This window comes from Sciurus carolinensis, chromosome 11, assembly GCF_902686445.1.
Source record: "Sciurus carolinensis chromosome 11, mSciCar1.2, whole genome shotgun sequence".
NCBI lineage: Eukaryota > Metazoa > Chordata > Mammalia > Rodentia > Sciuridae > Sciurus > Sciurus carolinensis.
In genome coordinates, this window is record NC_062223.1 from 76,615,921 (window position 1) to 76,904,278 (window position 288,358).

At 39.3% G+C, this 288,358-nt stretch overlaps 4 protein-coding genes and 1 non-coding gene across 8 annotated transcripts in view; 1 reads left to right on the forward strand and 4 right to left on the reverse strand.

Moving 5' to 3' along the window:
- The window catches only part of Ucp3 (uncoupling protein 3), a 13,226-nt gene extending 3,422 nt beyond the window's left edge, over nucleotides 1-9,804 (reverse strand). The window contains exons 1-6 of one of the 2 annotated variants that reach the window (XM_047517357.1): nucleotides 9,697-9,804; nucleotides 3,902-4,103; nucleotides 2,967-3,168; nucleotides 2,501-2,701; nucleotides 1,359-1,460; nucleotides 746-926 (exon numbers count right to left, since the gene is read on the reverse strand). In XM_047517357.1, the coding sequence (XP_047373313.1) occupies nucleotides 746-926; nucleotides 1,359-1,460; nucleotides 2,501-2,701; nucleotides 2,967-3,168; nucleotides 3,902-4,027 (812 nt within the window). In that variant the 5' untranslated portion in view covers nucleotides 4,028-4,103; nucleotides 9,697-9,804. Of the gene's footprint in view, nucleotides 1-745; nucleotides 927-1,358; nucleotides 1,461-2,500; nucleotides 2,702-2,966; nucleotides 3,169-3,901; nucleotides 4,195-9,696 lie in introns of both variants that reach the window. The other variant, XM_047517358.1, reaches the window with a different exon arrangement.
- A 3,529-nt stretch (nucleotides 9,805-13,333) lies between these two features.
- Nucleotides 13,334-175,105, reverse strand: C2cd3 (C2 domain containing 3 centriole elongation regulator). 3 transcript variants are annotated; one of them, XM_047517677.1, is made up of 33 exons: nucleotides 174,886-175,105; nucleotides 172,180-172,449; nucleotides 166,888-167,045; nucleotides 147,672-147,895; nucleotides 146,206-146,453; nucleotides 139,263-139,395; nucleotides 138,517-138,645; nucleotides 116,113-116,260; nucleotides 104,167-104,309; nucleotides 103,396-103,605; nucleotides 102,440-102,552; nucleotides 96,770-96,888; nucleotides 94,662-94,784; nucleotides 91,282-91,776; nucleotides 88,420-88,571; nucleotides 86,225-86,471; nucleotides 83,398-83,578; nucleotides 81,428-81,611; nucleotides 79,416-79,588; nucleotides 78,429-78,552; nucleotides 74,497-74,765; nucleotides 73,926-74,015; nucleotides 70,228-70,830; nucleotides 66,875-67,213; nucleotides 59,080-59,218; nucleotides 56,543-56,607; nucleotides 46,835-47,040; nucleotides 45,603-45,736; nucleotides 40,906-41,076; nucleotides 38,544-38,764; nucleotides 34,712-35,630; nucleotides 29,773-29,884; nucleotides 13,334-14,141 (listed from the first exon to the last, which is right to left on the reverse strand). In XM_047517677.1, exons 1-33 carry the CDS (start codon nucleotides 174,938-174,940, stop codon nucleotides 14,001-14,003), a joined length of 7,038 nt encoding a protein of 2,345 aa, XP_047373633.1. In that variant the 5' UTR covers nucleotides 174,941-175,105; the 3' UTR covers nucleotides 13,334-14,000. The 3 variants fall into 3 exon arrangements, with proteins under 3 accessions (XP_047373633.1, XP_047373634.1, XP_047373635.1); XM_047517678.1 differs by lacking the exon at nucleotides 34,712-35,630; XM_047517679.1 differs by lacking the exons at nucleotides 13,334-14,141; nucleotides 29,773-29,884; nucleotides 34,712-35,630 and adding an exon at nucleotides 35,723-35,962.
- On the reverse strand, nucleotides 77,342-77,415 carry Trnav-uac (transfer RNA valine (anticodon UAC)). The gene has a single exon. It is a non-coding gene; the product is annotated as a tRNA-Val (tRNA).
- A 304-nt stretch (nucleotides 175,106-175,409) lies between the features above and the next one.
- On the forward strand, nucleotides 175,410-230,684 carry Ppme1 (protein phosphatase methylesterase 1). The gene is made up of 14 exons (XM_047519165.1): nucleotides 175,410-175,662; nucleotides 199,331-199,424; nucleotides 199,961-200,053; nucleotides 207,232-207,289; nucleotides 207,619-207,670; nucleotides 211,606-211,760; nucleotides 212,302-212,392; nucleotides 216,097-216,162; nucleotides 219,806-219,929; nucleotides 223,271-223,400; nucleotides 224,277-224,321; nucleotides 227,200-227,264; nucleotides 227,859-227,926; nucleotides 229,506-230,684. Exons 1-14 carry the CDS (start codon nucleotides 175,562-175,564, stop codon nucleotides 229,522-229,524), a joined length of 1,161 nt encoding a protein of 386 aa, XP_047375121.1. The 5' UTR covers nucleotides 175,410-175,561; the 3' UTR covers nucleotides 229,525-230,684.
- Nucleotides 230,685-241,819: 11,135 nt separating this feature from the next.
- On the reverse strand, nucleotides 241,820-274,455 carry P4ha3 (prolyl 4-hydroxylase subunit alpha 3). The gene is given in 15 exon segments (XM_047515802.1): nucleotides 241,820-242,304; nucleotides 242,307-242,394; nucleotides 243,168-243,264; nucleotides 243,434-243,516; nucleotides 244,596-244,664; nucleotides 248,772-248,834; nucleotides 251,497-251,656; nucleotides 255,007-255,071; nucleotides 258,459-258,635; nucleotides 258,869-259,032; nucleotides 261,384-261,435; nucleotides 263,244-263,393; nucleotides 266,363-266,586; nucleotides 267,416-267,558; nucleotides 274,229-274,455. Coding segments are annotated over 15 exon segments (1,944 nt in total). The 5' UTR covers nucleotides 274,429-274,455; the 3' UTR covers nucleotides 241,820-242,095.
- Between the last annotated feature and the right edge of the window lie 13,903 nt (nucleotides 274,456-288,358).

A 288,358-nucleotide genomic window follows, 5' to 3' on the forward strand; every position in this document is an offset into this window, starting at 1 on the left:
CTGTTGAGATGATGTATGTAAAATGCTTACCACAATAAAGGGGACTTACTATCAGGATGATGGTTAAAATCCACATTATTAAGTGCTTGCTTTGTGCTAGGGACTCTGGGAGATGGAAGATAGGCCACCAGTCCTTAGCTCTAAGTAGCTTGCACTCCAGTGCAAGGAGTAATTTAAGCTTACAAACCCTCTACTACAAGGCAGGAGGTGATAAAGATAGAATCAAATGTTAATGCCAAAGTTCACAGGGAGAAAGGAAAATTTATACATGAGAGTGTTAGGGAGGAGGGGACATTTGAACTAGTCTGAAAGGATGGCTAAGAGTCAGAGCATTCAGATGGTGAGGGAAGGGTATTCCACACAGAGGGAACAGTAACTGCAAAGGCAGAAACATGAGTGTTGGGGAGGGGTCAGGCTTGGGGATGAACAGTCATGGTGACAGGCTGGGAAAAAAATTTTGGGATTATAAATCACCTTTTCCTCCTCCCTTGCCCCAAAAGCTTGGAAATAGATAGTATTTTTACCTATCTTTAGACTCCCTTTTCTCAGAAAGGCTTCCCTAATTCTCTAAATAAATCAGGCTTGGTTCACTTTTTAAAATTTTCCATAATTCTTGACACTTTTCCTTTGTGGCATTGACATCTGTTCTGTTCACCGAATCTCCAGGTAACCTGGCCAACACGTTAGGTAACAAGGAAGCCTGACTTCTCTGGGAGGGGGTGTCATAGGCAGAGGGGAGGCTTACCCCTTGTAGAAGGCTGTGGGTCCCTCCTGGGCCACCATCTTTAACATACAGTCCAGTGGGCTGCGGTACTGGCCTGGGGGTGAGTTCATATACCGCGTCTTCACCACATCCACTGGGGAGGCCACCACTGTCGCACAGAAACCAGCTCCAAAGGCAGAGACAAAGTGGCAGGGGAAGTTGTCTGTAGCCGGGGAGGAAAAACGAATATCAAGGAGTGAGCGTGCCACATGTGTTCGTTCATCATCTGTCTGCGACTCAACCTTGACTCCTTGGGCACAGGACAGTATTGTCCCTATCTTTCATAGTACCCAGGGCTGAGCTCTCATTAAGTCCCAGCAAACTAGAACTGGGTGTTCCTGGGTCATAAGGTCACCCAGCCCAGTACCCTGTTGGAGGAAACTGAAGTCAGAGGTGAGAAACCTCTGCCTACAGATGCACAGTGAGAAGCGGTGCCTGGGGCCCAGGGCTGCGGCCTCCGGCCCAGGCCTCTTTCCTTCTCGTCACAGTCTTGAACTGGGCACTGCTCTTCTCTGCTCCTTTTAAAGCTCAGTTGCCTCTGGGTGGTGCCCACTCTGTGGAGGGAGGGCTGTCTCCCTGGAGCCCAGGGCCTTACCGGTGAGCAGATGAGAGTCCAGCAGTTTCTCCTTGATGATGTCATAAGTTACCATCTCAGCACAGTTGACGATGGCATTCCTAGTGATGTTGGGCCAAATCCCTGTGAAGAAGGTGGCAGGAGCTGTTAAATGGGGACTGAGGGAAGTAGATGCCCTGGCCTTAAAACCACAGTCCCCAGTCTGGGGGCAGGAGCCCCCCTGCATGGTCTTAGGTAGGGGGACCCCACTACCACCAAGCCATCATTCTGATGTTAACAACTCTCAGCTCTCCCGAGTCTTCCTCCAAGGCAGAAAACAGAGGGGCCCACTTGTGTTCATTTGGCTGTTTTGGAGGATAATCTGTTTGGAGGATAATTTGGAGGATAATAAAATGCACCTCCTGGACACCAGGTGTAGCCAGAAAAGGAAGTCATATTTGGAAGAGCAAAGCTGGTTCTTGGGACAAACAGAGTGTAGCATCGATAGGACTCTAGAAGAGTAGTTTCATGGGGAGGGGTCAGGCTTGGGGATGGAGGGGCACCCAGAAATGGAGTGCAAGCCAGTACTGAGACCCAGGCTCCCTACCCTTAAACTTCACAGGGCCACTGTTCCTTCTGTAAGGATTCACACATCTGGCCAGATGTGGGAGACAGTCTAGCATTTGTCCAGGTTGCCCTCCCGCCAAGTAGATATATAAAGAACACTAAAGTCTTTGCTCCCAAGGAAGCCCTCTCCGCTCTGGGTCTCACTGCACCCCCTCCTCTCAGTAGAGCTCCTCCATTGCCTGTTTTGGCTCTGTGCCCTGCGGAAGGTCCTTCCTTTCCACCTCCACTCTTGGAGCCTGCTCTGGTTTTGAGGCCCTCTTAGGTGCCAGTTTCTCTCTGGAGCCGGCCTGGTCTTTCCCACCTCTGGCATGGCATCTGGCACATCTTGTCTGAGGAGAAGACTGCTTGACCTGTCTTATCTTTTCTGCTGTCTGTGAGCGCCAGAGTGTGGACATGTCACATTTGTTTCTAGCTCCCTGACACAGGTGAAGGATTGGCAAATGGAACTGAATCTGAGGCAGTGTGGTAAGTGTGGGGGGTCTCTGTTGGGGACGTTCATATGGAGTTAGTGGAATGCACTATGCTGTGAGGTCCCCCTTGCTGCCCTCTCAGCCTACCTTTCCACAGGCCTCTGACCCCTTCCTCCCTGGCGATGGTTCTGTAGGCATCCATGGTTCCTTTGTACTTCCTGTCGCTCCCGGGTCCCAGGCGCACGCTGGCCTGAAATCGGACCTTCACCACATCGGTAGGCTGGGCACAGGTCACTGCCATGGCCCCCGTGGTGCAGCCCGCCAGAATCCTGATGGCGACGCTGGAGTCTGGGGAGAGCAGAGGGAGTGGGCCAGAGCTGCGTGCTGAAGGCCCCTGTCACCACCCGGCTTTCCCGGGGTCGCCCTGCGGTGCCCGCACTCTTCCTCCGCCGAAGGACTGGGCCCCCTGTGTCCTTGTCGCGTCAGAGTCTCCTTCCCCGCATTTGTTACCTATGCCGGGCTCTGCCTGAGTCTGGCCTGCCCGGGTGTCCTGAACCCCACGCGAGCTCCGCCTCGCTTGCCCCTTGGTGTCCACGATATAGCCGGCACTCACGATCCGCTCCTTTGGGGGTGTAGAACTGCTTGACAGAGTCGTAGAGGCCGATGCGGATGGAGGCGAAGCTCATCTGGCGCTGCAGGCCGGCCACCAGCCCGTTGTAGGGACTGCGGAGGCCCTCGGTGCGCACCATGGTCAGGATGGTGCCCAGCACACCACGGTACTGCACGCTCTGCGCTGCTGGGTTCTCTCCCTGGATCTGAGGGACAACCACGGTGACCTGAGTAGCTGGGTGGGTGCCTGGAAGGGCTGTGTGCACAGGGGCCCCGCCTGGGCCGGACCTGCCTGGCTGGCCCTTGAGAACCAGCATGACCCTCGCCTCGCGGTGAAAAGCACTGAGGTTTGTGCAACATTGTGCAGTTCACAAAGGAGGGGTATGGCCTTTGAGCCTCAGAATAAATCAGAGGGGCAGATTTTTTCACATTTTAAATTAATTAATTAATCAATCAATCAACTATTTTTTGGTACTGGCTATTGAACCCAGGGGCGCTTTACCATTGAGCTGAATCTTCAGCCTTCTTTATTTTTTACTTTGAGACAGAGCCTTCCAAGGTGGCTGAGGCCGACTTTGAACTTGGGATCCTCCTGCCTCAGCCTTCTGGGTGGCTGGGATTATAGGCATCTACCACCTGGACTGTTTTTCTCATTTCATAAATGGTTAGTGGCTTGCCCAGGGTCACACAGTTAAAGCCTTAACTATACCTCACACATTTTGGTTTACAAAGTAGGGCAGCATTCTAGCATTCTGTCACTTCATGCCAAGGTGTTTAGATTTTTTTTTTTTTCATACTGGGTAATGGTGAGTGTCATGGTGTCCTGTCCACACCCCCCAAACCCCATGTGAGTAAGGGTGTTGTGATAGATGGGTGCTGTGGAGTGGGACTAACCCTTCCTTTGATGTGAACAATGACCCTTAGCCAAAGTGTAGTTACCTGTAGGCGGACCTTGGCTGTATCCAATGGAAAGGTGAGGAGGTCAGCAAAACAGGCCGCAGTGCCTGCCCCCAGGAACTTCACAGCTATGGTGGGAGGCACTTCTGAAGGCTTCAGTCCAACCATCCTCTCAGTAGAATTGGCCCTGTCTCTTCAGAGCCCAGTAATGTCCAAAGAGAGAGGTCACTCTGTAGTCCTGGGCCTTAGTGCAGGGAGAAAGTTGCAGGAGGAGGTCAGGGGAGGTGCATGGAGCCTGGGCTGCTGTCCCTGCTCCATCTCCAGGTACCCTGCAGCTGGAAGGAGCTTTAGAAAGTAAGAAGCCTGGGCATTGCCACACATAAATTGCCTGAGTTTAACCTATAAAAGCAGGTCACTTTCCCATCCTTCATATGTTGCGATCCTCACCCTGTCCCCTCAGCACCAGGGTGCAGGCTGGTGGTGATATCTTCATTGTGTGGGTGAGGAAACGGGCTCAGGCAGGGACAAGGCCTGGCTCTGACTCCACACGCACCCTCTCCTCCCCAGCACGCAGCTGCTCCTATGAGAGGCCATCTCGGTGATCCTTCTCCCTGACGTGTCTTACCACTTCAGATCTCTCTCCCTAACCACTGGAGCTAACACTCCTCATGACTCCATGAAATGTCGTTCACTTTGGATGAAGATGTCTTTTACACAAGGATGCCTTAATATAACTCTTTTTTTTTTTTTTTAATATAACTCTTATACGTAAAACAAAGAAAGCCCTTTTCAGCTGTGGTTCCTTTTCTGTGACTAGAGACATTCCTTCCTAACACTGAAGGATTCCTGGACTAATGTTGGCGGAGCTGGGGGAAGACTGGGCCCTGGCTCATCAGCTGCTGCATCCTGCAGTCCGCTCTGAGGGAGGTGGGCTAAAGCGGCGCCTTCTAGGAATGTCTGTGACAGTCTTGGCTGCTCTGCCTGACTTGTTACATGCCCCCTTTTTCCTTACTGCGCTGAGGTGGCTCTTCTTAGTTGAAAAGGATGAGCATCTCTGATGGGGGAGGATCAGTCTTGGACCAAGGGAATGTGCCGTTTCCTACTGTCCTGCTAGAACCCATGTCCACCTCTAGTTCACGTACACATATGCTGACAGAGGCATGCACTTGTGCCTGTACCCTCTTATTGTTGGTTAGCAGGAGGCTCTTGTCTATGTCCAGCCTTGGTGACACTGGGAAACTGGCACTTCATCATAGGCAGCTCTGTGTTCTTGCAATCTGGACATTTGTGAATCAGGCCTTTGGTGAGGAAGCTATCTCTTAGCAGTTCACACCCACTAGTGCCCTGACTTACACACACCCCTGATGTGCCGAGGTCCTGAACCCTTCAGTGACCTCACTCCTGGAGCCAGAGCCAGTCCCACAGAATTGTGAAGTGGTCAGAGTATGCACGCCATCCCTACAGGGCAACAGAATTCTGGGCCTGCTACCAGAAAACTTTGGGTCTGGCTCTGTCTTCAAGACTTACTAATGAGTGACATGACCTTAGGTATACATTTAACCATTCTTAGGCAAATTGGAATATACATTACCCAGCCCATTAGCAGTGAATTGGGTGCCAAAAGATAGGGGTTAAGCCTAAGGCTTCTCTCAGGACTGCCATCTATAACTTGCTTCTGTCTGTGGCCCCTTCAACCCACATATTCCATTCAGGCACCATGAACTCATGCTTGCTCCCATCTCTCCCAGGAAAAGCCTATTCTTAGGAAGGAACTGAGCCAGGCGTGGTGGCACATGCCTGTAATCTCAGTAACTTGGGAGGCTGGGCCAGGAGGATCATGAGTTCAAAGCCAGCCACAGCACCTTAGTGAGGCCCTAACAACTTGATGAGACTGTCTCTAAATAAAATACAAAAAAGGGCTGGGGATGTGGCTCAGTGATTAAACGCCCCTGGTTTTAATCCCCGGGTACCCCCAAAAAAAATTGAAAAAGAAAGGAAGGAACCAATGTGCTAATTCATGCTAAGGTATAAGTGACAATTTCGTGGAAAAAAAAAAAAGTTTTTCTGTGCTGGGGATTGAATCCAGGGCTTCGTACATGCTAGGCAAGAGCTCTGCCACTGAGCTATACCCTGAGCGCAGATCAGATATTTCTTGACTACCATGGTAGGCACTAGCAAGCAAAAGACATGGAATGAATTGGGTTTGGCCCTTACTGTCAAGGAGTTCCCATTCTCTTAAGGAGATGAACAGATGTAGAGAGTAAAGAGAGTAAAGGAGGTGGGATAGGATGGGGGGGTATGGGCTGAAACTGGGAATCACCGGTCATTGGATCCCCATCTGGAAGCCTGCCATAGGGTGGAGGAATGACTTTTAAGAAATCCTGCCCTGGGCTGGGGTTGTGGCTCAGTGGTACAGTGGGTTGCCTGGGATGTGTGACACCCTGGGTTCAATACTCAGCACCACATATAAATAATAAATAAAGGTTCATCGACAACTAAAAAAAAAAAAGATTAAAAAAAAAAAAAGAAGTCCTGCCCTGAAGAAAGGGGAGCTTTTATTTGATTCTTCCCTGTATGGATTTGCACTTAAAATTTTATTTTTTAAACTTTTAAAATTGGAATATAAATCTCCCTATGAACCCAATGTATAATGAGCATATGCATTTTGAGGGGTACTGAAGTATGAAGGGATTATGTACTTGTGTATGTGGTCATGTGGCTCTTGTCTTTTATTAAGGTATTCAAAACCCTCTGCAGTTACTGAAGGATATGCCAAACCAACCTACGAGAACTGCAGTGTCCAACATGTGGAGCCTGGTGAGGAAGGTCATTGAGCACCATTGCCCCAATTGGCAGAGAAGAGAATGGGTCAGAGTGGCTGAGATCTGGGGCGGGGGAGGGGCAGTCAGGCCTTAGCCTCTCCTGGGCTCAACCCTCAGTGTCTTCCTGATGCCTGAGCTGCTACCTGAGAAGAACCGAGGAAGGGCTTTGTGGGGTGGCCTAGGGGTCCAGGGATGCTCAGGGTGGACCTGGCTGAGGAGACAGTGTTGTAGGCAAGCTGGCCTGTGCCTTCCCCCCTGCCCTGTGCCCTACAGAAGGCCAGCCAGGCCCTTGGGTTTCTTCCCAACAGGGAGGCTGGGACTGGAATGTACTGTGGGAGCAGCTGACTCCATGGTGTCCTGGTGGCCTCACAAGCCCTGGCATTTCCCCTCTTTTCTCCTCCTCTGAAGTTGGCTGGGTTGCTGGGGGCCTTGGCATCATGAATCTCAGAGTAGGGGAAGCCCTTGGGGGCTGCCTTTTCTATTGTCTCCTGCTGGTTGAAAGTGTCCTTTCTACAAAAACATTTGGGAGCCATGCAGGTGCTAATGAAAGAACCCTACAAATTAGGTGTTTTTATTCTACTTTCATGTTACAAACTGACCTGTCTGCCTGTGCCATGCAGTGAGCCGAGGTGGGATTCCCATTAGGGATATGTAAGTCCCAGGACATCCTCTGCCCTCGGCCACCTGATGTGGAGTGTCTGTGCTGGGTCAGGATCTGTGGAGGACACTTCAAGGATTTTGTCTCCTGCTGAGTCTGGGCCTATCTCCTTGGGGAACCTGTTTTCCCCTGGCCAGAGGACTGAGTCATCAGGCAGGGCTTCCCTTCTGAACCCATTTTGTCTCCGGTTGCCTCTGACCCCTGACTCCACACCATTGTTTTTTTGGGGTTTTTTTTTTTGTTTTTTTGATAGTGGGTACTGAACCCAGGGAGCTTCAACCCCAGCCCCTTTTTATTTTTTGAGACAGGGACTGTATTGCCCAAGTTGGCCTTGAACTTCCATCCTCTTGCCTCAGTCTCCCAGTTGCTGGCTTTCAGGTACCATTGGGCCTGACCCCCCACATGTTCTTGTAGAATTGACTCTTTATCTGTCATGGTTTCGGGAGGGGTGCCCCCAAAGCAGGTAAGGATCTACTTGTCCATATAGTAAGTACTTCTGAAGGCACTCAGGGAGGCCAGGAGGATGAGCCCACTTGCTGAAGTGAAGAAATGGCCAGTGAGATCAGAGATGCCCCCAGGAACCCATAGAAGAGGGCTTCAAAAGCCTGGGTTAGGGTTGGGGATATAGCTCAGTTGGTTGAGTGCTTGCCTTGCAAGCACAAGGCCCTGGGTTCCAATCCTCAGCACTGCAAACAAAACAAAACAAAAAGCCTGGGTTAAACTAGTGAAGAGCAGGGAATGGCAGGTGGTTCTCAAGGAGGAACTGACCCTGTCAGACCTGTGTTCAGAGCACACTGTGCAGCCGTCAAGGATGAGCTGGGAGGGGGGCTCAGGCACCAGTGAGGAGGTTGTTGGAATGGTGCGGGCAAGGCATACTAAAGTCTGAACTTCATCAAGAGTAATATCCAGGGGTGAAGCCGGAGCCTATTTCAGGGGCAGTCCTGTGCCAACCACTGGAAACAGAATGGATGGGCACAGACTCAGGTCAAAAGCCACAGGTGCACAGTGGCCCAGTGGTGCGTGCCTGTAATCCCAGCAACTTGGCAGGCTGAGGCCGGAGGACAGCAAACTCAAGGCCAGCCTGGGCAGCTTACTCTCTCGAAGTAAAAAAAAAAATTAAAAAGGGCTGGGGATGCATTTCAGTGATAGAGTACCTCTGGGTTCAATCCCCAGTACTGAGAAGAAAATAAAAGCCACCTGAGTGGGTGGGGGAGGCCACAATGGCAGGGAAAGGTCGGGGCTGTCCTGAGACCAGGGGTCCCTGACCTCATTCCCCCTGCTCTCCACCCTCTTGAACTGTGCCTTGAAGAGCCCTGGAGGCCAGCAGACCTTTGCCACTGGCCGGAAGAGGAAGTCAAGAGTAGAATCCTAGTTCCTGAAGTTCTCTTGGGGAACCTGAGCGACGGGCTATCCTAGCCTGTAGGGCCCATTAGTTGCTGAGTGCTTCCGGCACAGGTGAGGCACTGTGCCGAGGGCTTCGTAGACACTAATTTGATCCCTTTATGAAGAGTACGGGTACTATTATAAGATAGTCGATATTATAATTCCTTTTCCTAAGAAAGGGCCTGCTGCTTTAGCTGAAGCGATGGAGCTGAGACTGGCACTCAGGCCTGTCACACAACCAGTACCTCTTGCTCCGCCCAGAGTCCTAGACTTCAGGGAGGGCTCAGGATCCCTTGAACCACTTGTTGCAGAGCAGAATCTCAGCCCTAGTAGGCTTAAAAATCCTGATTCAGGTCTCAGGTGAGGCCCAGGAATCTGTATTATAAACAAATTTTCCATGGTATCTTTGAAGCAGGGGGCAGAGGACCCCTTTCTGAGCCATCCATCCATATTACTTCTCCAGCCCCACTGTCCCTGACAAAGCCTCCCCAGTGTCCCCACTGAGGAAGCCATCTGAGCAGGGACCCTGGGTTCCATAAACCTCTGGCAGGGGACTTGGGCCGAGTCTCAGGCCAGAGGTGCCCCCGTCATCATTACTCAGGAAAAGGGCTCCAGGACCCTCATGGGGAGAGGGCTTTACACTCTGGGGAATCCCGGAGATTTGGGGCCAAAGTTCTGAGAAAGTCATTTCATATCTGTGGGGATTTGCAAAATCCCACCAGAGGCAGCCAGCAGGGTAAGGTGAGTCCCACTGGTGATGGTAAGGTGAGTGACATTGGTGTGGGGTTTGGGTGGGGTGTTCGAGGCCTTCCCCAGGGCTGCAGTTCCCTCCTCTTGACAAGGTGGGGCCTGTACTGAATTTCTCTCAGGTTTCTCATGCTATGGCTCCTAGCTGCCTCTAAAAACCTCCTTGGAAGGGAGGACAGGCAGAAAGGGAGGGAAAAGGGCAGGTGGGGGAGGGGAATTGGTCTTACCTGTAAATCCAGCCAGGGCAGGGGCAGCTCAGTGGATCCCTAGGGCTCCATCCCAGGGGGCGGCAGAAGGAATCTGATGGCTCCTCCCGGCCATTCACTGTTGTTCTGCTGCTTTTGGCTTGGCACAGGTCTTATACACCAGCTGACCTGAAACCTAATCCTAGAGAGGCTAGTTGACAGTGATCACTTGACCAGAGGCGGGCTGGTGAGGGGCAGGGAGGGGAGGGGTCAGCGAGTTCCAGGTCTGGTTCAGCTCCCTTGACTTGGGGCTCTCTCATTCCTTCAAACTGTGAAAGAGCTACCTAGCTCAGTGACAAGGGTATATGGGGTGTGCATGTGTGAGGACCTGTCACCTTCGAGAGTCCAAACATCAAGGTCCCCCCAAATAGACTGGCAGGGCTCTTAGGGCCTTCTCTTAATATTAGCAATGAAAATAACCATCATATCTTGGTGCCTACTATGTGCTAGATATTTTATACACATTAATTCTATTTCTTATGCTGCTACGAGGTAGGTACTATTAGGATTCCAAATTTTTTAAAATGACAGATTTATTGGCATATAATTTACATATCATGCAATTAACTTCTTTTAAAGTACATGATTCAAATGGTTTTTAGGATAGAATTGTGCAACCATTACCACAATCTATTCTAGGACATTTTCATCATCCCTCAAAAAAACTTCGTTTGCCTCAGCAGTCACAGCCCTTCCCCCTTCCCCAACTCCAGGCAGCCACTAATCCACTGTCACTATAGCTTTGCCTATCCTGGACATTTCATACAGGCAGAATCATATAGGATGTGTTTCTTTGTGACTGGCTTCCTTCACTTAGGACAGCAGTATTTTCAAAGCTCATCTGTGCTATAGTGTATATTATCAATACTACATTCTTTTTGATTACTGAGGACTCTTTCTCTCTTTTTAATATGTGGCCATGTTATGCTGTCCAGTTCAGGCTGGTCTCAAATTCCTGAACTCAAGCTATTCTCCTGCCGCAGCCTCCCCAGTAGCTGGGACTATAGATGGGACTACAGATGCTGGAGAATGAACCAAGGCCTTATACTTGCAAAGAGCTACACCCCAAGCCCATGATCCTCATATTTTAATGCTTATTTATAGAGGAGAAAACTGAATCTCAGGGAGGACAATGATTCATCAAGATCTATAGCTAGTATAAGGCAGCAGGGCCTGTAGACTATAACATGTTTTGGGCCTATCTACTGTGACCTCTGTTCTCTGTGACACTTGGAAGCTTCGGCATGGACTGGCTGGGGACAAAGGGCAGGGTGGGAAGGGTCCTTGCAGGGGTTACTCTAGACTCTTCCCATAGATACTGAGAATAAGGATTGGGCATTAGCTGAACTTGGACTTCAGGTGACACAGGGAAGAGGGGAAGGGAGACATGGAGGAGAAGTGATGGGAGGAGAGGAGAGGGAAAAGGGAGGGAAAGAGAGGGAGTTAATTGGGAGGGGCTGAGGAGTAGGTGGAGGCCATTTCTGGACTTGGGTACAGAGCCATGATCACTGGGCAGGTGGTCAGAAGATTAGTGCAAAGCTTGGGCTGTACCTGTCCTTATCCTTGGATCCCTCTCCACCCTTAATGACATCAGCACTGGCAGGTGCCTCAGTGGTACAAGGAAAGTGGCCACTGGGGCTGCTGAGATGGGAAGGCTCAGGAAAGTAGGTTCTGAGTGAGCTCTGCCTGGAAACTAGCCTGGAGGTGGTGGGGGACAGCAGAGGCACGTGGTGGGGATACAAGTCGGAACCAAACAAGGGGGCAGCAGGCCATGGAGAAACTGAGAGGGAGGGGGGCTCAGCTTACTCCAGCCTGGAAGCTTCCTGAGGGCAGGTCTGTCTGCCTTGGCTCCTTGTCCCTGGGTCCAGCCCTTGCTCGAGGTTCCAAGGTTGGCTGCTATGGGCTGGGATGTAATCAGCCTATGAATGATCAGAAGCACCTATTTTTGGGTGTCTGTGGATGAGGGGCTCAGAATAAAGTCAGTGAGACACTGGTTGGTTCTGTTGGTGGGGACTAACATACCTGGATTCCATGCTGCCTGACTCCAAGTCATGTTGCCTCAAGGAGTTATCACTGGGAAACATATCCAACTTCCGGGATGAGATATTGGTAAATGACCCTTTGTGAGCGTAAAAGGTGGGTTTCAGACCTGTGGGGTGTTTCTGTGTTCTCTGAGGCTGCTCTCAGCTAGGGCAGGAGTAGCTCTTGTCCTCCTGTGGCCTTATCCTCACTTGACCCATCAGGTTATTTACAGGAGCAGGATTTGGAAGGACTCCTTTACCTGAGGCTTTACCCCTTAAACCCTGGAGGTTCCTTGTGCTCCAAGGGAGGTGAAGCCCTGGCCCTTGGAAACTCTGGGCTGGCCTGGGAGGAAAACCAGCCTCTATGGCACTGGGGAGGGGGCGCACTGGTAGGCTGAAGCTCAAGGAGCCAAGATCAACAGCTGTGGGGTGGGCCAGGCCCAGGGTGGTAAAGGGAGCCCAGCTGCCACCTCAGGTTCCTGCATCATTTGCACCCTCTGGGGCCCAGCCTGCTGTGCTCTGCCTTCTCTTATTAGTGGGCTCGTTCCTACTAGTTGGCTCCAGGAGCCTCAGAAGCATGGGTGGGGCTGACATTTCCTAAACTTCCAACCTGTGCCAAGTGCCAAGATCACACGTCATCTCATGTGATCTTCACCACGACCCCATGAAGCTAGGGTTCTTACAGTATCTGGGCTTCATGGATGAGGTCAGAGGCACAACAGAGCCAGGCCGGTCTCTTCTCTGTCCCCAGCTGCACATGGCCCAAAGTGCCCTCCTGGTTCTCTCTGCAGCTGTCCATGGCCTGGTTGATTCTCTTAGCTCACCCCAGACCTGCCTCTTCTAGGAAGCCTTGTGTGCCTGCTATAGTCTATGGGCTTTCTCCTCCACCCCCAGATTCCCCGAATTCCCCGAACTTACTGGCTGTACCGTTTTGTTCACTGGAACTTGTAACACCTCTGGGGTTGTCTTGTGTGATGATTCACTTCCTAGCTACACATATAGGGGCAAAACACTTAACTTTTTTGGGCTTCACTTTAACTTCAAAGGGAACATCATAATATGCAGGTTATAGGGTTGTTTTGAGGACTGGAGTGAAGTGACATGAGCTTGGGGGTGAAGAACAGGGTCCTCCATGGTAGTTCCCTTCCAGCCTTGTGGCTCAGTCACACTGCACACACTGCCCCTTCTGTATCTTCCCACAGAGACTTGTCTACCGTAGCTGCTCAACTGGCTGTGGTCTCACTGAGCTGCCTATCCCAGTGACAAGGGGGACTCTGAGGATCATGTTCCAGGAGACCCTCCCGCTTTACTGACAGATTTCAAGAACTGGCAAAGGAAAGACATATGGGGGGTGGGGCACAGGAAGGGGAGAGGGGAGAGGAACCAGAAAAGGAAATAGTGGGTGTTACTCTAATCTGGACCAGACTGACACTTGGGGGAGCTCAGAAGTCTCATGGTGACCGTGGTCCCCTGTTCTGGATGAGCTTTTCTGGGAAACTGAATGGCTGTCAAGTTTTCTCTTGTAGTTATAGGACAAATGAATTCCTAGCATCCCCATTCCAGTCACCAACCCAAGAAACACTTGTGCATGAATAGAAACATCAAAATGATTTTATTCAAACAAAGATGGGAACAATGACCTCAGATCTGGGTAAAAACAATAAGTTAAAAGCATGGTTAGAATTTCAGACAATCAGGTAAACAGTTTAAAGGAGGCAATTTCCCCCTTCTTTTCTATTATTAATTCAACACAGCATAAAAATAATTTATTTCTATAAAATACCCTTATTCCCAAGCAAATGAAATGGAGTTGGCCCTAGGATTTCCTCAGTTACGTACAATGCATACAACCTACCAACCTACACACCCCTCCCCCAGGCTCCAATCTTTAAGGCAAAAATGGCCTAACCTACTCCACAGAGGTGGGCCAGGTCAGCAGACAGCAGTGTCAAGGACACTAGGAGGAGTTTCTCCACTGAAAGATGCCTGCTTGGGTCCCTTGGTCAAAAGATGAGTGGGCTACTTGGGTGCTGGGATCCATTTTGTTTCTAGTTTTCGCTTCACCACAGAGGAAGAAACTGAAGTCCTGGAAGGTGGAAGCTGGGCTGGTTTGAGACACTCCTCCAGGATATGCCCATGGACTATGCTGGTGGTGGTTTCAGGGTTGAGCCAGCTCCAGGGGAAGCAGACCTGGTGCCTCTTGCAAGCTGGACAAGGCTGAGGGAGGGTGACAGATGGCTCCTTCCCTTAGTCTCTCAGGCTGCATCAGTCTTTCTGGGAGTACTGGGAAGAAAATATCCGAGCAATCCTGCGAGTTTCTTCTTCAGGCAGGTTGGAAGGGACTGAGTTAGGTCTGGGGCGACAAGGCCTCTGGGAGAGGGCTCCCTTGGCAGCTTCACTCTTGTCCTGGAGAGGAAGAAGCCGGCTAAGTTAGCACTGAGGACATGACTTTGGTTCCTCCTGTTTTGGGCCTTTGGCTAACACTTATGTAGAGCTGACTACTTTACAAAGCACTTTAATACCTTATCTTGTTTAATCCCTTACCTCAGCCCCATGAGGCGGGCCCCTCATTCTCCCCATGTCAATGAGGAAACCAGAGCGCAAGTGGAATAAACTCCAGGTCCTACTGCTGAGTAGCAGAGCTGAGATGGGGACCCTGGCTCAGATTCTTCTGTGCCTCTGGGGAAGGAGGGGGCTGTGATCTCTAGAAGAGGTTTAAAGCCCCTTCTTTTGCTGTGAGATTCTAGTTAAGTCATAGAATGGAGTTGGGACTGTCCCACAAGCGACCCTGGGACTATACCCAACTCCTGTGGAGATGTTGGTGAATAATATTCTCTTTGCTTGTTTGGCCCTTTGAGTTCCTGGAGCTGTCAGGTGCCATGAAGCACACAGCCATGGCTGGCGGGTCACTCGGCATCACTCGTTCTCTTTTGAGGGCTTGCCTTTGGGTTATGACACTGGTCCTCTCATCTCCTCTCTGACTCACTCAGTTTTTCATTCAGCCTTTTTTTTTTCACCCTTTCTCTTCTGCACTGTGTCAGGTTCCTGTGCTGAAGGAGCTCAAAGCTACACAGTACAGCCACCTGGGGCATCTGGCTGACAGCAGGGTCCTGGGAAAGAGGTGGAGGCCGGTCAGGGAAGAGGTAGTGCTAAAGGAGTTGGGAGCAGCCACCCAGGCAAATCTGGTTGACTTTATAGCATGCGGCATGCCCTCCAGATAGATCTCTTCCCTGTCTCCAATCCCACAAGCTGAGGTCTTTGCAAGCTGCTGGAGCCCTGAGAACACACTGCACTGCTCCCCAGGCACTGAGTCAGCAGCTTGATGGAGACCCCAGAGATTGCAACCACCCCTCCCCCCACTTCCCGCTAGTGGGAAACTGAGGCCTAGCTAGAGTTGCTTCCAGGAGCAGGAACATACATAGCAAGAATACTCAGGAACATGAGTATTCTTTTCTTCATTTCTTTATCCTTTTAAATGCCAATGGTGAAAAGGAGAGTCCAGAATTAATTAAGCTCTGGGAGACACAGAGACTCACTAAAGAATCAGGATGGCAGCCAGAACAAGATGAAGGGAGTAGGGCTGGTATACCTGGGTCTACTGCTCAGTTTGTATACAATCCCTTAGTGTTTAGAATTTTAGACTGGGCAGGAACCCTCAAGTTACTTGCCTACCCCCATTTTTTTTCATATGCAATATACTTTATTGTAAATTCCACAGTTAATTGAATAATTAGAATAATTTGTTTTTTATTTTTTAATTTATCTTTTAATTTTTTACAGACTGTATTTTGATTCATTGTACACAAATGGGGTACATCATTTCGTTTCTATGTAGATTCATACCATTTGTGCAATCAAACATATACATAGGAAAATGATGTCTGTCTCACTCTACCATTTTTCATACCCCCCCTCCCTCTCCTTTCCGTCTACATAATCCAAAGTTCCCCCTTTCTTCTCTCACTCCCCATCCCCTGACCCCATTATATATCATTCTCCACTTATCAGGGAAGACATTTGGCCTTTGGTTTTTTGGGTGTGGCTTATTTCACTTAGCATGATATTCTCCAATTCCATCCATTTATTTACAAATGCCATAATATTATTTTTCTTTATGGCTGTATAGTATTCCATTGTGTATATATACCAGAGTTTCCTTATCCATTCATCTGTTGGAGGGCATCTAGGTTGGTTCCGCAATCTAGCTATTGTAAACTGAGCTGCTATAAATATTGATGTGGCTGTGTTACTGTAGTTTGCTGATTTTAAGTCCTTTGGGTATAAACCGAGGAGTTACCCCCATGTTTTATGGGTAGAAAACTGACCTTCAAGACAGTAGCTGCTAGACCAGTGAATGGGTAGGACCAAGCCATGGTGACCAGAGGCTTACAGTGGGTGGGGAAGAGATTGCCTCTTATAGCAAACATCTCATTCTTTCTAGAACCAGTGGTTGTTGTTCTACCATGTACCAGGTCTGTAGTTAAATCAAACCCTCTCAGGGTCTGTGCAGCGCTGTGCATTTCCCTATACCCCTCTACTTCCAAGATCCAAGGTGGGTGTTTCTTGAGCTATTTGGGATTTAGAGGTAATGCAAGTCCCATTCCAGTCCTCTGGGTCAACAGCTGTGACTTATTCTCCATTTTTTCTCTGCTACAGTGAAAGGGAGCAAGGGAGATATTTGTTAATGAGGTAAATGAGAAAACAGGCCTAATAGCTTGGTCCTCTGCCATAAGTGCAGCTAAACTCTTGGTTCCTGCGAGGGGTGAGGGGGGATTGGAAAATAAAGAATCACAAACACAGATTTTGAAGATTCAGCTTGGATCAGGTGGAGCTTTGCTTTGTGATAGAGATGCAGATCTAAAGAGTTATTTCAGCAATCTTTATTTATATATGTCTTGTTATCAGATTAAAGACTATGCAACCATTATTCTTTGTATTCAGGTAAGTTACAGAAACTAGGACATCTATATAGCTTTTCTGCAGTTGCAACCCACAGTTGCAAAGTGCAATGTTAGGAGCTTTATGTACCTCTCAAGCAAGTCCATTGTTAACAGTTACCATAAGACTGGGGTTGTGGCTCAGTGGTAGAGCGCTTGCCTAGCATGTGTGAGGCACTGGGTTTGATTCTAGCACCACATACAAATATATAAAATAAAAGTCCATTGACAACTTAAAAAAAAAAAGTCAAACATCATTACCCTATGTACATGCATGATTACACAAATGGTGTGACTCTACTTCGTGTACAACCAGAGAAGTAACATTTGTACCCCATTTGTGTACAATGAATCAAAAAAAAATTAAAAAAGTTACTCTAGCGGGCAGGAACTGGAGAAGCAGAGCTGGCGAAACACTGTGGTTGTCTAGCATAAGAATTCCTCTATTCCTAGGAGCTATGTGCCTGAGATCAAGGTCAGAGCTGATAGGACTCTTGCACAGAGCCTCCTCATGCAGGGCATTGCCATAGCAGCTAAGCACCCTGTGTCCTTGCACAGAAACACTTCCAGGCACCAGGCATGCCATAGCCATGAGGTCATCAGAGACCCCCAATCTCAGTCACTGCTCTCCCATCCTCTGTCACTGCTCTCCACAGTCCTCTATCTCAAATTCTAAAATCAGACCTTGTTTCCCCATCTTCCAGAATAGAAGCATTCTCCGTGGAGAGACCTGAATGGGTCTTGCTATCTATGGCTCTAAGGGTCAACTATCTCGGTTCATGAAAAGACCATAAGGGACCTCTGTTGGTGATTCATCAAGCCTTTTAGGAACTGCAGATCAACTCAGTCTGGTCAATGTTTATGGATAATTGGCAACCATGGTTCTCGTCCCCATGGATACAAAAGCTAGAGGGGAGACAGATACAGAGCTATCCAACAGTCACAGAGAAGAGGCTTAAAGCTTAGAGCACTGAGAAAGGAGCAATTAATAATAGCTGGGAAGGTCCATGGAGGTTTTACATAGAGCTGGGATCAAAGACAGGAGGGGTTTCAACAGAACTGGGGTGGGCATGAGGCCACAGGAGAGGGCAGGAGTGCAGCCTGCAGCTGTGGGCCAGGCCCTTATCTGCCCTGGGGCTGAATCCAGCGTGGCTGGTTCAGCCAACCTTCCAGCACCCACACCCAACCCAGTGACCTAGAGAGGGCCTTATCTCCACTGCCCAGGCCCAGAGTACAGGACAGGGCTTTGTGTATAGGGCAGGACAAGGGTGTGGAAGGATGGAACACGCACTCAGCAGCATTTGACTTTTGTGGACCTTAAAAGGGGTTAAAAACATCTTCATTGGTAGTAAAGAATCCTTCATCAGGGTTGCTACCCAAAAACATAAAGCCTAGAGGAACTGGGCAGAGGGGAAGCTGCCCAGAGCAGGAATGCCCCCAAATGTACTAACTGTTCCTCTGATATATACTCCTACACTACTGCTGGAAGTGGGGGTCACAAGAAAATGGTCAGCACAGTGTGTGCTTTGCAGGAGCCCTCAGCCTTCCTGGGGAGGCAGAACTGTCAAAGCTGCAGGGGCTGCAGGTCCTTGAAGTCTAGATAGTGGGTGTTATATGTGGGGTCAAGTCTCTGGAAGGCATTTTGAAAGAGTGACTTGTACGGGGCTTCTCAGGAGACCCAGATAGGTGTGTGTGTGACCACTGTCCCGGCTGAAGACCAAAACTGGCTTTCCTGTGGTCTGGGTGTCAAGCATGGCAGCAGGCAGGAGCTCTCAGAGTGCTCCATGAAATCCACCAGCTCTTGCATTAAACCTCTCCCTTCCAGGAATCTGCTCTCTTCTGGGCACTTGGACACCCAGCTCTTGATCAGGACAGGCCTCCCAGATTCTTAAAAGAGCCCTCAATGCCAAAGGTGGAGCTCTGCTGGGAACAAAGCATGCAGAAGAAATAAGGTGTGATGATGAAAGGCAAATGTGGGGTTTCCCAGGGCCCCAAACCAAGAGGCTAACACTGGCTGGGAGTTAGTTCTACTCCTGGTTCTATCAATTCTTCTTCCAAGAGGCTCTAGGCAAATTACTTTCTCTCTGGGTCTTGGTTTCCTCTCTAATAATGGGGAGCAGAATGAGCAGAAAATGTAGGAGGTGAGCTACCAACCACACTTTTCCTGGCCCACAGCTCCTTCATTGTCCAGGTCTTGGTGATGAGCCTTTGCTTTAAAAGCTCTATCAGGATGATCCAGTCCTCCTCCTGAGTCTGAAATATGCTCAGATCCCAGCCACTGCATCCCTAGATGGATCCCTGTGAATAGGCCACAAGCTCCCAGGATGTGGTGGGTGCCGGTGTTCCCACTGGCCCTTGCTTCAAGGTATCCTGGGCTTTATTAGAGGTGAGACAGTGGGATGGAATGGGAGGAACACTGGTTTGTGACCAGCCCAATTTTCTTAAGACCAAGACACCTTCTGTTTTTGGATCTCAGTGTCTTCATTGCTAAATGGAGTTAAGAACTTCTGTCTGGTCTTCCTATTCAGGTTTGAACTAAAGCAAAATTTAGATATGACCAAGAGTCAGGCCAGGTGCAACATATTTGCAAAACAGCAGATACACTGGAGCTAGAGCTGACACCAGCTGCAGACATCAGAGCAAAACAGTCTTGCTGTTCTCATCTCAGGGAGGAGCTTAGGCCCAAAAAGTCCTGAGTAGAACTTGGGTACAGCACTTTCCCAAGGACGCTCCGTGCTAGGCCAGGGGGAGGTCTCCCCACTCCACTGCCTTCCCCGCTCTCCCCTGCAGCAAGCCTCTGGCTTGGGGTTAGGGTGGAGTTTGTTGTTTCCCAGAGCACCTCCCTTAAGTGACACAAACACTGACTCAGGAGCTGGAAACAAATCTTTCCAAAGAACTGAAAACTGAAAATAAACAGCTGCCTGGTTCTGGCTGGCTAGGCGGGCCTGCCAGTGGACTGCTGCCTCAGATACAGGGCGAGGGCTCCACACAGCTGCCTATGTGGCTCAACTTTCACCCTGTTGGCTGGCTGCCTTTCCCTTGGGTGGCTCCCAGAATGCTCTCCTAAGGTAGTGATGAGGACTTCCTTAGTGCTAAAAGACAGCAGGGAACTTAGTAGCCACAGCTAGGAGCAGTCGGGGAGGTGGAGATAAGACACTTTGACCCGAGGCCCAGCCCACCTGGCCCAGCTGCAGTATGGCTGGTCTGCTCTGGGCTTTCCTTCCAGTCCTGTGTTACAGCTCTGCTCATGGGGCTCTCACTACCTAAATGCTTCCTCTGTGCTTTATCAGTACCTCATATGCCTCTTGTCCTTGCTCTAAGAAGCCTTTCCTGACAGACCCATTCCACAGAGCCTAGGGTCACCCCTACACCCTGGGCCTCAGGCTACGCAATGAAGGGGCCTGACTAGAGCAAGACTCCTCAGTCTTTTGAACCTATGTCCTGTCAGGAAGAGGCAAATGCCCAGATTCTGGAGAGGAAGGGTTAAAGTTATACTCCTAGAAGAGCTCCTGGCTCCTCCCAGGCTCTGGCCTCCTAGGAGTTCAGGCAATTTGAGCTGAGCACCTGCCAAGAGGCCCATGGGTCCCTGCCAACTTGCAGTCTGTGGCTGGTTCTGGCTGTTTCCCCTGACTTCTGTACACGCTTGGCCAGGCTGTTCATCTCTCGCTAAACACTTTGTATAGCCTTTATCAGAAACCCTTTGACCTTTAGGTCTCCTTTGGGACTCTGTAGAGGGCTAGGACTTAGTGGCTCAAAGAAATAAGGCAACAGGTCAGAACCTCCCGCACGCTTCTCCTCCCCGAACTGCAGGCTGAAGAGGCTCAGGAAGTTCCCTCAGACCCAATCCCCTACCTGTGTGATCTGGTGATTTTGTGGAGAGCTACTTTTCTCTACTAGGACCATGTTTTTTTCCGATGTCTCTGGGTTTACGGAAGAGAAACCAAGAGATAGTAAAATTCTTTGGGCTCCAGGAAGGAAAGAAGTAGCCCCAAAGCCTAAAGACTCACAGACAGCTGGGCAAAGACTGCTGAGGCCAGGGCTCTACCTGCTTGGGTGGGCTGTGTGTTATCTGGGGCTTCTAACTCAGGGTTGGTACTAAACAAGTCAAGTGCTACAGACTGCTCTCTGTACTTCTGGGGCTGACTTGTAGGGCCTCCCTTCCCAGCAACCCCCTCTGCCTCTGAGCTTTGGATCATGTCCCTATTTCTTAGTATTTCTTTCCTACCAGTACCCGCTTCCCCTTCCACATGCACCAGAATGTAACAGCAGAGCAGGAAAGATGTCTGGATAATATTAATAAAAATAAGATAGCTAACACTCAGATGGTACTTACTGAGTTATGCGCCAAGACATTTCTAAATACATTGCACTTCTTACTCAGTTAATCCCTAGCCAATCCTAGGAGGCAGGTTCTATTATGCCTGCTTTTCAGATAAAGGAAGCACAGGAGTTAGGTAACCTCCCCAGGTTATGTGGCTCATAGTGGCAAGGCTAGGTTTTAAACTTGGGCACTCCTAACCATTATATGACACTACCTGGTAGGAGAGAAGAGGGACATATGGCCTCAAACTAACTCTTTGATGCCCACTTGCCAACCCCAGACCAGACAGGCATGTTGCCCAAGACCTCAAAAAGCCAACAGCAGAACCAGGGCAAAAACCCCAGTTTACTGATTCCCAGCTTGTCCACTGTCTAGAGCTTCAGACATGTCTGACACTGGTCTGGCTGAGTGGAGGTGACAACACCAGAGTGGGAGGGGGTGGGCAACTTAAGGTTTTCAAGGTACACTCTGGCCTGGCCTCATCTCCTCCTTCCTGCCTTCTACAATCACTCTGAATAACAGCGTCTGGTCCCATGTGTATGGTGAAGCCGAGGTAAAGCCAGGGCTCAACACAGGACGGTGCAGAACAAGCCAGAGCTCGCCTCATGGGAAGGAACCACCAGGCAGGCAGGGCAGAAGGCCAAAGCTCAAATGACAGGTTGCTTCTGATTCCTACCCTATCCTGCCAGTTTCATTCCAGGCCCCTCCCTCCCCACCTCTGTTGTTAGTACCTTTCAGCTCCCAAATTCCATGGAGTATCTAAGGTTTCTTCTCTCCAACCCACAGCCTGCAAAGCCTTTTCTTCATCTTTGCTGAATTCTACTCAAGCCACCCCATCTAGCTCTGTCTTCCTTTCCCCAAACTAATTCCCCTCTGCTTTGTAGTAAATGCTAATATAGGGAAGTGTCATTTGAAAAAGTCCATGAATGGTTTGGTGACCAGTGCCTCTCAAAGAACTTGGAGCTCCTTGAAGGCAGTGTCCACAGCACCTGCTCTAGCTCTTTAACATGTCAGGATTTGGTAGGAGTTGGAGGTACTTAGAAAGCTGGCTTCCCTGGAGAACTGTGGGCTCCTGAGAGGAGGAGCCATAGTTCTGTCTCCACTCATGCTGAGCTAGGAGTAGAGGTAAGGTATAGTCCAAGTTGAAAGCCTAAACTACTTTCCTACTCTCTGGTCTGCCTGACCTCAAGCTTAGTTCTGGACTTCACTGAGGGGAAGTCATTGGAGTGTAGAGAAGTCACATAATTTATTAAATCTCTTAAGAGGCTAAGAAGATGCTGTATGGGGAATGGGTTGCCTGGGCAGTGCAGAAGCACAGAAGGAAGTTAAGAGGTTCCTATAATAATCTGGACAAAAGATGTTGATGGTGATGGTTTAGACTATGGTGGTAATGGCAGTAATGGTGAGACATGGTTAGATTTATATACATCTTAAAAGGTGGAGCTTGGAAGCAGAGCTATCAGGAAGGATTTCAAGAGTTTGGGCCTTTACAACTAAACTAGAAGGACAGAGTACCCATTAACTGAGAAAGGTAAGACTGAGGCAGGAACAGACTTGGAAATAAAATCTGAATTTCAGTTTTAGACATGTTACACTTGAGGCATTTATAGATATGTTAGTCAGGTTTCTGTTGCTGTGACAAAACATTTGAGATAAACAACTTAAAAAGAGAAAAGATTCATTTTTGTTCACGGTTGCAGAGGTTTTGGTCTGTGATCACTTGGCCCTTTGCTTTTGGGCCTGTGGTGAGGTAGTACTTAATGGTGGAACAGCATGGTGGAACCAAGCTGCTCATTACACGGCAGCCAGGAAGCAAGGCACAAAAGAAGGGGCAGGGGTCCCTGTGAACCCTTCAAGGGCATGCCCCAAAGACCTTCCACTAGACCCTACTTCCTAAAGATTCCACCTTCCAACAGTGCCATCAGCTGGTGATCAATCCTTTAACACGAGTCATTGGAGGACATTCCAGATCCAAACAATAAAAACATCCAAGAGGAGATGTTGGGTAGGCAGATGGGCATATAAACCTACAGTTAGAGGTAGTCTGGGGTGAGATAACCATTGGAAGTCTTCAGCAATATAGAGGGGAATGAGAGTTTTGAAATTGAATGGGGTCACTAGAAATAAATAGAGAAGTCTGAGGATGACATCCTGGGTCAAGGTTTATAGCAGCTCAATTCACAATAGCGAAGCTACGGAACCAATCTTTCAACAGATGAATGGACAAAAAAAATGTGGTACATATACACAACGGAATATTACTCAGCCTTAAGGAAGAACAAAATTATGAGGAACAATATGGCATTTGCCAGTAAATGGATGGAACTGGAGACTATCACTGTGAAGTGATATAAGCTAATCCCCCCCAAACCAAAGGCCAAATGTTCTCTATATGTAGATACTAACACACACTAAGGGATGGAGGTGGGGAGAGTAGAAGTACTTTGGACTAGACAAAGGGAAATGAAGGGGAGGGAGGGAGGATGGGAATAGGAAAGACTGTAGATGAATCAGACATAACTTTCCTGTGTTCATATATGAATATATGACCAGTGTAACTCCACATCATGTACAACCACAAAAATGGGAAGTTATGCTCCATGTATATATGATATGTCAAAATACATTCTACTGTCATGTATAACTAAGAAGAGCAAATAATAAATTAAAAAAAGTTAAAAAAATGACATCCTAGATACCCCTATATTAAGAAATAGAGGAAATCGGGGGGCCCAGCAAAGGAGGCTGAGCAGAAGCAGCCAGTGGGGGAGGAGGAGTATCAAGGAGTAATGCCTCAAAAACAAGTGAAGAAAGGATGCAGAGTGGAGAGAGAATCTCTGTCACACCGTTCTAAAAAGTCAAAAAAATTAGGCATGAGATTTGATAGTTGGGTTAGAAACACGGAGGTTTTTTTTAAAAATAACTTTTATTTTTGACAATCTCCACAAGCGTCACCTTCCTTTCTTTCCCAGTGGTAAAGTGTGTGAAGAGTGGGAACTCACTTGGTTAGTGATAGAAAAGTGTGGATGTGAGTAAGACTAGTTAGAAATAGTCACAGAGGAGACTGTTGGGGTTGGGCTGGGAATGCTGACAAGTGAGTGGATTAATACTTAGGGACAGAATTAACAGGCCTTGGTAATAAATTGGCTGAGGATCTTGAGCTATAAAGAAGGAATGAAAGACGATAACTATGCTTCTGGCAGGAGTAACTAACTGCATGGATGATGGTTGAATCTTCTGTGATGAAGAATGCAGGTGGTAGTGGGGTATGCAAAGGAAGATGCCAAATTCAGGTTTTGGGACATAATGAATTGTTTGTACAACATCAAAGACAAGACATGCCAGGTGCAGTGGTGCACACCTGTAATCCCAGCAGCTTGGGAGGCTGAAGCAGGAGGATTGTGAGTTCAAAGCCAGCCTCGGCAACTTAGGGAGGCTCCAAGCAACTCGGCAAGACCCTGTCTCTAATAAAATATAAAAAAAGGTGGGGATGTGGCTCAGTGGTTAAGAGTGACCCTGGGTTCAATCCCCAGTGCCAAAAAATAAAAAAAAAATTGAAAAAAAAGAAAAAGGCAAGACTTTCAGTATGCAGTTGGATCTATTTGTGTCTGCAGCATGGGAAAGAAGGCCAGACCAAAGTTAAGGATTTTAACTTTAAATAATAACTGAAGTAATCAGAGTGGCTGAGATGTTCCCAAGAGAGACAATCTACAAGAGTAGAAGACATAGTCTGAGGAACAAAATATGTGAAGTAAATTACCACTGTTCTCATCTTCCACTTCTCTCCTTCCCTTTAGGGAGCTGATAAGACTGATAAGATTAGTTTACAAGCAGCTAAACAAACAGAATCAGAAATAACGCCAAGAAGCTGTCTCAGTAAAGAATCACTTCACTGCAAGAGGGACAAGAAAGTGGAAGCAGTATAAGTCAAGTGACTCAAGAGGAGGGTGAGCCTGGGCAGCAGGAGGGCTGTGCAGCAGTCTGCTAACCAGCCATCCATCTCTCCCATCCATCTCTCCCTTTCTTGAAGAGATGACATCCGGGGATGGGAGGTCAAGGCTGGCCTCTGTACCCTATCTGTGCACCACTTGCTATTCTACAGCACCACCACCCAGTGAGGCCTGATACCCCCAACTGACAGGTGAGCAGCAGACTCAGAAAGGGAGGAAGACCCGACTGATGTCACACAGGTCCGTACAGATTCACTATACTGTCGTGAGAAGGAAGGAGGGAGAAAACTTGTTTTACAAATTCTTTTTTTTTTTTTTTTGGGGGGGGGGGTGCTGGGGATCGAACCCAGGGACTTGTGCTTACAAGGCAAGCACTCTACCGACTGAGCTATCTCCCCAGCCCCTTGTTTTACAAATTCTTGCAGTGGAGACTGTCTGGGAGGTTCCTGGGCTCAGGTGCATCATTTCAAAGTGGAGTGCAGGATTAGGCCTTCCCTAGATCTTGTGGGGGAAAACCAGAGCAACTGACAATAAAAGATAGAAGTGGAATGACATTTCTAAAATGTTTAAAGAAACAACAAAATTCAAGTTAAAATCTATTAATCTATTTAATGGGGGAAAAATATCTTTCAAATATGAAGGCAAATAAAGATATTCCAGACAATGGAAGCTGGGAGAATCGGTTACCTGTAGGTAACTAAGTGAAATTCTAACAGAAGCTTTTCAGGCTAAAGAGAGATGGTCCCAGATATAAATCAGGATGCAAAGATTGAATGAAGAATTCTAGAAATAGTACATATGTGGATAAATATAAGAGACTATTTTTTTTGTCATAAATTCTTCCAAGTGAGGCCATTTTTAAGACTTTCAGAGACTCCAAACTCAGCAAATTACAGTGTCCCTGCACAAATATATAATTCACAATTAAATCTAAAATAAATCATAAGGATAAGGAAGTCAATTAAAGTTCTGACTTATCCCATGGTAAATATTTTTGTTGCTTAAAAAATCTAATTCTTAAAAATATTTTCTCTTACTTTCTTACATTTTGGTGTCTCTACTTGCTAGTGTCAAACTAAACAACAGAGCGAGGCTCTAAAGAACTGATATTTATTTGGGAATAAGCAGGAGCACTGCAGTGCAGAGCAAGTGTGCCACAGAAACCAGGGGGTGGGGGAGAGGGACACTAAAAGGCAAAATGAAGGTGCCATATGTTATTTTGAAAAAAATAATCCTTGGCCACAAGGATGACTACCCAGGGTGTCCAAGGATCAATAACAAGGGTGACTGGCACCAAAGTTGAATAAACAGCTGCTTGGTAGATGTCCTGGCAGAGGTACTTTCTGTGTAAGGTTGCAGTGGCCTTTATGCAAGGTTGTGGTTCCAATATAATCTTTTGTGATAGAGTTTGTCAAATACCCCCTCCTAGCTCTACTATTGTTATTATTATTATTAGGGTTTGACCCAGAAACTCAGTTTTGATTCTGATAACTTTTAAACTAGTGTCTTAAACATACACTCAATTTGACTCCTAGATTATTTGGCAACAGCTGTCAGCCAGCCAAGAGCATAAAACTCTGAGAAAATTTGTTGCAACAAATGCATCAGTAGGAAAGAGGCTCGTCACTAGCAAAAATGATCAACCTCCTGGGGTTTCCGGGGTGGCAGGTGTTTCAATACTGAAACTGGGACAATTCTGGGAAAACTGATACTCCTTACCTTACCCAGGACCCAGGATGAGGTCTCAGGGAGAGAAGTGGCTCTAAGAGCAGCAAGCAGTGGCAAGGAAAAAACTGGATTAAGAAGTGCATGAGGTTTATCTTCTCAAAACTTGACTTGCTATTTATTTGAAGTGAAAATTCTCATCTCTCCCTCTCTCACACCTTATATCTCGTGTTTAAAAGACTATCACAGGTGAGGTGGCACATGTCTGTAATCCCAGTGACTTTGGAGGCTGTGAGACCTTGTCTCAAAATGAAAAAATAAAATAAAATAAAATAAAGGGTGGTAGACTGCCCCTGGGTTAAATCCTCAGTTACCACCCCACCCCCCAAAACACTGAAGATCGTATGGGAGTAGGCACATCATAAAGACCCAAACACAAGGCAGGTACAGCAGTTCTGCTTGGCAGGTGAGGGAGGACAGCTCAGACGGGTTCACAGACCTCCCTTCCTGTAGCACATGACTTATTGCCACTTCACCCACTTGGCAAGAAGGGTAAGTGAGAAAGGGAATTAAAAGTGTCTTACTTAATTCCTGTTATCAACCTAGTAGCTATTCATGATTACTCTGGGGTTATTTTGGAGACTTAGAAAGGTCAAGTCACTTGCCCAATATCACCTAGTTTCCTATTTGCAGATCCAGTATTTTGCTCCATGGATGTCTCACATCAGAGCTTATGCTTGGTGCCTGGACACAGTCCTTAGCTCCTAGCATAAGTGTTTTGGCTATGTGTGGAAAAAGCAAGGGAAAATACAGAGAGGAAGAAGATGAGCTGGTGATAAACCAAGGTAGGAATAAAGACCACAAAGTGCAGAGCTTCCTGGGCAGGGACTAGCATTTCTCTTCCTCTAGGAAAAGACAGACAATCCTGACAAACCTGAGATGTATGGGAACTTAAAGTGATTGATCTGTCAAATAAATAATGGTGCCAGGAAGGCTGAAGTACAGAGGGGGAAGGAAACTAGTTAAAGGTTCAGATAGTAAATGGCTTCTCTTCCAAACCATAATGACAGGCGCTCAGGACACTTTTGAACTGATCCCATCTTTTATCTGCTGTGGCCTCTGGGAAAGCATACATGTTTAAATGTTGACTATTTATTTGAAATCTATTTAAAAGAAGGCATTTTGGGCTAAAAAATACATCAAGTGTCACGATTTTCAGGTGGTGTAAAAGAAGAGGAGAGTTTGGAGTAAAAAATTGAGATTCACTTATGGTTTGGGTGACCCTGGGCAAGTGACTTAGCCTTTGTTCATCTTAGTTTCTTTATATAATACAAAGTAGAAATAATAATGCTTGGCAGGTGTGTATAGGAAGCTCTGAGTCTTAACTTTCCTCATCTTCTAAATGAGAAATAGTCTTATCTCACTGGGTTGTTAGGAGAGTTAAATGACTTTGAACATGTAGAGTGCTTAGAATAATGCCTACTTTTACAAAGCCTGTTGAACAGAGGTTACTATCACAATGAATAAACTAATTAATTTAATTAAACTCAGGGGAATTTAACCACTCAGCCACATCCCCGGCCCTTTCCTCTTGTCTCAGCCTCCTGAGCCACTGGGATTATAGGCGTGCACCACCACCCTTGGTCAAACTAATTCTTTTTTTTTTTTTTTTTTTTGGGTGCTGGGGATTGAACTCAGGGCTTTGTGCTTACAAGGCAAGCACTCTACTGACTGAGCTATCTCCCCAGCCCTAAACTAATTCATTTTTAATACTAGCCTGCATTAATCTCTGAAATAACACACACACACACACACACACACACACACACACACACACACACAGAGCTTCATGCCTGGTTCATTCAGGGCCTAGAGAGCGCCCAGCACACAGTACTACTTCATGGCTCCTTTCTGTCATTGCCATTATGCTTTCAAGGTCAACAATGACCACTGTCCTTTCAGATCTGAAAGAAAACAAATTCTTCATTCAGTTTAAATCATATATTCTCCTGTACTTAACACTCTTCAGTGATTATCCTTGCATTTAGAATAAAGTCTCAACTCCTTTCCTTGGCTTACACATCTGGGCCCTTTGATGTCATTATGTCAGTCATTGTATTCCAGTGCCACCAGTTTTGATCATGTCAAACTCTTTTCAGTCTTAGGGACTTTCATTTACTGTTTTCTCTGCCTGGAAAGTCTTCTCCAAGTCTTGAACATGGCTGAATCCTTCTCGGTAGATGTAGAAGTCAGGAATACAGATTATGAAACCAGATTGCTTGGGTTCTAATTTTGGCTCTACTACTTACTACCTGGGTGACCAGAAAAGTTACTTAACCTCCCTTTGCCTTAGTTATAAGATCAATAACAGTATGTTTCTAGCTTGTAACAGTACCTGATACATGATCCACCATGACTGTCATCCTTCATCTTACCCATAGCCTCCTCAGAAAGATCCTGTTCATAAAGTGGTACCTAGTATACATAACATTCTATAAATATTTTATTTTTTATGAAGTGTACTCCATGAAGACAGTTTGTCTATCATATATTTATGCTTTAAATTTAGTACCTAGGACAATGCCCAAATGATTAGAAAAGAAGTTATTATTATTTTCTTGCCACCTGCAACAAAGGTGAGGTGCTTTGCCAAGGCAGAGAAGCAGAGAGCTGGATCTGTATTAGTTCTAGCCACTTACCTCGGTTGAATGCTGAATTGTTTTGGGGATGTTTTATAAACAGCAAATGGGTATATTATTGACATTTTCTCCCTCAGGGGACCAGTGTGAGGTCCCCTGAGGGAGAAAAGCATGCATTTTCTGTTGCAGTGTCCTCCTTCTACCCACCTTTGCTTAGCTAGAGCTCCCATAGCAATCAGTATGCATTCTTAGCTGACTCTAGCTCTTATGCTTCAGTGCTGATTTTTTTCTTCCACATGTCAGTCTTAGCTGACAATGTCCTGCTCTTATACATCTGCTCTTCCTTATGTTTCCTGAGCTCCTTGCCCGGTGCTGGGTCCTCAGAACAGGCTCAGTGCAAGCATGAGATGTGAACGTGTTGCAGCCTTTCCAGGAAGATGGCCACGGGCAGCTCTGCACATTGTGCATTTTTAGGGAAGAGAAGATGACTCTACTGGAGAGGGAGATCAGTGGCTGTTCTCTTACCTGGTCTGTTGTGACTGGTGGTGGCAAAGCTGCAGAGAGTGAGAGCAACCGCAGGGAGGCCTCCAATTGCTGGGGAGGCAAAAAGAAGTTGGGCACCACAATAGGCTCTGGGCTGTAATGGTAGTTAAGGAACAAAAATAACCCTTACCACACCAGCATCTCCACTGACCTCCACCATACCATTCATGTTTTCCCCAACTTACCCCTGCCCATGAATCCTTGGCTCAAATTGTTCCCTCTCACTGAAGGCTCTGCCCACTCCTAACAAATCAGTCTACATTTCTTTATGGGTCAGTTCAAATCCAGCCTCCTCCAGGAAACCCTCTCCTAATCCTAGCCCTTGGCAGTCTGCAACACAAGAATGCTCAATTAAGTCTGAGGTGACTCAATTTGTTTCCCTCACTATTCCTCATGTTTCTCAAGGGGAGAGTGATTTCCTTCAAGGACCTTAGTATCTCTTTAGGGTCACGAGGCTGGTAGGTGGCAAGTGAAGAATGACACTTGCTGAGGGCTCACTGGTTTAAAGTTGACCTTTTACCTGTTTTCTCTCATTATGTGGAAGCGAGAGAGGAAAAAGGAAAAAAAAAGTATGTGTGTGTGTTGGGGGGCCGCCGCTATGGTGGGGCAATCTCATGAAATTGAAGGGAGCTCAGTAGAGAAAAGGGACCAGGAGAGGGAAAGGGGAAATATTGGAGAATGATACTGGCCAAGTTATACTGTTATGTGCATAAGAAATATGTAAAAATGAGTCCCACCATTACATATAATGCACCAATAAAAAAATACAGGAAAAAAAAAAGCTGACCCATGTGACAGGGAAGGGGTGGTTCCAGGGCCATGGCCTTTGGCAGGATGGAGGTGCCTGGTGTTCAAAGAGGGCCTATCTTCCTCACTGTTGTCTCTGCTCACATTCAGAAACAAGGCTCTACATAAGGGGCTGTCCACACTGGTCCACCCAATTTGGAAGTGAGGCCTAGAAGGCAGGTTCCAAAGCTTGTGCTTCTGTCTGTACTGTGTTCTTCAAATATCCGCTGAATCAAAGCACTGATTCAGTTTGGTTCAACTTAGAGGACAGTAGAGGGGACTGTGATGGCCCAACTTCTTATTTCTGTTTAATAAGCTAAGTATGGTTCTGATTCCAATTTGTTTACCAGATTTTCTATTTTGTTGTTGATCTTCCATGTTAGACTCTGGAATCCAAGATGGCAGAGAAGGATTCGTCTTTTTCAAAGCCATATTCCTGTCATCTAGGGCAGGTCTGGCTGAATGAATGAAATGTATCCAAGTCCAGCTTTGGTTCAAATTCCCTATTTTTCTGTAGAGAGGTGGGGGTGGACAGGAGGTCCTGAAGGGAAAGAACCCTTGACCCAAGCCTTCTCTGGAAGCGCAGATGAGGCAGAGCCTATTGCTGCTGCTGAGTGCAGGGGCTCTGGTAGCCAGGCAGCCAGTGCGGTGGGGAAGGAGCAGCATTGTGGGAGGGTCAGAAGCTCTCTTCATTCTATCACCCGCTGCCTGCACTGGGTCCTGCACCAACAGGAAACTCTCCAAATTTTAAGTTCTTTCTCCTCAGTTTATAAAAATGTGTAAGTTTTCCATTTAGGAAAAGTTTAACCCTGCCCTCTTGCCCCCAACCTTGGGTTCCCTTCTAGTTACCACTCTGCTGTGTCACTTTACAAGGTGGCAACTTCAGGAAAGTTGACTTTTTGTGCCTCAATCTCTTCATTTTTAAAATAGATATGAGAATAATGCCCATAGTCTGTGGGGGATTAAGCGAGTTTACACAGGTCAAGTGCTTAGCGTGGTACTTAATTCAGCAAGACTTGACAAATGCTAGCTACCTTGTCTCCCCAGCTTATGGGGAAAAGGTGCCTGTTCTGGCGTCCTCCCGACTAGTACCCTTACCCATGCAAGTCTGGTCTGTTTTCACTACTGCAAGGTCCCCTTGCTCAAGCCAGTGAATGTGTACCAAGTCCCATTTCAGAGTGAGGGCTGTGACCTGAAGCTCCCTATATTCTGCTTTTACCTCACCTGCCCCTGGTTCCCAGCTCTGCTCAGCTCCTGTGTGGCTGTGCCTTGCTTTTTACACACTGGTGACCACTGGGGGCTCTGTCTCTGTTCATGGTTCTCCTTTTTCATATTGTTACCTTCATCAGTTTCCGAAGAGGCTCATCTTTATACCTGATCCTGTCTGAACTCCAGGGCTGCATCTCTTCCTGGATGTCCCACAGGCACACATCCAAAATGGAAACCTATGTCTTCCCCCCAGTCTGTCTCTGAGGTGCTCCCTATCCAGTAAATGAAAACACAAACCTTGCTACTTGTGACAGAAATCTCTGAGTCACACTTCATGTTTTCCTCCTCATTCCCTGCCCTCTATCTGGTTCTCCTAAATCTATCCCCTTTCTCTCCTATACTTTAGGTCGGACCCTTTCCATGTCCTGTTATTCCAGATTTCCTGACTGGTCTCCTTGCTTCTGATCTCCCTGATCTATAAGGCACTAAGTGACTTTTCCAATATGTAAATCTGACCATATCATACTTTTGCTTAACAGTTAACATTTACCAAACACTATTTATGTACCAGGCACTATGCTAGGTAGTTCATACCAATTTAATTTTTATAAAACCCTATAAGTACTATTATTTGTCTCCATTTTACAGATGAGAAAATTGAGTTTGTTTGTTTCCAGGACAGAGTCCAAGTACCTCAGCCTGGTCGAAGATCCAGGTTCTGTCTCAGATCTCACCTTCCCATTATCCCTGGTTCCAGACACAGTAAACTGCTGCCATTAGTCAGGCTTTCACCAGACTCTACACACACAGTTTGTCCTGGCTTGAACTTTACCTTGGCTCTGCCTACATAGTTAATGGCTATTCATCTTTACAGTCCAGTTCTGACGTCTCTCCTACTAGATGCCTCCAAGCAGAGTTATGGCAGTTCCCTTCTCTTACTTCCACATCTAACCACAGGTCTTGGAAGAATAAACTCTCTACCTGTTTACTTGACTGACTCCTACTAGAAAATGGGAACTTGAGGTAAGGTCTGATTCAAATCCATATTCATCACCTAGCACGAGACCTGGCAATACTTATTTTGCTAAAGAATGAATGGAGTCAGGTATTGTGGAGCATGCCTTAACATCTCAGTGACTCAGGAGGCTGAGGCAGAAGGATCGAAAGTTCGAGGTCCCCAGCACCCAAAAAAAAAAGAAAGTTCAAGGTCAGCCTGGACAACTTAGCAAGACCTTGTCTCAAAATAAAAAAATAAAAAGGGTTTGGGACATGGCTCATTGATTCAGCACCCCTGGGTCCAATCCCCAGTGCTGGGGAAAAAAATAGAGAGAGCAGGAGAGAGAATGTATGGTTAGGAAGTCCTGGATCCAAGTAGCCTGAGGACCTGGACACATGTGGCAGCTCTTCCACTAACAACATCAGGAGCACAACTAAACTGTAAGGGCAGCAATTATCAAGAGCCAGGATGAGTGAGGCTGGGAAAGAACTTCCCTGGAGATGGTCAGCTTTGAGTCCTCAGCTCCCAGTCAGCTCCCCTGTTAAACCTTTCCTGAGCCTATTTGCCTACCCTGAGATTTTTCTCTAACCTATATCAAGTCACATCTGTGTGATATGTACAAGTATCTCTCTCTACCAGTTGATTTCCTCAATAATGACTATGGTAGTTCAGTTTAATTAGTATTTACTGATTCTCTGTGCAATGTCATAAAATGAGAAAAAGACAAAGTCATTGATTTCGGGAGCTGAAAGTCTGGTGGGTAATGGATTACTGTCTCCCTTTTACACGAGAAGAAACAGTCTCAGAAAGGTTAGACCTAAAGTCACACAGGTAATAAGATGCTGGGTTTAGAAGGACTAAAATAAGGCCCTTTGACTTCTAGCAGAGAAAGACCTCTAGTTAATGAAGTGTCCTGATTCACCTAACTAGCCTGCAATATCCCCTACTTGTCAGAACACCAGGTGGCCTGATCTGAACAGTTGGTTAGGTGCAGATATGAAGGCTGCAGATGGTGCTAAGTGATTTCCTTTCCCTATAACCTGCCAGTCTGTTTCAAAGGAGGGAGGGAGGAATGTCAGGTGTTCCTTCTTCCCATCAAAGGTGTTATCTATTCTGGGGTCTTGGGTAAATCCAACTCAGTGGTGCCCACTTTAGTGCTATCGTTTGCTTTTTTTTTAAGTATTTTTTTTTTTTTTTTTAGTTGTCAGTAGACCTTTATTTAATTAATTTATTTTCATTTTTATGTGGTGCTAAGGATCGAACCCAGTGCCTCACACATGCCAGGCAAGTGCTCTACCACTGAGCTACAACCCCAGCCCTACTGTTTGCTTTTTTAAAAAGAATCACATCTTAGGAAAGTCACTAGAACTATGAGCCTGTTTTTTTACATGCAAAACAGATGACACCTACCCAAAAGACTTGTGAAGACTGAAGTGTCTGTAAAGCGCCTGGCTCATAATATATGCTCAAACAATGGTAGATTCTATCTCTTTCTCTCTACATCTTCCACTTCTGTTTTTTTTTTTTTTTTCCCTTGTGCTGGGGATTGAAGCCAGGGCCTCATGAATGCTAGCCAAGTGCTCTATCATTATCTATACCCATAGTCCCTCCCTCTACTTCTGTTTTAACTAAGATCCTTTGAGTGGCAAAATACCCAACAGATGAATTAGATAAATATGGTAGGCAAGCTTATGACTGCTACCAACACCTAAACCCAGTTCAAAGTATTATGCTTCGGAGGGTTGGTGTCATGTTAGATTTGTAGCACCTGTCATGCAGGTAAGTCTTCTGAAGGGTCTTCCCATGTCCCTCCAGTGCATCCCACGAGAGTGGTCATTGCTCACACCCATACTTGGTTAGCCTAATGCCAACATCCAAAATGCTTGGAGATGGCTTAAGGGGCCACTTGTGGGAAATACCAAAGGATACAGAAGGCTCTTCTTTGTGGACACCTCTGATCCAGCTGTCACCTGCTTCTGCCCAATGTCAGAGCAGTGCACAGGTGGCTCCTTATGATTTTCCCTTTTGTTCCGGGAGGCTATGTGTACAGAGAACTTCTCGAAGCTATCAGTAGAGTCACTGAGCTCACTGGAGGCAGCTTCATCCTCAGCCTGGGCCCCTTGCTCAGGCTCCTTGTCCTGATTTGCCCGTGATGAGCTCCATCCAACAAAAGTACTGCTCTGTTGGATTCCTGAGCACTTTAGACGTGGGAAAAGATGAGGGTTGGTTGAGTTAGGCTGTTCAAGCCTGGTCTTAGAGGCCCTACCTTCATAAGCAACAAGACTTTGGGTAGGAGAATCCTGCAGAGATAGGGGGCTGACAGCTCTTTCTGGGCTAGACAGACAGCTACTTCTGACCTTGATCTCCTCTCTGGGAAAAGGCCCTGGAGAAGGACAGGAGGGGCCTTCCTTCTGTACCTCAGGAGGCTGAGGGCTGATGACCTCACTTGTGTCTGACACAAAACTGGACCAAGGGCTAGTTTTATCTGTCACAGTGGTTATTTCATTTAGGGTCCTGGGCTCAATGATGTCTTCTTCATAATCCTCATCACTGTAGGGCAGGCCTGCTTCAGTGTCCTCAAGGCTCTGTATCCTTGTAATGGGTACCAGATTCCCCAGGGACTCATGGAGCATTCCTCCTCCATTTGAGGTCTCTTCAAGAGCAGGAGGAGGAGGGGAATTTGTTCCTTCATTTGCAGCTCTTGCCAATGTCTTATCTGGAGTTGTGCTTCGCTCTTGTGTGGCCTCTGTGTCCTGAGCATCTGGGAGTGTGGTGACCTCTCTGCTTCTACTCCTGGCTCGGTGAGAAGTCAAAGCTGCTTGAGAATTCCTGGTGATAGTCTGCAGATCTGAACAGCAACAGATATCACTCTTATTACTAGGAAGGGCCACAGACAACTCAAGGTTCCCACACTGGCCTTTAGCTTCAGAAGTAGCTTTGCAATCAGACTTTGAACAAACCTTAAAGTAGTTAAACCACCCAAGAGTCAGTAAAACTATATTCAAGGCGGTACAATTTCTAGTACTTTATTCTAATATCAGAGGACCAAAATCTAATCTATTTATAGTTGTGGATACATCTGTGGAAACGTTTTCAGGACTATCTGCTCATGCTCAGGAATTTTCAGGAACTGGGAGTCCTGGCAGGTATGTTCATGCTTCCATTTACTTCAGTAATTACCTATATTAAAAATCAAAATGAGAATCTACTTATTTATCTATTTGATGACAGTTACTAAAACTATCTATTTTACTTGGAAAATAAAGTTAAGAAAATTAGTACCAGCCACAAGACAAGAGAAAACCGAGGCAGCAGGTCTTTGGGAGAGAGCCCAGCCTTTGGAGCTGGTCAGTTTTGGTTTCAAATCTTTACTGTCTCATGTTAACTTTTCCATCATGAGCAAACTATCCTCTCTGAACCTGTTCATCTTAAATGGTGATTAACACCACCCATTTTACACGTTACAGTAAAGAATATATGAGGCAGCCCTGTACCAAGAAAAAGAGACAGAGAGAGAGAGAGAGAGAGAGAGAGAGAGAGAAACTGAACTATATCCTCAATCCCTTTTTCTTTTTCTTTCTGGATAAATACCAAACTCCTAAGTTTACCTTTAAGGCCCTCTAGTTTCAATCCTTCAATTCTCTTCTCTCCTCTCTCCATGTTTAACATACCCTTTAAAGGGATTCTCCTAATTGCTTCCATCTCTATCCCAAACAAGCCTCCCTTTTGTTTTGCTCTTCTGTTTTCTTTCTTGGGGTAAGTTTCTTTAGCTGACTACAGAATGTGAGATTGATGAAGGCAGAGAAAATAACTGTCTTGTCTACCACCATATCCTACTTGAACTAGTTTTAGAATTGAGTCTGGAGCAGTTGATCAATAAGTAGTTGAATGAATGTATTCAAGCAAGTGAAAGTGAAGCATGGGGCATATATACCTGGGTTCCTGGTACTGACAGGTTAGGCACTGTGGGAGAGTGGAGAGGAAGAAAGTTTGTATCTGATATCAATCATGGTATTTGCCCACCCTCACCACCTTTAAAAGAGAAAATTGAATTTATTCATCCCTGTGTGGAATTTGCACTCTGTGTGTGTGTGTGTGTGTGTGTGTGTGTGTGTGTGTACGTGTGTATGTATGTACATGTATGTGGTGTTGGGGATTGAACCCATGGCCTCACTCATGCTAGGCAATTCACTGAGCTACCTCCCCAGCCTAGAATCTACATATTTTACTTGAATAAAATGACACCAACTGAGGGCTAAAGATGCTGCCCCAGTAGATCTCTCAATATTCCTCAAAACTTGCCTGATAAAGATTTCCAGGTCTTTTTAAATGGGGTGGGGGCAAGTACCAGGGATTTAATCCAGGGATATTTTACCATTGAGCTATGTCCTTGGGGTCTTTATATTTTTTATTTTGAGACAGGGTCTCCCTAAGTTGCTGAGGCTGGTCTTAAACTTTTGATCCTCCTGTCTTAGCCTCCTGAGTTGCTGGAATTACAGACATGTACCACTGTACCTGGCAAGATTTCCAGGTCTTAACCCTGGATCCTGGTTTAGCAGAATGGAGCAGAACCCAGGAATTTATATTTTAAAATAAGTACTCCAGATGATTTTTTGTGGGGGAAGTACTGGGGATTGAATCCAGGGATTATCTTCCACTGAACTACACTCTCAGTCCTTTTTATTTTTTATTTTCAAGACAGGGTCTCTCAAAGTTATTGAAGGTCTCATTAAATTGCCGAGGCTGACCTTAAATTTGTGATCTTCCTGCCTTAATCTTCTTAGTCACTGGGATTATAGTGTGTGCCATAATGGCCAGCTCCAGATGATTCTTACTCTCAGGCAAGTTTGGAAAATTCTTGTTTAGCGTAGTCTCAGTCTTGGCTGCAGGCTAGAATTACCTAGGGAGTTATAAATAATAGTAATGCCTGGTTTCCACCCTCAAGAGACTCTGTTGCCCTATGGTGCAGCCTATACAGGTAGATTTTTAAAAGCCCACTCAATAATTCCAATGCAGCCAAAGTGAGAACAGCTCTAAGGGGCTTTTCAAAGGATGGAATGTGGATCCTCAAAATCCAGAATCACCTTGCCTTGTTAAAAATGCAGACTTCTGAGAATTAGAATTTTAAACATGCTTGTACTTGATCTTTTCTGAAAAAAGAGTGGCACAAATTTAAGAACTGCTAGGAACCATCCATTTCTCTCTCTCTCTCTCTCTTTTTGCTGGGGATAGTGAAGCTCAATAAGGGAAAGGAGTTGAGTGTGGTGATACACACCTATAATCCCAGTAACTCACAAGGCTGAAGCAGGAGCACAGCAAGTTTGAGGCCAGTCTCAGCAATTTAGTGAGTCCCTAAGCAACTTACAACTTAGTAAGACACTGTCTCAAAATAAAAAAGGGTTGGAGATGTAGCTCAGTGGTAAAGAACCCCTGGGTTTAATCTCAACCCTGGGCAAAAGAAAAAGAAAAAAAAAAAAAAAAAAAAAAAAAGGAAGGGAAAGGGATATGCTCAGGATCAAATAGCCAAGTCTATGCAAGGACCTGGGTCTCCTGCCTCTCAGTCCACTGCTCTTTCCATTGCTCCATGCTCCTGTGCCATACTACACCATACTACAAAGTTCCTTCTTTTAAAAGATGGTTAAAAAAAAAAAAAAAAGTAAAACCTTTTATCATGGGGACTTGTTTGGGGGCAGACACTCAAGAGGCTTTTTGAATTGGCATCTAGTGACCATAACTCAACAGGAAAGGCCCTGAGACATACCTGAGATTAAGGAGCTGACTTGCACCACCAGGTTGTTGGATTTTTCTAGGATGCACTGGCTCTCAGGGTCTAGGTTGCTGGTTCCTGGCCCAATTTGGTCCCCATGGTTCTCCTGGTTCTGCAAGGTGGCAGTATGAGTATGAGGGCTGAGGGACAGGAAAGGCTTGGTGAGCTTCTGGCTGAAGTACTTCTGGATCTGATCTAGTTCACTCAGATTTTTCCTGGAAGTGAAAAAAAAAAAAAAAAAAAAGGAGAAGTTGACAAAGGGTCATTCATGGAGATTATGAGAATCTTTTATGTACCACTTTTGATCTAGGACTTTTAATTCTTCTCACTTGGTTCATTAATATATAGATCCCTTTCCTTTCTCTAACTCACCACTCATCCTTTATCCCTCTGACTATGATTTTGTTGCCAGGTACAAATCTGTCTGATTAATACGGTCCCCTCTCTGATATCTGGCAAAATGCAACCTTCTGAAAAGAACTATTCTTGACCATCATTCCAGTTCTCACTTCCCCTTACTCAGACAGAGTAAAAGTCCTACTCCAGGCCAACATTGTCCTTTGCTACTCATAACCATACCTGGTCCTTTAAGCAAGTGACCTTTCCTAATCAGCTTTGCCTGACTCTCTAAATTGGCCTGAGCCAGGCAAAGCTGGTTAGGAAAGGTTCTTCAACTGTATCACTTGTTATTTTTTTTTTTTTTTTTTTTTTTTTTTGGGTGCTGGGGATCGAACCCAGGGCCTTGTGCTTGCAAGGCAAGCACTCTACCAACTGAGCTATCTCCCCAGCCCTCACTTGTTATTTTAATAAGCCCTTCAAGTGAGTCTGATACAATGGATTTTGGGAACCACTGCTCTAGGGCAGTGGTTTTAAAACTGGTGATTCTGCCCCTCATGGAACATTTGGCAATGTCTGGAGATATTTTTGGTTGTCACGACTGGGGGAGGGGTACCATTGGTATGTAGTAAACAGAGGCCAAGGATGCTAAACATCCTACAATGACAGGACTGGCCTCCATAACAAAATATCTGGCCCAAATATCAACAGTGTTGAGGCTGAGAGAAAATGCACTAGGATGAATTAGTTCCTTATATCAGTGGGTTCCAAATAGGTGAATAACCCAATAAAGTATAACCAAACCATTAATGATTAAACTTAAATAGCCTTGATTACCAGCATCTTACTAATCTGAGATGAGACTCTGAACACATTACTTCTTTGTAATAAGAGTTTAAGCAGTTTCCCATAGTCTATAGCCCACATGCTCCATCCTTTTAAATATGTCTCATTAACCAAAAAAGAAGTTGCTAATGTTTCTTTTCTGAGTTTGTATTATGGAACTAAAGGAAAGATTAGTTTTTTCCAAATATAATACACTTTAAAAATATATATTTTTTTCTCAAACTTTACACTCTCCTTCTTCCCTCCCTAGCACTTTCCATTGAGAATAACTTTTCAGAAAAGTCAAACGCTTAGGCTAACATTCAAGGCCCTTCATGATCTGACACCCATAGAACTTGTCCTACTCCTTACACCTTCCTAATTGCACTGCTGGTATCTTCCCAAACCTGACTTGTTTCATGCATCTAGCCTTGACAATGTTCTTTCTGTACATGGGAACTTTTCCTTCAAAGATCAGTTCAAATGTGACTTCTTTAAATTTTTGCATCTCTAACCCAGAATGTTGCTAATTCCTCTGTCTACTCTTGGCCATGAAACCTACAGTTATTACCACCCTGCATTAAAATTTTCAGGCATTATGTCCAACTCCTCCACCAGGAACGGAAGAGCCAGCATTGGATGTCGAGTTTACTGAATTTTGAAACCAAGTTCCTCCATTTTGCTAACGCTTCTCTCTAGATAACCTTGAGGCCCATCTTGCTGATCTATGATGGCCTTTTCAATTCTCACAGTGATTCTCTGGTTCAGTTACTAATTAAACTAAGAAAGGGACAGGGAAGTACTATCAGAACAGAAGCTGGTCTGGAAGAAGCCAGTGGTTATGAAGATAAAGACAGTGGGCAAGATGAGGCTTTGTAAACTGTAAAAAGGATATGAGGCTGTGCAGATGTGAGACTGGTTATTATTAAGTTCTGGTGAACAAGCTAAAGTTCCTGTATTTATCAGTTACAGAGTGCCCTAAAGGACTGGAAAGCCCTAAACTGAGACAGATTCATCCATAAGGAATCCCATGAGGCTCCAAGTTTCAAGCCAACACTAACATGTACAAGAACCCTCTACTAAACCTCCCAGCTCAGGGGTAGCTGATGGAAATGTGGTATTACCCAGTGCCATTGCCCATTCACCTTGTGCACCACAGTGGTTTCCTGTGTCTTATCTTAGCAGAGTGCCTCACCTGAGAGAAGTCAGAATGGAGGTATGGGAGGACAAAGGTGATGTGGTCAGTTTGTCATCACTTGTCAAGACTGCCTCTCCCTGCTGCAGGGATTCATGAAACCGGCGGATGTTCTGCACATGCTCTTCATGGCGTGTTGCCTGGCTTCTTGTGGTACCATTGGTACCACTTCTGTTTAGAGAAAATCGGAGCAAAATAAATTCTTAGCCCATGAAAAAACTCCTAGTGTGACAAAAACAAATCACTCTCCTGAAATGGTACTGCAAACCTATCCCCACTATCACATTTCTGGTTTCATCAACTCTTGCTTGGTTCACAAATGTCTTCCAAATAGTCTTGCCTTCAAGACTTGACTACTTCAAGTGGGTAAGACACAGGAAGTCTTACCCACTCCACCTTCTTCCATTCTCCACATTATAGCTGAAGTGATTTTCTAAAAGAGATCTGATACATTGACAATAATAATAATATAGGGAGTCCTTATTATAATGCCAAGCCTTGCTAGAAGCATTCAATGAGTATTAATCTATTTAATCACCATCATTCTTTTCTAAAGATTTTTTTTTTAATCTATAGTATAAATCTCTAATTTCTGAGCATGGTATTCAAAAATGTGACTACAGCAATAATTTTCTTTTTCCTTTTTAAATAACAGCTTTGTTGAGATGTAATTCACATACCATACAATCAACACATTTAAAGCATACAATTCAATGATTTTTAGTATATTCACAAAGTTGTACAAGCATCACTACAATCAATTTTAGAACATTTCTATTGCCCTCAAAACAAACTAGGGCTGGGGTTATAGGTTCAGTGGTAGAGCACTTGCCTAGCATGTGTGAGGCACTGGGTTTGATCCTCAGCACCACATAAAAATTAATAAATAAAATAAAGGTCTTGTGTTTATCTACAACTAAAAAACAATAATAATAAAAAAACCCATACCCACTGCAATCATTCCCGTTTCCTCCCAAAACATCTCAGTCTTAGGTAACTACTGATTTACCTCTGTCTGTATAATTTGTCTATTCTGGATATTTCATAGAAATGGGACCATACGCTATGTTTGTGTGTGTGTGTGTGTGTGTGTGTGTGAGTGACTGTGTCCTTCCATTTGGCATGTTTTCATGCCTACTCTATGTTATATTCATTAGTACTTCATTTCTTTTAATAGTTGAATAATATTTCATTGTATAAATATACCACATTTTGTTTATTTACTTGTCAGTTGATGGACATATGGGTTCTTTCTACATTTTGGTTATTAGGAATAATGTTGCTATAAACAAACGTGAATAAGTTTTTGTATGGACATATGTCTTCATTTAGGAGTATAATTATTGGATCATATGGTTAGTGTACATTTAAATTTTTAAGGACTGCCAGAGTATTTTTCAAAGCAGTTGCACCATTTTATAGCCTCACTAGCAATGTATGAGGGCTCTGATTTCTTCACATGCTTCCTGACACTTGTAATATTTGTCATTTTGATTATAGTCCCTCTAGTGGATGAGAAGTGGTATCTTATTATGGTTTTGATTTCTATCTTTTCACAAGCTTATTGGCCATTTGTACATTGTTTTTGGAGAAATGTCTATTTAGATTTGTTGCCTACTTAAACAATTGGTTGATTTTTTTTTCCTTTTTCTTTTTTGCAGTGCTAGGGATCAAATTCAGGGCCTCACAAATGCTACACAAGCACTTCTACCACTGAGTCACATCCCCAGCCAGGTTATTTGCTTTTTACTTTTGAGTTGTAAGAGTTCTTTGTTTATTCTAGGTACAAATTCCTTGTCAGATCTGTGATTTGCAAATATTTTCTTCCAATCTATGGGCTGTCTTTTCACTTTCTTGATGATATCATTTGCACCATGAAAGTTTTTAATTTTGATAAACTGAATTTATCTGTTATTTCTCTCTTTTTTTTATACAATACCTTTATTTATTTATTTTTATGTAGTGCTGAGGATCAAACCCAGTGCCTCACATGTGCTAGGCAAGCACTGTACCACTGAGCTACAACCCCAGCCTGTTATTTTTCTCTTGTTGTTATATCTGAATCACCATATAATCCAAACTCACAGAGATTTACTAGTGTTTTCTTTGAAAAATTATACAGTTTTAGCTCTTACATTTAGATATGTGACCATCTGTAGTTAATTTTTTTTGTATGGTATAAAGAAGAGGTTTAACATCAATCTTCCACATGTGGATATCCAGATGTTCCAAGCACCGTTTGTTGAAAAGACTAATCTTTCCTCATTCAACTGTCTTGGCACTCTTGTTGAAAATTGAGCACAGATACATGGGTTTATTTTATTACTTTTGGATTTTCATTTCTATTCCACTGATCTATATTTCTATCCTTGTGCATTGTCTTGTTACTATAGTTTTTTAGTAAGTTTTGAAATGGGGAACTTTGTTCTTTTTCAAGGTTATTTTACCTATTCTGTGTTTTTTGAATTTTAAGATCAGTTTGTCCATTTCCAGAAGGAGGCCAACAGTGATTTTGATATGGATTGTGTTGAATCTATAGATCAATTTGGGGATTGCTACCATCTTAATAATATTAAGTCTTCTAATCCATGAACATTCAGGATATTTTTCTATTTATTTAGATCCTTTAATTTCTTTCAATAAAACAGGGTAGTTTTACAGAATACACTTTGTACTTCTTTTGTTATATGCTTTAAAGTTCTTAATTCCATTTGGTGTTATTGTAAAGGAAACTCTTTTCTCAATTTCATTTTTGATGATCTATTGTTGGTATACAGAAATACAGTTGATTTTGTAAGTTTTGAATGTTTCTCAATTGCAATATGGTAAAAATTGATATATATGACTCATGTAAACAAATCTCTTTGGGGTCATCAATAATTTTAAAGAACATAAATGAGTTCTAAGTGGAAATGTTTGAGAACCACTGCTTTGCTAAGGTAGAACAAATATACACAGTAAATGTTATATATTTAAAGCATAAAATTTGATGAGTTCCAATACACATAAACATCTAAGGAAACCATTACTACAACAGAATGAATATATCTATTATCTCCAAGTTTCTTCTTGCCTTTTGTAATTTCTTCCTCCTTCCCTCTCTGTTCACTTTGCCTTGTCCCCAGGCAACCACTTACAAGCTTTCTGTCACTATAACTTAGTATGCATCTTCTAGAATTTTATATAAATGGAATTATATACAACATATTCTTTTATTATAGCTTCTATCCCTCAGCATAATTATTTTGAGATTCATTTTGTTGTTTATTAAGAATGCATTTCTTTTTATTTCTGAGTAGTATTCTATTGTATGGATATACCACAATTTGGCTATCTGTTCACCTATTTGTTGATGGACACCTGAGTTGTTTACAGTTTTTGGCTATTACAAATAAAGTACAAAGACCAAAATCTTGGAAACTGCTGCTCTAGGAGTTTCAGATGTGATATTAGTAATAAAAACTCTCTTTTAAGACTGCTGTGAAAACCCAGTCAATATATATTTGTGTGCAAAAATGATGATTCTTTTCTTATTTACTACTGATGACAACCCTTGAGCTAATATATTACTTTCATTTAACAAATAAGATACTTAAGGCTCTGAGAATTTAAGTCATTAGCTTAAGGTCACATGTAACTAGTGAGAGATAAAGTCAGGATAGAACTCCAAATCTGTGTGACCTCAAATACACTTCATCACCCAGAACCTGAAGCAAGGAAGGGTCAGAAATATCTGGATTTCTGTTAGGTAAGGTGGTTAGAGAGGGAATTACAGCCTACCCTTGGATGGGTTGCTGGATTAAAATGTAACATTTTGATATGGCCCTTGTGAAGAGGTAACAGGGACATTTTTATGTGATGAAAAGCAAACCATTAAACTTTTTGCTTTTCAAATTACTAAACAATGAGCATTAGAGACACCTCATCCCACCCATGTGTCTCTGATTGACTATGGTCAAAGCAATACTTACAGATAACAAAAGAATCATCTAAACCTTGGACCTAGGATTTGACAGACACTTAGCTCCTTCTACAGAGAGGACAGAGGATCTCTTCATGCGGCAACCAAATAGAAACTACATACCGATAGAACAGGCCTTAGTGTGTGCAAGCAGTATGAGAGTGTGTCTTAGAATAAAGGGTCAACTCACTAACTGCTCTTCTGGAGTGGCAGTGGTGGGAGAAAACTCCTTGCCTCCTCCCTAAGGTGGAAAGAAAGACACAGCAAAAACTCTTGGTGGGAGCTAGTAGGGCCTGGAAGGGAGTGGAGTGGAAAGAAGCAATCTTAACTCTTAGGCCTGTCTCCTGATGGATGGAGCATGTTCTAGCCCTGATACCATGCTATGCATGACGTTGGTTGGCTTGGTGCAAAGGATGGGCCAACAGCTCTCTGCAAAACAGCCTGCATATTTTGGGGAGGGGAAAGATGATATATTTCTCATTAAGTGTTAAAGGCCTCTAAGGGTAAGAGTGTTTCTTGTAAAAAAGTGATACTTTTGATAGCAGTAAACTTCTAGTTCCTAACTTATAAAATTTTATTTTTGCAGATCTTAGGGTCAGGGGTTGGGGTATGTTGTGAGATCAGCAAAACTCTTATCCTGTCTCGAGTTTCTTCCTCTAATGAAGAAGATATGACAAGCCAGTTCACATACTTCCACTCTTTGGCCCCATTTCTTCGCATCAAGACATTTACTCACCTCCCAAGAGAGGAGAAATCAAGTTCCTTTGAAGAGGTGTGAACAAGTTGGTCCTGGATGCGTTCTGCAATGTGGCTGGGGAATGCAGCATATATATCAGAGGCAGGGAAGGAAAAGGTATTGTATATTGGGATCTGTAGAAGCAATGAGAAAAACAGTACACTGGTTACAATGATCCCTCTTGGAACAAAGTAGTATATAAATAAATTTGTAAAACTGACTCAGTAGAATTTCCACTGAAGTCTGTTTTCTATGTGTTGAACACTGTGCTAAGCAATTAACATTTATTTTTCTTGTTTAAACTTTACAATTATCTTATGAAGTAGGTATTATTATTATCCTTATTTTACAGATTATGCCATGAGATTACTTTTTTTGTTGTTTTATCTACATTTATACTCTTGTTCCTCCAACTAGTTTGCAAACTCATATTTACTTTACATGTGAGGACCATCTGTAGTATTTCTTTTTTTTTAGTTGTAGGTAGACACAATACCTTTATTTTATTTATTTATTTTTATTTGGGCTGAGGATTGAACCCAGTATATCATGTATGCTAGGCAAGTGCTTTACCACAGAGGTATAACCCCAGTCCTAGCTGTGGTACTTCTTGTCTCATGACTACTAGGGTTGACTGGACGAAAAAAATCTTCCTATATATAAAGACCAATGAACCCTTCGTCATTTTCTAAAGCATTTACCCATTCAATACTTATTGATCTCTACTCAACATGTCTTTGCTTCAGTAGAGCTCCCGTATCTGGAACAGTTGGCAAACTTTTTTTTTTTTTTGAAAATTCTTTAACAGTTGAGCCCCTTGAAAGAGTTGTCTCTACTGACTATTGCCTATTTCTCTCTTTCCATTCTTTCTTATTTTATGTTTTAAAATGAAAGACCAAAGATTTTAATGTAACAGACTTAAAAAAAATAATGGATATGGTTTTGAATTCTACACTGCAACTAACCTTGTTTTATTTAAAAACTGAGATATACTCCATATAGAAAATTCACCCTTTAAAAGTGTTTGATAACTGGTTCCCAGTATACTCAGAGTGTATAATCATTACTGTTACTTAATTCTAGAACATTTTCATCACTCCTCAAAAGCCAGGAGGTTGTTATGAGATTTGAATATATAATGTGTTCTGTAAGTCAGAAAGCACCCGTGTACAAGATCTTATGGGACCTCCTCAGTAGCACCCTTATGAGTTAGGTGTGAATCAGGTACGTACCAGTGATCCTGGGGTTTCTACCCCACGTCTTGCTTGTCTTTCTTCTTTGAAGTGCATCAAACTCTCCAAAGGGGAGATAGCAACTTTTATCTGCCCCTGGCACTCTCCACTGAAGTCTGTGATGTTATACCAGCCACAGATAAACTGGAAGCCAGACAGCAGTGGGGAGAGGTCCACCGAGGCAAAGCCAATCACCCTCTCTTCACCTGTGGAAGGAAGAGAAGAGTTGGGCAGCTTGGCTGGCCACATCCTGCCAGTGAGATTGGAGGCTGCACAGAGAAGCAACTTCAGAAGTTTAGTGATTCCAAAGCCAGCAAATAAGATGAATGGTGAGGTTGAGAGAGCTGTCAAGAACCTGTTATGAACTCCCTTTCTGCAAGGCAGGGGAAAAACTGGCAGGGTTAAGCCTTGTCCTTGTGATATAGGTAACTAGAAACTATTCCTAAACTTAAGGAACATTTGTTCTTATCCCTTGGTTATCATGTTACAGTGCTTTTCCTCAGGGCAGTGAGTTCTGAAATTATAGAATTATAAGGGATTTGAATTTTCTTATTTATTTTTGTCTGTATTTTTCAAAATTTCTAAGATATACATATTTATTATGCTTAATTAAGAACAAACGAGCACAAATAACAAAAGAAGACAATCCCCTGGAAAACCAACATAGGGTACTGTGGTCCCTCTTATTTATAGAATGTTTTGCTCCTTTCTTTCTTAGCTGAGGTGTGCTCCAGGAAGGCTTCTCTGACATCCTAGGCCTAGGTTAGAGGTTCCCTTCCAGAGTACCCTGTCTTGCCTAATCAAACTAAATGATATATTTTTTGTGTCCCCCACTGGTTATAAGCTCTGTGAGGACAGGGACCATTTCTATCCCTGGCACTTGTCATAGTGACTGGCACAGAGTAGGAATTCAAATATCTGTTTGAGCATAACCTGCTTTGAGTACTTTCTGTAATAGATTTGCTGAATCTGTGTGGAAAGAATGAATTAAGAGGAGGGAAGTCGGGGCTGGGGAGATAGCTCAGTCGGTAGAGTGCTTGCCTTGTAAGCACAAGGCCCTGGGTTCGATCCCCTGCACCCCCCCAAAAAAAAAAAAAAAAAAAAGAGGAAGGAAGTCTACACACTGAGAGAGAATTAGATAAATATTGCTTAGCTGGTCTAGCATTTTCTTCACCTTCATTTATTTATTTATTTATTTATTTATTTTTGCGGTGCTGGGGATCGAACCCAGGGCCTTGTGCTTGCAAGGCAAGCACTCTACCAACTGAGCTATCCCCCCAGCCCTTCACCTTCATTTATAACAGAATCTTACAGGACCCTCTAGGAGGCCCAAAAATAGGGAATATATTTTATTTTCAATACCCTAGAACAGTATCAGCATAATAATAAAAGTATCTCCACTTATTAAGCAACAACAATTATGTGCCAAGTACTTTATACATATAATTAGAGGGTTAGAACCCTCATGAAACCCTGAAAGGCAAGTACTATTATACTAATTCTAATAACGAGGAGAGAAAGAGGTAAAGTGATCTATTTCAGGTCACATTTTTGGCACAGCCAAAATTTTAACCCAGGTTTACATATGGTCAAAGCTTATTCTTTTTTCTTGCTACTAAATTGAGGTGAACCCTGGTCTGCTTGATGATTTCTGTAGCACTTTAGAGAGAGAAGAAAAAAAGAAAGAAAAAAAAAAAAAAAAAAAAAGGAAGAGAGGAGTGAGAAGCCCAGCTAAATACAGCAGAAATTTCTAGCTTTGATTTAAAGAAAAATGATTTTTGATCAGTTCCTCTGCATTGACAAGGCTGGATAGTGGTGGGGGACTTAGCTGAATGCAAAGGTAAGACAACTTACATTATGCCCTGGTTACTCTGGTCTTTTAGGCTTTGTGGTCAATACTGAAAATCAGCACCAGTTAACAAAATACTGTGACTTTGTAGGTGACTCCAAATTGACGAAGGTTTGCTAATGAGCCCTTGCAGGAATCTTTTTTTTTTTTGGTGGTGGTGGTGCTGGGGATCAAATTCAGTGCTTGTGCATGCTAGTAGGCAAGCAATCTATCACTTAGCCACATCCCCAGTCCTCTAGCAAGAATCCTAAAGGAATTAGATTCACAAGAGGGATTTAGTGAAATAAAATTTACTAAGCTGTGAGATGGTGGGACATTCTTTTTTTTCTTTTTTTTTTTTGGCGGTGCTGGGGATTGAACCCAGAGCTTTGTGCTTGCAAGGCAAGTACTCTACCGACTGAGCTATCTCCCCATAACACCTCATTTTTCTGCATCATCTAAACTTATAGCATAGTAGAGTACAAGCAGTGAAGGTTGGATACTTAGAACTGAGCTCAAATTCTGACTCCACCAATAGCTATACAACTTTAGTTGCCATTAAACTTCCTTGGGCTTCAGCTTTTACATCTATGAAATCAGACTAATTATATTTTCACCCTGCAAGATTAGAGATGTCTGTCAAGTTCTAGGACACTACCACTTGTTAATAAATACAATATATTTTGACAGGGTTTTTATTAAGTGTCAGGTGCTTATTTACTTTTCTCAAAAAGTAGGTACCATTGAAGTAGTACCATGAAGTAGGTACCATTGTTCTTCCTACTTTATATATGTGGAAACTGAAGCACAGAGAAGTTGAGTAATTTACCCAAGGTCATATGCTACAAGATAAGGGCAGAATTGGCATATGAATCCAGAGTCTGGCTTCAGGACCAATGTTTTTTGTTTTTTGGGTACTGGGGATTGAACCTAGGGGTGCTTAACCACTAAGTAACATTCCCAGCTTTCTTTAAAAAAAGAGCTAAGTTGCCGAGGCTGTCCTTGAACTTGCAATCCTCCTGCCACAGCCTCCCAAGTTGCTGAGATTACAGGTGTGTGCCACTATGCCCAGCAGAACCAATGTCTTAACACTACTGGGGGCCTGATGGAGACTTGAAGCTCATTGACAGGTACCTCTCAAGCATCAGGTTACTGAAGACTGGGAGGTTTGAATACTATATGACTGTTATAGTGTAGATTTTCTTTTTTCTCCTTACTGAACAATTTTAATTTTTTATTTCTTTACTTTTCTTCTTTTCCTTTTGTTTACCTGTTCCCTCAGAGTCTCTTTCTCCCTTTTTGCATGCTAACATCCAATTTCTTTTGATTATACTCTTACCCTTTCTATTATCTAGAACTTCTGTATATTCTTTTCTTATCCCATTAACAGCTACATCCTACATCCCTCTGCATCCTCTTTGTCCTCCATTAGAAACTGCAGACCTTATTGCAAATTTGTTTGTTATACTGAAAATAATAATTGAACTCATTCTATTATGACAATATTCTTAATGTTCTCATAGGGGCTATTTGGTCTAGGATTGCATACTGTCTGAATTGGACACTGCTTAATATTGATCTCTCCTTAAAGAAAAGGTTTTGGAAACCTATAGGGCCACTATAACCCTATAGGGGGGAATCTGTAACACCCCAGATCTGCACTGCTAGAGGGGAAGATACATGAACAACATGAAAAAACAAGGGAAGAAAATGATCCAAACAAATCTAGATTCTATATTAATAGAATCCAATGACAGTATGGTAGAAGAAATGTCAGAAAAGGACTTCAGATTATACATGATTAAGATGATTCGTGAAGCAAAGGATGAGATAAGAGAGCAAATACAGGCATTGAATGATCATACCAATAAGCAATTGAAAGAGCAACTGCAGGAAGCAAAAGATCATTTCAACAAAGAGATAGAGATTCTCAAAAAAAAATCAAATGGAAATCCTTGAAATGAAGGAAAGAATAAACCAAATAAAAAACTCAATGGAAAGCATCACCAGAAGACTAGACCATTTGGAAGACAGAACCTCAGACAATGAAGACTAAATATTTAATCTTGAAAATAAAGTAGCCCAAACAGAGAAGATTATAAGAAATCAAGGAACAGAATCTCCAAGAACTATGGGACATCATAAAAAGATCAAATTTAAGAATTATTGGGATTGAGGAAGGCACAGAGATACAAACCAAAGGAATGAAAACCTATTCAATGAAATAATATCAGAAAATTTCTGAAACCTGAAGAATGAAATGGAAAATCAAATACAGAGGCTTACAGACACCAAATGCACAAAATCACAACAGATCCACACCAAGGAACATTATAATGAAAATACCTAACATTCAAAATAAAGATGGGATTTTGAAGGCCAAAAGCATCAGATTACATATGGGGGAAACCAATATGGAGAGCAGCAGATTTCTCAACCCAGACTCTAAAAGCTAGAAGGGCCTGGAACAACATATTTCAAGCTCTGAAAGAACATGGTTGCCAACCAAGAATCCTATACCCAGCAAAACTAACCTTCAGATTTGAAGATGAAATAAAATCCTTCCATGATAAACAAAAGTTAAAAGAATTTACAAATAGAAAGCCTGCACTACAGAATGTTCTCAACAAAATATTCCATGAGGAGGAAATGAAAAACAAGAATGTAGGTCAGCAAAGGGAGGAACTACTTTAGAGAAAAATCCACTCAAAGGAGAAACCAAGCCAAGTTAAAAACCAAAAATAAGACCAAATGACTGAGAATACAAATCATATCTCAATAATAACCCTGAACATTAATGGCCTAAACTCATCAATCAAAAGACATAGACTGGAAGAATGGATTAAAAAGAAAGACCCAACAATATGCTGCCTTCAAGAGACTCATCTCATAGAAAAAGACATCCACAGACTAAACGTGAAAGGATGGGAAAAAACCTACCACAAACATGGACTCAGTAAAAAAGCGGGGGTTTCCATCCTTATATCAGATAAAGTGGACTTCAAGCCAAAGTTAGTCAGAAGGGATAAAGAAGGACATTTCATACTGCTTAAGGGAACCATAAATCAGGAAGATGTAATGACTGTAAATATTTATGTCCCAAACAATGGTGCATCCCTGTACATCAAACAAATTCTTCTCAATTTCAGGAATCAAATAGACCACAAAAGAATAATTCTGGGTGATTTTAATATACCGCTGTCACCACTGGATAGATCTTCCAAACAAAAACCAAACAAAGAAACTATAGAACTCAATAACACAATCAATAACCTAGACTTACTCGGCATATATAGAATATTCCATCCATCAATGAGCGAATTCACTTTTTTCTCAGCAGCACATGGAACCTTCTCGAAAATAGACCATATGTTATGCCACAAAGCAGCCCTTAGGAAATGCAAAAAAATAGGGATACTGCCTTGTGTTCTATCAGATCATAATGAAATGAGTGTGGAAATCAATGATAAAATAAAAAAAACAGAAATTACTCCAACACCTGGAGACTAAATAATATGCTATTGAATGAAACATGGATAACAGAAAACATCAGGGAGGAGATAAAAAAAATTCTTAGAGGTCAATGAGAACAATGATACTACATATTAAAATCTGGGACACCATGAAAGTGGTACTAAGAGGAAAAGTCGTTGCAGAGAGCACTTTCAAGAAAAGAATGAAAAGTCAACAACTAAATGACCTAACATTACAGCTCAAAGCCCTAGAAAAAGAAGAACAGAATATCACCAAAAGAAGTAGAAGACAGGAAATAATTAAAATCAGAGCTGAAGTCAATGAAATTGAAACAAAAGAAACAATTCAAAAAATTGACAAACAAAAAGTTGGTTCTTTGAAAAAGTAAACAAAATAGACAAACCCTTAGCCACACTAACAAAGAGAAGGAGAGAGAAAACTCAAATTACTAAAATTTGTGATGAAAAAGGAAATATCATGACAGATACCACTGAGACACATAACATAATGAGAAGCTACTTTGAAAATCTGTATTCCAACAAAATAGAAACTACCGAAGACAATGACAAATTTCTAGAGACATATGCTCCTCCCAAACTGAACCAGGAGGACATACACAATTTAAACAGATCAATATCAAGCAATGAAATAGAAGAAGCCATCAAAAACCTACCATCCAAGAAAAGCCCAGGACCAGACGGATTCTCAACCAAGTTCTACAAGACTTTCAAAGAACTCATTCCAATACTTCTCAAAGTATTCCAGGAAACAGAAAAGGAGGGTACCCTACCAAACTCATTCTATGAAGCTAATATCACCCTCATACCCAAACCAGGCAAAGACACATCAAGGAAAGAAAATTTTAGACCAATATCCTTGATGAATATAGATGCAAAGATCCTTAACAAAATACTGGCAAACCATATCCAAAACATATTAAGAAAATTGTGCACCACGATCAAGTGGGGTTCATCCCTGGAATGCAAGGATGGTTTAACATCTGTAAATCAATAAATGTAATCCATCATGTCAATAGACTTAAGGATAAGAATCATATGGTTATTTCAATTGATGCAGAAAAAGCGTTCGACAAAATACAACACCCCGTCATGCTCAAAACACTAGAAAAAAATAGGGATAGTAGGAACATACCTGAACATTATAAAGGCTATTTATGCTAAGCCCATGGCCAACAACATTCTTAACGGAGAAAAACTGAAACCATTCCCTTTAAAAACGGGAACAAGACAGGGATGTCCTCTTTCACCACTTCTATTCAACATCGTTCTTGAAATACTAGCCAGAGCAATTAGAGAGATTAAAGAAATTAAAGGGATACAAATAGGAAAAGAGGAACTTAAGCTGTCACTATTTGCTGATGACATGATTCTATATTTAGAGGATCCAAAAACTTCCTCCAGAAAACTTCTAGACCTCATCAATGAATTCAGCAAAATAGTAGGCTAATCTCACCCCAATTAGAATGGCGATTATCAAGAATACAAGCAACAACAGGTGTTGGCGAGGATGTGGGGAGAAAGGTACACTCGTACATTGTTGGTGGGGCTGCAAATTAGTGCAGCCACTCTGGAAAGCAGTGTGGAGATTCCTTAGAAAACTTGGAATGGAACCACCATTTGACCCAGCTATCCCACTCCTTGGCCTATACCCAAAGGACTTAAAATCAGCATATTACAGAGATATAGCCACATCAATGTTCATAGCTGCTCAGTTCACAATAGCCAGATTGTGGAACCAACCTAGATGTCCTTCAATTGATGAATGGATAAAGAAACTGTGGTATATATATACAATGGAATATTACTCAGCCATAAAGAATGATAAAATTATGGCATTTGCAGGCAAATGGATGAAATTGGAGAATATCATGCTAAGTGAGATAAGCCAATCTCAAAAAACCAAAGGACGAATGATATCGCTAATAAGTGGATGATGACACATAATGGGGGGTGGGAGGGGTTAGTGTTAGGGTTAGAGTTAGGGTTAGGGAGGGGGGCAATAATGGAGGAAGGAAGGACTGTATAGAGGGAAAAGAGGGGTGGGAGGGGTGAGGGGGAGGGAAAAAAATAACAGAATGAATCAAACAACATTACCCTATGTAAATTTATGATTACACAAATGGTATGCCTTTATGCCATGTACAGAGAAACAACATGTATCCCATTTGTTTACAATAGAAAAAAAAGTAGGCTATAAAATCAATATGCATAAATCTAAAGCATTTTTATACACAAGCGATGAAACATCTGAAAGGGAAATGAGGAAAACAACTCCATTTGTAATAGACTCAAAGAAAATAAAATACTTGGGAATCAATCTAACCAAAGAGGTAAAAGATCTCTACAATGAAAACTACAAAACATTGAAGAAAGAAATTGAGGAAGACCTTAGAAGATGGAAAGATCTCCCATGTTCTTGGATAGGCAGAATTAATATTGTTGAAATGGTCATACTAGTAAAAGTGCTGTACAGATTCAATGCAATTCCAAGTAAAATCCCAAGGATGTGCCTTACAGAAATAGAGTAAGCAATCATGAAATTGATCTGGAAGAATAAAAAACCCAGAATAGCTAAAGCAATCCTTAGCAGGAAGAGTGAAGCAGGGGGTATCGTAATACCAGAACTTCAACTATACTACAAAGCAATAGTAACAAAAACGGCATGGTAGTGTTACCAAAATAAACAAGTAGATCAATGGTACAGAATAGGGGATACGCACACAAACCCAAATAAATACAATTTTCTCATACTAGACAAAGGGGCCAAAAATATGCAATGGAGAAAAGATAGCCTATTCAACAAATGATGCTAGGAAAACTGGAAATCCATATGCAACAGAATGAAACTAAACCCCTATCTCTCACCCTGCCCAAAACTCAACTCAAAATGGATCAAGGACTTCAGAATCAGACCAGAGACCCTTCATCTTATAGAAGAAAAAGTAGGTTCAAATCTTCAACATGGCGGCTTAGGATCAGACTTCCTTAACAGGACTCCCATAGCACAAGAAATAAAAGCAAGAATCAATAACTGGGATAGATTCAAACTAAAAAGTTCTCTCTCAGCAAAGGAAACTATCAGTAATGTGAAGAGAGAACCTACAGAGTGGGAGAAAATCTTTGCCACTCATACTTCAGATAGAGCACTAATCTTCAGAATATATAAAGAACTCAAAAATCTCTACACCAAGAATACAAATAATCCAATCAACAAATGGGCTAAGGAAATGAATAGACACTTTACAGAAGAAGATCTAGAAGCAATCAACAGATATATGAAAAAATGTTCAACATCTCTAGTAATAAGAGAAATGCAAATCAAAACCACCCTAAGATTCCATCTCACCCCAATAAGAATGGCGATTATCAAAAATACAAGCAACAATAGGTGTTGGCTAGGATGTGGGGAAAAAGGTACACTCATACAATCCTGGTGGGGTTGCAAATTAGTGCAGCCACTCTGGAAAGCAGTGTGGAGATTCCTCAGAAAGCAGGCAAATGGATGAAATTGGAGACTATCATGCTAAGTGAGATAAGCCAATCTCAAAAAACTGAAGGACGAATGATCTCACTGATACGCGGATGATGACACATAATGGAGGGTGGGAGGGGGGCAAGAATGGAGGAGAGAGGGACTGTATAGAGGGAAAAGAGTGGTGGGAGGAAGGAGAGAATAACAGAATGAATCAAACACCATTACCCTTTGTAAATGTATGATTACACAAATGGTATGCCTTTACTTCATATACAAACATAAACAACATGTATCCCATTTGTTTATAATAATAAAAAAAAACACTACTGGGTTATGCCTCTGAATAAATGGTTGTTGAGTAAAACTGGGTTCAAGGACCATGATGTCAGCATCTCTCTCAGAGGGTTTTGTTTGTTTGTTTGTTTGTTTTGCAGTGCTGGGATTGAACCCAGAGCCTTGTACTTGCAAGGCAAGCACACTACCAACTGAGCTATATCCCTCAGCCCTCTTAGTGGGTTTTTAAAATCAGGAAAAAAATAAGTTGTCTTGTGTACTGCGTGAAAATGCTAATGTCTTACTTTACAAGCCAATCAGTGAAAGGTCTAACATCATATAAAGTGGAGAGAAATGACTCGTGTGTGGCATGCTGGACACTGTGGTTTACTGATAGATACAGCTGGAAAGATTCAGATGTACTTGGATTTCTTTACTAAGCAGCTAATCAAACAATATAATTTCTAAGTATTTAAATTCTACTGGAGAACAATGTGGGCTTCTGTGGAATTTTCCCCAACCCCCAAATATCTGCATCCCTAGCACCATCAGTGCCATGGCTTCACTTGGTAAAAAAAAGACTGCAAATTGTCAACAGGACGTAGCTTATTTTTGGAGTCACAGAACAGAGTTCCTACCTCCTTTATGCCAGACTTTGAAGACCAGGGTTTGCTGTGGGTCCAGAAGCAGCTCTTTTGATAGCCTATTGAGAAAAACAATCACCATAATTAACTGTGAAGGAATCTTCTGTAGTCTGAATCTTAGATTTGAAGATTTCTTGTAGTTTGCAAAGCAATTTCCCAATATTGTTTTGCTTCATCCTCACAGCCATATTCTAGGATATGTTTTTATCTTCACAGTCAAAATGAGGGGATGACAGCTCAGAGAGGGGAAATAACTTGCCAAGATTTGAAAATGGGCTCCCAAGATGCAGCACTTCCCCTCATCCTGGTATCTACCACATTTAAACTGTTTCCCTAACAGAACTGAGTATGGGAAGGGAGCTTCACAACATGTAATTAACAGTTTTATTGAGAGTGGGTAAGGATTATTTTTAAGTTTTAAGGTGAGAGAATGGTAAGAAAGGAAGAGGGAAAAAAGAACATTTATTGAACATTTATTTACCTTTAGGCATGGTGCCAAGTGTTTCATATGCATTTAATCTATGCAAAAACCTGTAACATGGACACAATTCTGCTTTATAATCCTGAAGCCAGACTCAGAGAGGAAAAGTGATTTACTTAAGGTCATGTAAGAGTAAGTGGCAGGGCTGGGATTTGAACTTTGGTACACCTCCTACACTGTGCAGGAGGTAAGGCAACAAAATAAGAATGTGCCCAACTTTCAATGTAAAGAAGCTGAAGTGGAATTTACTAACTACCTCTAATATATTTTATATGAAGAAAATTACAGTTTTCAATTAAAAACTAAAGTGTGAAGTTCTAAACCAGGGGCCAATACTTTAGGTGAGTAAGACAGAGAGCCAGAGAAAACCAAGAGATTTAATTTCATCCCCCAAACAGCACTAGTGAACCTACTGGGGAGCCTACTTCAAAATAAAGGAAAGACACTATGCTAAGTGAAACTAACACAGTGTTAGGATTCTAAATGTAGACTCACCTTTGAATTCCAACTGTATTACTGGCACTAGAGTGATTCAGGGAATATCTTTGAGCTCTGGTTCTCCCTACTAAATGGGATAATAGTATCTACCCATAAGGTGTTAGGAGGATCAACTGAAACAATTTTGTGATAAAGAAATTGTGAACAGCACTACTCTTTTCATTTTTCTTCTAATTCTGCCTTTGTTACAAACAAAATTATGTAACTTGCCTTGACCATAGTCTCCTCAACTATAAAGTTCAGAGACAACATCAGGAGCTTGCTAAAAGTTCCTTCATGGAGTTTGTGAAGTTTTGTAATTATTCTGTTAGGCTGTGAATGAACAAACTGCCTCCTCTTAGAAGTTTAATCCTCTGGTTTCCTGACGTTTGGGATAGATTTGATATTTTAGATGAGTATCCTGGCTACTATGTCCTGAATTTCTATAATTTCCAGTAGCTCACTATAATATCACTGAGTTTTCAGCTCCAGACTCAGTCTAGCTTCTCAAATTACACAACTCAACATGTGCGCAATTGCTGAGACTCAAGTACACAAACATTGTGAGAAAATAGATCAGCGAATGTACTATAGCTAATGTCGGTGGACAAGAACTAAACTTTGTAAAAGATGAGACAGTGTAATTATGATGGTAACAATAATTAGCATTAGCATCCACACTTTTAACAATGCCTGGTAAGAGAAGAAAAGGAAGGACAAACCCCGTGCTCCACTTGTGGACCCTCTATGCTAGCCCCCTACCTCTTAGACGCACTGCAACATGATTGACAAAACTCCACCTCCTATTTTTTGAGCTTGTCAAAGGAGAGTTAACATGTGTTATATACATGCTACATACTGTGAAGTAGTATTTCTAAATACCATCTAATTTGGACCTTATAATGACCGTATAAGATTATACTCGCTTTGCAGATGAGGAATCGGAACTAATTTGTTCATACAGCTAGTAAATAACAGAGATGGGGTTGGAGGTCAAGTCTCTCTGGCTCTAAAGCCAAGGCTCCAGAGTGTTTTCCAAGGATGAATAATACACAGTCTTTCCTGAGGTTAGCTCTCTGTGACTGGAATGTTCTTTCCACACTACCTCATCTGAACAACTTGTATACATTCTTCAATATTTAGCAGAGGTATCTTATTTATGAAGCTTACCCTGAATTTCCAGGTTGGCCCAAATAATATTTTTAGTCTGAGCTCTACCACCATCCTTTTTACATCTGTTATAGCATGTGTCCCACTTGATTATAATTTTTTATTTGTATTTCTACCCAGGTAGACCATGAACTTAATAGCAGAGAATCTTCAATGCTGAGTGCCTAGAACTGAGGCAGGCATATAAGAGGGTGCCTCACTGAAAAGTTTCTGAGCTATACTGATTAGCGTTAAAAACACCACATTAAACCTTTAACTCACTGCTAGCACTAGTAAATTCATAAGCACTAGAATTAAATAACTGCCTGCATAAGAAAAGTATTTTCCAGGTCTGCTTAAATATTGTGTTAATTACTTGCTTTGTTTATTCTGGGAGGTCAATGGAGCATTAGCAAATACAAACCTTGTCTGCTGTTGAAAATTCCAGATGGGAGAATCTGTGTTTTCAATCACTTGGGTGTATACAGGAGATAGCTCATCAGCTGTTGCAAAGGATACACAACAACTGGGTATCGATACTTTTCGCTCTGTCAAGGGGCTCCCTGGAATAGAACATAAAGTGACTGTACTTTAGGGTAACAAAGAGAATGTGCTAGAAGAAGCCTTCCACTATACAGGTACAAGCAGGACCATTCCTAGCCCTTTCCTACTTTTGGGTCTTTGAGTTACTCCCTGTATCTGAAATGTGTCTAGTGACCTTTCCACTACTGCAACTGTTCTTTTAAGGCTCTTTTCATAAACCCTCTTCAGCAAGAAGGGATTTCTCCCATCTCTTTGTGGGATGGAAATACTAGGGGGAGAGAAGAAAGAACTGCACAGTCACACTTAAGAGTCAGATGACCAATAATTAGCTCTACCACACACACTCTGTGTGACCTTGGTCAAGGACTGTTTAGGTCACAGCTCCTTCAACTAAAATGGGACATATTATAATCAGCTAAGATGGTTATAAGGATTAAGAATATACACTAAGAGTAGATAAAATGTATCACTTACTCTGTGGCAGGTACTGTTCAAAGAAATTTACACATATTAACTCATTGAATCCTTAAAACAACCCTATGAGATAGGTATTATTATTATTATTCCCATTATATAGATTTTAAAAACCTGGGTATGGAAAGATTAAGTTAGTTGGTCACACATTTATTACATGGTAGAACTGAGAGTGAAATTTAAGCATTCAGGCTCCAGGGTTCATGCTCTATAAACCGTGTCCTACTTTTGTCTCAATGAAGTGTTAAAAAACCCCATAGTACTGTGTGAAACACTGGCTACTAAGCTGGTGTTCATTTTTATAAGATCAGGTTTCCAATGTGGGAGATTCAGTGAAGTCATTTATTCTGTCTTAAAACAATGTAAAATGAAGATGGTGGATGATACTAGATAATCTAATTTAGCTGTTTAATAAAAATTACCCACTAGCCACAGGTGGCTATTCAATGTTAAATTAATTAAAATTAAATAAGATTAAAAATTCACTTCCTGGGTTGAAGATGTAGCTCAGTAGTAGAATGCTTACCTAACATGTGCAAGGCCCTGGTTTTAATCCCCAGCACAGGGGGAAAAAGTCATCAGTTCTTTGTTTATACTAATCATATTTTAAGTGCTCAATAGCTGTATGGGGCAAATGACCACCATATTGGACAGTGAAGACACAGAGCACTTCCACCATAGAATAAAGTTCTTTTGGACAGTTCTGAATAAGAGATGCTAAAATACAGACTCTATATTCTATAAGGTTTCTTTTGGCTCTAAAATGCTATAAATGTCTGATGAAGGAAAAAGAGAAGAGCAGAAACCATAAAATAAAAGAAAAAGCAGTATTACTTAACCAAAATTTATGTGCTCCAGAGGAACGAATTCTGTATGTGGATTCTAACTGGTTTTGTCCTATTTCTAACCCATGGTTTCTTCAAATTCATACTTTCATTTTTTCCTTATAGATGAAGTTCATCTTTGAGGCTCCACCTTGCTCTCATCTATCTGGATGGTCCTTTCAGTAACTATTCCTCTGTCACTCTGGGCAGAAAACAATCTGATGAACATTTCGATCCTGGGAACTGCTTATTTTATTCAACCCTACAATCAGTATATCATTTAATAAGTACTTTTAAAAAACAGGCTTCAGCACCATCTCTTCTGAGAAGCCTCTATCTTCTTAAAAGTTTTATTTTAGTGAAACTAATTAATATTTTATATATCTATATCTATATCTATATCTATATCTATATATTTTTTTTTGGTGGTGCTGGGGATTGAACCCAGCTGGGGATTGTACATGCTAGCAAGTCCTCTACCAACTGAGCTATATCGCCAGCCCCTAAGTATTTATATGGATTGATTTGCTTAGCATCTATCCCACCTACTTTTATTATATTATATTCCTTGATTATAGAGACTGAAAGGGTTAAAAACTACATTTCCAAGACACTTACAGCCAGGATATATGAGGAAAATTGCTTTCTACCACTTAAGATACCTTCACAAAAGATGTGTGTGGCATATGTGAGGCAGAAGACATCCTTCCTCTCTTGCATTTGCTAATAACATGGAAACTGCAGAGATACTATGTTTTCTACTCCAGGGTTTGGTCCTGGATTTTGCCATTGGCAATGGCAATGAGGACAGTTTGTGATTCCTGAACTTGTTTTGGCACTATAGTCTGAACTTAAAAGTAATCTCTTAGTAGAGTTTCCCTCATGAAAGTTTAGCCTAAAGTCCAGTCCTGTAAGCCTTTCTAATGACATGAAATACCTTAATATTCCATAGTAACCTGCTTTCTGCTTAAAACAGCTGGAATGGGTTCTGTTTTCCTATAACTAGACTCTGCCTGATATAACCTTCCCTTCCTTACTTTCCTTTGTGGGTTTTCTTTTTTTTTTTTTTTTCCCCCTATGGTACTACAGATCGAATTCAGGACCTTACATATCCTAGGCCTGAGTTCCACCACCAAGCTACATCTCCTTTTTTATTTTGAGGCAGCATCTTGCTAAATTGTTCAGGCTGGTCTTGAATTTGTAATCCTCCCACCTCAGCCTCCTGAGTAGCTGTACCTGGCAGTCTTAAGCTGCTCAACTGATTTCTACCAATAAAATGTAAACTCTCACCACTAGGAAGAGATAATTTGCCTCTATCACAGCAGCTCTTACAGTATTCTATAGTAATTTGTATTTCCTTCAGTAGACTGAAGATGCACAAAGGGCCCAAGGTCCTTATAATAGGTTTGCAGAATCCCCTCTGCCCTCTGTTTATAGAAGGTTGCCAGGGTTGGAGAAGAGAGAGAAGGTGACTCATCTGCATGCATGCACACCAGCAGAGGTTTCCAGAAACAGAGATCATCAGAGAGGATCACTTGCTATTCTGAGAAGCAAGACATCTTGGTTCCCGTGTTCTCAATTACTGATTTAGTACACCTCCTAATTCTAGTTCCCTGGACCTCAGTTTTCTCATCTGAAATGTGCTGTCAATTACTTTCCACAATAATTTTTTTTTTTTTTTTTTTTTTGGTAACAGGGATTGAACTGGAGGCCCTTTACCACTGAGTTATATCCCCAGTTGCTTTTAGTTTTTATTTTATTTTGGCTAAGTTGCTTAGGGCCTCACTAAGTTGCTGAGGTTGGCCTTGACCTTGGGAATCAGCCTCCCAAGTTGCTGGGATTACAGGATTATATTAAGGTATTTCATATCATTGGAAAGGTTTAAAGGACTGGGCTTTAGGTTAAACTTTCATGAGGGAAACTCTATTAAGAGATTACTTTTAAGTTCAGACTATAGTGCCAAAACAAGTTGCTGGGATTACCACCATAACCAGTTTCATAATAAATTCTAACTCGGTAGATGTATACCGATATTGCTCTGATCTCTTTCTTATACCTTTGGCTCCCCCTCCCACTGAGTTTTACTTGTAAAGCAACTATTTACTAAAGGTCTTGAAACAAAATTGCTATTTTGACTTTGGAAGAGAATTGTTCTTTACTCAGTCATAAGCAGAAATACTCCTTTTAGCCAAACAAGCAGGTGATAAATCAGGTTTCCCTGGCTTTCCCCTTGTGTGTAGAAATTCATTTGGGCCTGTTTACATTTCTGGAAAAGGTCAAGTTTTGAAACACATTTGGAGGTGGCCCAAAAGAAAGTTGCTATACCTCTCACAGGGTTGAGACATACTTTGAGAGCAGTTAAGAAGACCTGAGCTGAATCAGTTTTACCATTTCAGAGTTTTCATTGAATTTCCTGTGTTTGTATGAAAAGTAGTCTTATGAATCAAGAATGGCATAATTGTTTTAATGAGATTAAAATAACTTCTTATATTTGTTTTGAGAAACTGTTTTCTTACACACTAAACTCACGTTGATCATACTATGAAAGTCACCTAAGATAGGTATCTCTCCCTATTTTACAAACAAGGCATCCAAGGAACAGAAAATGTACCTGATTAACTAGAATTTGGAAGAACCAGCCAGGTTTCTGACTCCTTCTCCAGGGTTTTTCCATTGTAATATTTCTAAATAACTCTAGTTAAGAGAAAAGCTTCTCCTCTCTAGCCTAAAGTGATTGGATGAAAACTTTCCCCTCAGGAATGTCCAATTTTGTATGTTATACAAATTTAGTCCAGTTCTATTAAGCTAACATTAACTGACACCTCTGTATCATGCAGGTACAACATGAGTCAGATTTGGTTCTGGATCCGAGAGAGACAGATACAAAGAGAACATTATAAAAGTGCAGGGGGTGTGGGAACCCAGAGATGTCTGTCCTCCTGCCTGGGTGGGCTAATGAGCACTTCTAGACATTGATGATACTGCAGCTGATTTTGTTTACTGGGTGATAACATATTCCTTCAAATCACTTTACCTTCTCAGTTCTTCAGTTGCCTCATTTGTAAAACAAGGCTAGACATAACTGTCTTGTCAAACATACTCAGGCTGGCCCTGAACTCCTTGGCTTAGACCATTCTTTTGTCTCAGCCTCCTGAACAGCTGGAATTATAGGCATGTGCTACCCTGTGCAGCTTAATGTTGTTTCTTAATGGAAAGTTTCTCAGAGCTTTTTCTAACAAAAGCAACTAAGAAACGTATTTTCAGAACCAGGACTAAAGTGTGGCCACAGAAAGTTTCAAAGTTGCTTCAAGTTTAAGCTTTGCTAAGGGCAAATCTCCTAGAAAAAGGTCTGTTTGGGAATCCTCAGCACCAGGCTTTGCAGAAAGACAACTAATTTTCTTCCTCAAGAAGCAGCCTCCAAGGCTTGAAAGGGTCAGGCACACTGAGTTCACTGTTGAAGGCAGGAGGAAAGCAAATGCTGATACTATGGAAGCATGTAAATGATTTTTACAAAAGCCTGATGAGTTACAGCTCACTCAGGGGGTGGCTGCCCTCAGCTCCATATTCTTTGAAAATGAGTTGAAGAGAATCTTAGACATGAGCTTGTATGACCATCACATTTTACAGTTGAGAAAAAGGGAAATGGGCTTGCTCAAAGTCACAAAAGAAGTTAAGGCTCAGATAGGGCCAGAGTCCAGTCTTCTGACCCCTATTCCAGAACTCTACTATATATAGTTATCATTTGGAAGGCACATTTCAGAGACAACGGGCAGGTCTGTACTCTCAGGACCCAGCACAGCATCTAACTGACACACAAATGTCTGAGGGGGGAAGGACTTTTGGCCTTATCACTGCAAGGTTGAACACAGGATACAATAGGGATCTCTGAAAGTCAGGTGTCCACCTGACTGTGTAGCCTTCAGCTGGTTACACAGAGAGAGACCAAATAAGTTATTACAGGTTTATAACTCCTGAGAAATATGAGAGGTGTTATAGCTCATATTCACAAGACAGGAGGACATATATTTGCTTGGCTACATCAGGGTACAAGGTTACAAAAATAAACAACACGCTGTTCCTGTCCCAAAGGAATACACAGCCTAATGGAGAGACACACTAACAGACATTTTTAGTATAGAGTAATATGATATAAAAGTGGAAACTTGTGGGAAAGTAGTGGTGTAACGGAAAAGCTCTGGCAGGCTTACGGCTAACAGGGGTGGTCAGGGTAGGCTTCAAAGTGTTGGTGTCCCTCTAAAATGGAATGTAAACCATATTTCTGCATACTGAATTTTATCTTCAATGCAACTGCAAAAAACAAAACAAAAATCCTTGCAAAAATCAAAGAAGCTTTTTGGTACTTTCCTTAAATTCATTCATCTACTGATTCTTTTCCTCTTTAAAAAATTCAGTTTTTATATATTAGACGTCACAAAATTGGGTGCTTGGGAAGGCCATAAAAAAGTAAAAATTGTTTCCCAATTTTGCGACTCATATTGGACCTCAGTATCTCTAATACAGCAACATAGGACTATTTGGAAAAGACTGTTCTGAGGTAACATGCTTCAAGATCTTAGGTACGCAAAAGATATGTGATGTTTAAGAACCTCACGGGTCATTTTGGATGCCTGTACTCCCCAGAGTAATGGCTGTTGGTGGTATGAATGGGGAGAAGTAAGAATGAAAGATAAATATTCGTAGCATGAATTTTGTTTCTGTTCTAAAGTACACAAGGACACAGAACAGTTTGGAAAGCCAATATGGATATGATAGGGGACAAATAGGATGGCTATATCACAAGAAGTATCATGAAACCTGGATTCATAAAGCTATAGTTGTCTGGTTCTCACAGCTACCACACACTCAAATTGTTAATCATAGCCACTTAAAGGATGAAAAATTTAAGACAAAGAAAAATTCACATGCATGCATGCACACACGGACATACATATTCTGTTGGTTAGGAGCACACAGATAAATATGTTCCTACTAGAATGTTATTTCCACAGGGCACCATATTGTCTATCTTATTCACTACTTTATCCCTGGCACTAAAGACAGTGCTTAGCACGTAGCAAATACTACAATAAGTTTTGTTGCTATGTGAATGAACCTATTGTGAATGAACAAATGAGATAAGGTCTTTGCTCTTGAGCAGCTTAAATCTAGTGAAGAAGAAAATCATGGAAACAATTTTAGTACCATGTGATAGACACTGTGCTGAAGAAGGCAAAAGTGGTAGGGGAGCAAATGGGAGGGGGCCTTTATGTCACCTTTGATACATGGTGATGTTTCAGCTGAATCTTGGGAGAGGAGATGGAATGAACCAGGTAAAAGAAAAGAATGACAACAAGGGGAAAATCAAAGGGAGAGTGCAAGAATGAATAAAGGTAAGGTAGGAATTCTTTATTCCATGAATTCCTTTGACAGTGGTGAAGTCTATGGGCCTTTTAACAGTGTTTCCTTAAAATGTGTAATATAGAAGCCAAGTGTTGTAATCCACACTTGTAATCACCACCACTTGGGAGGCTGAGATAGGAGGATTGCAAGTTCAAGGTCGGCCTCAGCAACTTAGTGCAATCCTGTAGCAAAATTTAAAAAACACATAATATTAAATATGCACAAGATTATAAGGCAATTCAATTAGACTACACAGTTATGGATACTTAAAAGAACTCTGTGATATGGATATGTCTTATTAATAAGATCTAATGACAATAACCACTGTAATTTGAAAGAAATGTTAGGTATAAATGATATTCCAAGATATATGCAATAATCATATATGCACATTTCATAATGTGATATGAAAATATCTGTGATTTCTACTGATGATGCCATCACAGGTACTATTTTAAAAAATTAAAAAAATTAATTAGAATAAAAACATTTAAAAATTCTAATTAGAAGTTAATAAAAATAAAAATGGAATTATTTTCTTATTCAAGTCACCGACTCTCAGTTTCATTTATGAATTCCTTAGGGGTTTATGGATCTAGTGTTAAGAATTTCCTGATTCTAGGTATATGTTGAAGGCCTGAGTGAGTGGCAATGGAGAAGAGGAGATTTCTGAGAAATTTAAGAGACAGAACAATTTAATAGATGTGATGATTTGATGATAGATAAAGAAAAGAAAGATATCTAGGTAGATGTTCAAGTTTCTAGACTGGGAAATTTATGATATGCCACATTAGGCTATTGAAAAAGATCAGCTTTAAGTTCAGAAAAGTTTTCATGGTACTTTAAGCTTGGGAAATATAATAATTATTGATAATCAACCATTTTTATAGATCCTGTCATGATTTCAAAGATTTATGAAGATAGGTCCATGTCCTGAGAAGTCAGAAATTTGCTCCAGGATAAGTGAGCAGAGCCTACCTTTCAAGCTCAAGTGCATTGCTCTTTCTACCAGGATACTGACTGCAAAAGTTCCTTCCAACTCATCAGGGACCTCCTGGACCAGGCAGACTTCAGCTGTGGTGCTATTGCAGGGGACCTGGGTGGAGGCAGATGATTTTTGGTGGCCACAGGGTGGAGAGAGCTGGATCTCATCATTCCTTCTGGGCGGCTGCTCAGACTCACTGTGGCTGCTGCAGTCCATGGAATCCAACTCAAGAGTGGACTCAGTGTGTGGAGAAAGAGAAGAAAGAACCACATGAACTCGCAAGGCAGCTCCTGAGAGGTTGGAAGCGTTACGTCCAAACAGAGGATACACACCTGGAAGAGGATAGAGGAGAACAAGCCTTGGCAAGCAAGAACCAAGAACACTCTCTAATCTTGGAGGAAATACTCACTGATGGTACATGTGGTCCTCTCTCTTGTGACAGGTCTACAGGCTCCAACACACCAATTTGCAAAAGCAACTATGAAGTTGATAGGCAATGTGAGAATTTTTACAATGTCTCTATTATCTCCATGAATGTTAGTGAGATCTCTGATTTGAAGCCAAAACCAAAGACAATCAGGCAGAGTTGTTGTGGAAGAGATTCATGCACTGGGAGCAACTAGCTGAGTCTAAGATTTCTCTTTGTCTTTTTCTTTTTGGTAATGTTGTGGATTGAACCAAGGGCTTTGTACATGCTAGACAAATACTCTACTTCTCAGCTGTATCCCCAGCCCAAATCCAATATTTTATGAAATCACGAGTGTCCTCTTCTCTTCTTCATCTCCCATAGGCTCCTATTTTAAGACTTCTCCCCATCAGGAAATTGTACTGGTACTCAATTGAACCTTGCTTCACCAATTAAATATATGCTGGCAGTAACCCTGATGATCATTTGGAAGGGAAGCAGGAGGCAGCAGCAGGAGGCAAGAAAAAGTAAGGGAACTAATAGTAGTTGAGTCTTTTTCATGCGCCAGAATCTCAGAGGGATTAAGTAACCTGCCAAGATCACTATACCAGTAAGTGGCAGATTTAAACCTAGGGATTTGAACTTTGCTGGCTTGCTGCATGTTAAAATGAGATTTTACTTATAAAGCAGAAGGCACCAATAGTTCCTTCTGAATCTCAAAGTTTGCTCTGTTAGACTCAATTCAAGAAAGTGGAGTTAACTGATTCACATATGGCAGTAAGACAGAACTTTCTGGTCTATTTTATTTTTAAATAAATTATTTTCTTCCTGATATAATATGTAAATTGTTATGATTATGACAAACAGAAAATAAGGGCAAGTCATAAGAGGGAAGACACCCAAAGGCAACACAATTAAATCCTTATCTATCCTCAGGAAACTTAATAGTATGTAGAAGTCAGCTGGATGAATGCCTGGATGGATTGACTGATTTATTCAACAGACACAAAAATGCAATGCCTTGTATATAAAGCCCTTGACAAGTGGATGAAAAGCTCAGACTAGTGGAATGTAGAGAAGTCTGAGGGATGTGGATGATATAAAAAGTTAAATAATCTCTTTGGTATTGCTTAATAAAAAGGTTCGTATATGTTAGATGATCTATATTCAGTGTCCCAAAATCTACATTCTTCAGAAAAATGAAGTTAAAAGCCTTTCTTTATGAATGTTCATTCAAGTGCCCTTGGCTCACTTCAAAGACTTTTCCTCTTGTCTCTCTGAAGTGATTCTAAGCCAGCCTCAATAAATAGGGCACAGAGCATTTGATGAGGTGTTCCACTGGGCCAGATCCACACCTGCTGGGTCCAGAGAGTTCAGACAATTTGGACAATCACCCCAATACACTCAGTTCTTCTCTTTTAACCTGGGTCATCTGCTCAACTAAAGGATCAGAGTAAAATAGGGTCATGACTCAGTTTATTCAGTTGTAAAATAGGGGAGATAACTCACCTTATAGGAGTGTTATACTGAATACATATGTTTGTTAAGAAATCTAGTGTGGCTATCTGCAATTCATTCTGTACTACAGTTGACAGAATTTTTTTTTTTTTTTTTAAAGCATGCAGAGTTATGTTACTCCTCTATTCAGAACCTATTACAATAGCTTTCCGTAGCTTTTGGGGAAAAGTCCAAACTTTTCTACTTAGAAGTGAGAATGGAAACAGTACTCTTGCCTACCACTCTAGCTTTATCTCCCACTATTCCCAACCTGTGTATCCTATGATCCAACAGTCCCTACTTATAGCACCTGAAATGTATCCAACCACTTGATGCCTCTGTGTCTCCACAGGTGCTCTTCCCTCTTGTGGCTCAGCAATAGAGCACTTGCCAGCAAGTGTGCAGCATTGGGTTCAATTCTCAGCACCTCATATAAATAAATGAATAAAATAAAGGTCTATCAACATCTTTAAAAAAAAAAAATATATATATATATATATAATAGTTTTCTTTCCTCCTTTCCTGGGCTTATCTCTAAATCCTTTTGAAACTTGGAGGTCAAGTACCACTTTCACTGAGATGTCATCTTTGCACCAGAGATGCTGCATCCCTATGCTCCCAGAGCACCACTTAGAATACCTTTCTTCAGTTCTTATGCTTCCCTGTAATTATTTTACTGTTGTATTCTCACAGTAGGCATCAAAATCAAAGAGGCCAGGGATTATTTCTTACTCATCTTTGAATTCCCAGGGCTAAGCACAGGTATCAAGAAAGTACCCAATTTATACCATCCGTAAAATGTTACCTTTTTCTTTTATGCATTGTGAATTGGTTCATTACCACGTAGATTTTCTTAATGTGTTCAAATGTGCTGGCCAGAGAGGATGTATTTCCTGATTTCCTTAGCAGGTATTCCTTTCAGTGTAATTAATAAACTATCACCCTAGATTATTAAATAGGTTTTTATACATGTGGTTAAAGGTAGTCCCCTACATTTACTCATTCTATACACATTAACTGAGTATTTGCAATATTCTAGGCACTATGTTAAGTGCAAAAATCTGATGAATTTGGATGCACTCTAGTGTTACAAAGTTCAGAGCCAGTTCTTGGATCTTTAGTGACCCCAAGGAACTGTAACTTGGGAATTCTAGTCAGTGGACTGCTTTCTTTGAAATCTCATTAATTACAAGAAGCATTACTACATTATCATTAATCTTTCATCATGCAATAATGGAAAGAACATTTAGTATTTTGTGACTCTGGGCAGGTTACCCAATCTCTCTGAGCTTCCATTTTCATGACTATAAAATGGGTTTAATACATATCCCACAAGATTGTTGGGAGGATCAAACAAAATAATATTGGACAGGATATATCACACAGTCCTTAACACATAGTAGATACTCAAATCATAAGAGCTGAGTCTGGCTCTTCACTTACCACTGACAGTTAGTGTCCTTGCTGACCTCTCCCCAAGTCTGGCTAGGTCCACGTAGGCTGAGCCAATCCAGCTGTCCGTCTGATGGGGCCTCTCTATGCTATCATTGCCATAAGCTCGCCACACTTGGATCTCTAGCCTCTCTTCCCTGAAGTACCAAAGTAGTGAAGGGCCCCGAATTACTTCTGCTTTTTTGGATGCCTTGAAAGTAACCATGACCTGATTTTTGATTGCAGATTCTTTAGGCTTCTTGAGGGGAGTCCAGAAGGCTTCATGATCATAGAGCTTATAGCGAAGGTAGCAATATGTGCTCTTATGAATGTGTGTGTGGCCAGCAAGCAGCACGCAATGGATGGGCAGCCATAGTCTTGGGGTGGAGATGGTGACAGTGGCTGGTTCCTCTTCATCCATCTTGACAAGATCTTTCAGGCTATTCTCAAAGTTCCATCCTAACAACTCAGCAGCTTCTAATACCCGTTCTCGATCTCCAGGATGGGTGAAGGAAACAGAAAGCTCCAGACCACCCACAATCTTCTGTAAAAGTTCCAAACCATGAGGTAGACTCCCGTCTTCTGGTAAAATGACAGGATACCATCCTGTGATTCCTTATGGGAGAGAGAAAAGATTTTCAGTTATTGTCTTAAAAGAAAAAAAAAAACTTACCCCTTTTCTACTCCAGATTATCAATCAGCTTGGCTCAAGACAGAAAAGAAAACATCCACCAACAGTGAGTTAGAGCTTGTCTTCTATCTGACCATTGAGAGGTGATGAGATTAGAAGGGAAGAACAAAGGCTAGGAGTTGGAAGACCTGAGTTCTCTCTTTGGCTCAGCCCAAAATCAGTGGTTTATTTTGAGTAAACCATTAATCTCTCAGCTTTGCTTTATCTCACAAATGGGAAAATTAATGCTGATCTTGTTTATCAAAGTTGTTACAATTGCTAAGTGAGACAATGGTTAAGGAAGAGCTTCAAAAGAAAAGTACTACAAATGATGTGAAATGTTATTACAGTGCTGTGAGTACAAAGGAAAAAGCATGCGGACAAATCAGGAGATCTGAGTCTGGTCTCAGGTATTATATACCAAATGCCACTTAGTGAACATGTACCAAGGATCAGGCATTAGATTCCAAAATAATAATAGCTACTCTTCATTCAGTATCTACTCTATTTCAGAAATTCTGCTAGTGCTTTGTATATATTATTTCATTTAATTTCCCTGATAACCTTCTGAAGTTCTGAGGATTAAATGGGATGACAATCCCTATTTTATACATGAGAAAATGGAAGCTCAGAGACCTAACCAAGTTTTATTATAGCTTCTGAGTGCTAAAGATTCAAATGTAGGTCTAGCTGGTTCTAAAGTCTATAATACACTTACCATAGGTACACAGTATCTTACTTGAAACCCCTAGGACCAGATTTATTTCTGAATTTAGAATTTTTCAGATTTTAGAAAAAACTGAATATTATATAACAGTCAGGGGTCATGTCAGTAGTTGGCAAACTTTGTTAGTAATTAATATTATAGGCTTTTGGGCTATTTGGTGTCTGCTGCAACTATTCAACTATCCAGCTGTAGTGACAAAGTGGTTATGGACAATATACAAATGAATAAACATGGTGTGTTTCAATAAAACTTTATATAAATAGAAGGTTGTCTAAGTCTCATGTCAGGTGAGCTCAAATTTAGCTGCTTTATGAGTTATTAAAAAACTTGATTTTCAGGGCTTTTTAGATTTCAGAATTATGTTAAAGCAGATTGTGGTCTACTATGATAACATTCACTTTAATTTTCTGGGAAAAGTTTGTCACAAATAAGAGTGTGGACTTACTGAGATTAACTTGCCAAAGGTTACATGTTTTGAATAGGAATTTAATTTTTCTGGCCTTCTTAGTTTTTGTCTACAAAATGAGGAGGCTGAAAATGTTGATCTTTAAGGCTTCTTTCTGCTTAAACAATCTAATAATCTACGACCTTGGTTTTAGTAACTTTCATCTGAATATTAGTTTCTCTACAATCTAGCGATTCTTAGCTTTTTGGCCACAGGCCCCTTTTGCTCCAATAAAATCTATTAGTCCTAGAAAAATACAGAAATGCATGCACAATTTTGCATTTGTGTTTAAGAATTGCTTAGATTAGATAGTCCACTTAGCTCTGAGATTCTATAATTGAGATTAGTGGTGGGAAGAAATAAAATAGAATGTTCACTTTAGAACTCAGAATTAAAAGACGAATGATATATTATTCCAAATTGTCTAAAACGCTTATTCAGAGGGTTAATTTTACTTTGTAGAGATGAATTTACCAGATGGTGCCTGCTCCGACACACTCTATAGTTAAGTTTCAGAAGGAAGGCAGGAAGCTGAGGTATTCTATGTGACCCAAACTATGCCCAAATCTTTCACATGTATAATTTCAATAAATGCTTCCATAATCTTGTGAAGTATATCTTGTTATTTCCATTTTTATAGATGAGGAAGTTATAGATCTGAGATATGAAGTAATTTGTTCCAGATCACAAATAGCAAATGACAGAAGTAAGAACTGAATCATCTTTCAAGTTGTATAGACTTCTCTCTGGCAGATACACAGGTCCTGTTTTGAGGGTAGTGCTCCAATCTTAATTCATAATTAAATTAGAAAATATGTAATATAATTCTGGAAAGAAGACTACATAATCATAAAGAGGAAGATGGATAAGAGAAGGAAAACTAACATTTACAGAATACCTACTATGTATCATGTACTTTATCTGATTTCATCAATTCCTACCTTGTGTACTTGTCCGGATTAATTGTCTCCATGCAGGAGCTAAGAAAACTGGGGCTCAGACAGGTCAAATCACTTGGGCAAGGTCACCCACCTAGTAGTAAGGATGGCACCAGTATTTCCACACTGCCAAGAAGGTTGTGTGTATTATTTTCGGCCTTTATCACATAACTGGTGAATCTGGATTTTATTTCAAATTTTGCTATGCACTAGAGCTGGGTGGTTTTGACAAATCACTTAATCCCTGAGCCTGTTTTCTCAACTATCAAATGAAAATAAGATTCTGTATCCTTACCAGGCAGGATTATCCTGAGGTTCAAACAAAATGAGAGAAAATATTTTATAAAATGCGATGTAATGTAATGGGTATTACCATATTGTCCTCCTCCTTCTCCCCCCTCTTCTTCTTCATCATCTTTTTTTTTTTTTTTTTTTTTTTTTGGTGCTGGGGATCGAACCCAGGGCCTTGTGCTTGCAAGGCAAGCACTCTACCAACTGAGCTATCTCCCCAGCCCCCATCATCATTTTTTTAAAGAATATTTTTAGCTGTAGATGGACAAAATACCTTTATTTATTTATTTTTTATGTGGTGCTGAGAATCAAACCCAGTGCCTCACACATGTTAGTTGAGTACTCTACCACTGAGCCACAACCCCAGCCCCATCATCATCAGTTTTAGAGAAGGATGAGTACAATGAATAAAATGTTTTGAGCTCCTTTGTTTTATTAGAAGATCTTTGGAATGATTAGGAAAGGCTGAGGAATAAAATTGAGACCTTAATATGCTTTCTAGCAAAGCTTTGAAATACCCAGAAGAGTTCAGAAGCTTATGTACATTTTTCAAGGGAGCCAGACAAGATTACCTCTTGAAAGGAAGTGAATGGGCATGGGCAAGGGTAAGATCAGAAAGTGATAATTTAGGATTCTTACCAGATCTCTTGACCAGCAGTTCTTTGGTTGGAATCTTTACTACTCCAAGCAGATACTCTCTGCATGACTGGATACTGGCTATATTACTGACTGTTAAATTAATAAAAAAGAAAAAATTATTTTGTGGTCTATTAATCAAGGGGGTTTTGTTTAGAGTACATTTACATAATAATTTACTTACACTCACTGAATATCAGTGTTGAAAGATGCTTTAGAGATTATCTTGTTTATACTCTAGTCAAAGCCCAAATACTTTGAAATTTTTTAAGCATTTCATTTTGAAAAAAATTGCAGGCATATAGAAAAGTTGCCAAGAATATTATAATGAATTCTCAGGCATCCTTCACCTAGACTCAACCATTAACGTCTGCACACAACGGTTTGTCTCTTTCTATACTAACTTTCCGCACAGTCTCCCCACACACACACATTTTTGCTATACCCTTCAGAAATAAGTTGCAGAGATCAAGACCCTTCACCTTTGAAATGCTTCATGTATCTCCTAAGAAGGGCCATACCATTTGAAATAATCTCTTTTAATTCAGATTATGATGAGTCATTTGGTGCTTACCTGACTTGGTATTTTCATGATAGATAGCAAAAGTAATTTCTGCAAACTCCAATAGCTCTGCTAGGAAACAGGCCTCTCCACTAGAGTGCTGAGTGACCAAGTTACACGGGAACTCGATGTGATGGGAGAACTCAGGACAGAAGGAACAGGCCACAGGGCGGGTTCTACGCTGTTCTCCCTTGGGTAGGAATGAGACATGAGTGGTGACAGAGGCATTGACTCCAACTGTGGCACTGAACTGTAGAGCAGGATCCTGCTCAGCCAAAGCCCTGTAGGGAAGAAGGGTGGGAATGAGAAAAAAGAAGGTATACCATGGTATTACTGGAATTCAGTTGGACTGTCTAGAAAATATCTCTACTTCTTCCATGAAGCCATGGAATACTAACTGACAATATAGTTTGTATCAGGGCTTTTGGCAGTGCTACAATGTGCTTTATTAGTAAACTAGATAGCATACTTGCATGGGGGTTGGGAGGATACTATTTTAATTTGCCTATCAGAGTGACTCTTCAGGGCATTGTACTGTCAACACTATTCAGTCAAAGATCACAGGAACCAATTGTCATCGAACAAGTTGGGTTTACTGCTCTTTGCAATGAAGGAAAATATATACCATGGGGAACCGCAGGACAGCTCAGTAAGATGGTATTAGAATGAACTGTAGCATTGGGCTTATGTTAGCTCCTTTGGGAGGAGCTCAAAGGAGCAGGGCTTTGCTCTGTACTGGTTTTCTTAATGAGTCTCATCTGGAAGGAGGGAAGGCTAAAGTTAAAGCTTTACTTAATAAAGTTGCAGCAGTCACTCCTTTTGGGCAGGATTGGGGGTTATTGAGTGTTTTTGTGGTTTGCAGAGTGATCTTTTGATCTGTTCTTAGATAAGATTATGGAGCAGTCTTGTTTTTTGTCTCATAGTATCATGGTCACAGAGTGGTTTTGTCTGATGCTGATGTTCTGTGAGATTATGTTAAACAAAAAAATACCCAAGCCTAGCTATGGATGTCAAATGGCTTTCCAGATGTTCGGGACTGCTTGGTTCTTCTCTGTACAGATGTTCCATGATATACAGATAGAATAAGCATAGCTTTAATGGATAGTCATAAAGAGTAGCTAAGATTTTTTTTTGTCTAGGTACAGTATGAGACAAATTCTCTGACCCCCCAGATCCCTAAGGGAATAGATAAAAAAGATTACCCGTTTTTGCAGCATTTCTGATATCCCTAAAGCAGACTTAGGAGCTTTTTCCTCTACGATCCTCACTATGCATCATATATATCAGTAGAGGGTAGTAATTTGGAGTTATACACATCTGGGTTTGAATCCTGGTTCCATCATTTCCTTATTGTGTGACCCTGGACAAGTTACTCAACCTCCTTCAAGTCCCAGTTTCCTCTTCACTAAAATGAGCTTAATATAAAGCTATGACAAAATATTAAAGATGTATATATATATTTGGATGCTTATTGCAATTTCACTTCTAATAAAAAAGGAAAATAACCTAAATAATCATTAATAGAAGATTATTGTGTCCATACAACAACATTCTGTGAAGTACATGCTATGCCTAGGAAAAATGAGGCAGACATAAATGGAATGCATGCTGGTAGTAGTTAAAAAAATGAGAATAAATAGTCATGGGGTGTTTTGAAGATACCATTAGATAATAAATATAAAGCAAGGAACCTGCCTATGGGCAGTGAAAAAACTCTTAGTAGGAAACACTCAGAGATGGCAGTGAGAGGGCAGAAAGGCTTGGGCCCAACCTGGTCTGAATTCATTTATTCATAATTATTTGCTGAGCATCTGTCATGCCCTGGGCTCAAAGTTGGATATATAGTGAAACACCTATAATTTCTCACCCTGTGGAACTTAAGACTATTGCCTGTGTCCCAGGAAATTTTTATTCTCAGTGAAAGACCAGGTGAGTTAGAAGATGCAAGCAAATAAGAAAAAAGTGCCTACTTTAGACACCAAAAAATATCCATAAGATGAGGAATGGTGTCTCTTGAGAGAAGGTCGACTTTAGAGACCTGTCATCTAAATATCAAAGTGAGATTTGAAGGAGGGGAACATTTAGAACACCTAGACTTCCTCTTTTCAATGAAAGGTAATGCAAAGTTTATTTCAGATTTTATTATATTCTGTTGGCTTTTAATAAAGGTAACATGAATTTATCAAAACAAGTGGATGTAATCACAAAAATTCATACATTTGTATAGCAGTTGGCAGCTTATAAAGTGACTTCATTTTTGTTAATTTTTATACCAATCCATATAAAAATCAGGACAGATAATTTCCACTTTTCAGATGAAGAAAAGGAGGCTCAGAGAGGTAAATAAATCAGCTCATGATCATGCTCAGTTACTAGGAGATGGGGGTAGGACTAGAAGCCAGTGTCTGATTTCTAGTGTAGGGCTGTTTCTATTATACAGTGCTTTGTCTCACATATTGTGGAACTCCTCCAACTACCAGAAAAGTGCAGTGTTAGAACCAGATAGCTTCTTAGTTTTTTTTAAACTGTATCACAGACCAAATGGGGGGATTTAACAAGTTGCAATTTGATACTCCCCTTGAGTCCTCAGAGAGAATTATTATTGGGTATTTTATGATTCAGTATCTCAGAGATCTGCTAAGTAACTAAAATTTGAGCCCTTTTCTGGCAATTAAACACTAGTTAATTTAATGTTATGCTGAAGAATTCTGATCTTGGCTGGATCTGCAACAGAACATGTATTCTATATGTACAAGTTTCAAGTCTTCATGACTTTGCACATTTTCTTCTCTTTGACTAGAATAACTTTCACCTCTCTAGGGTATCTTTTTTTTTTTTTTTTTTTTTTTTTTTTTTTTTGCGGTGCTGGGGATTGAACCCAGGGCCTTGTGCTTGTAAGGCAAGCACTCTACCAACTGAGCTATATCCCCAGCCTCTCTTGGGTATCTTGATAATTATTCTTCTTCTTTCAAGTCTCAGATTAAGATGTTTTGAAGGGCTTGAATGCTAAGCCAAGGAAGTTGGATCTTACCCTGTAAGATTTGGATTTTTAATCCAAACAGAATGCTTTGTGCTAACAGAACAAGGTGCTAACAGAAAAAGGAAAAAGCACCAACTCTGCACCTCCCTGAAGAGATAAAGGAAGGCTGCACATAAGTTGCAAAGTCTTGAAGGAAAATAGGAATTTAAGTAGACAGGAGGAGGAAGAACAGTCAATGCTGAGAGACGTATGAGCAAGACTGGAAGGAGGTGAGGGACAGGGCCATGGCTACTCTTCTACAGAATGGTGTTCTGGGCAGAGAAAACAGCAAGACAAAGTCCTGCAGGGGGAAATATGCTCGGTGTGTTCTGAAGCAACAAGAAGCCAGTGGCTGGAGAGGAGTAAGTAGAGGGAAGACTAACAGGATGAGATGAGGCCACAGAGATAATAGGGTCAAATCATGTGGGGCTTGATTTACAGTCATTTTAAGGACTCTGGCTTTTACTCTGAATGAGATGGAAAGTTACTGGTGGGTTTTAAATAGATGGTCCAACTTGAGTTTTCTTACGATCATTGGCCATTATGTTGAGAACAGACTAAAGGGAAATAAGATGAAAAAACGGGAGTCAGTATTAAGAGACTAAAATGTGTTAACATGGATTTACAGAGGAATTACAGTTAGGGCACAGCCTGGCTTACAGATGCAGGGCATGACCATGGCAGTAGGTAGTTAAAAAAGGCAGAGAATAAAATCATTGGATAAGGTCAAAGAACTGAGTTGCAATAATAGTTAAATTAGCAAAGTTTATAAGTAATTTACTCAAATTCTGAAATGCTTTCTTAACGGAAAAGAGTTGGGTTTGTGAACTGGAAATTGTACATGAGAGTTATGGACATGTGAACATCACACTGTATGCACTACATAGAAAGAGGTTTGAGAACTGCTTTTCTAAAGTGGACTTACTTAGCTGCTGCTTGCAGACCACAGGCTCTGATAATCTGGACTGAGATGGAGACAGTTCGGGAAGCAAGAACTCCTTCTGTTGTTCTTGCACTACGCCTGTACCTTAGGCCCACATCCAGTAAACCTGAAGAATGAAGGCAAAAGGGAAAAAGATGAAAAGGCTGGTTAGCAGAATCTCTGTTCTACCAAACCACAAAGTCCTGGTCAGGAAGGCAGAAAGGAGAAACACTATACTCATATTGAATGATAAGGGGCCTTAACAGTGGAAGAATCTCCCTAAGGTCAGAAACACATTAAATATTATACTTTAGGGTTAATAACTATATGTGATCATTTTACAAAAAAAATTCTATCATCTTGTCTCATTTCAGGGAAAGTGAAGAATAACTGAACAAGTTGATCAGTGAGGGTCAGGAGCACATGGCAAAATAAAACTGTTCTTTTTAGCAGACACTTCAGCAAGCATGTACAGCAACTTGATTTAGGAAGCTAATCCTAGATAAACTTGGAAGGAAGATCATCCTGTTAGAACCATCAGGTTATAATACCATTTAAAACTCCGAATTCTAGTTAATTCCTTCCAATTTAAATCCTAACCTCCCCCACTCTTACAGTGAATTACCAGCTCAAGTTCAATATATTTCATCAGACCCACATCATGTTGTTTTAGAAAATAATTCTCCAAATGCACCTATATAACACTTAGAATTTATGCCATGAAAGCTTATTAAACACTTGCTGAAGTTTAAGGTGAGATGAGGCAAGAGACATTTACACTGTCTGTAAACTATGAGTTTTCTAGAATTATGTGCAAAATTTGCACATATATATTCTACGTTCAGTTTTTCTGAGAGAATGTCTCCTAGTTTTCATCAGATCCTCAAAAGGGTGAGTATCCCCAAAAGTGAAGAATTGCTAATTTAGAAAGAAATGGGATATTTATGCACACGAATTTTGAAAGGGAAAGACAAACTAGTCTTCAATTACCTGATGACTGATTCCTCAAATCCTTTCTGTTCTCAAACCTGGGGGTTAAAGGGAGATTAAAGGTCTGTATCCCCACATCCTCACGGTGCTGCATGGTTACCATGGCACAGATCCTTGACAATGGCAAGGATCCTTTGGCGACCATCTGGTCTCTCACATTAGGATAATAGTATCTGTAAACCACAAAAGCACAAGCTGTCAATTGGAAGAATTAGATGATGAATGACTCAGTCAGCCCAGGGATCAGCTTGCAGTATCTAGTTATTGTTGCAGTCTGATCATTCTGTATTAGTAGACAACTTTGGTTGTCTGAAGGGATTTGCCGCCTGTTACATGGAGGAGCAACCCCACAAATTATTATTTGAGCTCAGCCCAGTGTCCCACAGGCTTTCCGTTTGAGGTTATCTGTATATGCCTTGGGTCTCTGGGAGTAGTTGCTCCCTAAAGTTTCCATTCTGAAGTAGAAAAAATGATTTTGGTTGGAGCAGTCCCAGACTCTTTCATGGCTCATTCTCATCTTTGGGCCTAGGCCCTTTTAATTTGGAGAGGTAATGAGGATCTGTTAGTACTTACTGTTTTTCCTCCTCATGTCAAAACAATTCATTCTCAGATTATAAATCAAGATTAATAAATCATTCTCAGATGTAAATCAAGCCTAGGTGTTTTTTTTTTTTTTAATCTATGTATTTTTTTATGTGGTGCTGAGGATCAAACCCAGTGCCTTACACATGTAAGGCAAATGCTCTATCACTGAGCTACAGCCCAAATCTAGGTGGTTTAAAAAAAAATATTTTGCACTTGCTTTCTACCTGACCATATTTAGAAAACATTCCTGGCATATGATGGTAGTGTTCTCTAGTTCAATTTCTGATGCTGTTTTCCTTTTTTAAATTTTTATATTTTCTTAATCATTTTCGTTGGCTTCTTGGGGTATGGATGCAAAGAGGTGGGAGAGATTGGACATCTGTATCTTTTCTAGAAATCTTCTACCAAAGTCTGCAACATTAAATGGATTTATATTTTTATGAAAGGTTACTCTTCTGGTGGTGAAGGGCAGATTACAAGAAATTAGTTTAGTGGCGCAGAGACCATTTTGGAGGCTATCATAGTGTCAGGCATCACATAATAAGGGCCTAAATCAAATAAGGCAGTAAGAGAAGCCCTAAAAAGTTGAATGATGTATTTAAGAGACAACAGGAGAGGCTGGAGTTGTAGCTCAGTCAGGAGCTCAGTGGTTGAGCACTTGCCTAGCACATGTGAGACACTGGGTTCGATCCTCAGCACCACATAAAAATAAATAATTAAAATGAAGGTATTAAAAAAAAAAAAAAGAGAGGGGCTGGGGTTGTAGTTCAGTGGTACAGCACTTGCTTAGCTTGCTTAGCCCATGTGAGACACTGGATTCAATCCTTAGCACTATCTAAAAATAAAATAAAATAAACTTATTGTGTCCATCTACAACTAAAAAAATTTTTAAAAGAGAGAGAGAGAGAGAGAAAGAGAGAGAGAGAGAGAGAGAGAGAGAGAGAGAGGGAGGGAGAGTAGGAGGCAAAATTAATAGGAATTCACTTGCAATGTGAGTAGTTGTTAGAAGTATGAAACACAGCCAGGTGCACATCTATAATCCCAGGGATTTGGGAGGCCAAGGCAGAAGGGTCACAAGTTTGAGGCCAGCCTGGGCAACTCAGTGAAACTCTGCCTCAAAATAAAATATAAAAAGGGCTGGGAATGTAGCTTAGTGGTAGAGCATCCCTGAGTTCTATCCCCCGAACCAAAAAAACAAAAACAAAAACAAAAACAAAAAAACAGAAAAGAAGTACAAGACACAATTGCTCCCGAGACCCTAAGAGATTGCAGTAAAAGCTAGGCAACAGTCATGGTCAAAAGAATATAAAACAGGTAAAAAGGGGCTGTTTAGCTATCTTACAATAATTCCTGGGTTGGCTAAAAACAGGATGCTTTATGATTGTGCACTTCCTTCCCAGTGCAGGACTCAGTTGTTCATACTATACCTGCACCAGATTTCAAACTGGACTCCACCTCCAGGCACAAGGCCCTGTGCAGAGAAGACACTTAGTAGGAGCCTTTGTACTGGAACTTCAGCTGGCAACAGGAGGGAGTGATGATGCTCACTATTAAAGATGGGATCTGGAACGCAGAGTGTGGTTGCAGTTCTGAAGGACTTCAGAGCAATTCCTTTGGAAAAGAAAAGCAGTTCAGAATATCCAATACATCATTAAATGTTTTAAATGTCACTGGACAGTACTTATATATATGGAAAACAAAGCAGGTACTATTACCCTTACTTCACATATGAGGATATGGACACATTAAGGTTACACAGTTAGCTGGAAGGTCTTAGAGTTACTAGTGACAGATCTAGAACCAGAATCTATATTTTCTATTACTCCTACAAAGGTCCACATTCCTAATGGCTATGGTCCCCTAAGTTCCCATGCTAATATAGAAGAAAGAGATCCCTTTGCTGGTGGACAGTGTATGAAGGTTCCAATTTTTCCACATACTGCCAACACTTGTTAGTCTTTCTCCTTTGTAAATTACACAATTTTTGTGGGTGTGAAGTACATCTCATAGTGGTTTTGATTTGCACTCTTCAAATGACTAATGATGCTACAGTTTGGATGAGGTTTGTCCCTCAATGGTTCATGTGCTGGATGTTTGGTCCTTAAGTGACACTGAGAGGTGGTAGAACTTTTCGAAGGCAGGGCTGAGTGGGAAGTAAATTCACTGGTGGCACTGTGCTCAAAGGGGATTAATGCTGGTCTTGTGGAATAAGTAAGTTTTTTGAAGAGCAAGCTGTTACAAAGTGAGGCCACTCATGTGCTTGGCTCTTTGGCACACAGCATCCTTCTTCTCCATCATGTTGTGACTTAGACAAGGAGATCTTCATCAGAGGTAGAACCGATAAGGTTACTCAAACTTGAATTTTTAGCCTCCATAACTATAAGCTAAATAAACCTCTTTCCTTTATAAAGTAACTTGGTCAGGTATTTTGTTACAGCAATGAAAAATGGACTAATACAGCATTTTCCATCTGTTTTTTAGCCATGTGTGTATCTTTGAAAAAATGTCTATTCAGGTCCTTTGCCTACTTTTTTTTTTAACTTATGGGCTTTAATCAATTCTTAATATATTCTGTATATAAATATTTTATTTGAACCCCAAAATCAACACTGGCAGCACCTGGCAGTCATTAATGGATATGTGCAGAATGGCAAAAAAATTGAGTTGCCAGATTACTCATTTCCAGCTGAGATCAAACGAAGTGAGACTCCACCTGCTTGTTTTAGCTCTCAGAGATGATTAGAAGATGGAGATAGTAGGGGCAGTGCAGTGTAGTACACAAAACTCTAGTTCTGGGTCCAGCTGTACAAGATTTGAATGTTAACTTTGGCTTTTGTTACTGAGGTAGACCCAGGTAAGTCACTTAACACTTTTGAATCTCATTTTCTCTTTTGTAAAATAAGGAAAATAGAATCTACCAGGATAAGTTGTTTGTAGGATTTTAGATTATGATTTATGTGGGAGATGTATACATACACATTTCTTTAAGTTCAGTATTCCCTAATTTTCTAATGTGTTCATAGTGATTTTATGGAGTATAACTACTGCAAAAATGAGAATCAACAATATGTTTATAAAAAAGTGAGCAGTCATGTAAATAATAAAAGATGGGCTGAAATGCAAATAATTGGTAGATACAGGCAAATGATTACAGAAATTCCTTGTATCATTTTTAAAACTGTTCTGTAAATTTGAAATCATATCAAAATGAAAAGTTACAAAAACTAGTTTAAGAAAAAAGACATTAAAATTTTAGCTCATGTCTTGTTTTACAATCTAGGTTTGATTAGAAATATCCAGCAACACAAAATTCACTCAGGAAAAAAAGTTCCTAAATATGTCCAAAAAAAAAAAGAAAACCACAGAAGAACAAGAAGGCCTAATCTCTTAAACCTACCATTTTCAAGGAATTCAGGACCTTTGAGCATACTGGACTGTGAGTTTTGAAATGGAAAGTAGTACTGGACATAACAATCTGCTTCTCCCCAAACTGTTGTCTGAAGTGGGGCTAGACCTTTAACCATTTCTATATGGAATTCAAAGTGGTGCTCCATCAATCCATTTCCTTGGCCTTCTGCCTATTAAAAGAAACAGAAAGATTGGTGAGCTTTAAAGAGAAACTTGCTTAAAATATTCCTGCTTATCCATAAAGTCTGAATATAGATGAAAAAATAAGTGAACTGGCTGACACTAAAACAGATATTAAAACAGTTTTTCTTGTATATAACTCTTATAACTGATCAGTGGAATCAGACCAAGCAGAATTTACTCTAGGTCATAAAACTAGATTAATATTAGAAAATCCATAAATGTATTTTCATGCATCAATGGCACAAAGAGGAAAAAAGCATTTTAATCTCAATAATGCTAAAAAGTAATGTAATAAAATTCAGTATTTGTTTGATGAAAGTTTTTAGTACACTAAGAACATAAGGCTATTTCCTTAATAGGAAAAAGAATATGTATTTGAAGCAAATAGGTATCAACTTTATTATTTCTAAGTAAGATGGGAATTAATACTGGGAATATTCAATAATAGGACTACTGGGGGGAAGTAGTGAATAATTGCTACTGAAGGTATTACTATAAATAATGATTAATTATATACTTATTGAGTATGTATTATCAGGCACTGTACTTCACTTGTATTAGCTATTAAACATGCACAGATAATAACAGTGGAAGCAGGGTTTGGACTCAGGTATCGTGACTCTGGGTCCAGTGTTTTTTACCCCCATCCTATACAGCCTTCACTAATGTTAGAAAGGTGATTACTAGTATTACTTAAAGGGGGAATTCGGGATTTGGATATGAGAGAAACATTGTAATACGAACATTTAACATTCTGACTACTAATTCAATCAATTGGAACAGAGATTGCATAAGGTCTTTTCTTTGAAATCTAAAATCATGTTAAGTGAGCTAAGCCAAAGGAACCTGCCTGGATACCTGACTAGCTGTGGGTGGATGAAGCAGGCCAATCAGGGATCCAGGTAGGTTCCCTTGGTTTGGCTGTCTGTAACACATTCAAAAGCTTTTCTTAGGGAAACAGGAAATTTGCAATTTGATTCCTGGGAGCAAAAAACAAAAAACAAAACAAAACAAAACAAAAAACAAAAAAAAATGGGGATAGGGAAGATCTCTTAGTGTTACAGATGTTTAATTTGATGATATACTATTACACCAATTTAATGATTCAGTCCTACATATGGTAAATTCAATGAGAGTCATGAGTATAGGGGGAAAAATTGTTATTTATAGATATCTAACCTCACAAGCAAGCGTTTGAAGAATTTCCTCTACACTCATAGTAAGAAACATTTTTCTAACTAACTTTTAGTATGGAATTTAACAAAATCTGAGTCTACACTGCAAAGCGAGGGTCATATAATATTTAATAGACTTGGAAATATTACTGGTGATTTTACTTTATTTGCTCTTTTAAGTAATTTCCAATTCAAAAAATACCCTTTAATGTATTGATGGACACTAGTATCTAACAAACTGCAAGAACAAGATTAGAGTTTGTAACATACAAATGCACAATAACGTGTTAAGAGATATTTTTCAAATGGTCCTTTCCCTGCTATAGACATTTAAATTTGTCATTCAGATTCAGATTTAAAAACATGGTATATTTAAATGGTGTAGAAACATATTTATTATGTTTTGGATCTTTAACATTCCTAAAGAGCTCATGTGTTAGGCAATGCAGGACTGCTCAGAGGTGAAATGATTAGATTATGAGAGTTGTAACTTCATCAGTGAATTAATATGCTTGATGGATTAATAATCTGAATGGATTATTGGGTGGTAAGGGAGGAAGGTGAGGCATGGCCGAAGGAGGGAGATCACTGGGGCCTCTGTCCCTGGCCCCTTTCTCTCTCTCTCTGCTTCCTGGCTGCCACGAGTTGAGCAGCTTTTTTCCACTGTGCCCTTTTGCCATCACGTTCTGTCTTACCTAGGAGCCTGGAACAATGGAGTCAGTCAACTATGGACTGAGACCACTGAAAACATGAGCCCAAAATAAACTTTTCCTCCTCTCCATTGTTCTTGTTAGGTCTTTTGATTAAAGCAATGAAAAGCTAACACACTAGTAAAGACAACAAATTTCAGAAACAGTAGGAAGTGATACAGTGAAATGAAGACCTGAATCCGAATCCTAATTCCCCCAGTCTTATGGTGATCCTGGATAAGTGACCCTGTTTTCATTGCTAAAAAAAGAGAATGACCATGAGTTACCTCATGCAGTTCTTTGGGAAATAAACATGATAGTGTATGTCAATATGTTTTCTTAATTGTATAGCACTGTGCAAAAAATTACTTTTAAGTTACTAGCAGAAAAGCAAGGCACTTCACTATAATTTTCCAACATGGATTGAGCCAACAGAATAAGATTTTGCTGACTTACATCTGGGATCACTCCCTTCTCCCTATTTTTGGAAAGGCAATTAAGTTAGTAAATTAAGAGTATTAAGAACTGGTTGTCCAATTAGACTTTCTTGATAAATTCAGAGAGCTAAGTGGGATACAGAACTATTTAAACCATAAGAGAAAAACAGCAATGATTCCTCTGATTTAAAGCAAGCACTGGAGTGTAAGCTATATTCTTTCATTGAGCTTTCTACTGCTGAAATAAGGATTTGGAGCAATGCTTTCACTACAATGTGCAAGAGAAAATGAGATAATAGTTTTCTATGAATCACAGTGTTGAGTCTCTCTACCAGAGCAACAGATGCTACAGATGGCTGGTCCAGGAAATGCGCCGGCCTAAGGCTGAAGGGAGGGAGTGTTCCTTCTTCATTCTTTAATCGCTGCAGTGCAATAATCTGATCTGAAGAACCCATGGCTAAAAAGACACGAAGACTCCCATTTTGGTGGCCTGAGAACACATCAATCACAGGCATATAGCTGTCGACAGCAACAACCGGGTACTTGGCATCGAGCAGCAGGTGAGAAATCTTGGGATCTCTAGAGGGGAAGAAATTGTGAATGAGCAAATAACAACCATCAATCAAGTCAGAGTTGCTTCATTTCTTAGCTTATTTCCTCAGTTTGTAAAAAATGGATCTACACCTACAAAAGTAATACGGTTTTTAAAAATGTTATTTTGTCAGTAACCAATCAAACTGAAATCACAAAGCAGGTTAAGTTCAAAATGAAGAATTTCAGGGCTGGGAATGTGTCTGATATATCTTTGTATCATGGTGGCCTGAAGCCAAGAAGTCTGTGATGGAACAGCATCTCAAGGGAGGCTTGCTGAATTGTATATTTTACACGGAGGCAGTGTGGTCAGTTAGGAAAAGTATGGACTTCAGATTCTGGCAGATAAAATTTTGATATTACCAATGCTATCTGCCATCTACTGAGAGCTTACTATGCAGTAGGCATTTTATAGACTTCTAATTCATCTAACATTGCAAAGGTGGATGCTATTTATTGTTAACAGAACAAAAGAAAAACTCAAAAAGATTAGTTAAGTTATTTAACTAAAGATACATGCATAGTAATAGGAGGTTGAGCTGGCATTCAGGCTTTGAACCATTTGATTCTGAAGTCCAAATGCTCTTCATTATATCAGGCTGAATCTTAGCTCTGCCACTTACTTGTTACATGACTTAGGCAATCAACTTAGCCCTTCTGAGTCTGATACCTCATTTATAAAATGTAGGTAATTAAACTTCTGTCACAGACTGTAGATAGCACTAAAATGAGATAAAGTAAAATACTATCTATGATGCTTGACACATGGTAAATGCTCTGTTCTTGGGTAGTTACAATTGTTTTACACTCTCTCAGCAAAGAATGGAATCAGAAGCGAAGTGGAGGAAGAGAAATACCAGATCACAACTACAAAACATCATGGCTACAATAAAAGGAAAAAGCCAAAAGCCTATGGTAGTCAGTGGTATCCATGATTTCAGTAGTATTCCTCAGCCTGACTGTGTTTTACAATGTTACTGTAGTAAGTACTTAACTCATGTTACATCACAAGCACTTGCTATTCACAAAAGGCAAATACATATATTTTCTCACTGGATCCTCACAATTGCTCAATGAGAGAGAGAGAGACTCTATCATCGCCCTCATTTTATAGATATGGAAAAGAAAGCCAGAGAGGTTCAGTGACTTTTCCAAGTCAAAAGACAAATTTTCTCATTTCTAAAATGGGGATAGTGCAACTATTTCAAGAGGCTATAGTAAGGCTCCAGTCAGTTAATGAACACAAAGGTGTTCTTTGTAAAATGTAAAGTACAATATTTCAAATACAGAACCATGAAAAGGTTGCTTGGGAAGGCGTTGGTGCTAAAGTAATTACATATGCACTTTGAATCAAAATGAAAAAAAACTGTAAATAAATAAACTTCAGGTTAGTTAAATCTGTAGATATTAAAGTGAAGTACAATAATCAAATCTAAGGTCTAAAGCACAATATTCATTACAGAAATCTTGTGAGCAGTTGATATGAACCATACTGTTATTTCATGACAGAAAAGTAAGGTATTAGTTTTGTGAGCTGATAACTTCTGGTACTAGAGCTTTCTGGTAAGGAGAGTGAACTCCAGACCCAGGTTGTCCAGGTTCTAACTCTTCTACTCTTATAATATTTGAGACAAGAAATTTAAGTTCTCCGAGTCTCTGTTAACTCACCTGTACAACAGGGGAAATGAAAATACCTGCCTCAGAGGCTGTTATGAAGATTAAATGACTTGATGTATGTAAGGCTCTTAGCACAGTGCCTGAAACATGGTAAGCAGTAGCTTTACAATAGGAGAAAGAGCAGCAACTGTGGCGAAACTGAGAAAGATCCTCCAAGGGATTACTGGGCTATTCATATTTGCAAACCAAAAGAATTCCTCTTCAGTCCATACAAAGTTAAAGATGCATAACAAAGAATACTCCAAAAGATCCTATTTACTTGAATGACATGTAAAACTGATGGAGAGGGAGTTTCACCAGCCCGAGCAGCTTGTCCTGTCCTGGGCTCCGCACCTTGTTCCAAGTTTCAATTACCATCACATTGTTCTTAAGCCTTTCCAGGTATTTGGAAGACAGAGAGACAGGAATCACCTGGGGAGAAACAAGGGGGAAACAAAACAAAACAAAACAAAATCCATACATGAGACAAAGAATTAACTTTTACTTTGCATCTAGTGAGGGACTGGGGTTGTGGCTCAGTGGTGGAGCATTTGCCTAGCACGTGTGAGGCACCTGGTTCGATCCTCAGCACCACATAAAAATAAATAACTAAAACAAAGGTATTGTGACCATCTAAAACTAAAAACAAAAAAAAAAGAAAACCAAAAAAATTAAAAAGACCTTAGCATCTAGTGAAAGCTGTGTGCATGCACTCTGTATCCTGAACAGAAGCATTGTCTAGTGTACAGATTAACACATAAAGTCCAGATATAAAACAGTTTGAGTTCTCTGATGACACTGCTCATATAGAAGGAACAAAGGAAAGGTTGCCACACATGTCAAACACAGTGCCTGCCAAACTCACCCAACCCTTTCTAAGGCAAAGGGATCCACCTATAAACTCCTGAGAGAAAGGTGTTTTTGAAAGAGGATGGGGACTGTTTGGAAAAGAGCTAAGCACTTTATCAAAGGGCTGCCAATCTCAGTGCAGAGAGCTCTCCCAAAGAAGTATATGGCATGGCAAACAGCAAAGTCAACTGCTCATCTGGATTTTCAATATAAAATTATTCTAGAACTGGCTAATTGGTAGTTGGAAAAGACAAGCCACAAAAACAGCCAGAAGATCTAAAGCCAACAGCAGCCCCATTAGCAGTAAACTCAAGGGACTACCAATTTGAAGAAACCCAAGTTACAATAATAACTATAACAGTAGAGGGTTGGTTCCACTGATGAAACCAACAGAAAACATGAAAAGCAAAAAAGGGTGAAACCAGACATAATGTAAGGCATGATATGGCAGAGAGCCTGCTTTGCGTGTAGAAAGCCTGGATTTGATCCCAGCATCAAAACAAAACAAACAAAAAAAACCAAAATATATAAGATATAATTAAAAGAAGATACCAGAAGCACAAAGAACCAGAGCAGAGCTACTTCTACATCCACCTAAGAAACTCTAATTAAACAAGGTGCCCTGAGTACAGTTCTGTTCTTTGAAACCAACCAACCACACACAAAACCAACACAGCAACCTAATCTCCAAAGAAAGAGGTTTCAGAGCAAGCCTGGTGAAGAAAGTAACCCTAAATATTAAGGCTAAGCAGAATTAACTAGAGCTAAATGCTTTGCCAAATAGGTGTCATATAGATTGAGAGCACATGCAAAGGCACAGAGGTTGGAGGAAAGAATATTCAGGAAATGCCATATAGTGGAGCACAGCTGAACTATCTAGAATAAAGGGAAGAGTAGCAGGAGCTGAGCCTGCAAAAGTAGCTACACTCAGGTCTTAAAGGGTCTTGGAGTCCATGCTAAGAATTAACATTCTTTCCTGAAGGCTTTAGAGAAACACTGAAAAGTTTTAAGCAGGAGAGTAAAATGTTCAGGTTAGTGTTTTAGAAAGATCTTTCTTTCTGGTACACAGAGGAAAGAAAGGACAAGACAGAGGTCAGAAACAGGCAGACCAATCTTAAAACTGTTTGGAATGAGGGTGAGGACCTGAATGGAAGCAGTGGCAATGGAGAGCAGATAAGGGGATGGATTCTAGAGATAATTAAGTTTGCAGAAGCCATAGGAATTGGTGAATAATTATGAGTCAAGGACAATTTTCAGGTTTACTTAAAATTCTCAGTAAATTATAAAATGAATTATGGCAGAAAAAAGGAAAAACTGATTTGGAAGGAATAATAAATTCAACTTTGGACAAATGTGAATTTCTTCTTTCATTTATACCTTCTTAAGCAATGTGTTAGGTGCTAGGTATAAAGTGCTTTTGAGACATGGTGATGACCAGCAGGCAGTTAGACACAGAGGTCTTGAAATTACAGGGATATGAGTGGCTAATATAGAAGTGTAGAATTATAAGTTATCTTCATGAAATGAAAGTTTAAGTTGGGGAGATATATGTGGGGACCATGGGGAAAAGAGGGTCAATTTGAAGATTGCTGGCAAGAGTAATAAATGGGAGCACCAACAGTTAAAGGTTAAGAAAAAGAGAGAAATGCAAGGGGTGCCAGACATTTCCTGGTTTTCTCCTGAAAAAGACTGGCTGTTGAATCAGGAAGAAAAGAGTGGAGTTGCAAAACCCAGGGAAAAAGTACTTAAGCAATGGCACCAAATTTTACAGAGAAACAAAATAAGATGAATATTGAAATAAGCAGAGAAATAAATGAGAGTTAAGGAAAAATATAAAAATAAAAAAATAAAGAGAGATTGGACATTCAGGAGAGTTGGGGAAGCTTAACTAACCAAAGTTCCAGAGGAAGCAGAAAGGAACAGAAGCCAGAACTCAGGCAAAAGTAGTGAGAGGACTCAGTGGAACAGTGCTTGCCTGGTACACTGGGTTCAATCCTCAGTACCACATAAAAGGAAATAAAATATGCAATTCGATGAAAAAGAAAAAAAAAAAAAAAAAAGGAGTGAGAAACCAAACAAATTGAGAAAGAACAAAAAGAAATAGACAAAAAGTTTTAAAATGTTAACAATGTCTTATCCTCTTTCCACTCAATAGAGCACACCATATAACTAACCACAAGAGTCCCTTCCAGTCTGAACATTCTAGATCTCTTTTAGATTGGAAGTATGATTTGGGAAACATTTAATTCCTGCCCCCATAAACCCCTAAAGGATATGGAAAAGACAAAGTTACCTGAGAAAAGTTAAAGACTGGTTGTGTTGTACCCCATACAGTGATAGATCTGCTGACTTCTTCTGTGCTGAAGAGTTTGCAATTTAAATACACATTGCATGGTGATTGTTTCTCAGATTCTCCAGTAACAAAATCTTTCCCATCTGGCACCATCAAAAGCACATGCAACAGTAAAGCATTTTCTTTTGTTGACCCATCTGTCTGGTTGACTAAATTGTGGGAGGCTGGCCTAGCCATGAAGATTGAAGAATTTGGTACTACAGAGCTTGGTGACTTTGGGTTGGGAAGCACCAAATTCTGTGCTTCCTTTGTAGTTTCCTCAAGAATCTGAGTTAGGTTCTGTGGATTTCTGGTACAGGTATTATCTTGGTTGGGTTCTGGCAGTATCTTATCTGGACTTGTGGCAGCACAAAGTGGAGTATGTTGGATGCTGCTACTTAACTTGGAATTGACACCAGTGAAATTCTTGTTATCTATAACAAGCTCCATGGTTACCTATAAAACACAAAAGGAGAAGACTCACTAAGAATGTCCTCTAGAACTGGAATCAGAATTTTGAAGCTGGAAGTAATTTCAGATTATTAGGAAATAAATTAACTCATCATTAATACCAACACAGGATGAACACAACAGACTGCATATACATTAACTTAGACTAAGAAAAAACTAGGCAGATTGTTTATCAATAATTCTAGATGAGATTAGAATATCATCTTGTACCAGAAAATAAGGAAATGCTCATTAAAGGATGGTGATTTTTTTTTTTTTTTTTTTGTGGTGCTGGGGATTTGAACCCAGGGCCTTGTGCTTACAAGGCAAGTACTCTAGCCCAACGGTGATGTTTTTAAAGGACACAAATTCTAGTTGAAGAGTCTAGGATAATTTGAGCATCAAAATAAATATTAGGAGTAGATTATAACCTGTTGAATAATATAAGAATCTTTGACTCCACACCAATATAAAATTAATATGGGAGAAGGGACAAGTCTTTTGCATAGTAGAATGTCAGTTAACAGATGCTCAGAGAGAGCTGCAGGTGCAGCTCTGTGGTAGAGCACTTGTTTATCATGAGCAAGGCCTTGGGTTCAGTCCCCAGAACTAAGGAAAAAAAAAAAAATCATCACATAATAATATGTGATTTGGGTAAAACCCAGTAGAGGGGCATTCTACAAAATAACTAACTTATATACTAAACTATAAAGAATGACTGTGGAACTGTTCCAAACTAAAGGAGATTAGAAAGAAATGACAATTAAGTGCAAATTATAATCCTGAACTAGAAAAAAAAATTCTGTAAAAGGAAGTATAGGCACAACTGTGAAATGTATAGACTATAGATGCAATATAACTGTTTAAGTATTATGCGTGCTGATGTCCTTGTTCTTAGGAAATACATGTAATGCATGCTAAAGAATCTACTGGGAAATAGATATGATGACTGTAACTTATGTTAATAGTTTGGAAAAAAGGGGGTGTATGTATGTGTGTATGTGTATCTAGAGAGGAAATAAAAGATCAGAGAGATAGAAATGGAGAGAGAAATGGAGAGAGAAGAGGCAGAAAGACAATTGTAAAGTCAGTATGATATTAAGAACTGGTGAGTCTGGGCAAAGGGCATGCAAACTCTTTGTATTACTTCTGAAACAATTCTCTAAGTTTGAAGTTATTTCAAAATAAACAGTTAAAAATACTAAAAAGTAAAAAAGAAAAAGGATGCAGGATACATGATGAATTTGAAGAACAGAAGTGGTCCCTTGGTAAATGTAAGAAGAATTAATTACTAGGAAACCTACAGGTGTTACACAGTTATTTTGCTCTATCAAATATAGCAGCAATCAATCTAGCATAGCATTACTCTCAACAAAGCCAGGACAGAAAACAATTTCTAGACCAGCAATCCTTTTAATTACCCCTTTCAGATTTTATTTATTTATTATTTGCAATACTGGGTATTGAACCCAGGGGCATTTTACAACTGAGTTACATCCTCAGTTCTGATATCCCTCTGCCTCAGTCTCCTGAGTTGCTGGGATTACAGGTGTATGCCATTGCATAGCCCCTTTCAGATTTTAAACCTTGTAGTCCAGAATGAATCAGGCAGGCAAAACATAAAACTTGGTTAGCAGAAAAGTACGGTGGTATCAATTTTTTTGCAATAATAATCATATAATAAGTCTTTAAAGATTAAGTGGTATTTATTAGGAAGACCAGGAAAAAGAAAGGTTTTCAAGAAGAAGCAGCAGCATGAAAATTAAAAAATAAAATATGGAGGCATGAATCTGCACAGTACCTTAGGTGATTCTTTACATAGTTTGACATGACTACTGGCAGAGGATGAAATAGTAGGCAGGTGTCACATTGAAAGCCTTACACTTTATTCTTGGGTGACTTGGAGCAATGAGAATGTTTTAAGCAGGACTGTGAAGATTTTTAAAGTTTACCAGGACAACAAGCAAAGCGTACTGAAGCCATACATTCAAATTCTGCCACCTAAGAAATCCTGATGCTTCTGAACCCAAGGAAAGAACCCCTTACTCCATCAAGCCCACACTGTTACTTCTCTCCTTGTTGACTGCCACAACTCTAGTCTAAGCCACCATCAATCATTTCTTTTTGGGACTAATGCAACAGCCTCTCCATTTCCCCTCTTGCTCCCTATAGTCTACTATCCACATAGAAATATTTTAAAAATGTAAATCAGGCCAGGCGCGGTGGCACACATGCTCTGGAGACTGAGGCAGGAGGATCATGAGTTCAAAGCCAGTGTCAGCAAAAGTGAGGTGCTAAGACCCTGTCTCTAAATAAAATACAAAATAGGGCTGGGAATATCAGTGGTTGAGTGCCCTGAGTTCAATACCTGGTACCCATCCCCTGCAAAAAAAATGTAAATCAAATGATGGCACTCCAATACTTTAATGTCCCTTTAATGTCCCTTGGCTCTCAGGCTAAAATGTAAACACTTTGTCTTGACCTACAAAATTCTCAATGATATGGCTCCTACCTGCCTATCCAACCCTACTTTCTGTGGTAACATTCTGTTCTTTGATGACATAAAGTCCATTTCCACTTTAGGACATTCTGCATGTTAGTCCCTCTTTCTGGAATGATCTTTCCTGTGCTTTTACTTTCTTCAAATTTCACCTTAAATGTCACCTCCTTAGAGAGAGTTTGCCTGACTATCAGGTACTACTTCATCCCAGGTATTCACTATCATATCATATATTATTCATTTCCTTCACAGCACTTCTGTTGCCCTATCTCAATAGAAGCCCCATAATAGTAGGGGCCTTGCTTTTCTTGTTCACTACTATATTCTCAGTGCCAGTCAATAAAACACGCTCAGGAAATACTTCTGACTTTCTGATTGTATATCTATGTACCTTCAGGGGGCCAAGTGGACTATGACCATTTTCCTGTTGCACTGGAAGGTGATCACTGAAAGAAAGCAACTCTGACTGAATGACAGCTCGCAAAGGAAGTGATGCAGATCCAATGACTTCTGGCTGAGGGAAGAAGGAAAGAAAAAGCTTAGGTTAAAGAGGAATCACATGGGATTTTAACTGACATGTCAATTTATGATGACTTATAAGAGAACTCATGCTTTAAGAAGTACAAAGATTGATTCTTTGACTAAAGCAACTCTAAGTGGGATTCTATATTCTGTTATATTTTGGGGCCCCTCCTAGGCTTCCATATTTTTTCCTCCCTGGAAGATGGTAGAGAATTTCATATGCTATAAAGAGATTGTAAGATTATCTTTTTCTGATTTTAAGAGTTCTTTACTCAAACATCCAACTTTACCATTAAAAATACAAAACAAAATTTAGATGATACAAATTTTTGCCATTAAAGGCAAAAAAAACTATAAAACTTAGTAGTTATTGAAGCTATGGAGAAATAAAAAGTTGCCATATGAATAAAACTGAGAATATAAACCAGCAATACACAATAGCAAATTTGATAGTTAATAATGAAATGCTTTGGAAATTCATATTCTTTGGCTCAGTAATTCCATTTCTGGGATTTACTCTAAAGAAACAAGGAATACATAAAAAGCTTATGTACAAAAATGTAGGCTAAAAGTAGTTAATAGAAATAACTTTGATACTCAATAATCAAGAATTACTAAGCTAATTATAGCATATCCATATAATGGTATGATATGCAGACATGAAGATGACATTCACTAAAAGTTTATTTACTTATTCTTTTTAGAAGTATGTCTTTTTTTTTTTTAAACATTGTTTAGTTGTAGGTGGACACAGTACCTTTATTTTATTTATTTATATGTGGTGCTGAGGATCGAACCCAGTGTCTCACATGTGCTAGGCGAGCACCACCCCAGCTCCCTAAAAGTTTATAATGAACAATATTGCTGTAATATTTGATAGGAGCAGGATGTTAAATTATATATATATAGTAAGTCTTTGAAAATATTTATGATTATATGGAAAACATTAAGTACATATTTTTGAAGAAAAATGAAACAAATACTCAAGACAAGGTTAAATGAGAAAAAAGGATAAAAGCTGCATATTTGAAAAAAACAAAGGAGATACACATAAATGTTAATAGCTATTTTGTGGTGCTGGGACTATAGGCAATTTTGCTTTTTAAAAACATTTCTAAGTTTTCTACAAAAATCATGAATAATTCTCATAATTAGAAAAAAGTCATTAATTAGAGTAAAATGATTCAATATAAATACACTAAACATTAACAGAGATTGTCTTTAGGTTGTTGAAGCATGCAATTTCCCCCCTCCTTCTTGTTTTGCTTTTTTCCACAAAGAACTTGTATTATTTATATCCCCTGAAAAAAAACAAACCAAAGATAAACAAGTTGCCTTCTTCATGCTATCCATATGGAAGATGAGGTCAAATTACACAGGCTACTCTCTCACTGAAAGAAGTAAATGTGGCTCATGTCATAGTTTATTGATTTATAAACTAGGAAATAATTGGTCAACTGTTACCCACAATTACATTATCATGCACATGAGCAAGATACTTTAGGTATTTTTCCTGCAAACAGGAAGAAGAACCTTAAATTAAGGCTAATATAATCTATATCAGTATAGTCATTTCCCTACAGTAAGGGAGTACAGTAAAAACATTAAGAATTTAGGATCTAAAAAAACAAACGTGGCTCTTGTCTGTCTTTTATGAGACTGGGTGATCACAGACATGTCACTTAACTAAATCTTAGTTTTTTTTCATCTACAAAATGAAGGTAATAATATATCTAACTCAGAGTTGTTGTGATGATTAAATTTGATGGTTTGTGTAGAGCCTTTAACTATAATACCTGGTCTATAACAAATAGCAGAGAGTAGTAATAATAAAATTAATTAATTATTATGATACTAAAAAGCATCAGTGTTGTTTGAGCCTGGAGAAATTCCTATCTTAAATTGGAATATAATTTTAAGTATGCTCTTAATCTCTGGTGTGAATGGTGAGGCAAAGGTCAAAATCACTCACAGTACCTTTTTCTGTGGCGTTTTCTTTGCATAAATTTGGAAAGTGAGGTTAGAATTCCACCAGTGCTCTATCATGGGGCCACCAAACTGTACTGGAAACACAAATCGCTGCTGGAATTTCACCACTGTAAGGAGAACCACACAGAGGCACATGTCACACCATTCAGCCACAGCCATCCTTAATCCATTCCTTGACACCACCCACCTCCCTTTCAAATCTAATTAAAAATCTCTTTCAGGGATTTAGTCAGTGTGATTTCACAGAATGTTTTAGGGTTTTGGGATTGAAGGAACAGAGACAGAGAGAAAACCCTTTGTATAGTAGCAGCAGAGAAGCAGTGCTATGTTGCTCTGCTTTGTTATGAGAAATGAATGTCGAGCATAAGATGTATAAGGAGATATACCCATATATTTCCCTCATTTAAGGTAATATGACAGTTTTTTTTTTTTTTTTTTTTTTTTTCAGGTACTGGGGATTGAACCCAGGGCCTTGTGCTTACAAGGCAAGAACTCTACCAACTGAGCCATCTCCCCAGCCCCATGACAGTTTTTAAAAGACAAGAGGTAGGTAGTGTAATAAAAAAGGGGAGCCGGCTGAAAGTGGAACAAAAAGGGATAAATACATAGAAGAATTGAATTTAAAATGACAATATAAAAATGAGTTAATCTTCTGGTTGATGAAAAGGATAAGACACTACTGATGTCACTCAGACAAAGTATGAGGTACTGATGTTACTTAGCCATGTTAGGAGGGGTAGAATCTATCTCTTGGATGGAAAGGAAGGGGTTTCTGCTACAACAAGGGTAAATGAGATGAAGTGTTGGTAGCATTTTAGTTTGTATTTGTTTGCTATGGGGCATTAGCTGTTAAATGAAAGGAATATGAAACTAGAATCAAAGGAGATGGTGTTAGGCTTCACTTCTATTACCTACTAGTGATCAATTCAGCAACAATTTATCACCTATAAAATGATCTTACTGTTCATTTACTTGTAAGGCCCTTAAAATGGATACCCTCACGAATAGCCCAGTTATGGAGAGAATTTGCTATCAATGGCATTCATTTAAGTTGCTCATTCTGACATGCTGATCTCTCTGTTTATCTCTGGCCATCTTAATTCTCTCTCTCTCTCTCTCTTTTTTTTATGTTGGGGGTGGTGCATCTATTTTATTTTACTTTTCAGGTGATTAAAATTGAACACAGAGCCTTAGATAGCAACTTTTTTTTTCAGTGCTGGGGATTGAACCCAGGGCCTTGTGCATGCAAGGAAAGCACTCTACCAACTGAGCTATATCCCCAGCCCCAGATAGCAATTTTTTTTAAAGGCAGTATTTCCCAGCAGTAGTGGGATCTAGCCTGGTCAGCAGGAACCTTTGTGTTTAGCCTTGTGTGTGTATTTCTCTTGGTATTCTTGGGCAAGATCTGGGTCTTGTTGTCTGGATCCACACACAGGAAGTATGAACAAAAGGTCTGGACCCATGAAGCACACATCCACTAGGAGATTAATTTCTCTGAGTGCCCTACCAGGAGAAGAGAACGAAGAGAACAACTATATCTTGCTGGTGTGCTGGGAAGATTAACTGAGGCAAAAAATAAAAAATCCTTATCGTATAAACAGAATTCTATCTCAACTTAAGATTTCTTTTTACTACCTACACATATTTTCATACTATTACTATATTCCTCATATAGTTCTGTTTCTTAATTAAAATTTTTTTTTTTTACCACACAATAGTTAAGGTGATAGTGGAAGAAGAAATTCAAATACATAAATTGCTAATAATACAAAAATTGCTAATAATGTCTCAGATAAGATTATTTTTTAAGAGTTGGAAGAGATCCATAGTATATGATTAAAAGAGGTTTAAAGATGATAAAGTGATTTTGTCAAAGGTCACATAATTAGTGTGGCATAATCAGAAGTAGAACACAGTCTTCCAACTCTTAGCTCATATCTTATACCATATTTCCCAAATGATTCTTCTCAGGACATGGGGAGAATTCAACCACTATGGTCAGTAATAAAAATAATACATGAGAGACTGGGGTTATGGCTCAGTGGTAGAGCGCTTGCCTAGCATGTGTGAGGCACTGGGTTCGATTCTCAGCACCGCATATAAATAAATGAATAAAATAAAGGTCTATCAACATTTAAAAAAATTTAAAAAAAATACATGAGAGGTAGATTAGATTAAGAGCACATGACTTAGAATCAAAACAGTTCTAGGTTCAAATTCTATTCTACCATACCAGCTGAGTGATTTTAGATTAGCTACTTCAACAATTTATGTATTAGTTTCCCCTGTCCTCATCTATGTGTGTGTGTAGCGGGGAGGGTTTAATGTAATGACTAAGTGGTTAATGTATGTAAAACGCTGAGTAGAATTAGTGCCCAATGAATGATAGTTACTATTAGTTATATAAACTCTACTATTTTAGGGCTTAATGCTTTTATTCTCATTATCCCCTCTGATTGTTCACTAATTCCTTGTGTGATTATAGGCAGCATTTGCTTTGTAGGTACTATGTTAGCTGAAACTTATACATACTAGAACAGTGTCCTTGCTCTTTCATGGTTCCATGGCAACTGAGAACTCAATTTCAAATGGCATGAATTTCAATTAACACTATACAAGCAAAATGAGACTGATGTATTTCAACTTTACAGAAGGGGAAATCAAGGCTCAGAGATAGATGCCCTTCAATTGATGAATAGATAAAGAAACTGTGATATATATATATATATATATACACACACACACACACACACACACACACACACACACACAATGGAATATTACTCAGCCATAAAGAATAATAAAATTATGGATTTGCAGGCAAATGGATGAAATTGGAGAATATCATGCTAAGTGACATAAATCAATCTCAAAAAACCAAAGGACGAATAATCTCGCTGATAAGCGGATGATGACACATAATGGGGGGTGGGAGGGGAGCAAGAATGGAGGAAGGAGGGACTGTATAGAGGGAAGAGAGGGGTGGGAGGGGTGGGGGGGAGGAAAAAATAGCAGAATAAATCAAAAACTATTACCCTATGTAAATGTATGATTACACAAATGGTATGCCTCTACTTCATGTACAAACAGAGAAACAAGATGTATCCCATTTTTTACAATAAAAATTAAAAAAAATAAATTCATAAAATATTATTTAAGTGGAAGGAAAAGCCCTGAGAAAAGGATTCAACATATTTTTCTTTGCATATGGAGGTTTGATAAAAAGTTTAGCCACAGTAAAGCTCCTCAAACATGCATACTTTTAGTCAATAGAATTATTTATACAGACTTGCATGCTTTGAACAAACCCCCAGGGCAGCTTCTACTGCTGTTGATAATAAAAACATAGCCAGAAAGTAAACAGAAGACAAATTTGAAATGTCCTAATTCTTCCTTAAGGTGATGGGGCGAGTGAAATAATGTGGCCTAATAAAAGAGTATATTATATTCCTTTAAGGCTAAGTAAGTGTTTATTTTAAATACTCACATTAGATATACACATGCCAAGTGAGAAATAATGCATGCATAAGATTACTGAAATTTTTTTTTAACAGAAAAAGGTTGAAACAACTTAAATACTGATCCACTTAGTATTTAGGGCTGTTTCAATTATGGCACAGCAGTAAAATGGGATAGTTTTCAGTCATAAAGGAATGATGAAGCTCTTTATGTCTTGATATGCAAAAATTCCTAAGATATAATATCAAAGGCAAGTTGCAGAGGTGTATATGGTACTCTATCACTTGCATAAAATGGGTGTAGGGGTAGAAAGGAATCAACACATCTGCTGATATATGCATAAAACAGTTCAAGAAGCATATAAAAGCAACAATGTTGTTTGCCTATAAAAATGGAACCTGAAAACTACATGAATGGATTATCTAGTTCAAAACGCAAATATAGCAAAATAAAATTTAAAAAAACTAAAAAGTTACTATAGAAAAGTTACTTGAATGTGGAGGAGAGTTAGGACCACATCTTTTGTTTCTCAAAGCACCTCCCAGAGAAGAAATTTAACACTAATGAACTGTTCATGGATCAAATGGAAGAGCCAAGGTAAAGATATTCTCAAATTATATTAGAAAAATGGCTTTGATTTTGGAATGCAGGAACATGTTTATTATATTATCCTTTTAGTTTTCTGTACTAGACATATTTAAAGCAAAATAAAAAAGAAGATAATGGACTATGTGAATATTAAAACTTGTGTTATAAACAATACCAACTAACGGCTGAAAGAACAACTCACAGAACAAGAGAAAATGCTTGAAAATCATAGAAATGTTAAGGGACATGTATCTAGAACATATAAAGAATTCTTGCTGGGGAGTACCCACAGGGAGATGTGGTTGGAGTTGGAATAGAAGGGCAGTGTGGTGCCCTTTGTGAGGTTATAAATGTCATCATCCTGAGGATATTTATAGACTGTCTAATAAAACAATTTCATATTTGGAAACAAAATTCTTGTGCAGGTGGTGGTGTACACCTTAATTCCAGCAACGTGGGAGGTTGAGGCAGGAGGATTCCAAGTTTGAGGTTAGCCTCAGCAACTTAGTAAGACCTTGTCTCAAAGTAAAAGATAAAAAGTACTGGAGACGTAGCTCAGTGAAAAAGCACCCCTGGAATCAATCCTCAGTACAAAACAAAACAAAACAAAAAACAAAAGCAGCCTAATTAAATAATGGGCAAAGGATCTGAATAGATATTTCTCCAAAGAGGATATTCAAGTCACTAATAAGCACATGAAAAGATCCTCAACATCATTAGTCAGTGGGAAAATGCAAACTAAAATCATAAGGAGGTACATTGTTGACAGGAATATTAAAAGGTGCCACTGTTGAAAATAGTTGGGCAATTATTGAAAAAATTAAAATAGTGTTACCATACGACCACCAATTATAACATCAGTACAAAGCCCTGTACACAAATGTTCCAATCAGCATTATGCAACACTGCCAGAAAGTGGAAACAACCCAAATGTCCATCAACTGATGAATGGATAAATGAATGGAAATATCAATTATAAAAATAATGAAGTACTGAGATACACCATAACATGGATAAAATATGAAAATACAGTAAGTCAAAGAAGCCAGTCACAAAAATCACATGATTCATGATTCCATTTACAAAAGATATCCAGAATGGATGAATTGATAGAGACAAAAAAATTAGTGGCCAGGGAGTAGGGGGAGAGGAAAATGGCGAGTAAATGCAAGTAAACATGGGGTTCTTTTAGAGGGTATAAAAGTGTTTAAAATTGGATGATGGTGATGGTTCTACAGTTCTGCAAAGGTACTAAAATTCATTAAATCCTACATATCAAATGAGCATATGGTTTGTGAATTGTATTTTGATAAAACTGTTTTAAACAAGGAAAGAAAAGTGTCAACAGTTGAAAAATATGAACTAAGCATCAGATGTTTTGAATTTTATTCTCAGTCATGTAACTGACCTGCTATGTTAAATTAGGATAGTTAGTGTACCACCGAGTCAGTTTCTTCACTTATAAAATAAAAGAATTAAGGAGATTTACTTCAAAATTCTTTCTAGCTCTAAGATTCTATGGTACTGCAAAAGTCAGGTAAGTAATTAGGGGTTCAAAAATTCTTCCAAAGTCAAAATATCTAAGGAGCAGAAAACCAGACTGTCTCTTACTTCCATCTGTAATTTTACTGGAGGCAAGTCGAACAACTTCAGTGATCAAAGCTTTCTTTCCCAATCCACTTTTGGAAAAGCCCACAGGAAAGTGATATTCCACAAAGAAAGTGCTAAAAAAAAGAAAAGAAAAAAAAAAGTGATTAAAAAAACAAACCAAATAAGAAATCTATTTTCTATTTATGAATTACATATCTTTGAAGGGCCCATTTTCTTCAAATTCATCAGTCTGGTCATGTGGAATGAAAGGTTTGCTTCTAGGTGCTCCCACGCACTTTCAAAATGAAACATCTATTCTGGCCGCTAAGGCCCTATGTTATACACAGTCATTTTTTTATTTGTTCTTTTTTAGGTATACATGACAGTAGAGTATATTTTGACATATTATGCATATATGAAGTATAACTTATTCTAATTAGGATCCAGTCTTATGGTAGTACATGATGCAGAGTTTCAGTGGTCATGTATTCACATATGAATATAGGAGAGTTATGTCCAATTCATTCTACTGTCTTTCCTATTTCTAACCGCCCTTCCCTTCATTTCCCATTATCTAATCCAATGAACTTCTATTCTTCCCTTCCCCTCTTATTGTATGTTAGCATCCACATAACAGAGAGAATATTTGGCCTTTGGTTTTTGGGATTGGCTTATTTCACTTAGCATGATAATCTCTAGCTCCAACCATTTATTGGCAAAATTCTTAAGTCATTCTTTTCTATGGCTGAGATATATTCCAGTGTATACACAGTCATTTAAATATTTCTCTCTTTTGCTAACAGTAAAGTCTATAAGAACAGAGATTGCTTCTTAATTTTCTTTATTCCCACACTTACCTAGCATAGTTCTTGAATTATTGATTGAATGATGCATATGAAAACACATTACAAATCATAAAGTGTTATACAGTTATCAGTCAAAGATGTCAAACTTAGCTTCTCAGGTAAGAGACATACCGTTTTTTAGCTATCTTTAACTTAGGTGGTCTCCCAGCAAGGCTTTTTTTGCCAGGGGTCATCTGGGGGCTATCTGGAGGAACTCCCATTGTTTCAATGATGATTCTGACTGAATGGATTCTACCCAGAAGGGCCAGTCTATCCACACTTAGGGTCGTCACTTGGGCATCTTCTTGAGTTTCAGAGAGCATCTGTTGTTCAATCAAATTTCTACAAGGAAATCATATAGACAGGCAGGCAGACAAGAGACCAACATGAAAATAATCTAGCTTGCACAGGCAAGAGGTAGGGCAGTAAGCAAATTAATTCATAAGTGGAAATGGTTTTATCGAAATTCTGTTTCTAATCTACAATGAAAGAAATCTCAAAAAATGTAAAAAAAAAATTTTAATAGCTTATCTCCACACAAATGTAAAAATTGAGGGTATAGAACTAAGTTTCTCCAAAAGGGACAGAAATTTATTCCTGCTACCCGCTACCCTAATATAACTACTCTTGTCACTTTTGTGTATTCCTTTTCATTTACTTTCCTTATTTTTCTACATAGATGTGACCACAGTACACATGCAACCCATTATTGTTTTCTCCCTTAACCATTTTAACGGTACATATTTTTTCATGTTATTACATTTTTAAGGAGCACAATGCTTACTGAGTTACTGTAACTTAATCATTCTGATAGTGTTGGGTGAATACAGGTCATCACTTGAGGGGATCTTATGAAAATAATCTTTTGCTTTCGCTTACAATCAAACATCCACAGAGGCTCACCTATTTTTCTTGCCTGGCGCCCTCTTCTTCAGTTTTTGATCACCTGACTCCAGAAACTTAGATTTGCCAGGAGCTTTTGACTGGCTCATATTTTTAGAAGGGACGTCATCATCTTCACTGAGGAAATCACTGGTATCAGATTTCTATGGGAAGAAGAAACACAGAGACACTAAAAGACGTTTTAAGGATATAGCAGTAATGAAAATTTCTCTAAAAGTAAGTGCATGCTTCCTTGCAATTCATCATTGTCTTAAAGAGATAACTGACACTAGAGACATAATCACTTATTTCTCCTACTTATATAAAAATAAGCAACAAGTTTAGTTCAAAGTAAATAAATCAAAATCAATTAAAAATTTTTTTCAATAACATGGACCACTATTTATTGACTGCCTACTATGTATTAGGTATTATGCTAAATGCATATTTCTAATATTCACTACATTCCTACAAGGTGCCCTTATCCCAATTTCTATAAGTGAGAAAAGTCAGGCAACTTGTTTATGATTCACAGCTATAAGTAGCAAAGCCAGATAACGATCTCCTTGGGTTTCAAAGTCTGTATTTTTACCACAGTTTGAGATCAAATGACTGATTCAATGTCACCTAATTGAATGCAGACTGCCTTATTTTTTTTTTACTATCCATCCTACAAATGACTCATTCTGCTTTTAATCTTGCTAAGATTAATATATTTACTATATTTCATAAATTTCCTTAAGAGGGGAATAAGTGGCTAAATCCCATGTAATTCATTTTTATTGTGAGAAAGGATTCTATTGTAGCTGACTGATTAGTTTCTTATATCACAAAATGCAAAATAAATATGACATAATGGTTACTTGGCTTCAAATTTTAAAAAAAGCATAAAGCTTGCTAACACAAATTTAGGAGAGCAAATCAAAGTAATTTTAAGCCTATTATCTTCAATCTCCATTTTTCAGCATCTCAGGGTGAATCATGTATTGACCTATAATAAGGGGGACCAACTAATTCAAATAAGCATGCTAAGAAATTCATCAGTTGAAATGCAACACTTTTGCTCTTAGGTTTTTTTAAGTGGCAACTTCTATTTATTTAGCTTAATTTTTAATTAATTTATTTACTTACTTTGTATTTCTGGAGATTAAACACAGGGTCTTATATATTGGCAGCAAGGGCTCTGCCACTGAGTTACATCCCTACTCACTAAGTGACAGCTTTTAAAGATGGTCTTTGACAGGGTGATTAAAATCTAGATAGGTTTACAGGCTGAAAGAAACTACAGCAAATACAAACTAGACTGTTCAAAAACTGAGAATTTCAGGAATCTAAAATACAAGGTGATAATGTTGAATTTCTATTTGATATAAGTACATCAAACACTGACCCTGGGGAAGGACACAAGTATTATAACTCCTGGGTCTTCCCACTGCCTCATGGTCAATTGGTTCACTTTTTCATCCAATCTACAAACATCCTAAAATTATTTTGTTCAAATAGCATGGAGGATTACTTAGTGCCATTCATATATTCATTTATTTCACTAAGTACTCACTGAGTGAGTACTCAGTATCTGTTAGGCCTTTGCTATACTGGTAAATAAAAAGATAATAAAGATGTGTTCCTGTTTATGAGGAACCATATCAAAACAATGTGGTAAGAGCTATACGAGAAGTATATGTAAAATATTGCAGGCATTCAGGCAACAAATTTTGCTCAGGAGAGTCTGGATGGTTTCTGCAAAGAGGTGATGAGTTGATTCTTAAAGAATGAAGTTTACCAGATGGATAAGGTTATTTCAACATTCACAGTAGGAGGTTCAATACCAGCAAAAAATATGGAGGTACAAGAAGAGCTAGAAAGTTTGAGGAATGGGATGAGATTCTAGCTAGAGTCTCCAATTGGTAAAAGGAACAGTGGGAGATGAGATTAAGGAGGTAAGTCGGGGTCAGATGTTAATGCCATGCTCAAGACTTCTGAGATAGTATGATCTAGCAGAAAAAAAAAATTGTAGTCTAGCTTTGTGGTAGACAGACTAGGTTAAGAATTACAGTTCTCCACTTAATGACTAGTACTTAACCTCTCAAAGTTTTTGTTTCATGACACACAAAACAAAGAGAATACTATCTCATGGGGCTAATAAAAGAATTAATTAAACAATAAATTCAAAACATTTGGTATAGTTCTCAATAAATGACAGATAACATGTAAAGACGTGCCATAGAAAATGGGTAATAAATAATAAATGTGCAATAAATAACTCTTTACTCTTTAGTTTACAGGTAACATAGTATCAGTGATGATTGGTAAGGTAGGAGGGTCATGAAATCCTAACAATTCATAACCCCTTTCCACTCCATCTCCTCCTTCCCAATTCCACTGCTGCCATTCTCACTCTGGCTCTCCCTCACACCTCCAATAACTCAGTGGCTTCCTATCTGGTTCCCTCAGGGTGCCCCCTACAAGTTTGCTATATTAGGATTCCCTAAAACCCTATTTGGCCATGTCATTTCTTCCTCACCTGACATTCAAAGCCTTTCTCAGTTTGGCTGCAATGTGCTAACCTGCCTTATCAACTCTTTTCCACAAACATTCCTTTCTCTTCCCCCCAACCTCTCGCTCTCCTTTATTTTTTCCCCATGGTGCTAGTGATCAAACCCAGGTCCTCATGCACGCTAGGCATATGTTCTCCTACTGAGCTTCATGCCCCAACCCCTCTACATGAATTTCATCTAGTTTAGTTGGATCCCTTGCAGTATACAAATATATGTTTTCTACTTAGGCTATCCTTTCTACACCCATTTCTCCACCCCTGAAAATACTATTTTTCAAGTTTCAGTTAAAACCCTTCAGGCCTAATTATGCTCTTTCTTGATAATCTCATATAAAAAGTTCTTCCTACCCCCTCTGAATTCTGGTAGCCCTCAGTGTCTTACAACTGAGCTGGTATACCTTATCTTGGATTTCAGTTATCTTTTTCTGATCTTGAAAAAAGGAAAGTCAGGATTCCTATGGTTGGGATATGGTTTAAGCGAGTGCCTTGAGGTTTGTGTGTTGGAAGCTTGTATCTCGGTATGGCAATGTTGGAAGGTGGAAACTTTTAAGAAGTGAGGCCTAATCAGAAGGTCCTTAGATTAGGGGCAAGCCCTCAGAAGGTATTGTGGGGCACCAGTCTCTGTTGAGGGCCGTCTTGGACAAGATGGAGCCTGGCAGTGAGCCAAAGGGCACTGGATACCAAAATAAGGAAGTACCCAAAAAGGTTGCTTGCCTACTAGTTCCTTGGAGACTTATGACGTGTTGACGCCAGGCTCTAGGATTGGCTATCTATATCATGCCGCGCGTGGACATCTCGTGATTCATATAGTGCTATGCTGACATTCCTCTGCATGCTCTCCTGTGTGAAAGAAAGCTTTGCTATAATTGGCTGATAAGCTAGGAGCCTGGGGGAGGAGAGAGGGAGAGGGTAGAAGAAGGGAGAGAGTGGCAGAACAAAGGAGGCAGAAAAACAGGGAGGACGCAATAAATCTGGTCAACTAAAGATTGGTGGTGTCTCCTTTCTCCGTGCCAGTTTCGCTGGACGGAACAAGTGGTGGCCCGGACGGGGAGCTTCTTCCTCCTTCTGCGTCCTCCCACATAAGTAACTTAAGGTAAGCTATAGGAAAACTAAGTTACTTTAGGTAAGTTATAGGAAAACTGTAGCATAACCCCGGTGAAGGTAGGCCACATAATCCCGGTGAAGGGAGTCTACATAACCCCGGTGAAGGGAGGCCACATAACCCCGGTAAAGGGAGGCCACATAACCCCAGTAAAGGGAGTCTGCATAACCCCAGTAAAGGGAGGCCACATAACCCCGATGAAGGGAGTCTGCATAACCCCGGTAAAGGGAGGCCACATAACCCCGGTAAAGGGAGTCAGTATAACCCCGGTAAAGGGAGGCCACATAACCCCAGTAAAGGGAGTCTGCATAACCCCGGTAAAGGGAGGCCACATAACCCGGGTAAAGGGAGTCTGCATAACCCCGGTAAAGGGAGGCCACATAACCCCGATAAAGGGAGTCTGCATAACCCCGGTAAAGGGAGGCCACATAACCCTGGTGAAGGGAGTCTGCATAACCCCGGTAAAGGGAGGCCACATAACCCCGGTAAAGGGAGGCCACATAACCCCGGTAAAGGGAGGCCACATAACCCCGGTGAAGGGAGTCTGCATAGCCCCAGTAAAGGGAGGTCTCGTAACTCCAGGATGGGGTCACAAGTGTCTAGAAATCAAATGATAGGAATCATATAAGATGTACTTAAGGCTAATGGAACTGCCGTAAAACGATCTACTGTAACAGCATATGTAACTACACTGGCCAAGGTTAGTCCTTGGTTTTTGGAAGAGAGAGTCCTAAATATTCCACAATGGGAACATGATAAAGAAGATCTTATTAAAGCAGAAAAGCAATCCCCGTTATCTAGAGGTACTTTTCCCATGTGGCAGCTCATTAAGGAATGTCTAACATCTAAAAAAGGTAAAATAATAACTTTAGTAAAAAAAAGGAAATATGTGTTTGGAAGAGATAAGAAACAACTAAATGTAACTTCTCATAAAGAGGAAGAAGAGGAGGAGGGGCTTACTGGGGAGGAATTAGAAAGAGCATTAAGGACACGGTCGGTCGCCCCCATCAGTTATATTGGGAAGGAATACCAATCCCTTCCTGGAGGCAGCCGCTCCCCCTCAAGCAGCCTGCCTCCTATATCTCCCAAAGTACCCTTGGGAGGAGTTATCTCATGCTATAAATCAGATGGGTTTTTTACCGTGGGGAAAAGAAACCCCCCTTAAGGAAACCTCAGCAGTCCCACAATTCTTCCCCGTACTAGAGAACCAAAATAGACAAAGATTCCACCAACCTCTGGATTTCAAAACAGTAAAAAATTTTAAGGAGGCAGTGGCTACATACGGTCCACAGGCCCCATTTACAATTAGTATGTTGGAATCAGTAGCGGGGCTGAATCTAGTGCCGGAAGATTGGAAAAGGCTATGTAAAGCTGTGCTATCAGGGGGGCAGTACCTAGTGTGGAAAACTGCATGGCAGGAAGCCTCATTAGAAACGGCATGATGTAACGCTGCCCAAAGAAATGTAGAAATGCTAACAGGAGAAGGAAACTATGAAGGTATTCAACAGCAGATTATTTACAATCCTGGGGTGTATGCACAAATTGCTGCTGCTGCCACTAAAGCCTGGAAGTTAATTCAAGGGTCAGGAGATTTACAGGGGCAGTTGTCTAAGGTGATTCAGGGGAGTAACGAACCATTTGCAGATTTTGTTGTAGACTAATCCAAACGGCTGCTAGAGTATTTGGGGATTCAGAACAAGCTATGCCCTTAATAAAACAATTAGCTTATGAGCAAGCAAATAGATGGTGTAAAGAAGCTATAAGACCATGGAAAAATAAAGATTTAAGTACATATATAAAGGTCTGCAGGGATATCAATGATGCAGTCATTACAGGACAAGTAATAGCTGCTGCTCTTCATGGGCCAAATCAGGGGCAATCAAGAGCTAAAGGAATAATATGCTTTAAGTGTGGGCAAGAAGGGCACTTCAGAAGAGACTGCCCTGAAGGACCCACAGGGTTAAAGCCCAGGGGAACACCTAAGACTAGAGAACAGCAAGGGACAAATCAATCTGCCCCAGGTCTATGTCCCTGGTGCCAGAAAGGAAGGCACTAGGTGAGATTTTGTACATCAAGATTTGACATAGAGAGAAATCCTCTTCCTACCCAGTCAAAAAACGGCCAGGGGGGCCCAACCCGGGGCCCTCAAATATACGGGGCCTTTCAGAATCCCATAGTCCAGATCCCCACTCACAATCCTTTCCGACTATCTCCTCGTTGTCCCGAGGAACATCAGGGAGCGGGAAATTGGACCTCTGTGCTCTGCCAGACTCGTTCTAACCCCAGAGATGGGAGTACAAGTGGTCCCCACAGGCATACATGGACCACTCCCTGAGGGCACAGTAGGATTATTGTTGGGGCGGAGTTCCACAACTCTGTCAGGATTACAAGTATTTCCAGGAGTCATTGATTCTGATTATACTGGGGAAATAAAGATTATGTTATCCTCCCCTCAAGGGGTATCTGTTGTTTCTCCAGGAGACAAAATAGCCCAAATATTGATATTGCCTGGCCATCATGGGACTTTTCCCAGTTCACAAAGGACTAGAGGAGACAACGGGTTTGGATCAGCAGGATCGGGTGTCTTTTGGGCACAATCAACAAAAAATAGACTCATGCTTAAATTGAAAGTTAATGGTACTCCCATAGAGGGTCTAATAGACACAGGTGCTGACATCTCTATTATAAGACAGAAGGACTGGAACTAATCATGGCCTGTTACAGCATCCAGTACTACCTTACGGGGACTTGGATTTGCTCAAACCCCATTACAAAGTTCAGCTGTGTTATCTTGGGAGGACCCTGATGGGAAAAGGGGGACATTCCAACCTTATGTATTAGCTCACCAGCCTGTCACTCTTTGAGGAAGAGACATTTTAACACAGATGGATGTTGTCACTTCTTCCTCAGTTGAACAAAATATTTCCTGTCTAAACCCAACCGTTTTACCAGTCATGGTGGGAGAAGGATATATCCCTGGAAAAGGACTAGGCAAGAGTCTACAAGGTATGACCTGCCCCATTCAAGCCAAAGGACAAACAGGGACTAAGGGGCTGGGTTTTCTGGAGGGGCCACTGAACCATTAAAGATAACATGGAAATCCAATAATCCTATCTGGGTCCCCCAGTGGCCCCTTTCTAAAGAAAAAATAGAGGTGGCCCAGGAAATAGTTAATCAACAATTAAAGAAAAATCATATCATTCCTTCCACTTCCCCTTGGAATACACCCATTTTTGTCATAAAAAAAAAGTCTGGGAAATGGCGACTCTTGCAAGATCTGAGAGCCATAAATTTCAGTATGCAGATTATGGGCCCGGTGTAACTGGGTCTCCCCTCGTTAACTGCTGTTCCAAAACATTGTCATATCATTCTCTATAGACATAAAAGATTGTTTCTTTTCCGTTCCTGTGCATCCCGAGGATGGCCCTCGATTTGCCTTTTCCATTCCCTCTTTAAATAATAAAGGGCCTAATACTAGATACTAATGGGTGGTCCTTCCCCAGAGAATGGCAAATAGTCCCACTATGTGTCAAATATATGTTGGTCAGGCTATATCACAGATTAGACAAAATTGTAAAGGACTACATTGTCTCCATTATATGGATGATATTCTTTTGGCTCATAAGGAACAGGAGACCTTATTAGGGGTATTTGATGATATTATCAAAACCCTAGAAAAATGGGGATTACATGTGGCCCCAGAAAAGGTGCAAACCTGCAGCCCTATTACCTTTCTAAGACATCAAATATTAGATACCTGTGTTAGGCCACAAAAAATTCAATTAGCCACAGAAAAGCTTAAGACTCTAAATGATTTCCAAAAATTATTAGGTGATATAAATAGGATAAGGTCAAATTCGGGAATCACCACTGGTCAACTTAAGCTTCTGTTTGATATTCTCCAAGGAGATTCAGACCCTACATCCCCCAGAAATTTAACTCCTGAAGGTAGAAAAGCCTTGAGGTTAGTAGAACAAGCTTTAAAAAATGCTCATAGTGATAGAGTTGATCTATCTTTGCCTTTTAATCTCATAGTATTAGATTCTAAATATACTCCTACAGGTCTACTGTGACAAACTGACTCCTAATATAGATCCATTTGCCAGTGTCCCCCAAATATGTTTCCCCGTATCCTGTGATGGTAGCAAATCTAGTTACATTAGGACTTAAGACAGCCCTTCGAGTTTTTGGAGTTCATCCTCAGACAGTTATTGTCCCATACACGGCAAAACAGATTGAAATACTAGTTAACAATAAAAAGATTGGGCAATTTATTGTTCCACCATGGCCACATTTGATAATCACTTGCCAAGTTCACCTATTGTCAGCTTCTTCAAAAGACATCCTGTTATTTTCCCTCAGGTTGTTAAGTCTCAACCTATCCCAGCAGCAAATACAATCTTTACAGATGGCTCCTCCTCCGGCACAGCTACAGTAGTTTCTGATAAAGTACAGACTATTATTACTTCTCATAAGTCTGCTCAAAAAACTGAACTGGAAGCATTTATAACTGCCATACAAACATTTCCTGAGAAACCTTTAAATATTTATACTGACAGTCTCTATATTGTCCAGCTTGTGCCCCAACTTGAGACAGCTGGACCCATTAGTCCTCAATCTACCTTACAACAATGCTTTTATCAAGTACAAACTCTTCTGTGGGCTTGCAAAGAACCTTTATATAGAGGCCATATCAGAGCACATTCAGGCTTACCTGGGCCTTTAGCTCAAGGAAATTCTACTGCAGACTCAGCTACTCGAGATCCTCATGTATTTAACATTGTACAAAAATCAATTAATTTCAATGCTACTATTCTCAAAATAAAATATAACATTACAAAAGAGCAAGCTAGAAATATAGTAAAACAGTGTCCTGCCTGTGTGCCTCATTTATCTGTTCCTCATTTTGGAGTCAATCCTAGAGGACTCCTTCCAAATCATCTATGGCAGATGGATGTCACCCATATCCCTGAATTTGGTACTTTAAGATTTGTACTTATAACTGTAGATACCTACTCAGGATATATATTTGCTACCACTCATACAGGGAAAAAGACAAAAGATGTAATCAGTCATTGCTTTCAAGCCTTTGCGACTATGGGAAGGCCAAAATTATTTAAAACAAATAATGGGGCCTGCATATACTTCTTCTTCATTTCAACAGTTTTGCTCAAAGTTTAATATCTATCATTCTACAGGATTGCCCTACAACCCACAAGGACAAGCTATCGTGGAAAGGGCTAATCAAACATTTGAAAGTCTGCTTAACTAAACAAAAAGGGGGAATAGGGGCATTAGCCCCTCCCAAGAACAGACTTAACCTTGTTTTATTCACCCTCAACTTTTTAACTTTGGATGCTATGGGCTGTACTGCGGCTGATAGACATTTTAGTGAAAAGTCTGGTGGCCATCCACAAGCAATGTGGAAAGACATCTTGACTGGGTCCTGGCAAGGACCTGACCCAATATTAATTTGGGGGAGAGGATCTGTTTGTGTTTTCCCTCAGGACCAACAACAACCTATCTGTGTCCCGGAGTGCTTGGTAAGAACTATCCATAAGAAAGAAAATGGCACCGAAACACAAAATGATGGTGATGGTGGTAAGCCTGCTGTTGTTAGCTCTTCTTAAAACGTTTGGGGATATATCACTCATGGCACACAAATTTTCCCTCAATTATTTCCTAGTACAGAACTTCTAGGTATTCCTTACCTACCAGCTGGTTCCACTGTGAAGCCACTTATTACTAGTCTAAACTTCAAGTTAAGAGGTAGTCTTTGCTTCCTCTGGTTAGCCACCTCAGAAACTGCCATAATACAGGGAGGCAATCTCTCTCTCATTCATTAAAGGTACAGTCTAAAGCAAACCTATATATAGGGAAGTAATACACCTGTTTATAGTTATACAGGGTGCGAGGCCAATTACTCTTTATCAGGTTTTCCCCCCTACCCCCGTATGTGTCACGTCTCCGTTTGTGTTCATTCTGTCTAAGAGTTCTAAGTTTGATATTAACATTACTAATAACTATGATAAGGATACTGAGGTCCTTAACTGTGTTATGTGTTAAGAGTGTTATGTGTTATGTGTTAAGAGTGTTATATGTCTAGTTGTTGGGATGCCTCACTATTTCCTCTGGCTGTGATTGCCAGGATTCCAAAATTCATTCCAGTCCCAGTGACCTTAATTCATAGTGAGTGGAATTTCCTACCCGTGAAAGCAAAAAGAGATTTTGGTGTCTCAGCCATTATAGCCATCGCTGTTGCTGCGGCGGCTGCTGCGGCTGCTGCCACTGCTGTTGGACTTGCCCTAGGAACTGCTATTCCTACTGCTCATGCGCTCAACAATCTGTCACAAGCCACTGCTGAAGCACTGACAGCCCAGGAAAACATCAATGTGCATCTCGCTACGGGAATCCTGATTCTAAACCAAAGAGTGGACTTACTACAAGAATAAGTGGACATGTTGACTGTTACCACACAGACAGACTGTCTAGTGCATGCCCAAGCACTATGCGTTACCCCGATACCCTATTCTAATATTACTGCTGCTGCCAATCTGTCCAAATGACTTGGTAGTATGCTTAATGGGACATGGACTAAAGAGTTTACTAATTTGACCCTATTGAAAAATTCTATATTTGTGGAAAATAGTACTCAGGTCAAGGTCCTGGGTATGCCAGAAGCCATTAGTTTCTTACAGTCAGCGTTACAATTTGGTAAACAATGGATGGGAAGTTTTGCGATGATGGGGTTGTTGTTCTTTCTGTTATTATTGCTGCTCAGATATCTTTTGTCTCTAAGGAGTCATCAAAGACGGCAAGCCTTAGTGGTATGGCAAGCCCTTATGGCCATGGACCAAGGCTCTGATCTGCAGATTTGGCTCTCCCAACAGGACTGGTAGTCAATGACGGGTAAGCACAGGGTGGACTTTATACCAACCTAAGACAGGGATCAAAGCATGCCAACAGCTCTTTGACTCCCAATGACGGGTAAGGATAAAGTCTGACTCTGGCACCTAAGACAGGCACAGTCGCTGTCCTTTTCTTTTTATAACAAAAAGGGGGAGCCTGTTGAGGGCCGTCTTGGACAAGATGGCGCCTGGCAGTGAGCCAAAGGGCACTGGATACCAAAATAAGGAAGTACCCAAAAAGGTTGCTTGCCTACTAGTTCCTTGGAGACTTATGACGTGTTAACGTCAGGCTCTAGGATTGGTTATCTATATCATGCCGCGCGTGGACATCTCGTGATTCATATAGTGCTATGCTGACATTCCTCTGCATGCTCTCCTGTGTGAAAGAAAGCTTTGCTATAATTGGCTGATAAGCTAGGAGCATGGGGGAGGAGAGAGGGAGAGGGTAGAAGAAGGGAGAGAGTGGCAGAACAAAGGAGGCAGAAAAACAGAGAGGACGCAATAAATCTGGTCAACTAAAGATTGGTGGTGTCTCCTTTCTCCGCGCCAGTTCCGTTGGACGGAACAAGTCTCTCTGCTTTTCTGTTTGGTGATGTGTACTTTTCTTCTCAAATATGCTCCCTTCACTGCCATCTACTATGAGATGATGTAGCCGAGAGGGGCGCTCACCAGAACCTGAACTGTGCTGGGTGTACTTTCAGCCTTGAAAACTGTAAATTAAATAAACCCCTTTCTTTATAAATTTAGCCTGATTCAGATATTTTGTTGTGGTAACAAAAATGAATTACTATAAAGACTATGACAATAATCTTCACTCATATTATTACTTGTGGGACAGGACAAGACTTACTACATATAGACTCTGGAAGATGCTACACTGATGAATCGAACACACGATATTCTAGATGTAAGAAAGAACTGTGAAAAAATAAACCTGCCTAAAAAGAGAGTGACCTGTCTTAAGGGCAAATAGAGGTATTTGTCACCTATGAGTACAGGTGTTTCTATTTTGAATAGATATCAGTCAAGGGTGGATCTGAGAGTATACCTATGTTTAGTTCTTCCTTAGAAGAATATATTATTAAGACCACAGGCTTTGGCTTCAGGCAATTTTGAATCTAAATTTTTTCCTAGGCTTTGGCTTCAGGCAATTTTGAAACTAAATTTTGGCTCTAACACTTGCTGTGTGTCCTTGGACAAAATACTCAATCTTACTAGGTCTGTCTCCTGATCTATAAAATGAAGATACTATTTTCCTCTTCATGTTGTCATTATGATTAAATAAGGTAATGTATGACTTAAAAGGTAAGGTTTCCTGTCTGGCACATGTATCGTGTCTGCAGCTACCAATAATATATATGTTTTATCCTATTTCTAAAGCTTTAGGTTCAATGACTTACAGGCGCTGTATAAAATAAGTTCTCCAGGAGACTCTGGTCATACTGAGGGTCGTTCAGCTCACTGCTGCAATACACGTCACTCCCAGGGGAAGGGGAATCTGGAGGAGAGCCTAACCCATTCCAGAAATGACCTTGGGATAATTCCGCACTGTAGAGAAAAGAAAAACAAAGCAGGACTTTAAGACAAGTTTCAGCTGCACTTTTCCTTCTTTAGTAAGACTTGAAAGTTCTAAAAATGGAAGAAGATAAGTATTAAATGAAAGACTCACATTAAACAGAAGACAATCGGATAAATATTTTCCAATTACATCCCCCCTTCCCCTGGGATGACAACTAGTATGTAAAATCCACTAATGACACTGATTGTGATCTCACTCAGCATTTCTTGGCCATCTATTATGTGTTAGGTCTTGGATGATATAGGGATGGGTAAGCTAACACAATGTGTACTCTTGAGGATTTTATGTTCTAGCAATGAGGAAAAAGGGTAACTGTAGTTCAGTAAGTTAAATGTTGTATGTTGTTTTTGTGAAAAATGGCTAGTTCATAAATATGCCTTCTTGAATTAAGTAATTATGTGTCTTTAGGATTAATTATGGCATGAGTAGTTTTATGTGGGATATAAAAACAAGTGAAATTCTCTTCTTAAAAGAAGTTTGTAGACTAATAGGAAGATAAGCATGTAAATAACTATAAACTCAAAAATTTTAAATTCACGCTGTTTTGGTAATGTTTTAGAGAGTTTTTACTTTCTACCTTTTCTTTCAGGTCCTTGTATAAATTTCATAGTTTCCCTCAAAATGTAAGTTCCTTAAAGGCAAAGTATATGTGTATTTTGCTTTCTCTTATAGTAACTAGCACTTAATGAACTTAATGAACATCTGTTGTTAATAATAAAAACGATAATATTTATTAAATGCTATTTGCCTGGCACTGAGTTATGCATTTTTTAACATAGTATTTTTAAATTAAAAAAATTTTTTTTTAGTTGATGGACCTTTATTTTGTTCATTTATTTATATGCAGTGCTGAGAATTGAACCCAGTTCCTCAAACATGCTAGGCAAGAGCTCTACCACTGAGCCACAACCCCAGCCAAGCTATACATTTTGCTATTTCTTTCTATTTTGCTTCCCTTTCAAGCTAGTCACTATACTTTTTAATTTCTCAAGAAAAATAGTACATAATCATTACCTTTAAATGAGATAATACTTCTACATTACTTTGAATGAGTAGCTGCAGTAAATTCTCCCTTTCTTACCTCTCCCTAATCTATGGCAGGGTTTTTCAACCTTACTACTGACATACTAGGTCATAATTGTCGTGAGGCTATCCTGTGCATTTTGGGTCCCTGGCCTCTACTCACCAGATACCAGAAGCATCCCTCCAGTTGTGACAACCCCAAATGCCTCCAGACAATCCCAAATGTCACGTGAGGTTAGGGGTGGGGACAATCATTCCCCAGTTGTGAATCATTAATCAATTGCAAACTGTCTCTCAAAAAGAATAACTTCCTAACTGCCAAAATCCAACTAAGAGTTTCCCATTCTACAGGGCTTTTCTGAAGTTTCTGAGCACTGACGTTTTGAGAAATTCTACTTCTTGGTACTCCACATAACTTTCTTATTTGTCACTTGTATTCTCTCTCCATTTCAGTTACTTATGTTCTATCCGTACTTTGCATACCCCTTAAGTTACAAGAACTCCACTGTTTAAAGTATATAGTCCTCCACATTTTACTTCTTTTTTTTTTTTTTTTTTTTTGTGGTACTGGGGATCGAACTCAGGACTTTATGCTTGCAAGGCAAGCACTCTACCAGCTGAGCTATCTCCCCAGCCCTTATTTCTTTTTTAAAAGTAAGATTTCTTTGAATTTATTCACATATTAAAAGGTTGGAATTTGCCTATATTCCTTGGCCATAAGACAAACCCACTTTTAGCACTGTCTCTTCTTTTTCTTCCTCCCTTGCTTTTTCTTGGTGGTGCTGGATTGAACCCAGGGCCTGGAGCATGCTAGACAAGTGCTCTGACACTGAACTATATCCAGAGTCCTTCTTTTTTTTCTTAAACATAATTTTAAATCAAATATATATACTTGCTTTGAAAGTCAAGGAAGACAACAGGCTTATAATTAAAAACATATACTTCTGGTATTTACTTCCATATTTCTAAGTTATTCATGTGCACTGCTATTTTCAGGGTTAACATAGCAGAGTCAAGTGTAGGAATATTAACTATATTTCCTTTCTTAAACATAACCTTCTCTCTTATACCACTTCTAGTTTTCCTTGATATTAATAAATGTCTTAATTTTCGTTTGCAGAGTTTTCTACCTATTACTATTCTATTACTGAATTCCCCAAGAAAACTGAAAATGTCCTCTCAACTTGGTCAATATGTTACTCATGTCTCAGAAACGTCCCTACTGAAGCCCTGTCCTGTTCCTTATGGATTGCTTGCTCTGCAAATATGACACTCTTTTTATCTCTCTTTGGTGTTGTATTCCCTACTTCTTGGACTCCATGTCTTCCTGTTTCTTCTTAAGTCCTCTCTTCAGAAGAAGATATCCTTCTCCTGAGGCTTCCTGAAGAATACCGATAGGTAAACTTTTGAGATTCTCAATATATGAAGGTATTTTTTTCTCTACCATCACGTTTGATTGATAGTTTGATTAGGAATGGAAGTTTATATAGCAAATAATTTTTACTTCATAATTATGAAGACATTTCTCTACTATCTTCCATGGAACTGTAGGTAGTCCTGATGTCATTCCAGTTCCAACATATAGGTGATTTTTCTTTAACATTCTCTCTTTTTTTTGGGGGGCGGGGATTAACTCAGGGGCACTTGATCATTGAGCCACATCCCCAGTCCTATTTCGTAATTTATTTAGAGACAGGATCTCATGGAGTTGCTTAGTGCCTAGCATTTTTGAGGCTGGCTTTGAACTCACAATCCTTCTGCCTCAGTCACCCAAGCTGCTGAGATTACAGGCATACGTCACTGTGCCCAGCAATACTGTCTTTTTATACTTGGTATTTCAAAATTCATGATTATATATATTGATGTGTCCTTTTTTATTCATTGTGCTGGATTCTAGGTTGTTTTTTCTCCTAAACAACTTTACTAAGATATGATTCATTTACCATACAATTCGCCCACAAAGCAATTTAATAGTTAATATATTCACAAATATGGGCAATTTTAGAATATTTTCATCACCTCAAAATGACATTCCATAACCTTTGCTTTCATTACCCTATCCACTATCACACTTAACCCTAAGGAACCACTGATATTACCCTGTCTCTATAGAATCACCTACTTTGGACATTTCAAGTAAATGGAGTCATAAAATATATAATCACTGGGGACCGATTTCTTTCAATTAGTATGTTTTTAAGGTTCATCCGTGCTGTCACATGTATCAACACTTAATTGATACTCCACTAATGAACATTCCATGTTTTAAAAGTCCATTCACAGGTGATAGACATCTGGCTTGTCTTCATTTTTTTGAATCTTAAGAATAATGCTGCTAGATCATTCATATACATGTTTTTGTTGGGATGTATGCTTTCATTTTCCTTGGGTATATGCCTGAGGGTTGATCGTATAGCAAGTCTATGTGTTACAGTTGAAGGAACTGAAAAACTATTTTCCAAAATATCATTTGGAAAATACATTTTACATTTGTTCCATTTTACATTATCACAAGCAGTATGCTAGGATTCCAGATTCTCTACATTCTCATCAATACTTATTATCCAGACTTTTTTAATCTAGTGAGTATGAAGTGGTATTTCATTGTTTTGATTTGCATTTCTCTGATAACTAATGGTGTTGAACATCTTTTCATGTATATATTTACCACTCAAATATCTTGTTTGGAGAAATGTTCAATCGGATCCATTGTCCATATTTTAATTGAATTATTGTATCTTGAGTTACATGAATTCTTATCAATTCTGAGTTATATAAATCCCTTATCAGATATAAGAGCTGCAATTTTCCCCCATTCACTTGTCTTTCCACTTAAATAGTATCAATGGAAGCACGGAAATTTTTAATTTTGAGGAATTCCAATTCTTTTTTTTTTTTTTTTATTGTGTTGTTTGTGCTTCTGTGCCATATCTAAGATTCTTATCCTAAATCCAAGGTCATTAAGATTTACCTCTATAGGTTTTATAATGTTAGCACTTCCATTTAGTTGTTTGATTCATTTTGAATTAATTTTTGTAGATGGTGGGGTAAAGATCCAACTTCACCTTATCTAGGCATCCCAGCACCATTCGTTTCAAAGACAATTCTATCACTGAATGATCTTTTTTTTTAATATCTTTTAGTTATAGTTGTTGATGATCCTTTATTTTATTTATTTACTTATATATGGTGCTGAGGATTGAACCCAGTGCCTCACACATGCTAGGCAAGCACTCTGCCACTGAGTTATAGCCCCAACCCTACACAGAATGATCTTGACAGCCTTGTTGCATACCAGCTGACCAAAGACACATGGGTATTCTAGGCTATCAATTCTACTTCATTGATTTATTTGTCTATCCTTACACCAGTACTACATTGACTTGGTTGCTACTGCTTAGATAAGTTTTAAAACTGAGAAGTGTGAGTCCCATTTCAAGAATGTTTTGCCTATTCTGGGTCCCTTACAATATCACATGAATTTTAAAAGCAGTATGTCAATTTTGACAGAGTTGTCAGTTGGAATTCTGACAGGGATTGTGCTGAATCATGAATGTGCAATGTTTTTCTATTTATTTAGACCTTTTAAAATGTATTTCAACAGTGTTTTATAGTTTTAAGAGTTTATGTTTAATACATCTTTTATTATATTTATTCCTAAGTATTTTATTCTTTTGATGTTATTATAAATAAAATTGTTTTCTAAATTTATCTTCAGATTGTTCATTGCAAACATGTAAAATACAATAGATCTCTGCATATTGATCTTGAATCCTACAACCTTGCTGAATTTAGTTCTAATTTTTATTAGAATCTTTTTTATTAGATTCATTTTTATTGAATTCCTTATAATTTTCTATGTACTAGATCATTTCATCTGTACAGAGATATTTTTCTTCATCCTTTCAAATTTGGGTTCCTTTTATTTATTTTTCCTAATTGAAACAGCTAGAATCTATCGCACAATGTTGAGTAGAACAGTTGAGAGCAAATATCCTTGTTTTTGCCTAATCTTAGAAAGACTGCATCCAGTCTTTTAACATTAAGCATTATGTTAGCTTTGTGTTTTCTTGTAGTTACCCTTTATTAGGTTGAGAATTTTCTCTTCTTATCCAAGTTTACTGAGCATTTTGTCATGAAAAAGCATTAGATTTTGACAAATGTTTCTCTCCATCTTTTGAGATGATCCTGTGGCTTTTATTTTTCATTCTATTGATACTGTGTATCACATAAATTGGTTTTCAGAAATTAAACTGACCTCACATTCTAAGTAAATTCCACAGGGTCATGGTGTAAAATGACTTTTTAGTTGCTTGGCTTGGTTTGAGAGTATTTTGTGGAGAATTGTTGTCTCCATATATATACTTATCTATAGTTTTCTTGTGATACCTCTGTGTATATTTGGTAACAGAGTAATGCTGGCTTCATAAAAAAGTAGGAGAAGCTCCTAATTTTTAGAAGAGTTTGTGAAATATTGGTATTAACTCTTCTTCAAATTATTGGGGGCTGGGGTTGTGGCTTAGTGGTAGAGCATTGGCCTACCATGTGTGAGGCACTGGGTTCAATTCTCAGCACCACATAAATAAATGAATGAAAATAAAGATCTAAACAATTTTTTAAAAAAATAAATTATTGGTAAACAGCAATAAAAACTGTTTTGAGCTAGGCATGGTGGCACCTGTAATCCCAGCAGCTCGGGAGGCTGAGGCAGGAGAATTGTAAGTTCAAAGCCAACCTTAGCAAAAGCAAGGCACTAAGCAACTCAGTAAGAGGCTATCTCTAAATAAAATACAAAATAGAGCTGGGGATGTGGTTCAGTTTTCAAGTGCCCCTGAGTTCAATCTCCTGCAACCTCTTGCCCCACAAAAAAAAGGTATGTCCTGAAATGCTAACTGAAAGTCCTATTTCTAGCTTGAGAGTCAGAGGGAACTTGTTGATTGGTGGGCTTCATTAAATAGCTGGGTAGAGTCAGATTATTTTTCTGGGTACACTCCAGTGGTTGGTATCTCAATTTCTTTCCTCTTGAGCTGGAGTCTCCAAGCCTAATTTCATTTCCAATCTGGGAGGTAGTGTAGCTGTGTGCTAGGAATCAAGGAGGAAAGGAGGGAATGGAGAAATGTCGATCATTTTCATATGCAGTCTTTAAACTTAATCTCCTTTCCCTCAGTTTGGTGGTCACCCTCACCCTCAACTACACTTGACAATCCTGAATCCAGAGATCTAATAGTACTACCTCTACAGAGAATAAACTCTAGTCTTCCACTGGGCAGGGAAATATCAGTCTCTTGGTTCTGTCCTTCTGTGAGGGACAGTATAATAATATCCAACATTTATTGAGAGGTTACTCTGTGCCAGCAGCAGTATAACAAGTTTATAGGATTTAATTCATTGAATTTGCACACAAAGTATTACTGTAGTAGATTATGTTATGATATGATATCTATTTTACAGGTGAGGAAACTACAGTAGAATGTGGGTATAACTTTGGATGTTTTTAACACTAGTGAGTGATAAAACTCAGATAAAATACAGGCAGTCTGGCTCAAGGTACAGTTTTCTCTATTTTGGTAGGTTAGTTATCATTGTATTGTGTACATACACAAATTTGTAACAACAAATTCTACTGTCCAAAATTTTATTGACATCTTTCATTTGTTGCCATTTCCCCTTTTGGTTCTTGTGATTTTATGCCTTTCCTATTTCTTGATCATCATTTTACTGATGTTTTAAAAGGAGTGGGCACCGATTAATAAGTGGTCAAATGAACTGAACAGATACTTCTCAAAAGAAGAAATACAAATGGCCAACCAATACATAAAAAAAAGTTTGCTGTCATTAGAGTTTAGGAAAATGCAAATCAACTACATTGAGATTTCCTCTCACACCAGTCAGAATGGTAATCATCAAAAATACAAAAAATAGTAAAAGCTGGAGAGGAGGTGAAGAAACACTTTTACACTGTTGGTGAGATTGTAAATCAGTATAACCACTATGGAAATTATTATGATGGTTCCTTAAAAGATTAGGCATGGAACTACTATATGATCCAGTTATATCCATGGTATTTGTCCTACAGAATTAAAGACATTATTCTATAATGGTACATACATACCCATGTTTATAGCAATGCAATTCTCAATAGTATAACCATGGAATCAGCCTATGTGTCCATCAATGGATGAGTGAGTAAAGAAAATGTGGTATATATATACAATGGAGTTTTAATCAGCCATAAAGAAAAATGAAATTATGTCATTTGCAGGAAAATGGATGGCTTTAGAGACCATTACATTAAGTGAAATAAGCCAAACTCAGAAGGTCAAGGGTCATACATTTTCTCTCATATGTGGAAGTCAGAGAGGAAAAAGGAAAAGAAGGTGAGGGGAAAGATCTCATGAAAATCAAAGGGAGATCAGTAGAGGAAAGAGACCAGGGGATGGGAGGTAGGGAGAGAGGAAGGAAGTGCTGGGGAATGATATTGGCCAAATTATATCATGTGCATAGTAACAACAAATTTCATCATGTATATAACTATAATGCATGATAAAAATGTAGAAAAAGAAAAAATATTTTATAAAATAAAATTGTAAAACATCAAAATAAATAAATAAGGAGTGGGCATGAAAGTATGTCCTTCATTCTTACTTTCATTCTCCTATTCTTTCCTTGGGTACCCTATCCTGTCTACTTTCAAAGTTTCAATTATAGCCATGTAGCTAACACCCAGTTTTTATCTTTGGGCTAACCCTCTCTCCTAAGCTTCAGTTCTATATATTCAAGCACCTTCTAAACACTGCATTTGAATGTCCATAGGCAACTTAAGTTTCAGATTCACAAGCTTAAACTTGAATTTATTATTTTCAAATCCTTACCTTACATTAAAGATTTCAATTTCAATCATTATGATCCATAAAGTCCCTAAACCAAAACCCTAGGGGTCATTTTTCAGTTTTTGTCCTCTTTTCCACAACTAATGTCATAAGATCCTGTCATATCAACCTTTAATTTTTGTTTCTAACTCTACCACAAGAAGAAACTACTCCCACATAGTTTTCTACCTAGCTTATAAAGTTGATTTTCCATACTGTTGCCAGACTGATATTTCTACTCTTCTGCTCAAATAGTTTGCTAACCAATTTGTAATATGAAATCAAAACTTTTTACCATAATATCCAAAGTCCTTCAAAGTCTGGCTTCCATTTTCCTGTTCAATTACACCCCTACTCACTCTACCTCTACCATCAGCACACTGAATGTTTATGTCGTCTTGCTCTTCTCCTTAAGAAGCCTAAACCTGGAGATCCAAGATGGCAGATTAGAGGGAGGCTGCGTGCCTTGTTGTTCTGTAACTCGCTTTCAAGCAGAGAAAAATCTGTTTCTCTGTGAGGCAGTCTTTGCTGCTCATGGATTCACTACTGTTTACCCCATTTGTCCACCGCAATCACTGGCCAGGTCGACTATCAGCATATCAACCACTCTTTGAGTGCAGATTGTTCACTGACTGTTGCCTATCATCCGCCATTTGCCTGTTTGCCTGCCTCTTGCCTGCCCATCACCTGCTTTTCACTTACCCATCACCCACCACCCAAGGTCCACCTGCTGATCATCTGCTGATAGCCTGCAGACCACCCATAGACCACCAGCTGCCTGCTGTTGCCTGGAAGTCCACTGTCACAGTACCCGCAGGTTTGGTTACACATGGCTGCTGTCATTTTAGGACAGCAGCCAGGACCTGCAGGACCCCTCAGCCTGACTGACTGTGCCATGCTTCAGGACTCCCAGGCCCAACTGATCACACCCCACACAGACTTAGCACCCACATATTGCACGGCAGCTCCCCATTTGCCAACATGTTTGGAAGTCAGTGCAGCCATCTTGGATTATCCTGGAAGTGAAGGCTGCCATCTTTAGGTGGAGCAAACCCCATCCTGAGATGCCTGCTGGAGACTGGAAGCTCATTGTCAGGTACATCTCATGCATCAGGCCACTGAAGACTGGGAGGTTTAAATAGCATATGACTGCTACAGTGTAGATTTTTTTTCCTCCTTTTTGAAAATTTTTAAGTTTTTATTTATTTTTCTTGATCTATTTTCCTTTTGTTTACCTGTTTCCTCAGAGTCTCTTTCTCCCTTTTCTCAAGCTAACAACCAACTTCTTTTGATTCCACTTTCCCTCTTCCTACGATGTAGTTACATCCTACACCCCTCCCCATCCTTTTTGTCTACCATCAGAAACTATAGACCTCATCACAAATCTAATTGAACTCATCCTCTTTGTTTATTATGACAATATTGCTAACATCTTCATAGGGGCTTTTTGGTTTAGGGCTGCATATTGTCCAGACTGGGTTCTGCCAATATTGATCTCCCCTTAAAGAAGAGGTTTTGGAAAACTGCAATAAGCCTATGGGGGTAAACTGCAATATCCCAGATCTGCACTGCTAGAGGGGAAGATACGTGAACAACATGAAAAAACAAGGGGAGAAAGTGTTTCAAACAAACCAAGATTCTATATTAATAGAATCCAATGACAGTATGGTAGAAGAAATGTCAAAAAGGAGTTCAGAATATATGTAATTAGAATGATTTATGAAGCAAAGAATGAGATAAGAGCAAATGCAGGCAATGAACAATCACTTCAATAAACAGTTGAAGGAGCAACAGCAGGAAGTGTCGGGGTTGCGTACGGACCCCTGGCCCTAGGTGGAGCCTGGCCAAGATGGCGCCTGGCAAGCTGCCAGTGCGGTTGAAAAACTGCTATTCTGCACGTATACAACTAATTTCACCTCGAGGAAGTCTCAGTAATTGGTCAGGGCCTCTGCATGATTCTTGCGTGATTCTTAGGTGCTTCAAGTTATACCCATATACGTCTATCTTTTCCCCACATATCATGAATATTCTAATTAGTTGATATAACCTATATAAGTGACAATAACTTCCCAAAAAAGAGAAGAAAAAAAAAAGAAGAATCAGCTGTTAATAAAGAAGTTTGCCACCCATCACGTCTCCGGGTCGTTCTTGCTGGCGAGAGCGACAAGTGGTGCTGAACCCCGGGAATCTTACGTGCCGCGGAGAGGTGAGTGAGGTGAGCAACGGATCGGTGAAAGTGTGCACCCAGATCTGTCAGTGGACAGGGAGGTTTCCTAGAGACGAGAATATTGTGATTGCGATAAAGTTCCTAGGAACGAGAGGTGAAAGTTTCCTCAAAAAATGGGGAACGAGGTTGCTAGATATCGAATGGAAGGTCCCTTGAAAGAAATTCTTAAAGCTAACGGCACTTCCTTAAAGACAAAAACCGCTCGGGCATTTTTAAAGCAGGTAGAGGAGATTTCACCTTGGTTTCTGGAGGAAGGATTGCTAACTATCCCACAGTGGGAACACCCGGGGGAAGATTTAAAGCGTTGTCCGGTAACGCTCCCAGGGACGTTAGCAGTTTGGTCATTAGTCAGAACTTGTTTGCGTTCCCCTCGGGAGGCTTTACAAAAGGCAGTTGCGCAGGGAGAGGAAGTGTTAGAAAAGGTAAAAGAAGAGTCACAAAAGGGCTCTGTTAGCGCTCAGTCAGATTCTGATGAGAGCGAAGAGGGACTCTCAGAGATGGAGTTAAATAAAATTAGTAAAGAAACAAAGTGTTCTCAAGCTGGTTCAATTAGTCAACAGGCATTAAGGGAATTGGAGGGCATAGGGCAGCAGCTAGAAGACAAAAAAAAGGCGTTACAAAAGGCTTTACAAGAGTTGAGCTTACAAAAATATGCAGTGGCGCAGTGGGAAAAAAAAAAAAAAAAAAAAAAAAAAGGAGAAAGTACAAATAAAACCACAAACAGAGCACAAAGAGAAAAATCAGTTTAGGGGAGGGTCCCCCTAGACAGAGAGCTCAGCAGCTCCATTCCTTAAAAGTAATAAAAAATAATGTTTTGTGATTTTCTGCATTCAAACCTAACCTGATTTCTCAACCAGGTAAAAAAGGGGTTAAAAGTAAAGTCCTGGGTGATCCTCCCTCCCCCTGCCACATTGGAATGTAACTACAGCGTCTCAAGGAGAAAAGGGGGGTAACCTAAAGATAAGAAGAAAAAAAAAAAAAAAAAAAAAAGTGTCCGTTTTAAACTCCTGGGCCGCTACAAAAAACTAACTTATTCTTCAGGATTCTTGTTTTGTTTTGTTTTTTCTTTAATGCTGTACTTTTGAGCTCATAATTTTGATCCTGCATACCTAGGTTAATGATTTTTTTTCTTTTTGATCAGTTCTATTTTTTATTAAACTGAAGTTTTTAAACAGCTGTTTCATTGCAATGAACATTTACCTATAAAGTTACAAGGCCTTTGATTTTGTGTTATGTGTTATGTTGTGCTGTCTAATGTCATGTTTTGTCAAAACTGAGCGCTCTTAAAATTAAAATTTAAAAATGGATCCAAATACTTTTATTCACGTGATTTAAAAAGGTTCAATTTAAATTGGGTAAACTAATGAAAGTAAAATGTCTTTAAAAAATAACTCACAACTCTCTAGGTGGTTAAGCTAATAAAATATTGATGTTAATAATATGTCTAATATCAATTGCTTCTAGGACTTTTCTTCAGCAGGAAAGAGGCAACGGATCCTGTTCAGGACACTTGTCTGATATCTTGGTTTTTATAAAATAAATAAATTGGAGTTAACATGTATGGGATTACTCAAATGTGTTTGTAGAGACGTCTGGTTAATTTACAAAGTTAAAATGCTAATTGTTAAATAACATCAAGTACTTTTAACTCCTTAAATTACATGGGGTAACATACTTAAACATTATTGGTGTTTTCATAGGTTGGTAAATAAAAAGGGTTTAAACTTACTTTGTGTCATCACTACACTAAAAACAAGGTTATTAAAAGTTATGTCCTAACAAGTGAAATTCTATATACAAAGGGTCCCAAAAGTTTCAACTGCGTTTCAATTAAGGGTACTATAAACAACAAAATATTTAATCTTATTAAAATAGGGTGATTTATCTAAATTCAGAAATTTCATAAGAGTTGTTTCAAAATGTGAACAAAAAGGTGTCAACAGATAAAAAATAAATAAATAAATAAATAAAAGGTTCTGGGTATAGAAATATATTTAGTAAAAGGTAAAAGGAAATGTTTCTGGATAAAAAAAGTCTGTGTATAACAAAGGATAAGTTTCAACAAGTCTGTGTGTAACTAAGTTGGTTGTATGTATGTAAAACAACTAAAGCTATTTTAGGTTTTTCCTAAGGTGAAATACTAATGTTCTGATATAAGCCAAAGTTTAATCTATATGGTAAAATGACATGGTAAAATGACAAGGATTTCTTAGAAACACTAATTTACTCTTAACTTTGTGTCTCTTAAGTTTTATTCTTTAGAACAATTGTCTTAAAAATAGGGGTTTATACAATTATGGTTAAGCAACTGTTAAAAATTGTACACGTTATAAAGTCTAAATTTTTCTTTAAAAACTAAAATTGGTAAGAACCAATTCCTCACTAAAATTAAAATAACTCTAACCACAGATGTACCTTATAACCCACAAAAACAAAGTATTGTCGAACATACACATCTCACCCTCAAAAATGCTCTTTATAAACAAAAAGGGGGAATAGAGGAGAACTTCAGGTCCCCTAAAGATAAACTTTCTCTTTGTCTCTTTGTTTGGGGTTTTTTAACTCTGGGTAATAAGGGTAACTCGGTGCTTTACTGGAGCTGCGGCTCAGTTTGTGTGTTTCCACGGAATAAACTAACTTACAACCTCTTTTTAGTCTCTTAGGAGGAACAGTTCAACTATGTAACAAAACAACTGCTTCTCTCAATTGTACTTCAGATTTGTGCTATCTCTCAATGTTAAAATGCTTCTAGGTTCCTGCTGGCAGACTTAATGTGTGTTCCTACCTTCGTACCAGTCCCAGTCTCTGTTACAGATGATGAATTGCCAGTATTGCTTTCCAGAAACAAGAGAGACTTTGGAATCACCGCAGCAGTCATTACCGCCATAGTTGCATCAGCGGCAGCAGCCACTGCGGCAGCTGTAGCCTTAACTACGTCTGTACAATCTGCAGCCACAATCAATAAGGTGGTTCAACAGACTGCTACTGCCTTATCTACTCAGCAGACAGTGGATCAACACTTAAAAGCAGGGATTCTTTTAGTGAACCAGCGAGTGGACTTACTTCAAGAACAAATGGACATTTTACAGGAACTGTTAAACGTGGGATGTATTTATCATCTGGCGGGACTGTGCGTTACACCTGTAGCTTACCATAACTTCAGCTATGCAGCAAATTTGTCTAGAAGCTTGTCTGTTCAGTTACGCGCTAACTGGTCTTATGAATTTGATAATCTTACAGCTATTCTTAGATCTCAAATTGTTAGCCTTAATGCTACTAGAGTTGATGTAGCTCCAATGTCTGAAGTACTAAATTGGTTATCCTCCTCTTTCAGTTTTATTAAGCAGTGGGCTGGTACGGGAGCATTATGCATGCTTATGATCATTGCTGTTATCTTCCTCTCACGCACTATCATGCGTGTGCGCCAGAGTCAAGCGAGAGATCGTATCATCTTCCATCAGGCCATGGCTGCCCTAGAGGCCGGCAGCTCCCCACAAGTGTGGCTCGCGAGGCTGGACCATTGACCAGACGGGTAAGGTAGTAGGTAACACCGTACCAACCTAAGACAGGAGCTGTAGCATGCTCTGCAGTTATCCGATGACGGGTAAGGACGGTGGTTGACCACTCCGCCTAAGACAGGCTTGGTCCCGAGCTTTTCTTTTAAAAGAAAAAAGGGGGAACTGTCGGGGTTGCGTACGGACCCCTGGCCCTAGGTGGAGCCTGGCCAAGATGGCGCCTGGCAAGCTGCCAGTGCGGTTGAAAAACTGCTATTCTGCACGTATACAACTAATTTCACCTTGAGGAAGTCTCAGTAATTGGTCAGGGCCTCTGCATGATTCTTGCGTGATTCTTAGGTGCTTCAAGTTATACCCATATACGTCTATCTTTTCCCCACATATCATGAATATTCTAATTAGTTGATATAACCTATATAAGTGACAATAACTTCCCAAAAAAGAGAAGAAAAAAAAAAGAAGAATCAGCTGTTAATAAAGAAGTTTGCCACCCATCACGTCTCCGGGTCGTTCTTGCTGGCGAGAGTGACAAGGAAGCAAAAGATCCATTTCAGCAAAGAGATAGAGATCCTGAAAATAATCCAAAAAGAAATCCTTGAAATGAAGGAAACAATAAACCAAATAAAAAACCCAATGGAAAGCATCACCAACAGACTAGATCACTTAGAAGACAGAACCTCAGACAATGAAAACAAAATATTTAATCTTGAAAACAAAGTTGACTGAACAGAGAAGATGGTAAGAAACCATGAATGGAACCTCCAAGAACTATGGGACATCATGAAAAGACCAAATTTAAGACTTATCAGGATTGAGGAAGCACAGAGATATAACCCAAAGAAATGAACAACCTATTCAATGAAATATCAGAAAATTTCTGAAACCTGGAGAATGAAATGAAAAATCAACTACAAGAAGCTTACAGAACACCAAATGCACAAAATTACAAAAGATCCACACCAAGACACATTATAATGAAAATGCTTAATATCCAAAATAAAGATAGAATTAAAAAAAAAAAAAGTCTAAACCTTAACCAAATTGAATGGAGTTTTTAAAGAACATGTTCTCTTGTACCTCTATTTAATTAATTAAAGTTAATTAATTAATTGAAGTACATTATTTTCTTTTTTTATTTTTTATTATTTATTATTTATTTATTTTTTTTTATTATTGTACACAAATGAGATACATGTTGTTTCTCTGTTTGTACATGGCGTAAAGGCATACCATTTGTGTAATCATAAATTTACATAGGGTAATGTTTGATTCATTCTGTTATTTTTTTCCCTTACCCCCACCTCTCCCACCCCTCTTTTCCCTCTATACAGTCCTTCCTTCCTCCATTATTGCCCCCTCCCTAAACCTAACTCTAAACCTAATACTAACTCTTCCCACCCCACATTATGTGTCCTCATCCACTTATTAGCGATATCATTCTTCCTTTGGTTTTTTGAGATTGGCTTATCTCACTTAGCATGATATTCTCCAGTTTCATCCACTTGCCTGCAAATGCCATAATTTTATCATTCTTTATGGCTGAGTAATATTCCACTGTATATATATACCACAGTTTCTTTATCCATTCATCAATTGAAGGACATCTAGGTTGGTTCCACAATCTGGCTATTGTGAACTGAGCAGCTATGAACATTGATGTGGCTGTATCTCTGTAATATGCTGATTTTAAATCCTTTGGGTATAGGCCAAGGAGTGGGATAGCTGGGTCAAATGGTGGTTCCATTCCAAGTTTTCTAAGGAGTCTACATACTGCTTTCCAGAGTGGCTGCACTAATTTGCAGCCCCACCAGCAATGTATGAGTGTACCTTTCTCCCCACATCCTCGCCAACACCTGTTGTTGCTTGTATTCTTGATAATCGCTATTCTAATTGGGGTGAGATGGAATCTTAGGGTGGTTTTGATTTGCATTTCTCTTATTACTAGAGATGTTGAACATTTTTCCATATGTTTGTTGATTGCTTGTAGATCTTCTTCTGTGAAGTGTCTATTCATTTCCTTAGCCCATTTGTCGATTGGATTACTTGCATTCTTGGTGTAGAGTTTTTTGAGTTCTTTATAGATTCTGGAGATTAGCACTCTATCTGAAGTATGATTGGCAAAGATTTTCTCCCACTCTGTAGGCTCTTTCTTCACATTGCTGATAGTTTCCTTTGCTGAGAGAAAGCGTTTTAGTTTGAATCTATCCCAGTTATTAATTCTTACTTTTATTTCTTGTGCTATGGGAGTCTTGTTGAGGAAGTCTGGTCCTAAGCCAACATGTTGAAGCTCTGGACCTACTTTTTCTTCTATAAGATGCAAGGTCTCTGGTCTGATTCCGAGATCCTTAATCCATTTTGAGTTTAGTTTCGTGCATGGTGAGAGATATGGGTTTAGTTTCATTCTGTTGCATATGGATTTCCAATTCTCCCAGCACCATTTGTTGAAGAGGCTATCTTTTCTCCATTGCATATTTTTGGCCCCTTTGTCTAGTATGAGAAAATTGTATTTATTTGGGTCTGTGTCCGTGTCCTCTATTCTGTACCATTGATCCACCTTTCTATTTTGGTACCAATACCATGCCGTTTTTGTTACTATTTCTTTGTAGTAGAGTTGAAGATCTGGTATTGCGATACCCCCTGCTACACTCTTTCTGCCAAGGATTGCTTTAGCTATTCTGGGTTTTTTATTCTTCCAGATGAATTTCATAATTTCTTGCTCTATTTCTGTAAGATACATCATTGGGATTTTAATTGGAATTGCATTAAATCTGTATAGCACTTTTGGTAGTATGGCCATTTTGACAATATTAATTCTTCCTATCCAAGAACATGGGAGATCTTTCCATCTTCTAAGGTTTTCTTTAATTTCTTTCTTTAGTGTTCTGTAGTTCTCATTGTGGAGGTCTTTCACCTCTTTTGTGAGATTGATTCCCAAGTATTTTATTTTTTTCGATGCTATTGTGAATGGGGTAGTTTTCCTAATTTCTCTTTCTGAAGATTCATCGCTAATGTATAGAAATGCCTTAGATTTATGTGCATTGATCTTATATCCCGCTACTTTACTGAATTCACTTATGAGATCTAACAGTTTTCTGGTGGAATTTCCTGGTTCCTCTAAGTATACAATCATATCATCAGCAAATAGGGATAGTTTGAGTTCTTCTTTTCCTATTCGTATCCCTTTAATTTCTTTGGTCTGTCTAATTGCTCTGGCTAGAGTTTCAAGGACGATATTGAATAGAAGTGGTGAAAGAGGGCATCCCTGCCTTGTTCCAGTTTTTAGAGGGAATGCTTTCAGTTTTTCATCATTTAGAATAATATTAGCCATGGGCTTAGCGTAGATGGCCTTTACAATGTTAAGGAATGTTCCCACTATCCCTATTTTTTCTAGTGTTTTGAGCATGAAGGGGTGCTGTATTTTATCAAATGCTTTTTCTGCATCTATTGAAATAATCATGTGATTCTTGACTTTAAGTCTATTGATATGGTGAATTACATTTATTGATTTCCTGATGTTGAACCAACCTTGCATCCCTGGGATGAAACCCACTTGATCATGGTGCACTATCTTTTTAATATGTTTTTGTATGCGATTTGCTAAAATTTTGTTGAGAATTTTTGTGTCGATGTTCATTAAGGATATTGGTCTGAAATTTTCTTTCCTCGATGTGTCTCTGTCTGGTTTAGGTATCAGGGTAATATTGGCTTCATAGAATGAGTTTGGGAGGGTTCCCTCCTCTTCTATTTTATGGAATACTTTGAGAAGTATTGGAATGAGCTCTTCTTTCAAAGTTTTGTAGAACTCGGCTGAGAACCCATCTGGTCCCAGACTTTTCTTTGTTGGTAGGCTTTTGATGACTTCTTCTATTTCATTACTTGAAATTGGTCTATTTAAATTGTATATGTCCTCCTCGTTCAGTTTAGGCAATTCATATGTCTCTAGAAACCTGTTGATGTCTTCGAAATTTTCTATTTTGTTGGAGTATAGATTTTCAAAATAGTTTCTAATTATGTTTTGTATTTCAGTCGTGTCTATTGTGATATTTCCTTGTTCATTCCGAATTTTAGTGATTTGGGTTTTCTCTCGTCTTCTCTTTGTTAGTGTGGCTAAAGGTTTATCAATTTTGTTTATTTTTTCGAAGAACCAACTATTTATTTTGTCAATTTTTTGTATTGTTTCTTTTGTTTCAATTTCGTTGATTTCAGCTCTGAGTTTGACTATTTCCTGTCTTCTACTACTTTTGGTGTTGGTCTGTTCTTCTTTTTCTAGGGCTTTGAGCTGTAGTGTTAGGTCGTTTATTTTTTGAGTTTTACTTCTTTTATTAAATGAGCTCCATGAAATAAATCTTCCTCTAAGTACTGCTTTCATAGTGTCCCAGAGATTTTGATATGATGTTTCTTTGTTCTCGTTTACCTCTAAGAATTTTTTAATTTCCTTCCTAATATCTTCTGTTATCCATTCATCATATAATAGCATATTGTTTAATCTCCAGGTGTTGGAGTAGTTTCTGTTTTTTACTCTTTCATTTATTTCTAACTTCAATCCATTATGATCTGATAGAATACAAGGTAGTGTCTCTATCTTCTTGTATTTGCTGACATTAGCTTTGTGGCATAATATATGGTCTATTTTAGAGAAGGATCCATGTGCTGCTGAGAAGAAAGTGTATTCGCTCTTGGTTGGATGGTATATTCTATAAATGTCTGTTAAGTCTAAATTATTGATTGTGTTATTAAGATCTATGGTTTCTTTGTTCAATTTTGGTTTGGAAGATCTGTCCAGTGGTGAGAGGCGTGTTAAAATCACCTAGTATTATTGTGTTATGGTCTATTTGGTTTCTAAAATTGAGAAGGATTTGTTTAACATACATGGATGAGCCATTGTTTGGGGCATAGATGTTTATGATTGTTATATCTTGCTGATTTATGCTTCCCTTAAGCAGTATGAAATGTCCTCCCTTATCCCTTCTGACTGACATTGGCTTGAAGTCCACATTATCTGAAATGAGGATAGATACTCCAGCTTTTTTGCTGAGTTCATGTGCATGGTATGTTTTTCCCCATCCTTTCACCTTTAGTCTATGGGTATCTCTTTCTATGAGGTGAGTCTCTTGCAGGCAACATATTGTTGGATCTTTCTTTTTAATCCAATCCGCCAGTCTATGTCTTTTGATTGATGAATTCAGGCCATTAACATTCAGGGTTATTATTGAGATATGATTTGTATTCCCGGTCATTTGGTTCATATTTAAAATTTTATTTATTTATTTATTTATTTTTTGACACATCTTGGTTCCTCCTTTATTTGACAGTTCCTTTAGGATAATTCCTCCCTTTGCTGATTTGCTTCTTTGTTTTTTATTTCTTCCTCATGAAATATTTTGCCGAGAATGTTCTGTAATGCTGGCTTTCTTCTTGTAAATTCTTTTAGCTTTTGTTTATCATGGAATGATTTTATTTCATCGTCAAATTTGAAGGTAAGCTTTGCTGGGTATAAGATTCTTGGTTGGAATCCATTTTCTTTCAGAGCTTGAAAAATGTTATTCCAGGTCCTTCTAGCTTTTAGGGTCTGGATTGAAAAATCTGCTGATATCCGTATTGGTTTCCCCCTGAATGTAATTTGGTTCTTTTCTCTCACAGCCTTTAAAATTCTGTCTTTATTTTGTATGTTAGGTATTTTCATTATAAAGTGCCTTGGTGTGGGTCTGTTGTAATTTTGTGTATTTGGAGTCCTATAAGCCTCTTGAACTTGATTTTCCATTTCATTCTTCAGATTTGGGAAATTTTCTGATATTATTTCATTGAATAGATTGTTCATTCCTTGGTTTGTTTCTCTAAGCCTTCCTCAATCCCAATAATTCTCAAATTTGGCCTTTTCATGATATCCCATAGTTCTTGCAGATTCTGTTCATGATTTCTTACCATCTTCTCTGTTTGTTCAACTTTGTTTTCGAGGTTAAATATTTTGTCTTCAATATCTGAGATTCTGTCTTCCAGGTGTTCTATCCTATTGGTTATGCTTTCTATGGAGTTCTTAATTTGGTTTATTGTTTCCTTCATTTCAAGGATTTCTGTTTGTTTTTTTTTTTCAATATTTCTAACTCTTTATTGAAATGATCTTTTGCTTCCTGAATTTGCTCTGTTAACTGTCGATTGGTGCGATCATTCAATGCCTGCATTTGCTCTTTCATCTCATCATTCAATGCCTGCATTTGCTCTTTCATCTCATCGTTTGCTTCCCTAATCATTTTAATTACGTACATTCTGAACTCCCTTTCTGTCATTTCTTCTGCCATGCTGTAGTTGGATTCTATTGATGTAACATCTAGATTTGTTTGGGGCATTTTCTTCCCTTGTTTTCTCATATTGTTCATTAATCAGTGGGTCATTGAGATATTGCAGATTTCCTCTATCAACTTATAATGTCCCTGAAGATTGCTAGTATATCCCCTCTTATCCTTCAGTGGCCTGAAGTCTTGGAGGAAGTTGATAATGCAGAGCTCCACGAAGAAGCTGCCTCTCTAGGGTAGTGACCCTCAGGTGGCGTATATTCCCTGCTAGTGGTCAGAGGTGTCTCCACTTGTTGACCAATGGTCATCCAACGGGGAACTAGGCTGCGGGCTGAGGCAAGGCCTATTTGTGCCTGTGTCTCTGGTTTAACTGTCCCTGTGGGAAAACCTCTCCCGGTAGGGAAGACTCACTCGGTGGGAACGTCTCGCTGGTCAGTTCCCCTCCTAGAGGTTCCCCTCAATCTACAACTACCGCCTGGGCTGGGCTGTCTTCCTCTGCAACGTTCCCAGGGGCCCGGACCTACCTCCTGGGCCTGGGAGCCTCACCCTCCGCAGGCGAGTTTCCTTAGGCTGCCTCTCCCAGATAATCTGCCCGCAGTCCTGGAAACTTCGCTCCACCCCTAGGCGTGTCTCTGTGCGGCTCTTCCAGCAAGAAGTCACCTAGCTCCTGGGACCCTACTCTGCACCTAATCGCCTGGCTACGCGGCCCCTTGTCTGAACCGCCACTTGGAGCCCTGTACAATAGCTCTGATACCCAGAGACCCGTCGCACACCTCCTCCACCGGACAGCAACCCGGTTTCCGACACAGTCACTAAGAGTCCAAGCAACTCACTTCGCGTCTCCTCCTCCCGCCAACCTCCCGTAGTCCTAGGCAGTCATCCAAGCCCAAGTGACCCGCCCTGTTCCTCCTCCTCCCCCTCGGGGTAGCCCCCTGGGTGTTCAGGGGCGGTGGCTCTGAGACCAAGTGACCCACCGTGCTCCTCCTCCAGGCAGGCCACCGGTGTTCAGGAGCGGTTGCTTTGAGTGCAATCAACTCACCACTTGCCTCCTTCTCTGGCAACCGCCTGTGGCTCTGATGCAGTCACTCCTAGACCAAGCGACCCGCCGCACTTCTCCTCTCCCTCCGGGCAATCCCCCGGTGTTCAGGAGCAGTCGTTCTGAGTTCACACAGCTCGCCACGCAGCTCCTCCTCTGGCAACCGCCTGTGGCTCTGATGCAGTCACTCCTAGACCAAGCGATCCGCCGCGCTCCTCCTCTTCCACCAGGCAACCCCCCGGTCTTGTGTCATTTCTTTTCCTCCTGTTTCCTAACACCCACTTCAGAGCTCAAATCACTATTTCCATTTTATCCCTACAATTGCATAATTCTGTATCAAGTTGGTGCTTTGGAAGGGAAGGTCTAACAGCAAGCCGGTTCTACCCCTCCTTGATAATCAAGTGACACTCACATTATTTTCTGTTACTGAGGATTAAGCCCAGGGTGCTCTACCACTGAGTTATATCCCCAACACTCCCCTCCTTTTTTTTTTTTTAAATGTTTCATTTTGAGGTCTGGGGAGATAGCTCAGTGGGTAGAGTGCTTGCCTTGCAAGCACAAGGCCCTGTTTCATTTTGAGACAGGGTTTCTTTAAGTTGCCTAGGCTGGCTTTGAACTCATGATCCTCCTGCTATAGCCTCCCAAAGTTGCTGGGAATCCAAGCAAACACCATGAAGGTTGATGTCTTACACTTTTATAACTTAACACGTATTGCTTTTAACCACTATGCCCTACCACCTTGCCAAGACAGTAATGGTGATCATATCTTACTCAAGAGAGAATAAATAGATGAGGGAACATGTTAATGGTAACATTAACAACAGCTACCAAGAATCAAACTACTATGTGTCAAGCACAGTGTTAGCTCCTTTACATTCATCATTTCTAATTCTCACAGTTTTGCAAGATTAGGAACAATTCCACATTTATTGGTGCCTCTGGTGGTGAGATGCTTGCTTAAGGACATAATAGATCTCAAATTTCAACTTTAATTTGTTTAAATTCATGCAGCTTTCATCACATCATGTTGATATTGGTGGTGGGAACAGCTGGGAAATATGGACTGGGAATCATTCTGTAAATGAAGCCAGGAACAAAAGGCTAAAAACTGAATTTTTCTTTAGTAGGCAATGAGTAGTAGTTTAAGAAATAGGAAAGAACTGGTTCAGTTAAGGAAGCAAAGCTTTAGGAGGATGAATCTAACAAAGTACTTAATGAATTGGAGGAAGAACTTAAAAGAAATGAAGCTGGTTAAAAGCACTTACCTGCCTAATAGGAGCTGTATAGCTCTGGTATCAATTTTTGTGTCATGTTTCCAAAGTGCATCCTCAGTTGGAGGAAGGACATGATCTTCACTGTGGTCTTTCCTTTGATTCTTAGACAACACTCTGATTCTGAAGTGTAGGAAAATACTTTCTCACTAAATGGCTAACAGATGGGAAAAATCTGAATCATAACTAATTGAGCAAAAAAAAAAAAAAAAAGTATGGATCTGGTCTGATTCAGAAAATTTAACTTAAGATTTAAATGCCTTAAATATATCTAAAACTTTACACTCTGCAGAGATCTTTCCTCATCAGAATCCCATTTCATTTCCCAAAGATAGGCAGAAAATATCCCCATTTTATATACAAGCATTCCAGTTCAGAAAGAGCAAAGAATTTACTTGTTTATACATTTAGCAAGTGTCAGTGCTAGTACTAGCATCTTAAATCCTAATTTAGACATCTTTGCCACCTTGTCAAAAATTATTTTCTGAACATTTCCAAGATTATCCAGTTTAGAACTTAACGAGAAACAGGTTGGGTGCTGGGGTTGTAGTTCAATGGGTAGAGTGCTTGCCTAGCACATGTGAGGCACTGGGTTCAGTCCTCAGCACCACATAAAAATAAATAAAATAAAGGTACTGTGTCCATCTACAACTTAAAAAAAAAATAAAGAAATAATTAAAAAAAAGAAACAGTTTAACAAGAAAATGAACTGTTGAGTTTGTGTCTATTCTGTAACTTACTGGGTTGATGATCGAAGAGAATCTTCCTTCATTGAAGGATGAATTTTGTCCAACAACATGCTAGTATCTGGGCTTGATTTCATTGCTGAAATCACCATGGCATTGCGCAGTTTATTGCCTTGCTCTAACAGAGCTGAAAGCAGCAAAAGCAGAAAATGAAAACTCTGAGTTCCAGAAGAAATATTTGCAATATTCAGTGTATTTCCTTTTATCTTAAGACTTACCACAAGGTTCTGTACCCTTCCCCACTAGCAAGAGAATTCCTTGAGGACATTCACTTAACAATAGTTGTTTGCTGAGCTTCTACTCTGCACTGTTTTGATGCTGACATTGTGTCAATGAATAAAGTCTCTTTTTACAGAGAAGATGACCTTCTTGTGGGAGTCATTAGATCCCCAGGCATTCAATTTTTTCAACTGGTGTTTGTACATAACTATTTTATTTTATTATTAGTTATTAGTGTTAATCTTTTTCTGTGCCTAATTTATAAATTAAATTTTATCAAAGACATGTATACATAGGAAAAAAAATAGTACATATGCAGGGCACAGTAGTATACAGTTTTAGGAATCTATTGGGGGTCTTGCCTTACAATGAGAATTTCAATTTCAATTATTATAATAAATGGGGACTACTATGTAACCAGAATGACTCCCCATTCTGTGCTTTTATCCACTCTACTACATAACATCCTGCTATAGTTCTTAGGCTTCCTTTTAAAAGCTGAGGACCAATGGTATTACTCCATGGAACATGGGAAGTATTATAATTTTATTGAGATTCTACATCTGTTTAGAAGGTAAGTGAGACTGAAAAAAAAATACCTACTTTCTAGACTACAGTTTTAAACTTCTGAAAATAAGGAAAATGTGGTGGTTAAGCCAAGGGGAAAAAAAAAACCCTCAAAATGTGCCAAAGAGATCCAAAAACGTCTAACATTTCTTACAATAAACAGATCAAAATATAGTTTAAAAACTTGAGAAAAGACCCCAAACCTTAAATATCATATCTTCAATGTGTGATATGAAAATAAAAGCAAATTAAACCAAATAAAGCTCATCCACTGTGGTAAACAGAATTCTAAAATGGTTCCCCAGAGATTCCCAGCCTTTAGGTACACATACCTTTTCCTAGTGATTCAAACACTCATCTAGGTATTATTTCAAAGGGATTCTGAAGATGTAATTAAGATTCCAAACCTGTCAACTTTAAGGTAGGGTGATTATCTTGGTAGGCAGGACCTATGATATGAGACTTTGAAATGGGGTCTAAATGCTACGATGACAAGGAACTGAATTCTGTCGGCAACAAGAATAAGCTTGGAATTTTCTCCAGAGCCTCCAGATATGAACTCAGTCTATCTGATACCTTGACTTTAGCAGAAAATCCAATATGTCATGTCTGACTTCTGACATATAAAACCATGAGATAACAAATGGGTATTGTTAGAAGTATTAAGTTTGTGGTCGTTATGCAGCCACACAAAATTAATATACTCATTAATGTTACTAATAAAGAATACTGATTGTTAGTCAGGCATGGTGGCACATGCCTGTAATCCCGGTGACTTGGGAAGTTGAAGCAGGATTGTGAGTTCAAAGCCAGCCTCAGGAACTTAGTGAGGCCCTAAGCAACTTAGTGAGAAGACCCTGTCTCAAAATAAATAATAAAAAAGGGGCTTAGGGATGTGGGATATAGCTCAATGGTTAAATGCTCCTAGGTTTAATCCTTGGTACCAAAAAATGATTATTAACATTTTGATGTGTCTTATTTTTATCTATGCATATATGTCTGTATATACATTTCTTTTGCAAAAATGGTATATTGTATATCCTGTTTTATAACTATGTTTTCACTTACCACTAACTTTTTCTCAGTAAATAATGGCTACACAGTATGATATTCAGAATTTATTATATTAATTTTTTATGAAAAGAAAGAAAATCTCTTTGAGATTCAGCTGGAAAACATCTGCATCCCAAAGAGATTTATTTGGCTTGTTTATTCATGAGAAAGAGTGAGGAAAACATGGTCTACCAGAATTGGAAATCTAGTTAGATCTAAAAGTCTTCCATTTAAAGCATAGTATGCAACAGGATCCTTTTTCTTTTCGTTTAGTTGATACTGGCTTTATTCCATATGATTTAAAATTCATTAACCTCTCATGGATTGAATAAGAGGTTAATGACAAGCAGTGTTTGATTTTAGGGCCATGTAGACAATAACCTTTTTTTTCTGATATTTGTTCCTAATGAGGTAACAGCCTTGATACTTTATTATATATCCCTACCTATTATGGTTTGGATATAAGGAGTCCCCCAAAAACTTCTGCTAATGCAGTAATATTCAGTGGTAACATGACAAGACTATGAAAACTGTAACCTAATCCTAGTTTGAATGGATTGACGGGGTGGAAACTGTAAGCAGATGGGGAGTGGCTGGAGAAGGTGGGCCACTTTGGGGTATGCCCTGGAAGGATGCATCTTCCTTATGGTCCTTTCCCCTTTTCCTGGATCTCTCTCTCCTTTAAAATTATTTTTTTCTTTTGGTACTGGGGGTTGAATCCAGGGGTGCTTTACCAATGAACTATATCCCCAGCCTTTTTATTTTGAGACAGGGTCTCAGCAAGTTGCTTAGGGTCATGTCTTATGATCCTCCTGCCTCAGCCTCTCCAGTTGCTGGGATTACAGGTGTGAGCCACTGTACCTAGCTGATCTTTGCTTCCTTGCTGCCATAAGAGAGCAGTTTTCCTCCACTAGAACCCTTCCACATGATGTGCTGCCTCACCTTGGAACCAGAACCCCAATGGACTTGGCTATCTATGGACTGAGATCTCTGAAACTGTAAGACCCAAAAAACTCTCTCTCCTATAAGTTGTTTTTGTCAGGTGTTTTGGTTACAGTGATGAAAAAGCTAACTAAAACAATATCTAATTATTATCAGTTCCTTAAGGCAAAATATTTCCTCTGTGCTCTCAGAGTTTCTGGTATTTAACTCTATCAAAGAATTGGTCACACAGTATTGTTAATTGTCAATCTTACCCAATTTATAGTGCTGGGATTGGCTTTTTCTGCTCTTTGTATTTGTGGTATCTAGTACAGTGTCTGGCATCTATTGGACATTTGATAACATGTTTTAATGAATACTTCTATTGCTGCATATATTTACACATAATTGTAATCTGCTTTTGAGTCTGTCTCTTTTACTAAAATGAATTCCTTAAGGGTAGGGATTGAAACATTTATCATTGTAATCCTAAAACTAAGAACAAGACTGACACAAGACAGACACATAAAAGCTACTTGAATTGAGCTTCTTTTTGATCTCTGATAAATAAAAACTCCATTGGGAATGATAATATTGAAGAATGATTTATTGAGTCCTTTAAATATGAAATGGAATTGGTACCTCAGATACTTTCCAAAGCAGATTTTAAATGGAAATAAACATTAAGGAAGATAAGTAAGAGAACTCTATGTACAAGTAGTCCATTTGTTGGCCTCCAAATGGTTTCAATGTTGAAACACCCATTTTTTTGGAAAAGATTCTTTGATGTCTAAGGTATGACAATAAGAACATTTTATCTTGACTTTTCAAGGAGAAACTGGTATCCCACAGTACAAAAATTATCATGGCATCTTCCTGCACCTCAGTTCAATAACCATTTTGTACACACACAGAAATACCACTCTGGTGAGTTCAGGACAAATATTTCCCTTACTTATTTCCTATATGAAATGGGTATAGCCCTGGCTAAACAAGGTAGGTATACAGCTTCTGGTATTCCTTCCAATATTCTGCTATCTGTTCTAAAGTTCAACTGTTGTAAACAGAATGTGTAGTTGGTGTTCCATAAATACTAGCTAGCTGCCTGATTCTGTACCACTTTCCACTTTCTGGTATACTATTAGTACAATAAAGACCAGGAAAATCATTGGGTTTAGCTATTTATTGTGTCCCTCCTGGGACCTCAGCTCTAGGCCTATGGAAGCAGCCCAGTTAATCTTAGTTCCCTAGAATCTTGTGTTTGGAAGACACCTTTAAAGATTCCATTCAAATGTCTACTTGAGGATTTAATACAATATGCAAGAGGATCATCGGATCTCCAGCCCATGCCTGACTATTTACAGTGGTGTAGAATTTACAACCTTTTGAAGTGGTCCTCTCCCATTTCTGCATATGTCAGACTATTAACTCAGACTGAGCCACCATCTGTCATGTTTTATCTTTAACTCCATCGATCCTACAAGATTATAGAAGAGGTTGCATATTGGCAGGCTAGCGGTTGTGCCTGGCATAATTTGTTTGGCTTGAACAGTTGGCTAGTATAGTCTTGATTAAAATAATAATAATAATAATACAGGCATGCCTGGGTAAACAATGAACTTACAGGAGCAGGACTAAGGAGAGGGCTTTGCCTTAGAGTCTAAGACAAAAATTAATGAGGAGCAGCTGCCCCTTTTGACAAGGCAGAAGTTTCCTAACTCAGTCTATCTCTTCATTTTAAAATGGGGGAAAAATCCCTATCCTCACAAAGGTTTTTCTAAGATTCTGGGTATAAAGCACTTTAAGTACCTAGCACATAATTAGTGCTCAATAAGTGGTAGCTGTTTTCTTTAGGCTAAATATCTCCTGTTGGTTCTTTTTACCTTACCAGCCTAGTTACTCTCCTTAGAAGGTACGTGTATGTGTGTGTTGCTGGGGATCAAACCCATTGCCTCACACATGCTAGTTAAGGTGCTCTACCATTGAGTTACATCTCTAGCCCCCATCATCTTTAGATCTGCAATGCTACCTACTTAACGAGGCCCTCCTTTAGTGCTTGGTGCTAAATAATCCCAGTGACTCAGGAGGCTGAGGCAGAAGTTGGAGGCCAGGTTAGGTAATTTAGCAAGACCCTGTAGCCAAAAAAAAAAAAAAAGGCTGGGGATATAGCTCAGTGGATATAGCTCCTGGGTTCAATCTCCTGTACCAATAATAAATAAATAAATAAATAAACAAATGAATAAATCACCAAACCTACATAAAACAAGTATCTCTTTCACTTTCCTTGCTTCATTTTTCCCCATTACCATTATCACCATCTGATACTACATATTTATTTTTGTAGTTTATAATTTGTCTTCCCATTCAGAATATAAGATCCACAAGAATTTGTCTTTTTAAAAACAAAATTAAACTGCTATATTCCTGACACATAGAAGAATGACAGACATTTGGTAGATGCTGAATAAATAACCACTTAATTAATGAACAAATATCCTTCTCCAAGTCTGGTACCCTAGTCTGTACAAAATATTCCAAGTGTAAGTCAATAAGTGCTGAGAATAGTGGGTCAATTTTCCTTCTTGTTAATGATGTCTTTGTGTTAAAGGCTAAAATAATTGGACTATAATATTTGAATATATTTTAAAAAATAGACATTTCAGTTGATAAACTATGAACAGAATGTTTTCTTCATTAAAAAATATACCAGGATTTACATATAAATTTACATGTAAATATACATATCTCTGTGGTACAGTGTATGCTCAGCACATGCTAAGCCCTGGGTTCAATCCTCAGCAACACAGAAAACAAGAACAAGAACAAAAATAAAAATCAAACCAAATGACCTTACTAATGTGAATTATGTACCTTGGTAGTTATTTAAAAGACTTTCCTATGAATGTTATAGATATTCCATTCTGGAAATTTTACTTGTGGGGATGGGAACAAATTCCTGTCATGCTAACCATGTCATAGTAGTAATATGGTATAATACAAGCCAGTTAGTCGCTTTTATTGTAATTAATTCTATTTCCATCTGAGGTAATTAATTCTATTCCCATTTGCTTCCCTCCCCCCGTCCCCCGCCACCTAGTTTAAGCCCTTACATGGATAAACCTGTCTCCTTTCTACTTCTATTTAGTTATAACAGAAGTTAATTCCCAGGCTTTAGACAAGCAGTTAAGATCAGTTGCTATGCACTGAATATTCTCATTAAGACTAATAGTTTTCAGAATATGAAATGAAGTTGGTACTGCCCTCTCTGTACAATGGTATAAGTATATGCTGCTCTAATACAAAAAAAGCATTTGCCTTGGAATTATTTGGGGAAAAATAAGAACTAATATTTTTCTCTGATAAAAACTACGCTCAATATCCAGATTCCTTTTAAATCTGCAATTATAAGAAACTAATTTAGGAGTTCCTTGGTAGACACGGATGGAACTGAAAGACACTGTGTTGAGTGAAATAAAAGTAACAGAAAGACAAATAATGTGTCTTCTCATTTATATGTGGAAGCTTAAAAGTTGATCTCAAAGTAGTAGAGAAAAGAAGAGTGGTTATAAAGTCTGGGAAGGGTGTTGGGAGGGGGACAAAGAGGAGATGATTAACTAATACAGGGGTGCAGTTGGATAGGAAGAATAACTTCAATGTTTTATAGCAATAATAAGATAACTATGGTTGACAATAATTAATTGAAATCATTAGTAGAGAGAAATTTGAATGTTCCTAACAAAGAAATGATATCCAAGGTGATAGATAAGCCAGTTATCCTAACTTGATCATTACACATTATATATATGTACTGAAATGTCCCAATGTACACCATAAATACATACAATTATTATGTGTCAATTATAAATAAAAATGAAAAAGAAAAAGTTATTTGGTAGTTTAATAGGGCTGTCTTTTAAAATTTTTTTGGACCTTTATTTTATTTATTTATTTATATGTGGGGCTGAGACTCAAACTCAGTGCCTCACACATGCTAGGCAAGTGTTCCACACTGAGTCACAACCCCAGCTCCAATAGGGTTATCTTTAAATGGGGAGAAATTTTGGGCCACAGCAAGTCTTTTATTTGACTATTTAGTTCAAATATAAGTTTTGGTTCTCTTTATAGGTGAGTTAATAAGCAGAGCAATCCCAATCTCTGTTCACAAATATATACATACCTGAAAGAAGATCCTTGGTGGGGGGGTTGTTTGAAGAAAGGATGCATGAGTCACTATGACTCTTGGCAACTGTCCTAATTTGAGGCTGAAATTCAGAACTGTTGAGAAGGGACATCTGCTTCCGTGGTGCTTTGCCTTTTAGAGTTACAGACTCTAAACTCTGTCCTGAATTAAGATGGTGCTGTAGTCCAAAGAAAGAATCCTTTATTGTATCAGAGTTCTCTACAAAATACAAGTGGTCCTTTCCCCTGTTTAAAAAAAAGGAGACTGTCATCAGTGTCTAATCCATTATGATAACATGCCACTTTGTCAGAGTCAGGAAGAGGATCAGTGATAGTAATATATATATATATAATATAATATATAATATAATATATAATAATATTTTATATATATATAATATAATATATATTATAGCTTGGACTTTGAAAGAGGTGACTTTCTTGCAATGTGACTTTATAATACAATTTTACACCTCTTTAATAACAGATATTTTACCTACAATTGCGGGTTTTTTTTTTTTTTTTGGGGGGCGGGGGTACCTGGAATTGAACTCAGGCACTCAACCACTGAGCCACATCTCAACCACCGAGCCACATCCCCAGTCCTATATATATATCATACACACACATACATATATATGTATGTATATCTATATATTTATATATAGATATATAATTTTTAGTTGTAGGTGGACATAATACCTTATTTTATTTTTACGTGGTGCTGAGGATCAAATCCAAGGCCTCACGTGTGCTAGGCAAGTACTCTACCACACAGCCACAACCCCAGTCCCAGCCCTATTTTATATTTTATTTAGAGACAGGGTCTCACTGAGCTGCTTAGCACCTCATTTTTTTGCTGAGGCTGGCTTTGAACTCATGATCATCCTGCCTCAGCCTCTGGAGCTGCTGGGATTACAGGCAAGTACCACCCGCTAGATGTGTCTGGAATAAAACAATGAAATAAAGAATTCAGCACAAAAAAATGTGGGGGAGGGGTCAGCACAGAGCCTGACATAAAGCAAATACTTCAAAAACAATTAAGAGAAAGATCTGTTTTTGTTATTCTGCTCTGTTTCACAAAATAATTCCTTTCCCTTTTTTCCCTCATGGACATCTACCAAGGCATCTACATATTACTTGGTCTTATTTACTTATATGTTGGCTTTTCCTCTAGTTTGTGAATAGTCTCTAAAAACAAGGATCTGAGGTTTTTTTGGTTTTGTTGTTTTGGTGCTGGGCATGCTAAGTAAGTATTCTACCACTGAGTTACATTCCCAGTCCTGGGAATTGTGTCTTATTAATTTCTAGACTCCTAATATTGAACCAGGACCACAGTGTATACTTAAAAATTATCTCCTAAATGAGTAATGGCATTTCTAACTTTAGTTTTTCATTTAATCACAAACAAAAGAAAGAAATCATGAGTACATTGGGAGTTAGCTGACAGACTGTGGTAATTACCTTGGTGTGGTTGATCTGCTACTGTTGGCTCCTAATTCTTTTCCATCATTTTTGATGGTAGGTATCCCATGAGACCTTGATGGAATCAGAAACTGGGTATTGCTGGATTCAGTATTCTCTCTGAATCCCTGCTTAGATAAAAGCACATTTTCTGTCATGTCAGTGGTAGGAAGAGGATTGTAGCTATTGTAAGTTTCTGACAGGGGCTCCAAGGCAAGTGAAACCTGAAAGAAACATGTAATATATTAGAAATTTTCTTTGGCATCCACTAATTTTGACTCCCCTACTTCATATAAATTAATGTTCCCCATTCCTTACAAGATTAAGTCTAACTTCCTGCCTACCCCAGATGCCTCACCTCTCACCGCTCCCATTCTTCATTACTCTGGCCTGGTCAGACCAATTACTTAGAGTTCTCTAAATGTGCCTTATATTTTACTGCTTTATATCTTCGTATACAAAATTTACCTTAACATTAATTCTTTATGTCCAGATAGAGATGTTATGTTCATTGCCTTCTTCATGTTTCTACTTATTCTGTATCTACCAATCAATACAACCAGCATTTATTGAATACTATAGCCCAGAACTCACACAGAAAAGCTTCAGTGATGATATAACCCTATCAGGAAAGTATGTTGTTCTAATTTGAAGAGTAAAAAAAAAGCACAGGCTTGGAGAAGGTATTTGTATCTTTTATCATCCTAATTAGACTATGAATTCCTTGAAGGCATGAACTGTCTTCTTCATTCTTTTGACTGACTAATTAGCTAGTACCATACTCTTGGTGTTCAAACATAATACACCTAATGGTCTGATGAATAAAAGAATGGCATAGCACCTCTGCATTCTTATTAGTTGCTGGGGAAAACTAAGTCCCTAGTTCTATGATGGAGAAGAGAGATGGTGAGAAGGGAGAAACACTAAGTTGAAAAATAAGTTTCTATTAGGTGCGGTGGCACATGACTATAGTCCCAGGTGCTCAGGAGGCAGAGGTAGAAAGACCACATGAGCCCAGGAGTTTGGGGTCACTCTGGGTAACACAGTGAGATAAAGAAAAAAATAAGTTTACTTAGTTTTTCATTCCTTTCAGTTCAAGTTCACTATTAAAAGGTTTTCAGGGGCTGGGGTTGTAGCTCAGTGGTAGTGTGCTTGCCTAGCACATATGAGACATTGTGTTCAATCCTCAGTAATGCTTAAAAATAAGTAAATAAAAAAAGGTGTAAAAAATAATTAAAAAAAAAAAGGTTTTTCAATCCTCTGAAAAGTCCAATGGAGAAAGCCTAATAGAGGAATTAAAATAAAGAAGGTCTAAAGCAAAACTCTGAGATGAAATTGAGGAATATATTCCAAAAGAAAGAATAGCAGTGTTGGAAGTTCAAGGTCAGAAAGCAGGAATTGTTGAAGCAGCCAAGAAGAGTAAAATAATGATGAATTACCTAACACAAAAATGAAAAATTGTAGTTACATGTTTTAAGCTATCTCTGGGAAGGTCAATGGAATATTTTGTGCAGGGAAATGCCAAGGCATAAGCCCAATAAAATATGCCTGGATTCTGATGAGGAGAATTCTGATCATGAACCAATATAAAATTCTTCAAATCTATTAATCATCAAGATTTTCTTATGAAGACATGATAGGAATGCGATGGGATGAGTAGTCTGAACAATGGTCATTGTAATATCATCACCTAAAATCCTGGCTGCTCAAATGGAAATGTCAGGAAGTGTTCCCTTACCATTCATCACTTGCCAAAGACTATCACTGCATTCTAGAAACAAAGGAGGCCCTGGGGATACAGTCTATGTCCTGGCCTTAATAATAAACTGCTGACTGGCTACTGAATTTTGCTTTTGCTTTAAAGCATATCTGAACCATTAGCAAAACAACTCATGGGCCTATTCTACTACTGGCTGGTGGTGAAAGGGCAGAGAAAGTCCAGGCACTTTCTACATCCATCTTATTAATCAAAACTTAGGGGCCAGCATAACTCTGTTATACAAATATTATTTGATACCAGTTCTGTGCAAGGCTCTGTGCTACCTGTCTGGGACAAAGAGACGTCTAAAACATGGACTGTAACCCAAGGAATCATATTATTTTGTAAGGGAATTTAAAAAATAACTTACTATAAAATGGTGAGTACTAAGATGAAGATGTGTACTAAATGCTATGGGAACACTAAAGAGAGGTTTGAGCTTAAGAAAAGGTGAGGAAAGAGTACCAGAGATGGTGTCCAGGAGTGTAATACAAACATCTGAGTTAAGAATCTCAAATATGAGTAAGTCAAATAAAGCTGAAGGGATTTGAAGTAAAACATTATAGGTGGAAGGAGGAGCATTTGTCTAACTTTGGAGGTATAAAACAGAATATTGTTCAATCAATTCCTATCCTTTGGACCTCTACTCCTAAACCCTCTGCTTTCCATAATGTACCCAATATAATCTGCATTCATGTCCTTTTATCTTCATTCCAGTTCACCTCAGTCATTTTCCCTTCCAATCATGGCTCACCCTTATGCTCACTCTTCTGCCAACTCCAATATTGAGCCCTGCAGATTTTCTTTTTCTTTTTTTTTTTTTTTTTTTAACTTTTCTTTTTCTTTTTTCTTTCTTTGGGTGCTGGAAATTAAACCCAGGGCCTCTGTTATGGTTTGTATGTGAGGTGTTCCCTAAAAGTTCCTGTGTTAAAGCAGGACTATTCAGAGGTAAAACAATTGGATTATGAGAGCTGTCTTCTAGTCAGTCTGTCATAGTTTGAAAGGACTGACTGGGTGGTAACTATAGGCAGGAGGGGCATGGCTGGAGGAGGTGGGTCACTGAAGGTATGTCCTGGAAGGATGCATCTTCCCTGTGGCCCCTCCCCCACTTCTCTGCTTCCTGATCCTGCCATGAGTGGAGCAGCTTTCCTCTGCAGGGCCCTTCACCACCATGTGCTAGCTCACCTTGGGCCCACAACAATGGAGCTGGCCATCTAGCATTGAGACCTAGGAAAGTGGGAGCCCAATAAACTTCCTCCTCTAAGTTATTCTTGTAGGGTATTTCAGTCACTGTGACACAGAAGCTAACTAAAATAGCCTCACACATGCTAAGCACATGCTCTACCACTGAGCTACAACCATAGCCAGATTTTCTATGTTATAAAACTATCTTATGACTTTAATTGGACATATTTTTTCTTAAAAGGTCCCCAGTTCCCTAAAGTCTTCTCCAAAGGAAACTTCTACTTGCCAGGATAAGAAACATCGACTTACTCTTTTCTGGTGCTATCTCCACATCAACACTCTATCAGTTAAATATATCACTCCTCTTCTGAAGCCCACACCATCCACATATACTATAAATATGCCATATACTGCCTCCATCCATAACAGAGCAGCCTTAAGATGTTTATCATCCTTTTAGCAACAACTCAAGGTTCTCTTTAGCACTAAGTTGCCTACAATTATCTTTTACACCTAAGACATCTATCAATATCAGAGATAGTAGTAAATTAGTATGTCTAATTTTCAGACTTATACTGGTCAATGTAGCATTTTAAAAAATTTAAATCACTTAAAAATGCTTCGAAGAATTGCATTTCATATAAAAATATGAATTTCTGGCTTCCCTTGAAAAATCAAAATATCTAGCAACACTAGGTCTCCATTTCCATTTGTCAAAAATTAGCTAGAATAAACTAATTGCTTTTGTATTCCAGCTGCAAGTTCCTAACCATCCCACAGGGAGGCAGAATGAAAACTGTTGGTTATAGTTGCATCTGGGGCCATGCTTTGAAATTTTTATTTTAGTAAAAATCAACATTTTTATAAATGTACAGTTTCACAAGTTCTTGACCATAATCAAGATGCTTAACACTTTCATCACCCCAGATAATTCCCATGTGCTATCCTTTTTTACAGACACACCGTCTCCTCACCTCTAAACCTCAGCACCCAGAGATGATAGTTTTGTCTTTTCAAGAATGCCATACCAAATCCAATGACAGCATGGCAGAAGAAATGACAGAAAGGGAGTTCAGAATGTACATAATTAAAATGATCAGGGAAGCAAACGATGAGATGAAAGAACAAATGCAGGCACTGAATGATGAGATGAAAGAGCAAATGCAGGCATTGAATGATCGCACCAATCGACAGTTAAAAGAGCAAATACAGGAAGCAAAAGATCATTTCAATAAAGAGTTAGAAATATTGAAAAAAAAACAAACAGAAATCCTTGAAATGAAGGAAACAATAAACCAAATTAAGAACTCCATAGAAAGCATAACCAATAGGATAGAACACCTGGAAGACAGAATCTCAGATATTGAAGAGAAAATATTTAACCTTGAAAACAAAGTTGAACAAACAGAGAAAATGGTAAGAAATCATGAACAGAATCTCCACGAACTATGGGATATCATGAAAAGGCCAAATTTGAGAATTATTGGGATTGAGGAAGGCTTAGAGAAACAAACCAAAGGAATGAACAATCTATTCAATGAAATAATATCAGAAAATTTCCCAAATCTGAAGAATGAAATGGAAAATCAAGTTCAAGAGGCTTATAGGACTCCAAATACACAAAGTACAACAGACCCGCACCAAGGCACTTTATAATGAAAATACCTAACATACAAAATAAAGACAGAATTTTAAAGGCTGTGAGAGAAAAGAACCAAATTACATTCAGGGGGAAACCAATACAGATATCAGCAGATTTTTCAATCCAGACCCTAAAAGCTAGAAGGGCCTGGAACAACATTTTTCAAGCTCTGAAAGAAAATGGATGCCAACCAAGAATCTTATACCCAGCAAAACTTACCTTCAAATTTGACGATGAAATAAAATCATTCCATGATAAGCAAAAGCTAAAAGAATTTACAAAAAGAAAGCCAGCATTACAGAACATTCTCAGCAAAATATTCCCTCAGCAAAATATTCCATGAGGAAGAGATAAAAAATAAAGAAGCAAATCAGCAAAGGGAGGAATTATCCTAAAAGAACTGTCAAATAAAGGAGGAACCAAGTTGTGTCAAATAAATAAATAAATAAAATTTAAAAAATGAACCAAATGACCGGGAATACAAAGCATATTTCAACAATCAATAACCCTGAATGTTAATGGCCTGAATTCATCAATCAAAAGACTTAGACTGGCAGATTGGATTAAAAAGAAAGATCCAACAATATGCTGCCTGCAAGAGACTCATCTCATAGAAAGATATACCCACAGATTAAAGGTGAAAGGATGGGGAAAAAACATACCATTCACATGGACACAGCAAAAAAGCTGGAGTTTCCATCCTCATTTCAGATAATGTGGACTTCAAGCCAAAGTTAGTCAAAAGGGATAAAAAATGACATTACTTACTGCTTAAGGGAAGCATAAATCAGCAAGATATAACAATCATAAACATCTATGCCCCAAAAAGTGGCTTATCCATATATGTCAAAAAAATCCTTCTCAATTTTAGAAATCAAATAAACCATAACACAATAATGCTAGGTGATTTTAACACACCTCTCTCACCACTGGACAGATCTTCCAAACCAAAATTGAACAAAGAAACCATAGATCTCAATAACACAATCAATAATTTAGACTTAACAGACATTTATAGAATATACCATCCAACCAAGAGCGAATACACTTTCTTCTCAGCAGCACATGGATCCTTCTCTAAAATAGACCATATATTATGCCACAAAGCTAATGTCAGCAAATACAAGAAGATAGAGACACTACCTTGTATTCTATCAGATCATAATGGATTGAAGTTAGAAATAAATGAAAGAGTAAAAAACAGAAACTACTCCAATACCTGGAGATTAAACAATATGCTATTATATGATGAATGGATAACAGAAGATATTAGGAAGGAAATTAAAAAATTCTTAGAGGTAAATGAGAACAAAGAAACATCATATCAAAATCTCTGGGACACTATGAGAGCAGTACTTAGAGGAAAATTTATTTCATGGAGCACATTTAATAAAAGAAGTAAAACTCAAAAAATAAACGACCTAACACTACAGCTCAAAGCCCTAGAAAAAGAAGAGCAGACCAACACCAAAAGTAGTAGAAGACAGGAAATAGTTTAAACTCAGAGCTGAAATCAACGAAATTGAAACAAAAGAAACAATACAAAAAATTGACAAAATAAATAGTTGGTTCTTCAAAAAAATAAACAAAATTGATAAACCTTTAGCCACACTAACAAAGAGAAGACAAGAGAAAACCCAGATCACTAAAATTTGAAATGAACAAGGAAATATCACAACAGACACGACTGAAATACAAAACATAATTAGAAGCTATTTTGAAAATCTATACTCCAACAAAATAGAAAATTTCGAAGACATCAACAGGTTTCTAGAGACATATGAATTGCCTAAACTGAACAAGGAGGACATACACAATTTAAATAGACCAATTTCAAGTAATGAAATAGAAGAAGTCATCAAAAGCCTACCAACAAAGAAAAGTCCGGGACCAGATGGGTTCTCAGCCGAGTTCTACAAAACCTTTAAAGAAGAGCTCATTCCAATTCTTCTCAAAGTATTCCATAAAATAGAAGAGGAAGGAACCCTCCCAAACTCATTCTATGAAGCCAACATAACCCTGATACCTAAACCAGACAGAGACACATCGAGGAAAGAAAATTTCAGACCAATATCCTTAATGAACATTGACACAAAAATTCTCAACAAAATTTTAGCAAATCGCATACAAAAACATATTAAAAAGATAGTGCACCATGATCAAGTGGGTTTCATCCCAGGGATGCAAGGTTGGTTCAACATCAGGAAATCAATAAATGTAATTCACCATATCAATAGACTTAAAGTCAAGAATCACATGATTATTTCAATAGATGCAGAAAAAGCATTTGATAAAATACAGCACCCCTTCATGCTCAAAACACTAGAAAAAATGGGGATAGTGGGAACATTCCTTAACATTGTAAAGGCCATCTGTGCTAAGCCCATGGCTAATATCATTAAAAGAAATTAAAGGGATACGAATAGGAAAAGAAGAACTCAAACTATCCCTATTTGCTGATGATATGATTATATACTTAGAGGAACCAGGAAATTCCACCAGAAAACTGTTAGATCTCATAAGTGAATTCAGTAAAGTAGGGGGATAATATCAATGCACATAAATCTAATGCATTTTTATACATAAGTGATGAATCTTCAGAAAGAGAAATTAGGAAAACTACTCCATTCACAATAGCATCGAAAAAAATAAAATACTTGGGAATCAATCTCACAAAAGAGGTGAAAGTCCTCTACAATGAGAACTACAGAACACTAAAGAAAGAAATTAAAGAAAACCTTAGAAGATGGAAAGATCTCCCATGTTCTTGGATAGGAAGAATTAATATTGTCAAAATGGCCATACTACCAAAAGTTCTATACAGATTCAATGCAATTCCAATTAAAATCCCAATGATGTACCTTACAGAAATAGAGCAAGAAATTATGAAATTCATCTGGAAGAATAAAAAACCCAGAATAGCTAAAGCAATCCTTGGCAGAAAGAGTGAAGCAGGGGGTATCGCAATACCAGATCTTCAACTCTACTACAAAGCAATAGTAACAAAAACGGCATGGTATTGGGACCAAAATAGAAAGGTGGATCAATGGTACAGAATAGAGGACACGGACACAGACCCAAATAAATACAATTTTCTCATACTAGACAAAGGGGCCAAAAATATGCAATGGAGAAAAGATAGCCTCTTCAACAAATGGTGCTGGGAGAATTAGAAATCCATATGCAACAGAATGAAACTAAACCCATATCTCTCACCATGCACGAAACTAAACTCAAAATGGATTAAGGACCTCGGAATCAGACCAGAGACCTTGCATCTTATAGAAGAAAAAGTAGGTCCAGAGCTTCAACATGTCGGCTTAGGACCAGACTTCCTCAACAGGACTCCCATAGCACAAGAAATAAAAGCAAGAATTAATAACTGGGATAGATTCAAACTAAGAAGCTTTCTCTCAGCAAAGGAAACTATCAGCAATGCGAAGAAAGAGCCTACAGAGTGGGAGAAAATCTTTGCCAATCATACTTCAGATAGAGCACTAATCTCTAGAATCTATAAAGAACTCAAAAAACTCTACACCAAGAATGCAAGTAATCCAATCGACAAATGGTCTAAAGAAATGAATAGACACTTCACAGAAGATCTACAAGCAATCAACAAACATATGGAAAAATGTTCAACATCTCTAGTAATAAGAGAAATGCAAATCAAAACCACCCTAAGATTCCATCTCACCCCAATTAGAATGGCGATTATCAAGAATACAAGCAACAACAGGTGTTGGCGAGGATGTGGGGAGAAAGGTACACTCATACATTGCTGGTGGGGCTGCAAATTAGTGTAGCCACTCTGGAAAGCAGTGTGGAGACTCCTTAGAAAACTTGGAATGGAACCACCATTTGACCCAGCTATTCCACTCCTTGGCCTATACCCAAAGGACTTAAAATCAGTATACTACAGAGATACAGCCACATCAATGTTCATAGCTGCTCAGTTCACAATAGCCAGATTGTGGAACCAACCTAGATGTCCTTCAATTGATGAATGGATAAAGAAACTGTGGTATATATATACAATGGAATATTACTCAGCCATAAAGAATGATAAAATTATGGCATTTGCAGGCAAGTGGATGAAATTGGAGAATATCATGCTAAGTGAGATAAGCCAATCTCAAAAAGCCAAAGGACGAATGATATCGCTAATAAGTGGATGATGACACATAATGGGGGGTGGGAGGGGTTAGTGTTAGGGTTAGAGTTAGGGTTAGGGAGCGGGGCAAGAATGGAGGAAGGAAGGACTGTATAGAGGGAAAAGAGGGGTGGGAGGGGTGGGGGGGAAGGGAAAAAATGAATCAAACATCATTACCCTATGTAAATTTAAGATTACACAAATGGTATGCCTTTATGCCATGTACAAACAGAGAAACAACATGTATCCCATTTGTTTACAATAATAAAAAAAAAAGAATGCCATACCAATGGAACCATACGGTGTATACTTGTTTAAGATGGACTTCTTTCACTCTGCAGGTTTCTGAGATTCTTTCATGTGGTGTGGGTATCCACAGTTAATATGGCTTGTCATATTAACTGATTTTTCAAAAAACGGAAATAGCCTTGTATTCTCGAGATAACCTTCAATTGGTTGGGTATTACTCTTTTTATGTAGTACTGCACTCAAGTTGTTATTTTTGGGGGGGACTTTTAGGTCTAGGTTCATGAGGGAATATTGTTTTGAAGTTTTATTATACTGTCCTCTAGTTTTGGTATAAGGGTGGTGCAGTCCTCAGAATAAGTTGTGATTTCTATTTTTCTGAAAGACACTATGTATAAGTGGTGCTATGTGTTCTTTAAATGTTTGGAAGAATTTGCTAGTAAAGTGATCAGGGCCCAGGGATTTCTTTTTGGAAGGTTTTAAACTATAAATTCAATTTTATAGTAAAAATAGTTACAGATCTATTCAGGTTATCTATTTCATCTTGAGTGAGTTTGGGTAGTTGATGGTTTTCAAACAATCAGCCTGATTCACCTAAGTTTGTAGTATTCCCTTAATATCTATGGGTTCCATCTTTCTTATGCCAGAATGAAAAAGAACATGGAATATTTTGTGTCCATGAAAAAGAGAACAAGAGACATGAAATTCAAAAGAAGTGGGAGAAGGCATATCTCTTTGAGGGAGAGAATATTCCCAGATGGTTTAATATACAACACAAAATGTGACTGTGTCAAAAGATACATTATGAAACAAATTACAGGAAGAACTAAGATCACTAAGTGGGAAAGATGCATGATTAAAACTGAATAAACGAAAAGTACTGAAATTAAAGATTTTTCTAATATGCAAATATAGTAAGTAGTACTCCTGTGAAATGCAGTTATATAGTAAGAAATTAAGTTAAAAGAAATGAAAGTCTCTTTTTTTTTCTTGAATGGGTTGACTTTATTCTAGGTTGACAATGGTATCATAATCTTTCCAGTGCATAAGCCCTCTTAAAAAAATGTACAGTTTTCCTGCCCCTTACTGGATGGTTATTTCAAGCATAAAACTTGTTTTCACATGGGGTGGTAATCTTCCATAACCAGTTTTTATGAGAGTAGAGCTTCCAGATAAATAATTTCCCCCATTCACGGGAGCTCCCTATACTTCCAGTAAGCTTTTACTGAAACCTCTCAGGGGGAAATCCTCCTTAGCTATGTAGTAGGGTAGTAAGTCTTTGATTCTCAAAGGTACACATTGGAACATCTAATCCCCGGATGCCCCTGTCAACATTTCTTTAGTCACAATAGTTTCTTTAAATATACTTTGTGTGGGTTGAAACACTTCTATTTTATCTTTAATTTGCCTCTTCTGAAGCTGTGCTACTCAAAGTGCTGTCAATTTATTATCAGGTGATTTAAATATCTTAAGTAAGCGGTTAGCTACCCCCATTTTACAGATAAAGAAACCGAGCCTCACAGGCCAACATCACTGAGCAAATAAATGACCCAAGGTCCCTTACTCCAGAGCCTTGCTCTCTTAACTCCTACTTTCCAAATGCCAGTAAGAACAATCTTTTTAAACCTGTAGTCACACGAATTACGATAGATTAGAGCACCTATACTACTGTTCAACAGAATTTATGTCCTCACACTTAATCCTCATAATCACCACAAATAAGAACAAAGCAAAGCTCGGAACAATATGCCTAAAGACACAGTTCATAACTGAAGGAGACGAGACTCAAACCGGATGCACAATCCTTCTCTGAAGGATCAACCCTTTCCCAGAATTGCTTTCTCTGGCTCCGCCAAAAGTCTCTTTAAAAAAGAATGCTTACTGCTGGGCATGGTGGCGCACAACTGTAATTCCAGCAGCTCAGAAGGCTGAGGCAGGAGGATCACAAGTTTGAGGCCAACCTCAGCAATTTAGCTAGGCCCTAAGCAACTGGGCAAGACCCTGTCTCAAAATACAAAATAAAAAGGGATGGGATGTAGTTCAGTGGTAAAGTGCCTCTGGATTCAACTCTCAGTAAAAACAAACAAAACCAGAAGAAAAAAAAACCCACTGAATGCAGAAGAATTTTTTAGTGGTATGGCTGCAAACTTAAAAGGCAAGCTGAGTGAAAAAGTTAAATAATTTGCAGCATTTCTTTGTAGTTGATGTGAACACAGATAAAAGTAACTCTCTGATAATATTTATTTAAAATATCAATGAGAATCTCAATGTTATTGAAAACCTTTTGGACATGATGCTCATGACAAACAGGACCAAGAAAATAATTATCTTAACTGAGAAAAGTCTTCCACAGTTTATTGAAGACATGACAATGGGCAATGCTTCTGAAATGGTCTTTGTCTCAGGTGGCAACACTTTGCAAAGACACAGAACTCTACACCTATTCACTATCTTCTTTGTCTAAAAAGCTAAAAGTCAAACAATACATGTATATAATTAACATATGAATTAAGTAAATTTCTATGGTCAATGTTTTACTTGATAAACTGGATCAGAACTTAAAATATCCTATCATTATTGCATTGATATTAGGTGGCTTAGTGCTAGGTGTGATGTTAAACAAATGTTTTGAGCTTGGGCGTGAGTTAAAAGAATTCTCAGTCTCAGATCATCAGCAGAGGCTGATAAAATATAAGGACAATATAACTGAAATTAGAGTTGATGTAAACAATCTGATTATTTATCCACAAGGGTACTCATATGGAACCATGTAATATGTGATTCATTGTATTCCTTTTTCAAAGGTTTTATCTTTGGAAAATATACCTGGAAAGGAATGATGTGTTCTATTTTGCTCTATTTTCCATGTGTAAAGAGGATTTTCAGAAATGAAAATGATGGCATAAATGCATTCCTGAAATTATAGAGCTAGGGATTAATATCCCCAAAAGATTTTTTATTTTAAATTTTAACAATATTAAAAATGCTCAATTTAAGGTTATAAAATCAACAACTGTAAATCAAACGTGTTCTTATACATCAGTGATGAAACTACCAAAGGGATATTAGGAAAACTACCCCATTCACAATAGCTTCAAAAAATAAAATAAAATACTTGAAATCAATCAAACAAAAGACCTCTACAATGAAATTACAGAATACTAAAGAAAGAAATTGAAGAAGGCCTTAGAAGATGGAACAACCTTCCAGGCACCTGGATAGGCAAAATTAATATTGTCAAAATGGCCATATTACCAAAAGCATTATACAGATTTAATGCAATTCCTATTAAAATTCCAAAGACATTCTTCATAGAACTAGAAAAAGCAATAATGAAATTCATTGGAAAAATAAAAAACCCAGAATAGCCAAAGCAATCCTTAGCAAGAATGAAGCAGGAGGCATCACAATACCAGACCTTAAACTATACTACAGAGCTACAGTAACAAAAACAGCATGGTATTGGCACCAAAACAGACACTTAGACCAATAGTACAAAATAGAAGACACAGAGACAAACCCACATAAATGCAGTTATCTCATACCAGATAAAGGCGCCAAAAACATTCACTGGAAAGATAGTCTATTCAATAAATAGTGCTGGGAAAATTGGAAATCCAAATGTAACAAAATGAAATTAAACTTCTATATCTTACCCTGCATGAAACTCAACTCAAAGTGGATCAAAAACTTAGGTATTAGAACAGAGACCCTGCATGTAATAGAAAAAAAAGTAGGCCCAAATCTTCACCATATCAGCTTAGGATCTGACTTCCTTAACAAGACTCCTAAAGCGCAAGAAGTAAAATCAAGAATCAATAAATGCGACGGAGTCAAAATAAAAGGTTCTTCTCAGTAAAGGAAATAATAACATGGAGAGAGAGCCTACAAAATAGGAGAAAACCTTTACCACCTGTACCTCAGAGCATTAATCTCCAGGATATATAAAGAACTCAAAATACTTAACACCAAATAACAAATAACCCCATCAATAATTGGGCTAAGGAACTGAACAGACACTTCACAGAAGAAGAAATACAATCAATCAACAAATATATGACAAAATGTTCAACATCTTTAGCAATTAGAGAATGCAAATCAAAACTAAGATTTCATCTCATCCCAGTCAGAATGGCAATTATCAAGAATAAAACAACAATAAATGTTGGCAAGGATGTGGGGAAAAAGGTACAGTAGTACCTTTTTTGCTAGTGGGAATGCAAATTGGTGCAACCATTATAGAAAGCGGTATGGCAATTCTTCAGAAAACTTGGAATGGAACCACCATTTGACCCAACTAACCCACTTCCCTGTTTTTACCCAAAAGACTTAAAAATGATCATATTTACAGTGATGCAGTCACATCAATGTTTACAGCAGCTCAATTCACAATAGCTAAACTATGGAACCAACCTAGATGCCCTTCAGTAGATGAATGGATAAAAAAATTTACATATATATGTACACACACACGATGGAATATTACTCAGCCTTGAAGAAGAATGAAATTATGGCATTTGCTGGTAAATGGATGGAGACAGAGAATATCATGCTAAGTGAAATAGGTCAATCCCAAAAAAACAAAAAGTTGAATGCTTTCTCTGATATGTGGATGTGAATTCATAATGGGCAGGGGGCTAGGGAAGAAGAGTTACTTTAGATTAAGTAGAGGTGAGTAAAGGGAGGGGAGGGGGTTTAGGGGATAGGAAGGAGAGAAGAATGAATCAGACATTAGTATCCTATGTATATACATAATTATATAACCGGTGGGATTCTATATCATGTATAGCCAGAAAAATGAGAAATTATGCTCCACTATATATGATGAATCAAAGTGCAGTCTACTGTCATGTATAACTAATTAAAATAAAAATTTTTTAAATGCTCAATTCATATTCTCATTTATACTGAAAGTGTAACATATAGAGGCTAATAGCATACACAGCAATACTTAGGATTAAATGTGATAGTTGAAATTTTAAGTTTTACAAATATCTTAGAAGTAATATCCTATTAAACCAGAAAAGGCAAAATTGATAAGTTTGATTTTGTTAAATAAAAATTGTTTTCCAGGGTTGGGGATATAGGGTTGGTAGAGTGCTTGCCTTGTAAGCACAAGGCCCTGGTTTCAATCCCCAGCACCACACACAAACACAAAAAAGTTTTTCAAAAGATATCATCAAGAAATAAAAAGATAGGGCTGGGGAGATAGCTCAGTTGGTAGAGTGCTTGCCTTGCAAGCACAAGGCCCTGGGTTCGATCCCCAGCACCACACACACACACAAAAAAAAAAGAAATAAAAAGATTAAACCACAAGCTAGAACTATAAATAAATAAGATATAAACAAATTAATAAGTCATAAATAACAAATAAGTTCACTTATATTTATCCCAAATATAAAAATGCTCTCAAAACTAAAAGAGCTGGGCATGGTGGCAGATACTTGTAATCCCAGCGACTCGGGAGACCGAGGCAGAAGGGTTGTAAGTTCAAGGCAATCCTGGAAAACTTGGCAAGGCCCTGACTCAGAATAAAAAATAAAGGGCTGGGGATAGCTCAGTGGTGAGCACTCCTGGGTTCAATCTCCAGTACAGAAATTAAAAAAAACACAAAACAGAAAAACTTATTTTAAAAATGGGTGGCTTTGAGTACAGTTGAGCAGTAGCACTTGCCTCATATGTGAGGGTGAGGCTGTGGGTTCAATCTTTAGCACTGAAAATAAAAAATAATAAAAATGGGCAAAAAGACTTGAACGAACATTTTACAAAGGTAGATCAGAGGCTGGCACATTTTTCTTAGGATGGGACCAGAGAGTTAATATTTTAGGCTTTGTGTACCTTATGATCTCTGTCATAATTACTCAATTCTGTTGTATAGCATGAAAAACATCATAAACCATATAAAAATGCAGGGTATGGCTGTTTTCTAATAAAGTTATTTGCAAATATAGATGGTGTTTTAGTGAGCTTTTGCATCACTGTGATCAAAATACACAAAAAAAATTTAGAGAAGGGAAGGTTTAGGGCTGGGGATATAGCTCAGTTGGTAGAGTGCTTGCCTCAAAAGCACAAGGCCCTGGGTTCAAATCTCCAGCACCATAAGAAAAAAAAAAAAAGACATTATAGAAGGGAAGGTTTATTTGGGCCTCATTGTTTCAAAGTTCTCAGTCCATTGACGGTCAACTCCTTTGCTCTGGGCCCAAGGTGAGGCAGCATATCATAGGGGAAGGGCCCAGAAGAAGAAAGCTGCTCAGTTCATGGCAAGGTCGAGAAGCAGAGAGAGAGGAAAGGAAGATGTGCCCTTCCAAGGGCATGTACTCCCACTTGCAATGCCCCAACTGCCTACAGTTACGGCCCAGTCAGTTCATTCAAACTAGAATGGACTGATTAGGTTACAACTCTCATAGTCTTATCATTTTACCTCTGAATATTCCTGCATTAACAGAAGTTTTTGGAGGATACCTCATCTCTAAACCATAATAGGGGTTGAGCCAGATTTACAGTCTTTGAACCCGTAGAAAAGATAAGAATGGCCAAAAAGGTGATGATACAATATTCAGCATATTAATCATCAGGAAGTATAAACTCCTTAGTGAGATATAAGTATATACTCACTAGCTAGAATGATAGAAACTAAAAAGACTGACCATATTAAGTTCTGGTGAGGATGTGGAGCAATTAGAATGCATATATTCTGTTGTTGGGAATATAAAATTGTACAAAAACTCAAAAATCCATTTAGCATATGGCTCAGTAATTCCATGTTTAGGTATTTTCCCAACAGAAAAAATAACAATGCACATACACAGAGTAGCTTTATTTGCAATAGGTAAGAAATAGAAAAAAAAAGTTCAACAACTAGAAAAGAGATTTAAAAATTGTGGAATATTCATACAATAGGAACAACTCAGCAAAAAGGATATTTCATACACAAAGTTATATGGATAAATCTCTATAACTGGCTTCTTCCATTTATTGTATTAATATATCCTAATTTAAGTGAGAAACTAATGTGTATTTACTATATGGTTATTATTTAACTTTACACATATAATCTTTTGCATATCTGTTTCATAAAAACAATTTTAAAATCATAAATGAAATAAAATGTATATTGCCTAACATATGGCATTATCAATAAATACTGATTTTTAAAAAGTTAGCATGAATGCCCTTAATTTTGCCCTGCTCCATCTCAAAATGTTTCTTTTTTCCCCCACTCCTAGTATAATTTCTCATTCCCAAATTTGAAGAAGAACTCATTTCCATCAAATTCTCTTCAGAACCTTACTTATTAATTATTTTATTTTACTTTTACTCTCTTTAGTTGATCTTCCCTTTGGCCTACCAAACAAATCAGGTCTCCTGTACTCTAAAAATAGGATAGCAAACTTGTTCTGTAAAGACCCAGATAGTAAATATTTTATGTTTTATTGCATATAAAGATCCTTTAAACGTAAAAACTAGTTTTTAGCTCAAAAAGCCAGATTTGATCCACTGGATAGTTTGCCAACCCCTTGTTCTAAAACATGTTGAACAACAACTTCTCAATTCTGTTTCCTGCTACCAAATACTATCTCTGTAACCTAGGGAGAATTTAAATAAATCCTGTAGCTTCACTTGTTTTTAATTGATTTTAAAAATCACTAATTTTGGAGAACATGCAGCTGAGTAATACTAATCTCACACTAGATTTGGTATATATGACAGCGCTGACTAAATCTGCCTAACATGTTTAAACTGTTCTACTGCAAAATCTTTCTTTCCCTATCTTCTCTGGCAAAAGTTGCCTTTCACAATCTTCCTTGTTCTTCAGTGAAAGATGACTTTTGTATCCTAATGCTTATCTGCAAGGTTAGCTATTCCTAAGAAAAGGAACTAAAAAGACATGAGTCAAAAGACTTTCTAATCAGTAATTTTCTTTGGATTTGTAGAACTCAGTACATCTGGTGGCCTACAGATAACAGTGGCCCATTTCAGAAAAGCACTCAAAATTTGTAACTACCCTGGAGCCTTCCTATCTAATATGCTTACCCCCAAATCCCTTGTAAGCCTTGCACTTGCAACACTTGAGCAAGATGGTCTTTGTTGGTGACAGGCGATCTTCTTTGTTTTGCTACCTTTCCAAATAAACTTTTTCCCTTACCCCAACAACTTGTCCTTGAGTCACTGGTCTATTCAAGTGGCCAGTGTGAACTTGAGTTTGGTAACACCACACAAATTCAAGTAAATTTGCTGTGTTACTATCACACATCTAACACCGTATTAAATGTTTCTATATTTTTTTTATCTCATACAATCTTTGCAATGAACTAAAATGTTTTAGTATTATTTTACAAAATAGGATATTGAAGCAAGTATAAACAATTAGCGCCAGAATTGTTTTGTAATTCTTCTGCCTAATTTTAGAGTACTTTCAATTTATCACACTATTCCATTTCTTCACTGTCACTTATCTGGGAAACAGAATCTTTAACTGTTGCTTCTACTTCTTCACTGAAATTCCTACTTATTTCTGTACTCAATCCTTCAGAATCTGATTTCTTTCCTCCAGTCATCAATCATACAAATATATGGAGATATCACTTTAATTTTCCTGTCATCAATACAAAATCATTTTCCATGCTGCTACAGAAACATAACCATGTAATTTTACCTTTTATAGATATATATCAAAAGACTATAATTTTAATATTATTGAACAAACTCTTTTCATTTTTTCAATATTAAGAATGCATTTTCATAATTAAGCCTAAGCATATATATATAGGCTCTTCTTTTTATGGTATTTTTTAAATTTATTTTTTCCACTTTTTCTATTGGTGCATTACAGTAGTACATAATGATAGGATTTGCTGTTACACATTCATACATACATGAAATCTAAAAATATAATTTGGCCAATATCACTCTCCAGCACTTACCCCCCCCTCTGGCCCCTCTTCCCATCCCTTGAACCCTTTCCTGTACTGATTTCCCTTTGATTTTTAGGTGATTCATCCCACCTTTCTCTTCCTTTTTCCTTTCTAGCTTCCACATATGAGAGAAAACACAACTCTTGACCTTCTGAGTTTGACTTATTTCTCTTAACATGATAGTCTCTAGTTCCTTTTTATGATATTTCTTTACAATCTGTTCCTAGGGTGGAATTATTGAGCTATATATGATAATTTTTATGGCCCTTAAAACATAATGCCTACTGTCTTGCAGGTCTGATGCAATTTATACCATCATCAGAAGAGCATAAGTAAACAAGACAACCATAAAGTTATCAACGTTAGGTGTTACTTTTAAAATTAAATGTATTGTAAATAAAATATGATATATACAATAAAGAAAATGTTAAGTTCTTTCACTTAGTTGGATCTATTTCTGGATTCTCTAATCTATTCCACTGACACAATTATATGCTTGTGGTTTTGTAATACATTCTTACATCTGATAATATAGATGCTCTTTCCTTACCCTTTTGGACAATTTTCTTACTTATTTGTTTCAATTTTCTATATACATTTTAGAACACATTTGACAAAGTATAACTCCCCCTTGAATTTCCAAGGCAGCTATCTGAATATTCAGAGTTCTCTAGGAACTTCTCCCAAAGAATCCCCTCAGAAAAGGGAGCCTTTTCTGTTCTTTCCCAACATCCTATACTTATCTGCAGCATAATATGCATCGCTCTGTTTTCTGGAAAACTAAATTAGAGGGCCATCATTTATATCTGAATCCTAAGTTAGCAGTACATAATAACAGTGTGTCACAGAAAATGTAAGGTGAATCTATGAATAAATACTTCAAAGATACTACTTGGCACAAGTTAGATAAGAGATTATTGCTTGGTACTATATTAGGAGCTGGGGAAAAACAAAGAAAGAAAACAATCTTACCTCTCAAGGAATCTGGACTGTGAAAGGGAAGAGAATTAAAGGGATCCTGCTAATAAGCAACTTTGGAGATTATGACAGAACAATTATATAATTAATGTTTTTATGAATTTAATAAATGTAGAGAAGAATGAGTACAGTAGGAGGTATGAAGGACTCTTGGAACTTATAGGCAAAAAAGCCCTAAGTGAACTTGAATAAGTGTGTAACAAAGGTATATTATAGTCTCTGGGGAAAACACTAGTAAAGCCAAAATATATGAGAGGCATGTACCTATCCACTCCACAAGACTCAATTATTATTGCCCGAAAAGTTTTATTCTACGTAGTAAAGAATTAAAATATTTTTACCTGAAGTTCTCCAAGTTTCTTAGATGTTGGTGAAACAATGGTAAAAAATTCATTGATTTGATGGGTGGGAGAAAGCTGAGCTAGTCCACTGATCTGAACTTTACCAATTGGAAGATGATCAAGTTTGGTGATTACTTCCAGCACCAGTACAGCCATATCTAATCAGAAACAATGATAAAACTCAGATACTTTTTATTTATTTTTATTTTTGGAAGTAGGTAGGGGGTATACATTGAAAAACATTTTTAAAAATAAAAATTACTTTAATTTCAAATAAACCAGATACCTGCAATACCATTGTAGTGGAAGTGTGAGCCCAAGACCAAAAGAACAATTAAGTTTCAGAGAAGAATGATAAGTACCTTGCACTAAGTGGGAGAAAAACAATGAATAAAATATTTAATATGCCAAGTATCTGATAAGGAAAATACCTTTAAAAGAATACTGCGTTATGTTTGCCAAGAACTTAAGCTTTGTCTTTGAAACATAAAAGTAATGAATTTCAGTTGAAGTCGTTCATTGAATTAGACAAAAGGCTACTCTTAGACAGCTGCAAGGTTTGGTCCCAGGAGTATCTAACTGCTTATTCCTGAGTTACATCTGGAGAACTGAGCTACTGAAATCCCTTGAAACTAAGCAATGAAAATATACACTTTAACTATTTTCCTCGAATAATCATTTAGACCTCATACCTTCATGGTCATCATTCACAGAAGGAGAAATATTAAGTATACAAAATGAACCTAAGATCACTTCAAGAAAGTATAACTTCCAAATATATTCTTACCAAAGTTGAGAAATGGTTCACTTTCACCACTGAAACAAAAAGCACGTAGGGCTTATAACGCGAAGATCTGTGGCTATGTCCTGGTTCCAATATTCACAAGCTATTTCTGTGTAAACCACAACTATCTATAAATAGGCATCATAACACCGTATCATTGCTGTGTGAGAAATTAGGGTATTGCACAAAGAACACAGCGCAGGGTCCTCCTACACAGTAGTTGCTAAATGGCCATTATATGACTTCAGGCAAATTACCTAACATACCACAGTCCCTTTCTTACCTACGCATGGGGGTTTTCTAAAAAAACCATATGTGTTAATAGAGCAAAAATGTTTTGTAGTCTATAGAATGATATGCACAGGGGGAATAAGGGAAACAAATCAACATTTGTGGGCTATTTATTAATGGCCAAGTTCTTCCAAGTCTCATTAATCCTCTTTATGATTCTATGATATAGGTGTTTTTTTTTTTGGGGGGGTGCTGGGGATTGAACCCAGGGCCTTATGCTTGCAAGGCAAGCACTCTACCGACTGAGCTATCTCCCCAGCCCTGATATAGGTGTTTCTGTCTCTATTTGGAGATAAAACAAGATCAAAGAGGTCACATAACATTCCTGAGTTTACCGAGCTTTAAAGTGGCAGAACTAGGCTAAAACTCGGTTCTACTGAATTATATATTGCTTCAATATTCGTTACTTCTAGGAGAAAATGCTTAATTCCCAATAGACTTCTAACCTTTATCCTTCATTTTTGCTGTATTATTAGAATTCCCAGGCTGGGGAGATAGCTTAGCTGGTAGAGTGCTTGCCTCACAAGCACAAGGCCCTGAGTTCGATCCCCAGTACCGCAAAAAAAAAAAAAAAAGAATTCCTATTGTTCTGCATCACTACCACACCCCTGTCTTTCATTTTCCCACTAATTAAATCCTATGAGATTAAAGAGAGGCAAAAATCAAGTAGTGAGGCCTACAGAAGTGCCATAATTTTTCCAGTTTCTGCTCTAACCTTTCCATGATCCAAACATTTTCATGGTTGCTATTTCCTGCAAAGTAATACAGGGCAAGGGAGGAAAAAAATGTAAAAAGAGAATGTGAGGTATATCTGCAAACCCTATAATCCCCCTATTTTTTGAATCCACATAGCATTGCAGAAATATTAGGCTAGTCCCCAGCCTCCCTGAAATTAGGGTTAGTGTTAGGGTAACCTTGGGTTAGTAACTTTTAACTCTTTTAACTTCAAATTCATCACTTAGAAAATGAGGCAAATACCCAGTTTAAATGTACAGATCCTCATAGCATGTACTCTGGTACTTCCCAAAAGTTTCACCTTAATTCTTCTACTGTATCTTCACTTTCACCAAAAAAAGTTTTAAAGACTAAAAATGCAGGGCTGGGGTTGTAGCTCAGGGGTAGAGCTACATGCTTGTCTAGCATGTATAAGGCACTGGGTTCGATCCCTAGTACCACATAAAAATAAATAAAATAAAGGTATTGTGCCCATCTACAACTAAAAAAAAATTTAAAATGCAAAGATTTTTCTCAATAATTAAAAAAATCCATATTTAACAGGTTTTTGCAATTGTCTTAACTTCTTTTCAGAACAAGATGAAATAGACATAAAGAAATGAATAAAAGTCGCTTTTCCTACTTCACAGGGTCATTTGAAACACCAAGTAAGAAGATGGATGTAAAGTATTTCGTAAATTGCAAAATATTATACATTTCCCCTTGTTTTCCTAAATATTGTTTTTATTTAAATGTATATACACTATTTGACCACCTTTGCTTCCAAACTGGACTAATTCATATTTTATGCTAATATATAACAACATATTCATTAATTTTTGTATTTTATTTTCAGTTAAATATGCTTAAGATACATAAAAGGATAACAATAAAACAAACACCCACCATACAGCTCAAGAAATAGTCATACTTTTCTGAAGGTTTCAGTTAAAGCACACAATCTTACGAACTAATATTTGATCTCCTGGCTCTTCATTTTCCAAAACACATGTCACGCTCATGTCCACAGCTGGGCCACCACTTACAAGATTCACTTTATCTATCCCCTATTCAAATCCTACCTTTTCCATGACTTTTGTACTTCTTTTCTAACTAGATACATGAAATTTGAGTGCTGACACCTTTGGTGTTTAACTCTTTTAAAAATGTGAGAATTAGGCACAGAAGATGAAATGGCTTGCTCAAAGTAAAGTAGCAAGAGTAAAGAGCAGAAGTAGGATTCTGGTTTCTCAGTAGTTAAAAATTAGTCCTTAATTAATGACCTAGAATATTCATATGATACTATGTATGCCAAGCAATCAGATATTTAATTACATACTGTCTAGCACTGCTAACTACTAGTTCATGTATGTCAGTTTTGTTTTTTTCAACTAGTTTTTAAGTTTTCAGTGGGGCCTATATCTTAAATCTCTGTATTCCCTACAGTGCCTAAGACTTAAGTTTTTTCACCAACAATGTACCAAGTGCTAGACCAATCACCTTTCAAACATTTTTTCATTTAATCATCACAATAATTCCTTATAGGCATGTGCTATGTTCTCCGTCCACTTAACAGGAAACTGAGACTAAAATCTTAAGGAACCTCCCAGCACAGTACAGTTTTGAAGACAGAATCCAAACTCTAGACTGTCTAGATTTCAAAGCCTATGTTCTTCCCATTCAACCAGGTTGATTCTTTTATGAAAATAACTAGAAGGTGAAAGGACAGCTATGTGATCTGATTTTACAGATGAGAAATGGGGTCAAAGCAAAAAGGGACTTTCCCAAAATCTTAAGGTTCATTAACACCAACTCAAATGTTCTGATGTCAAGTATAATGCATTATTATACCACAGGATTCTCAAAGAAATGTTTGACCTGTTGATTATTATATTAAAAGATACTTTTTATCTTAGTAAATATCTAGTTACTCATTTGTTAGATTAAATAAAATTATTACCTGAGGATCTAAGTTCTAGGTTTACAGTAGTAAGAGTATCTATGGGTATCCTTTAAGAAGCCTACCATTATCACTAAACTCATTTGTGAAGTTAGAATTAGATGCCATTCTGATTTTTATCTGATTAACTTTTGTAACCATTACAGTAATCCACACAATGTCTAACACATGCTGTGTTCCATATTTTTTCCATATTTTTTTGGATGACCAAATTACAGCACTTGTTCTTTACGTTTTGATATTTAATTATTTTTCCCTTTTTTTTTTTTTTTTTTTTTAACCTCTGATCTTCCAATATTCATAACCCAACAATGTTCTTTTTTTCTTTTTTTGCGGTGCTGGGGATTGAACCCAGGGCCTTGTGCTTGCAAGGCAAGTGCTCTACTGACTGAGTTATATCCCCAGTCCAACCCAACAATGTTTACACGATAAATGCTCAATTTTTATTAACTTAAACTGGACTGATTTGGTAAATAGCCCCACCATTCAAAATGTGTTTTTGTGGAAACTTAATTTGAAGAAAGAAAGAAAATAATAAATTTAGAATACTTGGACAGAAATGAAGACATTTTGCCTTTTGGTTCCCTATAGAGGGATCCTTTCCTTCTCTACAAATCTATAACATTAGTTCATTAAAAAACCCATTTGGGGGCTAGCTAGAGCACTTGAATAGCATGTGTGAGGCACTGGATTTGATCTTCAGCATCACGTAAAAATTAGTAAAATAAAAAAAGGTATTGTGTCCACTACACCTAAAAAAAAAAAAAGAAAGAAAAAAGAAAAAAAAACCCATTTGGTATTTAAAAACAAATACTAGAGACTATAGTTCTCATTTAAAGAGTATGGTATAGTGCTGGGTGTGGTGGTGCATGCCTGTAATCCCAGTAACTCAGGAGGCTGAGGCAGGAGGATCATAAATTCAAGGCTGGCCTCAGCAACTTAGCGAGACCCTGTCTCAAAATAAAAAATAAAAAGAGCTGGGGATGTAGCTCAGTGATTAAGATCCCTGGGTTCAATCCTTAGTACCAAAAAAAAAGAGTATGGTATAGTGAAAAGACCATTTGTTGTTGTTGTTGTTTGTTTGTTTGCTTTCTGTTTTTCTTTTTGAGATGGGGGTCTTGCTATGCTGCCCAGGCTGGCCTTGAACTCCTGGGCTCATGTGATCCTCCTGGCTCAGTTACCCAAGTATCTGAGAAAAAAAAGCATTAGTTTTGGTGCCAGTCAAAAGTGGATTCAAATCCTATTTCTGCCATTTATCAACTATGTGACCTTAGAGAGTATGCATTTCATCTCTCTGAACCTTAGTTTCACTGTCTAAAAAGCAGAAAATACCTATCTTACAGGGTTATTATTTCAAAGATCAGATTATGTATCAACTACTAGCACGAAGTATACACTCAATAAATGGTGGTTATTTAAAGCCTCTTTAATGCCTCAATAATTAATGCTCACAGATCCTAGACACATAACAACACTTATTCTGACAACATAACCACATACTTCCTATCATATCTGTAGGTAAAATAATAAAACAAAAACATACCTGTTAGGTAAGAGGTAAACTGCTTTGGACCACAGCGAATAGCATAACGTGTAGTTGTTCTCACAGCTTTTGGTTCAGTTTGCAATGCATCCCGGGGACAAAAGAGGGTACCATCTGATGTTTCTCCCCACCACCTCACTCGGACAAGTACACAAGTAGGAGGCTTTGCAATCTTCCATATGACTTTATTAACTGTGAGTTTTAGAAAACAACGTAGCTGACCTTCAACCAAAGGCGGTAGACTTGTAGATGGTGAAATGTCACTCAAACCTATGGAGGAATCCAAGAACATGGAGTCAAAATTAGACAAAACATAAAAAACATATAATTTGCTTTTTGAATGAAGATACAGCACTTTAGTGTTTACAGAGAGAAGGCTCAGACTACCAATCTATTCTAATACATGAGAAGTAACTAGCAAAACAGACCACAGAATAACCTACCTGGTTACTTATGCCACCCTGATGACTAATTAGTATTTATAGTTTGATTCAGGTTATTCTAAGTTAAAGAACATACCAACTGGGCTAGGGTTGAGGCTCAGTGGTAGAGCACTTGCCTAGCATGGGTAAGGCACTGGGTTCGATCCTCAGTACCACATAAAAATAAATAAATAAAATAAAGGTATAAAAAATACAATAACATGATTAAAAAAAACATACCAACTAAGACACACATACAAACTTTTTGATTGAAAGATACTATTTGAAAAATATAAACATAATGATACAAGTAATAGGTTCTGCTAAGTACAGTTTGTTTTCCTTGTGGTGCCAGGAATAGAACTCAGGGCCTCACACACAGTAGGCAATTGCTCTACCACTGACCTATATCCCCAGCCCTAAGTACTGTTTTGATTATGAAAATATCCATTGTTTTTAAGATATTTTATCTTTACTTCTTACTTTTTTACCTAATTATTACTTCTCACTATACATAAAACAGAACTCCCTTCACTTGATGCATAAATTATTTAGTTTATATTATTCAACTCAATATTACAATAAAGACCATCTTCATCTTTCCTTTCCTGCCAAAATGATATAGTTAATGAAGTCAGAGACTAATGTCTTTAGATTCTGCTACTATTTTTTTATTATTGGCTTAATAACATTTGTTGGTTTTAGTACTTACTGGATTTCAGAAGTATGATAAATCAAAATGTAAATGAGGCAATTATCATGACTCTAGTTAGTACCTTTTCTACAAGACTTAAAAAAACTACATTCCTATATTATATATACCTTTCTATTCTGACTTTTCCTTTCAGATGTAGTCATGCCTTTTAAAAGAAAATATACTGGAATCGTTCAGATCAGAAATCTATAAAACTACTTCTTTGAACTTCTAAAGCAAACACTCTCTCTGCTCTCTATAATGGGAAAAGACCCAGCACAAATTTCATAGATAATTAGTTTCAATATAAAAATTACATGCAATGGTATACCAGCTGTTCTTGCACATGCACATGACATAGTGAGGAAATTCTTTTCTATACTACTGTTACATTATCTACTTTGATTTTCCTCCTATCAACCTAATATGCTTGCCTGGTTTGACAAGGAGCACCAACACTGGACACCTCCATGCATCATTCTCAGATCCTCTCATCACTCTTGGCAGGAAAGGGTGCCTTAGGCATCATTTTTAAAATATTTTTTTTAGTTGTCTATGGACCTTTACTTATTTATTTATATGTGGTGCTGAGAATCAAACCCAGTGCTTCAAAATGCTTGGCAAGTGCTCTACTACTGAGCCACAACCACAGTCCATAGGGATCATTAAACAGGACAAAATTCATTCCCAGACTGAAGAGTCAGTCCTTAACCCAATAGGCTAATGTACTATCACTGTTTCCATTACCTTTATCCTCACCAAACTGACTATAATGTCAAAAGACAATTCCTCTGCCCTGCCTTGGAGGCAGCCTTGTAGAGATCAATTTCTAGTTTCCTGATTTCCCCTAAGTTCCTAGGGTGGACTATTCTTATTGCAGCTAACATCTTCCAGTTTCCTGATCTGGAAGAGAGAAGACTCTTTGCAAGCTTGTTTTTCCTCCTAACTTGAGGAGGTCCTCTCACTACATACTCTTTTATCATCTCAGGTCTTTTAGGAGACCCTCGTGCCTTTACCCCTACTCCAAATCCTACCACATTTTGTCACTCCCCACTTTTTCCTCTATACTATCTCCTGCTAGTAGCCTTTAATACTTCATCATTAACTGCTCCACGCTTTCTTCATTGAACTAACATGAATTGAGTCCTGCTTGTGACAGTCCTGAGGGATCCAGTAATGTATAAAACCCGATCATTGTCTATTAGGATCATAAACATACTCTCATCTCCAACTTATGTTTCTTCTAGCCCCCTGTGGTCCGCCAAAGCTATGCATACACGCACACATACATTTACCTTTGTTATAAAAAACACTCTATAATTTTTTTGTTCTTCTCCTACCAGTATGCATTTAACCCTCATCCTACTTCATTTATCACCTCTTTTGCCGCCCACTCCAGGTTTTCTCCTTTCCATTCTCAGGAGGGTTCTCTCTTTTAACCTTCTGATTCCCTGGTTAGTCTCTCTTCCGTCCTTGACTTCCCCTTTTCTTAACCCGCAGGGTTGGTGGTCTCTCTAGAATTCTTTACGCCCAGCTTCTCCATTAAGCACACCCTACTAGCTTTCCTCAAACTTTGACAGCTCAGGTTACCTCTCTTCCTGCGCCCACCGCCGCCCCCAGGCCCCTGGCCTTTTCGTTGTTTCATGATGAGCGGGACCTCTTCACCAATTTAACTCCGGACCCAGCAGGCAGGCTGTATCCTCCCGCCATCCCATCCCAAGGTGCCTGCGTTCCCCGGCAACCGGCGCCGCTGGGCAGCTTGGGAGGCAGGAAGAAGTGCCTCTTTCTCCAACAGCCTCCGGAAAGCGGTGGGAAGGGACGGCGCCGAGACGCCTTCCCGCCAATGGACTACAACACCCAGGATGCTTTGCTACTCTACCTCTTTGGGGTTGGACGGGGTCACTTTCTTCTGCGCAAGCGCAAAGTGATACGCCCTTTGAGGACTCCATTGCCCAGAGTGCATTGCCTTTAGGAGCGCTCCTTCTTCCGGCGAAGGTTGTCAAGTTCTCCGCTGGGGGTTTGAGGAGTTCGCAGACTCCGTTACCCAGCTTCCTTTGTGGGAGGGCTGTTGCGCACTTCCGGTGGAAGCGCTGAGGCGAGGGGGTGGAGTTTACGGAGCCGGTGGGCGGTAGGCGGTGCTGCCGGTAGCTGGGTGCAGTCCAAAAGCGACTAGGCGTCGTTAGGGTAGCGAGTTGTGACCGGTTGGGCCGCACTTAGCGTGGAACGAAGCTTCGGTCACTGTTTGACTGCGTGCTGCCTCCTCTTGATGTCGGCCCTCGAAAAGAGCATGCACCTCGGTCGCCTGCCCCCTCGCCCTCCTCTACCCGGTAGCGGGGGCAGTCAGAGCGGAGCCAAGATGCGAATGGGGTACGTGACTCGTACCCCTTCTCCTTAGAGGCCAGACCCGGGCCATTGGAGAATGGGGTCTGGGCGTTTAAAGCGGCACGGGAAGGGAGGCTAAGGATAGGAGGAAATATTGGCGACGACCTGAGACGTTTAGATGGAGTAGAAGGCAGATACGGGGACTAGGGGCGGCGACAAGTGAATAGAAATTGGAGGACAGATAACATTGTTGAAGGGAAAAGGAAATGAGGGAAACATTGGAGAAACTGAGAAAATAATTTAAAGGATGAGGGAAGCAACTCTGGAAGAAGGGATGGAGGAGGTTGGAGGAAAGAGCAGTAGTAGAGGTGAGGGAAATCTGCCTGGGAAGATTGAGGGAAATGGGAAATGACTGAGAGAAAAGTTGAGGGTAATTGGGGGAACAACTAAAGTAAGATTTGGCGGGAGTATGAAGACTGAGAACTGAACTGAATGTTAGAAAGACTGAGTTCAGGACTGGGGGTTTAGCTCAATGGTAGACCACTTGCCTAGCGTATGCTGAGTTCTGGGGTTCAGTCCCCAGCGCTGGGAGTAGGGGAGATTGAGTAAAGAACACTTGAGGCAGGACTGGAGAAAGAAAGAGAACTAGAGAGCAGAAGGTTCTAGAGAGAGTTCCCAGAAGTGTAAGAGGCAAATTCAGGGAGTGAGGAGTGACTAGGAGATTAGGTCCCTTAAGGGAGAACTGAGAATGCTTGGGGAATAGGCCTGAGGAAAGGTAAAGAACATATACAGATCGATTGTTAAAGGTAATAGGAATATACTAAGAAGCTGGGAGAAATAGGGGAGGTGTGATGAGAGAGAGGACTGGGTTTAGAGAATGACTATAGGCTGTAGAGATGGAGAGATGATTAGGAATCTGGTTCAGTGAATGGAAAGGCCATAGAGGTAAGGTCTTGGAAGCTTAAAGAGGAAGTTTGGGGCAGTTTTTGCTAGACGAATAGGGCTGAGGGAGGCTATGTACTGATCTGAGACTCAGAATTAGTGAAACCCTGGGAGTAGCCACTTAAAATGTTTTTTTTGGGGGGGGGGAGTTTGCTAGAAAGGGATAAGAGCTGTATTGAAGAGAAAAGCTTTCGGATTTGGTTTTTGAATGGCATGTGCTAGAGTAGGGGATATTTGGGTGTAGAAGAAAGCATGATGAGTTGAACATGGGAGAGCTAGTTGCTGTAAGCAGAGAATTGAATAGGCATTGGGTTTTGAGGAATATTTGTAGTATCAGACAGGATTCTGGGGATAACTCACTGATTAAAGAAAAAAGGGATAGAAAGAATGCTTAAGGACGAAGTACTGTATTTGGTGTTCTGGAGATAGATTGGTAGGTATTCTTGGGGATAGTTTTAAAAGAAAAAACTATCAAAAAGAAGATGAGAACAGGAGATTAGTACTGTGAAAGTTGATCATAGAAATGAAGAAAAAAGAGAATTCTATAAAGTAAAACAATGGGGTAGAAGGGGTGCCAGGAATGGTTGGAAAAACCAGGGAAGGAAACAAGTAAGAATCCACATGTTTACCTGGCCGTGATACAGAGCAGAAAAATGAGAAAACTAACAGGAGAAGATAGGTTGATGGACACATAATAGAAAAAGAAGGTAGGCAGCTAACACATAAGGTAAAATGATGATTGTTCTGGCTTTGGAAGTGAAAAAAGAAAAGGAGTGGGAATTTTGAGTCAGGATCTTGCTAAATTGCTGAGGGTTGCACTGAGTTGCTGTGCTGGCCTCAAACTTGTAATCCTCCTGCCTCAGCCTCCCTGGTCACTGGAATTATAGGCATGGGGCACCACACCCATGGAAAAAGATAAATTTTTAAATAATATCAATACTTCAAATAAGTTTAACAGGAGAGCTCAGCTTCTCACTTTGTCAAAACCAGAAGAACTTGGGGTAGGGGGAATACCAAGAGAAAATAAAGATAATGTCTGCTGATCAGAAGATTGATTGTTAGTGACTTCTTTTTAAATAGATGCTTTAGTTTTCTTGATTTAGATTAACTGCTTATCCTAAAAATGAAAGTTTGTTAGAAAGATGCTTCCGAATCTTAGTATTATGAAGAGAAGAGCACATGTTAATGAATTGTATGTGATCCTCAAGTGGCTTATTTTTTTTCCTACATCCTTATTGGTATATAGCAGGCCTTTTCTAAGTTTCATGTTAATGGTAAAATAGACTCCCCCCACACACCTTGAATTATAAAACTGAAAGAGAGCTTAGACATCTCATTTTATCACTACATCATGTAGTTATGAAATCTAGGATTCAGAAAATTCTGAATTCTGTAAAGTAAGAGGTAGGGGAAATATTTTCTCTTAATGAGAAAACTGAGATATTCCTCATGTTAGGGCACTCTTAGAAGTTTAGTGGTAAAGCCACTAAGGGCCAGGACTTGGGTCTCTGATTCTGTGACCTGTTGTTTTGTATTCCTAGTTGTCACCCTGGGAATACTTAATTTGAGTTGTATAGTTGTATATGTTGTTCCTTTGCAAATACTCTAGAATTGAGTCTTTTTCCTTTAGTCCTGATGTATGAAATCTTACTTCCTTAGTTTCAAAGCATCTTCCTTTATTTCTCCTTCAACTCACTTGTTTTTTCTTATCTCCCCTTCTTTTTTCCACTTCTCCATCCATCTCATTTTCAAGTTGAACCTGTTCCCTTAACAACCTCTTATATGACTTAACTTGTATGACTTACCACTGTTTTAAATAATCTGCTTCATCTTCACTAAACATTATTTAGGTGTGTTTGCATATGGAAATTACGATTTTTCTTGAGTTTCCTCAGTGTTTCCCAAGGCATTTCTGGACAATGTAATAATAGCAATTAGTTTTTATTTTTTGAAGTAAGTCCTGTGCCAGGCATTGTCCTAGCAACTTTATGTATGTTTTTTAGTCTATCTACCACCCTGCAAGGTAAATATTTCCCTGCATTTATAGGTAAGGAAATCTAGGTTGAGATGAAAAGTAACCGAACTAGTACATGTCAGAACTAGGGTTCAACCTAGGTTTAATCTAGAATCTGTTCTAGTACAGCCTAGTTTTAATCTAGAATCTTTTCAGTACACCAAAACCTTACCTTGGGTATGGTCTGAAATCCTGATGTCATTGTTCCTTAATGGATGCCTCTAGGTGGTATAAAAGTATAGTGATTTTGAACTGTATTAGAGCTTTTACAGCTACCCTAATTAAATTGCATTAGGATCCCTACTTGCTTTGTACCCCTTATGTACTTGAAAGGAGTAAATCACTACTCTAGTACATACCATTACCATCAAAAAGACTATAGAATAATAAAGTGATTCAACACGTTTCTGGTTTATTAGTAGTACTGCTTTTTGCTTACATTTCTGTAATCCTTTAACTGGCATGTTTATATTAGTGCCTGTTTGTATTCTGAGTTAAACTAGGGCACGGGTTATTTGCTTTTTTTAAACAAATTAGAAAACACAAATGTTCATTGACTTGTTTAAGATCACAGAATCTCTGAATAGAAACAACATTCAAACCTAGGACTTCAGATTTTTTTATTCCATTGCTTTAATGTTATGCCTTGGAAAGCAGAGTTTGGTGTTCAGGTGACATAGATCAAAGTTTGAAGCCCATCATAAGTATTTACATTGGTAAAACCATTTACCCTCTTATAGTATGTTTTCTTATCTCTAAAATGGGCATGCCTCTGCTTACCATTAAATGCTATGAGAATGAGGTAAATACATGAATAGCACTTAAAGTTTCTGACACATAAGCTCTTAAGGAATGATAACCATTAGGTTACTATATATTGAGAACTGTGAGGAAGATTTTTATAAAGTAGAAGTTTTCCATTTCTTATACTGTCAGCCTTTTTTTTTTTTTTTTTTTTTCCAGGTAGGGCTTCACTATGTTGTCGGCTTCAACTCCTGGGCTCAGGTGATCCTCTGTCTCCTGAGTGGCTAGGACTATAGATGCACTAATGTAGTTTCTTTCCCTGCAAGATGAATTTTTATTCATATCTGATTAGATAGTCTTTCATCAAACTTTTAAAATGTTATGAATATCAAGCCTCTTATGAAGGCTTTAATGAACTATTCACACAGATAAATAAATGGCAAAGTGAAATGCTTTGCTCAGGATCACAGACTGAGTTACTAAAAGAATCATATCCCAGTTGTTTCTGTTTTTGTTATTTTTATTAAAGTTTATTTTAAAATCAGTTATAATTCATATTCCATAGAATTCATGCTTTTAAAATATGCAGTTCAGAGGTTGAGGATGTAGGTCAGTGATGGAGCACATGCTTAGCTGCACGAAGGTCTGGGTTTGATCCCCAGCACTGCAAAAAAAAAAAAAAAAAAAAGTACAATTTAGCGTTTTGGTTTGGTTTGGTTTGGTTTTTGTATATTCAACAGGTTGTACAGATATCACCAATAACTCTAAAACATTATCCATTATCATTGTGCCATAAAGAATCTTCACCCTGAGTGGTGCATGCCTGTAATCCCAACAACTTAGTGAGACCTGTCTCAAGATAAATAAAAAGGGTTATTGATACAGTTCAGTGGTTAAATGTCCCTGGGTTAGATCCTCAGTACCAAAAAAAGGAAAGAAACGTCACTTGTTAGCAGTTACTCTTCCCTCTCCCAGCCCCTGGGATCATCAATCCACTTTTTGTCTCTATAGATTTGCCTATTCTGAACCTTTTCGTATAAATCCTACAATGTGTGATTTTTGTGACTGGTTTCTTTCACTTAGCATAATGTTTTCAAGATTCATCTATGTTGTAGCATGTATCAGTACTTCACTATTTCTTATGGTCCAGTTTGTTCTGTTGTATGGATATACCACACTTAATTTACACATTTAGGAGTTGGTAGACACTTGGATTACTTCTAGTTTTTCACTATTATAAGTAAAGTTGCCATGAACATTCACATAGACATGTTCATGTAGAAATAATGTTTGCATTATCCTGGTATATACCTGAAAACAGAATTGTTGGGAGATGTGTAAATTATGTTTAATTTTTTATGAAACTGCCACACTGTTTTCCAAGTGATTCTTTGTAACTTTTTATGAATTAGGGTTGTTTTTCTCTTTAAAAGTGTTGAAAAAACAATTCCCCAGTTACTTTTTTTACTTTGCTGTGATTTTTTTGCTAAGTAAAAATTTTGTTTTCAACTTAGTACTTTAATATATTTATCTATCTAGCATGTACTCTGAATTTGAGTCACCAAGAGGCTTTTTCTTCTTTCAGGTTGTAAAGGAATTCTTGTATTTATTTTCCTGCCAGGACCTGTGTGACTTCTTTTTTCTTTCTCCATTTGAAGTTTATTTTGATGTGCAAAGTGAGGAACAGATCCAATTTTATCTTTATCTACAGGCTATCCAGTTTTTGTTAACACTGTTTATTAAAAAGTCCTTTTCTCATGTGAATTTCACTTCAATAAAAAAGTTCTTTCCCTCACTCATTAAATGACATTTTTATCATATGCCAAGTTTCCACATAGATTTGGGTTTTTAAATGGAATTTCATTTTCAGTCTTATTTATTTCAGTGACTTATTTATGTGTCACTACACTTGTAATTAGAGAGGTTTTTAATAATGTGTTTTAATAGGTGGTAGAGATAGCTTCCCTCTCATTCTCTTTTAGGATTTTCCTGGTTCCTCTTATTCATTTATTTATTTATTTATTTTTTCCCTTCTTGGGAATTGAACCCATGGGGCTTTACCACCCCAAATCCTTTTTTATTTTTATTTTGAGACAGGGCTTCATTCAGTTGTTTAGGACCTTGCTGAGTTGCTGAGACTGGTCTCAAACTTGGGATACTCCTGCCTCAGCCTCCCCAGTCGCTAGAATTATAGATGTGTATCACCTGCTTGGCTTATTCATTTAATTCTTAGAAACTTTTAATCAACTAAATTCCAGAAAAAAATATCAGTTTTATTAGAATTACATTAAATTTGGAAATTAATTTATAATAAATATTTTTATGATGTTGAATCTTCCTTGAAGAAATATGATATATTATAACTTGTATGAATCTCTTAAAGGAAAAATTTTTCAGGCTCAAGTATTGACCTAAATTGTATTTAACATAATGTTACTTATGATGTACTACTTTTGTTGTGATATACTACTTATTAACTAGATAAACTGCTCACAAGCAGATGATTAGCATCACAGGGTGTGTTAAACAGATATTTGCAACACTAGAGTTCACTGCAATAGCAACAATAAGTGGCCACAAAGTTATTACAGTAGTACAGTTTGTACTATACCCTTTAAAAAGGGTAATTCACTTATATCCCACATTTAGATGTTCCAAATACAGCATTGACTACCAATCTCAAGCTCATAACTACTGATGTATTTTGAAGATTGAATAAAAAATTATGTTGAAGGCCTGGGAATATAGCACAGTTGGTAGAGTGCTTGCATTGCAAGCACAAGGCCCTAGGTTCAATCCCCAGCACCGCAAAAAAAAAAAAAAAAAAAAAAAAATTGTCTTGAATATTCATATCATTTCAAACACACCAGACAAGTTATTTATGATTAGTCACTTTTTAACATACCTCTCTGAACATCCTTTACTATGGATTTTTCCAGGTGTAAGTGGAAATCCATTCTGCCATCAACAGGCCATGTCAAGTCGTTTAAGCAAGGGTTCTGGTCAGTTATTTTTCTTTTTCTGGACCTCACAGTCATGGCATAGTAGAAAGAACACTTGACAACAGACCGACATACTTGAGTTTATTTTTTGTTTTTGTGGTGCTGGGCGTTGAACCCTGGGACCGTGGCATACTAGGCAAGTACTCTACTACAGAGCTATATCCTCAGTCCCATACCTGAATTTAAATTTAAGCTCCATTACCAGAAGTGGGCAAGTTGTTCTATGTTTTATCTCTGAGCCACCGTTAAAATAGAAATACTTGTCTTGCAAAGTTTAAAACTCTGATTGAAATATACTGAGCACCTATTTATTTCCTTTCATAAAGATATGGGTAGGATGATTTCTAATAGCTTGATTCAAAACGTGGTTTTTAGAAGTCTGCTGCTTTAATAATATGTTATTACTAGTAATGAACACTCCAAACCTGCCACAACTCCCAGCCAGCCATCTGGTTGCCTTCTTTCCATTCTCTTCAAAGTACTACTAATGAGGACATTTCAAAAGCAGTGGTGCCTTGATTTAAGTGGCTGGCTGCAATTAAACTTCACTATTTAGACTCTACTACAAGATTCATAGTCTGGAAAATTTGTGACAACAGAGACTAGTACTGCTACTGTGCAGTTCATGACTCATCAATAACTTAGCAGAATTAGTAGCCTAGTAGATGTTGAAGTGTATTAGGCCTACTTGATTCAGTGTTCACTTAAAGATATATGTGCATGTGTCGATATTTATTTATGTGTAGAGGTGGGGGGTACCGGGGATTAAATGCAGGGACTTCTTTACACTAGGGGAAACAGTCTATCACTGAGCTACATCTCCTTTTAATTTTTTTTATTTTAAGACAAGTTCTCAACGAGTTGCCCAGACTACCTTGAACTTATGATCCTCTTGCCTCTGCCTCCCAAGTTGCTGGGATTTGTGTGTACCTCTGTACCCAGCATACCACTTGCATTTCTTATTCCTTGTTTTCTCAGGGTAAAAATTTACTCCCCATTTTTCTTCCCCTTCCTCCTTCCCTTCTTTCCTTAGTCATACGATTTTATCAGATGGTCATTATCTTGTAGTAGACATCATCACATTGTAGGTGAGCAGCACATGCTCTGTGCTTCTTCCTTGGTCCTCTATGGATATAACACTTACCCACCAACTTAAAATTATTGGCCAACTCTCTGCTTCTCGAGATTGAGCTTCTTTAGAGTAGGAATGTTATTTGAATTTCCCTGGTGCTTAGTATTCTGGTTATTTAAGTGCTAACCAAATGACAAACCCATATCTTGAACCTGCTTAGCCTCATTCTTTAACCATTTCCTTTCAGGTGGCGCAACTAGACTTTTACTACCTTTCTTCAGAAATCTTGTTACACTTAATTGAATAATAATAGAAATAAAATTAATAGAATTAGAATTTCTACTTTGTTTCAATCCCATCTTTTAGGTAAAAGTCATTGTGAATGCTTACAATACCTTAATTTGAGATTTAAAATACTTATATGGTTGAAACTCATGTTAATTGGTCTCTTTATTATAAAGTTTCATTCCTGTTACTTAGTTTTATTTTAATAAAATTTGACAATCTATTCCTATTTGATTCCCCATACCCAAAAGCATTTCTTTACTGTAAGAGAGTAAATGTCTATAGCAATTATTTTCAAACTAGGCCTCATTTTAGGATTAAGTTGTTCTACCCTTTCCCAATTTATCTCTTATTCTCCAAGTGCAAACTATTTTCCAAGGTTGGGTACCCGCCCATTGGTGACTCCACCAAGTGCAGGGACCTGAGCAGCAGTGTGTTTTTTTAAGGGTAGTGTTTAAAGCTCTCCATAGTCATGTCCAGTTCACAATTTACCCAGTTCACAATTTAAAAAAAAAAAAAAATGTGTTTTGGTGTTGTGGATTGAAACTAGGTCTGTTATATTTGCTAACCATGTGCCCTACCATTGAGCTACACCCCCAGCCCATCAAAATGTTTTTTGCACATGCCAATTGCCAAGTTTATTTTCCTTGCAATGCCTCCCTTTTTCTTCACTTTTTCAAGTCCTACCCATCCCTTAAAACTCATGAAGCTCTTTCAGACTACTGTAGCCCATTCATTTTCTCTCTCCCTTCTGAGTACCTATAATGCTTCTGTCATTTCTACTAAATTGCTAATTTTTGTGTATTACTACTTGGTATTGCAGTTTTTATTGTTGTTCAGGCAAACTTGTCTGTGATAATTTTATGCAAATTTATTGTTTCTCCAATAAAATTAGAATTCCTTGAGTGCAGGGGGTTTTGTATTTCTTTGTGCCTTCTATATAAGCACAAATAAATGTTTTTTACAAAGTTTCAATTTAATGGACATACAGCAATCATTGGAAATGAGTCCTGAGGCTTTTCCAGGTTAGTCTAGCCTGCTCTGATCTGCCATTTCTGTTTATTGTTTTTTTTTTTTTTAATTTTTTTTAGTTGTAGATGGGCACAATACCTTTATTTTATTTATTTATTTTTATGTGGTGCTGAGGATCAAACCCAGTGCCTCACATATGCTGGGCAAGTGCTCAGCCACAACCCAAGCCCTGTTTATTTTTTTTATTTTTATTTTTTGTGGTACCTATAATTTATACTAGTGTGGAGCTTGATACTATTTTACACTTTGCAGATCATTTAGTCTCTGTTGCAGGTACTCAACTCTACTGTTGTAGTGTGAAATAAACAGTCATAGGCATTATGTCAATTAATATTGTATGGGGTTGTATGGCTGTTGGTCTGTAACTGTGTCCAACAATGCTTTATTTGTAGACACTGAAATTTGAATTTCACACCATTTTCTTTGTTGTTTATTAAATTGGAATTTAAAAACTTCATACTGTGATCACGTAATTTTCACATCACTAAATAGTTCCTTTCCGGTACCCCATCTTTCCCAAATTTTTAAAAACTTAAAAATAATTTTTTAACTCATGAGGACTTACAAAAATAGACAGTGGGCTGGGCTTGCCCATAGGCTTTAGTTTGCCCACTCCACTCCAATACTGTTAGTTCTGTACTGTTTCTATCTTGTAGGAGAAAAAAGATAGATTTTAAAATCAACAAACTGAATTCCCTTCCTGGATTCACTCTGTAACAAATAAACAACTGACATTCTTTTCTTTTTTTAAATTAAGAATTGAACCCAGGGGGCGCTTAACCACTGAGCCACATCCTCAACCCTTTTTATTTTATATTTTGAAGCAGGGTCCCACTGAGTTGCTTAGGGTTTCACTAAGTTGCTGAGGCTGGCTTTGAACTTGAGATCCTCCTGCCTCAGCTTCCCCAGTTGTTGGAATTATAGGTGTGTGCCACCACACTGGGTTTAGCGTGATTTTTTTTGGCAGGAGGGCAGTACCAGGGATTGAACTCTGGGGCACTTGACCACTGTGCCACATCCCCAGCCCTATTTTGTATTTTTTATTTAGAGACAGAGTCTCACTGAGTTGCTCAGTGCCATGCTCTTACTGAGACTGACTCTGAACTCTCAATCCTCCTGCCTCAGCCTCCAGAGCTGTTGGGATTACAGATATGTGCCACCACACCCAGCTTACTGTTTTCTTAACGTGGATAATGCTGGCATCACAGAGTTTTGAGGAGAAAATGAAATGATATATTTGTGGAATCATTTAAATTGTAAGAAATTTACTTTCTCTCATCAATTCTAAGATGCATTTCTTTTAATGTTTAAAATGATAGTGGCCACCCCTGGTCACCCACCTGTAATCCCAAGTGACTTGGGAGGCTGAAGTGGGAGGATCACAGGTTCAAGGCCTCAGCAACTTGGTAAGACCTTGGCTCAAAATAAAAAAAGAAAAGAACTGGGGATATAACTCAGTGGTAAAGCACCCCTGGGTTCAACCCCCAGTATCAAAAATAACTAAATAAATAAGTAAAGATAAAATGATAGTGTCCTAACCGTGCTGTTGATCAGGTAACAGTCCTAAATTGATTTTCATTGCCTTTATGTGAGTGAACACCAAAACCAGTATCTAAACTTTCCAGATAGGTGTTGACAACTTGAGAGAAAATTTTGGAGATAAATATGAAGTGCTCTTTTAACACTAAGAACTGAATTGTTGTGAGGAGGGGTAGATGTTTAGTCAGATGAGTTAAGGCAGTGAGTGTCAAAAGTAAAATAACTTTACATAATTATAAAAGCAGCATATGGTATTTAGTTTTAGAAATGCTCCATCACCAATGTTCTCATGCAGCACAGAGAACTATATTGGTAAGAGTGATTCAGAAGAGAGTAGGACTCTAAATATGAAAAACTTTGTCAGGAATACCTTAATTATTTTATCTTTCTCTTGTGAAAATGGAAAAAGAAGTCTTTTACACTAGTAAGTGAAGAATGATTAATCTGTTTAAGTATAAATGAGCTCTTTTATATAAAAATAAATTATATAAAAATAAATTATTTTTAAATAAAAATATAAAATGAGGGCTGAGGTTGTGGCTCAGAGGTGGAGCACTTGCCTAGCACATATGAGGCACTGGGTTTGATCTTCAGCACCACATAAAAATAAATGAAATAAAGGTATTTTAAAAATACAGGGTTGTGGGGCTGGGGAAATAGCTCAGTCGGTAGAGTGCTTGCCTTGTAAGCACAAGGCCCTGGATTTGATCCCCAGCATCCCCCCCCCAAAAAAAAAAAATACAGGGTTGGGGTTGTGGCTCAGTGGTAGAGTGCTTGCCTAGCACTAGGTTCGATTCTTAGCACCACATATATATAAGTAAATAAAATAAAGGTCCATCAACAACTAATAAAAATATTTTAAAATATGTATATATATAAAACTATATACATACATGTGATGAATTCTAATTGATAAAATATTGTGTCATACTTTATGGTACTTTGTATATGAAATATTTCATCTATTCTACTAGTAACAAGGTTGTGATCTATCTGTTTGGTCTTCCTTATTTTAATTGTAAACTCCATTTATATTTTATTTACTTGTCTCCAAACAGCATGTATGAGCTCAATTAACATTTGTTGAGTGAATAAATGTCACTTAGATAAAATGGAAACATGACATTTTTTTAATAGTTTAGACTTGTCCACCCTGAATTTAGTGGGGAAGTAAATGGGAGGGAGGAGCTATAGATTTGGTGAATACAGAAATTAGATTAAAATTTGTGATTATTGACAGTCTGTAAATATAAACTTGTGCCCTATTTATATTCCCCTATGATTTAGTATTTTTAAACTTCTTTTATTATTTAAAAAAGTATATAAAATTTGGGAAAAAAGAAAAGGAAAGAAAACAAGAAAAAGACAAAAAATAAAATATAGCTCAACTTATTGTGGAAATTAAATTTAGATAATGCTTATAAAGTACCTAGCACATATACATGCATGCTTGTTACATTTCCTCTTTCTCATACCTTTAGTTAAACGAGCTTTTCCTTAGATAGTGAGAATCATGGTTGAGCTGGGTATAGTGGCTCATGCCTGTAGTCCCAGAAACTCAGGAGGCAGGAAGAGGAGGATGGCAAGATCTGGGCCAGCTTCCACAACTTAGCAAGACCCAGTCTCAAAATTTTAAAAAATTAAAAAAGGACTGGTGATGTAGCTCAGTGGTAAAGCACCCCTGGGTTCCCCTGTCCCAAAATAAGAATTATGGTTCAAGATATATTTAAAAATTTAAATTCAATTTTCTTTGTTAATCACCTGAGTTTCATATTTATTTAACTGATACTTTATCATATTATGGATAAATAGCCTGGGCATAGAGCTACCCAGAGAATTTACCAATATATCATAAATACTGTTAGGAAAACTCTGCTTTAGTATTCATAACCTACTACTTTACAAACCTTTGGAATATAAACATCCATTTTCAAGCTGGAGAATCTGTTTATTAACATTTTTCACAGTTTATTGGGAAATTGTAATTTTATATTGTTCAAGAGAATTTGTACTTTTGCCCATTCCCTATACAAGTCAGTATTTAATAAGAATAATACTTAGGGGCTGGGGGTGTAGCTCAGTGGTAGAGAGCTTATCTTGCATGCTCAAGGCTCTGAGTTCTATCCCTAGTGTTGTTTTAAATAAATAAATAAATAAATAAAATAGTCCTTTGAATTTTTATGCCATTTGGTTTAGCAGAATTTTCACACCAAATATCATCTTTGTAAATCCTTCCTTCCCTGATTCTACCTCCTTATGTGCTATTCATTTGGATGTCATCTATGAACTCTTGTAGTTTACTCCTGTTGTAACTGTGGTGTACAATGACTACTTACCTTCCCTTTCCCCAACATGAATTGAGGGCAAGGTCCCAGTTTAAATTTTTTTTTCTTTCTTTCTTTTTTCTTTTTTTTTTTTTTTTTTTTTTGGTGTTGGGGATTGAACCCAGGGCCTCACACTTGCTAGCACTGAACTACATCCCCAGCCCCCCAATTTTTTTTTTTTTTTTTAGGACAAATTTTGATCAATAGAAACTTCTGGCCTGCTTATTTCCCTAGTGCCCAGTAAGTATATCAAGGCCTGCCATTTAGGGCATACTAAAATGGTATTGGATAATAAAAATAGCAGTACAGTGTAAGTAAGTTGTGACTGGAAAAGAAGCTCAAAAATAATTACCCTAAAGATATTTGCTCTTTGCCTTTGAAATATGTCTTTTATTATAGATCATTGTGGCATTCAGATGAGTCTGAGGAGGTGGTTGTATGACTGTTGATCTGATATACACTTCACCAGAGACTTCTATAATGGACTTCATAGGGTTTTAAATTATGAGTTCAAATCTACTTTCCTATTATGGCATGAAAAGTAGCTTATATAGATTCTGATTACTGGGTAAAGCCACACATGTTGATTATAAGGGTGAGGAACAATATTAGTACTTGTAAAACACCAAAAAGCTTTGTCTGCCTTCTTGCTTTCATTAATAGTATCAAAAGTGGCTGTTTTTTTATATTTTAGCCCTGATAATTTTAGAAAAGTTGTCATATTTGTCTTTTTTTTTTTTTTTTAAGGAGTGGAGTCTTGCTGTGTTGACAAGACTGATCTTAAACTCCTAAATCAAGTGATCCTACCTCATCCTCCTGAGTAACTGGAACTACTGGCAAGTTATACCTTGCCTGGCTTGTTTTTTAAACTGGGGCTAATTCTTGCCTTACAGAGTTTTGAGGGGAAAATGAGATGGTATTTGTTTGGAATCATTATTAAGTTATAAAGACATGAAGTAGAAATTTATTTACTATATCTTATCAGTTCTAAGATATATTTCAAGAACAGGCCCAAGAACAATGGTGTTGGAGCATTTCCTAAAACTTTATCAGCCTATTCGCTGGCTTTATAATTATGTAAAACTAACTTTTGACACTCACTGCTTAACTCATCTGACTGAACACCTACCCCTCCCTATAAACATTTAGTTCTTGGTGGTAAAAGAGCACTTCACATTTATCTCCAAGATTCTCTCTCAAGTTGTCAACATCTATCTGGAAAGTTTTGTTACTGGTTTTGGTGTTCACTCACATACAGGCAATGAGAATCAATTTAGGGCTGTTAGCTGACCAACAGCACTGTTAGGACACTATCATTTTAAATATGGAAAGCAATGTGTCTTAGAATTGATGAGATAGAGAAAAAAGTTTCTGTTTAGATCATCTTACAATTTAAATAATGCTTCTACAAACGCACCATTTCATTTTCTCCTCAAATCTCTCTAAGGCTTTTATTATCCACTTGTTAAGAATATAATGTCAAGCTTATATCAGTTACTTGTTAAGGAGTGAAGTCATGATGGGAATCATAGCTTGTTGAAAAGGATATACCTTTTTTTCTCTTTACTTTTAGCTTTTTAGGAAAAGAAGTCAATAACTGTTGTTTTCATGTTGGGTGACTAGTGGAAATAAATTGAGGCATTTTTCTTCTTAGACAAAGAATTCTGGTATAAGATTATAGCTCTTCTTCCTGTGCGCAGCAGTTTGTCTTTATGTATTTTAAGCAAAGTATATTTTTGTGTGGTCTGACTCAGCAGGTTGGAATTTCCCATGGATTAAGTATCTTATGTGAGAATTATTTTAAGTGAGGTAAGATTTATTTATTTGCTCAAAACCACATCCTATAAGTACCCTGGCTCTAAATATCCTGCCCTGTCTAATGCAGGACATTCTGTGAAATGCTACTATTTCCATTTTGGGGTTTTGTGGTGCCCACTTATGAGATGATTTAACGTACTTACTAATGGCCAATGCAGATAAGTAATAGGAATAGGATGTAAGTTTTCAAGTGTAGGTAAATCAGTATTTAATTAAGTTTGAACTCTTTAAAAAGGCCTCATGTGTTCTCTCGTGAAACACTATCAGATAAACTTGAGAAATGTCTTGAATTCTTCTCTCTTCATGCTCCTGCTCCTCCCATCATTATCATAACAGTTGTAAAAATGGACTTTTTTCTTAGCTTCTCTGGTACTCAAGTTTGCTACAAGGGTCCTCTACCAATTATTCTCCGTATAGTACCCACCTCTTCCTAGTCATTTCTGGATGTTCATTGCCAGCTTTGATGATTTCAAGAATGAAGAACCAAATTTTATTTTGAGGCTAGTATTGAGAACTGATGGAAGTGACCCCGAAAGTCAGATTGTAACTCAGCTAATTTTTGTTGTTTTGGGTAAGTTATTTAATATATCTTGACCTAAGTTTTCTCATTTTCAAAACAGGAACAATAACTACCCTAGAGGGTTTTTGTAGAAATTTCTCTACATTTTCTTCCTATACCTCTCTATATTATAGTAATTCGGAAAAGGGATAAAACCAAAAGACAAAGAAGAGGAAGAAAGATTAGATCTCAACAAAATTTAGGAAGACAGAAAGCAAGCTGAAGAATATTAACTCACATAGCAGAGAAGTAAAAGCTGAAAACTACTTGGAGGAGAATGAAAATACAAGCTTATCCATATCACAAGGTTTAGGAATAATAGGGACTAGGTACCTCTAAAAGGAGGCTAAAAGGTTTTTTTTTCCCCCCCATATTTTTTATTAGTACATTATAGGTGTACATAATGGTAGGATTCTTGGTTACATATCGTCATATGCACACAATATAATGATGTAATTTGGTCAATATCAAACCCCATTATTTCCTCTTTCCCTTTCCTCCTCCCTCCCCCTAGTTCCTTTCCTCTACTCTACTGATCTCCATTTGATTTTCATGTGATTTCCCCCACCCCACTCACTCTCACCTTCCTTTTCCATTTTCTTGAGAGAAAACATAAGACCCTTGACATTGATTGAGTTTGGCTTATTTCACTTAACATAATAATGTTCTTAAGTTCCATCCATTTTCCTTTATTTATTTTCCTTTATCACTAAATAAAATGTGTGTGTGTGTGTGTGTATATATCACATTTTCCTTATCCATTTTTCTTTTCTTTTTTTTTTTTTTTGTGGTGCTGGGCTTTGAACCCAGGGCCTTAGGCTTGTGAGGCAAGCACTCTACCAACTGAGCAACTGAGCTACATCCCCAGCCCACTTCCTTATCCATTTTTCTATTGACAGATACCTAGAAAGATTAGATCTCAACAAAATTTAGGAAGACAGAAAGCAAGCTGAAGAATATTAACTCACATAGCAGAGAAGTAAAAGCTGAAAACTACTTGGAGGAGAACTACTTGCTTCCATAGTTTGGCTGTTGTGAATTGTGCTACTATAAACATGGGTATGCTTGTTTCACTATAGTATGATGGTTTTAAGTCTTTAGGATAAATACTGAGGAGAGGTATGGCTGGGTTAGTTTGTGTTTGCATTCCTAGTTTTTGAGAAACCTCCAAACTGATTTCCATAGTGGCTGCACTAATTTACAATCCCACCAACAGTGTAAAAGTGTTCCTTTTTCTCCACATCCTCTCCATCTTTTATTATTGTTTGTGTTCTTGATGGCTGCCATTCTAACTGGAGTGGGTTGAAAGCTCAGTGTAGTTTTGATTTGCATTTACCTAATTACTAACTACGTTGTACATTTAGACCAGAAACTATAGAAGAACAGAAACTATAAACTGTAGAAGAAAACATAGAATCAATACTCCCAACGTATAGGCGTAGGCAATGACTTTCTCAGTAGAACCCCTAAAGCTCAGGAAATAATGCCAAGAGTTTATAAATGGAATGGCATCAAATTTAAAAACTTTTGCACAGCAAAGAAAACATTCCAGAATGTGACGAGAACCTAAAGAATGATAAAATCTATGAAGCTACTCTTCTGAAAGAGGATTAATACACAGAATATATGAAGAACTCAAAAAACACCACGAAGAAAATCTAATAACCCATTTAATAAGTGGTCAAATGAATTAAAATGACACTTATCAAAAGAAAAAATACAAATGACCAACAAATACAAGAGGTTTTTTTTTTTTCCTCTAAGAGTTTTATAGTTTTAACTCTTACATGTAAGTCTGTTTCCATTTTCAGTTAATGTTTTATGTATGATGTGAGGAACGAGTCTGGGTTCATTCTTTTGCATCTGGGTAACCAGTTTGTTATAGCACCCACTTATTGGAAAGATTCCTTTTGGCCTATTGAAGTATTTTGGCACCCTGTTCAAAAATCCTTCAACCATAAATGTATGGGTTTATATTTGAACACTCAGATTTTATACCATTGAGATTACATACACACACACTGGCACTACACTGTCTTTTAATTATTGTAGCTTTGTAGTAAGTTGAAATCGGGAATTAAGGCCTCCAACTTTGGTTTTTTAAAACATTATTTGATTTAGGTCCCTTGAATTTCCATATGAATTTTAGGATCAGCTTGTCTGTTTCTGCAAAGAAGTTAGCTATAATTTTGATAGGTATTGCTTTGAATCTTTACATCAGTTTGGGGAGTATTACTACCTTAACACTATTAAGTTTTCATATCTATGAACAAGGGATGCCTTTCCATTTTTTTTTTTTTAATGTTATCTTTATTTGCTTTGGCAGTGTTGTATACTTTTCAGTGTAGAGGTCTTGCCTTTCTTTTTTTTTTTTTTCCCCCAATACTGGGGATTGAACCCAGGACCTTGTGCTTGCAAGGCAAGCACTCTACCAACTGAGCTATATCCCCAGTCTTTGCCTTTCTTTAGTTATATTTATTCCTAAGTATTTTTTCTTAACAATGCTACTATGAATGGAATTGTTCTCTTCATTTTTGATTGTTCACTACTATTAAAGTATAGAAATACAATTGATTTTTGTATATTGACTTTATATTCTGAATCCTTACTGAGCTTGTTCTTACAGTTCTTTAGTGAATTCCTTGGGATTTTGCGCTAGATATTACAGCATATATACTGAATAGAAAATAATACAAAAACTTTACGGAACCTGTGCCAAGTGGAATAATAGCACCTTGAAGATATGCTAAGGTCCTAATCCCTGAAACTTTTGAGTTTTTTTTTTTTTTTTTTTTTTAAACAAAGTGGAGGGGAATTAAAGTCGTTTATCAGTTGTCCTTAAAATAAATCAATATCCTGAGTTATCTAGGTGGGTCTAAAGTAATTATAAGTGTCTTTTAAAGAAGAAGGAGGTAGAAGAGCAGGTCAGAGTCTGAGAAATTTGAAGATGCTGCAGCTTGTTTTTAGAAGTGGAAGAAGAAGCTACAAGCCAAGTAATAAAATCAGCCTCTAGACACAGGAAATTGCATTTAGATCTTTCATTTTGGGCATTACAGAATCTCATTGCTCCTAGGTTGGTTATTGCTTATAGGCATTTGCAAATAGACATAGCTAGCAATTAGGACAAAAAGATCATAAATATATACTCACGTTCAATTCAGATTTAAGATTATAGGGTTGTTCAGGGCTGCAGTTTATAGCTCAGTCAGTGGGTACAAGCACCTAGCACGTGTGGGGCACTGGGTTCAATCCTCCGCACCACATAAAAATAAATAAGTAAAATGAAGGTATTGTGTCCATCTACAACTAAAAATTTGTTCTAAAAAAGGTTATAGGGTTATTTATTACTTTAATTTTTGACAGTTATCTCTTTTCCCTTACAATGATTTTTTAATTTTTTTTTTAGATATTGATGAACCTTTCTTTTTTTATTCACTTATTTATATGTGGTACTGAGAATCAAACCCAGTGCCTCACACATGCTAGACAGGTGCTCTACCACTGAGCCACAATCCCAGCCCACAATGATAATCTTGGTTCCTACTGACATTAATCCAGCTACTTACTTGTTTTATCCAAATATGGATATCATGTATCAAATAACAAATTATATTACCAGTAAAAACAACCAACAGTATTACTGAATACTGTTTAAAATTGAGTTTTAAAGTCACCTGGAATAATTTCTACTATACTGTAACTTGTTCCCTTTTTTGATAGTGGTTGTGATTGATTTTTTTCAAATTGTTTAACATATTTATGAAAGAAAAGTTATTTAAGTAACTCAAATTGAAATTTTGTAACAATGTATATTCAGAAAAGCTTCAGCCCTTTTCAGTGCCCTACAAGTAACTATTTTTGTTAGTTTTTGTTTTATTCTTGCACTTTTTTTTTTTTTTTTTGCAGTGATGGGGATTGAGCACTTTTTTAAAGTACAAATATTTATATTTCCTCCTTTCTTTTATAAAAGATACTACACATGGTGTTCAGGACCTGATCACTCCTTATCATTATACTGAAATCTTTCTCACTTTTTTTTCCCCCCTTGAACTGCATAGTATTCTGTTGTGTGGATATAACAGTATTTTCAACCAGTCTCTATTGATAGACATTGTTTCCTGCTCCTGCTATTCTTTTCTACTTCAACTGGTACTGAAATGAACAGTCTTACCCTTATGTCCTTTAGTATTTTGGCAGCTAGGGGTTGCTTTGCCTTTAAGCTTCTGTAGTTTTACTGTAATATGTTATTTCTCTTAAAATTATATGATTCATTGGACTTCTTGAATCTGTAGTTTAATATTATATCAGTTCTGAAAATTTCGGCTTATTACCTCTCCAGATATTACTTTTATTCCATCCTCTTAATTCCTTTTGGAACTCCACTTTGACATACCTAAGTCTTATTTACTCTCCCCTTCATATTTTTTTAGCTTCTTGAATAGTTTCCATCTTTTGTTTCTGTGTGGTATTCCAGATGTATCTAGCTGTGTCTGAACAAATTACTGTTAACTCTCTCATTCTGCAGATTCCTTATCCACAGTATCATGTAATTTTAGAGGGAAAATACTTGGGGGGAAAATTGTGTCTGTTCTGAACATGTACAGTCTTGTCATTAGTCCCTTTACAATACAATATAACAACTATTTATGTAGAATTTACATTGTATTCCAAATTTTAAATAATATAGAGAAGATTTAAAGTACATGAGATACAAACACTATGCCGTTTTATGTAAAGGTCTTGAGCATCTGAGGATTTTGTTAACTGTGTAGGGTCCTGAAACCAGTCTCCCATGGACACTGAGGGTCAGCACAAACCTATGGTTTACCCTTAACTTTATCTAATCTGTTAAACTTGACCACTTATTTTAAATTTTAATTATTTTAATCTTAAAGCTGTATTTGACCCAGGCACAGTTGTACACACCTGTAATCCCAGTGGCTCCCAGTGACTCGGACGGCTGAGGCAGGAAGATCGCAAGTTCAAAGCCAGCCTCAGCAAAAGTGAAGTGCTAAGCAACTCAGTTGAGACCTTGTCTCTAAATAAAAAATACAGAAAAGGACTGGGGATGTAGCTCAGTGGTTGAATGCCCCTGAGTTCAATCCCCATTATCCCCACCCCCAAAAAAAGGTGCATTTGTTTCAAATTTGTTTATTTTAATGTATTAAGCAGTTCTTTTGTGTGGATAATTTTATTATGGGAAATCTTTATAGGTTTGTTTCATTATGTGTTTTATGCTTTTTGACTGAGGTAGTTGTTTGCCTTGGAGTTTTATCTTTCTGTGGTAGTTCTGGGCCCTAGAATGAAGGTTACTTGTCATCACTTCTCAAAACTTATAGTTGAGGAAATTGAGGCAGATTAACATGCTCAAGTTCACAAAACTTATAATAACTTGACATGAAATTTAAACAAACATAATCTAACTTCATAACCCTTGCTATTGTCTGTAAAACTGTGGGTTAACTCTCTCTTCACACAGTATTATATATGACTGCATACAGTTTTAATCAAGCTTTTAATTTTGGTGAGGTCCAAATCCTAAGCTTTCTATCACTTTATATCAAATTTTTATATCTAAAAACTTGTTGCCTAATCCTTGTTAGCATATGGTTGGACCAATAGTGTTGACCCAAATGCTATGTAAACCCCTAGGCTAGCACAGACAGAAAACCTGTTATCAGGTCTCTTCTCCCACTGACAAAATTCTGTCCTGTTTCTATTCTTCAATAAATCCAACTCTTAAACTAAAAAAAAAAAAAAAAAAAAATTGTTGCCTAACCCAACATCATGAAATTTTATTCTTCTACTCCTTTGTATCCTTCTCAGGGTTTTACAGTTTTAGCTCTTAGGTTTGTGTTTATGATCCACTTTGATTAATATATGTATATGGTATGAGGAAAGGTTGTTAGGAGGATTATCCACGTACTTTTTGTACGTGGATATTCAGTTGTCATAATATCATGGTTTGGAAAGACTATTCTTATCCTCATTGAATTGTCTTGGCCCCTTTTTGAAAATCAGTTGATGATAGTAAATGTTATTTCTGAACTCTGGAATCAATTCATTTGTTTTATATGTTTATCCTTATACCTGTATCACACTCTTGATTAGTATAGTTTTAAAGCATCACATGTTCTTTTACTGGAAACCTTAGTAGGTTTAAGGAAAGGCAATTATATTTATTAGCCTCAAAGCCACTTAATAACAGTAATTAATAAATAGTAAGTGGTTTATGTTCATTTCACACTGTCAGCAAATATTCATCATTAATATGTCATGTTTGGGGAATACATTGGTGGAAAAATGTAGAATGTTTTTGCTCTCATGTATCTCTCATTAATGCCAAGTTAGATGAATCCTGAGCCTTCCCCTATTTCCATTCCTATTCTTCCTCCCAGTGATAGAGAAAATTCAGAACTCTGTCAGCAGCAAAACATTACTTCTGCCAGATATCTGAATATTATCTGAAAATTTCAGCTTATTACCTCTCCAGATATTACTTTTATTCCATCCTCAATTCCTTTTGGAACTCCACTTTGACATACCTAAGTCTTATTTACTCTCCCCTTCACATTTTCTATTTGTTATTCAAATAGAAAAATAGAATAACAAATAGAAAAATAAAATAATGTAAGAAAGTTAAAAAAGAAAAAAGTAGGGGCTGGGGAGATAGCTCAGTCGGTAGAGTGCTTGCCTTGCAAACACAAGGCCCTGGGTTCGATCCCCAGCACCGCAAAAAAAAAAAAAAAAGGTAGAACAAGCTCACTTGAGAGCAACTAAGCATTGAGAGAACTACTTTAATCCTCCTAACAACCAAGTCTATACCATAAGCTTTGGGAACTTGTAGGGAATTGTATAGAGATGGCAGGAACTTTAAGGAATTTGAACTCCTCTCTCATTCCAAATCATGCACTCCACCTTTGTATTCCTAGCACTTGTTTCTCAATTTCTGGAATTCTAAAAATTCTCAAAGGGTAGGCCATACCCTCAACCATTTCATTTCTTGGGGAAGACCCAAATGTTAGTATTTTTTAATGTTCCCCAGGTGATTTCTTTGTTTACAGAGATTCAAAACTACTAACCTGGCTCAATGCTTGGAGCAGAGTCAACATTCAGTACAGTAAACATATCATTGTTTAAAAAAAAAAAAAAAATCCTTACTACCCAGCTGCTCCATTGTATTTATTTTCAATGTTACAATCTACCAAGAACACTTTTGTATTAAGTTTTTAAAGGAGCTTTGTCTTATGCTTTTAAAATATTTTATATTCAGCCCATGGCATGTACAGAAAGATATCTGGCATAAGTAATATTTTGCTGCTGACAGAGTTCTGAATTTTCTCCATCACTGGGAGGAAGAATAGGAATGGAAATAGGGGAAGGCTCAGGATTCTTCCCATTTCCCATCCAAGGATGAAGACATAGTTTGAAAACATATTTAATAGTTATTTTTGTTTTAAAATTTGTACTTTTTAATAATCATTGTCAAAAGGCAAAATTGGAAAGGAATTTCCCTCTCATTTCTCAAACATACTTCCCTTCTCAGGATATGATCAATGTTATGTCAGTGTTTTTCCAGAGAAATTCTAAACATACCTAAACAGTTATATATATGTCCCAATTTTATACAACTGGTAGCACGTACATCATGTTTGTCTTATTACTTAACAATGTATCTTGGAGTTAGATACATGTGCAAAGATTTTTATCAGTATATAATTCCATGTTTTTACAACTAAATATTATTTCTCTATATACCACAGTTCTGTATACCCTGCTGTTGGATATTTAGGTTGTTTCCAACTTTTCTCTATTAGAAACAATGCTACATTGCCTAGATAAATCAGTGCACTTCTATGTGAATAGATGGTCAGATAAATTCCTAGAAGTTCAAGATAGATTGCCAATTTGTCTTCTGTGAAGGTTGTATATTTACTGATTGGGAAATAACAACAACAACAAAAAATCCCATAAAAGAGTGTGAGGGGTTAAAGATGCAAAGTAGTAATAGTGACCAATAATGATAGGAAAAATATAGGATAAGAACAAGCCTACAGCTAAGATCAGGGAGAGAAAATGAGAAGATTTTGTAGTGTGTATATACATGGAATTTATTTGTGATTAAAATATATTACTGAATTAATTTTATAAAATCCTAAAATTTTTACTCTTAAATCTATATTTGAGCTGTAAACAAATTTTTAATGTCATGCTTTATGATGGATGCCTTATTTCCTCAAAATACTCTTGCCATTTTCATTTCAGATTTACATTTAGCATTTATTGACCAAGATCTTCTCATGTATAACTATTTTTTTACTTGAAATGTCTCTCTCTTGCTCTCTCTCTCTCTCTCTCTCTGTTGTTGTTTTTTTTCCTTAGCCCTGGAAGAAAGCGGGACTTTTCCCCTGTTCCTTGGAGTCAGTACTTTGAGTCCATGGAAGATGTGGAAGTAGAGAATGAAACTGGCAAGGATATATCCTCTACAAAGTGATTTATTCATTAGTAAACTTATGATGTTGTCCAAATTAGAAGATTTTTGTGTAGTTTCTAAAAGGTTCTTTGTTCCTGCTATTTCATTTTATTTTCCATTTGTTCCTTATACAGCATGTAATATTACTGTAAGTCCATGCCAGCATCTCTGTTGGCTATAAATACATGGGAAGGGATTAGGAATCAAATTCCTGAAACTGTTATATCTCTGGGGGACCCAAGAGAAAGTTTCATGGGTCAACTGAGTTTACTTTCTAGAAATTGGGGCTATGTCCTCATTAGGACAAAGGGAATAATTTTTTTTTCATTGAAAATAATGGTCTTATTAGCTTTAGATTTCAAAAACAGATGGTTGCTATCTCAAGAACATTATTTAGGTTTCTTTTAAATTTGAAAGTCTGCAGTTTTGCATGTAGCCTGATGCTGCCTGGATTTTTTTTAGTCAATATTAATTATGACTATATAATAAAAAATTTTAGTGAGTAAAAACTGAAACATTTTATCTTTAACTATTCATACACTTTTCGAGTTTACAAGAGTGGTTCAGAGGGTCCAGTCCTGCTCCTTCTGCATGGAGGAGGCCATTCTGCCCTTTCCTGGGCTGTGTTCACGGTAAGTAAGTTATTGATAGTAGAAGTTGATGTCGGTGCAGTCATTGTTTACATCTGGATAAACTTGACTAACCTAATTCTTATTTCTTTTTTTTTAAATTTATTTTAAATACATTTTTAGTTGTATTTAGTGGATACAATACCTTTATTTTATTTTTTTATGTGGTGCTGAGGACTGAACGCAGGGCCTCACCCGTGCAAGGCGAGCACTCTACCGCTGAGCTACAACCCCAGCCCCACTAATGCTTATTTCTTTGCTCATTTGTATTGCTTGATATGAGATGGAGAGGATTCCAACAATTTATCTTAGTAGGTTCAAGATCACCTGTTTAAACCAGAGGTTTGAGATGGACCTTAGTACCTTCATTTATTAAACATACATATATATATATATAAATATATATATATGTATGAATGCATTTGGATGAGGGCAGTGGAATTCGTGCCTTGTCAAAAGTGGGGGTCTGTATCTCAGTAATTTAAGTAATAGATAAATAGATATTTTATTTAAGTGCTTTAGATGATGTGTTTCAGTTTGTTTCTTTCCTAGAGTCTGCATGGTACTTTGCACATGGAGATAGCTCATAAATAGTTGGAAAATGTTTTTTCTTTTTTTAAAGTAATGCTTTTTTTTATGATACTTGTGAGCTCCTAGGAACTGAAAAAATGTTCAACTAATAGAATTCTGGTCAGGAGTAGAGGATGTGTCTGTGTGAGTGCTGCCAGTTGTAATTCTTCCTAATGTCCTTGACTCTGGAGTGAGGAAGCCCATGTGCAAGGAGAGATACTTTAAGGAAGATACTACTGACACCTGTGTCTAAATGAAGTTGTCATCTCTTCTTGTGTGCATCCACTATACATACTTCCTCTATTTACTGCTAGGGAAGCTGAAGGATAGAAATTGGGAGCAAATAGGAATATAGCACTAGATAACTGGAGCCAGATGGCCATGGAATTGAGGAAAGCCCTGAACATTTCATTTTGTTCCTGACAGGAATGATTATTGGAATTAAGTACAAAAGCACCTTCATAACTCTTTTATTAAATCATAAATTCTTAAGAACAGGGATAATGTTTTATTCCTTTTTGTTTTCCAAATGTCTGTAATAGTTTTTGACACATAAATACTTATTTATCAGTTAATAAATGATTTGACTCTTGTCTTGTTTGCTATTTCCTTCTCTTACTGTAGGAAAAGTTATGTGATTTTGCCAGGCTCTCACATGTTTCTAGACCTAAATATAAATATAAGCCACATGCATAATTTTAATTTTTTTCTGATAGACTCATTAAATAAGTCCAAATAAACAGGTGCAATTAATTTTAATAATTTTACTTATTTATTATTTATCATTTATTATTATATTTATTTATCATTTATTGTTTATCATTCTAACAAAATTCCAATAAAATTATTATTGACATATATATTTGTTTTTTGTTGCCAGTAGCACAGTACTACAGATTGGTTGAGTTATTTGAAAAGTGTATTTTTTTTTTTTTTTTTTTTTTTTTTTTTTTTTTTTGCGATGCTGGGGTTCGAACCCAGGGCCTTGTGCATGCAAGGCAAGCACTGTACCAACTGAGCTATCTCCCCAGCCTAAGATGATCTTTTTTTTTTTTTTTTTGGGTGCTGGGGATCGAACCCAGGGCCTTGTGCTTACAAGGCAAGCACTCTACCAACTGAGCTATCTCCCCAGCCCCTTGAAAAGTGTATTTTGACTGAGTTCTAGAGATGCAAAATATAAGGATCACATCTGTTGATGGCCTTCTCAGAATCCTGAAGTGGCATGGAGCATCACATGCTATGAGACAGGAAGTACACATGTATATATGTTTGTGTATAGTCTCTCTTCCTCTTATAAAGCCACCAGGATTCAATCATGGGAACTCCACAATAATGATTTTTATCTAATCCTAATCATTTTCCAGAGGATCCACCTCTAAACACCATAGTCAGTTTAAGTTTTTGCCCTCTTAATATCTCACAATGGGGACTGAATTTCAAAACCCAAAACCTTGGGGGGACACTCAAACCATATTCAAACAATAACAATATATTTTACATACTTTTTTCATACTGTCTTTGAAATCCAGTGTATATTTTAAGTAGCACACCTCAGATTTTTGGAGGCAAAGACTGTGGCTTATTTATGCCTGCTACATATTGTACGGTAAAAGAATGTTTTGTGCATGAATAAGTAACAGCAGCATGTGCCTGTTTCTAATTTAACAGCTATAGTAGTAAATGTACTCTGAATCAAGGTCAGAGCTACCAGAAATGGCTTATATGCTATAACTTGACTGACTTTGTTCTAAGCTAATACACTGTCACTGGGCAATTACCACATTAGAGGCATAGAAGGAAAGAGATGCCATCTTAATTGGTATGTCATATTCACACCACTGCATTATAACTTGCTAAGGGTAATGACTCCAGGCTCAGCCTCTTAAGAAATTTGGCAAAAAGTAATGTGTGAATGGGTTTAATGAGAATTACATATGTAGGCCACAAGTAGCTTCACTGTGTTCTTTGAACTTTAGAGCAACTCCCTAGGACTCTGAAGCAAAATAGAGCTAATGTTGCCTATTGAGCCTCCAAGGTCCTTGGAGAGAAGAGGTCTAGATAAGGCTAGAACAGATTTTCTTGAAAACCGCTATTACTTTTGACACTAAGGGAAAAACATTGAAGTAGGAATGATTTCTATTCCCTGATTTTTACCAGTACTAGTAGTACTACTGCCTTGGAGGAACTCATGTCGTACTTACACATTTGAGCAAGCCTCTTAAGTCATTATTTTCTAAATATAGTCTTTGTACATTTCAAGGTTTCTTTAAAGATTATGTAAAATGATGAATATGAACTTTTTGTAAATAATAAAAATTTTATGCAAATATTCTAATCTATTTATTGACATGTATTGATAGTAAATATTTTAATTCCATAAATAGGAAAAATGAAATAATACAGGAAGTATCTGGCACATAAAAGGCAACTGATGCATAACTGCTGACATTTATATGTATTAACGTATGTAACAGAGGTGGTTTGGTTGTAGTTCGAATGTAATGTATGAGGGTGGGAACAAGGAAAGAGGTGACTAGAGAGATCCCAGGCAAAATTGTGGAAAGGTTATATACCTAGTGAGGGAATTGCCCCTTTAGTTACCTTTTAGTTCAGGGTAATAGTAGAGAAAGCTATTTTTAGGCATATCGAAATTAGGGAGGGAGTATAGACCAAGCATGTTTTGCTTAAAAAAATTCATAACAAAGTTCTGAGAAGTTGAACCTTTTTTTTTTTTTTTTTTGGTACTAGATATTAAACTCACAGGCACTTTGCTACTTTTTTATTACTTTATGTTTCCCTTAACTACATCCCCAGCCCCTTTTAAAAAAAAATTGAGACAGAATTTTCTAAGTTGCTGAGGGTCTCACCAAGTTGTTGAGGATGGACTTGAACTTGTGATCCTCCTGCCTTAGTCTTCAAGTTGATGAGAATTTTGATGTATACCTATATGATTGTAATTGTGTACCACTGTTTTGGGTAATGGGAAGCTGTTGAACAACTTTATAAGAGGGAAACACTCCAAAACATAGGCATAGGCAGTGACTTCCTCAGTAGGACTCCTAAAGCTCAGAAAATAATACAAAGAATCAATAAATAGGATGGCATCAAACTAAAAAGCTGTACAGTAAAGGAAGCAGCATGAAGAGAGAAGCTACAGAAGGGCAGAAAATCTTTGCCAGCTATTCTTCGGATAGATGATTAATATCCAGAATATATAAAGAACTCAAAAAAATTCAACACTAAAAAAACCACAATAACCTATTCAATAAATGGACAAGTGAAATAAATAGACATGTCTTAAAAGAAGTGCAAATGGCTGATAATTATATGAAAAAATGTTCAACATCTTTAGCCATTAGGGAAATGCAAATCAAAATGTACTGTGATTCCTTTCACTCCAATCAGAATGGCAATCATCAAGAATACATTAACAGGGCTGGGGTTGTGGCTCAGTGGTAGAGCACTTGCCTAACATATGAGGTACTGGGTTTGATTCTTAGCACCACATACAAGTAAGTAAAACTAAAAAGGTCCATCGACAACTAAAAAAAAATTTTTTTTAAATAAAGAATACAAGAACAATAAATTCTGAAAAGGAAAGGGCAACACTTACACAACACTCGTGAGAATATAAATTAGTACAACCACTGTGGAAATCGTTATGGAGGTTCCTCAAAAAACAAGCTGGACCGTGTGTGCTGGTGCACACCTGTAATCCCAAGTTCTAGACCTCTGCAATTTAAGGAGACACTGTTTCAAAAAATAAAAAATAAGTGGTTTGTGGGTGTAGTTTGGTGGTAAAGTGCCCTGGGTTAGTATGGCATTTGGGAGAAAAGAATAAAGAAATAAGCACATGTACAAAAAGAAATTTAATATATAATGAAAAGAACAAATGAATTAAATGGCTGAATTAAGAATCAACCACAAGACTTCATATATGTCAGAGCAGGTTTTCTTAAGCTTGGCCAAAAGAGGTAAAAACCATGAAGGAAAAATTAATTAATTTGACTTTGCCAATACCAAAACTTCTGTTAAAACACAAGCTGTGGCCTGTATTAAAAGTATTTAAAATACATTCAGTATAAAAAATAGGAAAAGTGTTAATATTTTCATTATTTTTAAAAAGGGGAGAAAACTACAAAGCAGTAAAAAATAAAAGACAATCCAATATAAAAGTGGGCAAGAGATAGGAAGTGTTATTCACAGAAAAGGGACATATAAAAGAATACTACTTATGAAATTGGCCTAAATTAAGTTTGAGGATAGTACGTTTGTGATACTTATTTCTCCACTTCTTCACCAATACTAGATACACCGTTCAGAACCTCACTTGTCCGCTACAAAAATTGTACTGTTATTTTCCCAGTCTAACTTCTCAGGAAGATGATTTGAAATTATCTGAGATAATTTGGTAAGATATCAAAGCAATCCAGAAGCATGATATTACTACCCAGATATTTTCTCCAATCTCAACTCTTACTCTTTGTGTTAATTAGAATTACCTGGAGCACCCTAAAATGTATAGATAACCTTGGCCCCTCTCCCACTTCACTTAAATCAGAATTTCTGGTGGGTTAGTGGCTGGGCAGTAGAATTTCCTAAAACTCCTTAGGTAATTCTGCTATGCAGACAGGGTTGAAGACCACCTGGAGTCGGGTTGCTTATATTTGAATCTTGGGTGTACCATTTATTAGCCGTTTGACCCTGGGTCTTCACCTGTAAATGATGAAAATTACGTTTGGGTATTAAAGACTTGTGAAAGAAAGTTTGATAATTCATTTGAAGATTTATATTGGTGACTGGCATGTAGTAAGATATAGTAAATATTAGCTGTTACTGCTATTGTAGCTATTATTGCTCACCACAGAGTCAAGTAAGAGAATGATTGGATGAGTCTAGTTCTTAAATTGCTGCTTTCCCCTCATTCCATAAGTAGCAAATTTGTACTGTTTGAGATGATCTGCAGTAATTACCATAGACATGCTATGACAATTTTTCATTATCTGTAATGTATGTGTTACTCTGAATTTACTTTGCTAATTTATTTTTTCTTGTCTTCCTCTGCCATACTAGAATAAAAACATCATGAGGGGCATTGCCTCTTTTTCGTTAACTGTAATCCCATTAATCAGTTGATGCTAGCCATAGATGTCATTTAGAAAGATTTATTAACTATGTAAATGAAAAATCTGTTTTTTAATATTCTCATCAGTGCCTTCTGATGGTACATATGATGGTAAATCATTGCTTTCAAACTAAAAGTTGAAAATGATAGTTACTGGCTTAAAATGTGTATTTTATTGTTTTATAAGTCTAGTTCTAACTGGAGCAATCAAGCAAATGTGACACTATCTTTGTGCCTGAACATTATGTCTAAGATATGAATTTGTTTGGGGCATTGAAGGTTTTACCATGACCATAATGCATTAAATAACTCCTATAGGTGGGCCTGGTGGTGCACGCCTGAAAACCCAGTGACTTGGGAGACTGAGTCAGGAGGATTGCAAGTGTGAGTCCATTCTTAGCAATTTAGTGAGACCCTGTCTCAAAAAATAAAAAGGGCAGGGGATGTAACTCAGTAGTAAATCACCCCTGGGTTCAATCTCCAATACCAAAACTGCCAAAACAAAACTCAAAACAAACAAAAAACCCCTCAGTTTTTCTGAACAAGTATAGTAGAATTTCAGTACATCATTGCTTTTAAAGGTGTTCATTAATTGGGAGTAACAAAAATAGAAACAATTGATTTCCTAGGTAATTTTTAATTGTAATTTAAGAATCTTACTTGTTTTGTGATATATTTTGACTATTATTTTGGTGACTTACCTTCATTCTAGTTCTGTTTTTATTCCTAGCTTGCTAGGTAACCCTGGACAAACAATATCCTTTCTCTTGACCTCAATAAAATATTAGGTTATATTAGATAGTTTTCCTATTTTATTCTTAAGGTTAAAAATTATTGGTGACATTTATTAACACAAATTGTGATGTGTGATAGAGAATCTAGTTCACTTGAGGAAGAAGATCCCCAGTTCTTTTAGGTTTCTTTAAACCTCCAAAATCGTACTGCTCTCATTTTTAATACATTGTTATTTAACTGTGACACAAGCTTGTACTGCTGTATCTCTCTTAGGTGAATTGTTGGTAGATTTCCTGACTGATTTCAGGATCATTACATGATTTGAGTGTCATGTTTGTGTAATATCCTGAGCCAAGATATAAACTGACTCACAGTCCTTATCTAGGGCATTCTCTATCCGAAATAAGGAAAAGGTATACAAGGAATATGAATGAAAATCATGGGTAATAACAGAGCCAAGAGAGTCATTACCTAAGGATGCTTATACTATATTTCAGGAAAGGCTAGGAAGAGTTAGGGTTTAAAGAGGGATTTAGGTGGAAAAGCCATATTTGAAGTTGAGACAACCACAGTGTTGCTGAAAAAGCAGAGAATCATCGTTCTTTTATTTTGCTTAAAAGTGAAACGTTTTCTGTTGATTCTCTTGGGTTCCTTGAATTCTAATGACGGTTTATTTAATACAGTTATCATTGGTATGTAGGCAAAATTTGCTGTACCATCTGTATCTTACTGCTTTTCATTTTCCTTCTAGGCAGCGATAATTAGTAGAGTTCAGTGTAGGATTGTGGCTTTGGATCTGCGAAGTCACGGTGAGTGAAGTTCTTAATTACCCGTTGATTTCAATGACATAGTCAATAAGCCCCTTTGATTAAACTTAAATATTATAAGTTGTCGTGTGGCCAAAAAATAACCTAGTGTCCTTATTGTGGACATTTTGGGGGAAGTCCTAGCCTTCAGCTAGGCTTCTGTAATTATCTTTAGAGTGTCTAACCATGAAGATTTGTCTGTAATGTAGAGAATCCTTCTAAATTCATCATATAAAATCCCCATTTCATTGTCAAAGACAATATTTTAAAAAGGAATGTTCTTTTATAATTTTGTTCTTGGGAACTTTACTTTTAAAATATTTTCTTTTTAGGCGAAACAAAAGTCAAGAATTCTGAAGACTTGTCTGCAGAAACAATGGCAAAGTAAGTAACTGAATATTGCTTGTTTTCATGATTATAAATAGTAGTATATCACATTATCACTTTGCCGATGAGATTGTTTAATGATTATTAACACTGATAAAATTTTATTTCTCTTCTCCTCTGTTTTTAGTTTATCCTTACTACATAGTCTTGAAAGAAACTTCCATCTTTCTCGGTATATGTGATGGTCATCATGTAAAACACTTGGAATTTGTTCAAGTTTAGTTTGTGTTAGCTTTTGAAAAGTTTTCTTCTGTTGATGGAGTTGAATAGAATCTGGATGTCTGTTTTGGAACAATGCATGGAAAAATAGTTGAATGCAAGAGGCATTCAGAGTATGTTAAGGTGAATATCCTGTCTACATTCTTTGTCTAGTTTCATAGAAGAGAACAGGGTATTAAAGAATAACTAAAAATACCCTGGGCCTCAATGAATGAACAGTTAATGTAGCATATACAATGGCTGTCAAATGTGCTCACTCACCAGAATCATCTGAGAAGCTATTAAAAATGCAGATGACTTTGTCCTCCACTAGACCTGCTGAGTTAGTACTTTCAGTGGTAGGATCTAGGCATTTTTATTTATTTATTTATTTATTTTATTTTTTTATTTTTTTTTGTGGTACTGGGGATCGAACTCAGGGCCTTGTGCTTATGAGGCAAGCACTCTACCAGCTGAGCTATCTCCCCAGCCCGGCATTTTTATTTTGATAAAGCTTTGTAAAAGAATTTGATTCAGCCATGACTAGTATTTGAGAACCACTGGCTTTACTAAGAATAAATTCCAAGTGATCGATCCACCTTTAACCTGGGTGAATATAAATTTCCTCAACTTAGTAGCTTTAAGTTTTAGAGGGTTTTTTGTTGCTTTTTGTTTTGTTTTTGTTTTTGCAGTACTGGTGATTGCAGTACCAGGTGTGTTTTGCTGCTGAGCTATATCACCAGCCCTTTTCATTTTTTAATTTTGAGACAGGGTCTTGCCAAGTTGCCAAGGCTGGCCTCGAACTTGGGATCCTCCTGCCTCAGTCTCCCGACTCACTGGGATTACAGGTGTGCGCCACTGCGCCCGACCTTTCCTAAGCTTAGATGTGAATATTAAGTTGGTGTGGTTCAGGCCCTTCCTACCTACCTTCATGCATAAAGCAAATATCATAGAACCCCTCCAACTCAGTTAATGTGTACTTTAAGGAGATGTCGACTTTGATGTCTTCCAGAATATCCTTTTATTTTGCTCATTTTATCTGTTACTAACCAAAAGTTTCTTAAAAGTGTTTGAGAATTATTCTGGAAATTATACATTGATATTTATTCTAAACTTTAGTCTCTTCCTTCTTTTTTTAAAAGAATGTATCCCCCAAATCACATCAAACATGATTTTAGATTAACTAATTGAACCTATAGATTTTCTTTTCCTGATCTGTTATTTTGATATATAGATTAACTTTAGAATACTACCTGCTTTTATTTTTCAGAAACTCTAAATAAACTCTCTGTGTTATTTACTGCAGAGGTCACTTGTTATCTAATCTTTTATCCTGATTTTTCTAGTAGTTTCTAAGCAAAGGCGTCATGGTTTTGATTTTATGGAATTGCCCCAAATTCATAGTGTCCTATGCCAATGAGAAAAGATTTTAAATATGCTTCAGTGAGGTAGCAGGAATCTGAAGCTCTTTTAACATTAGTAGAAATTCAGTAATATGCTGGGTGTGGTGGCACATGCCTGTAATCCAAGTGATTTAGGAGTCTGAGGCACAAGCATCTCAAGTTCAAGGCCAACCTCAGTAATTTAGCAAGACCCTGTCTCAAAATAAAAAGGGCTGGGGAATGTAGCTCAGTGGTAAGAAAGAAAGAAATTTGATAGCATTTTTTTCCCCAGTTGTCAATGGATCTTTATTTTATTTATACGCGGTGCTGAGAATCAAATCCAATGCCTCACACATGCTAGGCAAGTGCTCTACCACTGAGCTGCAACCCCAGCCCTCAATAGCATTTCGATAGATGAAAAGAAATCAATTGGCTTGGCCAATCTCAGAGCTGGTAAATATGTCCTCTGTTTAATCATCTGTAATTTTTTTTTTTTCTTTTTGGTGCTGGGGATTGAACTCAGGGTCCTGTGCTTGCAAGGCAAGCACTCTACCAACTGAGCTATCTGTCCAGCTGTAAAATTTTAAATAGTAATAAAGACCCTTTAAACAGGGCTGTTAAACAATTTTATTAGATGATATTATAAGAAGGTTCTTACACGTAATAGGCACTTGTCTTAGCCATTTTCTGTTGCTCTTACTGAATACTACAGACTGAGAAATCTATAAAGAATAGAAGCTTGTTTAGCTCATAGTTTTAGAGGCTGGAAGTCCAAGAGTATGGTGCTAACATCTCACAAGGGCTTTCTTGCATCATAACGTGTGGAGGGTATCACATGGTAAGACAAAGCAAGGGAGCCAAGGAGAGTTCTCTCTTTCACAGTACCACTCCTGTGGTAACCCATTATCCCACAATACCCTATCCACTTTGAAAAGTCCTACCTCTAAACAGTTTAGCTATTAACATATGAACCTGAGGGAGACATTCAAACCATAGCCATTCTGAATAAATATTAGTTCTTGTTTCTTCCCTTCGTATCATTTTGTCTTCCAGAGAGTTTTTTGTTTGATATAGAAGTAGCCTCGTATCAAAGAAGCTTGGACTTTGTCAACTTCATTATCTTTTTAGATGATTGCCTAAACTGCTTTACTTTCTTTCTTAACCTTTAACTCTAAAGAAATTTTAAACTATTTTTTATTTTCACTTATAAAATTCCGTGTTCTTCTTATCTCCTATTCACATTGTCTGCAGCTGCTGCAGCTGCCTAATTCACCACTATAACTATTGTATGAAATTTTAAAAATTATTTCCTTCAGAATTAATTTAATAACATTTACTTTTGCCATTAAGAATACTGTAGAGACCATATTTGAAAGTCTGTGTCCCTATGTTGACACCTGCTACATTGTGTTAACACTGTGAGAGTGCTCGAAGTATGTAGTGGCATTCAGCAAGACAAAATCTCTTGAAGTTTACTGACTCAGTCATTTCCCAAAAAAGGAAGTAGAGCCAGTGTCTCCAGAAACACATCTATTGTTCTTATCCTGCCTATTGCTATAATTAGAAAGACATGCATGCAAATAAAAAACAAAGTTCATACTTCAACTCTCTTTTTCAAAACTTTGAAGTTTGATTTTGTTAAACAGATCCTCTTGTGATTAAAGACTAGAACAAAAGCCAATAAAAATTAGCTTTGAGCACCTTCCTAGTTTCTCAGAGCACTGTACTTACATAAAAATGTGCATTTTTCAAACAACTGTATGTGGGAAATTGTGTAGTAATTTACATTTGTATAGCAGTTTACTCTTTTACTTTGCGATCAACTGTCAAAGTAATCTAGAGCAGTAAACATTCTTACCTTCATTTTATAAATTTTGAAACTTAGTGTCTGAGAGGTTAATGAACTAATCCAAGATCACATAGTAAAAAATAGACTGAGGCTGGTACTCATTTTGTAACTCCAAACTTCATTACATTATAGACGAGAAAACTGAGGAAAAATTAAATAATTTGTCCAGAGCATTAAGCTTAAGTTCAAAATAAAGGCATCTATTTATGTAATTGTACTAATTACATAATTGAGTGGAATGGTAAAAATGTGATTTAAAAAAAATTTTAAAAATTTGGGGCCTTAGTCTTTAACTTGCTATTTATTAGGAGAGCCACATGTGTGGCTATCTACAGAGATACTAGGGGACATGATTACATAGGTATGTTTGTTAGATGGCCCTATAAACCTTTACCATCTCCCAGAACTACTATTTACAGATCAAAGGAAAGATCTAGGAAAGAAAACTATTTTAATAGTGTTAACAGAGAGCACTCCTAACTTTTTTTCCTCCATCTCTGCAGAGATGTTGGCAATGTAGTTGAAGCCATGTATGGGGACCTCCCTCCTCCAATTATGCTGATTGGACATAGCATGGGCGGTGCTATTGCAGTGCACACAGCATCGGCTAACCTGGTGCCAAGCCTCCTGGGTCTATGCATGATTGATGTTGTGGAAGGTAAGTTTTCTTAGTACTGACCAAATCAGAATTGATGACTTATAGGAGGTATTTATAGTAGATTATTATCTTGTCTTAATTTACTATCAATTTCATTCATCTTAAGATATGTCTCATTTTGTTTCTTTTTTAAAATTATATGATACATTTTCCATGTCATCAGAAACTCTTAATATCCTTTTATACCTAAATAATACTTTAATCATTTGTCATATCCCATAATTTTATTTAACCATTTAAAAAGAAGCTACCATATCTTTTATAACCCAGACTGAAAAGTCACACCATTGCTTATACATCCTGTTCATTGTGTGGGTGCTACACAAGGAAGTAATTATCAGGAGGCAAAAATTATTGAGGGCTGTGTTGGAAGCTGGCTATCACATTAGTCTTTGAATTTTCTTAAACTGCGTCTTTGTTTTTCCCAAGCATTTTTTAATTCTGCTGGCATCTGGGGCAGGTGTATAGAGTTGACCCAGTAAGTATAAATGGTCAGAATAAGTTAAAGGCTATGGTTAACATTTTTGTTTATAACATCCAGGTACGGCCATGGATGCACTTAATAGCATGCAGAATTTCTTACGTGGTCGTCCTAAAACCTTCAAGTCTTTGGAGAATGCTATTGAATGGAGGTAATTCACAAATATATGTTGTCTCAATTTTAAATGTTAGATTATAGCTTTTCTTTTTTGTAAGCGCAAGTACCAAGATGAAAGGAAAAAAATAATTTTCCAAAGTTTTATTGTAATAATATGTGAGAAAATATTGAAAGAGTGGAATTTAAAAATATATTTAAAATATTTCAGAATTGGCTAAGTAATCTAAAACCTATCCTTTTCCAATGAATTATAATATTTCTTAGGATCTTAGTGATTATAGATCATCTGCTGTATAGCCACTTCTGCTTCTAAGGTGAAAGCTATGGCTTCTGCTTAAGTAAAGGCTGTTCAGTAGTAAATTCATTCATTCAGTCATTTTTATTAAATATTTATTTAACACTTATGCTAAAGGATGAAGATTCAGAGATGAATGAAACACTTTCCCTCCCTCAAGGAGATAAGCCTTGGCATAGAATATCTTCCATATCCTAGCCTCCTACCTAATTCTTCAAAATCTGTCTCCACTTCCTTCTCCAGAATACTTTCTCTTACCCCTCCAAATCACCAGATAACCCTTTCAGCAAAATTGCTAGAGTTCTTTGAGTTTATTATTATATTGCACTGTTTACTCCTAGTGTTCCAGTCCTCCTTTGAGGGATATGCTTATATTGTTAATTTTCATTATTGCCTGTCCCAATACCTTTCCCTCACCATAAGGTTGGAAGCAGTTCTCTTTTTCTTTTGTACTTTCACACAGCATATAGCATACCACTGTCTACCCTAGAAGACAGAACATGTCTGTTAACTGAATCAAACATACAATTGGAAATTTAGACACAATGTGGTATGTGTATCCTAGGGAGTTTTCCTAGGACATAGGGTCTCATGCTAGAGTATGACTTGCCAGAATGGTGTTTGTATTTACTGAGGTTGCTTCTACCATTCCTTGTTCAGCACCATAACACAAGATTTATGTTCTCTCAGAATCACCAAAGAGCTCTCTATCTTGGGCAGCCACAGCATTGAGAATGCAACTGCTGCCAGACATGTACCGCAGGTGCCCTGCCTGCTTCCTCAATAATAACCAGTGAAACAATTGTTACCTAAAATTTATTCTTTTCCCCAATTTTTAAAATTTATTCAACAAACCTTTTCTCTAGTATGTAAGATATATACCTGTTCAAAGAACCATGTCATCAAAAACAAAACAAGTAAATACATAAATACAACACAATAAAGAAAACATAGGATTTATAGAAGGGCATCCAATCCATCCAGGGTGGTGATAGGCCCTGTGGCAGCTGCAGAATAGAGTAAGATTTCTGTTTGTTAAATGTTTTCTGGCGGGGGCACTATAGAGAAGAAGGGAGTTACTTTAGATTAGGTAGACGGAAGTGAAGGGCAGGGAAGAGGTATGGGGGTAGGAGGGATAGTAGAATAAAACAGACATTATTACCTCATGTACATATATGACTGACTACATGACCGATGTGATTCTACAACATGTATAATCAGAAAAATTAGAAATTATGCTCCATTTATGTATGATCTATCAAAGTGCATAAATCCTTTGTACTGTCATGTATAACTAATTAGAACAAATTTTTTAAAAAAATGTTTTGGATTCTGTGAGTGTCACTGATTTTTAGAACCTACTTTATGAGTCCAAGAATCAGAAAGTAGGTTCTACTATTATGAGGTATTTAATAATTTTTGTTTTGTACCCCACTGGCTATCTTAATCAAGTTTATGGCACTTGGCCATTTTCTCTATTCCAGATTAAAGAAAAAATTTGTTGAAATCCAGGATCAACAGTTACTGCTTTTGCTCATGGTCTTGCTAATGAGAGGTAGTAGGGTATAATCACTAAGAAGGGGCTTTGAAAAATCAGACAGACAGGGAGTTGCATCCTGGTTCCACTGCTCTAGCTCTGAGAAAAATAAAATAGGAGAAAGAGCAGGAAATAGGATGATAATGGAAGTAGGTGAGGTAGAAGGAAAACCAAGAGGGTAGAACACATTTTTAAAAGGAGGGAGAGAGCAACCGTGTCGAATGCTGCTAAGAAGTCAAGTAAGACCACAATCAAGGAATGACCATTGAATTTGTCATGATAGAGGTGACCTTGACAAAAGAAACTCAGGAAGTGCTAGATAAAACCCTTATATAAAGCTGGGCATAGTGGTGCATGCCTGTAAACCCAGCAATTTGGTAGGTTGAGGCAGAAAGATTACAAATTTGAGACCAATCTCAGCAACTTGGTGAGACCTTATCTCAAAAAATAAAAAAAGGGCTGAGGATATAGCTCATTGGTACAGTGCCCTTGGTTCAATCCCTGGTACAAAGAAAATAATCCAAATGGAAATAAACAGAGGTATTTGATAAATACATTACAAATATATATGAACACATATTGAGACAGTTTATGATTAGAAATGCTGGTGGATATGTAGGTTCAGTGGTGGTTGAAAGATGAGGTAATAGTTCTGATTGCTTCTGTTTATCATTAAGGTAAGAAATAATATCATTATCTAGGAAGGGACTTTAAAATTCTCATGATTTTGTGCGTGTGTGGTGCTGGAGATCAAACCCAGGACCTCACATTCTAGGCATGCATTCTACCACTGAGCTACATCTCCTTGCCTCTAACTTACATGATTTTTTTAAGCTAAAAAACTTAGAGATGTGTTTTCCTGGTGGCCTGCTTCAAGCAGTGTTTCTAGCTCCCCCTGGGATATGCAGTTGTTTTGCTTTGCCCTTAGGTAAACAAGTGTTAAAAGACTACTCTGTTTAGATAGTCTAAGCTCTATAGCATGGCATGTGTCTTTGTTTTATGCTATTGTCACAGAATACTACAGACTAGACAATTTGTAAACAGTGAAAGTTTATTTGGCTCATGGTTTTCAAGGCTCTAACATCTGAGATCACAGAGCTTGCATTTGAGGGCCTTCTTGCTGCATTCACGGTATGATAGCAGAGGATATCACATAGTGAGAGAGTACAAAAAAGAGCCAAACTCACTTTTTTTTAATTATTTTAAAATTTTTTTATTTTTTACAGACTGCATTTTGATTCATTATACACAAAATGGGGTACATCATTTCATTTCTATGTAACAAAACCACCCAAGATAAGGATATTAATCCAATCATGAGGGCTGAGCTCTGCCTAATTCTTACAGGTCCCACCTCTCAGTGTGCAAGGAGCTACCCCCTGTCTACCAATCCTATTCTGTCCTGATCCCCCTTGGCTTTCCAAACCTGCTATTCCTTGAATTTGGTTTTCTAAAGTGATCTTCCTACTGACTTTTTCACATCACAGTGTCTTTGTTCATGATATGCTTTCTGCCTATAATGCTCTGATCAACTTCTATTTCCTGATTAGCTTCTTCTGTCCTCGTCTTAGGCAGGACCTTTGGGGAACTTTCTTCAGCCTCTTCATGCAAAAAAAAGTGCTTCCTTTGAACTTTTCCTTATTGAGCATAGACCTGGCACATAGTACCCTCTTGGTAAATATCTGCAGAACTGAAATGGCTATAATGTCTACTTAATTTTTACTGCCCGGTTGTAGATAAGATAGACAGGGAGAAAGAAGAGTGGTAATTTCTATAGTGAGCAATATGGGTAACCAAAACTTTGTTAGATCCCACAGAATCTGCAGAATTACTCATTCGATTCTAGTGATGTGATGAAATCAATACTGAGTAACTCCCTCTCTCTTTTCCCATTTTTGTCTCCTAGTGTGAAGAGTGGCCAGATTCGAAATCTGGAGTCTGCCCGTGTCTCCATGGTTGGCCAAGTCAAACAGTAGGTCTTTCTTTTTCCTGTTGGGCTGGTTAGAAGCTTAATCATGATGAAGGAATTACAGATTGCTTTTTTTATCTTACACTTATTGTACCATACTGGCATGTTGCCTTCATTTTTTTAGGTAGTTTTATAGGTGACTTGTTTGGGCCAACTGTATGGCCCCAAATTTTTTCTTTTTCTTTTTTTTTTAAAGAAATCCCAAAGGCAGTTATTATTGTCTATATAATACTAAATTAGATTAGCACAACTCTAGGTGTTGAAAAGTGAAGCATTCCAGAGAGTCTACATTAAACATTGTGTCCACTTTTGTACTGGCAGCTATGGTTTCATTCTCCTTTCAGCCAAAACTCATTGTGAGGAAATTGCATAACCAGAGTGAAAGTCAAATTCTAAGGGTGAACTAAGATTATTTAACCCAATTGATCTTTCTTGATAGAGTTACATGGGTCCTGGGTATTAACTGTGTAGTCACAAAATAAACTTAAGATGAATTGAAAAAATGTCCAACAGAATACATGGGAGTCCAAGAGTTAGATGAAAATAATAATGGCATTATAGAGTGCTTACTATTTGCCAGGCACCGTGCAAAGTATTTTATATAAACTGTCTTTATTTTTAAAACCTTGCATTATGGAAAAATCACAAACATGTTGGAATAACACCATAAACCCCAATGTACCCACTGCCCATTTTTAAAAATTACTATCTTCTGGCCAGTTTTGTTTCTTCTGTGTGCCCATTTACTTCCTTCACACATAAATATTTTGAAGCAAATTCCACATATAATTTCTTCTGTAAGATTTCAGTATGCTCTAAACAGTAAGGTTCTGGCTTTTTAAACATAATCCCTATGATATTATCACACCTTAAAAAATTAATAATTCCTTAATATCAGCAAAATCTAATCAGAACCATATTTCTGATTTGTCTAAATTTTTATTTTTTTAATTAATTTACTTATTTTTAATATTTTTATTAGTTGTTGATGGACCTTTATTTTATTCATTTATTTATATGTGGTGCTAAGAATTGAACCCAGTGCTCACACATGCTCGGCAAGCACTCTACCACTGAGCCACAACCCCAGCTCCTATAATTTTATTTTTGATTTATACATAATTGTACATGCTTATGGGGTAAAACATATTTCAATATTTGTTTATTTTTTTGGAATGACTATTTCTAAATAAGCACCTTAAACATTTATTTCTTGGTTATAGATCATTCAGAATGCCCTATTTTGAACCACTACATTATATACTATTATTATTGTTAGCTTCTATTACTCTATTATGCAGTTCATAATTTTTTAAAGTTAAGATTATAATCAAAATAAGGTAGATACTTAACCAGTTGACTGATACTTAAGTATCTTTTAACCTATAGGTTTTATTTCTATTTTTTTTTTCCTTGAAGTTTATTTACTGAGGAAACCTAGTTGTTTGCTCCATAGAATTTTCCATAATCTGAATTTGCTGAGTGAATCCTCAAGCTGTAAAAAATACTGTTTTATAGGTGAGGAAATGGAATTTCATAGAGATAATTTCCCAGGACCACACAACTAGTAGATGATAGAGCTAAGATTCAAACTCTTGTGTATTTGACTTTAAGGCCTATAGTAATGGATTGGTATGCCTAAAAGACATTTTCAGTAGTATAATATCAGATAGATACAATGCAGAGACTTTAAAGAAGATATGAGACTGCCACTCTTCAGTGCTGAAATTATTTGAGCTGACTAGTGTAAGCAGTGATAAAGCATTTTATGAGGAAGTTACATGGCTTTATGCTTGTAATTAAGTAATTTTAAATTTTTATTTCAAGTGGTGTTTTTTCTTGATACCTATGTATGAATATATATGTATGCATGTGCCTGGTTTTTGTCATATAGATACCTGTAACTTTTCTGCCCTTTTTAATTAGGTAAAATTGCCCTGAACCTTCTTATCCACACACAAGCTTTGGAAATTCAAAGCACATGTTTCTTTATTACACTATTTTTTAAAAAATCACATCAGTACTATATTATAGATAAGAAATTCAGCACCTCACAGTTGGTAGAAAACCCTCAGTTAGCAAAATATCTCTGAATGTATACTTTACTAAAGGTTTTGTAGAGAATATAAAGAAGTTACCATTCTTAAAAATCTCCACTGACCCTTCAGTTTATCCCAGCCTCTTTATTTTCCATCTTATCTTCTTGACTTTTCTCCCTTCTCTCTCTCTCCTTCTCAAGGGCAAAAACAATAACTTCCTCTGTATCATGTAGAGCAGACTTTGATACTGGCTACTACCCAGGCCCTTGGGATTTTTACCTTTAGCACTTTCGATGTATTTTTTTCATCAAATTCTCTCTAAAAGGGATTAAGGTGCTAGCTGCTCATATAATAATAATAATAATAATAATAATAATTTTTCTATCTAATTACTTGATATAAAGACATACCTTGGGGGGTGGGGAATATCAGGGATTGAACCCAGGGGTACTTAACTACTGAGCCATATCCCCAGCCCTTTTATAAAAAAATATTTTGAGATAGGGTCTCACTAAGTTGCTGAGGCTGGCTTTGCACTTGGGATCCTCCTGCCTCAGCCTTCCAAACCTCTGGGATTACAGGTATGCACCACCGTGCCTGGCAACCAATACCAATTTTAAAAGAAATCACCCAGTAATAATTGGTTGGATTAGATGGTCTAATAAGCAAGGTTCAGCTGGCCATGGTTGTTCTAATTGCCAGTTTCTATCAGCCAGTTAAAAAGTAGGCCAGGCATGGTGGTGCATGCCTGTAATGCCAATGACTCAGGACACTGAGGCAGAAAGATCACAAGTTCAAAGCCAACTTTAACAATTTAGCAAGGCCTTAAACAACTTAGCGAGACCCTGTCTCAAAATAAAAATAAAAAGAGCTGGGGAGGTAGTTCAATGTTTAGGCACCCTTGGTACCAAAAAAATAAAAATAAAAACAAAGAGTAGGATCTTCTAGCATTCTGTCTGAGTCTTGTTCTACTGTAAGCTGAATACAACAGAAAAACACCATGCCTTGGAGTTAGTTGGGCCTGAATTTACATATCAGCTTAATCCACCCAGAGTCCTGGACAATTACTCTCTCTTCAGGGCTACTTCATAACTTCATATACTTACAATGATAATAGTATAAAGGAATGCTAATAAAATTCTGTCACTATGCCTCAGGAAATGGTTTTTCCTTTTCTGTGAGTCCATATTGGTACAAGAACTGAAAACCAGCCCTTGGAGTGTAGTTACATATTGGCCATGTTCTTCCACATTTTCACCTTCTCCTCCCAAGAACATTATTAAGTTTTAGCTAAGGCTGAAATCATGGCTCAGTGGTAGAGTGCTTGCCTAGCACGTGTGAGGCACTGGGTTTGATCCCTAGCACCACATAAAAAAACTAAGTAAACAAAATAAATGTATTGTGTCCATCTACAACTAAAAATATTTTTTTAAAGTTTTAGCTAACATTTGATTAGAAAAGGCCATAAGCATGGGTATCTCTGAAACAATTTGTGATAGAAAAGAGATATGTACAAACAGAAACAAGATGTACCCCGTTTGTTTACAATAAAAATAAATTTAAAAAGAAAAAGAGATATGTAATAGTACTTTCATTAAAAAATCTAGGTGTGAAGGAATTACAAGTCCAGAAGGCTCAAAATCTATAGTGGAAGGAATTATAGAAGAAGAAGAAGAAGATGAAGAAGGAAGTGAATCAGTAAACAAGAGGAAAAAGGAAGATGACATGGAGGTAGGTGAAGGCCTGCTGTCTTGGAAAGGTAGGGTAGGAGATGGTTTTAAGTGTGATCAGATATTTTAGGGGACAGAGACACCAGTATAAGAGATACTTAGGTTAAATATAAGATATAAAGCACTGTCATAGTTTTGACCAGTTGCAATGTAAAACCTAAAAATACATAACTTCCCCTTAAACAGAACTGCTTTCTCACCAGACTTTCTCATCTCTGTCCTTCTGTTCCTATGGTTTCTCATGAGAAAAAGCCCATTCCTTACCTGTCTACTCTAAGCCCATCCAGATCTTACTCATCTTTCAAGCTCTGTCTCCTTGGGAATGTTTTCTGACCTCAATTTATCAGTCGGTCTCTAGCACCTAATGTTGATATGAGACAACTTGGTGTTTTTTTTTTAGAAATTGTTCTTGTAATTCATAGTACAAATTGCCATAAACCACATTAAAAAATACTATGATCCCCTGCTAGTCATCTCAAGGTTGATGGCCCATGTTGTCCTCCACGGTGCAAAAATTGTATCCCAAGCAAACAATATGTGTATTTTCAGGGCAGAAACTGATATTCTGCATGAATTTCCCTCAGCATTTATCTCAGGGTTGTGTGAGCAGTAAGTGTGAGTACTGGCTGAGCAGTTAGTTTGAGGACAGTAGTGGATAGGGATGCTTTTTTCTTGGAAATATCTAGTGACTATGAGCAGCAGACTTTCTGGAATGAATTGTAAATATCTTCCTAATGGACAGGTAATGGACTTGGTATAACCACATATTCCTTTGCTTTTATAGATGCTACTGTTAGCAAGGAGAGGACATTTTTTAATGGTATTTTTAATTTAATGAGGATCTTCTTGCCATCCTTAAGATCAGTGATCAGAATAATACTTTGTATATCTCCAGTTTGCAAAAATATAAATTATTTATATTTATATTATTTATAAAAGGAGGGACTATTTGGCCCTCCTAACACCCTGTGAGACGAGGGGACATCTTCCATATTACAGTGTAGTCATTGAGGCTCAGAAGTTGTTTTTCTCAAGGTAACCAAGCAGCTGTTTAGTAGATTTGAGACTTGATACGGTCTATTACTTCTTACCTTTTATGTGCTAGGACTAGACTGAATAAGTCACATCTGTCAACTCTATCTAATTCTCTTTTTAGCTCTGCACTGTAGAAATAATCACCATTTTTGTGTCTCAGGTACAGATACTTTTCCAAGGTGACACATAAAAGTTAGAATTAAAACACACCAAGATCCTCTGATTTTCAATTCCAACTCATTTTTTCTTTGCAGACTTTTTTATAAGCACCATTATGTGATTTTATAAACTCCAACAGTTTTGTTGAGAGGACAAACTGAATGAAGTGCATCAATTATTACCCATTAGCCATCTCTTCCTATTTCTCCTCAACTCTCCTAGCCCTAGATAATCACTAATCTGCTATCTTAATAGGTTTACCTAACCTGGACATTAAATATAAATGGAATTATACATCATGTGGCCTTTTGTGTTCTTTTACCTTAGCATAAAGTTTTTAAGGTTTATCATGTTGTAAAATGTATCAGTCCTTTGTTTCTTTTATGTCTAAAAAAAATTCCATTTTATGGATATGCCACATTTTTTATCCATTCATCAGTTGATGGACATTTGGACTGTTTCCACTTTTTTTGTCTTTTATGAATAATACTGTTGTGAATATCTTGAGTATGTATACCTTGGAGTAGATTGGTGATCATATGGTAAGTACATGTAACTTTTTTGAGGAACTGTTTTTCAAAGTGCTGCAACATTTTACATTACCACTAGTAGTGTTTGAGGCTTTCAGTTTCTCCATATGCTTAACAACACTGTTACAATCTCTTTGTTTATAGTCATCCTTTGGGGCTATGAAGTGGTATCTGGTTGTGATTTTGATTTGTATTTCTCTAATAACCATTGATGGTGAGCATTTTTTCGTGTAATTATTATCCGTCTCTCTTCATTCTTTTGCATATGGATATTTGTTTAGTTACGTCAACACTGTTGAAGAAACTGTCTTTTCCCCATTGAATGGTATTGATATTCTTGGTAAAGATCATTTGAAAACCACATACACATGCACACAGGGGTTTATTTCTGGGCTCTCTACTGTTTCCTTGGTATATTTTTCTTCATGTTAGTACCAATTTGTAATTACTATAACTTTGTAATGATTTGAATTGAGTCCTCCAGTTTCATTGTTTTTTGTTTCTTTGTTTTCAAAATTATTGTGGTTATTCAGGGTCTTATGAGAGTTTATATGTTTTAAGTTCATAAAAAAAATCTTTGAAAAATGCCACTGGAATTTTGATAGGGATTACATTGACTCTGCAGATCACTTTTGGTAGTATGGATATCTTAAACCTCCAGTGATTTTTTTTTTTTTTAAACACATTATGCTACTATCTCATGTTTCCTTTAAGATTTTCATATTGTGATTAATACAGTATCCTGATTTATTTCCATTATATTTCACTTATTTCAATAATGCAAAAAAGTAAAAAAATGCAAAACAGTTGAAATATTTGTTTAGCTAATATTTGATTGCATACCATGTGCCATCCACTTTCCAACTGTCAAGATAAAACATGTTGACATGTTTTCATATTTGTCATTTCCTCTTTTGAATTATGATTGCAGGAAGATTATCTCATTATCATAAATCAAAATCTTAGGAAAAAATACTTTATCAACGAATCAACCTATTTTCAGTTTTACTATCTGTGTTTTTTTCCCCTATATACATCACTTTTTTCCAGCAGTAATTCTAAGCTAGACAACATGTCATAATCTTGTTTATTTCACTTAGTACTGTATTATAAATATTTTTTCATCCTACAGTCTGATCTTTGTAATTATTCTTTTGATGGTATGTTCTTTTTGCCAACTGAGTATAAGAAAAGTTCAGTCTTGACTCTACAATTTACCACTTTGTGATCTAATAAATTTCCTATATCATTAAAGCTAATAGAAATAGCTGGGCATTGTGGCATGTGTCTGTAGTCCTGCTACTCAAGGGGCTGAGGAAGGTGGATCATGTGACTAGCAGTTTGAGCCAGCCTGGGCAACACAGTAAGACTCCATCTCTTTAAAAAAGAAAGAAAACTAATAGAAGTAAAAAAAGAAAACTTTGGATTATCTAAAAATGGAAATTACAACCTATATAAGATTGCCTTAAGGATTAAGTGTTTAATAAAATGCCTGGAATTCAGTAGGTCCTCAGTAAGTACTAGTTTCCTTCCCTTTCCTTTTCCCAGGGACCTAGTTTATATCCTGTTCCTCCAGGGGTGCCCCTCAGAGACTCAGAGCTTGCTCTTATTCCTCCAGACCAAGAAAGACCATCCATACACCTGGCGAATCGAACTGGCAAAAACAGAAAAATACTGGGATGGCTGGTTCCGAGGCTTATCCAATCTCTTTCTTAGTTGTCCTATTCCTAAATTGCTGCTCTTGGCCGGTAAGTGTGTGTGTGTGTGTGTGTGTGTGTGTGTGTGTGTGTGTGTGTTAGCTTGGCTGTAGTAACAAAATACCATAGATTGGGTAGACAACAGATGTGTATTTTTTCAGTTAAGAATCTGAAAGTCTGGTGTCAGGTTATCAATAAAATTGGGTTCTGGTAAGAGTTCTCTTCCTGGTTTGCAGATAGTTATCTTCTCACTGTGTTCTTATGTGGACCAGAGAAAGTAAGAGCGAGCTCTCTGGTGTCTCTTCTTGTAAGGACACTAATCTTTTTGTATCAGGGCCCTACCCTTTTGACCTCACTTAACCATAATTACCTCCTGTAGGCCCTAACTTCAAATACAGTCACATTAGGGGTTAGGTGCTCAACATGAATTTTAGGGAACAGTTAAATTCACAGTAGTATGAGTATATTGTCACCCAGGTATAACCTTGTTAAAACTATTTACCAAAGTTAATGGAGTATCATCCTCATTTATCTGTGCCCTTTCTCTTCTCCACATCCAATCCCTACACCTAACTAAGCATAAGTATCTACTGGGATGGCCTGATTTTGACCAGCCTTTTGTACCTGGTTAAGACCAAGCCCCCCTAGAGCTAGATACCGTGGTCTAAGGATAGTCTGACTATTAGAAGACTCAAAATGGTAAAACCTTGTTTCCAGAAACCACTTAAATGAGAAAATAATTGCAGGGAAATCTCAACCTGGAACATTTTATCTGGTGAAACTATACCATGTGGAAGTTAGGATCAGCATTAATGTGAATTGTGTTTACAACTTTGTCACAATTTTACTTAATATTTGAAAAGCAAAACCTATTTCACAGGACCTTTTGTAGTAAGGTACTTATGGATTCTCTTGTTTTTGTTCTAGGTGTTGATAGGTTGGATAAAGATCTGACCATTGGCCAGATGCAGGGTAAGTTATCCACAAATTATGCCCTTGGACTAATTTTCTGAGGGCAGAGAAATAGGTAGTCATATGGAAATTAATATTCTGAGATGATGAGGTACAATGGAGAGAACAGAACTTTAGGGTAAGACTTACCTTTGACTTTTATCTCTAGTTCTGACCCACCATATGATTATGGGCAAGTGTTTCTCTTTTCTGAGCAATAATTCATATATTCTCTCCCCCCCCTTCTTTCTCACTTTCCCCCTTTTTCACCTAAAAACGAGGATTATAAAACTATGTTTCAGAATTACAGGGATTAAAATGAGACCATGTGTTTAAAAATTAGAAAGTACTACATACGTATATAATATTGTGAGCAGAGATATTCTTAATACTGATCAGTGCTTTTATTATTGTTAAATATATTTAGGAAAGGGAAATATCTAAGATAATCCAGAATGCAAAAGGTGTAAAGTCTGTTCAGAAGATAGCATGATGTAGTGGTGAAAGCAGTGCTCCAAAGCTGAGAGAAATGGGTTTTGAATATTGCTTTCCTAGTAATTGTTTTACCCTGAGCAAGTTACTTGACTTGCCTCAGCTTCAGTTTTCTTAATGTGTGAAGGGACAAAATTGATGGCAATCTCAAAGGGATTGTGAGTTATAATTATGAGCAGGAAAGTAACATGTTGAGCATTGTACACAGGTGCGGGTGTGTTGGCCATGTGACACTGGAGATGGTGGGATCAATTTTGTGGAGTTTCTTGCTTTATATGGGTAAAAAGACCTGGTGAAATTGAAGTCAATAGACATTACATCTTTGGGGTGATGGGAAGAAGAGGTGCCAACTTCTAAACCATGATTTTGGCCTTAAGCAGATTCTGTTCTTGTCCTTTCTTCTTAATACTTAGAAGATTCAAGTAAGAAAATGTGGGAGAAATAAGAGTCTGACAAACACATTGTGTGTCATTAGATGCCCCCACTAGACGCTCTCCTGTTTCTTCAGTAGGAACTATCCAAGGTCACCTTCTCTTTAAAGAAAGTATCCCATGAGTATAGTGAGTAAATGGCTAGGTTGAAGAATATTCCATAGAACAAAGGAAAATGGCTAAGTCTGCATAGATCCTAAGCTACAGCCTTCCCAGTACTGTGTTCAAACCAGCTGAATGTGTTATAGTATTCTAGAAATCTACCATTTATTCATAGTATGACTTGGATCAATGGAAATATTCCCACTTCATAAAATAATTGTGGGAATAATCATGAGGATTATTCATGATCATGTTAATTTATGTGTACCCAACCCAGTGTTATTAGTTTGTATGAGTTCTCCCTAGTTACTTATTCCTGTTCTTCCAAAGAGGAATGAAAAATATATCCATAGTCATCAGAGGCTGACCTCGTAGATTTCCAGTGGTGTTGGAGTCATAAGTTTTGGGTCTAGTCATTTGTTAAGAGATTCATTCATGTAGGCACCTACCCAGTGCCTGGTCTTGTGTTGGGTCCTATTAGGGATATAGAGCAAGCAGGAATACTTGCTTCCTTGGGGAGGCAAGCACCAGTGGCACGTAACATATAACAAAGAGGAGCATACACTGCTCTCTCTGGATTCAAATGCATTAATAGTAGTACCTTGAAGAAAGGAGAGGCAGCTTCGCTGGAGCTCCAGAGGCAGCTTACTGCAGAAGGAGGAGCCTAAGCAGGACTTTACTGAATAGAATGGTGTCAATTTGTCCACTAATGAAGCAGCCTTAGACAAGACACTTCACCCATCATGACCTCAGTTTTCATGATCTCAAAACAGAATTTCAGTGTTTATCCTGTGTAATTTTATAGGGTAGATTTGAGAATCAGTTTTAAAAATGAACAGAAGAATAAAGAATAAAAATAGGTAGAATACATTGAAAACTTTTTGAACACTGTATAACCAGGGTGAGAACCACAAAATGGGGGCCAGGACTTCCAGAGCTTATTATTTTGTAAATGAAAAAGCTGAGCCACAGAGTCTGTTCTTTCTACCTGTGGGTACCCTTGTTCCCTTATCCTTTATCTCCTTGGGGACCTTCTTTATCAATCATCTCTATACTTTCTCTCTTCTTCCCTTGCTCTTGTCAGTGTTAGGGATCAAACCCAGGACCTCACACATACTAGGCAAGCAATCTACCTCTACCTCCAGTCTACCCACCAGCCATCTGTTCACTCTTAATAGTGCCGCATTAGTTGTGAGCTTAGTGTTCCGAAGGACAGTGTAAGAAAGTACTTAGTACAGTGTCTGACCAAAAAAACAACAACAACAACAAAAAAAACCCTCAAATGGTAACTTTTGTAATAATAAATGTCAAAATCCTTAACATGGTCTACAAAACCCTTAATGTGGTACCTATTACCTCCCCAGACTCATTACTGGCACCATGCCAAGCTTCTTATTCTTTCCAGAAATAAATACCACTTTCTTTGTGAAGACTGTCCTTTCTGTGTGGGAGGCCTTCCTGTAGGATCTTGAAGCCCCTTTTCCCATCCTCTTATAGCCCCACATGCCCATTTTCATCATTGGAGCTACATGCTGCATTTAAACATTGGTTTTGGTATTTTACTCCCCAACTGGACTATAAGTCCTGTGAGGATAGGATCTGTTTCCTGTGCATCTTGCCCAAAGTAAATGCACATTAAATAGGTATGGAAGGAAAAAATGAAGGGAAAACGATTGACCAAAGGTTACAATACATTAAAAAAGGGGGGAGTTACAATTACAGGTATTAATATCATCATCAAAGACTTGGTCATTGGGTCAAGAGGTTTTGGGGGAAAAGATACTATGTTCCTGGAGTGACCTGTGAAGCTGCAGAGGTGGTAAGGAGAGGACTCTTTTAGTCCCTGAGGTTGCCTGGCTTTGTTTTTCCTCCAGGAAAGTTCCAGATGCAGGTCCTACCCCAGTGTGGCCATGCAGTCCATGAGGATGCACCCGACAAGGTGAGTCTGGTTCTCAAAGATGTAAAAGGACAACTGTGAGTAACCTTGGATATCACAAACAATAGGACAAGCTTCTCGAGTCTCAGCCTGCATTACCTACAGCAGCTGCTATGGGGCCTGTGTAATTTCACCAGCTCCCCAAACCTCTCCCTGGTGGCTGCTTATGGTCTGGGCTTTGTGGGTCTGAGCTGAGGAGCTGCTGACACACAGCTGTTTTATACAAGAAGATCTTAAGCTGTACTTCTCCATTGCCCCTATAATCCAAATGGAAGAAGGGATGATTGGGGTAGGAACTGCACCCCTTAACTCTAGTCACAATTAGGGATTAATATTGGCTCCTCCTGTGGGAAAAAGTGCTTTGTAGCTCTGAGGGAATAAATAAGCTCTCGTTCTTCCTGACCTGTGTGGAGCATTCCCTGGCAAGGATGGTGGAGGGAAGTCTCCTATCCTGGGTCCTTTTGCTCTCAAGCAGCCCAGACTGATGGGACTGATGAGGACACCACCAAGCCTGACCTTCCACCAGAAGCTCACAAGACTCTAAGGCTAAGCACCATTACTCACCTTCATATGACCTGGACTCTCTTCCTTTTTCAGGTAGCTGAAGCTGTTGCCACTTTCCTGATCCGGCACAGGTTTGCAGAGCCCATTGGTGGATTCCAGTGGTAAGGATATACAGGGTTTATGAGCCCTGCAGTGCTGGCCAACCCAGTACACAAGCATTTGCAGGGTTGTCAGTACTCTGCCTGGTTTGGGTCACCATGCCCCTCTCCCTCCTCCTCAACAAAGGGCGTGGCGTGTGTCTTTCTACAGAGCCACATGGTTGTTGGCATGCTGTGGGCCAGTGGGCCGTTGCTGAAACCGCAGTTGAGTCACACCTTGACTCCCATCCCTCACTGCAGTGTGCGTTTGTTCTTGAAGTGTTCCTTCTCTGAGGAGGTTGGGATGGAAATTGGTCTTTATCCAGAGAAGTTCTCTGTGTTTTCTCCTGCCCCACTGCTGAGCAGAGCTGAACAGGCCATGAGGGGAGTTTGAGCAGAGCTTTCAGCCTCAGCACTATTAACATTTGGGGGTGGGCAACTCTTTGTTGTAGTGGGCTCTGTTGTACATTGAAGGATGTTTAGTAGCATCCCTTGCCTCTACCTGCTAGATGCCAGTAGCATCTCCTATACACAGTTCTGACAACCAGAAATGCCTCCAGGTATTATTACAACATCTCTTAAGGGAGGCAAAAGTGAGAAAACCTCTGATCTAGAGGAAAACAGGAAACCAGGACTCTCATCCCAGGAAGTCCTTCTGATTAGGGAGACACAGTTGGACTCCATTGAAGAGGAAGGAGAGGCATGTTGACCTAAACCAGGTGGTTCTGACCCACTTCATGGAGCTCCTACTTTGTGCTGCATAAGGCCCTTGGTTCTGAGAGATCCAGTCAGCTCGATGAGTTACTCCTGCTGGTGGAAAACCTTTTATTGTATTATTATTATTATTATTATTATTATTATTATTATTATTATTGATACTGGGGGTTGGATTGAACCCAGGGGTACATTATCACTCCCCAGTCCTTTATTTTATTTTAATTTTGAGACAGGATCTTGCTGAGTTGCTGAGACTGCCCTTGAACTCTGTCCTTCTGCCTCAGCCTCTCTAGTTGCTGGGATTACAGGCATGCACCGCTGCACCTGGCTTGGAAAGCCCCTTCTTTTGATGAGGGTTCAGAGGAACTTGCTCCTTACCCTCAGGAAGTTTGAAGAAATGTTTTCTGCGTTAGACAGCTCTGGATGCCATGGCCTGGGAAATAATGTGATAGGCAGAGAAAGCATCAAAGATGACAGGATGTTGTCACAAAAGTGACAGTCTTAGGCCATTCCATACCTCTAGCAAATGATCATTGATGGTTCCCAGGAATCAACAGTGAATACTTCATTTCCTTTGATGAACAGTGTTTGACTGGGGACCCTTGGTCACATGAGCAGTACAATGAGAACAGACCCTGTGTCAAATCTTTTTCTTTTGTTTGTTTTCACGGTGCTGGGGATTGATCCCAGGGCCTTGGGCTTGCAAGGCAGGCACTGTACCAACTGAGCTATATCCTCACCCCTGTGTTTAGCCCTGGGTGGGGCCAAGAGGAAATGGGACAGATCTGTCGGGGCCTTGGTGTGGTGGTCATTAGGGAGGGAGATGGGTAAGCAGGGGGAGCTAGTGGTGGTTACGTTTGTTTCCCTTCTCTTTTACTTTTGACAGTGTGTTTCCTGGCTGTTAATGACCTGCTCTCCACACCTCCCTCAACATTGAGCTCTGTTGTAAATACATCGCACCAGAGGCCACTGTGATGCCGCTGTCTCCTCCTCACCATCCCGCCCGGCCATGTGACACCGGCTCCCTATAGACGGGCATACCCAGATGTTTAAACCTTTTTGTGTATTCCTGCCAAAAGCATTGTTTTCCAGGGCCCTTGTTCAACATTGGCCTGCCCAGTCCAGGGTCCCAGCTTTTCTGCCTTCCCTATACAGGGGTAGCCTCTGCCTGTTCTCCTCACCTTGCCTACAGTGAATACCCTATTCCTGGCATCATGCAATGCACCTGGGTCCAGATGTCTCTTCAGGCTCAGGGACCTCCATTTCCTGTGATTATTCTTGGCATGGTCCTGCCCTACCTCATGGGATGGACAATGTACAGGGCGGTCCTTATTTTTCCCGAATACCGGTCAGGTACCTTTTTATCCCAGTCTTACTTTTCTAGGTTCAGAAGACCCAGAGAGGCCAGGATTCCAGCTTTAGGTGCAGGGAGGGGTAGTGGATAGGTAGCAAGCATCACAAGAAACCAGCCTGAAAATCAGGTACAGCCAGTCCAAGCACATGGCCTCCCATCTGGGTGAGCCCACTGTCCCACTCCCACACGTCTGGGCACCTGTCCTGGGCTGAGGCCAGGCTGCTCCAGGGGCCTTGAGCCCTCACCTGACACAGAGCAACCCAGGTTTAATACAGCCCATGCACAAAGCCACAGGCTAAAACCTGTGGAATTGTTTTTAATAATTAAATTTAACTATTCTCATAGTTGGTTCCTGGAGGTGTGCAGAATGCCCGCTTGCCTCTTCTAGGCCCATAGCTTCTTGTTGCCACTCGTGGTTTCCAGTCACTCTACATAGAAACATTACAACCTAGCATCCCCAGTCTTTGCCCTCATCCAGCTGCCTCATCCCAGCACCATAGCCTCCCCTGCTGCCCAGGCACGCCATTTCCAAGGGCAGGGAGGGGCAGTCTCCTGAAGCCCATCTTCCTGTGACTGTCTAGGTGATGTGTAGCCCCCTCCACCTTTCACCCAACAACTTCCTATCCCTGTCCTGCTGCAGGTCCAGAATCTGGGACCTATTTGTTTCTTTGTTATTTATGACCTTGTTTAAAGAAAATAAATATCTCCCAACCTTTATTCATCTCTGTGGAGTTGCCCTTATTTCTGCTAATGCAGGGGAAGAGGAACAGTTCATTGAATTTAGTTGCTGCAGAACTCCAAAAGCCACTTTTCCTGTAGCTTGTCAGTATTTAGGCTCTTGTTGCTCCCCAGATCCAAAATTTAGTGGGATGAACAGAACCAGTCTCCGCTGTAGCCAAGGGAACCTGGATTCCAGTCCCATTTCTTCCACTGGCACAGAACAGTATAGTCTGCCTACAAAACCTCAGTCGTTCATGGCTTCACTTAGGCCAACATCCAAACTTATCCACAGCCAAGATCGTCTCCTGAGTTCTAACATTTCGGTCCACCTACCTCCTCTGGTCTCTCCCAGATAACCAAGAGCCTCTTCATATTGAACATTTCTAACAATGACCTCACCTTCTTTCTTCAGCTTGCTTTCTGCTGTCTTTCTTAACACGGTAAGAGATAGCTGCAAATATGTCTTCAATTGTCCAGGCCCCCTAGGCTGTTCTCTTATACCCATATCCAGTTTGCCACCAAATCTGTCTACTCCCTCTTCTGTGTCCCTCTTTTCCATTTCACAGCCACTCCCTAGCTTAGGCCTCATCACCTCTCACCTGGGTCACCCACTAGGCTTGCTGGTTTCCTGTCACAGCCCCCCTCTCCACAAACTGTTGGAATCATCTTTCTAATAAGCTCCAGGGCTAAGCTGCCTAAATTAGAACCCAAGACCCTACCCATACTCACTGTGCTGTAGTTTGCTCATCTACAAAATGAAGATAAATAGCACTTAGCCTATGGGGTCTTAGAGACTATGTGTTAATAATAGGGTGAAAAAATGAAATCGGTTAATTGGCTCTCTCAGTAATAGAACATGGTAGACAATAAATAGTTCCTATTATGTCACACCTCTCTTTATTCAATAGTGGCCAGCGAGCCACAAGCACCAATTTCACCCGGAGGCTTATAGGTTTGTTCCCACCCAGACCTATTGAGTCAGAACTTGTCTGTTTTAACAGGTATATTAATGTCAGAGAAGTTCTCGTTTAGATGTTCACTAAATATTTCTGGGTAAAGCTTGAGCTCCCTAGCAGAGGAGAGAAGGGTCTGCCCTCTATGTGATCTGATTTCTCCATCCATTCTCTGGAGTGTCTCTGCTGGGCCTCTTGTCCACAGGGGGGCAGCATGATCACTTGTATGGCTTTCAGGGGCACTGACTGTTCAGGCAAGTCAAAATAATTACTAAATTTGAGCATCATCTCATTTACTTGATACAACTTAATTCTCAGAGTAACCCTATGAGATAGGTGCTATTTGTCTTCCTTTTACAAGCAGGGAAACACATCCAAATTCTCCTAGCCCAGAAGTGATAAGTGTCAGAATTAAACCTAGGTAGCTTTCACATCACTGCCTCCTGAAAGATAGAAGGGACAGAAATCCCTAGATAGAAGTCATATTGGCCCAGATACCTGACTTAGGAGAAGTGTGACCAGGGAAATGAGGCCTCTGTAGGCCTGGTGAATAGAGGCAGAGGATGAATGCAATGTTTGTTGAGCTTGTCAGGTACTGTGCTAGGCACTTATATCTCCATTCATTGTTATGTAGGTGTCATCAGGCATAAGCATCATTATCCTGAATTTAAAGGCAAGGAAATAAACTCGATGTGAAACAGCTTGCCCACAGCTACAACTAGGATGGCAGTATCTTTTGTCTTATTCCAAGTCTACCGAACATTCACTACACCCCAGCAGAGAAGACCATTCATACGTTCACTTATCTTTCACGAGGACCTACTACGTGCTGGCTGGCCATAACAGTTGTCCTTGCAGAGCATACAAATCAGCACATGTGGACTCAGGGAATCAGGGGGCCTGAATGAAGGATCACCACAGAGCCAGAAGAAGCAGGTTTGGATCAAACCAAAATCATTCTGTCACTAAAGAATGCCCAAGGGGAACTCCTTTCACAAAAAGGAAGGTAGGCACGTTTGGGAGGCAAATAGATCTAATAGGGGAAGAGGAGAATCTTGAGATTGAGAGGACTTAGACAAAGACATAGGCAGAGTGGGCATGGCTTCTTGGTGCTGTATTCTTAACATACTCTCATGAGTACTTACTTGTTCTTGAAGTAAACCTGAGCCCCCATTTTGTGCCTAATGGTCAGTGGAACACTGGAGACAAATGGGTGAGGCCCTTAAAATCAATTTACAGTCCAGTGAGGCAGTTTAGAAATAGTAAACACATTTGAAAAAGTTTGTAGGGGAACAACTAAGCTCATCTGGATATAGGCCAGGGATCGCTCCACAGAAGTAGCAATTGAGTTGAGCCTTGAAGCATCACAAAGGTGGATGTGGAGAAAGGCAGTCCATTTCAGATAGCGGGAACAGCACAGATGAGCCAGGAGACCCGAAAGTCAGTCTTAGAATTGGTAGGAAAATTATTGCAGCTGGATTATAGGCTGAGAGGAACCAGGAGAGGATATAGGAGTGAGGGCATAAAGACCTTGAGTGGGGAGGAGTTTTCAGAAGTTATACAAAGTAGGGATGTCACAAGATCAGGCTTTTTCTTTTCCTTTACCTTTTTTTTTTTTTTTTTTTTTTTTTTTAAAGGAAAGTCATCATTGTGATCTGTAGATAGATTGGTAGGTGGCAGATTAGAGACTGGGAGATCAATTTACAGCAGTTATAGCAGTCCAGGTAAAAAGCTCAAACTCAAACTAGGAAAAGGGCCACAGGGATGAGAGAAAGAGATGCTCTTAATATTTTGGTGGTGGAATGAATAAACTACTTGGATTTGAAGAGAGGGACCAATGACTGTTGAGTTGGATTCAGGGCCCTGTCATCAAAACTGGGGTTAGGGAGTTAAAAGGTCAAGACTTCAACAAAGGAAAAGCAAGAAGAGGGACTACAAGAACAGCAGGGAAAGCAAAGAGCAGTCAGGTTCCTCCCTGCAGGAACAGTGTTTGGTTTACAACCTCAGAGCCAACCAGCCACCCCTGCAGCTGCCAGAGTCAACTCATTTTCAGTCTGGTTCCCCAGCTCAGCACATTATATAAACTCAAGAGGCACCCTTATTCCTCGAACTGGCTTCCCCAGAAGTTTGCTAGAAAACCCCAGCCCATAGCCAGGAGGAACCTGGCAACCTGAGACTGGCCAAGTGGCCATGCCTCTCAAGGGGTGGAAGGAATCTGGGTAGTTAACTGAGTGTTGGGAGAGAGTTTTCTGATCATCGCTGGTGAGTTCACATATTGATGACTGGTAAAGCATAAACTTAGGATAACTGATACCACAGCCTGTGCCATTTATAAAGTAGGCTTTCACCACCTTTGAGACCTCACCCCTTCTCTGTGAGGGGGAAGGGCAGGCAGGGAGCAGCGACATCCTACAAACAAGGAAATGGCAGTTCTAAGGAAAGTCACTGCCCAAGGCCACATAGCTCAATCTGGATTATAGCTCAGGCCACAGCTCCCAGACCAGTGTGTGCCTTATCAGTCCCAAGACACACCAGGAAGAGATGAAGGGTGGCAGGTGCAGGGAAGACAGCGCCCCATGCCTACAGGCATGCGTCCAGGTCAGCGCAGCCTCTTACTAGCCAGGTGACCTCTGGCACATCACTTTTTCAGAACTTGGGGTTCCTCATCCACATACTGGGGTGATAACACTTAACTCACAAAGTGTTCAGAAGTTTAAATGAGACCTAAGTATATGAAGGACAGTGGGCGTGTGCTTCCTCTACTGGTTGAGGTGAAAAGCAGTAACGCCTGGATCTAAGACAAGGGGATTATTTATCCTGATTGGAAAGAAGGGAAACCAAGGCAAAGGCCATTATATTCAAGGTCCCTTGGATTTCTCTACCTCCTTCCACTGGGTGGGGCTGTATTCAGTTGGCTCAACTTGGTGTGCACTTGGGGCCTGAGTGCTGCCCGCTACTGTAAATCATCCTCTGGCTCAGGAATGACCTCAAATTTAACATTTTTTATGGTAAAATATAATATTTATCATTTTAACCTTTTACAATTCAGTGACATGTAATTATCACTCACAATGGTGTAGTACTATGCATCACCACCATCTATACTCAAAACTTTTTTTATCACCTCAACAGAAACAATATATCCATCCAACAATCACTCTGTCTTCCCTTCTCCCCAGTTCCCGGGAACTTCTGTCTCAATGAGTTTGCCTATTCTAGGTACCTAGCATAAATGTAATCATATAATATACATCCTACGTCTGGCGTATTTCACTAAGCATAATGTTTTCCAGGTCCATCCATGTTGCAGCATTTATCAAAACTTCATTCCTTTTTACAACTGAGTAATATTCTATTGTGCGCATGTACACTCATCTTTTGTTTATCTGCTCATCTGTTGATGGACTCTTGGATTGCTTCCACCTTTTGGCTATTGTGAATAATGTTGGTTTGAACATTCGTGTATAGACAGATACATGTTCATCTGACTGCATTTTTCCCAATCTTTCAGATATATACCTAGAGGGAGACTGTCGGGTTATATGGTAGTTCCGGATTTAACTTTTCTGAGGAGCTGCCAATCTGGTTTCCACAGTGCCTGCACTATATTACACTTGCACCAACAAGGTGCAAGGGTTCCAGTTTCTACAAACTTCACCAACACTCATTACTTTTCATTTTTAAAATGATAGACATCTTAGTGAGTGTGAAGTGGTATGTCATTGTGTGCCTCTAATTTTTGCATTCTCCAAGACAGCCCCTGTGGATGGAGGGCAAGTGGGGCGACCCTGAGCAAAGCACCCACAGAGCATGTTAGAGCCAGGCATGTGGGCCGAGGCTGTAGCCCAGGCACTGGGGCTTGCCCTGCCCATCCCCACCCCATAATCAAAAAAGATAAGAGGCCGGAGCAGGTGGAAAGGGAAGGAGGGCCGCTGTAGCTCTAAGCACCACAGGGCTCACCAGGCTCAGAGGCTGAGGCAGAATTGACTGAGCAAAGGCAGCGGGATGACCTTGCTCCTCTGGCAAACCCAATGGTATTTCCTATTCCCTGTTTTATTGCAGGATCAAAACCAGATATTCTAGGATCCCAGAACCTGAGGAGAGTTGGAGTTTTGAGGCTGGGTGGTGCCCCCTAGGGATCCATGTGCAATATTTATTTATTTATTTATTTATTTAATTTATTTATTTATAAACAGGAATTGAATCAGGGGCGGTCAACTGAGTCACATCTCCAGCTCCCTTTTTAAAATATATATCTTTATTTTATCTTTATGTGGTGCTGAGGATCAAACCCAGTACCTCACACATGCTAGGCAAGTGCTCTACCACTGAGCTATAACCCCAGACCCTCCATGTGTAATTTTTAAGACACGATTTGATGTAAGTTTTTATTTGATAAACAGGAGGAAAAGTTATAAGTTGGGTACAGTGGTGCACACCTGTAATCCCAGTTACTTGGAAGGCTGAGACAGGAGGATCGCAAGTTGGAGGCCAGTCTCAGCAACTTAGCAGATCCTGTCTCAAAATAAAAAATCAAAAGTGCTGGGGATGAAGCTCAGTGGTAAAGTGCCCCTGGTTCTGTCCCCATAATCAAAACAAAAGAACAAATTACAGAATATAAAGTGAGATAAAATCTTCTCTCCTGAGGTTATGTATCTGAATTTCCAGGACTGAGAGGGGAAATTTTTTTTTGTGGTGCTGGGAATGGCACCTAGGCCTGTGCATGTGAGATGAGCTGAGCTACACCCCATGCCCTCAAGGACTAAAGAAAATTTTAGGTTTATCCTAGAAAAAAGGGTATGGATTGTTTAAGAGTTGGAGAACTGTTCATTTTAGAACTCATTATACACCATTGAGTTAGGGCCATAAACTCCCACACAGTAACACACACACACACACACACACACACACACACACACACACACCTCTTTTTCTTTCAAGGTCCCAATCAAATGTCGTGTGAACCTCCTCACATGAAAGATCATGTCCCTCTTTTAACGTGTAGTGTTTCTCTTTTCACTTGTAGTTCACTAGTATTGTCACTATTTTCACTATATTTTTATAAATCCATGTTTTTCACAAATATTTCACTGCTGTTGTCACTAAGGGTTTTCTTCTCTGGGAGCTCAAGGACAGAGACTTGATCAGTCACCCCAGCATCCCAGCCCCACAAAGGACCTGGTGCAGAGGTAGCATCAGGCATGCTGAGGTGGACGAGTGGCAGACCACACACAGTCTGTGCCCATTAAAACCCCATCAAGGTTGGTACCATTGTTTCTCCACTGCGGTCCTGATGCTTTCCAAAGCACCCAGGAACCTGCGGGAAGAGTGAGGGTCTCTGACCCAGAAAACCCTGCTTCTAGCTTTGGCTCTGACCCTGACACACTGTGATACGGGCAAGTCACTTCACCTTCCTGGTCCAGAGGCAGTCACTATGCCCTCAGTCCCCATAAGGTGGTAAGCAGATGAATAGGAAGTCCAGTGGGTACGATCTTACAGTTCCACTCCACCGGAGATGCAGTTGTCTATGGGGAGCCATCTGAGCCAAACCCTTAAGCCCGTGGCCCAAAAGACTCACCACCCAGCTCTGCTGATGCTTAGATTCCACCCTTAGCACCTCATTCCCTTGAGATAATTTTTTATTTCTCCAGGTTTATTATTTCAAATGCAAATACTTCCCTTGCAAGGACAGAGAAATTTTTTGTCACTCAAACCTTAGTGGGAACAGAGGGATTCTGTGCAAGAAATTAACATAAAGAGGGATGGGCAAAGGAAAGAAGCAGGCTTTTATTCCAAAGGGGGAGAAAACTGAGGATTTCAAGGTGAGGAAGAGAGAAAAGTCCAGAGAGAAAGAGCTGGGAAACCGCTGGTGGGGGAGACCTCCCAGCTCCAGATGCTGCCTCTGCCGCTAGCTGTGCGAACTCAGGGAAGCCTTAGCTTTGAGCCCTACTTCCTCTTTTGCCAAGAAGGATGACAGTCGTTGGGAATAAGATATGGGGCAAGGAGTGGGCGCAAGTGTTGTTTCCTCCCCCTAACTCGTAGCTGATTCTGTAGTTCAGCTGTGTACACAGCAACCTGCAGGCAAATGTCCCTCCCCTCACCCTACATACAGGCTTCTTTGGCTTCTCTGGCTTGAGCAGCCAAGGTCCCCAAACAGGGGACTCTTTGAGAGGTGCCATGAAAGGGCAGTTTGTGCTGCTCCTGGCATTGCTGGACAGGAGTCCCCCAGAATCAACACCCTCTCACTTCCTCCTCCAGGACAGCTCTCCCTGATTCCTTGTGTGTGAAAGGGGGACGAGCAGGTAGCCCCTGCTTCCTGCTTCCTGCTTCCTCGAGCACACATTCACTCTCCACTGTGTCCAGGGGCTCCAACGTGGAACTCCTCTCCACCCTTTCTGGCTTCAGGATCCTTAGGCTGAGCTGTGCAACTTCCCACTTGGTTTATCCACTTCTCTGTTGTTACCCTCGGGTGTGCGCTGCCCGTGCCTTAAGGGCAGTGAGCAGGGCGCCTCATCTCTTGGATTCTCACGAAGCACCTAACATGGGGCTGCTCATCCAATGGGCGATCACTTGGCATCTGCAGAACTGAAACGATTCATCTGACAGGGCTCGTGGCCAGCAGGCATCAGAGGCACGATGGATCGACCTTTTCAACCTGGGAAAATGTTGGAAAATGTTGCAGTCTCCTCCCTAAAATTGTTGGCTACGAAAGATATTGCCGACAGGAGCAAAGCACCAACAGCAAAAGGAACATGATCCAGACAGTGAAGGTCTGGTTAAGACCTCTAGTGACAGAGAGACCTGGATTTGAATCCTCCCTCTGCCTCTATAAAGCCACGTGACCCAAGGCAAGTTAGACTTTCTCTGCCTCAGTTTCTCTCCTCTATAAAATAGGCATAATAGTACTTACCTTATTGTAAAGAATAAAGGGGATGAATGCATCTACATTCTTAGCAAAGTGCCTGGTCTTTAGCAAACAGTATAGGATCACCAAGGATAATAACAGCCATTAATCAAGCATATTACCTTCAGTGAGGCTTATAATCGATACATAGTTCAAGGCCAGGAGCCTGGGTTGGACAAGTGTGCTAGAAAACAGCTGGCAACACAGTGTAAGAAAGAGAGAAAGAAAATTATAAGCAAGCAATTCCCCAAGTTGATCCTATTATGAATTATCTACCTACCCACTAAGTACTGTTGGAACCTCTCAGCCACACAGCATTTTCTAGCAGGACTAGTCAGACTTTCAGGGACACGGAGACTGGTAAAAATACAAAGGAATGAGGCAGTTCCCTCTAGCTGTGGTGTGGTGGAGGCACATGGCTGTGAAAGTGTTTTGGTTTGGATATGAAGTATCCCCAGAAAAGTTTGTGTGTTGAAAGCACGGTCCACGATGCAGCAAGGTTCAGAGGTGGGGCTTTGAGGAAAAGGTGGAAAGAAGGGAGCTATAATCTCATCAGTGGATTTATCCACTCGATGGATTAGTATTTTGAATGAACTTCTGAGTGGTGACTGTAGGCAGGTGGGGCGTGGCCAGAGGAAGTCGTGCGCTGGGGGTCAGCCTTGGATGGTCAGCTCTGGCCCCTTCCTCTGTCTGCTTTCCGACTGCCATGAGCTGAGCAGCTTTTTCTCCACCATGCCCTTCTGCTGTGACTTTCTGCCTCACCTCAGGCCCAGAGCAATGGAGCTGACTGACCATGGATGAGACCTCTGAAACTGTGAGCCCCCAATAAACTTTTCCTTCTCTAAGTTGTTCTTGTCAGGTATTTTGGTCACAGCAAAAAGCTGACTCACACGAACAGCACCCAGTGGAAAGGGTGGAAAGGGCAGATGAGGGACAGATGGCCAGTGTCTAGCCCCAGCTCTGCTGCATCACCCCAGCAAGTCACTGACCACTGGTCTTGCTTTCCGCAGCACTTGCTCTGCTTTCCTCCCTGGGGAGGTGAGGTTCAAGAGGAGCAGGAAGGTGTTCTGAAAACTAACAAGCTGGTCAAGGTAAAGGGTACTATTCAGAGCTTTAAGGACAGGCATCTTCCCTATTGCAGGTCCATCCCTGTCCCTCCTTCCTCACCACTGTTGGGCCTCCCATCTTCAAGACTTGCTCGTAGCACTCCTTCCCATGAAGCCTCTTGGAGTTGGGAGAGGCTCACTGAGCCCTCAGATCATGTCTCTACTCATGGCTACAAGGTGTTGTATGACCTGAGGGTCTGTCTCTGTTTTTGAGACCCCTGAATCTCTCTATGGTTTCTTGCCTCACACATGCTTCTGCCATTGTGATACCATCCACAATGAGGCCTTCACCAGAGCTGGACTGAGGCCATTGCCATGCCCTTGAACCTCCAGAACTGAGAGTTAAATAAACCTTTTTCTTTATAAAGTAACCAGCCTCACATATTTTATTACAGTAACAGAAAAGACTAATACACCAAACTACCCTAAATCACAATAATCCCCTTACTCTCATTACAGCAAGCAGTAGAAATTCATTTCTTCTTGCATGCAATATTTTCTCATTGTACTCAAGTGGTGATTAACTCCTGCTGGTCTTGTTCCCAGGGACTCTGGCCTGCACCTCTTCATATGTCCACAGCACTACTCCTGAGCCTCACACCTGCTCCTGGGAAATACTCAGTAAACAGTTGTTGCTTAATTTGCAGCTAAGTATTCCTGGGTCTCAGTCAAGAGGCCCAGGTCTCTTAAGATGTTTGATAGTTCTCATATCTCAGACACTGATAAAAGCACATATATTGAAGGAACAAGGTTTGGGGCTGGGATGTAGCTCAACTGGTAGAGTGCTTGCCTCGCATGCACAAAGCCCTGGGTTCGATCCCCAGCACCACAAAAATACATAAATAAATAAATAAATAAATAAATAAATAAATAAATAAATAAAAATAAAGGCACAAGTTTTGGAGCCAGACTTAACTCTAACTCCACCTCCCTGTCTGTAAAATAAAAACCGTATCAAACCTCCAGGGTTAGGATGGGCATTAAGTAACAAATGCATGAAGCCTTAAAGCAGTGCCATCTCAATAGACTGTTACTCCATTGCCATGATTAGCTCAGACCGACGCTTTAATTCTGAGAAGTTCTGGTTCTATGGAGAAAAGGTGCTACAAGGTCTCACCCCCACAGAAGCTTTCTGTCTCTAGACTATGTCCCGGGAGCTGGAGTGGGCAGGCAGAGTGGGTACAGCAGCTTTCTAGAGTGCTGACTGTAAATACAGGTAATGTGACAAGATACTCACAGAGGCTCCAAGGAAGCTGGACATCAGAGCCCTAACCTTGCGGGGCCACAGAGTTCAGGGAAGCTGAGATCCTAAGAGGCATGGCAAGGAGGGAGGCAACCTGGAGTCTAACCACCTAGTTGAGCAGAATGTGACTCCTCTGTGAGCAGGACACACCCACATCCCTGGGGAGGAACCTGAACCAAGTGATCTCAATGTCCTTTCAGTGCAAACTCTCAATAACACCTTCACCCATCACTCAGCCACAGCCCCCGCTAGTCCCTCCGCTGGGAAAGACTTCTCATCAGACCTGCCGTAAAAATTCCACCACCGCAGTGCAGCTCAAAGGATGCCTTTGCAAAAATGCTGAATGCCTACTTAGTTTGAACCAGAACTTCGGGGTCTCCAAGAGGAATACAGAGCAGTCCAGTGGGAGCAGCCTGGCAAATAAACCAATATTGAAATTCAGTGAGATGGGGGCTGTAACAGAGGCACTGACATAGCATAGGGGCCATGAGACGTTTGCCCTTCAAGGAGGGCAGCTGACCACAATTAAAGGAGTTTCAATACTGATAAATGCTGGGAAGAAAATAAAATCGGGTAATATGGCAGAAAGAGACTAGAGGGAAGGGTGGTCAGGGGAGGCCTCCCTGAGGGGACATCAGGCCAAGAGTGGAATGAGCAGAGCTAGGCGGTGGGGAGCTGCAGAAGCGAGAAGGCAGCAAAGGTGGCTCCCAGCACAGTGGCGGCTCCAAGGAACAGGAAGAACGGCAGTGCGTGGAATGTGGCAAGGGGAGTGAGCCGGGCTGAGAGGAGAACGTGATAAAATGGTCCACTCTGCTAGTCACTCATGGTTTTAATGTAAGAAGATTCACAGTTGGGAAGAATGATTTGTAAACATTTTTAATGACTTATTAAAAATCATCACATGATAAGAAAAGTTGCTTTCTACTTAAAAAAAAATCACCAAATGATGTACCCCTCGCATGGGGTACACCTCCGAGTCGGACGCATTCCCTGCCCAGGCTGCAGCAGAGGTCAGTAGGGAGAAGGACGTAAGTCATAGGGGTTGGAATGATTCCTCCTACAGGTGTCCTCACTGCCACTTCTGGGTACCTGTGGTCAGAGTGGCAAAAACTCCAATGACCAAACCTTAGAGAATAAGTTCTATTCCTAACAAAGAGTAAGCTCCAGAAGCTTCTCTCCCAGGCTCCATGGCCCCCTTATTTGTACTGTCCATTCTTCTCTGACTCTTGTGGCTGGACCAGAAACAAATGTAAATTCTCAGGGGTCCCCAGTGAAGACTCCTTGCCTTCCATTTGCAAGGAATGGGCAAATGCTGACAAGTCTCTTTCAGGAGGCTGCTCTCTTGACTGTTCTCCTACCCCAGTTTTTGGCTCCTGGCTTCCCTGGAAAGCCACCAGACTCTTCAGCTGCTTTTTGGCAACAATTCAGTCTTCCGGGTTGGAGCTGCAGGGTCTGCGGAATTCCTGTCCATACTCGTGTATCCACTTGTTGGCCACTGGAGACAGCGGGGGAAGGAAGACAGCAAGCTGAGCAAGTAGACAGCTGCGGGCTGTGCGTGGGGCTCACGGGGGTACGCATGCATGATCCAAAACCCTGCACCCCACTCTAGCCCTGACTCCACAGTGGGTTTCATGCTGTTTAGAGAACATTGTTCTAAAGTCCAACAGATCCTGTCGACTGTAAAGTGATTTTCAAATATGTGGACACTGAAGTCACTAACCCTGCATTGTAAAAATCCCACCTCCCCCTCAAAGCCATTCCTGAGTTAATGACAGATGTGCAATGGCTTCTCCTGGCAGTGTCCATGTCAGCAGGAAAGCCCCCTTCCACCTCTGCTTCTGTCCTGAGAGCTCAGTGCTCTTGGACACATGCAGGCCACAAGCACATCTGTCAGCTGCTTGTGCACGGCCTCACTGTTCAGCCACCTCTTTGCAGGTGGCACTGACAGAGCAGGGAGTGCCTGATGGCTGACTCCTTAGAGCAGAGGAGGGAAGGACTCATCACCACACTCCTCAGCTGTGCCCAGGAATCAAGGCTGATGAGGTAAGGTCAATAAACCCTTGCTGACACCTGCCCTGTGACAGGACCCTGCTCTTGAAGGGCTCCTGCCTGTGTAGGGCACCTGGTTGATAATCTGTTCACCTCAATACAACGTGGCGTTCTAATGAAGCCTGTGAAATGTGAGGGCTTCGTGATTTTCCACCCACTCCCTAGCTCGCTTTTCTGGCACCCTGCACCCATTCTCATGTTCAGAAAGGAAGGCCTTACCCCACTTATCTCCCACCAGAACAGGACAGCCAGCATGAAGTGTGTCACCGTCCCCCTCACCACTCCTATGCAGGTTCCACCAAAACAGTGCTGCATTCTGCAAACAAGAAGGGCCAGCCCCACGGGAGGGTCAGCCCAGAATCTCAGTCCTTGGGAAGCCCATGACTGAGGACAGATGCATGCATGCGGTTAAACAAGGAAACCCTCCCTGCAGTTTGGGGCAAGGCATGCATGAACGCAGTGCAATTTGATGCAAGCTGCCATACTCATTCCTGCGTAGGCCACCAATTAAAGCTGTGCTCTTCTCCAGGCCCCGGGCGTGCAGAGACAAAGAACATCCAGCTCTGTTCTTAGGTGTTTTCAAGAGGCAGAGATAAAATAGAACAGGGCGGGACAGTGTGGTGAGTTCAGGAGAGAGGTAAGTAAGGGATTAGTGAGGATAGATGCCAAACAAAACCCACAAGGCAGAGCAAGACATTCCTCATACAAGGAAACTTGGTTAGTGCTGAAGCTTATGCTCCCTGAGGCACTTACTACCAGCACCCAGGAAGTAGGCCTCATCGTAACCCCCTTCCTACAAGAAGTCCATGCCTAGAAGGCCTTGAAATCATGTAACCAAGAAAGAGCGAAGGTAGGACCCAAGCCCAGGTGTTCTGACTCCAAATCCTCTGTGTCCTTTTGCCCCTACACTCTGCTTTTTTGTCCCATGCATTTCCTAGAGATTTGGTTTAACCCTGGCCATTAGAAGTAGATCAAGCCTGAAGTACCGAGGGCTACGCCGCCTCTGAAGCCTAGGAGAGAAGGCAAAGTCCTGGGCGCGCACACACTGGCATTCCTTCACTGAATGCTCAGAGAGAGCCAAGCTCTGGGTTAGTGCTTCATAGGCCTGATCTCATGAATTTATCTTCATTTCGTTTCTGAATTAGGTAGGGCTGTCAGGGAGTTTGTAGATCTGAAACTTGGAGGAAATATTCATTTGTTAAACAAAACTCTTACCACGTGACTCCTCTGGGCTTACCTTTCCTAGCTCCTATTTCAGGTGACTACTGCTTAGCTTCTCTGTGAGCTCCAGGAGGAAAGGACTCTGAGCTTTTCTCTGTACCCTCAGTGTGTCTAGTGTTCAGTGTGGATGCCATTACTAACTGCAGGAAAAAGCTGCTATAGAGGACCCAAGGGTGAATCAAAGAGGTCTTCCCTTCCGGGAGCTCTACTGTGACAGGGAAGACAGACACCTACTTGTCACAGAAGTGTAAATAAACAGAGCCACAAGTGACAAGCCCTGCTGTGATAATAGAGAAGACTGACGTTATCTTTGATCCTGGAAATCAGGGAAGACTTCTTGCTATCCCCCTGCACCCCATGGCATCAGGTTAGGGTGTTAGTCCTACGCCCTCGCAGCCCCCACTCCTGGGAGCAGGCCCCACTCACCTTAACCACAGGCACGCTGAAGTTGGCATAGATGAAGGCCGTGGCTCCTCCAGCTTCCACCGAGCTCAGCTACAATGCCAGAGGAAGAAGCCAGAGTTAACATAGCCACCAACATCCCTGCTCTGTTCTGTGCTCATTGGCCTGGTGTCTGACGTCAGTTTTGCATAGCTTCCCTTTGTGGTCCCCTGTTTCAACTCTGAGAGAAATCCTTGAAAGACAGTCATCCAACTTCAGGATTCAGGGAGCCTTATTTCCTCATCTGTAAAATGTGAATAACACTAGTGAGAAAATAATTTAGCAGTATGTAGCAGGAGTTTTAAATCTATGCATACCCCTTTGAACCAGTAACACTAATGCTAAGACTCTTTCCTAACCCTAATGAGCTACTGTAGGGGACCCAAAGGTGACTCCAACAGGGTCCTTCCCTTCCAGGAGCTCTACTGTGACTGTTATCCTAATTTTCCTCACCCTAACCTTTACACTTCTGTTTATACTAAGTATTATACTATGAATCAGAATTGTTGTTATTATTATAATTCACAGTTTAAAGATGAGGAAATAAGTCTCCCTGAATAAGTCCCCTGGTATTTGCCTGCAGGACCACAAGAGGACAAGATTTTGGGAACCCTTCTTTCTTGGGCTACAATCAGTACATTCAAACTTTTTTTATTGAGACCCTCAGGGAGAAATGCATCATAATCTGACACACCCAACGTTTCATAAGACATTCTCACTACACGAGATACCTGCTATTTTCCATTTTATTTTATTTATTTTATTCTACTCTAGTAAAGTTTTTTAAAAATGCAGATCAGATTCATTAATCTCACAACCTACTAATGGGTCATGACTTGTGACTTGAACACCAGTTTAGATTACAACAATCAGTTTGGAAAGGTGGCTGTCACAGGAACTATTTACTGCACATTTCTCTGGTTCCCCAGATCACTCAGTTCCACTTGAGGTCACCTAAGCTGAGGGTTTCCACTAGTATATTCTTGAGTTGCAGATACATTTTCTTAAAGTGAAGATATTTTTCTCAATTGTCAAAGAAATATATAATAATCATAAAAAAATTTTAATACAGGAGAGTATTTTTAAAAATCACTCATCTTACCACCCAGAAAAAAAAATGCACTATTACAATTACATAGTAATAGCTGACATTTATTAAGCACGGATTATATGCTAGGCATTACCCTAAGTACTTATACTAAATACTATTCTATGAGGATTATTATTACTTATTATTTACATTTTACAGATAAGGAAATAAATCTCAGAGAAATTAAGTACTTTACAAAAGATCACATAACTCTTCTGTGACAGGATTTGAGCTGAGCCAATGCTATCTGACTACAAGTCCCTGCTTATAAACATTAGGCTGCACTTTTGAACATGTAGGTTATTTCCAAATATTTACTATTATAAATAACACTGCACTGAACCTTTTGGGGTGTGTGTGTGTGTGTATTACTATTGGTTAAACCCAGGGGCACTCTAGCACTAAATTACATTCCCAGCCCTTTCTATTTTTTATTTTGAGATAGAGTCTCACTAATTTGTCCATCTGGCTTTGAATTTAGGAATCCTCCTGCCTCAGCCTCCCAAATTGCTGGGATTACAGGTGTGTGCCACCACACCCAGCTTAAATATCTCCATCAATGGAATTGTTTTTGCATTTTGGTTTGTTTTCACAGGAAAAAGTCTTAGCATTAGAGTTATGAGTTCAAATGAGTATGCATAAATTTAATACTTCTGATATATACTGCTAAATTATTTTCTCACCAGCTACATATGAGAGAGCTCACCCTGCCTAGCACTACTTAGAAGGTCCGTGCTCTTTTATCTCGTGGCCGTCAAACTCCACCCCACCTCAGTCTGTGTTACAGAGCAAGAAGTCTGGGCCTAAGGAGTTGGCACTTACAGGAAACTGAACTGTCTTGGTGATTCAGAACCTGGAAATGGCACTGGCGGCTGTCAGCGTTCCTTGGCTCCCACTGTAGCCATTTGGAAGGCCTATGGGAACAACTCACTCTTTGTGTTCAAGAAACTAACAGATTGGAGGATTCTGTTCTGTTGTCAGTCACTGCGGGTGGAAGCATGACTCATCAGGGGCAAACCTGACTTTCCTGCATTCCTTTTCCTGTGGTTTTAGGCATAATGTGAGGAATGATAAACCAACAAATTCAAAAGAAAATCTCATTCTATATGCAATGAAGTTCAAGGACATGGATTGTGGGACAGTGCCAAAAGAAATCTTCCTTCTGTATACCTTCACTGTATTAGGATTAAACTTATTCCAGTCTGGGCAGAAAATCACTAACCTATTTCAAGTCAATCCTCTATACTTCTTAGAGATTATTTTCTCCCTACAATATTACTTGTGTCTCCCACAAACCTCAACACTCGCCTTTAGTAATGTTTGATGATCTTTACCCAACCTGAAGATGAAATAAGTGGACATAACGAGTCCTTCCTGGGTCCCATGACACCAATTCCCCTTTATGGGGTTCCTTCCTCACATGCTTGGTGGACTACAATGATAGAAACATATGAAACTTTAAAGAGTGACATTCCCCCTGCCTTATCTCCTCAGATCCTTATGACAACACTGTGAAGAAATGCAAGGCTCAAATAATTGATGTAATATGTGCTGAGGCCCCACAGTAAACCACAGAATCAGGAGCAGGCCAACTGAGTCCAAAACCAACATGCATTCCATTCCACTGTCTCAAATGCTTAAAACCCAATGTACATACATGTTTCTCTCTCCCTCTTGTACACACTCTGTCTGTCTGTCTGTCTCAATCTCTCTTCTTTCACACACACACACACACACACACACACACACACACAAATTTGCCATTTAAATGTGCTGGGTCCTTATATCCATTATAATAACTGGGCCTCCGTACCCAGGGAACTAGCCATGAAAGATTTGGGCAAGGGGTAAAGAACAGAGACATAGCAATACTGTGCTTCTAGACACTCATACTGTCTGGTTGATATCTACACTTTTCATTGCCTGTAATCTCCCATGCCAGCTTCAGTGATCAGCCAGAGATGCAACCAGCTGCAGATCCAAGATGTGTTCCCTGGCTGACAGCTGACTTCAGCTGTGCCTGATCATCAAGACCTCCGAGAGGTCAGATGCCATGTTTAAGAGGTCATCTTCAGTTCTTCAGGAAGCACAAAACTTAGCCACTGGAGACAAAAGCAGAATTGCAGGCATGGAGACTATATACAATGCCAGTCTCCAATTGCCCTTTCTTGTTCTGCAGAAACCAGATACAGCCCTGAGACAAGGGGGACTGCTAAGGGAGTGTCTGCTCATCCAACGAGCCTGAAAACAGGACTTCATCTTTGGTTGTTATTCAGAGTCCTACTTATAGTTAATGTATTAATCCTTTGGTCAGCAGTAATCTCTTCTAATAAGTGTTTGCTTCTAATAATCTCTTCTAAGTGACAGATGATTGGAATTATGGCTTGGGTGTGAAGAAGGAAATAAACTCATATGACCTGAAGGGCAGGGGACCGGTGAGGTAGCAAACACTGGGACCAAGTCCCACAGGACCAGGGCTGGAACCAGGAGAAGAGACAAATTTATCATTTCCCTTTTTAAGGGGATGTATGGAGAATTTATGGTGAGATAGGAGGAGGAGTTTCACTGAGATTTCTCTGAGATCTTCAGAGGTGGCACTTGAGGAATTTCTGTCGGCCTCCCTGGGCTTCCCTGCTGGCATCCGAGCTGCCATTTCTTCTCTTTCTCCCACAGCTCCACAACCGCATGTATGGATCCACACTTGTCAACACAACTAGGCGGTGGGACCTCAAAGAGGGAGACTCCTGTGTTCTCTTCCTGCATTGTTTAAGTCTCACAAACTCTTGGCACTCAGTGTACACCTACCATCCATCCTAATCCGCAGCGTATGACAAGGTCACATTAGAGCTACACATTGTCAGCTCTTTGAGGGTAGGCAGCCTGTCCTACATTCCTTTATATCCCCTATAGTGTTGAACAAAAAAATGCTATTTTAAATTCATAAATTTCCTGGAGACTTTAGTGTTTAGTACCAGATACAATAAATACATGAAATTGTTTTGAAAACCATAAAGAAGAGGAGAGATACAGTCATGAAGTAAGAAGCCTGGTCCCTCCAGAGCAAGACTCACATAGATCATAAATGTTGCAACTCGGTTTCCAGACTTCATTCTGTATAGGGGGCTGCTTGGCGACTGAGACAAAAATAGAACATATTGTTATTTTATGCAGATGGCACCAGAATGACAGGAATTCACCTTTAGTAAAGGGAGGGGTAAAATGGTGTCAAGGATGGGAAACGGCCCTGAGCTACCCTGAGGGGAGTATGTGCTCATCTTTGCTAGCAGGTATTCAATACGCTTTACTAGACCCCAATTTATTAGCTACTCATATGAATGAAGTGTGTGCTACTCAAACAGAACTACTTATCAACAGTGAAAGTACTATATGAGAAGTTAATTGCGCCTTTGGGTTCTGTGAAATAAATTCATGTGTCAATTCTTACAGATCATTATTCTGTAGGAATATCAGATGATAAGATTGGAGTTTCCAATTACTTGCCAGAGACATCTTTTTTTTTTGTCACAGAACAATCTGAAATATAATTTATATACCATAAAATTCACCCATTGAAAGCATACTATTTGATGAACTTTAGTTAATTTCAACATTTGTCCAACCATTTCCATCATCCAGTTTTAGAACATTTCCATCTGCTGATAAAGTTCCTTCATGCCAGTTTTCAGTTAACCCCTGTATAACCCTGAGCAATGCACCTATCTACTTTCCATTCTATGTTTTTTTCCTTTTCATATAAATAGAACCATAAAATGTGGAGTCTTATCCACCAGGCTTCTCTTTGTAGCTGTCCATTCTTTCCCTTGGCGGTGAGTATACCATGGTGCAGATACATCAAAATTTGTTTATCCATTCACCTTTGGATGGACTTGAGCTGTTTCTAATTCTTGGCTAATAAAGCTACTCTGAATATTCACATGCAAGTGTTTGTATGGACATATATTCCTTTTCTCTAGTATAAAATACTTGAAATTTAAGTGACTGGATCATATGTTGGTGTACCTTCAACTTTTTAAGAACTGCCAAACTTTTTCTAAAGTGACTGTATGTATCATTTACTTTCCCACCAGGTGTGAGTCCCTGTCCTCACCCACACTTGGTATGACCTTTTTCATTTTAGCTCTTCAAATAGGAGTGCAGTGATATCTCATTGTGAGTTCAATTTGCATTTCTCTAATGATGTTGAGCATCTTTTCACACTCTTATTAGCCATTATTTACCTTCTTTGAAGTGCCTATTCAAGTAATCTTTTGCCCATTTAAATATTTTGAGTTGTCTTTTGGGTTATAGAAGTTCTACATATATCTTGGATACAAATCCTTTATCAAATATATGATTTACAAATATTTTCTCCTAGTTGGTGACCTGATTTTTCATTTTCTAATGGTGTTTTCTGAAAGTGAGATTTTAATTATTTTTTTAATATGGGTACTGGGGATTGAACTCAAGGGTACTCAACGACTGAGCCACATCCCCAGCTTTATTTTGTATTTTACTTAGAGACAGGGTCTCACTGAGTTGCTTGGTACCTCACTTTTGCTGAGGCTGGCTTTGAACTTGAGATCCTGTCTCAGACTCCCAAGCCACTGGGATTATAGATGCACGCCACTGTGCCAGGCAAGATTTTAGTTTTTTTAAAATATATATTTCTAGTTGTAGATGGATATAATATCTGTATTTTACTTTATGTGGTACTGAGGATCAAAGCCAGGGCCTCACATGTGCTAGGCAAGCACTTTACCACTGAACTACAACCCCAGACTGAGATATTAATTTATTTTTAAAATTTTGATAAGATCCAATTTATCAAAATTTTTTCTTCTTTTATGGATCAGACTTTGGTGATCTATAACCCTGCTTTGCCTAACCTGTGGCCATAAAGATTTTCTCTTTGGTTTTCTTCTATAAGTTTAATATTTTGCATTTAGGTCTATGATCCACTTTGCACTGATTTTCATAGATGGCATGATGTAAGATTCTGATGTTGTTATCATTAATTTGCTGGTAGATTACTGAACTGTCTCAGCACCATTTGTTGAAAGGCTCTACTTTCTTCATGGAATTTCCTTGGCATCTTTGTCAAAAAACAATTGACCACAAGTGTACAGGCTTATTTCTGGATTCTCTGTGTCCTTGACCTCTGTGTCTATCCTTCCAACAGTACCATGTACGCCTTGGTTCCTGTAGCTCTATACTGGAAATGACCATATGATGTCTGTGAGTAAATGAATAACTGAACAAGTGAATTATGAAATCAGGTAGTGTGTATCCTCCAACTTTGTTCTTCTTTTTCAAAATTGTTTGGCTACTCTAGTCCTCTGCATTTCCATATACGTTTTAGGTTCAGTGTGTTAATTTCTACAAAAATAGGTCCCCTGGGATTTTAATAATGTTGGGTGTGAATCTATAGATAGATTTCAGGGAGGTTTTTTTTAACCCTCAAAAATTGTTTGCTACTGTAAGCAAAGGAGAACAGTTGAGACCATGAGAAAAGAAGGGCTGGGATAAGGACAGTCCTCCCTGGGAAGTCCCCAAGTGAAGCAGGAGACAAGATTCCATGACAGGTCACATTCTGTCCCCATAGCAAATTCTGGAAAGGGAAATGGTGACAGATAAGAAAATGAATCAGCAACAATCAGCTAAAACCAAGATTTCATATATTCCTGGAACAAGGACCTTTGTTCTAAGATTTCATTTAGAATTATACCAATAGCCCTACAAGAGCTCCACTTCCAAGAAATAAGGAATATGCTGGCTCCTGTCCCAGGAGACTGGTACCGTAGCATGGTCGAAGTGAGGCTCATAGTGCCCTCCAATTCCATAGTTCACCACCTGGAGATACTCTGCATAGGGAGGCTGGACATCAAGGCCTGTGAGGGCAGCGATGCGGTGGTCAAGGGTCACCAGCATTGGGTCAACAGTGTCCTTCAGCCAGGCACTAAAACACACCAGAGTACAACATCAGTGATCCAGTGCTGAAAATGATGTTACATGATGTTTGTAAATGAATGAAGGAAGGAAGGAAGGAAGGAAGGAACAAACAAACACAAGTGAATCGCGTCAAAGGGGCAGGCGAGAGGGGAGAGAGGCAGCCATGAATGCCTAATCAACTACTCATCCCTCATGTTAAGTCTGCCTCATTCATTTTGCCTTCTATCTCAACATTCATATGTTCACTCACTCAGTTACATTCTTGGAGGCTTGTAGACTGGGTCCTGTGCTAGGTGCTGAGGCTACAGAGTGAAGGTTCACAGCACCCATGACTACAACACCCATGACTAGGACTACCCCTGAAACTGCTGTGGTGAAGACCTCTATAACAGAGGGAGCCAGTGCAATGGAGACAGCTCAGGATTTAAAGTAATATGACTTTTGAGCATTCTGGTACGCCCCTGTACTCCTAGCTACTCAGCAGACTGAGACAGGAAGATCACTTGAGCCTAGAAGTTCGAGGCCAGTCTGGGCAACATAACGAGGCCCAAAAGAAAGGAGGGAGGGAGGGAAGAATTAAAGTAACATGACTAGTTCCTAATCCTCTGTGTGATTCTAAGTCAGGTATTTAATTTTTAGCATAGGAGTCAGTGTGCTTATCAATAAAATGAGGATAATAATAATATCTACTTCATAGACTTGTCAAGATTGTGAGAGAAACACAAAGATGCTTTGTAAGCTGTATGTTAGTGACTACTGTGAATACCAGGAGAATCTCTGGGAAACCAGGACAGATCAAAGATGGAAGAATACACAGCTCAGACTCTTCCTAAATGTCTGGTTGAGAATCTGACAAAATAGAAATTTTGGAATCAGAATTTAAATCCAGGGAAATGAGGACATGCTTCCCAAGCAAAGTCAGTGAGCAGCATGAAGGCTTTGAAGGGAAGAATCTTGGCGAGACCTTGGAAGACCAGTTCTTTGCTCATTAAATGATGGCCTAATTTTTTTCATTCTTCTATACAGAGTACATGAAAACTGTTATGTCACATGCTATTAAGTTTGTAAAGACAACCAAGACAAAGCTGGCTGTTGCCTTCAAAGAGCTCATGGACTCTGCGGGAGACGGAAAACACAAATATGACTGAGGGAAAATAAGTAGAGTGAAAACAGGAAAAACAGACTTTAAAGCACTGGGGAGCGCAGAGGAAGGAGTTGATTCTACCAAGGCAACTAGGTAAAATGGTGATATTTAAACAAAATTCAAGGGTGTGTACAAATTCAATAGATGGAAAAGGGGTGGGTGTATTCCAGCCTGAAGAAATAGCTTGAGTATAAGCATGAAGGTGGGATACTAAATAATATGTGCAAAGGCCCTTACCAGATCTCAAAAACTTCCCAATCTGCAGAACCATGAGCTAAATAAACTTCCATTCTTTATATATTATCCATTCTGTGGTATCCAATTATTGCAACCAAAAAATGGACTGAGAAATGAGTAACTGATAGTGATGGTGACAGCAGACAGACATGAGTGGTGGGAACATGAGATTGAGGGGATATTTCCATAAACTGAGCTGACCCCCACATGCTTCTTCAAAAAAAGCAATTTAGGGTTGGGGTTATGGTAGAGCCCTTGCCTCACACATGTGGGGCTCTCTGTTCGATCCTAAATACCACATAAAGATAGATAAATAAAATAAAGGTCCATCTACAACTAAAAAATATATACATATATTTTTTAAAAAGCAATTTATCTGCAGCCCAGCCTAGTTTATGTCAATAAGATGTATTACATTGGGGCTGGGGCTGTGGCTCAGTGGCAGAGCGGCAGAGCGCTTGCCTAGTACATATGAGGCACTGGGTTCAATCCTCAGCACCACCTAAAAATAAATAAAGTTGTCCATCTACAACTATATATATATTACATTTGTCAGCAACCAACCTGCTATCTGCAGGAGAAATTTCAGGCACAAAATGCTAATAAGAAGAATATAAGTTACCCTGAAGTGGGGGACTTTTGTCTAAGAACAAAGTCAATGGGCCAAAAAGACCTTGAGTTGCTTTGGGACTTCGACATGTGCAGTAGGGCTTGGAAGTTTGAGGCAATCCTGCTGAAGTCAAAAGTCCCACCTGGGTGGGACTCTGGAAACTTCTCTGGGACCCCTAACAAAAGTAGAGGGCAGGAAGGGCATCCTCTCTGTGAGCATCCCCTCTCTCCCCTGAGAATGTCCCCTTTTCCTGTCCCTTCTAATAAACTCATGCCTGCTACCCTGAACAACATGTTTGAAAGCTTTCTGGTGTGGTCACAGGAACTGGTGAGAGAGGACCTCCACAATGCCTCACCTCCACAGCTGCCTGGCTCCACAGGCAAGCCTTTGCTCTGTAACAAAGGTGTGTGAGCAAGAAAATGATTTGGCAAATTCAGAGTTCTCTGGGAACTTCTGAGAGACCAATTCCAGTGGACTCATAAGGACAGAACCCAAATTCAGAGGATTAAGGAGTGATATGAGGGGGTGGAGGTAGTTCAATCTGGAAAACAAAGAAAATATCACCTACCCCCCTAAAAGCAACACATCTAAATAGAAAATTGAATATTCTATGACACAAGAATTTCAGAAAGGTTAGAAAATACAATGAAGCTGAGGTCACACAGAACTTCCAAATATTGGTGAATAACTCCTAATGCTAAATGTACCAGTTAAGCCAAAATGATTCTGAAGCAAATCTTTGATCTCTCCCTCACTCCCCAGGCAACGTAAACCAACCATCCATCCTGAGATCTGGCCTCTCCCCAGGGAGGCTGCCATCATCGCCTCACACAGCTTAGAGGGAGATTTTTCTTCCTATTGTATCATCAGTCTCCTCAGGGCAAATAAGGGATGCAAGGGGAGAGCAGGGGTGGAGGGAAGAGGAAAAGCTGGACTCCCGCAGTTGAATCTCCTCCTCTGGAGAAGCTCTTGGGTCTGAGAGTCTATTCATCCCTTTTGCTGAATGTTGGCAAGCTGTGCTTGCATATGAGTCAGGAGGTGGGAATGGAACCTTATAAAGTCAAATTACATATGCAGGCAGGAATTCTCTGGAAAAGCGATCCTGGTTAGGAGAACAATTAATTATATGCTTATTTTGGGGTGTAAGGCAGAGAAGTTTTTTCAAGTCTTTCCTTCATGGTCTCCTAGTGAGTTCCTCAGAAATATAATGACCTGGGGTGAGGAGAGTGGAAAATTCTTCCTCTCAAAAAGAATGTAGAGATACAACATTCTCAACATTAACCTGTAGGGTCTCCAGTGTCCTTGCTGACCTGGCAGTCAGCTGTGCCTGGGCCCAGAAGTCTCTGCGGGGAAGGGTTCCTCTTACCTTTTGCTGATACGATACTCCACTTGCAACTGCTTTTCCCCTGATGCCACCACTGATCTCTGGAGCTGGTGGGAAGGACATGAAACAAAGCCCAAGTAGTTATGAGGCACTGGGAGGGGCTGTCATGCCCACAGACATGCCCTTTATAGAAGCACAAACATAGCAATCGCCAGTTCCTTCATTATTAGAGGATACTTTGCACTCAGTAACATTTGAAGGACAGGTCAATCTTGAAAATGAAAAAATAAAGTGACTAAAAATCTTATTTACCACAGAGTCTGGTAACCAGCAAGCACTTAATAAAAGTTTGTCTAACTAAAATGAACTGATATTTGAATCTCCTTTGTGTCTGTTAGTCTGTGGTAGGAACAAGGCTATCTCTCGGCCCTCTTTGTAGCGCAGTGTTGGGTGCCAGCCCTCACGCATGACAAGTTGCACTTGGCGTTAGTATTAAATGAGCTCCTTCTGCAACAGTAAAGTGTGCGCTCAGAGGCAGCTGCTCCTTTTGAACAATCCTAACAAAAGCCCTTCCTCACAGAGAAAGACAATCCATTGTACTTCAACTGCCTTGATGAGGAAAAAAAACTACAAACAATTTGAAGTCACTGATTTAACTCAATGTCTCTATTTTGTTCTGAATGCCTGGATAGAGGATTTAAATTTTTTTCATAAATTACCTCCTAATTGCAAAATCATTGAACAGAATGATAAACATTACTTATTTACATGAGGATGTGTCTACTTCTGCTTCAATCATCAGAGTAGCAACAAGGTCTTAGTCTGTTCTCACAGCTGTGTCCCCAGGGTACAGAGGCCTGGCAGGGAATAGGTGCTCAGTATCGATTAAACAAATGATGAATGAAACAGTGCCCAGTGTGGAAAGGCACTCCCAGGACTCAGAGCCAGCCCTGGTGCTTCCCAGGTAGTTGGGGTTCTGGCAGGGGCAATCTACGAAACACAGCACACCAACATGTTTGCCCTCAGTCTGTTGTTCCACAAGATTAGGATGTAGGGGGTCAGGTGACTGATATTACCTCTATCTGTCCTTCATCAGTAGTTCCTGGCATCCTCTCCTGAGTCATTCATAGAGGAGAGAGGAGGGATTCACAGATGAGAGATAAAAGGTGTTCCTTTCTATTATTTTAGGGCAAAATCGAAGACTTAAAAAAAAATCCAGGGAGTCCTCCAATTTAGGAGCTAACTCCTTTGTACCTAACTCCTTTAATATTCATTTATTGTGTACCTACAAGTTATTCAATTTAGGGAACAAACATTTATTGGTTGTCTTCTGGCCTAAGTACTCGGCTATGCATTGGAAAAACAATACATTTACCCAGAGTCCCTGACCATAGGTCATCTAATGGAGCCATAACAGGCAAGTACAGGGCGCTATGGAAATATAGAGATGGGCATCTAGGCCATTCTTATGAGGGATAGGAAGGCTTTCCAGGATGTGCATGACACCCAGTACAATCATACAGGTAAAAAGACATCAAGAGCTTTACAGGCAGAAAGAAAAAACAGCCTAAGCCATTTACAGAAAAGAAAGTTCCCTGCAGTGGAGTGTCAAGTACAAGGGGTGAGATGTGGTGGGAGGAGTCATCAGCAGTCAGGCCATGGAGCTTTGTAAACATGTGAGGACAAAATAACGCATTAAAGAGTTAAAGCAAGGGATTTTGAAGGTCAAATTTGGCTTTCAAATTACTCTGGCTGCAGGAGGCACAACAAAGGGAAAGGCATTTTAAGAAAGACAATACATGATGCTTGCTAGTTTACAGTGTGGCCAGGGAGACAGAGCACTAACTCTAATAGCTAATGACATCAGACAACATGTCAATGGTAGACTAGCCGGGCGTGGTGGTGCACACTCAGGAGGTCGAGGCAGGAGGATCATGAATTCAGAGTCAGCCTCAGCAACTGAGCGAGGTCCTAAAGCAAACTCGGTGAGATCCTGTTTCAAAATAAAATATTTTTTAAAAGGGCTGGAGATGTGGCTCAGCAGTTAAGTGCTCCTGGGTTCAATGCCTGGTACCAAAACTAAAAAGGTAAGTACCAAACGACTGGAGACAAAAGTTCTGAATTCACAGGAGGAATAGGTCATTGCATATGGCCCCCCAAAAGGGATCTGAAATGCAGTTACTCAAAGACCAATGAAAGTAGACCAGAGCAGTCAGGACTAGCAGGCCCAAAGGAGGTGTGGGGTTTCAACAGAATCTTCCAGGATGGCAGGATGTGGATAAAGAAGTGATGACAGAGCAGGTTTTGGAAAGGTACAGTGGAGAGGAAGCTGGTAAAATCCAACTCTAGCCTCTACAGCTTCTGTGCTCAGCTGCTGGGATGGGGGGGCGGTGATGGGAACAACATTTCCAGGGCTTATTCCTGGAGCCAGACATCAGCAACCCCTGCAAGACACTTCTGGGGGAAGGAAGCATGGCAAGGCCTTTGTGTGCCAAATGCACGACCTGCCCTGAAGGATTCCACGAACATTTCTGGGTGGGCCGCCTGTCCTGTCACCATGGCAACAGAGCTGTTCTGAGCAAAAAGCCACTGCTGGCCAAATCTGACTGCTGGCTCCCCAAGAAGCTGACGCTATTGAAAATACATTGTTCCATCACCAGCGGAGCTTAATCATTTCAAAAACATTCTGTACAAAGATTCTAGACTTGCCCAGAGGGGCTTTTGGATGAAATGATTATTGCTATTCTTCTCCCTCCAGTCCATGTCTGCTGCTCTGCCAGGCTGGGTCCCAGAGTACAGACGGGAGGCAGAGCTGCAGCCAACCCAGGACAGACATGTAAAGTGGGGACTTGTTACTGGATTGAGGGGCTGCCTGTTACCACATATAACTTAGGCTACAAGAAGGAAAAGCAGCAGAATGGCAACCAATATACCTCTAAGTGTCAGTCATGACTTTGCTACATGTAAAACCTTAATGAAGTCCATTCCCTTTCTGCACCTTAGTTCCCTCTTTAACAAGATTATGAAGTTGAACTAAATAATCTTTCCATCTGTCTGTCTGTACATATGGATTAGGATTTTATTCCTTGTCCCTGTCATTTTTTCCATTTCTTCTACTAATTACATGGCTGATATTTTGGGAAGTTTCCTTTTTATTTTTTTAGGTGAGATTTACATACAATGACAAGCACAGGTCTCAAGTGGACCATTTGCTGAGTTTTGACAAATGTGTGCAGCTATGAACTCCACGCCCTTAAGAAGATAATGAGAGCACATTTTCAACATCCTAGAAAAATCCTCTGGTACCTCATTCCACTTAATCCTTTCCCTCTAGAGGCAACCACTATTGTGATTTCCTCCACCATTGATTAATTTTACGGACTGGCTGGCATTCTGAACCCCTGGACTGATGAAGGGTTTAGCCATGGAGACTGCCTTTCTCATGCTCCTGAACTCCGGGCATGTGAAGACACAGGAGCTTTGTGGATACTCACCCATGGTTCTGCAAGCTCTCGAATTTTCTGAGCCTCTGAGTCACTGACAAAGTCATGGTAGAGAGCAACATAGGGCTCTAGGTGCATGACCTCCTTCCGGATGGGCTGGAGAAGCAGGTAGGGGCTGGAATTGGTCTCATAGGAACAATAGAGGCTAGGGATCTGGTAGTGAATGGGCTGCAAGGAAAAAATAGACTCAGCATAAAAGAAGGACCTAGGAGTAGAAATCATCTTAGGGGAGTTAAGGCATAAACCTGGGATCTGAAAGACTGAATGTGGTTACTTGGATACTGTCCAAAGGAGATTTATATTTTTCAAGGCATCAGCTTTTCCCCTTCACACTGTCCCAATTTTTGCTTTTCACTCTGTAGCCAGGCCCGTTCCCTTTCTTTTTTCCTGAGGAATCCTACCTGGGAGCCCAGGGTCTGACATAACCCCTCATATGTGTCTCTAGTCCGCAGGTGGGGCACTCTGGGCCTCTGGATGACAGCCTCAGCTACAGCCTGGTGGGGGCTCTCTGCCAAGAGCCTTTCATATTTCAGCACATTCCTGGCCATCCTCTTATTTTCTGGGCCTGGGGGAAATCAGAGCAGGGAATAATACAGATTAACAAACACTGTGCTACCAAGATTTCCTGTAACTGTACTATCACACAGGACTGGCACTGGGACATTCTGAATGACCCCTTTTGTCAATACCCTTATTTCCAGAAGAGTGTCTGGTATTTTATAAAGACTAACTTGCCCCTGGTGGGTCTGCAAATACAAAAGGTTTTTGGAAAGAAGGTGGTGTTTAAGGCTCTTAGACCCAGGGACCCTGAGAATGACTGCTCTGGGACAGCATGATGGTCATTTTTATGTATAGGATAGAAACTTCATTCATTAATTTGTTCATTCATTCATTTACCCATTCATTCAATAAATGCTCAATAAACATCTACTATGTACCAGATACTGTGCTAGAGGCTAACCTCCCAGAGTTCAGAATCTAACAACCACTTAGAAGAAAACATGGTAAGGACAAAAAAGGAAGTCCAGAGAGTCAAAGCCTATGGCACAGGGACCCAACCTGTTCTTCCCTGGAGACCTGGAGCTAATTCATCCTCAGCTCCATTAGATGCCTCAGCATTCCTAATCAGCCTAGATCCGGAGCACAGCAATATGGGACAAAGAGATTTTAGATTTGGGTTCTAGGCTGATTCCCACAAGCCCTTGGGAAACCCAAGAAACCCTGTGTCTTGCTTGTGCCCACCTGTTTGTGCCCATTTTGGCTGCAAGATGCCCCATGGGTTGGCAGCTACCCATGGCCCGCTGGCCTCTGTGTATGACTCTCAGTGCATCTCAGAAGGAGGTGCTGAACTGTTCTAATGCTCCCAAAGTGTCTGAGGACCCCCGTGTGCTTCTAACCACCACAACCACCCTGGCAAAAGAGCAAAGGAGGGGGCAGAAGTTACTATTCCTTTCGAACAAAAGGAAAAATGAGGTTTTGGAGAATGGAAATGATGAGCCCAAATACCAGTGAAAAATATTTGCAAAGCTAGAAATGAGCTGGGACCCTCAACTTATCAAGCCCTATTTACTCAACTGTGATTGCACACAATTTAGATTCTTAGGGAGAGACAGAGATTTTAAGCACAAAGAAATAAAGGAGAGTGGAATTTTAATTTTGTTTATTCTAGTAATTGCTAATGGGTTTATACTAATAATTGCTCATGGTTTTCCGGACCATTTAGTAACTTCCATATCTTATTATTCACCAAATTATTAGAAAGGAATAATGTTTCAGTCATCCCTCCATTTCCACAGATTCCAGAAATCCATATGTGTTTAAGTCCCTTATATATAAAGGTCTAGTATTTAACTATAACCTATGCACACCCTCCCATAAACTTTAAACCATCTCTAGATTATTTGTAATACCCAATACAACATAATGCTATTAAATAGTTGTTTGTTTTACCCTATCAGTTAATGAATAATGACAAGAAAAAAGTCTGTATGTGTTCAGAACAAACGCCATTTTTTTCCAACTATTTTCAATAGTTGGGTTCATAGATGTAGAGTGGACTGTACTAAATGAATTCATTAAAAAGTTATAAATAGAGTTATAAAATCCTACATTATGAAATACCTTATAAATATTAGGATGATTAAAATAGCTTTTGTGGGTTTGGTTAGGCTCAGTGGTAGAGTGCTTGCCTAACATGTGTGAGACACAGGGTTCAATTCTCAGTACCGCATATAAATAAGTAAATAAAATAAAGATCTACCAACAACTAATAAAAATATTTTTAAAAATAGCTTTTGTATCTTATTTTAGTATGTAAATACCTAATTAAAGGAAAACCTAGGAAGCCATTCACTATCAAAATTTTAAGCAAAATATCCAAGCTGAGCTAGGAAGCGTCTTCCTCCAGTTTAACTCATTTCGTTGTCAGCAAGGCTCTCCCTGAAGGGGACCAGCTGAACTGCAGCCACGTGGGCAGGATGCTTGCAAAGCAAAGTGAGCTCTGGTTTTAAAGGAAAGAACTGATAGCTCTCCGTAAACAGCCAAAGTGAATAATCCACCGACTCACACTCCTTCCTGCACACACAGCACACATTGATTTCATTCATTCCTGGGTCTGCTTCCAACACCTGGGTCTTTAAAATGTCTCTGAAGAAACTGTCTCTCAACCTGGGCTTGTTCCCTCTGAAAAACAAGCTGGGAAGGAACCAGTTGACATCTCTGCATTTTCCAGCTGACTTACAAATTTCCCCCAGTGCACGGATGTGCATATAAATGAGATTTCACCCAAATTTGAAATGTTCTTTAGATTACAACATTAAAAGAATGAAAACAGGTAACTGTACTTCACTTTGCAGGGATTACAGGCCAAAAGTAGAAGTCAGACCTGTGGCTGGCTTATCTTTTATCATCACTTACTGTAGAGAAGAAACTCTCGGGAGAGGCTGAGGGCACACGAAACATTTCCTGCCTTATTAAAACAAGAAAAGAAAGTGTTAACTGCACTGAGGATGTCCTCTCTGACCAAATCATTCAATGGACATTTTTTAAAACTATAAAATATTTTTACCACAAGCAGATAATAAGGCTCTTTGAAAGAAGCAGCAGGCTAGAGATGGAGAAAATTTGTGGCTCTGCAGCAAATCAGCTGTCAACATTTATAAATGACTTATTACCACCCTTACCAGAAAAACAAGGCTCATTTAATAGAAATTTCTTAAAAATAAATTAAGATAAACTTTCTTAAAGGTCCTCAAATCTCAAAGTGTGCAAAAACCACAATGTGACCGCGTATTGTTATTTGGTTATATTTTGTTTAAATTTAAATGAAACTATACAAACTCTAGTAAAATTATAATTTATTCTGAGGGTCTAGAAAGTCAGTGGGAAGGAGGCAAAGGAAGAACCAAAACAGAAACACTCCTAGTGCATAGGAATTAATTGGCCCTGCAGCCATTCAACATTGGGCTCAACTGATCAAAAGGAAACAGGAGCTTTCCAGACCAATCTGGGCAACAGAATCCCATACAGTGGGGTGCCATCCTCCTCTGGGTGTTGCCAAATGATGATTAGCTGATAGAAATGTGTTTCTTTTCAATCCTTTCAACTTACTTTAGCATATTAAAAATTCATTTTAGTGATAAAAGAAATATGCACATTAAAAACAGAAGAGCAATGCAATAAAAATGACCCCCACTGAAATCCAGGCACTGCAAACATTTTGTATAATACAAAATAATAATCGGGCACTGCATTTAAAAACCCATCTTTCGGGATGGGCTATTTTAGTCTAGCCCTTTCTACAGCAAGTCTCCATTTTCTTCCTTGATTGAAACTCAATTGCTTTGTTATATCATAATTGTTCTGTTTTTCACTTTAACATGCAGGAATTAAGCAGGAGAGTTAGGAAGGGCACATAGATGTTTTACAACAAAGACCCACTTACCAGGAGCTGCACTGAGAATAAGACTGTTTTCACCGCAACATGTAGGTTTAGACCACCCACACCACCCTCATTTTTCTTAGGAAAAGGTGGAAAGAAAATGGACTACAGGGATTCTGGGGGGTATAGATCAGTGATAAGAGTGTTTGCCTAGCATAAACTAGGTTCAATCCTCAGCACTACAAAAATAAATAAAATAAAATAAAATAAAATAAGAGGAATTCGGGAAATAGAAATGGCTTATTAGCTTTGGAAACCAGGGAACTGGCTCCATGGAGATTTTACCAGCCTATTCTTGAGGGAGAATGGGGTTAACAATACAAAAAGATGGCATGTGTGTACTGAGGGAACCGAACTTCTGTGTGAGGCTCAGCAGGTAGTCTATCAACAGTGCCAAGGGAAGAGGAAACCGCAGGAGGCACTGAGGCTGGTGCTACAGCATAAAAAGTGCAGCTCTGTAGCCAGACACTAGACATGTTGTAGCCAGACTCGGTGGCAGATGGGACAGAATGCTCAAACTTCTTCCTCCATGGTAACATCATGACACAATCTCTGTGAAGAGTTATGAGTTGTTGAGAGCACGAACGAGTGATCTACAGCAACTATGACCCAAATAACTGTCTCCTGCTATGAGCTTCGTGATGAATTAAGAATTTTTTGGAGACCTCATTTACTCACACGTGATATAGCTGAATAATAAAATAAATGCCCTCCCATTTGGTCATATTAGGAAAATGAAATAAATTAAGAGACATGAAAATGCTTAGAAAGTTGTAAAGCAGATGTAAAGCATTACCTTTATTGTGACAAACAGCGAGCTTCACTTACTCCCCTACCTGGAAACAGGCAAAGGCCAAGTGATCCAAGGCATCTTCTAGGCTTGCCTCATCCTCTGTCTTCCACTCCCCATAAGAGCCTCGGAAGAGACTGACAGCCTCCTCCAGCCATGGAATGGCGTGGTAGTAATCCCCCATGTCATAGGCCACCTACAGGGAAACAAGTACCACCACTAAAGGCTTAGTCCACAGGTAGAGGAAAGGGAATGATAATTTAAAGAGTAAAACAGCCTTTGGAACCCAAGAAGGCAAGCCTTAACCTCAAATATATTTTAATTCAATTTACTAAACATCTATTATATACAAGGCATTGTACTAGGTGGAAAGGAGACTCAAGAGTTGTCGCATTTAAGGAATTTATAATCTGTGAGAGAAAAGAGATATGAACTCAAGAAACCATAACAGAATGGTAGGAGTGCTTGAAGGAAATGCATAATATGTTGTGGAGGGACAGAGAAGTGAGGAGACTTGGGAATCTCAAGCTCATGGAGGAAGTGGCATCTGAGATAGGCCTTCCCTAAAGAAGGAAAAGGTTTCAAAGAACAGAAATTGGAAAGAAGAGTACTTTAAGATGGGAAAATGAACCAGGCGCAGTGGTGCACACCTATAATCCCAGAGTCTCAGCTCAGGAGGAGGATCACAACTTCAAAGTCAGTCTCAGTAACTTAGTGAGCCCTAAGCAACTCAGTGAGACCCTGTCTCTAAATAAAATATTTAAAAGGCTGGGGTGTGACTCAGTGGTTGTGTGCCCCTAGGTTCAATTCCCTGTACCAAAAAAAAAAAAATAATAAAAAAATTAAAAATAAATAGGTGGGATAATGGCAAAAACACAAGCCAAAGACAAGAATATGTTCAGGTAATCCAAAGAAACAGAAAATGAACCTAAAGAACATGGGCTAAGCTGATTATAGTCATAAATATCATGTTTTCAGGAAGATGTTGCTGGTGGCAATGGGAGGAATGGATTAAATTTATTTACTTATTCAGTATTTGCTGAGTGTTATGTTCCTGGTGGCCCTTGTCCTTAAAGAACTGGAATCAAGTGAGGGTACAAGACAAACCAATCATTGTGACAAATGCATTAGGCACCATAATGACAGCAGATGTGGGGATGCTGTGGGAGCTCGGTGGAGTTGTTTTGATTAAATGTCAGAATTCTGGGTAATATGGCAACATGTGCCAAGCATAGGTCCTGTCTCCTAATAGCTTACAGCTAACCAGAAAACCAGACCAGAAGGTGGAATTTCCTGGAAGTCATTACTGGAAACAACATGGAATTATAAAGTCAGAGAGCTGGAAAAACTCTTACTAAATGGCCTAATTCAGGTGTAACATCCAGCCTGGACAGAACCTAGAGATAGGGCATTTCATAGCCTAAACAATAAATTAATTCCTATCCTAGGTCTTCCATTAATCTGCTGTTTTACATTTCTGTTCCTCTAGTTTCCTCTTTGTAAAAGGATTGAGCTGAAGAATAACATTAAAAAATTGAATTTTTTCTTCCGAGTTAACCTTTTGTTTTATTTTATTCTTTTTTCTGTTGCTAGGATTGAACCTAGAGCCTCCAGCATGCTAGACAAGCACTCTGCCACTGAGCCACATCCCCAGTCTTATCTATTTATTTGATTAATATTTCCATGAGCAGCTTTAAGTTCCAGTACTGTGGTCAGGTGAGATAACTGAAATTGTTCCAAACATAAATATTTAGATATTTTGAACAAAATATAAAAACAATTTTATTATGTATTTTCAAGGAAAAAATGGAAAACACCAGGTACCAGAAACAAGCAAATCTTAGAAAAATGCTGAAACAACAAAATTTGAACATACATAACATTTTAAAGTTGTTTGTTATATTATTTTATGTACTCTTCTGATATTTGTAATGTTTTATTTTTTAAGTTAAAAAAATAAATATGGACATAAGGATTGCCAGGAAATTTTTCAAGAGTGATTTACTAAATTTTCAACATATGGTTTTGGTTTCAGAAAGATCTTACTAATGAAGCACATATTGGTACCATACATCAAACTATATTAACTGGCTCAAACTTAAATTAGCCATGGATATGACAACTGGGATCTGATTCTGCTTAGGACCTCAGAAAGGGAAAATGGTATGAAGAGAGACCCAGGGTAACCCACTCTGCATTAATAATTTGGAGACTGATTCTTAAAACTTTGAACTAGGACCCACAAAGTCCTCTCTCAGATCTGCTAATGAATATTATAAAAGCCAGGAAAAATTCACTTCCCTTCAGTTTGTACCTTAAAATTAAAAAACATTTACTCCATTGCTTCTTTTTTTTTTAAATATATATTTAGATGTTGATGGACCTTTATTCATTTATTTACAAGTGGTGCTGAGGATCGAACCCAGTGCCTCACATGCTAGGCAAATGCTCTACCACTGATCTACAGCCCCAGCCCTGCATTGCTTCCTAAGACAAAGATTGGCAAAGAGTATATTATAAAATGATCTCAAGTGTGATTATAACTTGTGATCAAAACTAGTTAAATACATCATATGGGAGGTTCCTGAAGTCTCTTTCCCCAAGTAATGTTAGAGTAAATGCCTCAGTTTTTTGATACTAATTTAATTTATTATTTCCAAATACTTAGGAAACATTGTGGGGGGATTCCAAAAAGTCTAAGGAGGCTGTTTCCATGATCTTATCTACATATGACCACCTCTTCTCCCTTTCCTCACCCATTTGGCCTGCTTTCGCTTTCCACCCAGTGGTTCATTTACTGGCAGGGGTTACAGTTAGGGTGACCAAAGGATCATTTTGCCTAATTTATGTCTGTTTTCCTAGCACAATAAATAACACCCATTTCACTCTCAAGGGCATCCTAAGTATTTGACCACCTCACTTACCATGGAAAGAACATGGGATTGGAGTTTAAAGACCAGGTTCAAAATTTAATTCTACTCCTCAATTGTGTGACCTTTGTTATCTATGCTCTCTGAACCTAGTTTCTTTCTCTGAAAATAGGAATGGTATAAAATTACAAGTTTACCATAGGTATGAGAAATATGTAAAAGCAATTTGGACATACTTATTTCATCCACAAGAAACTGGAGCTGAGTAATTGGCTTTCTCACTGAATATCATTACCTTGCCTATTTGGAAGCAGTCATCTGCTGTGAGGGAGAAGATCCGTCTGGGACTGTACAGGTCAGTGACGTCAGAGCCAGTGACTCTCTGAAAGACACCTCGGGCCAAGCCCTTCACATTGAGCATGTATACGTCCTGCAGTCGCATTAGGGCTCGTGCTGCTCCCTCAAGGTCCTCAAAGGCTGGGAGGTCTTGCTCCACCTTCTCATAACCATCCTTAAGAGCTGTAAAATTGTAATAACATAATTTACCCTTCAAAAAAAACAGGTATTGGCTTGGGGATGTAGCTCAGTGTAGAGCCCTTGCCTAGTTTGAACAGGGGCCTGAGTTCCATCCCCAGCACTACACACACACACACACACACACACACACACAAACAAAACAAAAAAATCCAAGTGTTATTAAGCATTTAATACATGCAAGGCATGGCCACCCATTCAAATATTCCATGAGATAATGTTTTATTTGTCTGTGTTCCCAGTTCCTGTGAAGCACAGTTACTGGAACAGAGTGGAGGAACATTCACAATGAGTGAATGAAGAGCAAAACAGACATACACCTTCACTATATTGTCCCATCTTATACCTCCATGAATCTTGCCCTACAGGGTGACAACTTTTCTTTCTCTTAACTTCCCCAAAGCCAGCCAACTTCTTAAAGTACAAATAGAATAAATTAGGAAAGTGCGCTTACTGCAGATGACATTGTATTGATAACATTGTATTAATCCCATTTTCAAATCAAAAACTTAATAAAATAGGAACTACTGGAGGACCACTACTTCACACATATACAAACGGCATGATATATCCTGTACTTCTTCACAGGATTGTAGTGAAGATCAGAGACTATGGATATGAAAGTGCTTTCTAATCTATAATCATATAACCTATTAACAAGAAGATCTAATTTCTGAACTTACAAGAGCTAAGAACATCAACCAACACCCACCCACTCCATTACCCTTCTTCACATACCACCAGAGTTCCTCTCCTTACGCTGAGTCAGGAGACAGAAGTTTCTCTGTCACCCTCCAGCCCTCCTCCTCATTACCTTGGATGTTCTCACTGGCCTCCAGGCTATGCACCACATTCCTCCAGTCAGACTGCAGGCGTTTGATGAGAGTAAAGGCAAGCAGAGGGTTAGCCACTGGGGCTGCCGGGTCCTCATGTAAGGAAAGCACTTTGTCATAGAACCTGAAAGAGAGAAGTAGAATGAGCTCACCTCCTGATACAACCGCTCCACTCAGGAAGGTTGGCATGCTGTGCATACAATAAAAGTAATGGACAAAATAGGGCTGAGGATGTAGCTCAGTGGTAGAGCACTTGCCTATCATAAACCAGGCCCTGGATTTGATCCCAAGGGCAGTAGGGGTGGGGAGTAGCTAAAATTGAAATGCTGAACCTCTTGAAACTCATGTAACAGGCTAACCAAAAAGTCAGGCAAACACGAAGAATGTGAAAACTACCCATTTAATAAAAGTAGGTCTGCTGGGCCTGGTGGTGCACACCCACAATCTCAGCAGCTCTGGAGGCTGAGGCAGAAGGATCACGAGTACAAAGCCAGTCTCTGCAACTCAGTGAGACTCTGAGCAACTCATTGAGATTCTGTCTCTAAATAAAATATAAAAAAGGGCTGGGGATGTGGCTCAGTGGTTGAGTGTCCTTCGGTTCAATCGCTGGTACCAAAAATAAAAGTAAAAGTAGGCCTACTTGCTGGTTCACTGGATGAATCAGTCTATACCAGTTAATTACGATATGTCGCCAGGCATGGTGGCACACACGTCTGTAATCCCAGCGACTCTGGAGGCTGAGATTAGAGGATCTCGAGTTCAAAGTCAGCCTCAACAATGGCGAGGCACTAAGCAACTCAGTGAGACCCTGTCTCTAAATATAATACAAAAAAATAGGGCTGGGATGTTGCTCAGTGGTCAAGGGCCCCATGAGTTCAATCCCTGGTACCAAAAAAAAAAAAAAAAAAAAAAAAAAAAATTACTGTATGTCATGTTGGGTCTTAGAGATACACATAATTTTTTAAAAGGAAGTTTTTTTGTTCTGTTATCACTCTATATCCAATATTTAGTGTTTGGCAGAAACTAAAAACACTATTGAATGAATCATGAAAACTGTGACACATACTAGGAGAAATTAAACATATAATCCTATGGTAGTTTGTAAGCAGCTCACCTAATCCAGGTGGGAGTTAGAAAGGGTGAGGAACGACTTCCCAGAAGAGATAGCACTTGATTTGATTCTTGAAGGATTTGTTAAAATATCAATGGTTGCTACTTTTTAAGCCCTTACTATGACTGGGTATCCTTAAATATGTTGTCTCATTTAATCCCCCCAACAACACTTAGTGTATTTTATTTTGCCCGTTTATGGAAGAGGAAACTGGAACAAAGCCACACTGTTAGTAAATGGCAAAACCAGAACTGAGTCCAAGTCTGTCTAACTCAGAAGACTGGGTTCTCCGCTGATTCTACCATGTTTCCCATGGAGATTGAACAAAGAAGAGAGGAAGAATCTTCTTTAAGCTAACAGGGACCAATATATACAAAGGAGCAGAATCTTGACCTATATTTATTGATTATAACCTGTTAATCTATCTGGTCAGTTTCTAGATGTCAGACTCCATGCTGGATAGTGGGGATACAGAAGCAAGATGGGATCCAATGCATAAAAAGTTTATGGACAAAAAAATATGTATTTCTCATCACTGTTTATCCAAGTTCAATACATATTTCTATGCAAAAAAATGAATGAAATATAGTCTTCTAGGAGCTAACGACAAAAGTTTTAATAAGACCCTGGCCTCAAGGACTTACAGTCCAGTGGGTAAGATAGACACAAATAATTATATTTACAGATGCAACACCAGATTTAAGAACAAGACATAGTGGGGAGTACAGAGAAAGGGTGATTGATTGGCCAGATTAGGTCAAGGGAGGTTTTAAGAGAGATAAGTGAGAGTGGGATTTCTATTACTTGTTTACATACCTAAATCTGTGAGAGGGTGGGAAGGATTCAGAAGTGGAAGGGACTAGAGACAGAAAGACCAGGGAGGAGGTCACTTCAAAACTATACAAGAGACGTGGGGAGGCTGATCTACAACAGTGACTATGGGAGCAAAAGATGGGACGGAGTCAAGGGAGATATTCAGGAAGGAGACAGCACAGAAACTGGCGATGATTGTAATGGGGAATAGAATGGGATTGTCCGCTTCACTTCCAGTTTTTCAGATCGGTGCCACTTGAAGAAAAGGGCTGGAAATGGTGGGACCTGAAATGATCATCTTTCTAGATATTCTCTCTCTTCCCCATGTGTCCTACAAGAGTGTTCATATAAGCAAAAGATGGTATTTCCTCTCCTTTCATATACTGTGGTTATTCTCTCTAACACATTGATGGAATTTATTTGATTGAAATTTAATGATTATCTTTAACAGGGCATGTTAAGGATATTAGTCCTGTCCTCTAAGAGTGTTTTCCCCTTATCTAAAAATTGTTAATTTCAAAAATAATATAATAACAAAAAGAAAAAAGTGTGTGTGTGAAAGGTGAGTTTAAATGAGTACAAGAGCACATGAAACTACAAGAGCATTCTGGGAAGAGTGGGCAAGTAGAGAGGCATGAAGGAGAAGAAGAGAGGGCTGGCAGGGTGGAAGGATTTCAACCTCTGGCTGCAGAGTCTGATCTGAGGATTTCCAAAGACTGGAGCTCTCAAGAAAGGGGCCCTGAAATAGAAGACGACTAGTCCAGTCATTTCCAGGAAGACAAATGTTCAATTCAACATAAATTAAGGAACAAGAATCTGGGCCTGGGTAACCCAGGCAGGACATAGGATGCCTGTCAAGTTCCAGGACGTATCTGATCCCAAAGACAGGGCAGTTTGTGAGCTGCTACTCCAGGGTTTTGAAACTAAACCATCCTTCAGGGTGTGGGATCTTTTTACTGCCCATTATTTCCTGCTTTGGCTCCATATGGAACTATTTAGTGAAAGATATTCCACTGCTAGAAGAAAAAACGTACAAGCAGAGACTTGGGCTGAACCCAGCTTAAAGAGCAAGTCCAGGAACAATTGAGGCTGAGTAGGCAGTGATTTTATAAGGTAGTTGGACAGGGAAGAGCTGGGAGGAGAACTGAGACTTACTCTGATGCAGTCTCCCACCCACCTTAAGTTTCCAAACTCTCTAAAATGAAAAACTAATCCAGTCTAGAAGATCTCTATGTGTTCTTTCAGCATGCACAATTCCATCACCTTTACCACAACAGAATAGACTCCTCGTTAGCTTAAGAACTAATGTTTAACAGGCATCAGAGGAAACCCAGGCATGAAGGGAAAGAAGCAAGGCAGAAAGATGAAGATTTGCTCCACGCCATCCATCAAATTAAAAATACTGTCTAAATCTTTGGTTTTTTTCCACCCATGAAAAAAATCTTTTTTTTTTTTTGCATTCTTGGGTTGAATTGTTTAGGTCAGGGGTTTGGTGTCTACTATAGCACATCAACCCAGTTCAGTGTTCAAATATGCTGTTTTTTTCTGTCTCACAAAGAAAAAAAGGAAAAAAAAAAGTCTATTGACTGATATCTGAGGTTGGTTTGGAATCCAAAAGTTGGACTTATGCCCAGTGTCTGAGCAAATAGCTAGTTTCCAGAGACTGAGTTATGGGATGCTGAATTCAAACCTCAGGGTTTCTTAAATGGCTTTTTGCTTTAACAAATGTTGCTGAGAGTGGAAAATCAGATCCTTTCCTTCAAGAATTTCCACATAGAATTTGCAACCCAATCCCTGCATAAAACATAGCCTGGGTTGGTTATCTGATCACAGTACATGGCTGTTTCAGCTCAGTGTGTTTCTTCTTTGAAATTCAGAAGTGGCTTTGTCTCAGTGCTACTGAAACATTCTGAATGCTTAATTCTTAGTCCAGAAACAACTGCTGCTAATTCTACTCTTTCACTCTTTGTAGTTTTTAAACTGCAACAACATAAAAAGTTACAGGTTAACTATATATGTATGACTAATATATGTATTATACTAGAATCACTTTTATTCATTAACTTGGGGTAGGGGAATCATTTTAACATTCAAACATATTTCATTTCCCAATTTAGAAATTAAAAAAATTATAAACTGAGGGCCTTAGAAATAACATCTCAAATTACATAAGATATCCAGATTGGAGGTATAGAAAAATGAGCAGAAACTGCCAAAATTCATGTTTTAAAAAGCAAACATTTCACTTGGTTTTAGAACATATTATAGTCTCCAAAATATCAAACTTCACAACTTTACAACTCAAACAAACTTTACAAAATAAAATATTCATAAGTCATCTGAGAAAAAGATCTAGAATTTTTTCTAATTATTTTTTCTATTTGGCCTCTTGGAATCCTAGCAAATGCTTACAACCAACAGTGGGGATTAGTTTCATCAGCCAGTTCTAATGAACAATAATCATGAAGCGTTAACATTTGTTAAGTAATTATTACATGTCACACACAATGATAAATACCTTTACACAGTAATCAATCCTTGCAACAACCCAAAGGGGAAAGAACTATTTTTATCATTATTTTATAGAGAGGAGGTAAAAGCTCAAAAAGGTCAGAAAACATATCCAAGGCCAGAGTCAAGGTTCAAATAAAGGTCTACTGAACTCCTGAATCCAGGCACTGAGCCATCACATACTCTGGCCACTAACAAAACCTCCTGCAGTTATGAAGCTTGGTCTGTGTCCTGGTATGTCAGAAAAAGCAAGCAGGAGGGGCATCGCAGCATGATGGAAAGAACCTTGGGTGAACGGGGTCAACAGAACAATACCTAGTCGAACAATACCTTGTCATGGATTTACTATCTCCTAGACTTAAAATCTTGGATAAGCTACTAGACTTCAAGATTTCTCATATTTCAAATGATATTTCATTTATTAAGAGAGTAATACAAACCTATTTCAAAGCATTGTGTGTGAAAATCAAATGAAATGAAGTTTATGCAAGACCTTCCACTGTTACAAAACTGTGACAAGTACTCACACACCTTCCAATGCAGGAGCTCTCACAAAGCCAGTGTCCCACATACATTTTCCCCATGTCACTCCAGAATCATATTATTATCACATACACTCACTCAAAGTTTTTTTTTTTTTTTAGTTGTAGATGGACACGATGCCTTTTAAATTTATTTTTTTAATGTGGTGCTGAGGATTGAACCCAGAGCCTCACACATGCTAGGCAAACACTCTAACACTGAGTCACAACCCCAGCCCTCACTCAAAGTTTTTTAACAGCTCACTGTGTTGTCTCAGCTCGGTGAGAGGGTCACATGGTATAAATACAATTTTAGCATACTGATAGTGATATGGTCACAATCACTGCTTCTTACAGAGTTGTGGGCTTCTCAATATCCCAAGCAGAGAAGGCACAACACATAGTGATACATGTGCTACTATATACAATCATTCTTCTTTCATTGTTTGGAACTGACCGAGTCAATACATGATCATTGTGTTCCAGATTCCCAAGGCTTATAATAATTTATTCCATAGTGTGTAGTACTAGTATTTTGCTTGGATAGCAAACTCTGAGCAACTGCCTATGAATGCTACCCTCAGTATCTTCTAGCATCAAGTAGGGCTTTTCAAAGTGTTTCCTTGGTGTCAAATACTTTTGTACATATATAACACCTTGGTTGCTATTTATTTAATATTTAGTAGGTTTGGAGGTTACACTGAGCCTCAGAGTCACTCCCCACCCAAAGCCACAGTGTCTCCCATCCAGGCCCCTTGAAGGCTCCCACCCACCACATAAGCAGCCTTTACATGTGTAAAGAGAAGGAAAGCTGGGCAAGGCCTGTAATTACAGCTGCCTGGGAGGCTGAGACAGGAGGATCACAAGTTCAAAGCCAGCCTCAGCAATTTAGCAAGGCCCTTGGCAACCTAGTGAGACTTTGTCTCCTAAATAAAAAATATAAAAAAGGGCTGGGGATGTGGCTCAGTGGTTGAGCACCCCTGAGTTCAATCCCAGGTACCCAAAAGAGAGAGAGAGAGAGAGAGAGAGAGAGAGAGAGAGAGAGAGAGAAGAAGAAGAAGAAGAAGAAGAAGAAGAAGAAGTCGTCGTCGTCAAAACGAGGGAGGGAAAAGATATCTTTGATTAACAATAATGGTGCTAGGGGCCCAAACTCCTTGAAGACCTAGTTGAGTCTTGTTCACCATTTTGTCCCCAGTACCTGGAACAGTGCAGGGCTCAGAGTGGGCACTCAAACATATGTGTTGGATGAATTAATGAAGCATGATTCATATAGTGATCCACACAATTATTCCATCATCTTTTGTATGCAGAGTGTGATATCTATATTGTCTTGTCCACCCAGTCCCAGGGACACATCCATCTCATACATGGTAGAATGTCATGATTCCTCATACTAAACACCAGTTTGCTGGGCCACATGGTGTTTCACAGTGGAGGCTCAAAAAGCCAACACATAGAGTGAGAGCATCACCCTGGTCTCACCATCTCACTCTGGCAGTGTCTCTGTTTCACCACAACATTCCCCTGTGCGTGTGGCAGTGTGACACAGAGCCTGGGGTACCACACAGCTCGACACAGCTCTTGTGAGGTCCCACTCTGCCCAAGTCACCCCTGCCACACTGTCCCACGGTGTATCAACTCCTATGTGTGAGGCTGGATCTGGTGTGTGTGTGTGTGTGTGTGTGTGTGTTCCCACACAGTGTGCTGATTGAAACTGCTCCCCAAAACCTCATGCCTCGGTGTCCAAGGGTCCCGCACACGGTGAGCCTCAGAGTCACTCTCCACCCCACGGTCTGCCACTCAGAGCCCTCGGCGGCGCTCAGCCTCCACGCCCTCACCTGGTCAGGTCCCTCAGCCGCGCCTCCTCCCCGCGCAGGTAGCGCCGCAGCAGCCCCAGCAGCCGTCGCTCGGGCGCCAGGGCGCGCGCCACGCAGGTCAGCGCCGAGAACGTGTCCTCTCGCGCCGCGGCCCCTAACAGGTCCTCGGCCCGCAGCACCAGCAGCGCCAGCAGCGCCGCCAGCCGCGCGGCGAGGCCCATCGCCGGCGCTCGCGCGTCCCCTGCGACGTCCCGCCCGTCGGCCCCGCGCTCCCGGCCGCCCCACCCCTCGGCCAACTGCCCGCCCCGCCTCGCCCCCCGCCCCGTGCGGCTCCCTGGCCGCCCCGGGTGCACCTCGGTGTCCGCCCACCCGCCACTAAATCGCAACCTCCGGAAGATTTCTGCTGTGCCCGTCACACTGGGAAAACTGAGGCAGGACGTGGGGTGACCAATGAATTCACTGGTCTAGGGCTGCACAAGGCCACCCCCAAAATACTCACCTCTCTGGTACAATGGGTGGAAATGCACAGACACACCTGGATTCTGGTGAGGAAATCGCGAGAGTAAGTGATGCGGCCTGGCGACGGCGATGTGGGTGAAGCAGCGAGAGAGCAGCGCCTAGGCAAACGCTTCGCAGATGTCACCGCTGAGCTATCCTACAGGATGAATAGCACAGGACTTACGGAACTTAAAACCTCGGGATCCAACATGCCTGTTGTGTATTTTAAAAGTCACTTAAGCAAACAAAAATATTCCGCCAGCTCATTCTTTTTGCCCCTTTTATTCATTCCTCAGTCTATGCTCATTTATTTTCAGGCAACAAATATTAGCATTTATGCTATTGTGCTGAGGACACGAAGAAATAGCAGACCCAAACCTGCACTCACATGGGCAGTTAGAAATATAAACTAAAACCACAAAAAAGTGTTATCCGCGGCCAGTGGCACACACCTGTAATCTCAGCTACTGGGGAGGCTGAGTCAGGAGGATCCCAAGTTTGAGGTCAGCTGGGCAACTTAGTAAGACTCTGCTTCAAAAATAAACAAGGACTAATGTTGTAACCCTGTGGTAAGTGTGCCTCTAGGTTCAATCCCCAGTACCGCAAAATAAATAAATAAGATAGGTAGATAGATAGATAAAATAAATTTAAATTTTTTTAAATTGCTGTCAGGGTAATGGAGGGCTGTGTGATGTGCAGCGGCAGCACTGAGAAGGGAGCCCACCTCTGTTTATAGGTGGTAGAGAAGGTTTCACAGAAGAGGATGTATGTTAATCCAACAGGATGAAAAGTAATTGCCTGGATGATGACAGGCAAATGGTGTTTTCCAGACAGAAGGTACCTATGCGTACCCAAGATTTGCAAGTGGAAAATAGTTTGAATTCCAAAAATGATGACATATTCCTGGTGGTTAGGACTGCCAGGTAGTGAAAGGTTTTCCACAGCATACTAATAAAATGTAGCCACCCTCCTCTGAAAACCCAATAGAAGTTTTAAAGGTGGCGATAATGGTAATGACAATAGCAACAGTAAAATAATAAATAATAAGTTTTTTCCTGTTGGCAACTGTCCCAAGCATCCTACATGTACTAACTTCCCTGGTGGTGGCCTCCAGAAGTCGGGGAGAGGGAAAGAGAGAGATGTCAGGGGAGGTGCCAGGGATAAGATACTGGTCCATTGCAAGTATACAGAAATGCAATAAAGTTTGGTATACTGATCTTGTATCATGTAATCTTGTTGAAACTGTTTATTAGTTTTATGATGTTTTTTATTTCTTATGATTTTACACATAGATTTTATGCTTTTAAATTATCCGATAATTGAGATAGTTTACTTATTTTATTTCAATTTGGATGTTTCTTTCTTTTTTTTTTTTTTTCTTCTCTTCCTTTACATGTTTACTGAACCTAATTGACTGTGGTGGTAGTTCTAGTGTAATGTTGAATAGAAGTGGCAAGAAAAGACTCATGTTCTTATTCCAGGTCTCGGTAGAGCTTTCAGTCTTCCATTGTTAAGTATGATGTTAACTGTAGGGTTGGGTGTTTTGTTTTTGTTTTCTGTCAATGTTCTAATCAGTTCCTTTGTATTCCCAGTTTGTTATGTTAATAATCTGGTGAATGTTTTCTATATATATTAAGATGATCATGTTTTTTTTTAAATTTTCTTAATATGTTGTGTTATATTTTTGTATGTTTGAACCAACTTTGCATTCCTAAAATAAATTCTAATTGGTCACAGTATATAAGCATTATTTATTTATTTCTCTGTGTGTGTGGTGCTGGCAATTTGTTATGGTTTGAATGTGAGGTGTTACCCCCCACCCCCAAATCTCATGTTAGACCATGGAGGAATGTTCAGAGTTGAAATGATTAGTTTAATGAGAATTGTAACCTAATCAGTAAATTGGTCCAGTTGATGGATTAATAATTTGAAAGGATTACTGCATTGTAACTACAGGCAGGTGGGGCATGGCTGGAAGAAGTATTGGGAAAGTGTCCTTGGGGGACTGGGGAGATAGCTCAGTCGGTAGAGTGCTTGCCTTGTAAGCACAAGGCCCTGGGTTCAATCCCCAGCACCCAAAAAAAAAAAAAAGAAAGAAAGAAAGTGTCCTTGGGGATGATTTGTCTTGTCCCTAGCTCCTTAAGCCCTCTCTCTGCTTTCTGAGTGTCATGAACTGAGCAACTTTCCTCTGCCATACCCTTCCACCATGATGTTCTGCCTTATCTTAAGTCCAGAGCAATGGAGCCAGCTGACCTTGGACTAAACCTCCAAAACTGTGAGCCCAAAATAAACTTTTTCTCCTATAAGTGTTATTGGTAGATATTTTGATCACAGCAACAAATGGGTAAGTAACACAGGATCAAACCCTGGGCCTTGAGCATGCTAGGCCAGCACTCTATCATCGAGCTACATCCCACACCCCTCATAGTACATAATCTCGATTATATATTGCTGAATTTGATTTGCTAAAATTTTGTTGAGGCTTTTACGCCTATGTTCATAAGTTAGTTTATAGTTTCCTTGTGTTATCTTTGTCTGCTTTTGGTATCAAGATAACATTGGTCTTGGGGCTAGGGTTGTGCTCAGTGGTAGAGCGCTTGCCTAGCACCTGTGAGGCAATGGGTTTGATCCTCAGCACCACATAAAAATAAATAAAATAAAAGTATTGTGTCCATCTACAGCTAAAAAAAAAAAAAAGATAATATTGGTCTCAGAGAAAGATTTGGGAACTGTTCCTCCTTTTCTATATTTTGGAAGAGTTTGTGAAGGATTGAAATTCATTCTTTACACATTTGGAGGAATTCGCCATAAAGTCATTTAAGCCTTGGCTTCTTTTGGGAAATTTTTATTATTATTGATTCAATTCCGTTAGCAATTTTAGAGCAAGACTGCTGGCAATGAATCTTCTTAATTTTCTTTCAACTGAGAATGCTTTTATTCCTGAAGTTTATTTTCACTGGATGTAGACTTTAGGGTTGGCAGTTCTTTTCTTTTAGCACTTTAAAAAGTGTTCTGTCCTCCATGGTTTCTGACAAGAAGTTCGGTTATTTGAATCATTGTTATCCTATTTATAACGCATCATTTTTCTCTAGCTAGTTTCAAGATATTTCTTTGTCTTTATTTTTCAACAGTTGGATTATGATATGGATAGTCATAGATTTCTTTGAGTTTATCCTCTTTGGGAGTCACTGAACTTAGTTCTGTACATTTGTGTCTTTTATCAAATTTGGGAAATATTTATACATTATTTCCTTATATATTTTTTGCTCTCCTAGAATTCTGTTGACATTACCTTGATATTGCTTTGTAGGTCCCTGAGGCTCTGATCATTAATTTTTTTTTCATTTAGATTAAATAATTTCTATTTTCAAGTTCACTGACTCTTCTTTCCTCTGTCATTTCTAGTCTGCTATTGAGTTCATCATGAATTTTTAATTTTGGTTATTATACTTTCAGTTCTGACTTTTCCATTTAGTTCCTCTTTATATCGTCTATTGTTTTGTTGATACTTGCTTTCCATTAATTTCAAGAGTGTTCACTCTTGCTTCTTAGAGCGTTTTATAACACCTAGCTTAAAATCTTCAACAAGTTCAATGTTTGTGTTCTCTCTTCATTGACATCTATTGATTGTTTTTTTCATGCTAATTGAGACTTCCTGGCTGGTTTTATGCAGAGTAATTTTGAATTAAATACTAGACATTTTGAAAATTATAAGTGTCTAAAGCTTGTCTAAATCTTTAGAGAATATTGTTATCTTTGTTTAAGTATACCACTGGCCCAGTTGGATTCAGGACACAAGTCCTGACCTGCCTTTGTGTCTGGGATCCCAATGTCAGTTCAGTTTTCAATGCCTTTGCAATGCCATTCAAACCAGGGCACAGCCATTGGATGTAGACAGTGGTCTACCTCAGCACTCAAACCTACAGTATATTGTTCAATATCAAATCCATGTATGCACAGCTTAGCGAACCCAAGAATTATGAAGATGCCCTCCTAAGGTCTTCCCTCTTTGTGATCACTCTGATACTTGAAGCCCTCATGTTTGTTTGGTCTTCTGGCCAGATATTAGAGATTTCAGTTACCCCACTATGCTGTGTACTTCTTAGGATCACACATATCCAAGGCCAAGTGTCTACTCCATGAATTCTGTTCAGATTTTACAGCAACACACAGTGGGTCAGACAGGGTAGAATTTGTCTATTTCATCTTTCCCACAATCAGAATGTCCTACCCGATAATATTTTGTTTTAATTCCTTATCAGGGAAGACTTTTTGAACTCACTTTAAGTTACAGCAGGGCTCCAAATTTAACTAAAACTGAACCAAACTAAAATTTAACTAAATTAAGCTACAAGTACAAATCATTATGTGACATTGGAATATTTCCCTAGTGCTGTTAGGTTTGTGAGAGCTCAACTTCTTGTTTGTTACTTAACAAGGTGGTGGGGTTTTTTGTTTGTTTGTTTGTTATTTGGAACCTGTATTATTAGACCATCCCTTTCTGAAGATCCAAAAAAATGAAAAGTGTTTATAAGTTTTTAGGAAATGCTACTTAATTAGGCCTTTTGGAGGGAAAAGAAGGGAAGAAAGATTGATGTAGAAAAAGAAAGGTTGAAAAAAAGATCAAGGTTTCCAAACAAAGGCAGGAAAAGAGAATGTCTTCTCCAAGATTAATGCTCAGTTTCAGTGGGGCCACGCTCCCTGCTCAGGCCACTCCAGCCATGCCGGCCTGTGGCCTTGTCATTTCTTGTTCCTGCCAAGCTCTTTCTTGATTCATGTGTAACTTCTGACTGAGTAACTCGTCGTTTGAGTCATTTCCTCAGGGACATTTTATTTGTCTGCAGACTAGATTCAAGTCTCCATATTATTCAGAATGCTCCTTGTATTTCCCTTGGGAATATTTATTACAATAATTATTTCTTCTTTGTGTAGTTAACAGCTACCTGCCCCACAAGATCTTAAGCTTCATGCAGGCAAGATTGTACTAGCAGACTGCCTGGCAATAGTAGGTACTCATTTAAAAGAATAGAATAAATAAAGCAGAAAGGGTATTTAAAACAAACCTATCCATCAATCTCTTAATCAAGGATTCTCTATGTGCCTGTTCTTTGCCAAATCTTTTCTAATATTTGTCTTCTTTATTCCTCACCATAAACCTATATAAGGCATGGTCCTTTTACATTTTACAAATGAAAAAACTAGTTGATTGAAATTAAGGGACTCAGCTGCAAAATGGTGAAGACTGAAATGGAACCCACAGTCTCCACTCTTCTGGCTCCTGTCTCATTTCTTCAGGTTGCTCATTATTGGTCCTGGTTTGCCTCCCTTCTACATCCAAGGAGGACTAATTTCTGCTCACTTCTCAGCTTTCTCCCTCTGCATTAAGAAGGGATTGTGTTTTTCAGTGTGGTCCACAGTCCATTTGTATTTGAATCTTAGGGAGAAAGGTAGACATTCTTATGAAAAAATCAGATTCCTGAACCCCATCTAAACTCACTGAATCAGAATGTAGGGTTAGGGGACAAGGTAAGTCCAGGAATCTGCATTTTAACCAACTTCTGAGGTGATTCTTACACACATTTGAGTTAGGAACACTTCACAAGTTACTCTTAGTTCATTAGGTTTTTAAATTTCTTCTAGCTTTGACAGTCTTTGCTTCTAAGACGTTAGATTTGGAGAACAGGCCTTTGTGTCCCTATCATCTTTTACGGAGCCTAGAACTCAGTGTATTTTGTGACCAAATATATCACACAGATTCAAGTCCCTGCTTAGGTGTTTGCCAGCTGTGGTTCCTCAGGAAAATTACTTAACTTCTTTGACCCTTAGAATTATCATCTTTGAGATGGAAATAAATTCCTATCCTGGCTCCAACAACTGACACAGAATATAAATTATATCATGTTTGTGAAAGCTGCTGTGACACTTCCAAGTTGAAGAACTACAGGTGTAAGTAGACACCAACAGGGGTCACTCAGTCCTTCAGCCTTGCAGGTGGCTCAGATACAGCTCTCTCCAGCAACTGGATGGAAACACAATATGAAACAACAACAAACACCTTAAAAATCACATTCCCATTCCAAGTAGATATGGTCTTTCCAAAGAAATAACGTGATAGTTAAAGGAGAATCTGAGGCATTCCTATAGTGCCCCCTGGTGGAACTCTTTATTTTATCTTATTTTTTTTGTCCTTTAAAAGCCGATGTGTGTCCACCATCATTGTCCCACATTTGTTGTTGTCTTAGCAAAGTGATTAACTTATTAATATACAATCATCCTTCCATATCCATGGGTTCCACATCTGTGGATTCAACCAACTGTGTACTAAAAATATTCAGAAAATTTGTGTCTACACTGAACATGTACACACATTTTTCTTGTCATTCTCTTCTAAACAATATAGTATGTATTATACATAGCATTGACATTGTGTTAGGCATTATAAGTAATCTATAAATGGCTTAAAATATATGGAAAAATGTATGTAAGCTGTATGCAAATTATATGCCCTTTTATGAGGGACTGGAGTATCTGCAGATTTGGGTATCTACTGGAATCCTGGAACCAGTCCCCCATGAATACTGAGGGGCAATTGTATAGACCTATTCTTTACTGAGACTAGGAACTTTTTTGTGGAACATCTCTTAGTCCCCAGACTCTGGCATTCCCTCATTTATGCATTAATTCAACCACTACTGAGCATCCCTGATGCTAGCTAGTGCTGTGCCTGGTTCCAGGGGTACAGCAGAGGAGTCAGATGGACTGTCTGCCTTCAGAACCCTTCTAATCAAGGAGTGGAAACAGACAAGCAAACAGCCAATCATAGTAGTGATGCATACTATAAAGAAGAAAGTGCAGGGGACTATGGAAAGCAACTTTCTCTGGCCAAAACTCAGTAATCTCTTTTGAAAAACAGGATGTCACATGGAGAGATGGATAGCACAAAATAGGGCATGAAGTATAAACAAGAGCCAGATGGTGAGGAGGATCCTCTACCAACAAATATGAATTTTACCCTAAGGTTAATGGGAGCAACGAAACACTTTTAGCAGAAGAATGTTATAATTGGATTTTTGTTTTTAAAGGGTTTTATTCTTTATATCTTACATTTATATTACACAAATTCTTTAGCATATGTGAAACAGTTCACTTAAAAACATAAAGTTCACATGACTCGGGAGACTGAGACAGTTCAAAGTCAGCCTCAGCAACAGCAAGGTGCTAAACAACTCAGTGAGACCCTGTTTCTAAATAAAATACAAAATAGGGCTGGGGATGTGGCTCAGTGGTCGAGTGCCCCTGAATTCAATCTCCCATACTGTGCTCCCCCACAAAACACCCCCAAACCAAAAACCAAACAAACAAAAACATAAATTTCACAGGAAAAACTACTATATACTTTTGATATATACAGACATCACAAAATTTAAAAGTCTGGGAAGGAAGGGTGCTACCAACTTTATGATGAGGGTGGCCTCTGAGGAGCTGCGAGGGATTGTGAAGGCATCGCTGTCATCCCCTGCACAGTCACACCCTTTGTTGTATGACTTTGTAATCCCCCTCCCCCTGTTAAGGGGGAGTCTATGACCATACCAACTGCTGGTGAGGATGTGAAGAAACTGGATCTCTGATTCACAGCCAGCAGCAATGTCAAGTGGCAGCCCTTTGGAAAACAGTTTGGCAGTTTCTTTAAAAGTGAAACATGCCCCTGCCATATGATCCAGCTATTTAACTCCTCAGTATCTACTCAAGAGGAAAAGACAAATCTATGCTTAAATAGCATACATGAATGTGCGTAGTGATATCCCAGACTGGAAACAACCCAAATATTGATCAATAGATTAATTAATAAACAAATTTAGATACACAGATTCAGTGGGACACTATTCAGCAATAAAAAGAATATTGAAACAGACCAACATGACTTAATCTCAAAATAATAATGTTGCAAAAGAAGCCAGAAAAAAAGAGTACTCTGTGATTCCATTTATATTAGCTATCAGAAAATGCAAACTAATCTATAGTGATTGAAATCAAGTCAGCAGTTGACTGAGGGCATGCATAAAGGTTGGGGTGGGAGAGGAGGATATTATAAGAGCACAGGACACTTTTGGGAGTGATGGATGTGTTCTCTATCTGGATTATGGTAGTGGTCTCATGATTGTATACATATGTCAACATTTATCAAATTGTGTATGATATGTGAAGTTTATGGTGTATCAATTATACTTCAATAAATCTGCTAAAAATGGGAGGAAAAAAGAGGTGGAGTCTATTTCCCCTTGAATCTGGGAAGGCCTTTTGCTTGCTTTAGCCAATACTTTGCAACAGAAGGGGTAGAGTGCCAGTCCTGAACCTAGGCCTCCAGGGGCTCTGCCTGCTTTGCTGTTCCTTTGGAACCCTGACCCGGCACCCACGCACCCAGACCTGGGCTATCCGGCTGCAAGACAAGAGAACATAGGGCAGAACTCAGCCATGCCAGCTGAGGTCTTACTAAACTCAACTAAGCTGAACTAAACTGCCAGTTCTACCTATGATGGATAAGCAAACCCCACCAGGACCAGAAGAACCACCCAGATGGTCTCAGTCAAAATTGTCAATTCACACAACTGAGAGATATAGAAATAATCACTGTTCTAAGCCATCGAACTTTTCAGTTGTTTGTTTTGCAGTATAAGTTGACTGATAGAGAAGTGGGTGTCTATGAGTAAGATCCTACCTTTAAAAAAAACCCTAAAATTTGTGGCATTGACTCTGGGGGCAGAGGGTGGGTGAAGACTAGAAAAATGGCAAGCAAACAGTGAAGTTTGGAAGAATGGTGAGGAAATTCTTAGGAGAGGCTAGAGAAATGGTAACCTGTGTCTTATAGTGACAAAGCAGTTGGCAACATGGTTGTCTACAGTAACCTGGAAGATGCTGGGAAAGGCACTTTAAAATTTTTTGGTCTGGCTAAGGAGATCTCTAAGCAGAACATTGAAAGCATCCATTGGATACTTCTAGCTGTGTGTGACAACTTTATAACAGGTGGAGGGATATGAGCTGAAGCCGTCCTGCAAAAGAGCTGGCCTGTTAGCAAAACGTATTTAGAGAGAGTAGGCAAAATTTGCTAGGCTGAAAAATAAAACCAGTCAGGTACTGTGGCTTATATCTATCATCCCACCTACTCAGGAGGTTAAGGCAAGAGGATCACTTGATCTCAGGAGTTTGAGGACAGCCTGGGCAACAGAGTGATAGCCTGTCTCAAAAACACAAAAACAAAATACAACTCCTTTCCATCTTAAGGTTCCGACAAGCAATGGGGTCCTTACAGAAAAATATATCCTGCCAATGCAGTTCATCAAACATATGGCTGTAAAATATTTTATAAAGAACTCTAAAGAATTAAAGTGTTGTCTAGTAGATTCCTAGATGAAGGAAGGAATTCTTGGAATTTTTTTTTTTTAGTTGTAGATGGATACAATACCTTTATTTTATTTATTTATCTTTATGTGGTGCTGAAGATTGAACCCAGGGCCTCCCATGTACTAAGGAAACACTGAGTCACAACCCCAACCTTCTTGGAAGAATGAGATCCTACAGAATCCCAGTTCCAAAATAGCAGTGATAAAATCGAGAGAGATGTCCAAAAACCAATTGTGTATCATTTGGAATATAGAATAGACTATAATCAGATACATAGAAAGCCCACAACATTTTAAAATGAGTTGTACATGTGAGAGTACCACCATTCTCAGCCAAAAGGAACTGAAATTATTCAAACTGCTACTCAGCTACCAATATATGCCACTTCTTCAGAAGTAGCCAAGGAAGGTGATATAGAGGGTGGAGCTAAGAGTCAGAGATCCATGGACTAAGAAACCACTTCTAGGAGTGGAACATAGGCCTTAGTCACTCTCTCAGAAGAGGTGAACCTGGAAACGTTTGCCCAGCTGAAGTGTAAATGGCTATGCTAGTCTATTAAGTTTATCCTATCTCTGTCCATTGTATACTAAGGGTGTATGGGGCAAATTTTTAATTCATATTGTCAAAATTAGAAAGTACAGCATCCATCAAGTCACATACAAACCTAAGGATTATAATATCCTAGGCTTCAAGCCTTGATAACATAATTGCAAGAGACTTTTGGGGGTCCTGGAATGAAGGTAAGCATATATTTCCTGTGGGAACAATTATGGCCAAAGAGTAAAGTTTGGTAGATTATAAATTGGATACCATTTTTTTTTTTCAGTTGTAGTGGACACAATACCTTCATTTTATTTTTATGTGCTGCTGAGGACAAAGCCCAGGGCCTCATGCATGCTAGGTGCTCTACCCCTGAACCACGACCCGAGCCCGACACCATCTTTTAATCCTCCCTGAATCTCCATTCTTTGAGTTGTGACTTTGCAGTATCTCCCATCAAGAGGTGGAGACTATTTCTCCTCCTCTTAAATCTGAACTGATTTTGTGACATTTTTTGCCAATGGAATGCAATGGAAGGATGGCATGAGTTCTGTGCCTAAGCCTCTAGGTGCCTTGCAAGCTCTGGCTCTTTCTTTTAGCTCTTGTTCAGTCATTTACATGAACAACCCTGAGCTGCCCTGTGGGGAAGCCAAGAGATTGTGTGGAACAGAAATGAGCCATCCAGTTGAGGCTACGTGAGATTATCCTGCACTCTTCCAATTTAGCAACTGACCTCAGACCAAGGAATGTCCCAGCCAAGGCCAGAACAACTTGGCCAAACTCAGCACAAATTGTTGACTTGCAGAATTGTGAGCTATATAAATGCTTGCTGTTTTAAACCACTTAGTTTTTGGAGTAGTTTGTTATTCAGCAAAAGTTAACCAATTGAAAGAAATCTAACCAATGAAGGAGTCAAGTCAGGGGATTGGATAGGGAGGAATTTAAAAGGAAAGGAAAATATGAGAAAGGGTGCTGACATTTGTTGTCCTAGGTGGTGAGTAGATGGGTATTGTATTCTTCTAATTTTTTTATTTTAAAGTTTTCATTTTAAAAATTAAATCATATATTTAAAATGAAGAGACTAAATGTCATTTTTTTCTCCATATTCATATTTCCATGACTTTAAATGCTTATATATATTGATAAATTTCAAATTTATTTCTCTGGCTCTGACTTCTCCTCCAAGCTCCAGACTCATATTTCCATTTTTTATTTGACATCCGTACTTGGGTGTCTCTTAGGAATCTCAAATATAATATGTTTAAAATTATTTAATCTTCCATCTGTGGTAGCCAGTAGCTATAATGTCCCCATTGAGACCCAGCATCTGATGTTTACACTCTACATAGTCTCTCCCACATGTTTAATCTGTGTAACCATTAGAATTTTGCCTAAATGACAGTGTGATTTCCAAGACGAGGTCATAAGACATTGTGGCTTGTGTCTTGCTCTTTGTTTTTATCACCCACTTTGGGGAAAGCCAGCTGCTCAGTCATGAGGATACTCAAGCAACCTGTGGAGAGAGCCATGAGATGGGAAATTGAGGCCTCTTGCCATAGCCCCGTGAATGAGCCATCTGGGAAGCTGATCCTGCAGTCCTCATTCCACCTTTCTATAATTGCATCCCCTGCTGACATCTGATGGCAATCTCATAAAATAAGCTGCATCCATAGTCATACTCTTAATTCATGGAAATACCAGGGCTTCCAATTTCATCCTCAAGGCTATTGTCCAAGGGCCTCCGTTCCTCACCACATGAGACTTTCCACAGAGCAAATGGCTTCACCCAGAGCAAATGGTCAGAAAAAGGGCAACCAAGATGGAAGCCATAGTGTCTTCCATAACCTAATCTTAGATGTGGCATACCATCACTTCTGTCAGGCAGGATACATTGGGGACCCTCTTGGAGCCTGGCCATCACATTACTCAAGGTCTTGTAGCTAGTAATTGATGTGGGGGTGTATTTGAACCTGTACTGTCTGACATCATAACCTGTGTTCATAACCACTATAGGGCTGGTAAAGAAGGAAAAGGGGGGTGGATTTTATATACATTCTACAATAAAACTCCACAAGAACTGAATTCAGTTGACAACCATAGCTGGTTGGGCCAAGGTTATTGGAGGGGAAGAAGAGATGTGGTAGACAAATCATAGACAACTCCAACTTTGGGAAACTAGAAAGTGGAGGATACCTTTTGGACATCCTGAGTTTTCTTCTGAGCTACTACTAAAGTGTCAACTAGCCAAGCAAGTCATAGAATCCTTACTGCCATCACAAAGTCCCTGTCAGCTTCACAATCAGGAATTGTTTCCAGGTGGTACCAAGCCATAGTCAGGATGGTACAACCATACTTAAAACTGAAGGCTTGGCTCCATTACCCTAGAATCATATGACTATATTTGTTTTAATGAAAAAATTCTCACCTCCATTCTGTTGCATCAAAAAGGGGTTTTCACATATTTAGGAAGCAACATTGGCAGCAGTAGATGCTAAAAAGTGGGGGGAGGGGAGGGAGAGAGAAGAAACAATGAACCACAGCCCCCCTCCCCCCCCACTGACAATCCATAGAGCAGAAGGAGTGAGCTTGGTGCCATGAGGGGTGGTGGGGACATCAGCAGTGAAAAAGAAAAGAAGCTTGGATCTAGACAGAGGAGGACTGAAGTGCCTGGGCTGGCCAGGTGGGGATGACTTGAAAGTCATTGGATGTGTGGCCCTGAAGCCTGGAGAGAAAGACTGGACTAAAAATACAGACTGGGAGGTTGTCAGCTTCAGAGTGAGTTGGAATTTGAAAGTTGTGTAGAATTGAAACTGCTGTTGACTGAAATTGGAAATTGACTCTCTAATGTCTCCAGAATGCTGCTTCTGGCTTTCCCTGTGCTTTCTCCTGGCTCTGCCATGCCTCTCCATCTTTCTTTGCGAGATCCACATCTGCTTGTCCTATAAGGCATGACTCCAGTCCCTGCTCCTCGTTAAGATCCTCCCAGAACCAGCACAGTTTCCCCTTCCTCTGTTCTCCTGTGTCATTTCATACTTCAGTTCTACTAGAGCACTTCTGTTGCACCTTAAGTGTTTTTATCGTCTCAAAGGTGTAGATAACATTTTATCAACTTTTCACTCACTGTCCTGCTCCTAATAGGCTAGCAATTATTTATACAGAAGCAGAAAAAGACCTGGGGACCTGGGTCAGCCACCATCCCTGTCTGTGATCTCTGGGAAATCACTTTTCTCTGGGCCTTAGTGCTCTCCTATGTAGAAAGAAGTAGGGAGGTTCCCATGTGGCTGGAAGACTAAGGTTCTTGGAATGATTTTATTTAGCCATCCTCAGATAAGGAAGATGCAGAGTGGGAAGAAGGTGCTTTTGATTTGCTAGAAATCCACTCTGTGGACTCAAGTCATTCCAAACCGACTCTTCAACTTTCCTGACTGTAGAGAAAAACATTGGAACTGAATTTAGATTGCTGCCAGAAAACAGATTCTGAGTTCCTTGTCCACCAGGGGGAAGCATGCACGTGTCGGGAGGGCAATCTACTGGAAGAAGCTCATCAAATCCAGCTGTGCCTTTTTTTCTGCCTTCACTCCCTGCCCACAGGGGAATCTGCCTCTCTGCTCTCCTGCCACTCAACTTTCCATCAAACACCTCAGATTGACTGAAGGCTGGCCTGAAGCAGCTAGCACGTCTCAGGGCCTCCTGCTTCCCATTCTTCAGTCATGC

What these genes read in the sequence shown, in the direction of transcription:
- C2cd3 (XM_047517677.1), bottom strand. Translation starts at nt 174,940, where the DNA reads ATGAAACAACGAAAAGGCCAGGGGCCTGGGGGCGGCGGTGGGCGCAGG. An exon ending in ACTTATTTTATACAGCGCCT is followed by an intron (nt 104,310 to 116,112) that starts GTAAGTCATTGA and finishes TTCTTCCCATAG; the next exon opens with AAATCTGATACCAGTGATTT. An exon ending in CAGTCTTTAACTTTTCTCAG is followed by an intron (nt 88,572 to 91,281) that starts GTAACTTTGTCT and finishes GTTTCTCCCCAG; the next exon opens with GTGATTCCTGTCTCTCTGTC.
- Ppme1 (XM_047519165.1), top strand. Translation starts at nt 175,562, where the DNA reads ATGTCGGCCCTCGAAAAGAGCATGCACCTCGGTCGCCTGCCCCCTCGC. An exon ending in TAAATTGCTGCTCTTGGCCG is followed by an intron (nt 223,401 to 224,276) that starts GTAAGTGTGTGT and finishes TTTTTGTTCTAG; the next exon opens with GTGTTGATAGGTTGGATAAA. An exon ending in GACCATTGGCCAGATGCAGG is followed by an intron (nt 224,322 to 227,199) that starts GTAAGTTATCCA and finishes TTTTTCCTCCAG; the next exon opens with GAAAGTTCCAGATGCAGGTC.